At 41.7% G+C, this 247387-nt stretch overlaps 12 protein-coding genes and 1 long non-coding RNA gene across 30 annotated transcripts in view; 4 read left to right on the top strand and 9 right to left on the bottom strand.

Annotated features, from left to right (window-relative positions):
* Positions 1 to 1716: 1716 nt before the first annotated feature.
* Positions 1717 to 2818, bottom strand: LOC118284066. Its single transcript, XR_004784751.2, has 3 exons — positions 2666 to 2818; positions 2155 to 2343; positions 1717 to 1879 (listed from the first exon to the last, which is right to left on the bottom strand). It is a non-coding gene; the product is annotated as an uncharacterized LOC118284066 (long non-coding RNA).
* A 30374-nt stretch (positions 2819 to 33192) lies between these two features.
* Positions 33193 to 63554, top strand: neurl1ab (neuralized E3 ubiquitin protein ligase 1Ab). The gene is made up of 6 exons (XM_035606597.2): positions 33193 to 33504; positions 38464 to 38705; positions 40240 to 40561; positions 54274 to 54990; positions 58755 to 58934; positions 59697 to 63554. Exons 1-6 carry the CDS (start codon positions 33471 to 33473, stop codon positions 59939 to 59941), a joined length of 1740 nt encoding a protein of 579 aa, XP_035462490.1. The 5' UTR covers positions 33193 to 33470; the 3' UTR covers positions 59942 to 63554.
* Positions 63555 to 66777: 3223 nt separating this feature from the next.
* On the bottom strand, positions 66778 to 115503 carry sh3pxd2ab (SH3 and PX domains 2Ab). Of its 3 annotated transcripts, XM_035606328.2 has the most exons (14): positions 115087 to 115503; positions 109819 to 109899; positions 103798 to 103873; positions 102891 to 102967; positions 102043 to 102134; positions 95763 to 95794; positions 87239 to 87367; positions 77277 to 77390; positions 74372 to 74455; positions 71059 to 71176; positions 70649 to 70977; positions 70482 to 70531; positions 69869 to 69988; positions 66778 to 69733 (listed from the first exon to the last, which is right to left on the bottom strand). In XM_035606328.2, exons 1-14 carry the CDS (start codon positions 115156 to 115158, stop codon positions 67811 to 67813), a joined length of 3297 nt encoding a protein of 1098 aa, XP_035462221.1. In that variant the 5' UTR covers positions 115159 to 115503; the 3' UTR covers positions 66778 to 67810. The 3 variants fall into 3 exon arrangements, with proteins under 3 accessions (XP_035462221.1, XP_035462222.1, XP_035462223.2); XM_035606329.2 differs by lacking the exon at positions 74372 to 74455 and having other exon boundaries at positions 115087 to 115502; XM_035606330.2 differs by lacking the exons at positions 102891 to 102967; positions 103798 to 103873; positions 109819 to 109899; positions 115087 to 115503 and adding an exon at positions 102644 to 102736.
* Positions 115504 to 117702: 2199 nt separating this feature from the next.
* slka (STE20-like kinase a) lies at positions 117703 to 138150 on the top strand. Of its 4 annotated transcripts, XM_035607056.2 has the most exons (20): positions 117703 to 118393; positions 120855 to 121019; positions 122922 to 122970; positions 123484 to 123633; positions 124547 to 124619; positions 124977 to 125171; positions 125380 to 125461; positions 126194 to 126325; positions 126508 to 127755; positions 127848 to 127978; positions 128847 to 128970; positions 129233 to 129412; positions 131164 to 131256; positions 131902 to 131973; positions 132923 to 133052; positions 133946 to 134070; positions 134170 to 134364; positions 135390 to 135515; positions 136099 to 136212; positions 136349 to 138150. In XM_035607056.2, exons 1-20 carry the CDS (start codon positions 118244 to 118246, stop codon positions 136493 to 136495), a joined length of 3681 nt encoding a protein of 1226 aa, XP_035462949.1. In that variant the 5' UTR covers positions 117703 to 118243; the 3' UTR covers positions 136496 to 138150. The 4 variants fall into 4 exon arrangements, with proteins under 4 accessions (XP_035462949.1, XP_035462951.1, XP_035462950.1 ...); XM_035607058.2 differs by lacking the exon at positions 131164 to 131256 and having other exon boundaries at positions 117704 to 118393; XM_035607057.2 differs by lacking the exon at positions 131902 to 131973 and having other exon boundaries at positions 117704 to 118393.
* Positions 138151 to 138220: 70 nt separating this feature from the next.
* LOC118284284 (collagen alpha-1(XVII) chain-like) lies at positions 138221 to 164442 on the bottom strand. 4 transcript variants are annotated; one of them, XM_035607052.2, is made up of 55 exons: positions 164142 to 164442; positions 162856 to 162920; positions 159730 to 159780; positions 159473 to 159580; positions 158526 to 158819; positions 158327 to 158383; positions 158156 to 158191; positions 157978 to 158028; positions 154565 to 154711; positions 153521 to 154087; positions 152763 to 152846; positions 152588 to 152650; positions 152334 to 152483; positions 152080 to 152166; positions 151947 to 151991; positions 151718 to 151861; positions 149145 to 149687; positions 148991 to 149041; positions 148880 to 148906; positions 148717 to 148779; positions 148528 to 148623; positions 148358 to 148402; positions 147706 to 147732; positions 147520 to 147573; positions 147397 to 147432; positions 147273 to 147308; positions 147083 to 147145; positions 146847 to 146882; positions 146559 to 146630; positions 146431 to 146457; positions 146243 to 146278; positions 146100 to 146135; positions 145936 to 146016; positions 145736 to 145771; positions 145569 to 145637; positions 145162 to 145242; positions 144924 to 144974; positions 143537 to 143596; positions 143371 to 143430; positions 143235 to 143261; positions 143030 to 143080; positions 142831 to 142917; positions 142694 to 142723; positions 142460 to 142576; positions 142241 to 142360; positions 142013 to 142123; positions 141681 to 141815; positions 141476 to 141595; positions 141085 to 141264; positions 140822 to 140962; positions 140411 to 140635; positions 139701 to 139865; positions 139475 to 139555; positions 139294 to 139377; positions 138221 to 139194 (listed from the first exon to the last, which is right to left on the bottom strand). In XM_035607052.2, the coding sequence occupies exons 2-55, from the start codon at positions 162908 to 162910 to the stop codon at positions 139148 to 139150; spliced, it is 5346 nt and encodes a 1781-aa protein (XP_035462945.2). In that variant the 5' UTR covers positions 162911 to 162920; positions 164142 to 164442; the 3' UTR covers positions 138221 to 139147. The 4 variants fall into 4 exon arrangements, with proteins under 4 accessions (XP_035462945.2, XP_035462948.2, XP_035462946.2 ...); XM_035607055.2 differs by lacking the exon at positions 162856 to 162920 and having other exon boundaries at positions 164142 to 164441; XM_035607053.2 differs by lacking the exon at positions 164142 to 164442 and having other exon boundaries at positions 162856 to 162939.
* Positions 164443 to 167955: 3513 nt separating this feature from the next.
* sfr1 (SWI5-dependent homologous recombination repair protein 1) lies at positions 167956 to 170140 on the top strand. 2 transcript variants are annotated; one of them, XM_035605511.2, is made up of 4 exons: positions 167956 to 168369; positions 168484 to 168664; positions 169281 to 169640; positions 169741 to 170140. In XM_035605511.2, exons 2-4 carry the CDS (start codon positions 168569 to 168571, stop codon positions 169927 to 169929), a joined length of 645 nt encoding a protein of 214 aa, XP_035461404.1. In that variant the 5' UTR covers positions 167956 to 168369; positions 168484 to 168568; the 3' UTR covers positions 169930 to 170140. The 2 variants fall into 2 exon arrangements, with proteins under 2 accessions (XP_035461404.1, XP_047190804.1); XM_047334848.1 differs by having other exon boundaries at positions 167957 to 168348.
* Positions 170000 to 186263, bottom strand: LOC118284119 (cilia- and flagella-associated protein 43). 4 transcript variants are annotated; one of them, XM_047334844.1, is made up of 36 exons: positions 186123 to 186263; positions 185739 to 185992; positions 185105 to 185201; positions 184830 to 184997; positions 184364 to 184626; positions 184130 to 184212; positions 183881 to 184012; positions 183638 to 183754; positions 183448 to 183525; positions 183211 to 183359; positions 182861 to 182964; positions 182535 to 182684; positions 181408 to 181568; positions 181130 to 181294; positions 180927 to 181057; positions 179611 to 179773; positions 178422 to 178499; positions 177960 to 178085; positions 177759 to 177863; positions 177521 to 177637; positions 176948 to 177133; positions 176518 to 176724; positions 176287 to 176373; positions 175984 to 176064; positions 174425 to 174553; positions 174199 to 174318; positions 174012 to 174119; positions 173698 to 173784; positions 173522 to 173610; positions 173226 to 173430; positions 172826 to 172938; positions 172392 to 172545; positions 172020 to 172184; positions 170647 to 170727; positions 170411 to 170564; positions 170000 to 170324 (listed from the first exon to the last, which is right to left on the bottom strand). In XM_047334844.1, the coding sequence occupies exons 1-36, from the start codon at positions 186149 to 186151 to the stop codon at positions 170152 to 170154; spliced, it is 4809 nt and encodes a 1602-aa protein (XP_047190800.1). In that variant the 5' UTR covers positions 186152 to 186263; the 3' UTR covers positions 170000 to 170151. The 4 variants fall into 4 exon arrangements, with proteins under 4 accessions (XP_047190800.1, XP_047190801.1, XP_047190802.1 ...); XM_047334845.1 differs by having other exon boundaries at positions 176948 to 177130; XM_047334846.1 differs by having other exon boundaries at positions 183211 to 183326.
* Positions 186264 to 187122: 859 nt separating this feature from the next.
* On the bottom strand, positions 187123 to 188950 carry LOC118283489 (putative RNA polymerase II subunit B1 CTD phosphatase rpap2). Of its 3 annotated transcripts, none has more exons than XM_035605514.2 (7): positions 188913 to 188950; positions 188492 to 188610; positions 187872 to 187970; positions 187727 to 187792; positions 187555 to 187643; positions 187420 to 187455; positions 187123 to 187302 (listed from the first exon to the last, which is right to left on the bottom strand). In XM_035605514.2, the coding sequence occupies exons 2-7, from the start codon at positions 188570 to 188572 to the stop codon at positions 187173 to 187175; spliced, it is 501 nt and encodes a 166-aa protein (XP_035461407.1). In that variant the 5' UTR covers positions 188573 to 188610; positions 188913 to 188950; the 3' UTR covers positions 187123 to 187172. The 3 variants fall into 3 exon arrangements, with proteins under 3 accessions (XP_035461407.1, XP_035461406.1, XP_035461408.1); XM_035605513.2 differs by having other exon boundaries at positions 188777 to 188918; XM_035605515.2 differs by having other exon boundaries at positions 187599 to 187643; positions 188777 to 188918.
* A 3129-nt stretch (positions 188951 to 192079) lies between these two features.
* Positions 192080 to 201294, bottom strand: LOC118283485 (cilia- and flagella-associated protein 43-like). Of its 3 annotated transcripts, XM_035605504.2 has the most exons (21): positions 201134 to 201283; positions 199720 to 199779; positions 198939 to 199064; positions 198755 to 198859; positions 198516 to 198632; positions 197886 to 198056; positions 197479 to 197685; positions 197278 to 197364; positions 196966 to 197046; positions 196331 to 196459; positions 196105 to 196224; positions 195726 to 195833; positions 195412 to 195498; positions 195203 to 195288; positions 194904 to 195099; positions 194470 to 194582; positions 193619 to 193772; positions 192916 to 193080; positions 192639 to 192719; positions 192402 to 192555; positions 192080 to 192311 (listed from the first exon to the last, which is right to left on the bottom strand). In XM_035605504.2, exons 1-21 carry the CDS (start codon positions 201185 to 201187, stop codon positions 192130 to 192132), a joined length of 2583 nt encoding a protein of 860 aa, XP_035461397.2. In that variant the 5' UTR covers positions 201188 to 201283; the 3' UTR covers positions 192080 to 192129. The 3 variants fall into 3 exon arrangements, with proteins under 3 accessions (XP_035461397.2, XP_035461398.2, XP_035461399.2); XM_035605505.2 differs by lacking the exon at positions 195726 to 195833; XM_035605506.2 differs by lacking the exons at positions 192080 to 192311; positions 192402 to 192555; positions 192639 to 192719 and having other exon boundaries at positions 192938 to 193284; positions 201134 to 201294.
* A 556-nt stretch (positions 201295 to 201850) lies between these two features.
* Positions 201851 to 204968, top strand: LOC118283488 (glutathione S-transferase omega-1). Its single transcript, XM_035605512.2, has 6 exons — positions 201851 to 202060; positions 203336 to 203444; positions 203548 to 203770; positions 203886 to 203987; positions 204166 to 204272; positions 204494 to 204968. Exons 1-6 carry the CDS (start codon positions 202033 to 202035, stop codon positions 204642 to 204644), a joined length of 720 nt encoding a protein of 239 aa, XP_035461405.1. The 5' UTR covers positions 201851 to 202032; the 3' UTR covers positions 204645 to 204968.
* On the bottom strand, positions 204296 to 210000 carry LOC118283486 (inositol 1,4,5-trisphosphate receptor interacting protein). The gene is made up of 2 exons (XM_035605507.2): positions 209566 to 210000; positions 204296 to 207220 (listed from the first exon to the last, which is right to left on the bottom strand). Exon 2 carries the CDS (start codon positions 207154 to 207156, stop codon positions 205543 to 205545), a length of 1614 nt encoding a protein of 537 aa, XP_035461400.2. The 5' UTR covers positions 207157 to 207220; positions 209566 to 210000; the 3' UTR covers positions 204296 to 205542.
* Positions 210001 to 213394: 3394 nt separating this feature from the next.
* On the bottom strand, positions 213395 to 220380 carry fas (Fas cell surface death receptor). The gene is made up of 9 exons (XM_035605518.2): positions 219722 to 220380; positions 218348 to 218487; positions 217116 to 217250; positions 216050 to 216167; positions 215729 to 215799; positions 215545 to 215649; positions 215350 to 215399; positions 214983 to 215001; positions 213395 to 214300 (listed from the first exon to the last, which is right to left on the bottom strand). The coding sequence occupies exons 1-9, from the start codon at positions 219793 to 219795 to the stop codon at positions 214005 to 214007; spliced, it is 1008 nt and encodes a 335-aa protein (XP_035461411.1). The 5' UTR covers positions 219796 to 220380; the 3' UTR covers positions 213395 to 214004.
* An 18068-nt stretch (positions 220381 to 238448) lies between these two features.
* Positions 238449 to 247387, bottom strand: part of LOC118283490 (phosphatidylinositol 3,4,5-trisphosphate 3-phosphatase and dual-specificity protein phosphatase PTEN) — a 10620-nt gene continuing 1681 nt past the window's right edge. Inside the window, exons 2-10 of one of the 2 annotated variants that reach the window (XM_047335097.1) lie at positions 243959 to 244043; positions 243757 to 243801; positions 243611 to 243654; positions 243162 to 243400; positions 242762 to 242903; positions 240997 to 241065; positions 240288 to 240454; positions 239704 to 239985; positions 238449 to 239578 (exon numbers count right to left, since the gene is read on the bottom strand). In XM_047335097.1, the coding sequence (XP_047191053.1) occupies positions 239393 to 239578; positions 239704 to 239985; positions 240288 to 240454; positions 240997 to 241065; positions 242762 to 242903; positions 243162 to 243400; positions 243611 to 243654; positions 243757 to 243801; positions 243959 to 244043 (1259 nt within the window). In that variant the 3' untranslated portion in view covers positions 238449 to 239392. The remainder of the gene's footprint in view (positions 239579 to 239703; positions 239986 to 240287; positions 240455 to 240996; positions 241066 to 242761; positions 242904 to 243161; positions 243401 to 243610; positions 243655 to 243756; positions 243802 to 243958; positions 244044 to 247387) is intronic. The other variant, XM_035605517.2, reaches the window with a different exon arrangement.

Below are 247387 nucleotides of genomic sequence, written 5' to 3'. Positions count from 1 at the left end.
TTGATTCAGATCGTACAATTGTACTCTTACTGTCAACTGACAACATGTACAACATATACACCTTTTGTATAATTTCCAGTGTTAAAAATGTCAGTGTGTGTTAATGTGTTGACATCTGGAGGACAGAGAGTTCTCTCTTGCTGCTGGATAAAGAAAGATAAAGGTTACACTGGAGAGCAGTTCACGCGTTCCATTGAAGTGAATTAAAATGTGGGTTTTGGGGCGACCTTGCAGTCAGGTGAGCATGAGGCAATACTTGGGCAGTTGATTCTAAATACTGGCCGAGCAGGGGCAGATCAAACTCCAGCCTAAAGCTTTTCTAAGCTCCAAACTCTCAAATCACCATTTCTCACCCTGCAGACAAGAGTGTGTGGCCTCTCTCTCTCTGGCTCTTCATGGCTTATGTGTATGTATTTCTGCCACTTTGTCCCGAGCTTTTATGACTCACACCATTAGCAAGCCACCTCTCTCTCTCTCTCTCTCTCTCTCTCTCTCTCTCTCTCTCTCCACTCCCTCTGTTTCCTGCACACGCCAGCAGGATTTAGATACCTCATGTATTATGGATGGGAAAAATAAACAGAATGCACCAGCCATCTATATGAAACACTTGTGAGATCACAGAACAGGAGCGATTTGAGCGGTCAAATAAAGCTTCAGCAGGGGACAGGGGGAGAAAAGAAAGTAAAAAACGAAGCGAGAGAGAGAGCAGGTCTTGTAAATCTGCTTCATTTTTGTGACGCTTCCCTCCGCATGTCGTCTTGTAACCAATTACATTAAGCCACCACTCCCACTCTTGCTGGGAGTCTATTAAAGTGGGCCTTAATCTAATTTACGACTTATATATGTGTTTTTGTTATAATTATTCTTCTCATTGTGGGCGATAGCACAGTCTGAAGACCTCCCCGTATGCACAGGTAAATTATAACAGCTACATAATGCAGTATGCAAGATTGTCATGCACTGCAGCATTTTCCTTTTGAGAATAATCACTTCCAAGAAAAATGACCAAAAAGACTTTATGGTTCAAGTCAATATACACATACATATAGCCTAATGCCCATGTAGGCTACATGAAACACTGTAGGTCAAGAGTAAGAATAATACATAATAATACACTGACATGTCAGGGAAGGTCAGTGGTAGAAGTTATTGTAAACAGAAATTACTCTTAATATTACACCAATGGAAATGAATGCTTTTTCCTCATGTTTGGAGAAAAATAAAAATATGAAAAGATTTTCTGTACAGTAGTACTTTGGATTTGGGTACTGTATATGTCATATTTTTATTAAAGCTGCAGGTATGTATTTTTCAATTTGCTTGTTATTATGCAATGGGGTTCAACTTGAACAAACTGTTTTGGAATTTTTAACAAAACTGATATCTGTTTATATATCTTGTTTTGATTCAGTTGGAAAGATCAGAATTTAGCAATATTTAAAACGAAAATATGATGACAGTCATAGGGTGGAGGCATATGCTCCCAGCATATGCCGCAAACAAAACCTATACAGCCAAGTATGAACATTTGATAAATGATTTTTAATTTCTATGGATACATTTTTGTTGTTGCTGGGATTAGTCATCAAGATTTCATTTCATTTGTGGTTAATTTAATTTTCCTGCATAGAGGATGCTGATGATATAATACAAAATAAAGGATAATTGTTCAACTGGAGTTTTCCTATTTAAAAACACACCTTTTATTAAATGTTGAAAATAAGTGATTCAGACAGATGTTACAAAATGAAATGCCCTTTTTATACTTCTTCATCTTCAATGCTGAGTTGGAGAGGCCAGCGGGTCAGCCTGCTGTTGCCCCTAGTAATCCATTACATTGTGGTGAGCAGTGAATTCAACATCCCAGAGACGTAACATCCTGCAACAGAAAAAGAAACGATTTGTCGTGACACATCCAAAGCAAGATCTGCTTAGAACACTCATGAATTACACAGCACATCTCTACAGGAAGTACACAAAATCAGATTTCATGTCATGCACAAAACTTCATAATATCAAATAGCACTGATGATAAGATATCCAGGAAATTCAAAGGGCCTGCTGGGAAAATTACACGTAATCCGACAGCAATATCTTGGCCAAAATGAATGTGATAAGTGTGTAGCCTGGGTGGAGATGAAGCTATGAATATACCAAGGGTCCCCTTTTTCTGATTGTCCTAAGCAAATATGGCTACGGTGTGATTGAGCAGACAGGCTGACGACAAAACAGCAATCGGAAGGACTCCACTGCTGCTGTTAATCCTGCCCTCTCTGACGTCGGCTGCTCTCCTCGATCTCAGTAGACACGTCATCTGGTATCACAGGCTGTGTCGTCACACTACTGTTTTGCAGAAAAGGAATTTTAGTATGAAATAGAAGACATTGTTTTTAAAATTACACACAAAAATACAAAATGTCAAAGTGTTATTTTTCCCACCCTGTTTGGCTTTCATACAGTAAGTGAAAAAAAACCAGCCAACATTGTACCACCGTTACGTACAGAGAACTGCAACACTGTTGTTGTTTTTTACAGAGGATTTCACACTTTCGTTTTACAGCAGCGGTGTCTTCTTCCAGATTCATCTCACATCAACTCAACAAAGGGGTAAAATGAATTACAAGGACACAAATTGTTTATTTTTCTGCGTTCCTCACCCTCTTACCGGAGACAAGGAGAATAAGGATCAGGGTCCACAGTGTTGCCGCAAAAACTTCTCGGTGTTGCCCAGACTCTGAGCCCATTTTTACAAATACTAACCGCAGAGTTTCCTGTCAGCTGCATGACAAATAACACTCAGGGGTCCTCAAACGCACCAACTTTCTAAAGTTGGGTAAAGATGATTTCAAGTTCTCATTTATGCATAATTCATTATCATTATTCTTTCTATCCTGTCAGTCGTCAATGTGCATGAGTTCAAGGGCAAAGATGAAATGATAGTACAAAGGGGTTGGATAAGTCACAATGGTAAAATGGCATTATATCTCTTCCTTAATGTTTAATCAACGCTGTCACAGAGCCCACACAAGGCTCAGTCAGACTACTCAATTTCAATGACTCCGTGTGTGTGTGTGTGTGTGTGCGTGCATGCGTGCGTGCGTGTGTGTGTGTGTGTGTGTGTGTGCGTGCGTGTGTGCGTGCGTGTGTGCGTGCATGCGTGCGTGTGTGCGTGCGTGTGTGTGTGTGTGTGCATGTGCATGATTGTGTGTGAGACCAGCTTAGAAGCTAACATTTTTTCTGAAATGTCCTAGAAACTTTCACTATGTATTTTCGGTGCCGAATGAGAGCTGAAAATCACCAATTAAAATGTCAATGCCAAAACCAGCAGTCAGGACAATGGGCAGACTTTCATCACACTGATGCAATGTGTTTCACATACATATTTCATAATTGCTTTATGAGTTAGATTAATGAATTTCCCTCCCTTCATCCAAAGTACTGTAGCTGCGCACAAACCTGGTCATCTCATTCATATTCCCGGCCCATTTTAGGAAAAAACTGGTCCAGTGAAAATTTTAATTAACAAAACCAGCTGAAAACACGTATCCTTTTTTATGGACTGCTGGCTACTGTCAATGAATTTCAATTATGTGTAATAGAGGGTAACAAAACCTAAAGAACAGGGGCGCGGGGTTTCAATACAAACCCTTTAAAAATTCCCTTTCTGTTGTTCACAATCCTTCGTCATCATAATACATATTAAGTAACCTCTCTAATTTTGAGAGCATTTTATCACATAGTTCAGGCCTTGAAATCTTTGAAACATCTCATTAATTGAAAAGAAACTGTAAATCATTTTAACAAGGCATGTTCTCTGTCATGTGATTTGACTTTTCATTTTGAATCTCCCTGACCTCCTGACTTTTGGTATACAATTACATGACCTATGTCATGAGTTTCTAAGAAAAAACTACAAATCAAGGAAATACATTTTAATATAAGTTGTGCTCGTTGTTGATAAGGTTTTTGGTGTTTCTTTTATTCTTTCACTGGAAGTTGATTGATATTCAAACATGGAATAAATTCCACTTGATAGTTATAAAGAATGCGTTGGAGTTATGAGGAGTATGATTTTTTCTGATGTCTGCCTGCATGCCGGCACCACACTGTAATAGCTGTGCAATTTCCCTCAGCTCTTTAGAGTATAATGTTTGGTCACACTGCAGAAACTATAGTTGGACCAAGATTAATTCATCTGTAGACCTAATACAATTCACCATAAAAAAGCAGGTGAAGTCTGAAATGCAAGCAAAAGAAAAGAACATGTAATTTGTTTATTCTGTTTCCTTTGACAGTGTGAGGCTGTATTGTGTTGCATTGATGTCGGAATATGATATTTTGTTGTGTGGTGATGCTAGCTCGCCTTACGTTAGTATGCTGTACTTAATTGACAAAACTAAAGGCTGCTATGATAAAATGATGCAATGTATACTCTGGACCCACATGACACCACGTGAAGAACATTGAGCCTTTGTAACATAAGCTACACCACTGTACAGCACTCCATACAACACCCAACATATTTTACTCTGAATTTACATTTAAGGAGACACTGGAATCCATCTACCTGCACAGTAATGCACAATAACTTATTTTAGAAAACGATGTGTCAGTGAATTTAAGCTTCAACTAAACAATAAAATGTTCTGGTATTATTGTTATCTTAAACCCAGTAAAAAGTTGGTCTGAGTTTACTGTTAGATATGCACAATAATAGCTCTTTAGCAAATTGGAAAAGCAGGCTAAAGGCATTTGAAGCTACAAACTACCAACCTTTTTTGTTCATGTTACATATTTTTATATTTCAATAAATTCAATTCAATTTTATTTGTATAGAGCCAAATGACAACATACATTATCTCAATGAGCAAGCATTTGGCGACCGTGGATGGGGAAAAAAAACTCCCTTTCAACAGGAAGACATTTCTAGCAGAACCGGACTCAGTTGTTGGCGGAACACCTGCCGCGACCGGTTACATGTCTACAGGATGTAAGTACATAGATGGGATGGCAGGGAGCTGTTTTCAGCATGAGCTTGGATAGATCCTCTTCACATTGCCTGACTAGCAGTGAATTCCTGACAGATTGGTGAACATAGTGGAGCATTTAGCAGCTAAAAAGACGGTTATTTATTTCCAGCAGGAGTTGCTGCAGAGCTAAAGAGAACTAAAAGCAGCATGATGGAATGTTGAACTTACAGTCATCGGGTCGCCTAATAAAAGACTCAAAATGATTGTGTATGTTGTTCTGTTTCTGCTGCATGCATAAATAGACGATTGATAATATGTGTGGCCCGTCAACCTAATACGGTGATAATGTAACATTGTTGAATTTTCTGCCTGCAGTAATTCCCCCTAGTGTCTAAAGAAAAACTTTTTATTCATTAATTTGTGTTGAGTGCCTCATTAATTAGCAACGAGATGGATACAAAACGCTACATGGAAGACTTTGCGGACACAAGTGTACCTAAACCATGGTGTCACACCAAAATGATTAATGTGTGCCTCCTGAACTACATGAACACAAAATCAACTCTCAGCAAATGGGTTGGTTCAGAGCTATGATACAACCTGGGTTTCAATCGGACTTGCAATGGCACTGTGACTGTTTGGACACAGTGTGGCACCAATACAAATTTCTTAGTGTATGTCTTATCCTTACCTTTATTAAGGTCTGAGTTGAAAAACTGAATCTTTTTTCTTTGAACTGACTCAGTGTTGTTTTGACCGACGTGTTCATTCTGCAGTCTTTAGTCAATCCACGGTGCCAATCCATGGATTATCAATTCAACTACAAAATAAGTGTTGGATCACATTAATTAGTTCCATATCGATCACTTCGCTCTGTAAACTCAGGACTACTTGAGGTTCCCAGAGTCTCTAAGAGTAGAATGGGAGGCAGAGCCTTCAGCCACCAGGCTCCTCTCCTCTGGAATCATGGAGCTCCCAGTTTGTATCAGGGAGGCAGACGCCCTCTTCACATTTAAGGTGAGACTTAAAACCTTCCTCTTTAATAAAGCGTAGATCACCGCTAAACCATCTCTTAGTTATGCTGCAGTTAGACTGCTGGGGGAACTTATATCATGAGCATCTCTCTACCTGCCCCCATGTATTTACATTACATGTCACTAACTTTGTGTCCCTCTCTCCCCTGCAGGAGTCTCTGACTCCAGAGCTGCAAGATCCAAATGCGTCACTATTATTATTGTAGCTCCCCTCGGTTGAGATCACGTACACAAAGCGTTCTTTTTATAAACGGGCTTTTATTTTTCACAAATGTGCATGCCGTGAGAACTCTACAAAAAAGAGAAACAATAAATTACAAAATTAGTCCGATATAACATCGAAGCATTCTCACAGAGAATAATAATTAAACAAAGATCAAACAAATATTACATAACTTAAATGACCTCACTGGCCACGTTGAATGAAGGGGAGTATAAAACCAAAAAAACGCAGTCTTACAACTCAACGGACTCCTCAACTCTGTGAATATAGCGTCTTATAATATGCAGGCGCTCTGTCGGCTCCAACAGGTGGTCTGCTCCTCGTGTCTACATACTGTCACAACGTAAACAACCCGACCACACAACTGAAACCAGAACATTAGTTCAGGTATAAAAATAAAAGTCAGTTCCTGTTACAAATTAAATATCCAAAAAACAAAACATTCTTTAATTAGCTGTTAACCCTTTTTTGAACTCTATTAATGATTAAATTAACTTAAAGTGAATAACTGACTCTGATGGCAGCTACAATTATCATTATTGTTATTCTTATTATCATCAATATTTATTTTTGCGTCATCAAAAAAAACATTTGTATTATTATCATCATTATTATTATTATTAACAACATAATCATTACATCTATGTCAGTTCCAATATTGCCATCATAAGAATCCGTCTGACAGAGCTTAAAACAATGGATCTTCAAATAATCCTTGTCTCTCTCTCTCTCCTCTCTCCCCCATTCCCTCCTTTCACCCCAACCGGTCGAGGCAGAGGTTCCACCCACAACCGAGTTTGGTTCTGCCAGAATTTCTTTTTCCCGTTAAAAGGGAGTTTTTTTTCCGTCCACGGTCGCCAAGTGGTGCTCGTTGAGGGAACTGTTGGGTTTTTCTCTGTCATAATGTGAGGTCTCGACCTCACTGTGTAAAGTGCCTTGAGATATATGTTGTGATTTGGTGCTATACAAATAAAATTGAATTGAATTGAATTTATGAAGGTTTAGAATACACTGATCTGCCACAACACTGAAAGTAGTGAAAACACAATTTTGATTCAATTCAGTTCAATTCAAATGTATTTGTCAATGACCAAATCAAATGGCACTTTCCATAGTAAGGTAAATACCTCACAATATTTCAGAGAAAGCAAGCAGTTCCCACAATGAGCAAAAACTTGGCGACATCTGAGAGAAAAAGAAGAAACCTCGAGCAGAACCAGGCTCAGGGTGCATGGGCGGCCAGCTGCCTCGGAAGGAGAGAAATTGGGGAGAGAGGGGGAGGGAGAAGAGGGGGACCAAGAAATAGTTGTGTGGAGCGGAATTTCAGCCGGTCAGCCTGGTTGTTATAAAGACAATAGTAAGAGCGATACTTATAGACGTAAGAGAAATAATAACCGTCTCCAGTCTGCAGTGAATTACGCCTGTCCAGGCCTGAAGCTTATCTGGATGCACAATGTCTCTGTTGCAGACCGTTAAGATTTCCAAATGGGAAGTCATTACGTTCGACAGCAAATCACAATCATTTCCCTTTCAAAAGCAGTCCCTGGGATGCAAAACAAACAAGCTACGGCATCACAATATAAAAGGCCTCATGGAATGAAAAGATGTTCTCTTGACAAGTCTTATTTAGACGTGCGCATTAGAACACATTAGCCTCTTTATTTACCATCTCCAAAGACATTTCAAACACTTTGCAGCCCAGAGTAGCTGCCACATCTACGCCATGCTGATGCACGTTTTAAAATTCTTCGCCGGACACTTCAAATGACATGATTGCCAATTTCAGCATTTACAGGACACGTGAAAATGATCTTTGTTGTTTGAAGTGCATATCACCATAAATCCTGCATCATATGCCTTTAAAATAAAAATCACTGATTATGAGACGTTAGATTTATGAGATTAATTGTGCAAGAATATCTCCCACGCTCTACCGAAGGGAGGGATGGAGGGAGGGAGGAGGGGGAGACGGAATAGGGCAGATCCCATAGGCTATTGCTCCTGCTTAATGTCATGTAAAGTACATCCATCTGAGTGGAGGCAAATAATCTACGACTACAAGAAGCGCCTCTGGCAGCAGACTACTCTCCTGGTTACAGATAGCACAGGGGTGTTCAGTCAGCACTCAGGACTGTAACAAGATTGAAATCCTTTCCTGTGGTGTCTAATAGCATAAGTCCTTCCATCACCGACATGGGACAAAGGTGACTCTGCCTCCTGTGTAACCAGAATCAAGGCGACAGATCTTCAGCACATACGAGGGCAGAATACAAAAATGGACTTGATTTAATGACCCTGACCGTTCCAAATGTGTGTCCCTCTCTGTGTCTGTGAACTTGTGAAAGTTATCTGACTGGTGAAGATGTGCTCTCTGCTGGACCCCCAGTCAATTTGTGTCTCGAGTCAGGGCCTTTTACAGATCAAGCTGTTTGATCTGGCTCCGTTGACTCTGCCATCTGCTCCTGCGCTCTGCTGCCACGAGCACAGTCCGTGAGCAGCTCTGGCCTATTGACCGAGGCAACTGTGTCACCTGCACAAGTCGAAGCTGCAGCAGTTCGATTAGGGTTCATCTCAGGGTTCAGTCATCATTGATTCATGTTAGAAAAAAACAAAAACGACTGTATCCTTGTCCCTGATGAGCATGTGTGTGTTGGTGAGACAGTGAGTGTGTGTGAGCTCTTGCCTGAATTGTCACTTGCCTTGATAATTAGGCATTTGCTTTTTCACAAAAGCCAAATATTGCACTGTATCACTTGAGCTGAAACTGACTTAAATGCTCTACCAATGAATATTAAGACCTTTAGCCACAACACATGATTTCCAATTATAAAAAAAAATGTGCCCAATAATAATCAAAAGCTGCATCTTTTAGCCCAGATTCATAGATTTTGCAAAGCATGACGCAGGCGCGAAAAGTGAATGTTCAATTGAACTGCACTCCAGTACAATTTTGAGCCTTGTTTGCTCCATTTCATGCTACTTTCAACTCGGCGTCTACATTGCACTTTAGGGGGAATTTACTTTTTACTTCAGTTCATTTATTTGACACTCAGTTGCCAGGTGGGCCTACACCTATTATATACAGCCTACTTCAAATCCTGCAGTAAATCACACCTATCGGAAGGTTAAGGTGATAAGATTTTGATGACACTGAGAAAGGTGTTGATTTAATTTTATGGTTCAATTTGGAGGAAGTTGTTTGTAGTCCTGTTGCTTTGCGCGGAGAGGTGTTTTTTGTAATTTAGCCAACACAACGCATAGCACATATCTCTGACCCAGAAAATAAACACCTGTAAGTCAAATTAAAGTCACTCAGTTTTCACATGGTCATTTGAAAATGTATTACTATAAAACATGGTTCCTGTGTTTCAGTCACTGTAATATGTTCATGCAATAGTTTAGTTTTGTTTCAAAATGCAGCACAATAGAAGTGGAATTAGAAAATGACAAAACTATGGTAAACAAAAAAAGGTGATGCTGCCTGAGCTTTAACTACAACTTCACGTGACATTTACTTTAGACATTTTATCTCACTCTTGTTGCTACAGACTACTTTCCTTTCAGCAAAAGGAACAAAACTAAAAATAGCCTTCCTCCATTTTCTGGACTCCCATCCTCTGCGATAATTTTTATCCTGTCCCTTAAAGGAGCAGATTAAATTTAGAAAAGGAGGAAATTAACTTTCTGACAGTCATACTTTCCCAAACTGGGGGCACATTGACGCACTGTCACAGCAAGCCAACAAAGTGTTGACAGCAGATTGAAACATTTGAGAAAGGCATGTTTGAGAAGGGATGATAAGCGATTTCCGCCTACTGTGCTTGGATCGATATATATGACACAATTTAAACACTGAAATAAACAAAGTAAAATACTGAAACAAGGGATCTGAAGTTATCAAAGATGAGATTCTTTTCTAAAAAATGTATGAACAAATTCCACAAAAACCTTCAGTGAGGCTCAGATTAGATACAGATTGGTGTTGGACTGCAGATAATAGGTCATGTCAATCATTATCCAAATTGCTTGAAAAAAACAGTACAACATACTATGATTAAAGAAGTTGTCATCATAGTGTAATTATATCAATTACAGGTCATCTGCCTTAGATTCTTTATCAATTTAGTACAACAGTGAGCAAGTGTTGATTTTTGGTTGCTAATAGCTTTTGTGACAATACAGGGACCCCGTGGGAAGTAGAAAAAAAAAACCTGTCAAACGACAAGTGGTGGCAAATGCAAGTAATAGTCTTTCAAACAGACAAGTGGCATTCCAACCATAGGAACAACGTGAAAGAGCTTCAGAGGGTTGAAGCCATTTTGATGTTGCAAAAAGAGAGAAAGAAGTGGGGGAAGGGGAGGGAGGAGGGAAGAGAGGAAGAGGGCTAGAGAGAGAGATTGTGTTTGTATATATTTTTGTGTTTGTGGGATGCATCACAGGAGGCCTTGGCTTACATTGAACTTAAAATGCATGCCAGATGATCAAAAGGATGAATGCTAACGTGATTGCTACTGCGCTTTAATACACCGTTTGAACATTCACTGCGCTTCCAAAAAAATTAACATCTCCTTTGGTCAGCCTGCGCTTTGACACAGCAGACAAAAACCTGACAAGTATATAGTGATACTTTGTTAGGCTGCAAACAACTTCAGAGCCCGTGTCTGTGTGTGTGTGTGTGTGTGTGTGTGTGTGAACAATCTGTTTGTACTTTATTGCAGGAGGTCGAAACAGAACAGGTATTTTGTGTTACCTTTTAAAGTCATTTTTGGAAGAAATATTCCACTTGTCCTCAAAACATGGATGGTTTATTGTTGTAACCATGACAATTAAAGTCCCCACCCCCATCTTAACCAAGGAATTACTTTAACCCAAATGATGCATCTCAAACCGAACCTTAATAGTGGAAGTGCATGATCATACAATTTACATTTGTCCTTCTTGAGGGCTTCATTTTGTTGCACAATTTTGACCTAATTTATAAGACTACAAAAAACATTTCCGAGAAAGACTAATTAGCTAATATCAGCCACTTCACACTTATGTAAAGATGAATAACAGAAGCCGATATGTATTTCTTAAGTGTCAACATTAATCGCCTCTAATAGTTTTCAGATATGTGTTGACATGAAATTTCTGCCACCACCCCAATTCAGTGAAGGGGGATGTAATTTAATCTCTGGCTCTCAGAGGATTAAAAACCTTCGGATATTTCTCTTTGCAAACAGTGTCTCGGTTGCTTCATAGGGACTCTTTCAGTAGAAAGCAATTCCAATGAAAACCGCACCGTTTGTGGATTATCCAACCAAGACGTACATGTTTCTGTTGAATTTTAAGAGAAACTCAAAGGTGCAGTGTGTAGGATTAAGCAGCATCTAGCGGTGATGTCAGAATTTGCAACCAACTGAGTTGCGTGTGCCTCACTCTCCCCTTTCAAGTTCATAAGAGAACCTATAGTATCATGAAATCCTTTAGGTATATATCATACAAGCATTAAGGGCCTCTTCAGAGCCCGGGTTCGATTAGAAAAACATGGCATCGTGGCAGCCTCCATGGAAGACGACGATCCCGATGTAGATATAAAGGGTTCCTTCAAAGGTAACGGGAACACAATTATGATGAAAACATTGTAGTAATTAATATCATTTTCCATTTTTGCAGATACATTTTTAGGTAGCAATATCCAAAATTCAGTCCTCTACCACAGCTCAGCGGGGTAAGAGGGAATTGTGATTTTTGTTTTATCACAGCAAAAAAATTGGTTTCAGTGTCCTTAAGAACATCTACCGTCTTGTAAGCAGACTTGATTAAAAGAACTGTGACACTGGCACATTGCAGTGTTTATTGAAATCCAAACTTACAGACATCGCAAGACTGGGCAAAAGACCAAAAGAAAACAATACGTAATAGACTTAATTGAAACAATATATTGCAGATAAAAATAACTAAAAATAACCTGTGCAACTTGGGAAATGTTTTTGTATATATATTACTGGTGTAATATAATTACTGTAGATTTAAATAAAAACATCTCACCTCACACACGCTTTATTGCTCATTAATGATCATACTGTAGCTTGTTTGCAGTAATAACAAAAGGTGTATGGTAACTTTAAAATACTTTAAACCATCCTTGAAGTTATAGCTACCCATTGTTGGAAAAAAATAGAAAAGTATAGCTATGCATTATTAAATTATGATTTTGTAATTTGGAAGAATTCATGGTGTAACATGAATAAACCACATACCCAAGATAGTGAGGTCTTTGTGGACTTCCGAGCTGTTACTCATAATCACTGTTTGAAAATATCAGAGCTTATTTGAGGAGCACGTGGTAAATAATTACTTAAAAAAAAAGTTCTCCAACGTGCTGTCTCAATTCTCCATATTCAATACAGTCAAGTCATGCTGGGGGAAATAGGCCTACAATGGGCTGCACCGCGAGTAGATGTGAGGAGAATGAAATTGTATAAGAAATAGAGGGAATACTCATCTGCCCAGATATTGCAGGGCAGACTGACATTTTGATTTCTTTCCTGCAAGTTTGATGTTAATGATTTGGCTTTGGATGGGGGACCTTCATGGAGCCTGAGCCATGTGAGTGCAATTTCCGTCCTGGGGATGAAAGCACATCGATTGCCCTCTGATGGTTTTTATGGGGGGGAATGCTTTCATCCAGACTGAGACATTATTGAACTGCATTCACCAATAATGCAGGACTGATTCTGTGTATCAGGACCCCAGCAAGCATTCGATATGCTATACCTCTGGGATGTACAGTAGCCACTATACTTTTGCACAAGAGCCTTGTTGAATGTTGAGCATGTCAACATCACTGTGAAGTGCCGTGATTTTATTTCCATAGAATTTTGCACCAACCTCTTATAATCCAGTGAATAAAGACTACAGGAAGTCATCATGTCAGCCACCCGGGGTGGGCGTAAAAATGAGTTTTTTGTTCGCTGTAATTGATTAATATTGCAATTAGACTTTACAATCAGCTAACCCTTCTGAATTCTCATTGGGGATTTTTTTTTTCGAAATCCCTGCTGGTGTGCAAGTAGGGAGGATACTGCTCGATCGTCTCTGCTCTTCACGAATCCTTCCCTCAGTGTCTGCTCGGATTAAGGAATCATCCGCAGCTGCCTCCACGGCGCTGATGAGGTTTGCGGGGGGTTAAACGCTGAAATGTGCTCAAGTGATTCCCTCATAGTCCAACCTCACTGAATTGACCCACAAAGACACAGAGGAATGCAACTGTCGAAACGAATACATCTCGACAAAGGGTTCTTCGCACACACATACAGGGAAACTGTATTTTATTTGTATTGTTAAAGCCGCTACCGAACAGATTTGGAAACCTAAAATGTACTGATTACCTTTCAGATGTATCCCATCCATTTTAGATGTAGTCTGTACATTATTCATGTTCAAATGATGAAATAGAATGACACAGTTCAAGGTGCAGCATTAAAATAATGGCATATCTGTAACATACATACTCAAATAATAACACATGAATTATGGCTTTTATTCAGCTGTTACTGAGTCACACATGTGTTTGAGTTATCAAGAAAAAGATGGTAAAAAATGATTCCCTGTATGTTTCTACCGTTCTGCACGACAATACATCATTTGCAAATCATGACTGAATGTGTGTCTCTGCCTCTGAAAAAACATGAACAAACATCCAATCCATGTAATAAATCTTACTGCTTAGCTAAGGCGATCTGCTGCATTGTGTTCCTCATGACATTTCATTTGTCTGAAATTCCCAGTTTGACTGCAAACTAAACCAGTGACGGGGACACCTGGTGATATTTAGTATACCCTGCACAAGACTGCAGACTTTGCATGTTTGCCAGAAGGAGAGGCGTTGACCTCTGCTCTTCTCACCTAATTTACTGTCAAAATATAAATATGGAACATAGAGGCCTCACCTTTGCACTGTAAATGAGCGCAGTGCCAGGTGAGCTTGAGGGCAGAGGTGATTTTAGAAGTCAGGCGTGTTTGCATTACCGTGGTATAAACATAAAGCCGTATGCATGTCAAGAGGTGTGTATTCAGAATGGGCACATGTGATTCAGAAAGTTCTTTTTTTTCTCAAACAATAATGACCCTGGAATCGCAAGTCACCATTGCCCACAAACAATGCAGCACATTATTCCCGATGCCTTTTCCCCTGTTGTTCTGAGATCTGCTTATCCCCTCTCTCCTGCAACTTAACGGTCTGGCGTCAAGGAAGCACATCTGATTCTTTCGGTCCAACCTTAACAACACGTTTCACAAAAGCAAGCACACCCACAGGACACATGCATCTCATCCAATCCAATTTGCTGTTTTGTTCTTTAGCCTGCACACTCCTCTCTTTTTGTGTCTCTTATTTTCTTCTCTCTCTCTCAACTAAAATCCGCAATCCCTTCAGATCTCAAGAGGCTTAATCAGTGTCTGTGTCAGACTACTTCACAGCGGCCTCTGGCCACAGCGGATATTATCCATCTTTTCCTTCTAACAAATCTGTCAATCCACTCACGGGAAATGAAACTTCTCCCTTTTTTTTTGCAGTCGAGCAAACTGTTTGTCTACGGCAACACAGACACATGAAGATTGGAACGCAAAAGCAACGTGAATTCAACATCATACACAGAATGAAGGGAGCTCAGAGGTGATGTGAAAGTGGCACAGGCTTCACAAAAAAGAAGTATATCAGGGATAAAATATTGGTGTCAAATTCACAGTGTATGCAAAGGGGGTAACCAACCAGGGGAAAGCTTGCTTTGATTTAACTCAATTTGCATAAACCCTCCCAACTATGCTTTTAATAAGTGATCTTCACCCAGGGAGTTGCCGGTGCATAGCAGATTAGCATATTCCAGACAACATAACCACCAGTTGGTTTAGAGAAAAAGGGGGGAGAGAGACAAAGAGAGAGAGAGAGATGGTATGAGGGCAAATTGGCGGAATAGCAGGGGAGAATGAGGGGAAAGTGTACCAAACAGACCTGTTTGTTTTGAATTATATTTTCGGTAACACAGCAATAAAAAGCGACTGCAAGAGAAATAACCGCCCCTCATGACTCCCCTGTTAATTTGCTAATGGCTGGGTTGTTTCACAGTGCCCCCTAGTGGTTTGAAAGAGCTTTCTGTGATGCTGTGAGGAGAGTGAGGGCAGCAGATACTATACAGTTAGCTGCTGAGGGCAGAAATTGACTGAGGGGCAGGGTATAGGACTGGAAACATACTGCTAAGATGCGACCTGATATTTAAATGAGATTCCATTCCATATAATCTTCAAAACATAAGAAATGCTGCAGCATTTCAGTAAAACACTAAAAATGTGTGTCGCATGTATGATGTATGATGTAAGAGTCCAAGAGGTATTGGGGGCAGGACTTCCAGTATACATGATCATTTCTTTACACACTAGATGGGGCTAGATCATTGGGAGCAAGTTACATTAAAAACAAGCTGATTGTGATTACAGGCGGTTCTCTTGTCACGTAGTTTATCATATTTTTTACATCTATATCGAGACTATCTTCTCTCCCTCTCTCGCTCCGTCTCTCTCCCCGAGAGACACACAAATTGTAATTTTTCCTGGTCACACATAACAGATAAACAGCTACATCAGTGTCAGCTGAATCAGATATCACGAGTCGGGTCAGGTTAATCCCCTTCCCATCATATTACCCTTGAGAATGGACTGGCTTTGAATGGAGGATGAAATAATGACAAAATAAAAGATATAAGCCGTGCAGTCCACACTTCAGTGCCTTGGATAAGCTGCAAAGTCAGTTAATTTGCTGCAACTTTAATTTGCATGTATTTGAAAAGACAGAAACTAATTGGCATTAGATAGTTTTGTGTTGATGGAGGAAAAACTGTCGGAATATTGGACAGGAAGGGAACACAGGGTCCATTGTTTAATTGCCTTCCGAAGGGAGCAGAATCCCATTAATTGACAGAGCCGAATTTGAGTTCATAATAAAATCCACCTATTTAAGAAACTGATTTTTTTGCCAAAGATTCAAACTGAGAATACATTTCCAGCATGAGCTACATCATCATGTTTACTGTGATGTGTTTACTCAGCTCGCATCATTATCTGTTACAGCTTCTTTCACGGATGTGAATCCTCTGTGCCTGTGAACACACATTTATACACCAACACACCAATCATGAATTATTCCGCACTCACACGCTCTGCAATATCTTATCCCAAAAGTGACTGTTTAATGCGAGCAGTATCACAGCGGCAACATTTTTCAGTCGCATGAAGAATAGTCCTTGCATATTTAAAACACCCAGACAATTTTCACTGAGGTTTATAATCTTTTATATATTCATGTTCATGTGTCACTTAATTGTCCAACACGCTAAACTCCTCAACCAGTGATATGTTAAGAAAAGTTTATAATTGCCAGCAACAAGTAGGCCGATGCTGGTGGTAACTGCATCTAAACAAACGATATTTGTTGTTTCACTTTTCAGTGTTTTGACTGACTGGTTTCATGTTACTATATTTCACGTTTAAAAGACATTGTCAAGAAGATAATACTGTTTAAGTATGAAATTGTTTCTCTCAGTATGCTGCATCTTTTCATATGTCCATGCTGCTGCAAATGCATTCAATCGGGTTTCCATGAAATTTATCAGTATTTGAAGGCAACATTAATGAGAAGTATATAAACATGCGGTCATGGTCTGTATCCCATATATAATGTAGTTGTTAGCAAGTATTTATTAATGTATTTGTTTACAACTATAACTCTGCCATGGACACCCATGATAAAATGATAATATAGCTAAACACAGCTGTAATAGTATAAACTAGGTTTCCAGTGGAAAGGAACTGTTGACAAGTAGTGTACATTAGTACATTTTTTACCATGTCCTTATATCTGCTCACGACTACATTTTTTCAATGTCGCTGATGATAAACCGTAAGCAACTGGGCTTCAGGTAAAGTATTGCCAACCTCAACCTATTCTCTTCTGTAGCCTTTAAGAGAACTATGTTTCATTATTTGCACAAATATAAATGAGGGCATCATACATTGGAGTAAAGAAAACAGCCAAGGATGAGGATTTTGTCTCTCAACGTTTCCATGTACTGCACCATGTATCTGAGGTGTAAGCTTCCAAGGCCAAGACCAATTCTGACTAGTTTCCTTGACAACAGAGTGCAGCATCTCAGCCATTTTCTTATCTGTATCCTTGGTGATTAAGAGCAACTCTTTTTAGTGAGATTCATGTAGAACAATGTATATGTATTTTTTAAACACACAAGGTTAAAAGCTCATTTAAAGCCAGAAAGCCAGAGATAAAATTGTCTTTCCTCTTTTCCGCTGACCTTTGTCGTGCCTGCTTTGAGGCTGCAACCTGGATCTTGTCAGTTGTTTCAAACAGACGCCTGTTGTTGATTTTGATTAAATTTACCCCTCCTCCATCCACGAGCTGTAGAAGTGTCTACAGGGCCTGTGCTGGGGGAGGGTGGACGTGTGTGCATGTGTGGAGATGATGTCAGCTTAACAGTTCGAGTAAAGACAGATGTGCAATGCACTGTGCCGTACAAAAGAAGACTCAGTTTGCATTTACACATTCCAAAAAATATTCAATTGGATTCATAATCTGGAAGTTTTTAAGGATTTTGATGGCAGTGTCAAATTCATGGAAAACCCTACACACTGTCAGTGCCTTCTATTCATTTCAAGAAAGTGATGTCTGCAGTCAAATCGCGATGATATTTGACAGACATCGCTAACCATTATCCCTTCAATTAAAAAGTTCTATTGAGAAATATGTGGTTTTATCAGATTGACAGAAGCAAACAACCCCTCAACTGTCCCATTTTTACGTTTTTTTTTCCAGAATCATCTCGTGCATGCAGGTTTGGCTTGTTGATATGGCCTCCAATGTGCATCAATATTAACACTGTTTGTAGAAAACTTATTCTTACTTAGTCAAGTATGAATACACCGACACGATACATTAATTTTAGGAACAACGTTTATCCATATATCTGCTTAGAAAATCCTAGAAAAAAAAATTTCTTTCAGAACTTGCCTGAGAATCGTCATGTTTTTAGTTTTTCTTCAGTGTCAAATGAATCCATTCACATTTGTCTGCATCTCCATGGATACATTGCAAACAGGAACCACTAATAACAAAAAATAGCAACATTTTAATGACGCCAGTTTCCCAAAATGTTTAAATAAATATACTTTAGGCTCCAGTTGTAGCCCACAGTGGACTAACTGGCTCCACAGCAGCATTATACTTCCTACACAAGGAGAGGGAGGTGGGGTCCAGTGTTCTCAATTGTGGCGCGGGGGGGGGGGGTTTACCGTGACTTTGAAAACCCCTGGTCTAACTTGGGTTAACGTTAGTCTATTTTGGGTGGGTTGGGAAAGCTTGAACAGGGGTTGCGACCTTCCCCAGGAGAGCAGCTGATTCCTTTCATGTCAGCATGACTCCTCTGAGTACAGATCATGTTATTATGAGTTGCCAGATGACACTCAGATGCACTGTAATATAGAAGAGCCTTGTTAGTGAAAGCCAAACAACCCACACGGGCACTCATATTTCATCCAGGTCTTGGCCTGTCTTGTAAAGAGACGGGCACTTTAAAGCCCACCCTCATAGCTAAGTCGTAATGAGCGGGTGAAGTACAGCAGTATAAAGATGATTCGATAAAAAGGAAATTTGGAAAAAATGTAACCGAGGTCACAGGAGGCTTTACATGAGGTTAATGTTTCGCAGCGCTGTCCTTTTTGGATAAAAACCAGACGTGAATAAACATATAAACATTACTGGATTACTGGCAGGCTGAATTAACAGTGATTTCCAAATAAAGAGCTGAACCAAGACATGCGAGGAGAAAAAAGAAGCCATCGGCATATGTTCAGCAAGCAGGCACACAAACTCATGAAAGCTATCATGGTAAATGACAGCTGATGCATTGGGTTTCTTTGAACGGGGGCCGTGCAGTGACAGTGCAGTGACTCCCATTGCTCAGCCAAGTATAAAGAGATTTGATGGAGCATCTGTTTGGAGAGCGCAGAGACAACAGGCGGAACAAGAGTGGAAATCTGGACCAGACAGTCTGCACATTGTCATGCAGCTTCAAATTACAAGCCATAATAGACACGACGATGGAAAATCACGTTTGCACCAACAGAATCTGATAGAATTAAAATCAACACATCATGCGATGTGAATATTTCCTTAATACGTGCATGACACCAAAATGATTCGTAGCGGCTGTTACAAATGTGTAGCGTGTGTTGGAACGTGTGTGTGCGTTTGTGCACCGACAAACAAGGAAGATAGTATGCTTTAGTAGGTAGATGCTGAGGTGTCATTCAGATCTAACATTGCCTTCATCTCGTTGTCGACTTAATATGATTGTGAGTCACGGCAGAAGACAGAGCATCTGTTTATGACTCGGAGGAATCAATACTCTGAAGTGAAGTCTCGTTAATCTTGTTACTCACTGACTTTGAAAGCAGAAGCACCGCTTCTTCCTGAATGCGGGGAAAAGGGTGGTGACATAAGGAAGGTGCCTATGGATGTTTGCTCCATCTTAATTATGGACTGACATTGTAAGGGTGGGTTGGTATCAACACACTTTCACAATTGTTGCCAATTTCAAATGTGCTATCTGGGAAAATTGGCATCCAAAATGAGGTTTTTAATGTAATGTTCAACTGAGATGAATCAGTGCCTAATGACACATGATGCTCCATTTCATGAGCTGTAATCTGTGATTGTGCAACATCTGGAGGAATGAATATACATATGAAGACAATGTGTTGAAGCTGAAAGCGAGGGGACCTTACCTCTGTACAGTACATCCTTGACTTTTCCTCTGATGGGGGTGCTAAAGCCAATCCCAGCTGTTACTGGACACGCCGGCAGTTTTTCACAGGGCTGACACATTGAGACAAATAATCATTCACATTCGCACAATTGCAGCTGTCAAGTGACCTAAGCAACCTGTGGCAGTGTGCTGTACCTTGAGGAGACCCACACAGGCACAAGGAGAACATGCTTACCCTGGCAAGTAGCTTTGAATGCAGTGCAGAGGCCATGCAACAACAGTGCTAATTGTGTTGTAAGTGCAACAACTTAAACATTACAACATTGGCAGTAAGGTTCCTTTAATCAGACCTTAGCTAAGTAAAAATATGGAATTCCTCACGCCAAAAGTCAAAGAACTTGCACTGGATGAAAGTGATTCCTGTGACTGATGTGTTCATACATGGCATTATTAGATGGAAGGCTGAGCAGCGATGCCAATTGTAATGATAGAGGTATGGCTAGTAATAGTAGCAGTATATGTACATATGTATATCTGGATTACTTGTTGTAATCCATGCCAACGATCAACTGCAAACATGATCCACGACGTGGCCGCAGCCACAATCCCGGCCCTGCAATCACCGTGTTCGGTTATTGTTGCTGGGTCACAAGTCAAGAAGGTTGGGAGACACTGGTTGAACCTTTCATAATGCACTGTAATTTATGAGAGATTAGGAATTTATAAATCTTATATATATTCTTAAAATCTAAATCTGAAAAGGAAGTAGTTACTCTAACTATCAAACAAATGCAGTGGAGTAGAAAGAGCTAGTTAGGTTTTTTTTTGGACTCTTCAGACTGATTTCGTAATGTGAAAGACTTCTTTGTCAGATGTGATGAAAAACCTCCATTCAAACCCATGATATCATCAGTGCCTCCTTGGGTAATGTGGAATTCAGTCTTACGCAGTGTTGCAGGAGAATCATTTTGAGGACACAATGAAAAGACTAGGGTTGACTTTCCAGGGAAACATATTTCCTGGACCAGAACTGCAGATACATGTCCATATACAGTGTATTTCCTCCATGACAACAATAAATGTTCTGAGCTTCCAGTCCAATGGCCAGGTGTTGTGCCAATAAGTTCCACAAAGTGTGTTGAAAGATGTTTAATGTATACTAGATGCCATGTTAACCTGCCTGGAAGATGACACGGTTGTGATCCTTGCTCCATTAGCCTCTCTGTCATGGCTCTCCGTCCCGGCTCTGTCATGCAGTGATTTATGCGGGAGCGGAAAGATTGCAGTGTTGCAATTTGAGTCCTCTGCATACACCCCGAGTTGTCCCAGTATTTATGTAATGTCTAATCCTTCTGTAAAATAAGATGCTGATGCATCTTTTAAAAAAAGGCAGAAATCTGTACAGTATATTTACAATTTGTCACCATGTTTAGTTATACATACAGTAAGATTCATCATTCCATCAAAGGATGTGTTATTCTTAGTGTTAATGTTTATAGGTGTTCATTAATGTTGCACAACAGTGTACCTTTCTGTGCCTTCAGTCAAAATGACCACTACTTGATATCTTGGAGAGCGTTCACAGGGAATATGCTAAAGATTGCAGAATTTTGATTATGAGACACTGTGTAATTGCTATCAGACGGATGCTGTAGCCGAACACACGTTGGATTCCAGCAGTTCTGTTTCATGGACACTTATGACAGCCTCTAATATTGAATTGTACCAATGTTGAAAACAAGACTTCTTCAAAGAGGAAAACGAAAATCTCATGGCAACAAATGGACCTCTGTTCTCACCACCATCCTAAATCATCACTTTAGCTGTTATCAAGAACATCTTGGGCAAATAGCTGTCTGATCTGCCAAAAATAAAACTGTTTTTGTCACTTTACAAATAAGCTGAAAAGCGAAGGTCGATAATTTAAAAGGCTTTGCAAGGTACATCCTGTTGCCCAAACCTCTGCATTTCTCAGGAGATATTGTGGGAGACATTAGTGAATTTCCCTGCATTACTGTGCCATCTGGCAAACCTTCAAGCTCGGCTAGGTTTTTCTTAAAATATCAATTTTAAACTAGAATATATTATCTCTCTCACATCTCAAAAGCCCAGCTTTTGGATGTGGAAGCCGAACTGTTCTCTAAGGTTCCATCAAAATGATCAGCTTTCATACGGGCCAAATAAGACCAGAGAGGGTTCAAGATGTCGTCTTTTATGAATACTTGGGTTCGAATCCCGGTTCAAACCAATCAGGGCCTTTCTGTGTGGAGTTTTTATGTTCTCCCCGTGTATGCATGGGTTTTCCCTGAGTTCTCCGGCTTCCTCACACAGTCCAAGGACATGCAGAATGGGGTTAGGTTAATTGGAGACTCTAAAATTGACCTTAGGTGTGAATGTGAGAGTGAATGGTTGTTTGTCTCTGTATGTGGCCCTGCGATAGGCTGGCGACCTGTCCAGGGTGTACCCCGCCTCTCGCCCAATGTTAGCTGGGATCGACTAACATTGGCCCCCCCCCCATGACCCTTAAATGGATAAAGCGGTAGACGATGGATGGACGGAAACAGGGCTTACTTTGTTTATTTCTATAAAAAGATCAGCATAAAGGTGATTTGCAGTGACTTTAGTGGAATAATTGCAGGGGGCCATGTGAATTACTTTCATTATTATTAAGAAAAAAGGAAAATAATTAATCAGCTTAAAATATTGAATTCCATTGTAAGCAGAATGCTGCATGCATGTCTGCATAGTGTTATATTTTCAGGGTTGGGCAATATCACTTTGGTGGGCCACAAGGTGATATCTTTTTATGGGCACAAAATCGCTTGGAGCCCCCCAGCTTGGTCTACAACATAAACAAATAAAATATAGGGCTGATGGACTCAACTTGAAGTTCGAAAAATCTCAACATCTCATTGACACAGTGGGAGATGTATGTGTCTTGCTGCTAAGTATTTTTTTCTATTCTGATGAATGGCTGTCAAAATCATATGAAAACCTTCTTCCCACACATCCAGTCACTGAAAAGGACTGGAAACAGGAGCACAGACTGTGGAATATAGTCCAAATCTGCTCAAACCTATCTGCCCCTATGTATAGGTGTTTGTCATTGAAACTGATGAAGCACTGAACCTGACGAATCTCTTTGTCTGTTTGCATAAAAGAAGAACCAATCTTGTTGTGACTCGCCTTTTGCCTGTGGTGTACAGAATGGTGTCATATGAAAAACTCAGTAAACACCATGAGATCCCAGGCCAGGTCAAACAGGCCTTTCAGGTCTCAACTTGCACTCCAACGACACTGACTTCACTGCCTGCAGGTCGTGAGAGTAATTTTTTAACTTCCTTGCTTTCCTTTCTTGGGTTAAAAGAATGGGCCCAAGGGTGCAGTGATCCTACAGGAAGTGTCACTTTAAGGCTGTACCAAGGGCCCTGCCACATCAGTGGGGGAATGGGCTCAATTGGTTTCGATATTTTGTGTTTTCATTAGACTTCAGTTCAAAAATGTTTGGGGTGTTTATTTCCATTTCTAGACTAATTATATCCTGTTTGTTTATTTTGTTGTTGGTTTGTGTGTTAGCCATTTATTTTATCCCCTTTGTATTTAATTGGTCTGCACAGCCAGTATGTATGTCCCCTTTTGTTCTTGTGCCTTGACCCATATGCCTTCCTTAACAGTAAGAGTCCTCTGGCTCCTTTCATCTCTCCTGCTGCTAAACAAGCCCAAATAAGACATAAGACCACCAACTATGGATAGAAAAGGCAATAAGCCCTGAGCCCTTTGTTAGCTGAGTCCTCTTTTTAAAATATTGTTGCTATCAGAGCCTGAGTCCTGTTCATTTGACCTCTTTTTAATGCCCTTTTCAAAACCTACCTGTGACTCCTCATCCCTTCCATCTCAGTCCCTCACAGCGACACAAAAAAACAAATGACAATAAGGAGCATTTTATCGCATAAAATTTTCACCAAGTGTCACAAAAAATATGTTAATTAAACTGCTCTTTGAATACAAACCTGCATTGAAAACGGAAAAATAATACATCTCCACTGCACACCATTAAATAAAAGGGGGCTTTATTTATGTGATGACTTAAGGAAAAAAAAGAAATTAACTCAGGAAATTTACAGAGGACATTCTTCCTCGTCAGAACTTTAACACCAGCACAAATGTTTGGCTGATTTATATGGGGTATAATGGGAGGATGTTCAGGGCATTCACTGAGCATATGCATGCTCCTCAGAGGATGAACCATGTTGAATTTGGTGATATTGAATATTGATATTGTATTTTTGGGTGTATTGGCCGTTATGTGAAATAAACAAAGCAAAGATCAGCCTATTGTCATTCAACAGAAAATCCCACTGTGAAATGAAGTTGTAAGCTGTCCAACTCTTCATAGTTAGTAGGCCTATGATCAATATATTAGGCAAATGACATATACAGTGTTTGTGTTATGTCCGGCATTGTTATTACATCATTATACATTGATGTAAAGGGCTTTAATTATGCATTAGGCCAAGGCTGATATATTTATTGATTATAAATGTAATAGTTCATTATAAACCTGCCTTATTTCGGGTTGGTTTACTTGCTTCAGTTAGCATTCCAACATGTTTGCAGTCAAGTCACGCTGCTCCAGCAGTGCCTTACAGGCTCTATATTAGTGAAGTTTTAAACAGTTTATAATACAGTGCTAACAATGGTGTAAAGACTGTAAACAGCTGCCCTTCACTACAACATTTTCTTCATAGTACAACAGGACTCAGATATTTGGGGCATTCATTTAAGCAGATAATATATATGGACATTGGAATTTTATGGAATTTTCTGTTTGGTGTCTTCCATTCTCACATCATGTGGCGCCTCACCATTGTTATATAACCAAACTACAATGAAAGTAATGTAAATAATGGTCCGTGAGACCGTACCTGGCTTTGCCCTCTTCAGCTGAATATATGCAGGAGCGTTTTGGGGAGAAAGAAAAATGCTGCACTGAATTCATTTGATTTGCTGTGCTGCATCAAATGAACCACAAAGTGGGCAGATGGGAACATCTGTGGAATGGATGGTCCTTGATTTTATCCTCAGCTCCCGCAATAATCCTTGCATGTGAACGCACAATAACTCACAAAAACATCCTTGGAAAAATGTAGGACTAATTAGTTGACTCTGTTCTTCGGCACTCTTTGTTGAGCCCTTACATTATGTGTTACTGCAGTGTTAGTTTGCCATTTGGACATACATTTATTTCAAGGGCAGCACCCAAGAAAATTGCACCCTATTGTTGTTGCATCCTTTCCGATTTTGTATGGGAAACTGTACAGAATTGCATGGATATGTGATGAAAATCACACTGGCATTTGAACTATGGATACAGTGATCGTGGTTCTGTAATTATGAGGATCTTTTTCCTCTGGCTTGGATTTTATTCTCCCTGGAGGGGGATCAATTATAATCATCTGAACTCTCCCTGGTAATGAAAGTCATGGAAGGCTGCCTTTCAGATGCTGTTTTAACAAGCCCCTATAAATGCTTCACAACGATCATATCTTGTTATTGATAAGGGCATCACATGGTGGCAAAATAAACAACAGAAGAATCCAAAAGAATGCACAATTATAAATTATACAGACTTACTGTGGGCAGCTATTACTGTAAAACACGTATCTACTGTAACAAATGTGCCTCATACAGTATCTGACAGAATTATCTCTATATGTAGGTGCTTCATCTATAAATCCAAATGTTTAAATTACCTTCTTTTAGATGGGGTAGTTGTGACTGTGGAAAAGGTATGAAAGGAAATATGATCATTTAGTTACCCTTGTAAATTCTCTTTATATATAATGCGTTGGTTTTGGATCCTGTGGACACTGGTCCTTTGGATTTTCAAATTATCTAATAATCCTCAATAATCATAGGATACACCTCCGAGCTCATTTTGACACCTCATATTCAGTTTATTCTGATATGGAGGGTTTTAACTGTAATTCTAACCCTTGCACCATAACTGTAACCTTGACATTAACTTTAAAATATCTGATATGAGAAGCCTGGGGCCATATGCATTAAACTCCCTAATTCGAAGAGTTGCCTCTAGTTACGAAATTCAAAGGGAATTCTTAGAATTTTTATGTTTTCTAAGAATTTCCCCCCAACAGTTAAGACTAGATCCTGTTACAGATAAACGCTACAAAAAGTGCCTTAGTCATAAGAGAACTCCTTCAGTGAAAAACTGTTAGCAGGAAGGAGGACTTTTAAGAGGCTCAAGAGTTTCTTAAGCCGAGGAGAAATGGTACTTTTAAGTTATTTAAAACAACTTTGGCGGTGGTAAGTATCCCACTATGTGTGCTGCGTTCTCTCCCAAACACATACCACTGCTTTACACAGTCCACAAGAGGGAATGAGACATTAATCTGCTGAGCTGTATTCTCCCGTGTCTGCCTCTTGGCTTGTACACTTTTCTAGGTTCTTTCACTTTTTTCACGCTTCCATCGCTATTCACTTTCCTGCTGGTTTATGGTGGATTTACATTGCTTGCCAGTGCCGGACCTAACACTGTACTTTTCTCGTCCAGCTGATTGGAAGCCATCTTTGCAGATCCCATTTGAAATAGAGGAAACACAGCAAAACGCAGGTGCAAATGATGCAACAAAGGAACAAGCTCCATTTTTACCATGTTCTCAGGTGCAGTGTTTTTTTGGCAACTGACATACCTTCTAAACTAGCTCAGTAGGCCACTTGCAAGAAAGATAAATGGAGAAAAAACAAGAAGATAGATACAGTGGGTTTTTGTGCACTTTCTTTTCAGGTTCTGTTGTAAGGTTTGTGACAATGGTTAGCAATCATCCTAAAAGGAATAAAGATTAAGGTTGTGTTGCACTAAACAGAAGAGCTCTCCAAATTCTCAAACTTTAAAGTGTATATAGTTAATGGATTGTCTCTATATTGCACTCTTCTAGTCTTATCGACCACTCAAAGTGCTTTACAGTTCACACACACATCCATACAGCGCTGCTATTTATTTACCGCGCTTTTTCTGTCACATTCAGACAATATATATATATATATATATATATATATATATATATATATATATATATATATATATATATATAGAAATTCCAAACTTTGAGAAATGCATTGGAAGTTCTGTGACCAATCAGGACCACAAAATGTAACTTTATATGCTTAATATAGCCAGCAAAATGGAACTAATTAAAAAAGGGAAGGCTATATCAAGGTCAGATAGTGGGACCCTACAACTAGGAAGACATCTGCCATAAAACTCTAGTGAAGTTTTAGATACTAGGTGATTCAGCCCTTGTCATCGGCTAGTGTTAATGGGACAATCTTGTCTTGATAGAGCGGATAAAGAGGAATAGGAGCAGAAGTAAAATGTCTATCAAATTTCCCAGAGTACCTCATTATTTTCCAGTACTCTGGTGACGTGGTCTGGTGTGGCTGTTGCTGCCTTTTACAACAAAGTGTAATCACTGAGGGAAAAATGGGATGACCCATGGTGCAATTGTTCAACAACAAACAACTGAGAAATATGATGGACATTTTTTGCTGTTTTGTGGCTCCTCCAACTTCAGGGTCAGGGTGTGTCTGACGGTTATTCAAACAAGACTCCCTGGAATTTTGAGTACAGTTACATGCGGGTGAGTACGTGATGATGAATCTATTTTACGACAAAGCAAACACATGAAATCAAAAGAATTCAGAATATGACTTATCGCATCACTCTACTAACAAATAGTGTGGTCTTTTGAGGCACGTCTAGTCAAGTCGTAAGTTAGACGTCCAATTCAAGTCTTAACAGCTTGACATTTTGGGCAACATGTTATTGACATTTTAGTCGAGAACGAGGTGAGAAGAAACCAATTACATAACAGTTTCTTAAATTAATAGGGTATAGCTGTAGTTGGTAAGTTTAGGTGAACCCAATGAGAAGAGGAAAAACTGCCCCAATGACACGTCAGGAAGAGTTACAGAGGATTGATCCCTCTTCCAGGACGGAAGGACATGCATGCACACCTACAGTGCTCCTAGAAAAAATGTTAAGGGCACACTTTATCGTCACAGTATAACACCAAGTCAGTTAAACTTCAGGGATATCAATTTGTCCATTTAGGAAGCACAATTGATTGTGGATCAATATCACCTGTTTTTGTGCAAATGACAAAACATGCAACAAAAGCAAGGCAACCGCCCAAAAGGGAATGGTTTTAGATGGATAGATAGATAGATAGACGGATAGATAGATAGATAGATAGGTACTTTATTAATCCCAAGATGGGAAATTCCGGTTTTACATGTGGTGGACACAGACAATTGCTCTCCACGTATCCTTCCTAACTGATTCTTCTATGGTCTTGCTTTCTTCAAGTGTCCTTGTCACCACTGGTAGCATGAGGCGGTACCTGCAGCCCAGCCCGTTTGCACAGGTATACTCCAGCTCCTCCAGGTTTGCTGCGTCTCCACGCTCCGTTTCAAGAGCATGGAGGAGATAACCAGGAGTCGGGCCGTTACACGAGGAGAGCTGGACAGGGCCGTGGAAGGGCAGCAACCCAGCAGCAGCTGCCATAGCCAGCTACGGGTCCAAACTGTCAGAAACGGACTCCATGAGCAGTGAGAGACTTCAGACCAAAACGCTCAAAGGATGTAGTTTAGTTTAGTTTTTAAAGCAGAATTGAGTTAAAGACAGCACAGCATCAGTCTCTACAATATAAGGATTTAAAATTGAAACGTACATAGAACATCAGTCAAGAGACTCATGACAAGAAAACATTACCCCTGTTGTGCAAATGTACATAAAACTCCTACAAGTAAGATTCATGGAAGATTTATTTCTTCAGTAGTGGCCACAAGCAGAGCTCCACTAATAATAGCAGCTCTATCATAAACAGTAGAAGCAAAGTATATATTCAATGATGATGAATATAAGTACAGTAACACTGAAAACACCACAGTCTATGCTGTGGTCCTGCCTTTCAGTTACATGGAAAATATTTGTTTTGATCCAGGAGTCAGTGGCAAATTGTGCTGAGTGGCACATTTATCCATCACCCTTTGAGGTACACATACACTAATTATGGTAACAATGGAGAGCAGTGGTTTTACAATACTGTCATGTTGGATGATTATTGAGATGAACAAATGTTGCCCTATTTTATAAGATACTATGAGATGTTAGCTTCTCACCTCGGGTATTTTAACACTTTCTTATCTCATCAATGATCAGTTCCACAGGCTCTGGGACGCTGCCCATCACCAAACATCAGGCAAAATAAAATCTAAACCAAGCTCATTATGCTAAGCTAAGTTCTTCTTGTTAGCTCTACAAGCCTTAGCCCCAAAACAGCTGTTGTAGAAAGAATTAAAGTGGGATAATCTAAACGACAGTCTTAGCTGGATGCTGTGAGTCCCTTCTGGCTACAGTTAGCCCTGTGATGAGTTCATGATCTGTAAAGTCACTGTCACATTTCAATGCGACGTGACAACTTGATTTCACCTCTGGTACATGCCTGCTGGGTGGGGTTCCTTCTCTGTTGACACCCCCCTGTTGAGGATCATATGATGCTCTAGTGTTGCCTTGTAATGTTTTGCATATGGCTCCGGGGCGAGGGGCCAAACTCTCAGTTGAATAGTGTTTTTGTTCAGCATGGATCATCCCCGAAGAGAGCAGGCATGCACACAGCTGCCTCGAACAAGTCTGTCAAGATGTCTGTGGAGGCCCCATGCCAGCACACCCCACCAGGCAGCTGCTGACTGCCAGGCGCCCATCTAGAAATAATCTACTGCGGGAGAACGTGTCAGTGTGTTCAATCAGGGTGTAGAGCATATCCAGGAATGAAAGGTTCCAAGCAATTCCATACATAAATAGGTAATAAAAATCATTTGATTATTAAGTGCTGAGAATATGATATTTGCTAACCTATGATATGAAGCCAGTTTTTGAAGCTTAAAGGACCAGTGTTGACATCTAGCCGTTGAATACCCCTCCTTTTCCAAGTGTGTAGCATAGTCGGTGGTGGGCTTCAGGTAAAAATGCATAAAGAGGCCCTCTAGAGGCAGTGTTCGGTTTGTTAATTCTAGACCATGATTGTTCAAAGTGACCAGCTCCATGAAAGGGATCCACTCCCTATATAGACATGTAAAGGTAATTCGAAGATAACGCAAATACAGCAGGTCATAGTTTAAGGTGATTGAACACTAATGAAAACAAAATGATGAATAGTATATGTATTCTGTGACTTCTGTGCATGGATGGATGACTGACCAGGCCTGGGCACAAGTCCAGCAGACCCTTGACTCTGGACCTGTGTGGAGTCTGTGTTTGAAGTGACTCTTAGCACTTGTTGAAAGGTCAGTAACAGGACCACCAAGAGACGCAGGACAACAACAAAAAGACACAAAACAACCTCTGAGAGACACAAAACGATTGCATATGTCAGTCTGTGTATCTTGTATCTATGTAGTGTACAAAACATGTCAGAGGAGCGTTTGATCACAGGTAATAACACTGTATGAGATGATGTACCACTATCTGCATTCTAGAAATGTGCATACTGTAAATCCAATGACTGATTCATTTTGGTTTGCAGCAAAGTCATGGGGGAACTGAAGCCCAATTTCACTGTAAATATTTAGCTTTTTGTGTTTTGTATTTGATATTTTGTAATTGCAAGATATTTGGCAACCTTCCTCAGTGCATGATTAGGGGCATGCTGCTTTGATATTACTGCAGGAAACAAGGCATCGTGATTTATCATTTCACAGTGAACAATACTTTTCCTTGTGTTGCAGACCAGCCAGATTTTGACAGCCCAGTGATCAGGTGGCATGTCGAACTCCATTAAGTGTGACTGCCATAGCCACAGGGTTCGTGTCATAAATTCTTCAGTGTTCTGTCCACACTGTTTGCTTTGATGTTTTTAGTTCATCTCAATTCCCTGTGACAAATAAAATATGTTTGACCACTTTTCATTTAAAACATCGCTACTTAAATGCTGCATGACAAACCCAGAGCTGTACTGTATGGCTTTACCCATGTTGCAAATTGCTAACAGATAGCCGAGAAGACCGCAATCAGTTTGTATAAACAATATGAGAATATAGCTCGTGCTACAGTACCGAGCCAATAAAGGGTCTCACAGTCCCCGGCTGCCAACGCAAGTTGTGTAAAAGCGAAGATGACAGGGTGGATGCTGAGAGGTGCCCGCTGGGAACCAGGGCCATTACTGCCAACTCTGAAACCCCGAAGCCAGACACTTCAGAGACACCCTGATTAGTTCTCCCTTTATTTTATGGGGAAAAGGTGAAGGACATAAAAAATGCGCCGTTTGATGGAAATTTTTTAAACTACACTTTTGATGGTAGATCTTGTCTGGCAGTGATTTATGAATTGACACTTTGGAAAAGTTGCATTGAATCTAAATAGCTGTGTGCCTTTTTTTCCCACAAAAAAATGTAATTTACTACTCAGTCAGGCTGTCCGGACCTTAATTCTCAGTTACACTATCACACTAAGCCTGAAGCCAGTGATGCCTTTGCCTGGTCATTGTGGAAAATCCATTGTCATAATACATTGGCATGCAACGTCCCACTAGCTTCCAAGAACTTGTTGAAACATTACTATGTTGAGTAAATATACTGGCTTTAGACAAACGTGAATCAGCAAACAATTAAAGTTGAAATGATGGAAGGAAACCCACACACGCACACACACACACACACACACACGTACACACACTTTCTAATTATTGTTAGTGCATCCCACTACAATGGATCTGCAGAGCCTGCTGACCATTCCACTCGCAAGAATGTATCCATACTGAAGCAACGTGATCCACCTGCCGTCTTCTGAATTGTCTATTCCTGCCCCTCTCCAGCATCAGGCAACAAGTTTTCATCAACATATGTCCTGTTTGTTCTGTGGAAAATCCACATCACAGATGCAACTGTAGATCTTTGCAGATTCGAGTTGCACCCTAAACCCTGCCTCTCTCAATGAGAGACCATGATTCACAACATGGTCTATTAGTGTAGCCCCCTTATTTCATCAGAAACTACAGCTCTTTGTCTTCTTCTAGGTATTCCTCTACGCATCTGCACTCTCCCTGCCACACTTCTCCTTCCACCTAACCTGTCTTCCTTAGTCCATTTCCAAAAAAAAGTCTTTCTAAAGGTTTCCCTATATATATACAATGCAGTACCAGTCAAAAGTTGTAACTGGTACTGCATTGTGTTCACTAACAAGTCTAAGACAAGACACCCTAGACTTTCAGCTGAAATTGCAATAAGCAGTGCTTGAAATGCACCAGGCTGAAATCCATTCTGTTTTGAATGTGTGGTTAACAGTTTTGACAGCAGTGTGTAAAGCATTCGAACAAAGTGCTGTAAATCCACATTGTTGTGCAGGTTGTGGTTAAAGCCATGGGATGGACTTTTTTTGAAAACTGCGTTCAAGCAGTGAAACACGACTTAGAGTTTGGTCCACATGAACTGCTGCTGTGCAGGCTGCGGTCAGAGTTTTGCAAAAAGAACTGTAATGTTAGCAGACTACTCAACATATCCTGCCACTAGCAAGACACAGCAGAGCTTAGCTGTCAACGGCTCTGCGATCGGTCGAAAGGTCAGCCATCAGCTAGTCTCCCTTCACCTTGTTTTTTTTTTACTATATGTTAGAGATGCAGAATTCTACCTGACAACAGCAATTAACCTAATTCTGACTGGTAATTTTTTTCCCCCCACTAATGTAGGCAAAGTCGAGATGACACCAGGCAATAACCTGAGCGAAATTGCACTTTATTAATTCAATCACAGAATCTCAAACCTCAAGTTTTTTTGTTTTTTTTTATTGTCATCACATATATATATATATATATAAATGCGCTGCCCCCCTTCATATACTTTTATAAATAAACTGAAGAAAGTGAGGACTAAACGTGTCTGATAGCAACCAAAATAGGAAACACGCACTGAGACGTCCCTCTGAGAGTACATGCATGGGGAAAAAAAATAATAATAATAATAATAATAATAATGGTGATTTATTGCTCCTCTCCTTTTGGCAACGGACAGCGTCAATATTCCCCGGGAAGCCCCGCCCCCTACTACCACCTTTTATGCTAATTTCAGCGGGCTCTGTGCGCGGACCGGAGGGAGCCGCTGCGCGTCGTGTCCGCTGGCTGCCGAGGCGTCGGACGGTCCCAGCCCGCAGCCGAATCACCGCGGTGGCGGGACTTTGCTCTTCGTTTTTTTTTTCCATTGTTGTTGTTGTTGTTGTTGTTGTTGTTGCTGTTGTCGCTGTCTCGTCCGCTGTAATGACAACGTCGCCGCCGAGGACGCGCGGCTGCGTGCGCGAATAGCCGTGGATCCGGCCGCCGGTCGCGGGAGAGGTGAGCGCAGCCCGCGTGCAGCCATGGGAGGTCAGATCACCAGAGGCGCCGTCTACGGTAAGGACGCGCGGGCGGCCGCGGCGGACTCCTCGTCGTGAACGAGGCCGCAGGCGACGCTCCGTCGGCGGCCGCCGTGCACGGGAGCCGTGCGCGCTGCTTGACATGAATGAGAAGTGGTGGCTCTCGCCGAGTTTGAGCACCTGCTGTGAGTCACGACTGGCAGGGGGGAATATGGACAAGACAAGACGTGTTTTTATTAATATTTGTTTATTTATTCAAAAAGGGATAAACCTCCACAGCATCGAATTATAAATACAAAAAAAACAAAAACAAAAGAAAACCAAGTCTGAGACGCAAGTTTCTCAGTCGTGTTCATGGCTACTTCTTTTTTTGTCATTTTGTCTTTTATGGGCCACAGTTGAAAGTGATCACGCAAATAGTGTCATACTGTAACTTCATGTCCTTGGATGGTTGTACCTGTCTCACACGGGCTATCAACTGGTTGCATACTGTACATGTCTGAAGTGATGGTAGGTAACAGGTGCATTGGTTTCTTTCATGTATCAATATTTACATCTCAGTCAGTCCATGCTATCATTGCCTAATTCTTGCAACATAACTAGATAGTTTGATGTTTTACAGTGCAAACTCGATTCATTATTGTTGCAAAGCAAGGTACTTCTCACTTGCTTTCTGACTGTGTTACATAATCACAACGTGCACTGTACAATTACACTAAATAACTTCCAAAAGTCCCACGAGTGAGATGATAGAGTGTATTTGACTCATCATTTATGTTTATTGATTGTTAACTTTACATTGCATGACAACAACTTATGCATTGAAGATTAGTGTGGAGCTGCAACAGTTGATTTATTGTTTGGTTGGTTGCCAGAAAATGTATCAACAACAATTGTGATAATCAAATAACTTTTTCAGCCATTTAAAAAAAAAAGGAGCCAAACATTATTTGGTCACAATTATTTGAATTGTGATTATTTTCTGCTTTATAATGTAAATTATATATAATATAAACAGTTTCTGGCTGTTGGTTGAACAAAACAAACAATAAGTTGGGTTAAAATGTCACCTATGTTCTAATATTTCATGGACAAAAATAATGGATTGGTCAAAAATACTAGTTATTGGATTGATAAATGATGGAAAAAGTTGCAGTCATACTTGATAGTGTTCTATTAACTTTTGTTGGATGCAGTGCTCATTTCTGAATGATGATGAGTTGGCCTGCAGTGACTTGGCAAGAGGTTATCTGATAACGTTGTGTTTTGCATGGGGCTGATTTTGATCATATCGTTTGGCTTTAAAGCAGATACATATACTTTATAGTGAAATTTGGGGTTTGATTTGTTCTGGCAGATGTACACAGTACATGACCAGGCAACAGTAAACATGTCTCGTTTCCCAGATGGACAGCTGGACACAGGCCAATCCACATAGTCCAATTCTTCCAATTTCACTCAGAAGGACCTGCCAGGGGCGCTGCTAGAAATTCTTGGCCCTCTGACAAGAGTTCAATCAGGGCCCCAAAAATGTAAATATCTTTAATCCCTGTCATGTGTCAGGGGCCCCGTCCAGCTCAAGGGCTCATGAATCATTCAGCTCTCACCTCTCCACATTTGGCAAACCTGCATGATTGTACTGTTGACGTTTAGTTCCCTTAGCAAAGAGGGGGGTTTTTTTTCAAAGAAAGGAGATGCGTTTCATGCGTTGAGTGTTCTAAAGGTCTTTAATGAATATCCCAGCATAACGGGGACCCTTAGCTCTTATTAACTAAATCAATAAAAATGTGTGTTTCAGTTTTGTGATATCCATTCATTTAGAGGACAGCAATAAGCATTGCAGATCTATTATTTAACATCACTAGATCTGCAACGGTTAGTTAATGAATCAATTAATCAAGAACTGAATCCTGTGGTTCCAGCTCCACAAATGTGATTTGTTTCTTATTTTATTTATTTTTGGGGGGATGATTGTTTCCTTGTTATTCCTAGGAATTGAATATCTTTGGGTTTTGAACAGTTACTCAGACAAAAAACAACAACAACAACAGCACCACACACATTTGAAAATGTCACTCTCATTTTTTTTAAAACTTTTTTCAAAAAAACAACTATAATTGACATTTTGATAATACTAGTTGCAACCTTAAACATTACACTACATTCCATACTTTCTATACACTTTACTGTACATACACAACAGAATTTTATTTTACCTGCAGTATAGCCTACACGTATGTTAGATAAATTCTCTGCTTTAAATCACGAAGGTGAAACATTTCTAAAAACAATATTGTAACCTGAATTTAAAGATTAGATGTTTTCTTTTCATAAACAGACTTACATGAAGATATTTATTTGTTTTTTTTTAAGTATTTGTGCATCACTTTTGTTCATCTCTGAACCATTGAAAGCACAAAAGCAATGACATATTTGTAAAAGATAAAAACATACACGTGCCCTCTGGCTCCTCAGGCTGCTGCCGGCGTGCTACTCACCTTGACACTAACGTCACCACATTAAGGCCTCTGTTAAGGGTATCAAGCACAGAGGAGTGTCGGAGGCCGGGTGACACTGGCCAGGGCCACTCTTTGTGTCTGCACTGTTTGTCCTCTCCAATTAATGACAGCGAAGGCAGTCACATTGTGTGCGGTGGCGCATTAAGCAACATTATCCTTCGTTAAATCTGACGTTTGTCAAGGCACCTCTTTTATCATGACAGGGCTCTGGTCACTGTTTACCCTGGCATGTCCGCCAGGTTGCATGACTTTTTTAAACACCCTTCAACAGCCACTGTATCATCAGCACTTTCGTCTCGAGCCCACCTGTCGTATCCAGTAAATCAACTGTGGTATTTTTATTTATCCGTTTATTTACTTATTTGGCCTCATTAATGGTTTATACAGCCCTCTGTGTGCTCTGAGCGCGGTGAGACCGTTCAACCTCGCCTGGGATGTGAAAATGAAGCTCCTCCTGCAAAAAAGTCGGGAAAACTCAAATTCACAACAGCAGATATGATATTAGTTTTGTCAGGACTGAAGAAAACATTTGAAACTGGTGAAGCAGGGGTATTGTTACAGTGCCTGTGAGGTGTTGCTTCTGTTTTCAGACCTCACAGGAAATACTCTGTTCAGTCTCTCATTGAGTACAATGCAGCCCAGTTTTGTTTTCCTGAAGACATCATGTCTGACATGACATCATGGACGCAATATGGTTGAAGGATTTGTTATGACTTCATTTAAGACCACTGTTGTGCACAGAGTACAATTCAGCATTGTTCTGCGGCGACAAGAGCATGCGAAGATCTTAACAATTACACTGTGCTGAACCCAGAACACTTGGCAGAGCCTCTCTGATTGGGATTTAAAGGGGGAGAGACTCTGCAGGAACACACGATGCCCAGTGGAGAGCATTTCTAGTTTAATACAATTCCACAATTTCTATGTCTTCACCCGCAGCTCACACCTTCCAGAACAACGGTGACATATATAACGGACCAGGTGTCAGAAGTCATGTGATCAGTCATTGCCACTACTGACAGTCCTAATTGATTCGTCTCCAGGGTCCTATATAAACCCATTGACCCTTCAAGGTCACTCAATAAGCAGCATGAATAGCTGTCTTTCAGCAAAGGGCTCATAAAGTCGACTTCTCTCACAGGCGAACACAAGCGGCTCCCACGCAGTTTTCCAAATGTAAGTGTGAAAATACATGCAGTCCTCAAGGAGAAGGATGTGTTAATTAGGCCTAAATTAATTGTTTGGCATCCAGTCTTGGCAGCCTGGCTCGATTCTATAGCACTTCAAAATGTCTAAATGTAATTGTAACGAGGGCTAAAGCATTGTGGGACAGAAATTATTATTTTTTTAAATCACCTGATGACATTTGTTCAATTTGAGATAACCCTGCCTTGCATGTCATGAGAACCCGATGTCAGTGAGAAAATGCCTCCCTCACTAAACCGAAGTGACCTTGGCGTTGTGCTTTGAAGAGAAATGTGGAATCCAAAATGGGGAGAGTTGGTCCTAACTGAAGGGAGTGAGAAATCAAGCTTCTGATCACTTTTAGCATATTCCTTATCAATCTTCATCCCAACACGAGAGATTTTATGTGAAAGAAAAGATGCATAGCTCCATTACTTATTATTGTAAGTCATGATTCACGCGGTCGCAAGTGTTAAAGATGCAAAAGCTCAGCCACATGTGGAGTCAGATGTTCTGTCAGTCACTGTCAGATAATGTATATTCAGTTTGGTAATTTTCATTTTTTTCTCCCTGATGAGGCAGGTAGTGGCTACACATACTGTAGATATTGTGCTCAATAAAACATGAGTCACAACTGGACATACAGTAACCTATACCAGCCATGCCTCAGATTATAAACGTTGCTTTGTTTGCATCTTGAAATCTTTTTTTTTTCTTTATCCTCGCCCTGCTTACTTCACCACTTTCTACTCTCCATTGTACAAACGTGTTCCAGCACAGAAAGAAACAATCCACAAAAGAAGCACACACCAGTTGAAAATTGGCAAGATTAGGAATAACAGAAAGCCCTGGGTGTTACTGGAAATGACCATTTTCTGAAATTAGAGCATTTTGTATGAACTTCTCGCAGCTGTATTTTTCTGTGTAAATACATGACCAAGGGAGCAATTCTGTCCTTGTGTTTCATTTTCCGTCCAAGGACATTTTTGCATGTCAATTACCCTGCACAGTGTTCTCACAGTGGGTGTGTGGCTCTACTGTCTTCCCTTGATCACATGAATTAGATTATTTTAGTGCATGTGTCCTTAATTTGTTGTTACAGGAGGAGCTAAGATATGCGTGAGAAAATGTGACATGACGTCTTCACATTAAGTAAAACAAAGCCTATGGTGGTACAGACTGTCTAATCTCATATTCTAAATATAAATTCTGTAAATTGTTTTCCAGGTTAATGTAGTCTATGCTGCCTACCACGTTCCAAACTAAGCAGCCACTTTCCTTTCCCGACACAGATTCTCTGAACGCACCGTTTCCTGCAGCATCCCACCGATGCCACTACAAGCCCAAGCGCTGCCTCCCCATGCAGCCATGCGGAAGTTTGTCCTCCATCCCTCTGCTCTTCCACCCCAGCACCAAGGGCTCGCAGATCGTCATGGACATGTCCCAGAGGACCGTCAAGAGACAGGCCAGCTTCTGTAACGCCATCACCTTCAGCAACAGACCTATCGCTGTGTATGAGCAAGTTCGACTGAAGGTAGAGGACATTTTCAACCCAAACTGCAATGTGGTTATTCTCGCCCACTGGCTTGAGTTTTACCTTAAACTGTCACAAATGTATTTTTACTTGTGCGTTTGACATTAAAACTGTCAGAAACTGTCAGAAAATAGTGGCATATAAGGTTAAAATGAGCAAGCGTAGAATATAACAGTTTGCAACCATAATTTAATCTCGCGTGAATAACCAAATTATAATAGTAATATAAAAACAAGACTAACACTGGATAAAACAAAGGTGTCTTGGTAGATTTCTACCCATGAGCTGGGTCAAATTAAGCCAGTATTGGTCCAAGTTGGTTCAGTTGTCTACTTTGTAATTAGAATAAATAAAAGATTTCTGAGGCAGCGACGTAAAATCTACTGTGACATGAGGTAATGTAACAAAGCTTTAGGAAAAAAAGAACCTGCATAACCTCAGAAAATGGAAAAATTAACAAATGAACCATGTTTTTTTAATACTTATTAGGAACCAGTCTCACCAAATTGTTAAAATGCAAAAGAAAATGCATACACTTTCATAAATCTGGATGTAGGAATAATTTGCTAAACATGATGCCGCTAACAGGGTCACCAGGCCACACCATGACTAACATTAGTCATTTTGTTGGCTTCCATAATTTCCCTGTTTCATTCAAAGATATAAACTGATTTTTTTTTATACTAATACCAAGATTCTGCAGTATCAACATTAGTCTACACCTCACTTTGTAATATCAGTAAGTACAGAGAAGTGAGCAACTAAGACAAACTTTGATACTCTTTCTTTCCTTCTCTTTCAGTGTGTTTGTTTTTCTCCTCCTCCCCTCTCTCCCTGTCTTTTCATCCCCCATCTTTGCTCCCCTGTTTTCATTTTCTCTCTTTTCTCTCCCTGCTCTTGTGTGGGCCAAAGCAGCAGCAGCTTAGAACACGTTTCCACTTCACTTATCAGGCCATCTATGTCTCGAAAGTGAGAGAGCAGGGCAAGCATTGCCATGTGAGGGATACTGTTATCTTGCACGGTAAATGCAAAGTAAATAGAGGTTCGAAATAAGACAAAAATCGTTTGCAGGTGATAAACATACCAAGGTAGCTGGTTTCAGGTTGCTTAAAACAAATGTTGTTTTTAGCCACATTAGCGGCTCGTTACTGTGGATGGGAATGCTGGTCCAAGCTCAAATACGATTGCACTTAGTTAAGACATAATTTCCTGCTCAGGATTCTGAAATGACTTTGGTGAATCCTTATTGTTTCATGCAGTGCTATCATCAGGTCAAAAATCTAGATTTTAATATTGTGGTTTATGACCAATATCTGCGAAATTAATGACGTTTACGTCTTCAGCTGCAAATTAAGTTTAGTGCTATTAAGCAAAATGTCATCATGCTAACTCATTAAAACAAGAATTCCCAAAGCCCCTCTTTGTGCAGCTTCACAGAGCTTCTAACGTTGCTGTTATCTTGGAGAAAACCAAATGTTGGGCTTCATAGATACGAGCTGATCATCATCACTGATTGAAAATATGTACTTTCCAGATTACTAAAAAGCAGTGCTGCTGGAGCGGTGCTCTGCGTCTCGGATTTACATGCAAAGACCCGTCACGGATCAACCCAGACAACTTGCCCAAGTACGCCTGCCCAGACCTGGTCTCCCAGACCGGCTTCTGGGCAAAAGCTCTGCCGGAGGAGCTCTCCAACGAGGGACACGTCATCTCCTTCTGGGTGGACAAGAAGGGCCGGGTGTTTTACAGAGTCAACGACTCGAGCCCCATGCTGTTCTTCTGTGGGGTTCACGTCTCCGAACCCCTGTGGGCTCTCATAGACGTCTACGGCCTCACCAGAGGTGTCCAGCTGCTAGGTGAGTAATACGTTCAGAACCAGGTCTTTTTTGAGAAATGGTGTTTGAATTGTGAACTGGGTGCTTCTTCTGGGTGATTTTACCACCATCGCGCTTTACCACTTGAAAACTGTACATCTGTTGGGTTTTTTTCCATTGTTAGTGGTTAAAGGTGATGTTACATTCAGCGACCCCTGCTTTTCCCACACCCACCAAATAGCTCAGTGGAAAAAGATGGTGGGAGATTAAGCAGATTGTATAGTTACCACGGTCGTTAGTATCAAAGAAATTTCCCAAACCGGGGAACTTTCAGAGTGTCTGAAATCCATTCTAACAAGTTCTCCATGCTGTTTAAAGGGTCATTACGTCAAAGAAATTAGGAGCAAACAGGTCCTCCACAATCATTAACAGCAGTCTTTCACCACGATGCATGATCTGAAGAATGTTTGGATTGTTAATGAAACACTTCATGTGTTGAAAACAGCTGCCTCTACTTTTTGAAAACAACACAAAAGTATGCAAATGAGATAAATTGGAATCTTTGCGGATGCCTCAGTACCTATTTATAACCATTTCCGAGAAATGTGCGGCCTCCCTCCAAAAGAATAGAGGCTGTCAGCGCCATTAATAAAAATAGAAGAGGCCACCATATTGTGTAGATAGTGTCATTTAACCTAATTTATTGTGGTGTGTTTGACAACGAGAGGCGTGCTATCTCATGACGGGCTGCTTGGTATCCAGCGCCAGAGTGCGACTATCTGGGGTTCACTGGCCTCGTGGAGCTGACCAGCATACAGCTCTTGTCGAAGAACAAGGGGAGTGTGTCGGACATCCCTAAGGGGGGCAGACAAGGAGAGGGATGATGTCAGGTAATGACATGTCCGGGGTGTTTTGTCCAAGACAATCCAATCAGTGGAATGTCTCACTCTTTGGATCCAAGTCTGAACTCGTGTGACGTGTCCACCCTGCAGTCACCCCCAAGACAGATTCATAAAGTCATGACCACCAAACTATGCAGTACAAACACTACATTTCCCATGCTACAACAAAAAACAAAAAGTTTCTGCTATTTATAGTTGTACTCTATGTAATCTTTGCCTGTGAATGAGGCCAGTAGCCCTAAATCTCACCATTTCCCCTCAGGTTTTCCCACATCGATCACCTTCATCCCCACATTGATGGTTTAAACCAAAAAGCCTCGACCCTCAGTCAGCAGAAGGATCACTTGACTATCAGCTTTCCTCTATAGCCCAAGAGCGTCACTACTCGAGAGCATGGTATATATCAAAGGCCCCGGTATTGTCTCAGGAGTTGGCTGCAGTTCAGCAGACACTTAGTCTCTGAAATATGGGCGGTCACATCAAAGTGTGGTGTTGCAAATTGGCACATGTGTGTATTTTCCTTTAACAGACGGGTGGATTTTGATTCTTAATGATGCTTACACTAGGCTCTGAAATTAATGCTATACCAGCTGAAAAATTGAGCCAAATTTCACCTGTTGTGGGCTTGTTATCACACAATCTGTCCAGGTGGGAGTTACAGATCTGCTGCAGTTGTTTTTTTTTCCACACAAGACAAATGGAGCATGGAGCTGTGAATGAACTCTATGGAGTGTACAGAACGGCTTGGTTAGGTGACTTTGATTTGGCTTTTGTGATAAATGTGCGCACGTGTACAGTAAAAAGAAAAGAAAAAGAAAAAAGATAACAAGCGGTGACTGATGACTGATTGTGAAGCCTGTTGACTCAAGCAATATGCATCGCAGAGGCAGTGAGATAATGTCTTCTCCACCAATTTAAACAAAAGACAATCAGTTTGCTTGTCAGTAAGATTACAATTCAGCCTGTAAAACAGATGTACACATCTTCTGTGGCTCTGAAGGGAGATTTTTAATAGTACTCCACTGATTTAGCATCCACTCTTGTAACAATGTAAGTTGTCTTTTTTATTCCACGCACTTTACTTTTCTTACACGGTAACCATGGTACCACCAGGATTATATCGACTTGGGCTTGAGACTGCATTAAATGCAGCCTAACAAACTGGATATGTGGGGTTTGAAAGCTCTGGGCATTTGCCAGGGAGCACTGTCTAATGAAAGATAGGGTTGTGTCTGCCAAACGCCACTCGACTGTAGATGTTTTACACAGACATCCCGCTATATTGCTATTACGAAGATCCCTCATTTAGCTGGCTTTGCATTTTTACACAAAACCAAACAAAGCCAGCATAATGCCTACCCCATGTGATTTTACATAACATGCCTGCTGAAAGACAGAAACTCAAGTCCCCCCATTCCCCCTGTCGTGGTGGATAAAAAAGGTACAACATTGCCACCATGAATAAAGCTGTTTAAAAGAAGCTAGTGTTACAGCCACAGTGCGGCATTGCTATTCTGGTCAAATAATTTGGGATTTTACATTTTTTTCCTGGACAAATGGTTTCTGTGGTTTTCTTTTCTAAGGTGAACATTTCGCAATAAAATCGAAGCCTCTTAAATTAAGTGATGCGTCATTATCTTAACTACTTTTTTTCAAAAGATGTTGAATTTTTGAGATGTTTGTTTTTTTATTCTGTGGTTATGAACTACTATGAAAGTTATCCATTTCAGTGGTAACCACGGTCAAGTTTGCTGGGGTTTTTTTCAGCCTGTGGATAATCCACATCAAACGCACGCTCCACAGAATTCTCATACCTCTGTGTGTATGTTTAATCTTTTACAACCATACATGTTGTATCAAGGAATTCATGAAAGCTGCTGCCTATCACTGCCATTTCACATGTGTTGTCTCTCAATGCAGCCTGCTGCCAAACAGTTTTTCTGCTATCAGGTCCTATTCTGATGTTGAAGGATTTTTTTTTTCCAAGAGCGGTGTTGTTTCCTCTCTAAGCTTGTATCAAGGGAGTGCAGTTCAGTAGCTCGCCGCCCATGCAAGGAGTCAAAGGTGATCCTGAGATCAGTGAGACTGCTTGAAAGCTGAGATGCTGTTGCGTAAGTGAGGAAGCTAAATTAATCTTCTAAAATCAAACTCAGCCTCAGGGGTTGTCCAGACCAACAATGCTGCCCATGCAATTTAAGAAAGATCTGTTACATCACCACACTTGTCCTACTCACGCAGCTATCAATACAGACTAAAGTGCCCTGCTTGGGTTTTGTACAGAACGGCCTGTGCTGCTGAGCGTCTGCAGCTCAACGCTGAGACACATTAGCCCTTATAGGGACTGACAAAAGGTTTCCTCAAGTGTACACTATGTCTCAAGCAGCTTAACTGTTTTTCTGTTTGTGCTTTCTTATACTTTCGAGCAGAATCATAAGAAACCTTGCATAAGATTAAATTTGTAACAAAAAGGCAGTTTCCCAACACACGAGAAGAATATATAGAATATATATATTTTAATAACAATTCTGAAAGGTAAGGTATTTTCTATTAATGTTAACTTTTTGAGTTTTATCAAGTTGAATCTAGAAATCAGGTCACAACCAACCATCTATAAATCCAAGGATTCAGTTATACTGTATTTCCCCAGAAATGAAACACATGTGGGACTGGAATACTTTTCTGCAGTAGAAAAAAAGTAATTGTGCTCCCCTTACATGTGTATGACTGCAGAGTTAACAGAAGGTGTTGTTCATGGCGAAAAATCCAGAGAGACCACACAGCGTCCACTGTTTTTGTGCAGGTGTGATGGATTCCTTCCAAGTTAGATAAGCGGAGCGAGTCAAAGGCATCTTTTGAAGGATGCAAGATGCTCTACCGGGGATTCGTCTTCTAGAGGTAGATGAGTCACTTAATCACTGACAGGATGGTAGTGATCCGTGAGACTGGCATCAGCTAACATCATCTGCAACCTGTCTCTCTAGTCATTAGAGAAGAATCCAAAATGGCTCCCAGACCGCCAAGAGGCGGCATGCCTCTCAGGTGATTAAGAGGAAGGTGTTGACATCAATCATGTCTGCACACAGCATTGCGACGCATTAGGCCTGTAGAGCATCATGGTGGGGAAAAGCTCCCGCTGTATGCTTTTCATGCTCAGTAACATTCTGAGAGACACATCACTAACGTTTCCACCTCAGGGGACAGAGGGGACAGTTTTGAAAGAAGCTGTGGGAGCTGGTGTTTTTTGAAAACTGTTTTCATATATCTAGGTTTTACATATTCGTGGCATGGCTCTTTAGATGGCAGTGTCACTCCTGACAGTCTTCCTGCACAAAAGGAATACAATGAAACTCTGGAAAGACGTTCAGTGATCCCCCGGCTCTTCCTGTAACGCCATCAAGAGGCGGATATTTTTCTTTGTTAGTGAAATGTCTTAACAGCTATTGTGCAATTTCCATTCAATTTGGTCCAAACATTGTGATACGGGTTAAAGTTTTCACCAATCCAGTTAAATATGCAGATGGTTCCGCACCAATTTATGTTGAGACATTCATGGTTCCCAAAATATAACTCTGTGACCACCTGACTTTTCATATAGTGCCACCAATGGTGGTTTTGTGCGAAAAGTCATGTTATCTAATTACATGATAAAAGTGCAAAACATGAATGTCCCCCCTCATCCAGCAACATCAATTAAAATGCTACATTTTGACAGTGCTTTAGTTTATTCCCATCAGTCCCATTGTTTTTTGTGTTTAGTGTAAAATAGCAAATTTTAGCATGCTATGTGAGATGGTGATCAAAGCAGCTAAGACTTAATTAATTATTCTGACTTCTGATCCATTGTTTACAATCATCATGAATTTGTGAAAAAAAAGATTGTTCTCCCTGAAGAGCTCTGCAAACCCCCAAACTTAAGTTGCCGATGCTTTACTAACCTGGAACCGGTGATTATTTGGCATTTTTTACTTGAAAACAATGGAAATTATTATTCCATGATCAAAATAAATGTCCTGTATTTACCACTGAACTTTTAGTTTCAGCTATAATGAGCCTGTCGGCATACTGGCATTGGCGTATAGCTCTTAGCACTGATGTCTCTTGGCACAGCCTCACACAAAATGCATCTAGACTCTTACGTCTTTGTGCACATTTGATATACTTATATATGTACTGTATTTGATAATCTGACCCAACTATACACTCATGTTATTATGTAAACTTTGTGTTACTTAGACCAAAACTGAAACTGTTAGCAGTATAAGATCACTGTACCTTTGACTCATACCTGTTTTGTCAACAGACAAAGGCGTGAAAATGCTGGAGACCGCTGTGCTGCACAAACATGTTGGGTTGTCTGAACCTAACTGTGCTGTACTTTCCTTTCTTTGTGTCTATTTTTGTCTGTGTTCACTCACTGCACCTCACGCTCTCTCGCCACAGATCTCACTTATTGTTTCACTTGTCAACACGGGTTATGTGGAGTTTCACAGGGTTCTGATTTGTGGATAATACGGTTTTAAATATAGAGAGGCCAGGGAGGTGCCAGATATACAGCGTAAGGTCAGCTTGGTAACAATGCAGGTAAAAATGGCTCAGTATCACACAGTGAAGAAAATAATTTAGACTATGAACCATTAAATACAAGTAAAACTTTGAATTATGTTTGGTTTGTGTATGTACACTTACCTGTTTCCATATGGCTGCATAAGTAGAAGTAAACTCTTCTGTTAATTTAGATTAATGAAGACACAAAATAGGCCTGAAGGGTCTGATTACCCGCAAGTACTGTACTGCAGATGGATGATGTACAAATAGGTTACATTTCATGTCTGCTGCTTAAAGCCAAATCATCCAAAAGCATAAAGTGGAAATTTAGCATGATAATAACAATATGCAAAGTCATCTGTCAAAAGTCAGTTTCCAGCCAAAGGCAGTGAGGGAAAATGGCAAGAGCGATGCTAATTGTATCCATATTATAAACATTTAGTAATTTCCTTGAGCTGAATTCTTTTGGCAGAATTAACCTAAAATCATGAATTACACTACAGCCTCTAACTCTCTTTCTTCTCTCTTGCTCTCTCTACCCTTCAACATTACCACTCTGTATTCTGATCACACTAATAAATCATGTGGAAAGTGATACTTTTTCAAGGGACTGGACATTTAAAACTGATTATAGTCACATTAAGATTTGGCCATGGACCCTGTCCCAAGTTCTCCTCTTTTGGAAATTGCTGAAGCCTGCAGCGTGTGTTCAAGTGAAGAAAACCAGTTAGGCCCATGTTAATACCTTTTTTGGGTAAGAATCATAAGGCCAGAGAAGATTGTGGCCCAAGGCTGTGATAACCTTGTCCATTTCTAACACCGTCCCTGTTCACTACATCCTTGTGAGTCTTTTCAGCACCGTGCCAAAGCTGTAACTATGCTCTTCAGTGTTCAGCCAGTCACAGATCCTGCATTAAGTTTTGCATGTGCACGGTAACCATTTTTTTGTGTCTTTGTAGTACACAATAGTCAGATTCATTTGGGGGAAAAAATGACATAATTAATGAGAGTTAATGCTACAAAATGATTATGTAATGTTATAGATGGATTATGGATGAGTTTGATTGATAGATTTTTTTTTTTAATCATGCTTAATATGAGGTTTTCAAATGTGAAATATCTGGATGTTTGATGTCTGCAGCTTTACTCCCTATTAATACAGATACTTTGTGTTCTGTGTTCAGAAACAAATGTGAAGCTGAATTTTGCCTGGGATCACTCACAAGTATGGCTGCTGCACTGTTTAACCGGGAAACTAACTAAATAATTGGGGAAGACATCTAACCCTAGTGCTAACTTGATTCATGCTAAAGTAAAAATCATGGCTGGAATCAAGTAAAAGCAAGGTTTTTGTTTTAAAACTGAAGTGATCTCCGTCCACACAAGCCCTTTAGCTCCTAGTTATTTGATGCTATACACTGTATATACTTGATGTATTGGTCGGACCTGGATATTGGAGCTACACTGTTTGACCACTACTCCACAGACTCTGGCTCCAAATGACGTTGAAAGCGCGAGTTGGCGGCACCTGTATGCAGGATATTTTGGCTTCACTTTTTGTCCAGCGGGAAGAAGTGGAGACATGTAGTCCATCTTTCGTAACAGTCTATGATAGAAATACCAACACATTGTGGAGGCAGAATGTCAGGAGCTGTTACAACGTTCAGACATACAGTGTGTCCCATGAAAAGGGGAGAAGAAGAAAAAGAAGAGTAGAAAGACAAAAGAGAAGAAAAAAATTACTGATGATAATCGTTAACCGTTATTAAGACAAGCGTACTTAATCTGCACTACATTGGATATAATTGACCGGAGCAAAGGGTCAGATCGGCGGTCCTAGAACATGTCCTGGCATGTCCCTTGAGAAGCCAGAAAATGTTCCATATTTCTCACATTACAGAGCCTAAACGTGTTTGATTTTCTGTTTCACGTTCAGCTGTAAACCAATGAGTGATTTTTGGGGCCGTGGAAACAAGCTGTAAACACAAAATCTGATATATCACCTTTTTTGATTTATCACAGTTTAAGTTAGAGCAACGTGATCATTAATTTGGCATCATGTTTGTAACCACTTGTTGAATGCAAGTCCAAAATTAACTCTGTTTTTTGTCTCTACCAACTCCTGTGAGAAATATTTGGCTCACTAGCTGTTAAATGCTCCATTATGTTCATAAGATATTCACCAACTGTGTCTCTCTGCAGTTTGGTGTTGAGCAAGTTGCATACAGTAGGTTTATGGAGCTTTTTCACTTAAACCGGCTGCAGATGAACTGCAGATGATGGGTGATATTTCTATATGGGTTTTTCTCTATGTGCAACACACATTTATTTGATCCATTGGTTTCATTGCTATAACTAAACCAAAAACTAACCAGGATCCTCAATACCATTGCAGATTGTAAAGTTAATTTGTCATGCACAAATCTGGCTGCTGGGGTATCATGATTTTGATTTATTTTCTACAATGGAGCCAACTATAACTGAAGTAAAGTCATTTTGTCAGACAGTTGGTTGCAATGAAATGAGTGTCCTGGTATACCTTACTTCTGCCAGCATGTACACATCAGGATTAGGGTCTATGTATCCATGAGAGCTCTATTTCAAATGATCTCAGTGCTTGGAATGTATTTGATTTGTTGAACCAAAATAAATGCTGCTGGACTGACTCTAGTGCCTCAGCCGGGATTTAATCGGCCCAAATGGAATTGAACAGATTTGCGGTAAAATCAAAATAGAAATCGTAATGGAGCCTGTCAGTCCTGGGTCCTGGGAGCTGGGCTGTACAGGGGGGAAGCCTTCAGAGAGGCTAATCGCTTTCAGATGAGCAGAGTCTAGTCCCAGTGAAGACGTAACTGTGTACTCTGTGAATTGTGTGTGTTAGTTTGCATATCGCTTTGACCAAAACAATGAAATATGTCTGCAATTGGTGTAATGTGTTTGAGATCAGTATTACTGTACCAGCAAAATAGACGAGTAAAGTATCAAAAGTAAAAGTGCTCGTTTCACAGTCAAATGTCCCCTTTGCGATCTCATATTATTATATATGACTTATGATTATTGAAATGTCACTGATACTTCAATGTGTAAGTGGTAATTCAATATTTCAGGCTGTTATGTAGTGTAGCCCATCCGTTTCATCAGGCACCATCTAAAGGGTCACAAGATAAATCCGAGAGGTCATGAGATGATTAATGGCAGAGGGAGGAAGAAGCAAACAAAGGTCTGATACATAAATCTGTTTTCTGTTTTTAGACTTTTCACAAATCCTTGCTGTTATTTGTGAAATTCACCTCTTCCAGTTAATTAACTGAAACCAGCCATGCAGGCAGGTTTAGAAAGACAACCTCTCTTTGGCGGGGCAGCTCAGACATCTGAGCCTCAGCCCAGCAGATAGTGTTTTTTGGGAAGGGTACAAGCTGAAAGGGTTGGACACCACAGCTTTAAAATTCATCAGTGTTTAAAAAGCTTATCATTATGCTTTTGTTTTTCATATATATTCAAAATGTAAAGTTACTGGTCACTCTGGGTGTAAAGGAGTAGAAGTATGAAGTCACAGAAAAGCAAATGTACTTTCCACTTCTTGATGTGTCATTGCATCCATACATGGTTAAACTGTTTTCGCCACACAACTTGATTGTAGACATAATCCCTTTTTTTTAATGAATAAAGCACAACATTTAGAAATGGCAACAGAATCACCAGGAGTTGGATCGCATGTACCTTAGGGAGAGATTGTGGTTTTAGTAAAATGTAAACACAAAGTCCCTGTGAACATTTTCTGTATTAAACAAGACCACGATCATTCTGTAACCCAAAACAAGCCCTGCCAACACAACCATAGAAAAGTTTCATAAAGATGTGGTCACTACAAATGGATATTGTACGGCAATATTGGATATTTTGTTGGGGGAGGGGGATACAACGTTGTTGAGTATTTGCAGTATCGACATAGCTGCGACTTACCAATAAGTAAACATTATCTCATGATATTATTAATTATTAGAGAACATAATCTGGTCACGATTGTGTTTCTCTCAAAATACGTTTGCGTATTAGACCCAAATAAATGGAAATCCTAGGAGACAGGGTTACACCACTGCACTTTGAAAACAAATAAGTATTTTTGTCTCTCTAAAATAAGGGGGAATTATCTTCGAAGCAGGGCTGTGTTGAAGTATGTGGTATTTATTCCAGGTAGAGACACTGAAGTTAAGCCACGTTCAGAAGTGGCTTTGAAACTGGCCTCAGAAACACTGTGGCCCTTGTGGCATCCCTGAGGTGCCGGGCATCATTTTCACTGCTGCCATTTGTCACCTCAGCGCGTCCCGTTTTCTTTTCCATGACCGCAGTCCAGAACTCATCAAACATCTGGCACTAAACCAGAGACTCGACTTGATCTTTCAAATACGCCACATACAGTGTGTGGCTCCTATTGCACATGCCATCTCAGACACGCAAGCTGTTGGGCTTCTCCTCTGTATCAATATCATAGCACACTCTTGCCTTTCAGCCCCTTGCTGCTTACACTCATATACTTGTACCATTATCTTTCTTTTTTTCTTTGATAAGAGAAGGCTTATCCCTCTATCCCTCTCCTTTTTTTGGGACGTGCACCCTCCCCCCCAACCTACTTTCACATGACAGATGACTTCACTCACTCACTCATTCTAGACAGGAGCCCAGGATAGCCCCCCTAAACATGCATAGTTAGGGCAAATCCCCAAACACTCACACACACACACACACACACACACACACACACAGACACAATTGGTGCAGCTGACCTTGTATAGTTGTAGCTTCACTAAAGCCTCCTAATCCTGTTCCACCAGGCCAAAGAATAAACTGAACCTCACCCTGCCTATTCAGTACGATGCCATTGTCTGACTGAGAGGTGTTCAAGACGAAAAAAAGGCATAGGATTCATAAAAAAAACTGAATTGAATTGAACATTTTAGATCAAAAGGTCTGTGATACAGGTGGGCCTCTGTAAATGCATTACAAGATGAGGTGGAGCCAGGCTGTTTCTTTTCGCGGTGCGTCTTTATAAACGGCTTTTTAACCGCAATCACTCTTGCATGTGTTCACAGTGAAGCTGGATGCCAGTTTTTCAGTCGTATCCTGGACATCCCCTCCTTTTTCTAATAACTGGAACTGGTTTTTCCAGATAACATTAACGAGTTTTTGTAGGTTGCAACTTGTTTGAAAAGGTAAAATCTAAACACCTCTCCATTGAGTGTGTATATTTTGGCATGGGTGTGTTCTTACGTCCATTAGGCCAAGAAATTCCTCCTTAATGTTCAGCAATAGTTGAGCGAATTTGATTGCTAATTTCTTTTTTTCTCCTCACAGCTACAGTGCTTACTTAAAAGCCAAAGCAAAGCTAAGAGGTCGGTCACTGACCGAGCTGAACAGTGTCAGTCTGGTATGTGTTCCTCTATTTAAATAGAGCTTTTCTCTTGAGATTGAGTAGCTGGAACTGTTCAAAGACCACTTAATTTTGCTAGGGCAGTTTCAGCCATGCAGTTAATCACATCTGTATTGTTTACGTGCCTGAGAAGAGTGATTCAGACTTTGCCGTGCTATTCAAAAGACTCAAGGGCTTGAAGTTTGACATTTTAAAAGAGAACATAATCACCCCTATGTCCTTGTGATTGAAAAAACCCACTGGAGCAACGCCAAACGTTCAAACTCAAATAAAAGAACAATTCAATGGGTATTATACTTTATTTTCAACATAACATAAATCAGGAAAAAAAGAAAAAAGAACTGCACATGTCTCAGTGTGTGTGAGTGACATTTTAATGAGTGAGGAGTTTGGACGCTTTGGCTCCTTGACAAAGAGTGTTTACAGCCCAGCTACAAAATGATAACAAGATTATTTGCCATTGTGTGAAATATATTGCAATATGCCCACAGCCCTGTCATTTAGTAAAGTGGGTATCATTTAATAACTTGTAATATTAAAGTGCATGTAATTGCACAATGACAATTAAATTGTCTATAAGGTTGGTTTACGTTTGCATTTACACAACTTGTAGTAGCAGAAGTTGGACACCTCAACCATGTATCAGTTACTTGTGGCCACTTTAACCATACATCCTTCCAAGTTTAGATACCTGTTTAAACTTTCAATCGCTTTTACCACAGTATCAATCGCAAACTGTGGTGTTGTGTCATAGCGGACTCCATATTCATTGAATCAAATTCCATTTTTAAAAAATGAGCTGAGCTCACAATCTTTCCATGTACCCTCCAGGCACATACGGAAGTACCCACTGGCGCCCTGTTGGACAATCGCTGTTTTCAAATGATTTAGACGGTGTAAACAGGGTGAACAGGACCGTTGGAGCCGTTGGAACCATGTCTCTGCGACGTGTGTTTGTTGTGAGAACAATTCTTTACCCCTGTGCATGCAAACATGCTATGAACGTCGCAGACATGTTGTGAATGTCGGTGCACACGCAAAAACACAAATTGGATTGTGTATTTCGAGCAGTGTTATCTCACTGACTTGGTGCTTTTCACATTCCTCAGATGTTTCATTTATTAAATTCTCGTGTTAAAGACTCCTCCACAACTTTGAGGTATAGGTCATAGATATTTATTTGTCTCGCATTTTTTATCTTTCGTGGTTTCGTCCCCTTCTGTTTCTTGTTTTTTGTTTCGTTCTTTTCGCAATGCATAGAAACTTGCAACGTTACGATTGTCCCCACAGCTAATTTTGACTGCAGCACTTCTCGGAAAAACGAAACCATGAGCCATAATCGCTGCAAGAATACAAGTGATCTCTCAGTTCAGTTCTTTATTCATCCCAAGTGGGAAACTTGTCTTGCAGTCAGGAGCACATCCTCGAGTGCAAAATTAAGCATCCCGAAGTCGGCAAACTTTGCCTTGAGGATGATAAGGGTGCTAATATTAAGATCCTTATGCTGGGTTCTGGACACTCTTGACTGAGGAAGTAATTAAGTTCAAGCAGTTTATCAGTGGCTGGCCGGAGATGTGCTGTCTCTGAGTGATAAAGAGGAGCTTGTGAGGTATGCCCTTTCTCTCAAGTGTCCACCCCACACTATTTTTTCATCCTGTCCTCCTCTGTCACACTCTCCTGCCACTTCCCATAGGGGAAGCCCAAAGCCCGCGGAGGCTAAGCCATCGTGTCACTCATCCCCCCCCCCCCCCCCCCCCCCCCCCCCCCCCCCCCCGCTCTCTTCAAATGTCCAATTAGGGCTAATTTTAGCCCGTGTTAGAGAGCTATGTTAAATTTGGCCGCGTGTCCCTAAGCGTGCCACGATGTAGATCCATTTGCGACGACTGTGTGCGTGGAAAGACACACTCACATTCTCTTTTCTTTTTTTGCAATGATGATCCCATGTGGCTTCTATTTTACAGTGAGCAGAATTTTTTTTTTTGGGGGGGGGGGGGGGGGGGGGGGCTATAGGTACAGCATGTGCAGACATTTGATACCATTTTTAGGATGCCTTTCCTTTTCAATGATCGAAAAAAACAAACACTTTCAGCATCGAGACATGTCGAGAGTACAGAGGTACAGTACATGAAGTCACTGCTGCTGAAAGTGTGTTATGTAAACATCTCGGACTCGTGGCGGCTCATTACAGCTCTTTGAAACCCACTGTATACTGCACATACACTACACTTATAGGTGAGCCTCAAGCTACACTGGCTCCATTAAAGAGTAGCCTAAGCCCTATTAAAAAAATCTTAGAATTAGGATTTCTTAGCACTAACATGAAAACTAAAAAAAATAATAAGTAACAAGACAAGTGGGAAAAAGACAGGACTCCAGGGTAAAAACAGTGGGAGGCTTAAACGCAGCTGAGCTCTTTCGTCTTTACAGTGGTTTCTGATGCATCTCACATCTATTGAGTGTAACAACAAAGCCATTGTGTCCCTTTTACTGTGATGTAGCCGCTGGCCCGCAGTTACAGCCATGTGCCCACTTTAAGTCCTGACATGTTTCTTAACATATAAACTCTGACGTATTTCTTTGTATTGTTCAACTACGAGCCTCGTCGCAGTGAGTGCATGGGAATGAATATGTTATGAAATGGAGCCTGTGGCCACCATTTGTTTACAGAGACAGGTATGATGAATGAAGAGTGTACAGACAGCGAATGTAAAACAAACCAGTGTTGTACGTGGGAATATGGAGAATACTAAGTGGGTACATTTTTTATTTAGTTCTCTGTTTTTAAATACAGTAAGGGGGAATGTGTTTACCGCCTTCCAAATTAAGATATGGTTACATAACATTCCTGTTATTTATTTATTTTCACTTTTCACACGCAGACCCTGAGATGGTCCCTCTGGACTGCCTGCGTCCTCGTTCTTTTGCAACCACCCACCAGGCCTCTATCCAGCGAGGCGGCGATGACCCTCACCTTTCCATCAGCCTGTGTGACCTGAGCCTGCAGCAGCAGGAGATGCATCTGGAGGAAGATGATGAGGAAGAGGAGCGGCTCCAGCGCTTAAGCTCCGCCTCCTGCCACGTGCCCCAAAACTCTCAGAACTCACAGCAGTGTTCGCTGCTGCCCAGCCATTTGGACACCGATCTGCACTTCCACTCGGTGCACGGCGTCCACGTGACTGTGCTGGATAAGCACACGGTCGGGCGGCTTGATCACCGCGGTGACGAGAGGACCCTTGTGTTCACCAGCCGGCCGATGCGCTGCTCAGAGACCGTGTTCGTGAAGGTGAAGGCCAGCGTCACACGGCCGGCTTCCCTGTCTTATGGCGTGACATCCTGCGACCCGGCCACCCTGAGGCCCAGCGACCTCCCATCCAACCCAGAGTCCCTGGTCGACCGCAAGGAATTCTGGGCCGTGTGTCGGGTGGCTGTGCCCCTCCACGGCGGAGATATCTTGGGCTTTGTGGTGAACTCCGATGGGGAGGTCATGATGAGCCGTAATGGCGTCAGTGCAGGGATGCAGTTGTGCGTTGACAACTCCAGGCCTCTCTGGATGTTTTACGGTCTACACGGCACCATCACACAACTCAGGATTTTAGGTACGTTCACTTTATCTTTTTTACCAACAGCATTGTTCGTACGTTTGTTCGTGAACAACAGCTTTATAATCATCAATAATTTTTTGAAATGCACAACATAGGCTTGTTAAAAGTCAAAATTCAATAAGGGACTGAGATATTTTCCTGCAGGAAAAAAACTCATGAAGCAGTTTTTGAAAACGGGGACACAACGGGGAGTTGAAGGAAACTCACAAACAAGCCAAAGAGAAAAATACAATTTATCTAAGATGTGCTTGGAGTTGAGGTGACCGGGACACTGAGTTACATCCTTTTTGAACACCCTCTGCTAATTAGAATTTGTTTCATTAGAATTGTATCATTATTTATACTCAGGCAAAGGAATACTAGATATCGTCCAACAAATGTATACCTACACAGTTTTTTTCAGTTTTATCAATACTTTAAATACAATGTAAAGTTAATTTAAACTATGATTCAAAACATACTCCCCAGATCTTTACAGCACACTGGTAACTTTCCTTTCAGAAGTTAATGCAGTCCTTTATCCTTGAATGACCTTTGGAGGATTCATTCCCACTCAGCCGAGTCATGTATTTGCTGCCTGAGCTGCTCTCTGACTTTTTATCAACTCATATATCTCGTAGGACTTTACATTCTACCCCCACAGCTTGCAAATGAATGTTAACTTTGTGCCTTCGGTTGAACAGAATTTCTGTGAGCTCAGTTTGATTCCACCAGACTCAAAGTGAGCAGAAGAAGAGCATATAATGGCTCTCACGTTCGGGAGCAGTTGAGAAGGGGGGTTTGATGATAAAGAATTCGTGAGTTCTGTTTATTTTGAAGGTGAAAATCAAACCATGTTGCGCACCATGCAAATGCTGCGGTGATGAAATACAAACATGCTGAAGATACAGTATGCTTTTGATGATAAACATATAGAAACTTATTGTTTTCTATATCATTTTTTCATATTTTATTGTTTTAACTTTTCTGCACATGTTATTTGCGCGTGCAGTTATTGAGATATGTTGTGGCAACTTTGACCTACAATTTACATGAAAAAGAAAAAAAACTAATTTGACATACGGCACACATCTTCAGTGAAGTGGTAAATAATCTCCAACTGAAATTTTAAACATTTATTAAAACTTAATGAGTTTTAAAGAGTCCTGCACTTAAAGCATTTTAAATTCTCTATTTTTTATGAGATCGTTGCTTGACTGTGACTGTGAAATACTGCAGCAGGCATAATGTGAGTGCTTTTGACTTTTGTAACAGTTGCCGCAGCTAAAGACATTCATCTTAATTCTGTGAAAAACATCTCCATCCAACTGGGTTATATTCCGATTCTGGTTAAGCTGATAAGGCTTCTGTCACATCCTTTTTTTTTCTGTCAAAGCAGGTAACAGTTCTTTTGACAGGAAATGCATAATTAGAGGTGACATTTTTTTTTTTTTACTTTATAATAATAATAAAATTATCATAGATTTTTTTTCTCTCATTTCTAGATACTTATAATTCTCTCTTCTAATTAATTTCTTGAGTACAGTTTCTTCCTCTCCTCTCTTGCATGTAGTCAGTCAGGGCTGAGGAGGTTATTTCTGTCTTGCGTGGGCTCCCAGATGACAGCATTATGTATCAGGAGGGGGCCCATGATTGCTCCTTGTGATGTCCTCCATATGCATTATTAAAATGTGATCGCATGGAGGTTTGAGATGCTGGGTTTTCCCACCCACAGTCTGTTCCCTTAACCGTGGTCCACTCTCCACATCCTCCGTTCCTCGTGCATTCCCCCCTCCGATTCTTTGGGGTTCGAGCATTCTTTTAGTCATTACCTACTCCGGCTGTGGGGAATGCATTTGTTACGTCTTGGCTTACCCACTCGCTGCACCCGCACGTCACGAGTTGCCATGGAAACGTCTAGCCAATGAGGAAAGTGACAGTTTGTCATGGCTGGGTGTTTTGTCGAGCCTGTGAAGTGGAACAGATGGGCGTCTGCTACTGTCACATGGTCATTTTGTTTGTGTCATCTTGGAAATCAAGATTTTATAATTTCATTGAGAATCAATAATAGCTTGTAGTAGTCATGTATGTCCTCGTCACTAGTGTCCTGCTCTGGGTTTACACATGTTCGTTTCTGCATGTGCTCAGTTGTAATCTTACAGCTGCTATAATCAATATTTTTATATTAACAATTGATTGACTATATATATATATATGTTTGGACACCTACAGAGAATTATCACCCATCTGTGTAGCTCCCCACAGCTCTAAGAAGCATTCAAGCATCTTTCAGTTTTGATTGTATGGTCTGAATTTTAATGTTAAAGCTTTCTGAACCCCTAGAAACCTGATTAATTCACTTACAGACACTTGACAGAAAACAAAATAGCCTGGCGGCCATCTACAGATTCTCTTTGATAAGCAAGTGTTGAAAGGTGCCATATACAGTACATGCCCCCAACCCACACACACACACACACACATAATTCTCCTGTGCTGCCTGCATAACTAAAGACATTCACATACTCATTCCTGGTCGCACCGGCAGCAGTAAATTCATAATACATGGGAAGATGAAGGGTACCCTTGATGAAAGGCTACGTGAATAGACATCGATTGTACCTTATTAGAGGTGACCGGGACATTCGCTAACAGCTGGGCCGCCTCATAAGTCACGTTAAGTAGCCACTGGAAGAGGAAACAAATAGATGACTCTGAAACAAAGTTTGTTTCAGCCAAGTGGTACAATCACCAATCCAAGCATTCGAAGTTATGTTATTATGGAACGTTTTTTGCGCGGATTACCAGAAGTCCAACGCTCACGCAGACTTTGCTACATCTGTTGACTTTTTTAGCAGCAAACTGAATGTTGTTGCATGAATAAAAGAGCAACTATAGTTTGTTTATGCAGGCTGAAACTGAGGTGTGGTGGTTGAAGTGGTCCGGAGAGAAGGCATCAGAGTCCAATGCGACGGATACGAAAGTTATGCAACCAACTGTATACATTTTTGTGTTAACAACAGGCCACATAAATGTCTGTCTGTGTTCCATTTTCTCCCCATCTGTGGTCCACTCTGCACTGTCGTTGAAGTGAAATTTGGATAAGACAATTGTGAGATGGGATGCGAACTACCAATATTAGATGGTCTGACAAATGGAAGGATGTCGGTTCCAAGAACAGCCCGACAGTGTAGACATATTTCCACCTTGGTGGAAGGACAATGTGTAAACAACAATGCAGTGGGGCCTGCCAGGCAAACTAGATCAGAATGTGTTTGCGGAATCAGGGTCAGTATTGTCATCTCTGATGAGAGATGAGCTGCCAAATATGAGGACTGATGCCAGAGCCGGTGGTTATGGGGTGTGGCTCAGGAACGTATCAGACGGAACAGGCAGCAGATTGTCCACAGAAGCATTTTGCTCCCTACCCACAGGGATCGTGGGCTGAGGAAGGAGGGGTGGGGGGGGGGCGCTTGGTGTCTCTGACGAGACTACACCAACTCACGGGCTCTTGACTCACCGACACACACCCACACATACACTGTGGATCTCACCAGTCATCTGCTGATGGAACAGATTTATGGAACTGTGTGTGTGTGTGAGAGAGAGAGAGAGAGAGACAGAGACAGAGATGCAAAAGGACATCCAGTCTCCTCCATCCTCTCATTACCAGCTCTGACTAACTTGATGCACAGTGTGAACGATGGAAATACTTTGACAGATTGTCTGTATTTCAGTGAGTCTTTGGTGTGAACCAGATGTCTCCTCTGTACCTTCAGGCACATCTTTCCATCCAGACCTCCGAGGCCTGTCTGTTCCCGGCTCCCCGTCCTGCATACCCAACACCCCCACAATGCTTGGCAGCGGCAACTCAGAGCCCAGCCTCGACACGCCGTTGAACATCAACCTCAACTCGAGCCTGAACTCCAACTACCACAGACTCTTTTCTTCCTCCACAGGTTTGTCAATGTCTTCCGGTTTATTCCTTTCGAGTTTTTCGTCGTTATTCTCTATCTTTCCCCCAGGGTTATTGTTATTGTCTCAGCTATCAGACCATCTCAATAATGTTCCCACTGAAAGCTATCTAGACTAAAGTATTGTGACATTCTCAAAATATTCATCCAGAGGATCTCTGGATCTATAAAATCCATGTCAAGCTCTCTAAATTCAAGTATTTACGTATGCTATGTATTCCCCCGGCCAGAGTGTGGTTTTTTTTTCTTCTGTGTTTGTCTATATTTTTTCGGTTTGTGGAATTGATTAAAAAATGCAGACATGCAGGAGAGCAATAAAACAGCATGCAGCACACAAACACTGACTAAACTGCACAAAGACATCAACTGATGACATGCACGTTAGCACAAGAAGCAAATATTTACCTTGGTGATGTGAAGCGGCGATAACCGTCGTCGCCGCAGTCCCAAGCTGCAGACAGTGTGACAGGAAAACTCCGGGGAGATATTGGCGGCAGAGGGGGGGGCGAGGATCGCAGAGCAGACACAATTATTCCTCCATGAAGTTATACTGTCACATGATAAGCAGAGAATAGCAGCTGGCAGATTAGTGACGGGTTGAATAAAAGGTGCGTCGGATATATATTGCAGAGATCAGAGGGCGTTAGTGTTCGTTGTCTGCCTGAACTACCTCCATGGGTTCCTCCCTTTTCTTTTCTGTCATAGTCATTCACACCTGCCTAATGTCTTTCCTTCCCATCACCTCAGGCACAACCCCGAGCTCTCCCTTCTCCAGCCACCCCGAGTCCCCTACCTTCCCGCCCTGCTCAGGCTCGTGGAGCGACGAGTGCACCATCTGCTACGAGAACGTGGTGGACACGGTCCTCTACGCCTGCGGACACATGTGTCTCTGCTATGCCTGTGGCCTCAAGCTCAAGAAGATGGCCAACGCGTGCTGCCCCATCTGTAGGAGGACGATCAAAGACATCATCAAGACCTACAGGAGCACGTAGGCTCCTGTTGAGCGACGCGGCGCGTCATCGGGTCCAGCTCAGAGAGGTTGCCAAAGCCATGTGAGACTTTGTGAAGATGGACACAGCACGAGTGAAAACCGCGGTTTGTTTGCGCGATGTGGCTCAGGTACTTTACAGCAGGACTTTAAACTCCATCATGAGGCCATTGTATCTATGTAGTGTTTAATGCACATCATTGGAAAGGCCGCAGTGGTCCCTTCCTGTGGAGACGCACTCGTGAGTTCCACCAGAGACAATCAAAAACTACAGTGTGATGTGAGCAGATTGGACCGCGATCCACGATTGTCCAGTGTCTCTGTGATTTGTGCGTCTGTGGGAGAGAAAGAGTAATCTGGAGAGGCATCTGTCCTACTTACAGCCACAATAACCCTTCATTCTGCCGGCTATAGCGTCACTGCTCGGCAGCTTTGGAAGAAGTGAAATTGTCCAGAGCTGCGGAAGACACAAGAGGAATAAATCTGTGTTTTCTCCAGCTGCTCCGCCTGTGCTCGCCAGAAAGCACTGGGTCTAAAATTGTTGTTTTACAGTAAGAATCAATTCTAATTCTCTGGGAAAATCAAGACAAGAAAGCTTTGATTTGATTTAAGAGAACTTCCAGTTACCGGTGAGGAATGAGTAGAAAGATGGAATTTATTTTTTCCAGTGACAACTTTGTATTTCTTAAAAAAAGGCCATTTTGGAATTCTAGTCCGGCAATAAAACGCAATCAAATGATCCAAAGGTTGAAGAAATCCTTAACTCGGGGGGTTGTAATGAATGTTACAGTGTTTCGTTGGATATTTCTCTACCTCCTGTGGTTCTGTGAACTTGAGGAAGGGGGAGACTGTGCGAAGGGAAGAAAAAAAAAGTGTGAACGTTGTCACCATAGAAGGTCAAGCTTGCGGTGAAATGGGGACGTAAATCAGCGAAGAGGGAGCAAGGGAGGGAGAGGGGGGTGTTGTAAGTTTGGGACGTAGACAGTGGAGGAAGGGGCACCTTCGGCTTTGTCTGCACATAGTTTAAGTGCTGAGAAAAAGGCTCGCTCCACTCAGGCAAACCACACACATCAGAGGTTTGTATTGGAAGCCTGTTCAAATGTGGGACTTGCATGTCCTGCTTCTTGGCAGCTGTCCCTGCCATCTACCGCTGCTTGCTGGATGCCGCTGCTTCCCAAAAGTCGCCCCTAACAAACCCGGGTGGGCAGTGAAGTATTTCTAAAATGAAATGCCGGCGGAGGAATCGACCTCGTCGTTGTCGTGAGGAAAAAGGTTACAGGTGGCTTTGCCTACATCAGGTTACGCACTTTTCTTGCATCATGTACATTAAAGCATGAATATTGGCTCTGATCATGTATTTGAGCACACCGTGTCTTCAAGTGGGAAAAAAAATCATTTCTCCCGTGTGCAGTCAGTGACGAGGATGTAGCTCGTTGTCGTGGGACATTGTGAGACTTCAATTCGCATATCAGTTTCTGAGTGCTGCTCTCCGACGATAAAGACAAACTCGGAGGAAGTTTTTCGCTCGACTAATCTCATGCATTATGTACGCCTTTAAATTGTTCAGAAATACATGTTATTTCCAGATGTTGCTTTGGCCTTGCTGAACCATCACTCTGTGATCTGTAGTAAGTGCTAATTGTTTTGGTTTTGTTTTCATTTCGAGGGTTTTTTACGCTTTCGTCAGCTCGCCACTTTGACTAGCAGTTATGTGGTACGACGTTTGTGTCGCAGTTCAGTTTCTCGTGTGCCTTTAGAAAGAGATGTCTAGACAACCGTTGGTCTGTTAGACTCCGCAATATAAATATGCTCATATTCATTAATCATTTTACAGCCACTCCGGACGTGGTTGTGATGTCTCTGATGTTGGACCACATACCTTACCAATACAAAGCTGTTGTGTTTCACTTCTAAGCAAACATTTCAGAGTGTGTATTGTCAGTGTGTGAATTGATTTGCTGCTCAAGATGAAATGCGTAAGTACCGCCTTGTCTCATTTGTCAATGCGTTGCATAATACTGGAATTTTGTTGTGCTTGAGAGACCCCATCCCCGCGCCCAGCCTTTACATTTCTACCTGTTATTGTTTTTCTTCCTGACCAAATATGACCTACCAGAAATATAAAATATTGTGAACGATTTTTGATAGAAAAAACAGTATTGATGAGTGTAATATCCGCTGTACATTATGAGGGTTTATTTATTTTGTCAATGCTACTTTTAAATAATTATCACTGTTTGTTTTATATATGTGGCTATATTGTCCAAAATGTAAAAAATATGTCATTGTGGCTTAGTCAAAGATTATAGAAAACTTTATTCTCCTAAATGACTGTGGTTGTGTCAGCTGATTTTCATTTGAAGGAACAGTTCTGATAATGTTCTTGGAAATTTGCTTAATTACTTTGTGGCAAGAGAGTTAGGCGAGAATATCACTACAGTCTCCAATGGTGCAATGCAATACTCCACTACATTACAGAAACAAACATACATTTTACTCCACTGGTTATCTGAAAGCTGTAACTAAAAGTTACTTGCATATCAAGATCCCACACACAGCCTATTATTCGTAGTAGTACTAGTAGTATAAAATATATAATGTATTGATATTGAATAAACCTTCCATCAGATTAAAGTGAATATAATTAGTTAATATTTAACCCTTGAAATGCTTCTGACATACAATGGATGTAGTTATTGCAGTACTTTTAATTTGATACATGAATGAGTGTAGTACATAATTAGTAAATAAGTAAAGTATATAATTACATACTTTAACCCAAGTGGGACTTTTACTTGTAATAGGGTACTGTTAACATTGCATATTATAGGGAACCAATCTAAACAAAGATTGTGTCATTATTCATTTGCCATTAAATTATCAACATTTACTTCATCATGACAAGTTAAGCAAAAAGCTTGTTGATTGCCATTTTGAAGTAGCATATGGACTAGAAACAAGGGGAACAACTAGCCTGACTGTCCAACATTTATAACACAACTCTCTTACAAGCATCTCTAACTTTTACACTTTTAAACAAATGAACCAATATTCTGTTTGGGGGCTATAGAGTTGCCTGTAGGGGGAATTTGGCCCAATTTAGCGCAGTAGTGTAGCTGTATCCCCTGCTTCCTGTCTTTGTGCTAAGCTAAGCTAACCACCTGCTGGCTGAAGCCACTTACCAGATAAACATTGGAGTGGTATTAAGTCTTCTCATCTAACTCTCTGCCAGAGGGCGAGCTTATCTCCCAAATTGAATTAATGTCATATGCCAAAACAAGGAAATGTTTAACATTGGCACACCTATGAATGTCCATCATGTGCATATATGAATTTTATCTTGACTTTGTGTTGTAGTGCGGAGGACATGAGTGGCTCGCCTATGATCAATCTGACAGTGTGTTTTTCAAATGTGACCAAATATTTACAGTCTAAAATCACAAAACCAGAAAGTGATGGAGAGATGGTGGGCATTGTGCACTTTGGACAAGAAAATCAGCTCATACCTTTGGTTTCCTGGACTTGGGATTTCTATACTATGTTTAAAAAAACATTCTTAAAGTTGTTTCTGAATTTACTAATTATGTTCAGTTTGGAAAATAAAGTTTTAGTCTGAATCACTGGCTATATTTCTAATTTATGGGGGGGGTGGGTCACATTTTTCTTCTTTGGTTACATGCAGACCTATCTACTCTGCGTTCTGGCATTTCCCTGATTGCAATGAAAAACAAGGACTGACCATTTCCATTTGACAGCTACAATCTTTATTATATTTTATGCACAGCAGGAACCTGAAGTCAAATTGCCGCACGAGATGGGGAATGAGAGCGCATTAGTGCCATTATCCTCTAACAAATATACATACATAATAACATACATTATGCAAATGTCTGAAGGAAGACATCTCAAATTGGACAACCGTTAAAGAACAAAAAGGCAGCAATTCCTCGCAGGCCCTAACACTCAACACAATCACTCTTCGCCATAGTATACTTGACTAACATCCTGCCATATACTATATGAATAACAAAGGCAAGGGCTTTTAGTAAACAGCTATAACTCAGAGAGAAACTGTTTAGAGTTGTGGTATGTAGACCTGGCCAGAGCGAACATCATCTGTTATTTACTACCCCGCAGGCTGTGCTCTAATGCAGCACTGTTTTATACTGCACTCCAATAGGCCCAAATACAACCCATGACGTCTGGACATGAAACAGGCCGCAGTGGCTGCCGTTCATGGCCAAGTGTTCTCAGAGGTGTTGGGGAAACACACGGCCATGGTGTGTGAAAGTGACATGAATACAGTATATCTCAATGGTGTACACGCAGACTTTCCATTCAGACCTCTCAGTGAACCTGGCTGCTGGCCCTCTGAAGGCTTGAGGGCTTGGCAGACTTTGTCTGAGCTGTGTTGCGGTATCTCTTCTAGACAGCTGTTAGGTCAAACTTACACATCATCTATTAACGTGTGAAATTTGTATTCCTAAAAAAGCATGACACTATTGATTCTGAATTTTAAACAGACATCGGACGGTCGGCGTTTGGGTTTCTGCCTCCGTTGTTGTTAAGGCTTTAAGATTTTGTTGTTTGGTGTGAAGTAAGAGCTTTTCCTCAGTCGGCCTTTGAGCGTCAAGGGACAGACTGTGCGGAGAAGTACACTTATATTGAAAGGTAAAAATTTCCCTCTGAAATACCAATTTAGCAATTCCACCTCTACACCATCCAATTACAGAGTTGATGAAGACGAAATCTGCATTGAGATGCTTAGTGCTGCTGCCCTCCAGTGGCCAGGGGCAGCAACAACAACACCTTATGCACAGCACAGAAATAACCTCAACAACCAAACCACATTGCATCAACATTTTGCAAATAATCCTGACGACAGACTGGGAAGAGTTTGGTTCATATTCATGGATGCTGTTTTCATGGCAGAGCCAACATATTTAATTTTGACCTTAAAAATGTTTTTCCTTTCTTTTTTGTCACATCTTTGTTAAAAGATCATCAAATAAACACAAAAGGGCCCAATAAACACAGAGCCTGCATATGAGTACATAAAGCATGTAAGTAAAGCCACACTTACTGTACACATAGCCCGCAGCAAAACATACGAAAAAGATGATCAACAGACACCCAAAATGTATACCTTCAACCTAGTGAGTGAAGGGGAAAGAGGCATCAGACAGTGGAATGGATATATTTCAGTAATATACAGTATTTCAGATTAAATTCATGTGGGCTTGAAATCTTGTTATATTTCCGGCACCAAATATAAACCAATATAATAGCAACATGCAGTGTCTGACAGTGGAAAACTGCGTCAGTGTTTTCACTTGGTGTGTATCTGACTATAACCAATGGTGACAATATTATATCACAACTCCACACGGGTAACTTAAACTTCTGCTTTTCCACTTGATGCCAAGCTAAGCAGCTGGCAAATTTAGACTGAACGACATTTAAAACAAAGGGAAATCTGCAGATTCCCCAGAAGCAGAAACTGCTATATTTGAATTGCACCACTATCTGGCTCAGCCCTGTAGGTAAGAAATGAAAGGGATGTCAGACAACCAAGTACAATCTAATTTATTTGCATAATGGCATCCAGCTGGTCTTACACTTAAGTTGTATTATGTACAGATGTGAGTTGGCACTTGATATAAACACATTTTATACTGAGCTCTTTGAATTATTCCAAGGGAAAATACTTAAAATGGGACACATCTGAGAGGTTTACCATTACCAGTGATTATGGCATGTAATGACCAGTGATTATGATATGACAAATTAATATGCAGCCAAAGAAAATGATTTATATGCAGTGATCTCACTTTCTGATAGATGTCCTGCACTACCTGAACCTAAACTGACTCACAGGCTTGAATTTGAATGAACAAGTAGTCCATGAAGAGTATGAGGGGACGAAGAATGTAAAGTGTAGAGTAAACAGTGTATGGAGTCAAAAAAATGGTCGATAATATTTCAAGCTTGTAAAATGATGTAAACAAATAATTCCTCAAACTACAGTTGTATAAATCACCTTTTGTATGCATGATAAAAATGCATTCACGTATCTGAATGTGTGACTGTGTAAATTAGAAAAAAATAATAATCAGAACTTCACATTTGGAAATGAGTTTTGCAGCTGTAGGCATTTTTCTTAGCTGTAGAAATATTTTTATAATTATTATATGTGTATGTAATTAAAAATTTGTGTAGAAATTATTTCAGCAGTGAGGTAGCACTAAGTCTAAGAGGTACACACACAAATTTCTTACCTGTGCATTTGACACAGATATGACAAGCTGCAAGCTTGAATTTTGACCTTATTTATACACAGGAGCTGATCAGCCAATCAGATGAAGGTACAAAATGGCCCACTAATTTTACGTACATTTTACACATTTTCTACAGCCTCTGTCACATACGTAATTTTACTTCTCTCCCATAGCCATGGTGTGACCACAGAGGTGTTGTCATGTTCCCTTTCCTGACAAAAAATATATACGTCTGAGACTGTGGCCCTCCCCGCCGACAAAGCTTGTAAAAAAGCAACACCTTACTTCATCTTATTTTTTTCCTTCTTATTTTAATTGCCTAGTTTGGCAACATTTTGGGATACCTGTGATCATGATTGGTTTTTGACCCCATAGGCTACATTAGGCTGCACATCTTTCTGAAACTGCTTCACACCTTTGAGTATATATACAGGGCTATATATATATATATATATATATATATATATATATACACATACAGTAAACTGTATCAGAGGAGTAAATCTGATGTGAGTAAACAGTAACATACAAATGCAAAACATGAAGAAGAAAGTACTAATAGTTGATCAAAAGTGCATTTATTTAATTCATTCTTTTGGCACTTCAGTTATCATCACTGGTCACACAGTTAACATGAAACAAAAGTGAGCACCCCCATCACTACTGCAGTTTAAGAGATATGTCAAATTTACTGCCCAGCAGAAATTCAAAATGTTATGATTAATAGAGCAGTTAGAAATGTTTTATCGACTGTGATTCTTTTTAAATCAGTAAAAAAAAAGAATACAAATAAAATAAGTGATAATAAAATATTTAAGTAATGAATAAATACGATTTTCACTGATTAGAGGGAGTTTCCATTTTGGATTATAAGTCACTGAAATGAATACAGAAACATTCTAAGGATATACATTTCAGGGGAGATTTTAGGGATTATATTCTAATTTAAGAAAATGCTGGGATAATCGGAGATGCTCACAAAATGTTTCATTAGGACAATATTACACAATTAAATGGATAAAATGTTTCACATAAAGGTGACATACAGTATAAAGAGATATAAAAAAAACATGCAAACAGCACCAAAATGTGACTAACAGAGCAGCTTTGGCAACAACTGAGAGTTTCTGTAAAGAAAGGAGGAGAAAAAGGTTTAATCTCAACAGCTCAAGGCATCGTCAGTATAATGAATCATTTCAAACATGCAATAAGCTTTAAATGCTTACAAAGTTTAAAAAAAATACATTATAAAAGGTTCAAGGTGTGGACACAAAATGGCATGTTATTTCAAGTGGAAGGTAGCCGCTGAAGAATGGCACTAAATCATTCTTCTGTTTTTTGGTATTCTCTTTGTCTGTGTCAATGAGTCCCACTATGTTGCCACTGATGCAAAGTCTCAGGCACTGTATCATGTAGACTCATTTAATCAGATGTCAATCAATTTCCGTCACAATTTGATCTGGCTGCTCATTTTGGCAAAAGTACCGGGTAAGATGCTTAACTTGCTTAACGTCTTAAGGTTAGCCTTTTTTCACAAAATAAATGAGTAGTCTTTTCACGCATGTTAAGAGTTGTGCCAGTTCCAAACTTGAATGCTAGTGCTTGTTCTCGAGGTAATTTGAGGGAACCCATCCTTTCCTTGGTCTGCCACTGTCCAGAATTTTGCAGTACCACCATCCATTGGGGTTTCTTTCCAGGACCTCCAGACTCGTTCCCTCAGGAAATCCCATGGTCTCCTCATCGCCATGATAATCTGCTATGGAGACATACACCTCTCTGAGGTTGTTATGGATAATGTGGGGCTTAGGCCTCACTGTGGATACAGGGAGGGCATTCTTCTGAGAGCTTAGGCCCAGTGACTCAGAGCTACTGGTAACAGATCTGTTCCTGGGTGGTAACGCTAGGTTGTTTGACACCAGGCTGCGTGGGACAGTGCCAAAAGAGGCATTGCGCCGCACCGTGGGGCTGGCACGAGGATGGTCTGTGGAGTTGAGGGACTCGTTTCTCCTGAGAGAGCCAACAGGACTGGGGCCATCCCTAATCGGGGCTGATATGAAGACAGATTGAGGTCTGACAACCTGCTGCTGTTTTGTGTTATTCTGTTTTCGTGAACCAAACAAGCCAGTTGGTTTGGAGAGGCCACCTGGAGGCTTAGAGGGGATGGGTGGGGTGACCTTCTTCAGGTTTTGGTTGATGTTATTCAACACCTGCACCCTTTGTTCATTCTTCTCCAGACTGTTGGACTTGCTGAGGCTTCCAGGTTTAGTTGGTGTGCCATCAGATTCGGACCCTGCCATGTCATCTTGTTGCCTGACGGGCTCCAGGTAGAAAGTTGGCGCCCAACCCTCTCCATCTCCCCAGCGGATATACCACCAACCACTCTCCTGCTTCTCAAGCACTTCCACCTCAACTCCAGCAGGGAAACTGAGCTCAGACTCCTGGAGTTTCTCGTAGGGATCTGTGGTGCGATACAGGCAGCAGCCTTCCAGGTCAGAGTCTCCCCGACTGCCTTTAGAATAGATGGAGGAGAGATCGGATGTGCTCTGAGAAGAGAAGGAGTCCTCAGAGGAGATGACTGAAGCCGTCTCAGAGTCCTCACCTTTAGTTTTGGTGCCGTTTTTCAGCTGCCTTGTCGGCCGCAGCTGTCTTCTCAAGGTGCTGATGTCCATCTTTTCGGCACTGGAGGCCTTTGTTAAGTGTGGTTTAGGCCTCACCACTGGCTTCAATTTAGAAGATGATTTGGTGGGAGAGAATGCTTTGCTTTCCTCTTGTTCTTTCTTGGGTCTGGACAGATCTGGGGTGGACTCAGTGGAGGCAGATTTTGGACTGGGTGCCTCCTCAGCCTTGGCTGAAAATGGGCTCCCATTCAAATCGATCTTAAGCTTGTTCCCTGCAGGTCTCCATCCACCTGAAGTTGGATTTGCAATCTTTCCAGTTTCTGACAAGAGACTTGTCTTGGAGGAATTTGAGTCCCTGCTGCACTGCCTATCTGGGGTGTCTCTGAAGGGCCGGAATCCCTCATTCTCATAGATACACTCTTCCTCTGCCTCCACCTCTGCCTCATGGCCATCTTCAAATGACTCACCCATCTTGAAGGAGGCACTGTGAAGCGATGAAGCAGGAGAGGGCTTAGAGGACAGGTGGGATCCCTTATCAGAGGAAGTGTCCTCATTCTTTCCGTCCACCAAGGAACCTTCTCCTCTCAAAAACTCAAATTCAGACTCCAGGTCCAGATCGCCAATGGCAGGAACATCATATTCCGGCTCTTCATATACTGGCCTCCCAGGAGACACAGGGGACTCTGGAGCTTCAGACCTGGGGCTGCTGGGAGATGCAGTCTCTGCTGAGTCCTGTTTTTTGACAGGCGGAGCTGGGGGCGGAACTTTAGGGCGGCACAGAGTGCTTGCTCTGCGATTCAGATTGGGCTTTTTACGTTTATCAATGTAGGCACATGGAGCCCAGCCCTCCTTCTCTCCTATCTGGACATACCACCAACCCCCAGAGTTCTTCTCAATGACCTAAAACACATGTTCAAGAGGTAGTTTAGTCTTTACGCAAAGACCTTTGACTGAAAAAGGCAGAGTTGTTACTTAGCAACTACAACAAGAGATATATGCTTGTTAGTAAAGGTTAATTTCACAAAAAGCTCTTACCTCTGCTTTCTGTCCTCCATTAAAACTGATACCATCAGATATACAGGACTGAAACTCTGCAATAGTGTAATACTCTGCCTCAACTGTAGGGGGCTGTGGTGGGGAGGGCAGCTGAAATCCCTAGGCAGAAATACAATTGACAATGTTAGACTAATTGTTAAATGAGCATATTTTCTCAAGTATTGTGCTTACGTCCAGTTATTAGGTACTTGAGTAGATCTTACATTAAATTCGTATGAAATACAGTGTGTCAAACATTCAACCAGTTTCCAACATTTCCAACCTACCAAAGAGAAATTCTCCTTCTGAACTCCTCAGATGGTCTCATTTGAATAATTGTCAAAGACTCTACGAGGTTAAGTTATTTATTATTTTACAACAAAAGACAAGATTAAAGAAGAAGGGAAAAAGATGTATATAACGTTTACTTTTTTTTTTCCTTCTTTTTCTACCACACAAATCATCTCAGAGATCAAACAACCTTTACGTGTAACAGCTAAACAACAGTCAAATAATGATTACAGTGTTTGAACAGTATTATAATTCATTAAGTATTATGAATAATATCATGCTAGAGGGAAACATGGATGGTTAAAATATCAAACACTCTTACCAGTGTAGCATCTCTTCGAGGAGGAGGTTTCTGCCTGAGAACTGGGGAACCTGTGAAACAGTAAAATACATTTATATGCTTAATTTTATTCTCTCAGTTTAGGAATGCAATTTTAAGACAAGTTTGATGAGTAATCTAACTGAAACATTCACAGTGACATGATTTACCAATTTCCACCCGTTGCGGGGCAATGCGGGCTATCGCTGGCAAAGCCGGCTCTGCTTTACTTTTTCCATCCTGTGGGGAACTAACAGGGACGGAATCAGCACAGGGTATTGGCAAACTGATCTCCTTCCTGGCCACCTGGGGGCTCTCTGGGACAACTTCGGTCTGTGCGTCCATCTCACTGGAGGGTTTCTTGTTAAGCAGGTTACTGATCTCCATGATGTTTCCAATTATCTCCACTGGGCCTGTAACGGTCTTCTTACGGGGAGAGAAGTCCTCCTTCACCTTCTTCAGGTAAGAAGCCGGAGCCCAGCCCTCTTTATCCTGGTACCTGTTACATAAATTGCAAGAGAAAATGTAACAAACCTTTGTCATTAAAGAAATACATTGAAGCAAGTGATCACTGGCTTACCTGATAAACCACCAGCCTTCCAGATTCTTCTGAATCACCTCCACAATAGCTCCTTTCTCAAAAGCAATTTCATCCTTGCCTTGGCCAGAATAGGGCTGCACTGTTACATACTTCTCTTCTGCCAAAGCCAGAGCAGAGAATGACAACAAGTGTAAGAATTTGAAGGCTGTAAAATCTCTGAAAAGAAGACAATAATTGAAAGAAAAAAGAGTAAGAAGTGTATGTTCTAAAAATCTTTTCTACAGATTTTATACGTTTATATATGATCATACTGCAGTAAAACGAGATCATGGTTAACGGAGCAGAGGTGATTCTTTTCTATAATACAGACTGGAACTATTCTGCAGTCTGGCAGTTCTTTCAGCTGCCAGATGTTCGAGTAGATGTGCTCTGTGTGTGAAACTGTTCTTTGGCTCATGGGGTAGTTTTTCATGAAACTAAGCGAACATTATAATCCAGTGAATAACAACAAGAGCAAATCAATTTCTGTATTTAGAAAAAGAATTGCCATGGTACCAGTTCACATTCCTCTGAAGTTACACATACAGCATGATGTATTACATGACATATTTTTAGCAAAATATGGCATAGTAAAAAAAAAAACCCTTTTGTATTGTTGGCATCATTATCATAGGCAACGCTCTGAGAGTATTGTATTATGAGTTACAGTTTGACAAATTATCCAACACTAATAGGAGGAATACTTCACACCCTGCACCCAGGACATGTTAACATTTTTTCAAGTCTGTCTTGTTATAATACTCATATGCCCATATGTACATCGAAAGCACTGTCGGTCACTAAATGTTCCTCCTGCCTACTGGCCACAAAGAGATTCCCTCTTGAAGCAGTTTTACTGTAAGTGTTGGAGCTCCCATTTCCCATTTCTTAATTCCAAACTTCGGACAAAAGGTTAAAAAAAGGTTTCAGCGGTGTGAGTTAGACAACTCAAACAAGTATCTTTCTAACATGACGGTATTTTTAGCACAAAATTCCGTCCGCCACAGCTCAACAAAGAAAACTGTCGGTTGAAACACAAAGAGGAAATTTGGACCAACAGAGACTGGAAGACACCCACTTAATTTGACTGCCTCAGACGGCTTTAACCCGAAGAATCTATCTGCAGCCACTACAGACAAGAAATGCAAAAAATAATAATGCTTTCAATGTGCATATTGGCATGTGAGTGATGTTTTGAAAGACTTGAAAAAAACACAATCCTTTAAAGCTTGGGACAATCCTATGGGTGACCTGAAAGACTGGAAAAACCACACAAAGATAGTTTCCATCCACTTGCACAGAACTGACAGTCACAAAGGACCATAAACCTTATGATGAATAAATACACTTGTCTTCACACTGAGCAAGTGGAGTTTTGGTGGTAGACAACCTTCCAAATCCTGCAAGGACCTCAATTTTGTAAAAAAAACAAAAACAAAAACATTTTGTGAAATGCCTCAAAGGCCAAAAAGGAGGAAAAAAAGCCAGTTTAGGCGAGATCCTGGATGGAGAGGGGTGAACAAATTGGGCCATACAGCCTACAGAGGGAGCATGAAGGGAGTGATCTCTGGCTACACATATGACGCCTTCGGTTATGCATATCAAACGCGTTTAATCTCTATGAGAAGGATTCGAGATTAAATGACTACATATGACGCCCTATGTGATTTTACCTGCTGACTGTCAACACCAAGTGACCCGGACTCTAACAAGCCCGGCCCACCATTGTCTGATCCGTCATCCCACACAGATCATATCTATAATCCATCCTCATTTCCTGTCATCTCTCTACATCATCTATCAGCTGTCCAATAAAGGCATAAAATGCCCACAAAAAACTAGCGAGTACTTGCGTGTACTGAATAAAATGTGATCACATGAAGTGCTAACATGCAAACTACAGCTCACGGGGCGATCTAGTGTCCGAAAACAAGGTCCTTGGCCTTGTGACAGCAAGCAACTAACTCAGCACATAATAGAGTGCAGAGGCTCCATGCTGATTCATGCATTCCCATGAGGCCGAAAGGCAGAGCAAAGATCCCATTTCCTGTCATTATGGCAATTCCTGTCTAAACACAGACGGCGCAAGTAGAAGAGTTGTGTTCAAAAGGGAGAGGAGCACATGAGAAACCGCTGTGCTGTACGCTGCCCTCCAAGCTGGTGCACAGGAATCAACATTCTGGTGACACATTATTCCGTTTTCCTTTTCTCCACCCACTTCCAAGGTTGTCGAGGGCCGCATGGGTGTGGCTACACTCGGTTTCATGGATAAAGAATATTTCTGTCCACTTTATTTTCCCTTTGCCTGCTTCTTCCGGCCCTCTTTGTGTTGGGGCTGGGTATAACGTTTTCCTCTCACCAACCTCTTTCAAACAATATCCTGCAGTGCAATGAAGGGAAACTCTGAATCAGATGTTATGTTAACCGCAACATGCATTGCCTGCATCAGTGTTATAAATTATTTTTGTGGAGTCAGCAAAATATCTTCTTTTTTTTTCAAACACAAAGCAGGATTTCAGTCCGGGGGTGGAAACAACTCTCTCTCCACTCCAGAGAGCAGCATCCACTGCCAAGCACAAAGTTTGGGCTGAACTCAATAGCCTATCCTCACTCCTCTGTCGGCCATCCAAATGCATCTCCAGCGAAAAAAAATAAAATAAATACCTTGGCCTTGGTAAGAAGAACATGTAAAAGTTTGGGATGGAGGATGTGATTTTTCTTTCTAACAAAGTGAGAGATTAATAAGACAATTTGTTTATCTGTCTATAACGGTTGCTATCTACACCACAGCAGGATTGAGTTCTGTTTCTGCATACACCTACTAGAAAGGTACATACACACTTCATTTGCTCGTAAAAAAAAAAGGCGCAAAATATAGCACTCGAATGCAGCACAAGGCATTCCAAAGTCTATTACGTAACTACTTTCAGATGAGTAAGAAGTATATTTCTGAGAAGACTGGTTTTGGCACAGACTGTTTAATTATAATGAAAACACTTGCACGGGGCAGTTTTGTGGGATAATTTGAGCTAAGCATCATTAATTGCTGTATATAAAGTTGATTTCACCTTTGCCTTCCAAGCTCATTTCATATTAGAGTCAGTGGTTAGTCGCCGCGTGTTGTGGCTAATGATGAATGCATTTGTTGGAAGGAAACGCAGGACGTGAGACTGAACAAATATGTCGCGTGTGGTGAGGGACATGCTGAGCAATGTGATGAGAGACAACAAGTGACGCGAGGTGAGGACGACAACAAAAAGGGGGGGGGGGGAGAGGGAGAGAGGGAGGTGATGCAGCATCTGTCTCAGTTCACCTCGGCTCTGCTGGCGGCTGATGACACCCCCCAACGTCCATCTCCGGTCCAGCCTCTTCAGGTGAGCCTTATGTCGCTTAGTGACTGACAGACACAAACGGTGACCAGACAAATGACAAACAAACAAACAAACATGGGAGACATGAAGAGCAAGCACAAATGTTACACAAACGCACAGCACACAGATGACATGGGTCCAACCAAAGGGGAGCCCATTATTAGCCACGTGAAGGACATAAAAACAAGACCCCAAAGCAAAACATGGACAGTTAGAGTGGATGGATGGATGGATGGGGGCTACAGAGGAAGTGTTAAACCAAGACATCTTCTCTGTGGCTTGTAATTAGTGATGTTATTAGCATGGTTTTCCCATCCTGTCGTGTTAGAGCATCTGGGACACACATTGCTGCAGGAATTCCAGCCAATTAATAGTGCAGCTGAGGGTGCCGCTGGTTGGAGCGGTGGCTGCCCACATGGGCTGTAACATTATATTTAGATATAAGGATCTGCAGATATAAGGATTTACTGTAGGGTCTGTGAACGCTTCCATCAGAGGGAAAAGTCATATGTGAAGCAGCCTGAGCTTTCAAAAAGTGTCATTTTGGGGGGTTTTGAAAGAAAACTAACAAAAATTCTGAACCTAGTTTTACAGAATGATGTGCCTTTTCCTGTGCACAGGACTTACGGAGAGATCTTTTATGAGATTCATGCCATTCCCATGACTGACTAGTCACATAAACACTAATTACACTGACAGATTGTCCTCCTAAAACCCCCTGGCAGCAAACTGCAGCTATCTCTGGTCTCAGTCGATGGGAGTGTTGGCTGTAGACATTTGCATTTGCTGTAGGTATGTGTGAATAATATCCGTAGCCATACATTCGTGGCACGGATGTATTTTCAAATATCTTGATACATGTGTATTTTGTATGTTTAAGAAGATTCGGCACATATTGTGAAACACTTTTCAGTCCCATATTCTCTCTCTCCCCCCATATGAAACGCACAACACCCAGGGGCTCCTGGGTCCCATTGTTATTGGGTGCACCAATTGTACAGCAAAAGATGTTTTGGCCAGGGTGCTGGAAAATCTTGATGTGTGTATGGAGGTGTAATACACAACTTAATTATTCCCGTGCTTCCTGTTTGCTGGTGTTCCTCTAACACAATGCTGCACAAGTAAAACAAAGACGCTGCAGTGGCTACACAGCCTGTCAAAATCATTAAAATCTGAGTGTGTGACACCAATTGAGCCAAATTGCTCGATATTAAAATGCTTTTCTACAGTGGTAATGTAGAACGAGACAGCATGAGGTGCTCTTAAAACTTTGATAACCATATCTGACAGTGTTCTCGCGATGATTGCAAGATTGGACTTCAGCTTCACATATTCTGCATTTTAATCTGGCAAAGCAAACTCTACATAGATGTTTTTCTTATCAGGGTTTTGGATCCCTCTCTGACTCCTGTAGGGTGCACGGAACTAAATGTCTACTGCACTCCAGAGTTTCTGCCGGTACTTCAAAACCATTGATAACGCTGTATGAAAACTACAAAAGGATATCAACATACAACCAATAAGCACTGTTCATAGTATAATAAACTTTGCAGCCCTGTGAGAATTTATCAGAGCACACCCAGCTGGAGTGGCACAGTGTGTTGTCTGGGCTAACATGGTGTCTCCTGTCATCTAAACGAATTGTTGTAGAAGTCATGAGTTAAAATTGTCTTTTTGTTAATGCTACTTTCATCTAATGTGGATAAATTCAAGTTCAATGATATCTGGCTTAAGAACAAGCAATTAAGAGCTGGATTGAAGCCTGTAGGAAAATTAAAAATTTGAACTCCGGCTCCACTCTATGCAAGAAATGGCTCTGATCAGAAGACTGAAAAAGGTCGCCAGCAGGCACCTGTCATCATCCAGTGTTGTTCAGTATTCACACCTGGAGGATCAACAAAGTCCAATAAGTGAAATAGATGTTCAATTGAATTCATATTGCTCTTAAAAAAGTCCAGCATGTTGAAACCTGCAGAAACTGTGGCAGTGCAGATTGAGCTTCAACAGTTAAATGATTAATTGATTAGTAATTGATTACTAAATGAATCGCCAACTAATCTGATAATCGATTCATTGGTTCAAGTACTCTTTATAGAAAAAAGTCAAAATTCTCTGATTTCAGCTTCTTAATTGTGAATATTTTCTGGTCTCTTTGCTCCTTTGTGACAGTTAACTAAATATCTTTGGTGTACGGACAAAACAAAACTACTAATAATTTTGGGGCACGGGAAACACAGTTTGCATTTTTCACCATTTTATGACATTTTTATGGACCAAACAACTAATAGATTAATCGAGAAATAATCAACAGATTAATTGATTGTGAAAATAATCCTAAATGCAACATTTAAGTCATCTACACTGCTAAGCACATTAAATAGCATGATTCATGTGCGAGTTTGCATTAATTAACGATGATATAAAGAGCACAACTCGTGAAATATGTCACATTTTATTCCTTATTGCTGATGGGAACACATGGCTCTTTCATGAGCTCACTCCACGGAGGTCATATCACTTAATATTGCTCTGGATCTCTACAGCACAGTGCATTACTGTACAGCACGTCACTCCAGTGGCTGTGGTCGGGTCTCTCCTGGTACTCCTCCTTGCTGTTTAACCAGTCCTGAATCTCCACTCTGTTTCAGACATGCTTATGATGGCAGGCAGACAGAGAGAGGCCCCAGCCTGGCGTCAGACGTTAGCGTAGGCCGGCAGCGGTGAAGTAGGAGCGGGTTTTTCTCCATTTTGTCACAGATCAAAGACTGAGGATTGAGGGCAACGGTGGCGCGGAACGGTGTGTGGGGGTGGGTGGTCAAATGGAACAGTTAGCACTTAATCACTTACCTTCCCCAGCTTTAGAGGCGCCGAGCTCCAAGTCGTCCCGTGTGCCACTGTGGGAGTTGAGATAGGTGGCAGGGACCCAACCCTGTTCCTCTGCGGTGCTGACAAACCACCAACCTGTGGGAACATAGAGAGGCTGAAAATCACCGGGACTATTTGGGTACACCTAAGAATTCAGGTGCATAGATGTAGGTTTGAATTAAAATGTCATCTGAAAATATGTTGAAATATGTTAAAGTGAAATTTGTTGGACTTGATCAACCTGTGATACATCAGAGTCAGTAATGATTTCTGTAGGTAGGACACTGCTGAACAAAATAGTCTTTTTTTTCGAGGCTGCAGCTGATTTGAACGGGTTCCTCTGGGAATGACAGCAATTCTTTGAAACCTGCTTTATGATAACTGGCTCAGCTGGAGAAGAGAACGTACACAAGCTGATCATAATAAAGTCAGTAGAATGCAGGCATCCCTTGTGCTGGATAAGGTGTGCTGTGTAAAGCCTTCTGACAAGAAGAATACAATGCGCATTAATCATAACATTTCAAACTTGCAAAACAAAGGTCATCTCACATTTGTGAGACCAAGTGAGCTCTCTGCAGGAGACCTAAGTGACAAAGTTGGCACAAAAACTGATTCTTCCTCTCTCTCTATATATATATGGTGCACGTGTGGCCACACGTTTGCTATTTGTTGTGGTAACGGGGACAAAATATGGCTGACAGCTGTCTGAATAGCCCATAAAGAGGACAGGAGTGTTCCATCACCCTTTCACAGCTGGTCCAAACCTCCAGCGTACATTTTCCTACAGAAACTGTGTGTTATGAGGTAGTTTATTTGAGCATAATTAATTAAAACGAAGCAGAATATGAAATGTTAGACGGGAACAAAAAAGAACATGTAATGCTTCAGTAATGATATGGTAGCAAGAGTCAAAAATGTAGGATGCTAATGTGGAAAAGACAGAAAAAAGATTGTAGATACCTACATTTGGCAATGGTGATTAACCTGCATGTTGTGAAATGAAGTATACTAATAATATCTATATATATATAAGGATGTCAACATGTTGGAAATACTTTGATACATATCAATATATATAGGAGTTAGTGAATAACAGAATAGAAATAAGTATTAAAATTCATGAATTAGAAAATAGTAAGATGTTGGAAGGTTATAATGTATGCTTTACATTTCTATATGTATATATATTAATTTATATGGTTTAGAGTAGTGACTAGTATGTTTCCAGAAATAATTTTGTTAATAGTAATACTTTTCTGATTATAGTAATATTATAGTTTTTATAGTTTATAGTTTCTTTTCAAGTGTCTTTATTGATGTTTTTTGTTGTTGTTGTTTTTAACGTTTTGTGTGAATCCCAGGAAGATCAACTGATAACTGCGATCCCAATAAAATCAATAAATGTTGCGATTATGTTCCTAATTTTGCAGCCATGCATCACAATTAGACAGGTAGCGATAAAAGCCATCTACAGATTAAAAGGTATGTGTGTATAAGTAGACTGGGAGGACTGTTCAATGGTTAAGAGTTTCTTTTCATTCTTTGATGTTGGATCTGTATCACATGGAGAGATTTCCTTATAAAGTCAGACATAATTTGATGCTGCTGAATAGTAGCATCTTATTTCCCAGCACAACAGGCAAGAGAGGAGAGCCACACCTCTGCCAAATGGAATAATTCTTTAACCTGTTCTTATTAAAAGACATCATGAAAGCACTATAATTTATTGATTTCTGTAAGGACGTCCATATGATTTGGTAGCAGACCCCTTTGTCAGACAGTTTCATGCTCTAACTATGGTTACAAAAACGTAATCATTTTAAAAACATTTAAACATTTTCAGCCCTTTGTTTCAGACCTACATGTGCAATCTCCCTGATTCATGGAAAAAGGAGCTATCCTGCATAGTTATGCAGGAATTAGATAGGAGGATGCTGTTAGTGTCTGGCTCTGAGCACCGTGCTGGCTCACACTCAGGGATTAAACAAACCATGAAAGTTGCTCAGTCTTTGCACCAAAGCTGTGGCTTAAAGAAAAGCCCATGTTGGTAAATCTGCAGAGCTCCAAAATACAAAAAAAACACAAATAAAAAAACATTCACGACCAAAGGATTCAAAATAAAGATGTTTGCCTTAGTATGATTAACTTTAATTTGATATTAATTACATTGGCATCCTGATCCTACTGTAAATAAGTTAATTATACAAAAATTGCAATACTTCATTGTGTCACTGAAAATGTTTAAATCTGATGTGTTATGTTTTATGAACCTCAAAGGGTGACATCAACTACCCATTAATCTTACATGAAAGGAACGTGGACATTACAGGGAGAGGTGAGCTGTGCAGGAGTCAAAAGTCCTGTGTCAACTCAACATCTGCAAATTACTATTTTCACACATGCTAGTTGTGGGGGAGAAATGTCATTTTCACCTCGGTAAACTGACACTTGTAGAAATGTAAGCAAATATAAAAAAAATAAGGTGGAGGAATGTAATTTAATTGAGCACTCGGCTGTGGGTCTAAATATACATACGCAGCAAATTCCCTTGAAAATATATGCTGTTATTGGTGACTTGTCTGTATTTTTCAACCATCGTCTCATACTGCAGGTGTAAAAATATAACGCACACGTATGATGCAAGTGTTGATTTGCTGGTCCATTCAGGTTTCTATTTCAGGTTGTAATTACTGTATGTGAAATGTCACGTCTTCACTTTCATCACATGCTTTCATCCACAGAGTAATTCAATCTTGAACCTTGCTCCATTGTGCATATATATGAGCAACAATAAAATTCCAAAAATAAGTTGATATGTGTTGTTTAGGACTGGAGATTTCAAGCGGAACCCATCCATCATTTTCATATATTTATGCTGTAAAATATTAATCCACGAGGGCTGGCAGGGGAATGTGATTCTTAACCTTTGGATATTATCAACTTCATACTTTTACAGGGTTATCATTTGTACATTCATCATGATGATACAGAGCTTCAACTGAGGTAATAACAAAAGAAACATCTGTTTTGTGCGTATCCTGCTGCCAAGACAGCAAGTTTGCAGAATGACCTAATGCTTAACTTTTTGATAAAATCATATTGGTAAGTCTGCTTGCTTTTCTGAAATGAGTTACTCTTTATTTTACCACAGTTTGAGCTAGTTGTTGGGTAATGAAATCTCTCTAGTCAGACATTAATATAACATCACAAACAATGAAACCCAGTAGTGATGCTCCTATGAGGTAAGTGAATGAAGCTGTGGATTTCGCTGCGTAATGGAAATTAGATTAGGGGAGGAACAGGTTCTCTCCTCCTCGTTTCCGGATGGCAGGGATTATCTGTGCAGATGTGGAAGGAACAAAAGTGAAGGAAACATACCTCATGTCTGGAAATATGTGCCAGTTGACATGTATGTGTGCATTTGTTTGATTTTGTTCCACCAGCTGTCTTGGTTTCCACAGCACCACACCACATACATACATTACTAAGCTGCACCAGTGTCTTTACTAGCACTTATCATCTGTCGTTGTTTTTTATTAGTCAGTCATGTCTTCCTGCCCTGCTATCCACGAAAAGTAAAAAATCTTAGAAAGCTGCAGCTGAGTTTCAACCATAATGTAGAGACAAAAACAGCCAAATGCTAAAAGACAATATTCTTTGCTAAACATGAACTAATATTACAATTATAGTTACATTATCAACATCCAGAGTAAATCAAAAATGTTAAAATATTTGTACAGAGTTTAGTTTGTAACTCCCACTATTTTGGGGAAAAGTGGATGGATATGAAGACAATAGCGCAACCCACAAACATATCATATCATATAACACCATCACACGATAGCATCAACCTAAAAAGCCTTGGAAATGAACAGACCAAACGGTTTGTCTCGACAACAGTGTGTATTGCTGTTGATGTTTTTAGAAGAGCAGAGGGAAATGTGCAACTAAGTTTATGCCTGGACAAATCAAGTCAAATGTCTGCTTGATTTGAATTACTTACTATGATTTTAAAAGACAGAAGATAATGATGTAAGCCTAAATACACTTATTGCTTCACTTATTGCTTTCTGTCCACAACATTTAAGGCTACGGCCAGCAGCCAGTTACCTTAGCCTAGACCAAATACTGGAAACAGCTAGCCTGCTCTGTCAAACAGTAATAACATCTGCCAGAAAAATCAGAGTATTCTCTGAGCAATGCATTTCAAAAACCAATTGCTTGTATAATGAGGGAAAAAAATCAACGTGGGTTATGTAAGTTGAACGTTTTGTAGCCTTGTGGAAATGCAAGATGGAAACAAAGCTACTGAGATAGATACAGTATTTCTTAAAAGAGAAGGGAAGATGTGTAAACAGAGGCTCACTCCAGACCTTTATGGAGCTCTCCTCATAATCTCACTAAAAACGACAATTGCACATACAGTGGATGCACATATAATGAGAGCCTGCAGCATTACTAAGCTCTATGTGTCTCTCATACAGTATCTGCCATCTGGACACTCCATCAGCTTTAAGAGCCGAGCTTCATTTTACTGTAATCAACAACAGATTCTTAGCTGCAACAAGAAACTAGATTTATGCCATTTCGGGGTGCTCCTACAGTGACGGTATGAGCTATAAAACAAAACTGCAATCTGCGTATACAGTCAGTCAAGTCTGATAGCAAACCAAAAGGCATATAACTCAGTGTGACATCAACTCAGGTCCCACTCATTCCTATAAATTAATCACCGAGACATAACGCTGAAACGGTGCAGAAATTCAGAATCAGCATTGTTTTGGTGCTTTGGATTAACTATGTAACACTCGCGAAAGATTTCTTCATATCTAGCGTAAATATAAAAACCACAGATTCAGCAGCGGGTTTTTTTCATGACCTGAATTGACGAGGAATGCAGTGGCTCAGCAGTCCTGTAGATATCTGACACCACTGTTGAGCAGAGCAGGAGAAAACCCCATTCATTTCTTGCTTCTGTATTTATCAACTGTAGATTGGAAATCCAAGCACAAGGGGGGATGGGTGGGTGTTTATCCAATACACCTAATACACACACTTCCAGTTTTCAATAAATGCCCTGGGTTTCAATTACCTGGGTGGCTCTGGTACGAGGGGGAGGAGGCGAAAATGGCACAAAGCGACTTTCAAGAACGAATGTTGACCTAAGGAACGACCTTCACTCCCTCCCGGCCTCTGAAAGGATCCCCTCATGGTCTGAACGTAGCTACAGCTCACAGCTTGTGCACTCTCTAGGCTCCACTGATTTGGAGACACAGCAGTCCTTGAGTGTCTGAAAGCCCACACCTTCAAATGCTGGTTTGACTCAATGGTCAATTCTTGAGTGCGAGAGAGAGGCACCTTTTTTGCTCCCCAGACTGATTTCTGTACACTATTATTAACTTTGTTTGGGCTGTTAAGTTCTGTTACTGATCATGTTCTTCATTTTCACTGCCTGTTTCAGTCTGTGGCAAGATGAAAGAAAATAAAAGCAGTAGAAGCTTTCAGTATGTGGAAAGGCCGGTGAAGTAAAGCCAACACCGTTTCCATATCTAAAAATACAGGATAAGGTTCATTACTTGAGATGGTAATTAGTACTTCCTATCATGAGCTGAGAGAATGTGGAGGACGTGTGCAGGATATTTGAGGGGATAATGTGTCCTCCATCTGCTCTGAGACATTTAACACTTGGCAGGTTTTCTGTATCATGTCTTTGGTGGTTCTTCAACAAGAATTATAGTTGTTTTTTTTCTCTCTTTTGCACAAGGAAACATGTTCTTGCTGAAACTGCACATACCAACTCAGGAAACTGAAGTTTTGAGCACTGGCAGCCCTAGAAGCTTAAGGCTGACCTTGTCTTCAATCCTCCTGCATATCAGAGATGGAAAAATTGGAACAGGCAATATACATCATGCTGACATTATTTAACGGAACTGCTGATGCTGAAACATGCAAACACCTTTCAGTTAGGTGCTATTGTTTATGTACAGAAAAAAGTCAGTTGTCTTTATAAGGATTTGAAATTTATGCAGGATTAAAGAATGAGTATGGTAGACCAAGGGCTAAAACCAGATACACCGTATGTTTGTCCTACAGTGCCAAGGTTTATTTTGTCTGTGCAGGCTTCTCATCCTGCAGGGAAATGTATTGTGTTTACCAAATTTCATGTCAATCCATCAAATAAAAGTAGAGAAAGTGTCCCAACCAAATAAAAGGTTCAATGTTTCCATCCCTTGAGCCATGCAGGTAGAATGGGTTAAAAATATTAAGATAAGTACAAATATCCTGACTGTCCAAAAACTAAACTTTAGTAGTTATATGGATCTGGATGTTTTTTGCCATTATACAAATTTAGCCTTGTATCATTTTGTAGTTCATTTAAACTTTTACAGGACTAATCCTTTAGAGAGTAACAATAAGTCTCTGCTCTTGGGCTAAACTCCTGGATAACTCAAAAGAATCTGCCTCTCAGAACAGTGAGCTCCTGCTGAGCCCTGAGATCATCTTGCTTCCAGCTTGAAGAGCAGAGACATTGTTGTCTTGGTACATTTTTTCAATGTGAAGGTAAAGCAGACATCCTGCACATCCATCATGCCATGCTGAGGGCCAGACCTGCATCATCTGCCAGGATTTTACTCCAGCAGCGCGCGGGGGCTTTCAGCCAAGAGGTCGACCATCACCTGCAGGAAACCCCTGTTACCTCCCGGCTCAGGCTCCGATTCGTCAAAGTTAAAATCATTTGTGTTCATGAGGACAAACAGGGTAGTTTTATACAGATGACACTACTTTCTTGGAAAGTGACCATTTTGGCTCCCCCATGCCTTAGTAAGCTGTTTGAAGTAGATCTACAATACATGCTGGACTTGGGTGGTGCCAGGAGGTCTTGCGGGATCCAGAGTGACTGACGGATATGAGCTGGCCTCTCCAAAACAGACAGGCATTCCTGCATCGGCACATTGTAAGTCATACAAGCTGATCTCGAGGGACTCGGAGACAAGTTAAACCTTGACTGGTCCACAGAGAGAGATTCTCTACACAGGACAGGGAACAACATGCCTGCAAATAATTTTTTCCTTTCTTACATTCTACTCCCTTAAAGGGCAAAGATGAAACCGCTGAACACAGAGCATTTGAACTGACCAACAAGGCTGCTAGCTTAGCTTTGGCTAACATCTCACCAATATAGCGTAAACTAAGGAGGCATCCTGGAGGATCCATTAAGCCATTATAATGAACCAACCTCTCTGAACCACTAACTTTGGCAGGAAATGGCTTTTTCCATTTTCCGCCTGCGTTTCTTTCTGCTCTACTCTCTCCTCCTGAGCCAGCTTCCCCCCTGGCAAACTCTCATAAAATAGACAAATAAAATAGCTAGAAGGAGTGAGGACAAAATCATTAATTAGATAACAAATTCTGATTACAGCATAGTTTGGGACAATACCAAATCGTAACGTCTATTTTCATATTGCTCCTTTAGATTTAGCCTTGCATTTACTTTGATGGCTCTTGGAAAAAAGTAACCAGGGAAACAGAAAAACAAGTAGTCATTGGTCTACCCTGTTGATTCCCTACATATCAAACGCACCGAACCAGCAATCAATATAAACTACTGTACCAAAGGAAACAAAGGACATGACACCAACTGTATCGTCAAGCCGGGACAACGGAAATTTCTGCCTTGGCTCAGGACAGCAGGCTGGAAAAGTGGAGAAAGTCGAGCTCCCTTATAGGTCTGACCTAGATTCACTGCTCTGTCAAAGGCAGTGAATCAATCTATCTATTATCTAATCCAAGGTAAGGAAAAGTCGATAACTGTGCTGGGCACCAGTCACAGACGCAGTCTATGGTACAGTAGCTTTAACAGCAGGACTTCTGTTGAAGGGCCAGGGTGAATGGCAAAAATAATACTAATACAGAGCTGTAGTTTTCCATTTCTAGAGCTGTCACAGTTTCATACAGTTCCACCTTATGTAAAAGATGTCTCAAACAAAACCAGTCTCATACACAAATGCTGATACAAAATTAAATAGCAATATGATGGATTTTGTTTTCCCACTCACAGCACTGGAAAAACTCTGCAGGGGAACCCAGCCTGTTTCAATTGTGCATGGCTTTAAAAGAAAATGTGTGACTATAGCTGGAGTCTCAATAAAAATTTGTACAACCCTTTAATCATAACAAACTTAACAGACACTTTTTAGTACCTCTAAGTCAGTGTGTTCACCACTTAGCTCCATAACGCACAGATCAATCTGTCAGAAACCCTTACAGAGTTTGAACCCTGCAACGGAATGGATGCTGAGTAAAATGAACTCTGAAATCTTCTTAGCACACACACCTGGTCCTGTTAGTATTGGCAAAGGAATGTGGAGTGATGTCAACCAGCCAAATGGAGCAGCTTAACCGACTTCCATAGCAGGAGGTGTTAAGATTTCAGTTAAATAGTAGCTGTGCTGCTGGAAACAGTCTCCATAACAAGAGGTACAGTACGGGCGGTGGTATTTACTTCAGATCTCTGTGAAAGTGTCTGTCGGTGTACAATAAACCTGTCAAATAATCTTAGGTTGTGCTTTAAGAAGCCTGGAGTCTACTGTTTTGCTATCTAGAAATTCATGACAAATCCAACCAAAGCAGAGATGAATGAATGAGCTGCAGGGACACTGGCCTCAAAATAGCCAGACATAAGGATGAAACAAAATAGTAATAACTTGGAAATTAGGCTACGGTTATAACACAGAAGCCTGGCAATCATAAATCACAATATGCATGTGTCATCAACACAAGGACCAACCAATATAACTTTGCTGTGCGGTGAGCTGAAATACAAAAGTGTAGGGAGCCTCTACTTAAAAGCACAGGACCATGCAGTTGCAAGTTCATGGAGGAAAGCTCTCATATAAGAGCCTCGGTAAAAGGACTTCAAGGTGTTGGAATATCCGCCTCACTTTGGCTCCCCATTGGGTTGAAATCCTACCAGATCAGGGAGTGAAAACAAATACATGAACCCAAAGGCAGGACACAAGACACTTCAAAGCGAACTTGCTCTACACTCCCTCTTCCTTGAGGCCAGTGTGGCATGGCGTTTTACTCACACCCATCATGAAACTGAAGTCCAATTGCCTTCCTGCTCTCAGTTTCCTCCTCCATCTCTCTTTCCCTGTCCTCCCTCTGAAGAAACACATGAGTCCCATTACTGTTTTACTGTCTCAGCACACCAGTAAAGGTGAATGTCAGGCCCCGTTACAAGGCCTATACCACTCTTGTGCTTCATATGATAAATCCCCTTCAAAATAAAAGGCATTTAGGTAGGTGCTTGTAACTGGGTTTCTGTGATAGCTGAAAGTTTTCCTTTATTTAACAAAGACACATGATTTGGTACTCAACATATAACTACAGCAGCTTCCACAATCCACAAAACGATTTAACCAGTTAATTTTATTGCATTTAAATTATATTTATTATATGCTACTGACTCATTAACATTCAATACTGTCAAACTGAATCACATATACCTTAAAACATGACCATTGCCCAATCTGCTAGCTCTTTCCAGGGGTTAAACAGCTGACTAAGGACTCTGCAGCTGGCATTTGTAAAACTGGCATGTCTTGCCGGCTTTCCATTAAAATGAGGTGGAATAATTAATACAAGTCTGGAAGACATTCCTCTTGCTAGAGGCAATATTCTGGCCTCCAGCCTAAACCAACAGTGGGAAAAAACAGGGCTGACTTCAGGCCAAAGTGAGCCTCCAGATGGGGGTAAGTAACAGCTAGCAAGCTTGTGGACAAAAGAGGTGGGAGGGTTGAGATAGAGAGGGGGGCAGTATGTTTGAGGAAGTATGGACTGAATTGTGAAATTTTCTGTTTGTGTCAGATGTACACACAACATGCACGCTGCTCTATCCCTGCTCAACATGTGTTTGCTGTGCATTTCATTTGATTACTCACCACTCTCACTCTTTTCAATGACATCGACCACCTCCCCCGCTTGAAGGCTGATCTCTGCAGGCTCTTGTTTCTCGTAGTTGGCCACCACCACATACTGTTCCAGGAGCATGGGGTCCGAAGCGTCCAGACCTGGGGTTGATGGGAAAAAACATGCTGTCAGCCAGCTGCCAGCCATAGGTCCACGAGAACGACTGCTGGGCACTCGTTGTGCCATAGGCCACTTTGTCTGTAGAAATCAGCCAGTCACAATATTCACAGGGTTCAGTGCATCTTCCTGAGAGTCTAGCCATAGAGCTGCATCCCACTCCAGCCCAACATCCAGGGCAGTGGAGATACTGAGAGTCTAGGAAAAGAATCCCCCTCCAAAAGGTGACCAATCAAGCAGTCAACTCCAGAGAATCCATTCTGTGTTACTGAAGGGGCCTCATTTTTACTCTCCGACAAAGCTGAGACCGGGTCAGTAAATGCGGGTAGACACATTCACACAGTAAAAAGTGGAGCAGCAAAGAGAAAGTAGAAGGAGCTGGCTGTAATAGTGATAGAAAAGTGAGCTGAAGCCAGCTGAGGACAGGACATTAGAGTGGGAGAAAGAAATGGTTTCCCTTGGAAAATAAACCATCTGCTAAAAAGCCTCCTTCTCCTCAGTTGGGGCTGGAGCTGAAGGAAGAGTAGGGGGTTGTGTACACCAATCACAAGAGTCAGGACTGGAGGCCTTAAATAGAAACAGATGAAGGGGCTGGAGCTGTTTCTCAGAGGGATGGCCTTCTGTCTCCATGAAACACTAGAGCTCTGACTGCAGCGTGTGGACCAGCCAATGGAAATCTTCCTTTCCCTACTTTGATCAGTTAAACACATAAGCACCGGCAATGACTTAGTTTTTCACAGTTTGTGCCCAGCATCATAAATTGATCACATCCAATCCACGAGAACAACTTCTTAAGAAAGTAATAGATGTTTTCATTTGTGAAGATGTGCACAAATAACATACAGGCTGCTGCTCGATACATTGCAAACATCCAAAACATTATCTTCCCCTCCACCTGAGTTTTACAACATTACCCCGGCTGAAGCCTTAATCATGGAAAATCCTGAAAACAAGCATAGCTGAGTCAACTAAAGCGGATCTAACAAGTGTCATATGGAATCCAGACACCGGCCCAGCTGACAACACAGTTCACAGATAAGTAAGAGGTTCTTATCAGCGCTGAGTACAAAGCACCTAACACAAGGTACAAGATACTTTCACACACGTATACTGTTACATGTTTACCTTAATTGTGTTGCAACAGATATACAACATCAGCAATCCTGACCCCTGTTAATGGTCACATTGCTGCAACAAACTTTTCTACAAACTACCAACTGTTCTTCTTAAAGAAAAATTCAATATGTAAATCAACAATTTTTCCAGGAAGATATTGTCACCAGAAAGAGTCCCAAACAAGTCCAAATGAAACAGTTAACGTAACAGTTTTTTTTTCTCAATATGCAATAAACACAGTTTCTGGAAAGAGGAAGTCTGTTTTATCCTGAGGATGGAAATTTCGCAGCAATTCAGTCCAACAGATGGATGGCTTGAAGCTAAGATAAGGAATGATTAAAACATCTTGGATTAAGCTGCCATTTCTCCAAAGAGCTGACCTGGCTGCATTCCTCCAGACTTAGAGATTAACATTTCTATAAATCAGGATAATATTTTTCATTCATTTTGGGAACTAAACTTCAAAATGTCAAGGAGATAATGACTTATGAAGAAGAACTCAAGCACCATTAGCATCTCAAATTGGACTGGCAAAGAGACTGACACTATATTACTGTGGTCGGGTCATGGTATATGAAGCTTCACATTATTTCTGCAAGATGTCTGGTCAAACCACAATGTTTGGTGCAGACACACTGGAAAGAACATATTTCAATTCTGGGTTGGCCTTTGTGTTTTTCAATGTATAAATTGACAGCAATTACTTCAGTTACAGCAGACAGTGACATATTTTTTGACACTAGGCTTTGAAATTGAACTTGTTTTAACTCACAGTTCAATTTACGTTGGTTACTAATTACATAGGAGACACAATTTTTTTTACATTAGATTAGAATAGATATACTTTATTGTCCAATATAGAAATGTGTCTTGCACACACATCTGTAAAAAACATAAAATAAATAAAATACAAAAGAATACATACATATATACATATAATACAAGCTGTTACAGCACTATCACAGAATGTTAACCAACCCAAAAAATATTTGATTGGTATTCTAGATTAATTTTGAAGTCAGTAATTTTACGTTTATTTACAGTATGATAGTTTTCATGTAGGTTTTACACCATACTGTGTTTCAAAAGTTACAAGATATCACAATTTATAAAGGCTGCAGAGATGATTAAGGTATAGGACAAAGTGTGTAAATCTGAGTGTGTGTAAATCAAGTTCTGGCTTGTCTAGATTTACAGATTATTAGTATGTAGTGCATTTCTTTACGTTTTTATGATCAATATATTTCCCTCAACACATCAACTTGCACAAGAACCACAACAAACAGAAAGCCTGTGGATTTATTGTGTCCCTTTTCTTACTTAATGCAGAATTTGAACTTGCAATAAAACAATGACCTTTCAGAAACCAAATTAAAAAAAAACAACCATATCTTGGACGTTGTCTTACCAAAAAAAAAAGAATCACAAACTTGCCAGCAATATAATTTCAACACAGATGGACATAAAATTTAAAGCAGGTCATGATCTCATAAACCCATAATCTATGTCAAATGATCTTTCTGAAACACACAGTTAACTACTGCTGCTGCGAGTAAACAATAAATCTGAGACCTGAGGTGAGTGAGTAAAGATTTTGTCAGCAAAGTCAATAGGCCTGAAAAACAAAAGCTAATATTTCAGCCTCATTCAGGAAATGAAATGTTTTGCAACAGCAGGAAGACCGAGCCAGAACAAGGAGAACACGTGAGAAAAATGAGGTGAAACAGCCTTGGACGGGACAGGTCTAATTTCAGATGTGATATGTGTAAAGAGAGCTTAGCATAAAATGAGCTGTATCAATCATTGTGTACGAATCAAGGTTTCAATGAAATACATCAACCCAGAGAAGTTACCATGCCTTAATCAGTCATACACACATCTGTTAAGGCTATGGGGTATATCTGACAAACAAGGTTAGGAATGTGTGTGTTTATATATATATGTGTGTGTGTGTGTGTGTGTGTGTGTGTGTGTGTATGCACCACATAGATCTAAAGTATTTCTTTGCTTTAAAATTATGCAATTTTTTTCTCGGCTGCCATCAGATAGCCCTATTAGCCATTCTCTGTGTTTACATCTCCCTTGCTCAGATTTATACATGTGCTTCCTGCTCCCACCCTTGCACTCCCAGGCGTCCCAACTTCATCCAACCACCACCCCCACCCCCACTCAGCCATCATCAGCTCCATCCAAAGATGATCACAGTTGGGAACTTTGCAATTATTCATCAGCGAGAAGAGGAAACTTAGGGAGTGTAGTCTACCCAGTTATAGCAAGGAATTTTTCTTCATGAGAGACTTTTCAGGATAAGCCTTTATGGTTGATAGCAAAGTTGGCACTGGCCTCTGTGTCGTGGTGCCATATTTTCAGCCCTTGGTTGACTTTACGAGAGCAGAACTGGGTTGAGAGGAGTCAAATTTGGCAAAGTGCACTGCCTTTGTTTGGCTCATCAGCAGCAGATGTGAAGTTGGATTAGAAAGGGACACTGGACTGCTGTTCAATGTAGTACAGATGCACTCATGTCATTGAATCAGTATGTGGTCCTGAAGGACAAGGGGCAGACCACAAACAAATCATGCAAAATCTTTCCCCCAAATCGACTTAGAGTAAGACAGCATTCACAAAGCTGTTAAAACGGCTGAACATCTTCATTATCTTCACTTGATCTGCTCATTCTTTATTTTAGGTTCAGATAGAATTGTGAATATCATTGAGGTTAAGCAGAAAGTACCAGAAATGTTTACATCAATTGAACATTTTCTTTGCAAATTTTCTAAAAAAAGTTGCGCTTACTTTGACTTTTTCTCAATAAAATGCATGGTGTCTGCTTCATCGTAAAACATTTGCAGAGCTAAGGTTTGGATTAATTTGAAATGTTTATTGTTTAGAGCCACCTATGCTTCCAACTGGTCCAGCTTGCCTATGCTAGTTAAATGCCACAGTTCTTGAAACACTCCCACGAACCACTGTCGATCAGTGAAAAGCATTACAAGACTTAATATCAAATAGCCTGCCTGTAAGAAAGTAAGAAACTACACAGGGTAACTTTTGCTACAGTACTTTGCATGTTGGATTTTGATGATACAGGGGGTTTCCAAAAATGTGAAATCAGAGGCTAACTAGCTTAATGTAAAAATCAAAACCATCCATCCATTTTCTATATTATCCTTTGAAAGTTGTGGGGGCTGGAGCAAATCCCAGCTGACATTGGGCGAGAGGCGGGGTTCACCCTGGGCAGGAATACCCGGAGAAAACCAACACAGACACAATGAGAACACAAACACTCTACACAGAAAGGTCCCGGCCGGGCTTCAGGTTCGAAACCAGAACCTTAATGCTGTAGGGCAACAGTGCTAACAACTACACCTCTGTGCCACCCTAAAATCAAAAAAACCCAATCGAAACATATCATCAGGATTTGCAATAGGAACTCTGATGACTAAAATCAAGGCCACGGAACAATGGACCAACATCTACTCCTGCTTGTTAAAGCTGTATCCAACATTTGATTTAAAGGTGACATATTATGCTCATATTCAGGTTCATACTTTTAATTTGGGTTACCACTTGAAAAGTTTTAAATGCTCTAATGTTCAGAAAAGGCATCAGTGTTCTCATACTGCCCATTCCTGCAGCTCCTCTTTTCACCCTGTGTCTGAAATGCCTGGATTTCATTTAGTCCCCCCTCTAAAACCCCAGTCTGCTCTGATTGGCCAGCTGGCCCATTTTGTTTTGATTGGTCAACCGATTTCAAAATGTCAAGGAAATGTCACGCCCCTTCACCAGAAAAGTGGATATTCTCAGATTGCAGGCAGGGTTACCCCAGAAGAGTCCCACTGTGACATCACAGTGGGAGAGAAATCTGAACCAGTTGTTTCGAATCAGGCTGTAGGCCAGCTCACAAAAAAACAACAGGGTGGTCTTTTTTCACAGTTTGTGGGCTGGCAGGCAAGACATATACCCACATGTATGTGCACAAACACTGAAAATGTGATTTTGCATATTATGTCACCTTTAAACCTGACGAAACTGACAAAATGAATCTTTCAGGTACTATGAGCATTGCTGTGCATGAGTCTAGAAAGGAGGGAATCTGCTCAAGCCCAGTATTTGAATAGCGGCTCATTGAGAAATAAGCTGCTGAAACAGTGTTGGGTTGTAAAAGTGATTTGGATGTGCTCATTTGCACTAATGATTTCCAATGCCAGTTTAAAATCGTATCCATCTGCAAATACAAACAAGCGCACAAACCTCTTGACCCGCCCAGCATCTAACTCATGAGCGGATTAACCCTATTCCTCCCAACAAGCGTGCACAGTACACACGCGTATACCCACATATGTAAACACACACACAGGCACAACTTCAGGCACACATGCACACCCTACAGGACCCCAGAGACCTGCAGCTGAAATGAAGACAGCAAGTCTGCACATATAAACACACTTCCTCAGTCCGTGTGCAACATTGAAATGGTTTCCACTTGCCACGTAAACCTCCTCTCCTCTCCAGCTGCTTTTCACATGCACTACACCCCCGAGTGCGCCGTTTCTTTTCTCTCCGACTAAATTTCTAACTTGTCTTCTGCTCATCTCACTTTCTTTTTGAAAACAGATTATCACTAATGCTTAAAAGATGATCTTAAGCTCCTGAACATCAAAATCCTAAAAGCATCTGATCCTAAAATCAATTTTAATTGATTAATTTAAAAATTATTAAGTATATAATCACCATATTATCTTGTCAAAAGACCATTCCTTCAGGGGATTGTTTATGACAGCATCAGTCACATTCAACTGACAGTGATGATCAATGCTGACAAGCTCCTTTATATGATGAACTAAAGAACCTTACAAAGATGGTAGCCTGGCTATGAAGCTGTGTCAATAATTTAGACTTGTTCAACAAGAGAGATGATATTAAATAACATACTTCCATTGTAATACACTACAACTCGCCAGTTTCCATCATCTAATATCAGTCCAACAAACAAGAACAATCATAGATGAAGTGCACTTAAGAGATTGAAGACTCCAGAATGAGACAAAGAAGGAAAAACAATCATGACGGCGATAAAAAGAATGAATATGTCGTCATGACGACAATGATGATAATGAGACCAACAATGTGCGATCATCTGTAAGTGTGTCGAAGACGTTCCTCTGATTGCTTCTGCTTGCCAGGTAAGAGTTCCTACTCGACCCTCTAATCACATGCAGTTTCGCGGTGAAGGGCTACATTCTCCTGTTTGGAGCAGGGGCTCAGTAAACTCTTTCTGAGAGACCTGCACCATGTAATTATGGAACCATGAGCTGCAGCTACAGCACAAATTCACCACAGACTCATTGCACTTTATCTGCTGTCCTGCTTTAAAAGAGAGAGATCAATCTTTCTGCTGTTGACCACTAATGTCCAGCACGGGGGCTATGGTGAAGGAGATCAAGCATGGAGGGCTTGTAGCGTCTGAGCTCCGTGCTGACTCTAAATGATCTTGAGCACCAGTTGTTTGGTGTGTATTATTAGTGTTTTCTCTGGTAGACTAGATTCCACTGAATGGTTTATTGTGAGCATAAATTCCTCTGAGCAACTATGACATAATAATATCAAACTGAAGCTTTCAGAATGAAACAGCTGAAACTGTTAATGCAAACAACAGGCACTATATGACGACCCTTCCAGGCAGCCAATATGAATATTACCAGAGGCCAATCTAATATCTTGTGCAGACTGAATGTAGACACACACACACACACACACACACACACTGAAGCTGAAATAAGAAACATTTTCCATTTCACTGTGTAGCTGGAATGCCCTGTTACGTAAAGCCTCAATACCATGGAACACATAACGAAATTAGGTTGGGGTCTTATTTCGTTTGGTGACAACTGTGGCACAGGTTTTTTTCAGTGGATCGCCCACAGAAAATTAACTCACTGGTCACTGACTAAGACTTTCATTGCACAGCTATGTCATACCGTATACGTAACTATGGCAGATTGCGGGAAGGATGGCCATAGCAACTTTGCATCTGATTGCAGGACTAATGAGTAAATTTAGTAATGGGTATTCTGAGACTGCATACATGCAAGTGTACTCTCACACACACACACACACACACACACACTTGCACAGCTGTTCACTAAACCCCTCTCATACTCTTCCTGCTGCCTCCTACGCCTGTATCCCAATGCTCAGCTGAGTCACCCAGTCTTTTCGTCTTCTTTGCACTCGCTCTCACACACACACAAAACATAAATCCAACAGCCAAACCTGGCACAGTGAATACAGAACACAGAGGAACAAACAGGCAGCCTCACCCGACTAACATTGTATTCTTAACCATTACTCTGTGATGTGTCACTGACTGAAGTACACCAGTGCAGTGGCCTTTCATGCTGGGGCTACACAGTCAACACCACACTACCTCATTTTAAGTCGATCGGTTGTGGACAAACAGAAAGAGAATCTTCAATTTATTGTTAGATGTTCTCTTTAAAAAAAAGTACTCCACCCATTTAGCATTGCACTCCCTTAACATTGTCTAACTCTACTAGTTTAAAAGAGAAGAAGGGAGAAAAAAAACAAAACCATTGCAGCAGAACCAGATATATATTTATTACTAGCTGTGCAACTAACAATTATCTTAACTATTGATACATCTGGCAAATATGTCCTCATTTAATCATTAATCTCATTTTATTGTTAGGGCTATAAAATCACTGGTGACTTCTTCAAGTTGCTTGTTTTTCTGAACAAGCGTTCAAAGGATGTTCAATTTACTTTTTCTAAAGCAGCAAATCTGCTCATAACCAAAAATCATGAATAACCGAAACCATTAATAGATTTTCTAAATATTGGCAGATTAATATTCTGTCGAATGACTAAAGGAATAACGGACCAATCCGCTCAGCTCTTTTTCCCCAACACTTTTCTTCCTTGCCAAAAGTCTCTTTCCATCATTACCAGCAATGCAACTCGACCACAGAGAGTTCCCTCAGCGATTCGGGAGTGTCATGCTACAAGAAGATGTAGCCTCAAGCAGAGATGATGAGCAGGTTAGGGAGGTCTGGCAAATTCCCTTCTCCTCACCCCAAGAGTTTTGTAAGGGTTCTAACTTACCATCTTCAGAGAAAGACATCTCAAAATCACAACATAATTCAAGCAGTCAAAACAATAAAGACACAACACAGAAGGATGGAGCGTAGAATAACTGTCACAGATTGTATTGGCTATAAGATAAAAAATATTTCAGATCCTTACCTGATTTACGTTTCCCAGAGCTTCCACAGTCTCTGCAAAGGAAGCAGCACCAGAGAAGCATTGTCAGTGTTTGTGTGCGAGTGCAAGAGGGGTCAGTGCATTTATATGACTTGATCAATCGAGCGAGTCGTTACGGCTGAATCTCTGCCTGGGCCTAATCCGAACGCAGTTGGCACACGAGTACCAGCCAAACCCTTGTTGAGAATGCATGCAGAACTTGACCCACTACCAGAGGGAGGGAGACAGGGTGGGATACATACTGCACGGGTGTGTGGAGGACCACAGTAAGCGTGTCAAGGACGGTATCAGCAAATCATCAGATCCTTCAGCGAATATAGTGCCATGGTAGACTTGGTGTGTGTGTATAAGGGTGATGCAGCTGCCTCTGTTCAACAGAACAGCATTTATTTACTTGACAACAGTATCATATCCCGTTGATAGGTCCCATTCATGTTCAGATGTGAAAGCGTCTCTCAGTCTTTCAGAGCCTGGACTGTAACAAAACACCGAATGGATGAGCGCCAGTGTCAATGAACCCGCCTCTGTGCTTTGACGCTCACCAGGGCGACTGTGTGCACATTTACTGTCCATGTGAGTGCTCATGCTGCTGCTAAAAAAAACACTGATCTTTATGTGTTATTGGGGGAAATATAGGTTAATTCCTTACAAACACACCCATTTTATGGAAAGCATTTTTCTGAACTTTGAATGGAACAGATCATTTGCACTGCCGCTGGATCTGTTCATCCGGAGGAAATATAAAGCAATTATTTCAGTTTGACAGAAATAAGTCATTTAGAAGCACACAAAAAACAAATTAACATACTGTATCATAAAAACATTACAATTTATAATTCATCAAAGTGTTGTCCGATCAATCGATAGTTCGCATTCTTCATTTACTGTGACGAAGGTAAACAAATGATGATTTCTCAATCCACTTGACGTGGATTTGTCATACAAGGGGAAAAAATCCAAACGGGGCAGAGTGTCTGTATGTGTATGTTTAGCTTGTGGCTTAGTGCACATTTTCTCTTTTTTGGAAGCTCTGGCTGAATGTTTGTGCGTGTGTAGCTAACTGAGAGAGCACGCTGAGGATAAGCTGAGGTTTGATGCAGATGGGAACAGACACGTGGCTCTCTGGAGAGGCCAGCAGCAGGACCCGAGCAATGGCCAGTTATGGATATGAGTAGATGTTTGGATAAACCTTGTCCAATATTTGCCAGGCTACATCCTGTTCGTCAACTCTCTGGGCTTCATTGATTCCAGTTCACCAGAAAAAGTAACTATTTTGCAATTTCAGTTTCTGGGGTTGATTTATTCCACGCTGTAACTACAAAGTCACTGTCTTCTGGTTTCACTTTTGGATAGAAACAACAATTAAAACAAATACAATCAGAGTATAGTGCCTTAGATTCTGGTGAGTCCAATGAAAAGACGACCCTTGTTCAAGATAAGCAAGCAGTTCTTGCTTAATAAAAACATTTTGCCAATAACTGTATCCCTCTGTTACTTAAGATAAAGTCATTTTTGGCACAAGGCTACTCGGTTTCCAGATGCATGAAAATAATATGGGACAGATCAGTTATGAGACATTTCCAATCAAAAGCATAATAGCTTACAGCCCAGTTCAGCTTCATTAAAAACATAAACTACATACATACTTAACTTTGAAATAAAAAAACAAATTCCTCTGTGATAACACACTATTACATGGGATTGTGACACAGTAAAAACAATGTTTATATTGGATCTTCAACATTCACACTGTGGGAAAACAGTATTGAACCCGCTGCATTTCATAATTTTCTATATGGTATGATGGGATGAAAACTCAAAAATGTTAAACATTTATGCCGAGCCAACATAAATAGGGTTGCGGTTTAATAAAAGGGAAGCGTAGTCTGGGCAGATGATGCACATCGCTTCAGACAACTTAAAACTCAAAACAGAGGAGATGTAAGAGGTATTAAAATCAAAACAACACACATCATTTACAGTGGAACTTGTTGTTTTCCAGGATGGAAAAGTGAGCAAGGTGAGTGGTGGAAGCATTTTTTCCCCAGTAATGTAAATCCTGGGGGTGCAGAGATGAAACTGAGGGAAGCACAATGCAGGGTTGGGAAGAAATGATGGGGATAAAGTAGATGCTTGACCTGCTCTGCTCGCTCATGACCCACAGCACAGAGCTGGAATAAAATTCCTCCCAGGAGGAGACTGAGCACAAAACTCTGGCTCTGTACACTTTTTCTTACAATCACCAGTAAAATCGAATAGAAGAGGGGAAGGCATGGGGAGCATAAATACGTACAAACACAGTCAAATGTTTAATAATCCCCCCCTCTGTTTTTACAGTAGGGGTATACATTTTTTGTTAACTCTTGAGCGGAGAGTCACATAAAATATGAGATAGTCTTAACAATCCATACAGTTCCGGTTTTGTGAGATGCACATACACGTGTACATCTCCTGCGGCTGAACACATCATTAGGAGTCCAAGCCAGGGAGAGTCCATCCTAAGCTTGAGTTGAAAATAACCATCTGTTAACACATAACTGCAGCTTACTCTTTGTAGGTGGGCCTATTACACGAGGAATGTGTGAGATATTAGATCTTTACTTGCATTTCTCTGCCAAGCCAAAGGACTGAAGTGTCCGCACTGCTCCGTGTGAACATTACGCAGACACTGCAGCCTGACCTCAGATTGACCTCTGCAGGAGCAACCTCCAGCTCAGGGGTCAATGGGTCGACGTCACTGAGCAGGGAATTTTTTACGATGGAGCAGAGGGCTGGTTTGCACACAGAGAGGCTGCACTCTATAGTTTTTTTGTGACTATTTTCAAGAAAGGTAATAAATTCAGATCCTGAAAAAAGCACGCACACAAGCACGGTAAACTCGTGCATCCTGCCAGAAATCTCTGTAAAGTTTGGTTCTGATCACACAGTGACGATGTTGGTTTGACGATGTATCATCCATGAATAACGTCCTGGTGAAACAGCATTAACAAAAGAAAAGACTTTAAATCAACTATATTGTCTCTCATATAATGTTAAAATGCAAAATAGTGTAGCTGTATTAATCACGTTGTGTCTATACACACCCTGTTAATGGGCTCATCGCTCATTTGGGGATAAAAAGGAGTTTGCTACATGGGAAATCATTACATTTTAGGGTTAACCTTCAGCTCTGACGTGAGCATGTAGCAGTTATAGTAAATGCAATGTCGCATCCACGGATGACACCTTGTTGACAGCTGTATTATGACTTTTTGTTATTATTTGTTTTATGTCCTCTAGTGCCAAATACTGACACTGCTAAATTTGCTTGCTGTTTGCTTTTTTCTTACTCTTCTTTGGAAGCCTTTTCATGACTGAAATGTATCAGAAGTACCCCCACACTCCCTGCACTCATCCTCCGCTGATCTCCTGTCAATCCCCACCTCACGACTCACCACCATGGGTGAAAGGGCTTTCAGCTGCTCCGCTCCTAGGCTTTGTAACTCCCTGCATTCCGACGGTCTGAATCAATCACGAAATTCAAAACCCATCTCATAACCCACCTGTCCAAACATTGTTTCACTGTATTTTTTACATGGAAGACGACATTAAATGTCTTAAAAGGCGCCCTGAAATAAAATGAATTATTATTATTATTATTATTATTATTATTATTATTATTTATTATTATTATTATTATTACATTGCATCCATATATATTCATTTAATTCAAAAATAAACCACACAAACGTTCATCTCATGAAAAGGTGGCATTCATCAAGCTGCAACAAGCGGTTTGACATAAATTTGTGCAAAAAAGGAAGATGGGTTTGGATAAGAACATTCAAACGTTCTCGCAAGAGGCCCAATGACCTCGGTTGACTGGACGTGAGGACAGGTGTGATCAGTCAAAGGACTGATATTTTCATATTTTTCAAAAGAGGTACATTTTCCTCCATGGCTCAAGGTCTTAATCATTGATTTGTGTGTATGCTGAGTCAGTTTACAGAATGCTCCCTGCATGTACTTTCAAGTCTAGATTTAGAGCTTATATGGCCGTTATACTACAGTGCAAGTGAACCAACCCCCCCAGTCAACCTTCAAAGAAAGGAGACATCAAAGTACAAATACATCTAAGGGATGAAATATATGAGCAGAAGCCCATCAACATGTCAACAAAATATAAACATGAATAAATAAAAATGAACTGGTTTGATTCAACCTGAGCTGTGGCTGCGGTAAAATGATATTTAGAATGCAGATGATGGATGCAGGGGACAAATTTCCCCCTTGGGGATTAATAAAGTTGAATGTATTTATTAGCCCTCTAAAAATTGGAGTACAAACCAAAGTCACATTGTAGATGAGGTAGTAAAAGACACATCTCAGTGAACAAGCAAATTCAATGGCAACTTGCCGAGAGGTTTCAGACTGCAACCAACTGAATATTATTTTCCTCGCCCCTCCCTTTCCAAGCGTTCCTAATTTTTGTACCTGCAATTTGACATGATGTTAGACATTTGTCTATATATGTAAATCGTTCAACCTTTAAGCTGCGGAAACTCCTTGAAAAGGGGACATCATTATTTGAATGAACCATTCCAACAGCTCAAAAGATTTAAAATCCCTAACTGCAACATGGTATTTAAATATAATATTTGTACAGTTACAGTTCATGACTTCAGACAATCAGGTGTCTGACAAATATTTTGATATAAATGTGTCAACTATTGAGGAGGCACAAGAAAATACATGTTTTACTACCCTCTACTTAAGAACTTCCCACACAGCTACAGAGAAATCCAGTTTTTCTTCATTAATCTATGTATCAATGTAAATCGAAGCAAATCGAGAACAATAAAAATAAGACTATGAAAACAATTCAACTGTCTATTATTTCTGTGCACCACACGCACACACAAACAACCTCTGCTTTATAGTAATGTAATATGATACTATTTTTTCATTCACCAAGTCAAGAGACATATCTTTCATTCTCAAAGTCTGTTACATGACTCCCTCTTGTGATGGAGCAACGACACCTCCATTTTTATTTTATTTTTGTATCTGTGCAGTGACATTTCTTGACCATTAGATGGCAGTAGCAGAGGGCTTAGCAAACACATTTCCTATGTTGATGCTTGTGGTGACTGAATACTGGCAGAATGACCAGTAACATAAATCTGAATTATTGTTAAACTGGGAGACAATGTCCATTTTCCTTTAAATTATCATAATAAATAACTTTAATAAAATTCACCCATTTTTTACAGCCTGTAATAAAAAAAAAAAAATTAAACTTTTTTTTTATTACCTAAGCAGAAAAAACCATTATTTAAGATATTTTCATATTATTCTTCCTAATTTATAGTTCAATAGAATAATTTAGTTACGCATGGCTGCAAATACAAATTTTCCCAATCCATTTTTAACATTTAATAATTGTCATCGCCAGTGTCATTTTCATGGCGTCAGAGGATTATCTGATCCTGTCCTAAAATAACACCACAAAAGTCATTTTTGAAATGTCCCAGATCACCCAGCAGTGAACTGAGCACTTGGGTGGCACGGCTTTGAGACCTCGACATCTCAATTTAAGCTGTGCTGGGCTGTCTCAGGCCTGGAGGAGGATCTCCCTTTGAAGTGGGATTAGCATCTGTGGGTACTGGGGGTCGGAGGTGGTGGTGGTCGTGGAGAGACCACTCAAGAGGTTGCTGCAGCACATTTTTTTTTCTCCTCGAGTGTGTTGGAAAGTGCACAAACGTGTTATGGGTTAAAACTGCATCTTGTGAGTGAGAAAAAAATCCGAAACACATTTCAATCGAACAAAGAATCAAAAGGAAAGGACATGATTGAAAAGAAAGAGTCATTTCGCAACCAGTCTGTAATTGCTCCCGCTCTGACTTTGAACTGAGTATGACAGATGAGTAGTCTGAGAGCCCCGTCTGCTCCGAGACTTGAACTCAGCCGCACTCTCATGACACCGCTGATCCTTGCGCATTTGTTCTGGGATCAGGTGTCACCTCCCAGAAATCATTATTAATAAAACACAGTGCCTCTCAAGCGGTATCAATCCATCATCTCGAGACACAGCAAAGCCTCTGGATCAAGACGGGTCAGCCCGGGTGAAGGGCTCTGCCCCAACTGCTGAACCACACAAACACACGCAGGCTGCTGCTGTATTAACAACCCACCAGGGGGCAACGTTTGGTATCTAACAGCTCATATAACAGTCATTGTGCTTAGTCTATGATTTATTAAGTACACAATGATAGTTACTCACTCTGTGGGAGGGTTGAGGTCTTCTGATTTGGTCTCAAAGAATGTCAGGACCTCCTCACTTTGGGAAATGTTGGAGGGAAGCTTCATCAGCGCCTGTGGGAGAGGAGGGAGGGAGAAAGATAGTGGTTGCGACTAAAACACGTTTAAAAGGTAACATGTGTGTCTTTTTAAAAGCCCTGTGGTTTGGTTTGAATGGCAATGGGTCTGGAGCTGATAGCATTTAGTTCATCGTACAGTGAGTAACACAAGAGGAGAAGGCGGAGATGTGGAGGGCGTGGAGGGGGAAGGAAGAGGACTGAGCTGAGAGAGGGGTTGTTAAAACAAAGAAAAAACACACAGGCGTGATCACGCAGCACAACCACCTGTCTTTGCTGCACAGCTACTTCCAAATTAGATACCTTCGCCCACTCGAATACACCGTGATAGAAACAATATTGAAAAGAAATCTAGTTAGGTTGCCTTGAAGCTTTTTGCCTTCACAGCAAATCTCATTCAGTTCCTCTAAATGAAAAACCGCTGCCACACTTGGCAGCGCACCTGCCCCACATTCCCGTCTCTGACCTATTGAATGTAAGAGGGTCGGGGAGACCGACTGCACTCACTGCTACGCTGCAAGTCTGCTGGTTCATTCCTACGCTTTGGATTCTGTCTAACTCCTCGGTGCTCCCATTTCCCTCGTTTCCTTTCATGGGCTGCCTATTTACATTGGTGACAGGAAATGACCAGCACAGATAGAGCAGTCGTTTTCCTGTTGAGGCTGGCGGAGGAGATAAATGTTGAGGCTCGCATTGGAAATACTCAAAGTACTTGTACACAGTTCAGAGGACATTATGAGACACACAGACTTACTTTGCAGTAATTATCCAGGTGCTTCAGCCTTTTGACGGCCACATCTCTGATGTGACTTCGGCGAAACAAGACTTTACCTGAGGGAAAAATAGGGCACACTTGTCACTCGTACATACAGTACTTGTACATCAAAAAACGCTGAAAACAGAACAATTCAAATGTCAGATGAAGACAGAAACAGACACCAGCATGTCTGGACCAGTCACTCCTAATAAAAAAATGGATTCAGTCACTCCTGATTGTGGGATGAGAAGTTAATAGCAGTATATGTAAAGCATCTCTTCGCTTATTCAGGTTGGACCAATGGTGGCAATCAATATGTCACTTGAATTGATAAATAGAGCTTACGATAATCCCGCTGGAGGGTACAAGTGAGAATTATATATATGTAATAATCCATTGTTAGCTGTAGATTTCAGACCTGTGTTTTTACATCCTCAAAACCCTGCCTTTTGCGATTTTTAATAATTTGTTTGCTTCTAGCCCTTTTGCACCATTTTTACTTCAAGTAGTCAACATATATAGAAAAGGATTCAGTGTGTAAATGCATGAAACCCACTCACAATACCAATGTGCCTGTATCGAAACTGCCCGGGTCCGACACGAGCAGTGCGCAGCTTGTCTAACAAACGCTCTCTCCTCTGCTCTGTGTCTTTATCAGACTAGACAAATCCCTCTCTGCTTGCCTCCTACTGAAATGGCCGACGCCAAATTGATTTGGCCTGGATGGAGTTGGCCAGTTAACAAAACAATGCAAAGCAGTGGGCCATGCTATGGGGCGTGTAGGAGTAATAGCAAATGGATTGTCCTCTGAAGGCCTTCTTCTTTTGCTCTCTCAGATACATCCAACATTTATATGACGGGATGTCAGAGTTGTGTGCATGCTGTGGTGCATTGTGCTCATCACCTGGCAAAAAAGGAATAATCCTCTTTTTGGGGTCTTTCTGTCCTCCCTCAATCGGGAACTTGTCGAGGATTCGCATCTGCGAAGTGAAGGAGAAAGTAAAGAGTGACACAAGCATAGTTTGTGCAGCAAAACATGAAATACATTCCTTTTTTGAGCCACAAAAAAGGTTGCATATCGATATAAATGGCAAGCACTCATTATCTTCCCACTGTCCTTCTATCTGCTGTCTTTTAGCCACCACATGTTTATCAGTTAAAATTTGAAAGTGCAGGAATCTGACATGAGAACAGACACAGAAAAGGGGGGGTGCAAACGCTCCAGGAAACAGTTGACCTCCTTGTTGCAGTGCATGAGATCAACACAGCTCGTCGGAAAAGCTTCTGTGTCGTGACACGGCCAACAGTTTCACTCTTTGATCTCTGAAGAGAGCACACAAGGTTACGTCACCCACACTTACGGAAGAAAAGGAAAAAAGGAGGCTCCACTTAAGGATCTCAAAAAGCCATCAGGGGACATAGTGAACACTTTGTTGTTAAGACTTCATACATCTGTCCATTTACAGGATCGATCGATTCAGAGATAAACAGAAATAAATGCTCTGTCATGTCTTTCATGATGACAGCATACGTCTACAGTATTTCTTTCGAGTGAAAACTGCCACATTCGCGCACATCTGTCCTGTCTATACACGAAACAATGGCGTGATGTATGAGCGAGCTTTATTGAGAGCTGAAAAAAAACATGCAATGCAAATGGGTTAAATATGTGTCTGTATTAAATCACAGACAAGAGTTTCTAGTTTCCTCTTTGAATAAATCATGGCAATGCCACAATTGCACATACACATAGAACAGACACACACACACACACACACACACATTCATTGAGCATCCTAAAGAAACAGCACGCTCAAAATCCAGATGCAGCCCTGCCTTGTTCCAGATGTGCTCTCCTAAACAGCGAAGGCTGTGAGCAACAAGTTAAAGCACACTCGAGACCAGGAAACTAGTCTTGGTCTAGACCGAGCCAAAAAGAACCAGGTGGACAAACAGAATCATGCTCGCAGGGTAAAGTTGGAAACACTCGGTCTGGGCCTGTAGGAGTTGTTTGTAGAGACTCTCCAGAAAGAGGTGGTTGGGTTTCTCTTCTTGTGGTTCTTTCTTTTTCTGCACTCATTTTGCTGCCTTTGCGAGAGCTCCAAGTTTGCTTCGGGGCATGGCATTCCCCCTCCTCCGAAATATACGGACGGCAAATGAGAAATTCTTTCCTTTTATAGGGAATAGTCATCATTGTTGTGTTTTAAGGGCAAAGTAAAAGGGCTGAGTATAAAGAAAAGCTCTGGTTAACCACACCTGCACACAAACATATCATGGCAAGATCTGGTTTCACTAAGAGTTTAACGCTGCTAAAACTGAAAAGGGATGACATGGAGGATGTGTTCAAACCAAACTATTATGGCAATAATACAAATTTCCCAAAATCGTAGTTGTTGCAACAGCATGTCGGCAACTTCATTGTTTGTCTGACACATGTTACACACCAATCATGTCATCAGCCTCCCGGTTGAATGAGGCTACTCCCTCTGACACGAGAACGTTCACTCAACATCTCCAGGAATCGCCTCGTCTGAAGCTTCTCATCCAGCAGCGATGGTGACATCACCACCAGGGGCCTGCCTGGACACACTCACGGCTCCACGGGACAGGTGTGGAAACGGTTTCCATGGCTACAGCCCAACAACTTGGGGCCAAACTCTGAGGGAAAACGTTTCTCATATTTCATATACCTTAGATTCAGAGGCCTCGGGGACCAGATATGCTGTGCTTTCTCTACACTGCTCTCCTAAACTCTGCACGGGATACCTCAGTGTATTAAGCTGCGCTGTCAGCCAACTGTTCCCACTGGGACAATGAACATGTGCATGTGGCAACAGGTGCTATGATGTCATCAGTTTTGGCTGTCTCTTTCTGCACACTCTTGAGAATCCGATCAGTGTTGTGAAAAAATGCCCGGGGAAGAGAGAGAGCATTAAACACGCCAAACACATCTTTATTCTGGCATTATGACACTGTGGAAATGATTGATGGTGATGGGAGAAACCCCAACATAGCTTCTGTAAACTGTAATGACAATAATGTGGAGCATTTAAACTTGATTGCCCTCGCAAGAGTGCGGAGGGACGAACAGACAAAGAGACACTGCACTGTGCAACAGACAAAGAAACTGCTTGGGTAGGAATCTCAGACTGGGGGAGTTCGGAGGAATGTTTGAGTGGGAAAACAATCTGACTCCATCTCTGGGTTGTGTTCTGACATCTACTTGACAGTTGTTTACTGCAGAGATATTATAGTGAAACAGCCCTATTGGTCTGATTAACCTCACATTTTATTGTGCATGTTGTTTCAAAAGCTGCGTCATCCTCATTTTAAGAAAACAAGTAATTTCGACCCACACTTTCAGCCTCTCCTGGTAACGAATGACTTTTTGTCGCAACACTACAAAGTGTTTGTCATCTCTGCAGCCCATGGGCTCAGTTGACAATTGATAACCTGTATCCTTATATATCCTGTATATAAAGACGGACAACATGACAGCTCCCCAAAAGTGAAGCCAAGTCCCCACTGGAGGCGGACTGCAGTATAAGTCTTAAACTCCACCCTCCGCCATGTTAGTCGATGGGACATGGACCAAGTAAACGTTAAAGACGGTCTTTTCATTTTAGGTAGTTCTTTCACACTGATGTATGTTCAATTGTTCATGTTTCGGTTACAATGGGCAGACACCTGTAGCCCGCTCCTCAGCTATGGTTAAGGCTAGCAGCTTTGGCACACATTAGCCACTACTAGAATAACACCATGAATCTGCGAAATGTCAGTGGTCAAGTTGTATTGTGAAAAATTTTGCACCTATTGGTCACCTAATTAAATAGGAAATCAAAGGAAAATCAATCTGCAACTGTTTCGGTCATCAATTTGACACTTTTCATGCTCTACATGAGAGCAAATTGAATATTTGGGGGTTTTGTGCTGTTGGTTGGACAATCCACTTAATGTCACCTTCCGCACTAAGATACTCATCAGATTAATCAATAATGAAAATAATTGTTTTCTGCCATGTTCATGCATGTTTTGAAAACAGTTGTTGTTTCATGAGCGCAACACAAAATGGAGCACTCTTTAAAGACCCCCTCCAGTCCCGTTTTAAAGTATTTCAAAAGAATCTGCTATGCCTAACATTTTGTTTAACATTGTTTACCGCCCAAAAAGTTTTAAGAAAAACCTCTGAAATAGGGATGGAAACCATCCACTCTCTCTCCCTCATTTAGGAATTCTGAGACTATGAATATTCATGATATGCAAATAACCAAGGCAGCGCACCCCGCTCACCGCAGCTGCTCGCGCTAGGCTGACCATTGGAAGGATGTGCGCAGGGAGATGGCTAGCGGCATCACCGGCGAGATTCAGCCATAAAACTTGTCTGCTAACACACCTGCCGTCCTCTCGTGGACGCGCTGCCTCCACGTGCACTGGAATTTTCCGGTTTCTTTGCCTGCATTTGCATATTCAACAGCGATCGGGTCCCTGTGTTTGTGACGCACCAAATCTAGCTTGCCAGGATTCGTTTGAATTTTAAATTTCAGACAAGAGCACAGATATCTCCTACTCCAGGAGAGGAATGTGAAAGCACCTCTTTAGAAACCTAATTTTGTTCAGATACCAGTCCCTATAGTCAATGTCAGACATTTTAGAGGACAGAAACAGAAGACAAAACACTTTTTTGAGTGGAGAGGGACTTAAATGTAATATTTAACTTCAGTCCATTCTCAAGTCCTTAGTTTTCCTTAATGTGGCTGCAGAGTAGCCCCTGTTCATCAACAGCTTTTTTTGTTTTGTTTTGAGAAAAATAACCTAGTTAAGTTTCAATCTTATTTCAGGAATGTAGGCCAGACAAATTAGAGCTGACCTAAGTCCAATTCCCCAATCCTAAAATAATAACAACTACGGGAGTTTTTGTCCAAAAGGAAACCAGAACCGCTTGCACACTCCACAATCCCCCTGAGGAATGCTATGGCCCATGTGCTCTGTCTGCTGTGGTTAAAGGGTGCATGGGTGTGGGTGTGGGGGGGGGGGGGGGGGGGGGGGGGGGGGGGATACTGACCATTTCACGTCAACCATGTGCGGGTCAGAAACAGTTCCCTAGTACCAGGAAAAGCTTTTGGTGGAATTCATGCTGAGCAGTATTCGGCATGAAAACAATTGTCTCTAAACCAAGGGATCAATGTGCCTAACTCTGCACATGCATTAACTCTGCACATGCATTAACTCTGCACACGCATTACAAAGCGCACACCTCACTTCAAGTCAGCAGGAAAGACAAATTGAGAAGGAAACCGATAAAAAAGCAGAAGGAATATGAATAATTTATGATAATAACCCCCCAGTGGAGATGTTAAGACTTATGTTCAGTGCACTCGAGAGGTTTTAAACATTGGCAACGAGTGCACTTCTGGACATCCATTTGGCAGAGAAAAATGGACACTTCATCTTTTTAAATCAGACAGCAAAGATGCCTGTTGTTGACGAGGAGTTTTATACGGCCAGTTGTACAGCGCTGTCTAATGTTCAACATAATATAAGTGACCGGCCGCTGCTTCGAAGGCGTTTCTTGTTTTGTGACCTGACTTGGCCTTTCACCCTAAATTAATGGTTATCAGATGAGATCATGGACACATTTGTCAGGCCAAGGGTGTAAAATGCATGTTTTATTCTCCGTCAGTCCCCGGTGAGCACAAACCTCGCAATTGTGCTGCGGGGACATCGAGCTATTCTGAGTTTGGAAAAAGATTGTAGGTGTCGGTTGGCAGACACACAAACAAAAGCTCAGTTTCTGCCCGAAGAAAAGTGACACCGCCGGTCATGACTGTTGTACAATTGCTCCACATTATTGAAAGCATAAGGAGACATGCAGAAACAGATGTCTTATCTGAACTCCCAATGGAAAGCATCCTCCTTTCAGTTTTTAAATTCAAACCTCCCAAACCCCCCCCCCAACCCTTTACTGACCACAACTTCCTCCTTATTTCATGGAGTGCATTCTGGGATTGGTACTTCCATTACCTAAACTACATCCTCCTTCTGTATTGATTCCCACAGATATTTTTTAAGCACATGCTGTTGATGCGTTTACGTTTTTTATGAATACCTGTTACTACTGAATACTCTAACCATCTCTCACCTTTATGACCATGTTCATATAAGGAAAAATACACCATCCCAAGCCATTTTGTAGAGACAGCTGCAGACTGTTGTTCTTCGTGGATTAGCGTGGCCAGACAAACACACCCCGGCAGCAGGGATCTATGGACAAGACTAATGTTTACAGAGACAGGAGCGAAGCTCTGTTTCCATCAAATAGACCAGTGCAGCCTTTTCCTGGCTATTAGCAAGAGACCAGAGAACAAAGGGTTTCCTCTGCTGGCTTCAACAGGGGCCGGCCCACCAGAGCCACGGCACTGTAAAGTGCAGTCTGGCTGCGAGGGTTATCAGTAAAGAGCCAAAGACAGAACAAGGGAATGCTGGGTATGCACTGATCTCGGTATCTTTCTAACAAATAAACTGTAGTATAGATCATTTATTTCTGTGTGGTTAAATTGTAAACTTATAAATTCTGAATTTCACATAACGCTACTGGATTCCTCCAAAAATCCTGAGGCATATCTTGACCCCATGCTCCAGCAGTATACATTCTGACTGAGCTCTTGTTTTTTTTTTCCCTGCGTCTGCTGACTGGATTTCCCCCATTTCCCCTATTTCCAGGCGAGCTCCAGGAGTCCTAAATGAGACCTTTCACTAAGCTGCCTTCCAGCAGCCGAACAAAAGGTCAAACTGACCTCGCAGAGTTTAATATGACGAAGACATGTTAAGGCCATTGCCAGTAGACAATTTGAAGTTTTATTGTTTCTCAGCAACTTCCTGTGCAACTGTGAATGAACACTGTGAAAGTGTTGCTTGTGTGACGTACCTGCAGGTCAAAGAACTTGCTGTATCTCCTGTAGACGACATGGGAAGTGGAGTCGGAGTATGTGACATTGATGAGGTACACCTAGTGAGAGAGGCACAAACAAGAGAGACCCATTAGGAACGATGTCACTTTGTCAAAGATAACATGGCACCGCTCTGGCTTGACCGGTCCTAATGACACAAAGTGCATTCCCTCCTGACTTAACTTTAGGAGGTCACCAAGGGTCAAATAAACTCATTAAGTTTATACGTTTCCGTCACACGATGGAAAGCCATCAGGGGTCAATAGGAGGTCCAATAGATTTCAAGTATGTTGTAATTTATTAAAAGTATTCATTATGTGTTGTGAGTGGTTAAATTACCTGATTTTTACTTCTACAGGTTTAATAAAAGGAAGCCGTGAGCCTGTCATTTCACATAATGCATTTTTCTCCTTTGCATTTGAGTCCACCTGAGTCTGTGGAAACAAATGATGCTCCTGTTCCAGCACTTCTAACTATCACCATGACAGGGAAGACGTGTTTACCCATGCAGAAACTGAAATAGGAATATCTTTTATAGAACAAAACACTGTTCCCAGAGGTTTTCCCAAAATAAATCCTTTATTTGCCTCAACAATAAAGGCCCACAAACAATTGTGCACGCCCCTGGGTTTAAAAACAGATGGCTGCACCCCATACATTTCCGTCTCTGTGCATTGCACACGGTGTTTAGAAAAGCAGTATTTACACATATGGTGGCAATCTGCAAGGACATCAGTTACTTGAAATGCAGTCCTCATTTCGCGCACAGTTCATTACGGAAAGAGTGTGCAACGACGCAGAACAAGTCCTACGGCAGCTTGATAATTAGATACAGACAGCATGACCAGAATTTAGGCAACAGCATTGCTGAAGGCGAGGGTGTGTGAGGTCAAGATACAGCCAAACAGAACCAGGCACCACGCTTATGTTTGAATATGACAGAATAACTTATGCCACAAGAAACAGCTTCAAATGAACACATGGTCATGCGTTAATTAATGTGCAATATTTGAATTTGTGACATTTATAGTAACGGCATGATTTCATTGTAATGGCTGAGACCTTGTGAACTCATTCTTATTCAAAGCAAAGTAAGCACACGGACAACGGATTCAAAACAAGTAAACACCAAGCATGAAGGCACATTTATGACGGTGTGTGGGGCCCATCTGCATGAAATGACCATGAATTGTGATCATATACAGCTGACAGGCACATTTTTAATGTCTGTATTTGACAAGGGTGTTACACGCAGGAAACTGCACAAACCAAAGGCTCACCACTGAACTGTATCTCATTGGAAATGAAATGCCCCTTGACAATGTATGTAAACAAGGATTAGTTGCCATGCACTCTCCGGCTCCAGTGCCACGAGTCCCCGGGAGGAAGTCACACATTGACAGTGAGGACAAAAGACAAAGGGCTGCTTCTTTCCTCTCTGAAACCGGATAAGCATTTTCAGTTGCTTAGCTCATAGATAATGAGATTTTATTTTTTCCTCCTTCTTCGTCTTCTTCCCTCGTGGGGACTTCCCAGTCAACCGTTACCTCCGGCTTCAATCCCAAGCCAGCGTCTGTGCCCTGTGTTTAGTGGCCTCTGGGAGCCTCCCTCTGCAGGAGATGGATGATGCAATTGATCCCAACTCTCAGGTTAATTAATCCAATTGTACCTGATGGGACTGATTGATTTTTGCAGCACCACTGACACATGTCTCGTGGCTCAGCGGCTCTGATTACTCAGGTCACTAAGATAATGCCAAGACCAGACTAAAAGGTCTATAGCCGTGCTTGCAGCTCTATGAGGCTGCAAATGCTAACATTAGAATGCCAACATGCCCACAATGATTTTGCTAACATGCAAACCTTTGACATTTTTATGCTTTAAACTTTCATGGTCCCCAGACGATGAATCCCATTGATAGAACTGAACGTTTCCGCTGGTGCCACCATGAGGTTCACATTTTTGTTTTCCTCAATATCTCCACAACTATTAGGTGTATAGAAGCACTGGCGTTGAAAACAAGAGTACAATTACCTCAAAACTATCCGTTAAACAATATTCACAATCTGTCAGTCACCATGGCTGAGCTCATGAAGAAAACAGTGCCAACATCATCAACTTACAATCCAGGAAAAAAAATGGCCCTGCCAATATTGTTTGAATTAAAGAATTCTTGGCAGTGAACATGTCACATATACTTGCAGTAGGAAAAGTAATTTCATCTGTGAGATCAGCCGTCATTCATAAAATGGGCACTGGGTAACGCCTGGTTATACTATTGCAGTAAATGTTAATTACAGTATAACGAAAGTAATTGGTGCAAGGGCTGCAATATCAGATCATTACAGACTGTAAAACTGTTATCTTAGAATGAGCCCTTTATATCTATATCATGGGCGTGAACTCTAGGCAGCACATGGTGAGCCACCTCTTCCATCCATTTGACTAATGAATCGTGTGTTCAGAACATGCTCTACCTTGGTGTACAGTAGATACTGCCTGACTGATTAAACACAAACCAGCCTGTATTGTATGCACATCATCTCTGCTGTAACTACCCCAGCAACCTGCACTGTGTGCTGACTACGAAGGGGATAGGCCCTCTCATCCTGTACTCGCATGAATCCACTAACATGTTTACGATCTTCTGACCAGGGCCTCTTGTTGCCGAGGGAAAAAAACACTGTTGTCTGTCAGTAGCAAGTGGGACAAGAGTAGTGAGACACTGTTAACATAACACTGCCAAAGCCAGCAGGCATGTCCCCTACCAGTGGTCAACGTTTGTATCTTTTAACAGTGACACACAATCTTCCCAATTCTTTTTTGACAATTTTTGAATTTTTGAAACCATTTGCGTTACCTGGAAAACCAAACTTCAACCATAGAAAGTAAATGAGGTACATCCTTGTCATCTTTGAAAAAGCTCAGCTACCTATCGGTGTGAAATTGGCTCAATTGCAGTTTTATGGTCCAAATCCCTAGTGCTTTAATAACTCCTTGGTCTTTAATACATAAATGCATGTCTGACTGAGATGTGCTGATGACTACATTGTTTTATCGTTTCACTTCAGAAATTCATCCATGTAAATATCTTATTGACCACAAAAGCATGCAAGAAAATGTGAGGAAAAGGTGGCAGTCAAACAAAAACAGTCCTATGCATGTCCACAAAAACCTGCCGGCTGCCAACATTGCAGGCATCCGCTCTCTTTCCGCTGACACTCTCTCAGGTCAATGTAATCCTTTCCCCACGCTACTGGACCGCCATGACAAAATGTGAAAGGGCTGATGAATCTACAGACATCTACAGAGAAAGCTCCCCTGTGAACAACGACCACCAAGGAATGCTGTGGAAAAACCCGACCTCGGAGAGGCTATTGCAACGTGGATTCAAAGGATCTTCGTCTTAGGAACAGTGGAGGCCTATTTAGAGAACGACAGATGAAACAAACTCCTCGAACTGGAGCAACAAGACTATGACATTATCCTATGGGACTTCAAAGAATCATCTTTCAACCCCACCTTGTAACAGATAGTCTTCCTCCAGTGGATGGAAATAAAACTGTCCGTGTGCTTGTTTCCTGCTGAATTGTGAAATATCTCCAAAGTCTCAAGGGCAGTGATGGAAGCAAGCACCTCTTTACTGGCCACCGGACATTATATGCAACACCCATCTGATGGTCAGGGAACAAGTACCATATCATATTCTTTTGTGGTGTACAAGCCAAACGCCAGCCCCACTCTTGTGATAAGGGGACTTCCTCCTGTCTGGCTACACGGCGTTGGTCACACATGAATATAAGATATCCCAGTCCATTATTATTGTTCCCTGTGTCTGGCCACAGCGAAACTCATGTCTGCTTCTCATATGGGTGTAAAGACGCCGGGATGGTACATTACCTCCAGCAAATTAGATAAGTGTGACCCTTGCTATTTTAAAGAACTGCTACACAGATTCCTTCCAGCTCATATTAAGTAGTAAACAAGGAGAACCAAACTGTAACTTACAGGTGGTATAAGAGGTTTTTGACACTATGCTGGTTGCTGATTGACAGCACAAACTTCTCTGTTCTTGATAATCTTTGTGTGTGTACCGTCGGTCAGAAACACATAGGCACCGAAAGCAGGGAGTGTCCGAACCCTGTAACCTGGCAAATGGCCGTTCCTGTGCAGCACTGACGAAGATCACAGATAGTGTCAGTGTAAGAATGCATGACTTTTTTTCCTCTAATGCATCGAGCGTGGGACAGTGTGTGGTTGTCTATTACATATTTACATATCTGCTGTCGGCTTGGTGGTGTGCCCAGGGCTATTTCCTGGTCTGCAATACTTTCTGACCGCAGAGTGAAGCACATAGTCTCAACGAGACTTCAAGTCAAACTGAAATTGTTTTTCTTCTTCCCGTTACAGCATTCACGTCTGCTCTCTCAAACACGTGCCCTGGGTTCTCCTGCGACAAGCAGTTTATCGCATACCTGCAATTATCACTTAGTTTGTATGAACGCCGGTATGGCACATACTCTTTAATGCCAGTGGTGGACCTTAAGCTACACCCTGAGTTTGTTTACTCTCTCTCTCTCTCTCTCTCTCTCTCTCCCTCCCTCTCTCTCTCCCTCTCTTTCCCCTGTCAGGGCTCAGCCTGCCAGCTGCTGTCAATCAAACACAGACAGGGACAAGACCCTCCTGCTGCTGAGCAGGTCTGATATTTCCCCAAAGACCCCTTACTTGCTTTTCTTAATCAGAAAAAAAAATACAGACACTACACAATGACACTACTTTAAAGACCATTGATTTCAGTTGGTCTTTAAAGTCTTCAGCTATGCCAGTGCTCTGTTGACGTGGAGGAGGATGGAGGCCGTTTGTCAGATGGTATGTCTACCTACATTCCCCAGCTAACGTTTACTCATTAGCACACAACACAGCACTGTTTTTCAAGAACTAGTGCATTAAAAAGAATACATAAAAACGAAAATATTGCACAAAGTGAACATTGGTTTGTCTAGAAACACGTACTCTTTTCTCCATCTATAAAAATGTCACTCAAAGACTCTAATGTGAACCTGAAACTTGAGTCGCTGAGGTCCTAGGGGTTCATCCTCAGATGATCATGATCATGACAAATGCAAATGAACAGTCATTCGTTATTTGTAAACGACAATAGTAAATACATACATAAAAGTATGGGGGGGGGACAGATAATTTGCACAGCTCTGAAATCAGAGTCCAAGAATAAAGCGATAACTTACATAGTGCTTGGAGGGATTCCTCCTCTTCTGCACATCCACAACGTTGACGTCGAGGACCGTGCGGAGCTGCATCTTGGCCGAATAGGATTTGCACAACGCAGTACTACAAAGAGTGCAAAAGAAGACGTTTGCCCATGAAAACGATATAAGGTGTCAAACGCATAAGGGAGCCTCCTCGCGGAGGCGAAGTTGGGGAGAAAAATGCGAACGTGAAAGCGGGGAGGTGGGCTCTCCGTCCGGGCTCGGGCTTTTGGGTGTACCCGTGGAAACGGTGGCGTGGGGCGGTCTGGGAGCTTCTGAACTCCCTGTGAAACATGACATCGCAATAAAAAAACCAAAAACGGGTTCGGTTCGTCCCCTCCTCCCTCTGGGCAGGACAGCCCCGGCTCAGTACGGAAAGAGAGGCAGCGCATGCCAGCGCGCGCACGGGGCGGTCCCGCCGCAGCTGGCCGGACGCCACCGCACCAAGGACCTCTGGACACGTGAAGGCTCACTGGGATCGGCTCCTTTGTTTTCCTCGCGTGCGGGAATTGGACACACTACTTAGCTGACATCCTCCGACAGTTTGGAGGACATTTTTGGACAGATCTAACCGTTTCATTTTTGCATTCAAAGTGGATGGAAAAGAGAATAATATTGCTGCCTTCAAGTGTGTGTGTGTGTGTGTGTGTGTGTGTGCCCCCCCTCCTGCAAATCAAAACGTGCGTGTGTGAATTGCACAAGTGAACATATTTGTGGCAATAAACTCTTGGAAAAAACAAAGCCTATACCAGAGATGTTGTATTTTGAATCCCAAGAAAGTAGTACGTGTGCATTCCCAAACACGCGAGTGACAGCTACACACAATAATACGCTTTTTAGGCAATCACATGCAATAATGTTTACATCGTATACTCTGGCTCTCAATTAAAATGTAAAACAATTAAAAAGTATCAAAAAAAAGTATTTCCGACAGCACTTAAACGAACATAGTCATTTACAACATCTTTGAATTACTTTGCTGCCTCCTAGTGGGGGAGCATGGAGGTAGAGCAGAGAATAACATACTATGTCCACGCGGGGGCGCTGACTACAGGAAATTTGACCTCTTCTTAATTTAAGAATGTCTGCAATAGTGGGGAAATTTCCTCCAGTAATGTATTTAAGCACATTTCTACACTACATGCATTTTGTTTGAGTATTTCCTGCTACTTTATACCTGTACTATACTGCATTACAAAAGGGAAATGTTGTACTTCTTTCTTCACTGCATTTATTTGACAGCTATAGTTTCTCATTTTTTAGATTCAGATTTGATACATTCTAGGATCATCTTATAAAATCATTAACATTTGTTGCAAAATTATCTAAAGACTCCATTACAAGTCAAATGCATTTACAATGTGACTTAAGAATAAATATTTAATTCAAATAAGGGCAAGTTGTTCTTTAAAAAATTACAAGGGAAGTATTCAATGCAGAAACATGTGAGTGCAATACCAGTATAGCATACATTACACCATTACATTAGTGTTGCACATGCATTACATGCATACATTAATAAAAAGAACATTTCTGCTGTAATGTAATGTAATTAAAGTGGAAATGATTTTTGAACGTATAGGAGAGCAACTAACCTTTATTTGGTCATCATGAATGAATCTCCAGATTTTGTTCAATGAACTGACTGAATTTCTGAGACAAATTTCCATCACCATTACCAATAGCACAAAGTGACACCTTCACAATACTAATTTTTGTCCTGCCAAAACTCCAAACTTCAAAATGATTGGATAATGATTAGAATTATTTGAGTAATTCAAAGGAAAAGCTTCAAATCCTCATATCTGAGAAGCTGTTAACACGGAAGTTTGGGCATTTTTATTTGGGGAAAAAAGGAAGTGGCCTGCTTGTATTTACTGTTGAGTTGTTACACTTTTTCTTTTTTACAAAGCATCATATTTCATTTACTCTTAATGTTTTGTATGTGACTGCAGATGTCAAATAGTGGAGTAAAAAAGTATATTATGCACCTCATATAAAAACTAAAGTACCTCAAATTGATACAAAGGTAAGCACATTGAGTGAGTGTACTTAGATACAATCCACCACTGGTTATTGCTATAATTATTTGAATTGGCTGAATTGATCAAGAGGCCTACATCCCCTGACTCATTATGACACACTGTGGGTCTATACAGGGTTAACATGTGCAACAACTTGTATCATTTTTTCCTCCTTGTGACGAAAAGTAGCATGCGTACTAGAGTCAAGGGGCTGAGCCACCGAGCAGCGCACGTCCTGCTGAGGAGATCCAGGAAACAGATACCGTTAAACAGCCGCGTCAAGCTCGCGCCTGATAGACAAGCCGGCAGCGGAAACGGTTACACTTAGTTTCCAAAGAAAAAGCACGAACTATCTCCTTTTGAGGCATATGATAATACTAATCCATGCCATGGACGTCCATATTCATTCCGCTGAACAAAAGGCAACGTTACACGATGTAACACGATGTTGGCGACATATCGTTGTTAGCACACTTAAAACGTCTCATGTACGACTGTTTGTTTGCGAGCGGTTTTACTTTGACGGGGCGTTTTTCTTTAACGGACATCCACACAGCCGCCTTGGCTAGCTTGACGTCGCATCGCTAACTTCTGTGCGGACAGCCAACCGAAGCATGAGGTTCCATTGATAGCTCGTGTGTGTGTGTGTGTGTTTTTTTTTTCTTTTCTCGGCGACGTTAAATAATGGAAAAGACGTGATGCTACGCTCCCTATCCGCAGTTTCGTCTCGTGTCGGCGGGTTTTAAACGGAAAACGCCAGCGAACTCTTCTCCACTCGGCCCCTCGGCCAGCGTCCCGCCTGCGAAAACACCGCTAGCTGGGATGTGATGGTGGAGCTCCGCCGACGAGGGGGAACTTCTTATTGACATTATCACAGCTGAGTGGCCACTACACCGGCGTGTCCGCCCGCGTTCAACGCACGAATGCCGCTTTTTTCTTGTTTAATTCTTTGTGCGCGCGCGCGTGTGTTCCTCCGATAGACATTTGAGCTCGACGACGGGGAAGAAGAGCGCCACATTTGCTTTGGCGGAAATAACCGAAGCACCAGACCGCATCCGCGGCGCTGGCAGTTCACCTGCGGTGGTGGTGGTGGTGGTGGTGGGGGGGGAAACATGTCTTTCTTCAATTTTCGCAAGATCTTCAAGCTGGGGCCCGACAAGAGGAAGAAGCAGTACGAGCACGTGCACAGGGACGTGAACCCCGAGGAGATCTGGGAGGTCGTCGGGGAGCTGGGCGACGGAGCGTTCGGGAAAGTGTACAAGGTAACTGTATCGCATCCGCCTCAACGCCTGTTTTTTTTTTTAATTTTTTTTTGTTTTATTTAATTTTTAATTTTTAGTTTATGACGCAACGTTAACATGACAGCGGTGACAGCGCCGGTGCTCGCTCGGGCCACATCCCCGAGGCCACCGGAGCCTCGGGGGCGCACGTTCTCCTCACCGCGTCCGGGCGGTGACAGGTGACAGGTCCCTTGTTACTGTGTGACCACTGCGCAGCGTCACTGTCACACACCTGCGCGAGGACATGCTAGAACAAACGGACGCACGGCGGGCGGATGCTGTGTTCACTGTCAGCCCCGAAGCTCGGGACCATCTCTCTCTCCCCCCCCCCCCACGTTACAATGTCAGGTTCCTATCACGACTTTGCCATGTCATTGAGTGGCACTTGGCCTCAGGCGAACTGCGGAAGGTGTGGTCCACTTGCACAGAACAAACACGGCCTCAAACGATTGCCCGACGTGGATTCACGCCTCTCCTACGGCCGCTCCGAGAAACCGGAGGGGGGTGGGGGGGGGACACAGACGAACAGTATCAAAAGCAGGTGGACTTAAAAAAGACAGTTCAGCTTTTGCAGAGCGAGTCACACAGCTGGGGAGAAGTTAGTTCCTCCTTCGGGGCTGTGGTTTGCCCTGTATCGCAAAGTATCCCCGGGTTTGGGTCCACCACCTGTCAAATGACTGGTGTTACTCTGCAAGGCTGTCTGTGTGGGAATATGCTTGACATTGAGAAACGGTCAGCAATATACGAGACATGAAGCTCTGTTCATATACCTGTATTTGTCTCTGAATGGGGGGGTGACTGTGCATACTTTTAATTAAGTCTTTCCAACCCTCTCCAAAAGAATGGATGTATGTAAATGAACCAATGAGAAATTAGGCTTTTCTTGTAGTGTAGTGGAAATTGCTTCCACAGGACGCTTCTTCTCTCCACTTCAATTTGTAGACTCTTTTGATTGCACTGAAACCTCCTCTCTCTGTAGGCACTGTTGTTGTCCCTTCCTGGATCCGTTATGGTCAAGTGACGCGGCTCACAGCCCAGAAAAGTTCATTTGCAAGTCTCCAAGTACGTTTTATCTGATTAGCGAACTGTGACGAGGGCACAGAGGACGTTTCTTTACCCTCTCACACTTAAGTTGTAGATACATATCACCCGCCACAATGCACTGAGTTCTTGTTCCTGTACACATAGAGAGAGAGGGAGGGGGGGGGTTGTCTTCATCAGCTCACATTACTGTCAACACAGACAACGCAGTTCATTTCATCAAATATTTCACAGGCTGTTGATGGTTGCATCATTTGGGCGGCCTGACAGAGACTGCCAGCAAAGTGTGAATCTTCTGTTGAAGAGAGTGAATAAGAAGAAGAAGTAAAGACCTCACGTACACAACACATCCACCACAGTTTGTACTGTGCAGGGAGGCTTGTCATTGGTAATTGTGAGGAGTTAACAAGAAACTCCTTACATAATTGTTTTTAACACAGCCTGCCAGTTCACATAGTTAAACTGATGCACCTATGTTATAATAAGAGAGACAGGTTGAGGTTGAGTCCTCGTGCCGCGTGGTAGTGTCAGATATTTAACTCATTGTTATGCTGTTAGGATTTTTTAACAACATTCCTGATGCCTTGATTATGCATATGAGGAACAAAATCGCTGCGGTTTCCACCATGAAGCCAATACTGAATCTGCATGTGTCAGTGATGTCAACCGTCAGTCAGCACAAAGAGAAAGGGACGGGGTGTGAGTCAGGTCAGAACGGAGTAAATATAGTGTCTGACACACTCTGCAGCAGTTCCTCCCAACACGCCCGCCCATTCCTTTTTCCTTAACTCCCTGAGATTGTGTCTGTATCCACAAACACTAAGGTCTAAAGCTGGCCTTAAAATAACTTCTCAGCCACTTGTTTTTGAAGGGGTGTGTGGTATTTTTTTTCCGGATTAATGTTTATTTGAATGCAGCCTAATCGGGAATAAGGTTGCGAGGCATGTGTTACCATTACAGTCAATCATAAGCCATCTACCTGATCAGAATCTTATTGAATAATTCAATTTTTGGTATAACTTTTGACTTCACATTGCATTCTTGCAGCAGGTGCATCAGAGTGAAAGGAAATAAAGAAAATAGAAAAGGAAGTGCAGGAAGTCGGCAAGTTTCACAAAATGAGTTTCTGTTAGAGCAGGTTAGAAGATGATGTTATCATAAAGTCTCTATAAAAATGTATTTGTAGAGTTGTGATCCCCTTGGAGATTGGTTTACTCCAGCTCCAAAATAGCTTTTGTCTCAAATTAAATTGTTCTACTTCAGTAGCTAGGCTACAGTCAAAGTAATAACATGTATTGTCCAACATACTCATTCCATACAATCCCCCTTTGCTCTGTTTGAATTTGTGTTGTAAGAATACACAATAATATTTCCTCTTTTTTTTTGTTATTCTTGTTTTTAGGCACAGAACAAGCAGAATGGGACACTCGCTGCTGCCAAGGTTATTGACACCAAGACGGAGGATGAGTTGGAAGATTACATGGTGGAGATTGAGATCCTGGCCTCCTGCAACCACCATCACATTGTCAAACTGCTGGACGCCTTTTACTTTGAAGGCAAACTTTGGGTAAGCAAGCAAGTGCCCGACTGAGTGTCCTTCCCTGTGTGTTGCTGTTGATTCCAAGCCAAGGAGACACAGAGGCGGTGAACTAGTCATGCAGGGAGACTCTCAAATTCATCTCCAATTTGTCATGCCATCTCTTAAAGAACTCTCACATCGCTGGATCAAAGGAGAGTCGGACCACATATTTTCCTGTAGGCAACCGTTGGAATGGTTTAAAACTGGTCATGTTGCATGCCCTGCAACAGGATTGCCTGAAAAAATACATATGCAATATCTTATTTGAAATAATCGACTGGGTGAAGAAGTGCGTTTCTGCACGTAAGGAATTTTCTGATAATAATTAGAGCCTATCACTTCCAGGTGAATTCTCCCATTTTTGTTACCTTATTTATTGTGCCAAATAAGTAAAAGTATCTGAACCTTTTTATAAAAAAAAATAATACCTGTATCTGCTTCCTCACAAAGTTATTTTAACTTGAGCAGTTTTGATACACGGTCAGTAGATCTCACTGTGTGTGCAGCAAAAGGCCCGAGAGCAATTAGGTCCTGGCAGGTGGTATCATGTGACTGTCCCCTGTGGACTGTCCACATCTATGAGAAGATAATGGAGTGGGTTTTGGTGGCTGGAGAAAGTGCCTCTGAATAATTCAGAGCTGCATGCAGGTTGTCCCACTGTCTGCGATCTTTAAGCAGCCTGATGAATGTGTAATTGCTTCTGCTTTGCATGTGTTGGCCGCTGAGTTAAAGTATAGTTGATTCCTCTTTTCTACTACAGATAAACCAAGGAAATTAGTTTGGTGAAAATAGGAGGAATTTATATTAATATGAGTGAGGTTCGATTAGACATTAGGACCAGCAAATTTTAATTTGTGCACACTCGTTACACCCGTCAGAGGCACAAGAATGTCAAATACAAGCGAGATTCCCATGGCACAATAAATTGTTTTGCAGAACGGGAAGAACCACTTGCTTTCTCCTCTTTGTTTGATTCCTTGAATAGAGGGTGGAACTCTTTTGTAGCTTTGATTGATTTTTTTTCCATCATATGATACCATGAGCTGCCAAGTAACGTGCAGGCAAAGCCAATAAAGATGAAGTGGTGGCTGGTTACATTACATCAGCTGTTACAGCTGAGGTCAGGAGCTGGGCAGTTTCACATTTCAATAATGGTATTATGGAAACGTTCATCTAACGCTCTGAGGCTTTTCATGTAGTCAACCCACATGTGCTTTGTGAACTGTTAACTCCATAGTCTTTGTATTATTATACAGCAAGTCACCTAGTTGAAGCACGTCACGAGATCTATACTGTGTTGAGAGCACCTCTGCTTACATTTAATACAAGTAATGTGGTTAATACACCGTAAGAGTAGATGGAACAGTTGTTTGTGGCAGCAATCCATCCGTCTTCACTCCAAGAATGACATTTTTCTGCTCTAGAAATTCATTTTGGCTAGGGTTAGTTTTTTTCTCTCAAATAAATTGTCATGTGCAAACCGAAAGGGGAGTTTTTTCATCTGAATTTATGATGAAATATCTTGGAATATTCCGAAATATCCTCGATGTTGTATGTAGACAAACAAACAAAGGATTTACACTATAAAGAATTTGAATCTACAAGAAACTGTGTAGAGATTCCAAAATAAAGATTGTCCTGAAATGGGAAACACAAGACGTGCCAATAGAGGAAGATTGGTATAGATATCTTTGTGTCTGATAGATTGGTTTCTTGGAATGGCTCTACAACGTAATCAATAACATAGAACAGGGATGCTGACGTCTGTCTTAAAGGTCGCGTTATTTACCTACTTTAGCTAATAGTTCCTCCTCTGAGCTAAATAAGGGCTTTGTTGCATCACTGTACACATTAGAAATGTTTCTGCTTTTTTTTTCTATCAAATTGCAGATCCTGATTGAGTTCTGTGCGGGTGGCGCAGTGGATGCCATCATGCTGGGTAAGTCCCTCCTTCATTGGAGGAAACAGAACAACAAGTTCTTGAGCCATTTCTCTGCTCCATCCCTGAGTGCCAACTCTTTTTGTTCCACCCAGAAACCTCTGTGGGATTTTTTTTTCCTCTGCTCAGTTGGAGAGGCCATTCCAACTGCGTAATTACCGTAGCTCAGATTTCAAGGAGTGGTCTGTTCACTTTGTCTTATTTAGAAGATTGAGGTAACACCTCACAACATTTACTTACTTGTGAATTACTACAACAAAGAGGATACCAGTAAATTCACTCCACTGTTGGAGGTAGATTCTGCTCTGTGGTCTGACTCACCTAAAAGAAATGTATTCTGCCAGATCAGTCATACATTGCTGCATGGTTTAAGGGTGGAGTTTTGTCCTCCAGTTGCTATTGGATACCACCCGGCCATCATTATTTATGTTAATATGTCCAAATGGCCCAGTCTGTCTTATGATCTGGAAAAAATGTGCCTGAAGAATTATCTGTGTGCATGTTAATCCACAGAACTGGAGAGGCCCCTGACAGAGCCCCAGATCCGTGTGGTGTGTAGGCAGACCCTGGAGGCCTTGATTTACCTCCACGAGATCAAGGTCATCCACAGAGACCTGAAAGCCGGGAACATTCTCCTCTCCCTGGATGGAGAAGTGAAACTGGGTAAATATCTCTTGTCTTTCTCTGCCGTCGTAACATTTTACCAAATGTGAAGGAACACTCAGGAAGAAAAGAGCACTTGTATTACAGCTAAACACAATTTAAGACACTTTATATGCTACTCAGAACAATAGATGAATCATTGCATGGTTCTCTCTCAGATATACGTCACTGGTGGCCAATCTGAACCCCCCTACACTAATAGATTAATAAAAAAAGGTAACTAGTAATGTCAATTGTGGATCCCTTGGCCATCATCGCTGTGGCAACCAGCTGAGCTAAATGACTTTGGGGGACAATGGTGACAAGTGCACAGCGCTGTTTTTACATTCGCTCCGAGTGGAATGACTCATTGTCACAATGACTCATTGTAACAAGACATGTAGAAAATGAAGTAGTGTGTTTTCTGTTGGCCCAAATGAGAGAACTGTATTTTTTTAGAGACCACTTGGATACTGGAGTTTTGGAGATAAACTGACCTGGTTACATAATATTCAAGAAGTTAAGGTGTCCATGTTGTTGCTGTAGCATCCAGAGCTGCTGGCTCCCTGATGATTCATGTTCTGTAGGCAGAGGGTTCATGACGGAGCCAGGCAAACAATAATTATCAAGCAGTCACCGGGGACCTAATGATAGATCTCTCTTTCCCTCTAATGTGTACATATGGTAAGTGATGTGAGGGAAAAGAGAGCAGGCAGAAATAGTTGTACAGATAACAGAAGTGCTGGCAGTGAGGATAGACTTCTGCCCAGGCTCTGGGCTTCATATTTGAAAGCTGAGTAAGTTAGTAAAGACAGGATAGTAGAAATGTGCTTGATGTTACTCCCTGTCTTCTATTCCAATGGAGTCACTGTGTCATTCTACTGTTTATTTTGATCCTCTGATGAAAAGAATCATTACTCAATTCTGCTTTCAGCTGACTTCGGGGTGTCTGCTAAAAATACCAAGACGTTACAGAGAAGAGATTCTTTCATCGGCACTCCGTACTGGTGAGTCATGCGACCTGGTTACATGAGGGCACTCGCCCCTGTCCATCGGATAATTGTCTGCAGTGTGTCCCACAGACTTGGGTGATGATTTTTCATTGCAGTGACACAAAAGCCCCATTGACTAATTTAGATGCACTTTTAAACATGTGATGACCTCAGCTTTAGATACTGAGCAGGTTTCCTATCCTTAAAATTCCAGAACAAAATGCACATGCATACGATTTGCTTGACTTCTTTTGCTTGTTGAAAAAGTAAAGAGAATGGACCTGTAGGAATCAGAAAGATATCAAATAACATGTCTGAAAGCACTTGCAGGCCAAATGCTAAATACAAACATACTGACTTCTCACTTTACAGGATGGCCCCAGAGGTAGTAATGTGCGAAACGTCCAAGGACCGCCCGTACGACTACAAGGCCGACATCTGGTCCCTCGGGGTTACCCTGATAGAGCTGGCACAGATTGAGCCACCCAACCACGAGATGAATCCCATGAGAGTGCTGCTGAAAATAGCCAAGTCAGAGCCGCCCACACTCATGCATCCCTCTCGCTGGTAAGATGGTGCGCTGGTGATAACTAGAGAGGTGGAGCTGGAATGTTTCCGGATTGGAGATAAGGAGATGTTGACTGTGTGATGTGTTAAAGTGTGTTGTACTGTTAATGCTAAACAGGCCACAGGGCAGAACTGTAATAATTTGACCCAGGAGGGACACAACTCTATTACGTGTTAAACAAACTCTTTTCTTATTTATTCTTGAAAGGTCACCAGAATTCAACGACTTTCTGCGGAAAGCACTTGATAAGAATGTGGATCACAGGTGGGGTCCAGTACAGCTTCTACAGGTGAGCTGCCTTATTCCCTTCACAGCCTGTTGTTATCTCTCAGTACACATCCAGCTACACAGCCTGTAATAAAACCCACAGATAATGTACACATTTATGTTAAGAATGTGAATGCGTCACATTTTAAGGGTGCCATTATACCTCTGTGCTGGCGACAACCATGGCCGGAGGCATCATGTTTTCAGGTTGTTTGTCCGTCGTCTGTACCTGTTAACACAACGCCTCAGAAATGACTTGAGCCTCAAACGATCACTTGGACTCACTAATGAACTGAGATTAGATTTTGATGGTCAAAGGTCAAGGTAACTGTGACCTTACGTCCTCCCACAAATCCATGTCTGGAAGACATCAGTGTAAACGGTTAATTTGTTTTTGTGGAAGCACACAACCACCACTTGCTAATTCTACTTTTCTGTCTTAAGGTCTGTGCTTGTATTCAATTCAGCCTGACAGTTTGTGAAGGACAAAGGTTTTTCTATTTTTTTTATTTTTTTTATTTAATATTATTTTTTGGGGCTTTTCCGCCTTTAATTTGACAGGGCAGCTAGGTGAGAAAGGGGAGAGAGAGAGGGGGAAGACATGCAGGAAATCGTCACGGGTCGGATTCGAAACCCTGGACCTCTGCGTCAAGGCATAAACCTCAAAGTATATGTGTGCCTGCTCTCTCCACTGAGCCAACCCGGCCACTTTTCTAATTATTTTGATGTCTTGTGTCTATGTGCATCTCTGTAGCATCCCTTTGTCACCAGTGTGACTGACAGCAAACCTCTCAGAGAGCTCATAGCCGAGGCCAAAGCTGAAGTCACAGAGGAGCTCGAGGACAGCAAAGAGGAGGAGGAGGAAGAAGAGCCTGAAACACCTGTGGTATCTACTTTTATGATTGTATATATTCTGTATACAGTAACAAGCATAATAGTAACCAACCAAATGTTTCTTGATACGGTGTATGAGCTCCAACTGCCATTGTTGATATGTTCGGGAAGACAGTGCTGTGACCTTTTCTATCAGTCATTATGATTTTCATATATTTCTATCTTTTGACTCAGCCTGTTCCTGGGCACAAGCGAGCACCATCAGATGCAAGTGTGGCAAGCTCAGAGGATGACAAAGCCCCACAAACTCCCTCCACGCTGGAATCTGTTACAGAAAAGATGGAGGCAGAGCCTGGGGACCGGACCAGTGATAAGCTCTCTGACGAAGGACTTGGAACAAGCGAGGTAGACAGGACTGAGGAGGAGAAACTCAAAGAGGTGTCAGACGCCAGTAATGAAGACCTGGCCTCTGTGATAGTGGAGACCAGCAAGGACTTGGTCTCACAAGATCTTACAGAAGATAAACCAGAAACTGAACTGGGGGAAGAGTTTCCTACAGAGCCCATAGCATCACAGCCTGAAGAACTGCTAGATACAGAAGACCTTTACACTGATGGTCAGGAAACAGAGGAGGAAAAGAAGGAGACACAAGAAGAGAAAACGGAGGATGAGCTTACTCAAGTAACAGAAGAAGAAAATAAGTCTGATGATGTGAAAGAAGAAGAACAAAAAGAAGAAGCAGGTACAGAAGAATTTGTGAAATCACAAGAGCAACCTGAAGATAGACCAGAGAAACCAGAACCTGTAACAGGGGATGTATCACAGGCAGTAGAAGAAAACAAAGAACCAGCTGAGGAGATGCCTCAACACATAGTGACAGATGACAGAATAGAAGACTCATCTAATGGCACAGATGCAAATGTAGACACAGAAAATATAGATTCAAATTTAAAGGACACAAAGGTGAATGGAGACACAGACTCAAAGTCAAGCGTGGATGATTCCTCCACTGACATTTTGATGGAGAAGCAGATCAAAGAACGTCAGCCAGAGGAAAAGCCCGAGGATGAGGCCCCCGAGGAGGCCGAGCAGCCTGAACACGAGAACCAGACCAGAGAGACGGTCGATCTGGAGAAAGAGGCAGCAACTGAATCCATAAATGGAGTCAGCGATGAAGTCAAAGACACATGTGAAGATTCAGAACAAGTGGCACCATCTGAAGACACCCCTGTGAAGAAGGATGAGGAAAAATCTACCCGCGCCGACGAGAACACTTCCCAAGATGCCGTGTCCGTTCCAGACAGTGAAACGGAGTCTGAATCCAAGACGGAGCAAGGAAGTCCTGCTGTGATCAAGCCAGATGTGGAGAAGGACTCCGACTCTGGAAGCAGCTCCGCCGCTGATAGCAACAGCCTCGACCTCAATCTGTCCATCTCCAGCTTCCTGTCAAAGAGCAAAGAAGGGGGCTCTATTTCTATGCAGGTAACAAAACCTCACTTATTGCCACAGTTGTTGACATATCACCACAATTTTAATAATTTCTGCACCCAAAACATCCCTGTTTTCATCTGTAGGAGTCAAGACGTCAGAAGAAGACTCTGAAGAAGACGCGTAAGTTCATGGTGGATGGCGTGGAGGTCAGCGTGACGACGTCAAAGATAGTGACGGATAACGACACCAAGAGCGAGGAGATGAGGTTCCTGAGGTACGTCTGTATCAAATCTTCTCACCATGCTATTGGTCCAAATATGGGACACGACCTATTTAACGTGCCTGCCTTAAATAGTTCTCTTGTATTTTACGACTCCCACAGATTTTTTTTTACAAAAGCCAGATGAGTTATGTCGTGTGATGAATGCTGCTTTATGTTACTGTCATCTCGCATGTTGCCTTTTAAAGACATAAAAGCATGACGTTTCAAATGTTTGTATAAGTACCGTCGGACTCTTCGCTGTTGAGTTCATGACCGGAAAATTAGTAATGCATAGTTGTGTAGCAAACCATTCCAGAATAATCAAATCAAGAGAGGAAACTAATGTTGCGATGAATCTTTTGTGTAGGCCTGCAACTAACATTTATTTTCATTATCGATTAATCTGTTGATTATTTTCTCGATTAATCGTTTAGTTGTTGGGTCCATGATATGTCATAAAATGGTTAAAAAAAACAACCCAAGATGATGTTTTGTTTTGTTTTGTCTCAGAACCAAAGATATTCAGCTTACTGTCATAGAAGAGCAAAGAAATCAGAAAGTATTCACATTTAAGAAGCTCAAATCAAAGAAATTTTTACTTTCTATTTCATAAAAATTACTTGGACCAATTAATCGATTATCAAAATAGTTGGCGATTCATTTAATCAACTAATCGATAAATTTATTAACTGTTGCAGCTTTACTTTTGTTACATATAAGGGGAAAAAACGTACATGCAACCATTGACCTCCCATCTCAGAGAGGAAAAATAAAAGTTTTAAGAAGAAAAAAATAAAACTTTCATCAATAACAAATCATTGAATTTGAGATGAGATGATATGGCGGTACCTTGACTGCACTGTTGGTGCGGTTTCCTCAGGCGGCAAGAGCTGAGAGAGCTGCGCCTGCTGCAGAAAGAGGAGCAGAGGGCCCAGCAGCAGCTGAGCAACAAGCTGCAGCAGCAGAGAGAGCACATCTACCGGCGCTTTGAACAGGAAACCACTGTGAGTCACTTTGTTCATACCGCACTCGTGCATGATTTGAAGTATTATTTTGCCAACTCGTAAGAAACTAGAACACATCTGTCTCTATCGATCATCATTTATATGTCTCTTAAATTGACCCCATATAGATGCATTCACAGTCAAAAGTCCTGAGACAAACTTTTTGATGTTGATCTGTATTGATCCTGTGATATTACGGAAACTTACAGTACAGGACATCTCGTCAGGCTGATGCCAGTGTCTGCTGATTCTGTCCGTGCAGGCCAAGAAGCGTCAATATGACCAAGAAGTGGAAAATCTTGAGAAGAAGCAGAAGCAGACCATCGAGCGACTGGAGCAGGATCACACCAGCCGACTGCGGGACGAAGCCAAGCGCATCAAAGCGGATCAAGACAAGGAGCTCTCTAAGTTCCAAAACATGCTGAAGAACCGCAAGAAAGAGGTATGTGGTCATGCATGAGTGTTTCTGCGTGGAAGTGGGCTGGTCGGCTCCTAACCGGGGGAGTTTGGGGTTGTAAGGATTTGCATTTCATAGATACAAGCTGTTGAATAGTGCATGTGTTCGGCGTTGGCTTACTTTGACTGTGTCGTATTAATCCTAAGGGAGTGGGTTGCTTTGCTCTTCTGCCTGTTACTGTATGTGTCCGAATGATGGCACCAACAGACAGACAGTCTCTGCTGTCTTTCCTCTTGCCGCCACAAGCTCAGTTTTGTCGTATCCATAATTCATCTGCCCGGAGGCTTCTGGTTGCCTCTGTAGCATTACTGAGCTACAAAGTCTATTTTTTTGATTTTTAGAAAACTATGTGATTAAATTTCAGTCTCAGACTAAACAAAGATGAGCTTGTTATACATACATGCTGGGTCTCTCCATTAGTCGTCTCTGCCTCTTTCTCTGCTTTGCAGACTTAAATGCTTTGTCGGATGTTTTGCGTGCGCTTGCAGTTTGTGTGTTTTGCTTCATGCGGCTCTTTTATGGCAGCAGTGCCGTTTGGCACGCACTGTGCAGTTTGCAGTATCTCAACTCGGTGTTGGTGGTGCAGCTTGCAATTTGCTTTCTTAGAGCATATTTCTTCACTGTACTGAAACATATAATGTTATTGCAGGTTGCCTTAAAGTGGTCGCGCTTCAGCTCTCAGCTTTGTTGTTGTGTAGCTCCAAACAAGCTACTGATAAAAAATGTTTAGTTTTTCCAGTGTTGTACTTTTTAAAAAAATGTACTGTCTCTGTGTTTATTGAATAACCATGTTTCCTGTATGAGTGTGTGAGGTGGCTTTGGTCGTGTATTTGGGCAAAAGTTTCTGAAGATTTTTTCTAAGTGGTGATGGGCTCATTTGGGGGTAAATAATTAAAGCCTTGCTTCAGAGTAACTGATGCGGAATAGTCTTTAATAAAGCTGTAAAAATCAATCAGTGGATAAATCAACGAGCATTTTGATCATCTGTACAAATTTCACATAGTTTCATTTTCTTCAATGGATTTGCTCCGTTTTCTTCTGTCTTGTGTCTCGTCTTCAGGGTGTTGATAAAACAAATGACTTAATTTGAAGATAAAACCTTGACTTTTAGGAAATTGTTTTTCTTAATTGGAAATATAATTTACAGATTAATTAAAAGTGAAGATAATTTCTACTTTCAGCCTTTGTCTTAAATATTCAAGGAGACTTAAAGCATTTCAAGTTTAATATATGTAATGTCTTATCTGCATTCAGTTATAAATGGAGAGGCTGGCAGCAGTCTGCCAGTCAGGACTAAATATTCAGAGATTGTATTTAACAGATGATTCCAACTCAGTTGCTCAGGTTTTTAAATTTCAAGAGTCCGAAAATGTTCCCAATGGCTGTGGGACTGAATCAAACGCAAAGTAATACATGGGGGCTGTTTTTGAGACTAACTTCTTGTTCCATGTGGCAGTCAAATCTTCCTTCTGACTTCCTCTTATTATGACTCTAACTCCTGCAGTTGAAACAGTTCTTCTTACACGCTCTGATTTTAACTACTAATCAAAAAGGGCCGACTGACAAATTCAAAGAAACATCACACGCAGGGCGTGGGATTTTTAGGCTTGCTGACTTTAAATCAGTTGGTGGCTGGATGCTGCATCTCTCCTCTCAAAATGGGCCGTGCATGTTCCTGACTCTTATTTTCAGAATATACATACAGCACCTACCAGTTTCTTGCACACACATTGTAGGTCAAACAGGAAGTCGGACAGTCACCCAAGCACTTGAGAAAAGAGCTCATGAAACGCTTAAAGGACGACCTATCGCTCTTCAAGACTGCCGAGGTAAACCATCACCCGTCTCTCACTCTGTGAGGAGCTCACTTTTCCTCTCTTCCTTTTTCATCCCTCCATATATCCTGTGAGGTCACTCAGTGGAACTGTTTATCATATAGGAAACGGTGAATTAATAAACGAAGGAGCGATCGCAGACACAGATTTTGTTTTCCTCAGTGAACAACTGCGCTGAAAAGCCATTTCCCAACTTTGTTTTGCCTGTGCATCTTTTATGAATTGCGTGTACGTCATCAGGGACAAAGTCCTCCTTTTCTTTAAAGGGTAACACTCAACATGAGCCAGCAGCATGGAAAGTAAAAAAAAAAAATGCTCAAACTGAAATGCCGGAACTATGAGAAGAGCGTCCGTAGCTGATTAACTTGCTTCCTCCTAACATTCATGCAGAACTGATCTGTGCACATGAAACTCACCGATATCCCCCAAAATGGAAAGGGCCATCTCTCACATAACTTAGGAAGAATCTGTGTGCGTGTGTGCGTGTGTGCGTGTGTGCGTGCGTGCGTGCGTGCGTGCGTGCGTGCGTGCGTGCGTGTGTGCGTGCGTGCGTGCGTGCGTGCGTGCAATAGATCCTCAGCCTGCTGTGTGTTGTCTGTCCCTGATCTGGGCAAGTGCGCTGTGTGCTCTCCTCCGCAGGCAGTGGCCCAGGTTATGATACAGTCTTTTCAGTTGTCCTCATGCGCACTCTTCAACGCTCAGATGCAGGATGTAAGTTCCCCCCCACCCCCTCTCCCGCCCTGTTTCTCTCTGGCCCATTCTTAGATGTGTACAAAGTTAAGAGACAGGGTAGATTGTGATGGTTAAGTTTTGCTTTAGGAATAACACATGTAAGCATGAGCAGTGTTGTTTTCCTTTTTTGCGTGTTGTCATCACTGTGTTTGTGCAGTGGTCCTCTTCCCTTCTTCTTTTTTCCTCCACAACTTCACAAATGTTCAACATCTAGTTTGTGTATTTTATATGGCCCTGTTTAGAGATTTGAGTCTGGGAGTAAACATGCACAGTGTCTCTGTCCCAGAGCGGCTGTAGTTGTTGATCCCCAACTGTCTGGATCCATGTTTGTCTCTGTCTCAGCCGAGGTCCAGATATTGTCTAACTGCCTCTCGAAATGGATGTAAAAGTCGCTGGTCTTTGCATTCTTAAAAATAAAAAGGAAGAGTAAAAATTAAAAGAATGGATCATTCACATCGCATCTTTTCAAACTATGTGTAAAAATAGAAAACTACAATTGATCATTGTTATGTCCTGAGTTGGGCACGGTGGAGGCTGGTCCCTAGACAATGTGAATGTCAATGTAGATGTTGTCTCACATAAGACTGTGAATCTGAATCTCAACTGAACCGTTAACTTCTCTCTTCCTCTCTTCACCTCCACTGTGGATCGTTGCCATCCATGATCTCTGAGTGTCCTCTCTGCTGATTCCAGTCGATGATGTGGCATCTTAGTGCTGTGTTGTGCCGAGCTTGAAGTGGATGACTTGACTAGATTATATTACGTTAAATCAGGCATTGTGACATGTTATTCTGCTTTCTGTCTCTCTCTCTCTGTCTGCTGTGGCTGTTTCTCACTGCTCTCCCTCTCTCTCTCTCTCTCCCTCTCTCTCTCTCTCTCTCTCTCTCTCTCTCTCTCTCTCTCTCTCTCTCTCTCTCCGGCTCCTCAGGAGCAGGAGTTCCTACAGAAGCAGCAGCAAGACCTGGACGGAGCGTTAAAGAAAATCATCCAACAGCATAAACTGGAGATCACCACCATAGAGAGAGACTGCCTTAACCACAAGCAGCAGCTGATGAGAGGTACGGGCTGGAGAAAACAACAGTGAAATATATGTATACGACACAAGTATCAACCCAACGTGATGCTCTCTGCACCAATTGCTGTAAAGTACAATTACAGTACTAGCTGTCAATCAAGCTGTATCTGCGCCCCAATGCTTTCCTGGCTTTATTGTCTGTTTTACTGTAAATGGAACAGTAATTTACCAAATGAACACCAGGCTGCATTGAAGAAGACGTGAAACTACTGATTGAACCATAAACTCCTCTGGAAAATTTTTGACATTATAAATCAAGTGAGAAGTAGAATCATTTTCTCATAGGCTTCTTTAGAAACTGACTTCTTTTTGCAACCAGTGAGTCGCCCTCTGCTGGTCATTCCAGAGAATACAGGATTTGGGCACCTGAACTTATGGACCTGGAGTTTACGTCCATTTTATATAAAGTTCATGATTATGCTTAGCTGTTTTTTCAAAGCATTCCATTAGAAAAAACAACTTTTACTTTTCTAACTACAACTTTATCTTTCTATTTATTTTAGTATGATTTGAAAATCAGATTGATGAAACTGAATCAATTGGTTTGAGCTGTGCTGTCGCACTTCAGGTTCAGATTTCTTTAGCTGGATGCACCAAATTATGCGACCTTTGACATCTATCCATCCTTGGATTAGGTTATCATTAAATCTGCCTAAAATGATAACATGGTGTCTTCAAGCAACAGCCCAGTTCATACATCTTGTACAAAGGGAGTGTGTGTCGGCAGCACCGTATTTTCTCACCAGCAGTATGTAAATGATGATGTTGACCTGCAGTAGAATGAGAGTTCTGATGCTCTGTTTGAGAGGACACGTTACAGCTTGTCTCACTTGCTGACAGTGTTGTCCGACTTTTTTGTGTGCCTGTGTTTTGTAGCTCGAGAGGCAGCCATGTGGGAGTTGGAGGAGCGCCACCTGCAGGAGAAGCACCAGCAGCTTAAGCAGCAGCTGAAGGACCAGTATTTCCTGCAAAGACACCAGCTGCTGAAGAGGCACGAGAAGGTAAGAGCTCAAGAAAGAAATATGCTCAGATGTAATGTGCAGCGTTCTTTAAACAACCCTGCTGAACTCAAAAACTGTGTGCGTGCGGCTATTCTATAGGAGATGGAGCAGATGCAGCGCTACAACCAGCGGCTGATAGAGGAGATGAAGAACAAGCAGACTCAAGAGAGGGGTCGTCTGCCCAAGATCCAGCGCGGCGAGGCCAAGACCCGCATGGCCATGTTCAAGAAGAGCATCCGCATCACTGCCACCACAGCCGTCACCCCCGAGCAGGAGAGGGAGCGGATAAAACAGGTACAGACACAGAGTGTGGGCCCTGGCTGCAGTTATCTTACAATTTCTACTAGACACATTAAGCAGAAGTGACTAAACATGCAACACTATGCCACATAGAGTCACACCTAGGATTTTCAGACCGTAACTTTCATGTTGCCATTTGACAAGTTTACCTGGCGCTGCCATTTAAAATGTTTCAGTTTGGTTGTGTTCTGATAAAACCAGTGCACAATCTTTGGGACAGTAAGGTAGTTGGTACAAATATAGGGCATTGCCTGACACATTGAAGTGTACATAGAAAACAGAGATACCTGTAATTTTGTTTTGGTTAAAGTCGGTGTAGTTCATGTTTGAAACGGCCCTCATACTTGTCCTGCATAATCACCACTCTTTAATGTGCAAGCAGCGCACGAGCAGAACACTTTTTCAAAATTGGACCTTTCTGGCAAGAGAAAACACGCATAAAGGAGACATATTATCCTTTTTAGTTTCTCCCTTTCCTGTTATATAGGTTTTTTATTTATGTAAAAGGTCTGCAAAAAGGTCTTTAAAAGCCGAAAGTCTGCGGTAAAGGAAGGTCCTCTTCCCGACAGAAAACTACTCCTGAAGCTCCTGAAACGCCTTGTCAACAGTTAGATGGGGACATCACCATATTACAGATGTGCATAAAGCATGTCCAGCGGCTCGTCTGACACGCCCCCCACAGAGCTGGATAGAGCAAGAGCGAAAGAACTTCCTATTTGTGACGGAAGCGGTTGACCAAACACAACAGAGTGGGCCTGCTTGCCAATCAGAGCATACTGGGCGTCATTGGCAGGGAGGGGCCTTAAAGAGAAAGGAGCTAGATCCAAGTGTTTCAGACAGAGGCTGGAAAGAGGAGCTGCAGGAATGCACAGTACGAGGAAACTTATGTATTTACTGAACATTACAGCATGTAAAGCCAAGTAATAACCCAAATGAATGAATGAATATGAGCATAATATGTCTCCTTTAATAGTTTTGTTTTGTGCAGTGTTGAACAGTATTTTGTGTCTGTGGTCCAGTTCGCATCCCAGGAAGAAAAGAGGCAGAAGAACGAGAGGCTCCATCAACACCAGAAACACGAGAACCAGATGAGAGATCTGCAGCTGCAGTGTGACTCGAACATCAGGGAGCTGCAGCAGCTGCAGGTGGCGCTCAGTGAACACACACACACACACAAAGTTTTTTATGTTTCTGTGTTTTAGACCAGTGGTTCTCAACCTTTTCGAACTGCAACCCACCAGAATAACCAGGCTGGGGCACGTTTTCTCACTTTAAGAGCAGATGAGTTGGAGGAACATGACTCATTTACACACAGATTTTGACTCCCACCAACAAAATCTATAATTCTAAAGCAGATCTTAACAGAGGTACAGACAATTTAATGTCAATTAAATCAATTCCCAGTTTAAATTCTATTTTGAATATATTATTATATTAGTTTTTCCTGAAATTATTTTGCGAATCCCCAGGTTGAGAATCACCATTAGACCACATTTTATGTGATGCAACAGTAGAACATGTCAAGCTTAAATACTAAGATTATGAATAAGTGGACTGTGACTAAAGAAGGATCATTAGAAATACTAGTTTGAAAGCTGATTTAAAAAATGAAAATAACTAAGTAAAAAGAGATAAGTATACTGTATTCCAGTGCAGATATACAAGGTATGGTAGGTGCTTTTGGTTAATCCACACATCAATCCTGTATCTACACACGGTTTCTTTCAGAATGAGAAATGCCACCTTCTGATTGAACACGAGACCCAGAAGCTGAAGGAGCTTGATGAGGAGCACAGCCAAGAGATCAAGGAGTGGAGAGAGAAGCTCAGACCCAGGAAGAAGGTACTTTTAATGTCCTTAATTTAAGAATGTAAGGCTCTTACAGAGACCGTTTCTGCATTCACACTGGAGCTCACATTTCTGTCCTGTAATGTCGGCTGCGGTTGACTCTGTTTTGTGTATCTGCTGCCCCCTGCAGGCGTTAGAGGAGGAATTCACACGGAAGCTCCAGGAGCAGGAGGTCTTCTTCAAGATGAGTGGTGAATCTGAATGCCTTAACCCCACCACTCAGAGTCGAGTGTCCAAATTCTACCCCATCCCACACTTGCACAACACCGGTTTATAGCCTCACTGTCCTGTCTGTGATGCAGAACAGACTCCCATCAAACTCGGCTGCGCTCACAGACGCGTCCCAAGGGAGCGACGTCATTCCGCTGACCGTTAACCGTGATTTAAAAATCAAAAATGTCCTCACCTCTTTTGATTCCACCATAAGTGAGCATGACGTGCCTACACACGCACTTAATCCGTTTTTTCTCAGCTTGTTGAGAAAGTGTCCGATGGATGATATGCACTTTTTTGAGCATGTTGAAAATGTAAAAGTCTGCAGTTGGTAGCAAAGGCCAATCACGCTGATCAGAACATGGTCAAATGCAGCCTGCTACAAGTGTGAATGATCTCCAGTGCCTCGTATATTCTGTTTTCTGCATTCAGGCACTTCTCTGTGGTCATTTTCTCCAGCTTGCAGTAAATACAGTGCTCCCTGAATGTGTTGCACTTAAATAACTGGTTATCATTTCCACCCATAATCACAAAATGCAGAGGTCATTTTACATCAGCCAGTGATGGAGCCAACTCTGAGATCTTGTATTGGCTGCATGGAAGGTAGAGCTGTTTCAAAGGGAAATGTTCTGGCTGTGTTGTCTGACTTTGCGCACTTCTGTCTGTTGCCATGAGATTAAAAAAAGAAAGAAATGCGCCATGTCAGGATCAGAAGTCTGTGAGTTACAATGAAACGGAATGTACTGTGCTGTAAATGAGTGAAACGTTACATGTCTGTACCTACATATGAAGTTTAATCAAATCCCCATGATGATTTCACAGTCTTGAGAGATGAATGAACAAAAAATACAACCATCGCTTTTTAGCCACACAATTTCATTTCAGTGCTTTGCTCCAAAACACGCGTTCCCCTGTTTAGTTAATCACAGAGGTGACGTGTTTCTTCCTGGGAAAGATTTATATATACATACATATATAAAACAAATCACTTAAAACCCCTCTGGGAGTCTGAACACAAACAGTTACTAAAGGAATGTAAAAAATGTTGATTTGCACTGTTTTTGCCACAAGAGCTCAAAAGAAAATATGCAGTCGTAATCTGTCGATCTATCTTTGACAGTGAGTCACCTTCGTCTCACCCAAAGCCTTTTATAATTTTAACCTTGTTTTTCATATGTCTTTTAGTATTTTATGACCTTGTGTATTTTCCCCAAGCAAGTATTCTCTGATATATTGATGCTGTAATCACTCTTATTGGTGACACAAGTGTTGTCTGAAAGATGAAATAATGTAATCTGTAACTGTATAAACTTCAGTGTGTGAGGCGACGTCCTTGGCTGTATATTACGAGCAAAGTATCGATGGTTCACAAAAAGAGACCTGTTTCAAGATGAAGGCGCCCGATAAGTTTATTTTGCCACTGCATATCGTCGTAGTTTCTGTACGCCCACATCTACATTGACTGGTGTTTTGTCATGAATGCTGGATTTTTGTTGGGGTTATTGGAGACTGTGTCTTGTGAATTATACCATACGCCCCATAGATTTCAGATATTCTTTTATTTGGTTAAGTTACAGCATTTAATGTGTTGTTACATTGTCATTCTACCACAACTGATATTCTTGGTGGATACATATTTGATGTCAAATCAAATGTATTTAAAAATGTCCTTGCAAATGGAAATTTTTGATTTTTGTTGTAAATAAAATATGGACTGTTTATTTGCCGTTGTACTGTCTTGAAACGCCCTTGAGATGAATTTAGTCATACAAATATCAAGACTCACGAGTCCAAAAAAAATAGATTTATTGGTACGTCTTTCAAATATATTGATCAAATGTCAATAGGTTCAATCATGTAAAAACATCTGGAAACATTTTATAATTTAATCTTTTCAACACTTAAAGGTATAGAGAAAATATATCAATTTCAGTGTGGTCTTTTATAAAAATCTGCCCTTTCTAGGTGATTACCAGTCCCTGTCTTTCAACCTTTCAAGTACATCAGCCCAAACCAACCCCACTCGCTCTGCAGAATTGGCCCTCGCTGAGACTGAGTCCACTTCTGATGATGATGTATTGCTTGCTTTAAAAATACATACTGTTTTAATGTAATTTTTTTATTTGATTAATGGATAACTTACAACAGTCTTAGAGGCTGGAGGTTGGCTTGACTTATATGGATAATATGAAAATATTGCAATTGTTTACCTTGATACACCATTTAACACTTAAAGTATATAATCCTAAATACAATATAATCCTCAGAAGATGTAAAATGCAATAAAAAGTACACCAGGCGCTGAAGTCACACAAGCAGTGGAATAACATTCAACTAAAATATCAGCAATTGACAGTTATCTCTTAAAAACAGATTCTCTCTAAAACAAAGTTGACCCCTGGAAAAATGTCTGCGTACAAGCTTCTAACTAAGCGAAGTAAACATTATACACCCACATGTCAAAAAAAATGATGCCTGTCTTACTGTAACACTGACCGGCAGCTAAACCCCGACCTCTACTGAAACCAAAGTTTTAAAAAGACTAATGCATTTTTTGCCATTTTTATTTTCTCCAATTTTCCTCTGACATTTCTACAAATGGCAAAATTAAGCAGCATTTTTTTTTGACTTCTTGCATTGCTACAGCTGAATGCTTAAAAAAACCCGAAATATAATGGAAATGAAATCTAACATGATCCAGTCGTATGTTAGCCCTTTAGCCACGGGGGCGATGCAGGCGAGGACGACCAAGCAATTTATTGCCTGCAGTGGGTAAAAAGGAAAAACAACAACGGTGTGATGAGTTACATGTATGTTACACCAGTTTTCATGTGGTTTGTCAAAAAAGTTTTTTTTTTTTACCTATATCCCTCTTCTGCACTCTGTGTGGAATCTGGATAGTGTATGACCCTGGCAATCCTGCCAAACCTGGGTGTCCAGGATCACCTGTAAACACGCAAAAGACAAATTCAGACTCAGACTGCTTTTCTCAGTGGATGCACTTAAATATTACTCTGGGAAAAGCATCACTGTCAAAATGTACCCTTGTCTCCTTTGGGTCCTGGGTACCCTCTTTCTCCCTTTGGTCCAGGGCTTCCTGGAGGACCGGGGATGGTGCCATAGGCTGCGCAAGAGAAAAAGCACAGATTTTAGTCGCTATGAAGCAACATTTTCCAGCTCCACACTTGCATAAGACTGGATTATTTTCCATTGCTGCGAGATTCAACCAGATACAGTATGTGGAAAGTCATAAACTGTTGTATCCTCACTTCTGAAGAAGTCCATGAGGTCAGCTGTGACGTTGCCGTAGGACCCGATGACGCGGCTGTAACCGGGTGATCCGGGAGGGCCAGGTGGACCAGGGGGGCCTTGAATCGCTCTCACATTCGTCTTCAAAGGGCCCTCGACCATATACTGCTGCAACAGGCCTTGATCTGCGGGAGGAATGTGAGAAAACAGCACTTTGATCATTGTTGGCAAGAGGTGGAAGAAGTATTCAGATCCTTGTCTGAAGTCGAAATCAAGACAAGTGTGCCCAAACCTCATGAAAAAAGAAATCAGAAAAAAAACCCCCGCCCCATTTAGCTCCAGAACTCGCCTGACAATTGTCACATATTAAAGATTTCTCCAGCATCAATGTAATCCAGCTATATTTATCTGTACACTCATTGATACATCACAAAGAGGAACTGCTTATAGCTAATTCAGCGTACTTTAAATGCTGTCAATATGCAAAAATGTAAACATATAGGCACAAGTTGTTGCCCACGGCATAACTCCCTGAATCCATAGCAACAGCCGCTGAAGCATTAAGGGAAGTTACAAAATTAAGTGCATGTTTACCAAACAAAAATAGACAAATAAAAACCATAGTAGTGAAGAGAAACGTAAGTAACGTTAACTTTTCATGTTGCGCTGTCAAAAATAAAAAATAGACAAATACAGAAAAACGAAACTTTTGCCACTGGCCTCTACTCACTCTTGATGTAGTCTGTAACTTTCAGAGCGACGCTGGGGTAGTCCAGTGTCTCAGTGAGCTTTCTGATGATCTCTCTCTGGTCAGAGCTGGAGCGGGAGTCACCCTGAGAGTAGCTCTGGCTCTGCACGTAGCCTTGGGTGTAACCCGGCTCTCCGCGCTCTCCTTTCGGACCCCTCGGTCCCGGAGGCCCCGGGGTTCCGGTGATGAAACGGCGAACATTGTCACCTGGAAAATAAAGGTTCACTCATGATATCTGGACTCACCCGTACTGTTAGGAATGATGTTGCTGTCTTGTGTTTTACACATGTGTATCTGCTGAGGCATGTGATTCATGCAACAACACAGCAGAGGCAGTGTTATTAAAGTTAAAGGGGGGGGGGGGGGGTCACATATCTTCTCCGCGTGGCTTACTGGTCAGGTAATCCTGGACTTCAGCGCGGATGCTCTCCCGAGGGAAGTTTCCACTGTAGGAGACTGAGCCAGTGTAACTGCCTGGCGGACCCTGAGGACCTGGAGGACCAGGAAGGCCGGGTTGACCTCTGAACCCAGAACCTGAGAGCGGTTCCAATCAAACTTATTGTCAGTATAAGTTGTGAAAGAGCAGAGCAAGATGAGCAAACCTTGTGAAACATCAACTATGTTAGCAAGGGTTTACGCATTATGTTCAGACTCACCCTGCAGGTAACGCTGAATGTCCTCCAAGCTGTAGCCACGACTTCCCGCCCCCAACACAGTGGCAGTGGACACTCCTGGAGGCCCCTGAGGGCCAGGAGGCCCAGCGCTACCTGGGACACCCGGAGGACCAGGAGAACCATGTTGTACAGCAGAGCTGATCCAAGAGCGGAAATCTGAATCTGGGGAAAGTGGATTAGGATACAATGAAGACGGGGAGTGAGTGAATGAATCTTCCATTATTGTGATTGCGGTGAAACGATGAGTAGCTTTGTTTAATTAACCAGAAAAACAAAGAGATGAGCAGATTTAAACTTAAACTTAAACTTCTCTTAACTGTTTATTTCAGTCCATAAGTGAAACAAGGTCAGTGTCTAAATAAAGTCATCTTACTTTTCATCAGTGCAGAATAGTCAATCGTAACGCTACTAAAGCCAGTGGCTGCTCCGTTAGAAGTCCCAGGAGGTCCAGGTAGACCAGGTGGCCCAGGCGGACCTCGAGCAATGCCTCTGTCTGAAAATGAAAGATGATGCTGTTTGAATGTTTGATCGAGCCCAGGCACCAGTTCCAGGGTTATGGTTTTCGGTGCTGTGCTTACCGTTCATGATGGTGAAGACATATGTGGCTATCTCTTGTATACTGTAACTGCCTGAAAGTCCACCTGATGACCCTGGTGGTCCTGGTGGTCCTTGTGGTCCCGGGGGTCCTGACAAATATCTCCTGACATCGTCCCCTAGACAGATCACAGCAGAGACATAGCTTAGCCTGGTGCGTCCTCTGCTAAACCACGTCCTCAAGTGTTTTTGTCTTCACAGTCAGATGAGGTGATGTTGAAGAGTTCACAGACTCCTGAATAAGATTGTACATCTGACACCTTATACCAAAAGTCTGAGCTCACGTTCCCTGAGTGTGCGCATGTATTGTTCTTACTCTGAAGCATGACGATGAGATCGCTGACCGACTGGAATCCAGAGCCAGGTCCAGGAGGACCAGGTGGTCCTGGAGGACCCTGAACACCGATGCTGAGGCCTGAGCCCGACCCTGAAATTGCACAACACAGTCAAAGGTGGCTCCCATCTAATAATTGAGGCCATCAAGTACTCCTCACAATCCTCCTCCATTTAGTTGTATAAATGCTGGGGGAAAGCCCAGGCTTACTTTGCAGATATACAATGATACGAGCAGAGATGTCCTCAATAGAGCCAGAGAAGGTTCCAGGGATTCCGGGAGGCCCAGGTGGACCTGGTGGTCCAGGGATACTGTCCTGTCTGCTTCTACCTGCATGCAACAAATGCAAATAACAATACATGTTAATACTCTGTTCTGTGCCCCTGAAAGCCTTTGACCTGGCGAACCTTGCTTCAGCGCAACTCTTACTTAGATAGTCAGTGATGTACTGGCGCATCTCACTAGAAGAAGAGAAGGAGCCTGTCTGGCCAGGAGGGCCAGGAGGACCTGGGGGACCAGGGGGCCCTGAAGTGACTGAGATTGAACCTGAGGCACAAAAAAAACAATGGTAAGGAACCTGAAGAGGACATTTGCTGTCAAACTTTAGAGCCACTGTGAACTATTATCAAGAGTAGTCCAGACAATTATTATGGTTTCCTCTACCTCTTGAGGCGCCTGGAGCTCCAGTGTCCCCTTGCAAAAAACAAAACAATGAAAGCATTATCACAATATTCATTCTGACATACAGATAATAAAACACTGACAACATTCTCAGATTTCAGAGCGATGTTAGGTTTTACCTTTGATTCCTGGTGGTCCTGGACGTCCAGGATGCCCTGGTGGACCCGGTGGTCCAGGGATCCCATGTCCTCCAGCATAACTCGACACTGTAAGGAAGAAATAAATACAGTATAGGGTGGCCATGTAGCTCACAAATGTGACTCTATCAACTTAATTTAATTATCTATGATTAGTTTGTTATAAAAAAAGAGGGCCGACCTCTCTCTGAGCTTCCTGGGGTGCCGGGCACACCTTGTTGTCCTTGTTCACCTGAGATACAAATGAGCAGTTACAGTTATTGATGCTGGAGAGGTCTGTTTGATGTGAGGCTCACAACTATTTGCTTGTTGGGAAAAAAATGCAGCAAAGTGTAAAAGCAAATGATTTTAACACGATACACAAAAGTGACACAAGGAAAAATCACCTTGGTAGCCCCTTGGTCCAGGAGAACCTGAAATAATGATGGAGAAGTCATGATGAAGTGCTCATAGAGGCAAAGGAGTGCAGGTTGTTTTAAATGAGGCAGAGGAGGTCAGGCCACTTTACAAAAATCTGATCACCTGTTGATCCTTTAGGCCCAGCAGGCCCAGGTGGTCCTGGTTGTCCAGTGTAATATGTTCCTGTAAGAAGAGCAGTGTTGAATCTGTGGTTTTCACAATCTGTTACTGCCACTAAAATGTGTAACCCACATCAAGACAGAGGACAAGTTTAGATTTTGGATCATACCAGAGCTAGCTCCAAAGCCTGAGTCTCCTTTGTCTCCCTTGGGTCCTGGTCTTCCATAACCTAAAAAAGGAAAATGGTTAAAGTTCATCTCCTGCTATCGATTAAACCCTGAAAAGTAGTCTTTCCTTCAAATCACATATCGGTAATCACATATAGTTTTATTTCCATGTAAAAAAATATCCTAAAATAACTTGGAACTTTACCTTTGCCTCATTTAGTATTCAATGATCAATGAATATGCACGTAAACCCGCCTCTATCCCCGCCCACCACTCACCTGCAGCTCCGACTCTGTTTAACAAACACACAAACCTCTGTTTGTTCTCTCTTTTGCTAACTATTGTATGTTACACAAATGAGAGTGGGAACATAGGAGTAAGACGAAGAGCAATTTGTACAGGGTCAAAGTGTCAGAGGGTCGCATAATGTATTTCATGTATGAGCCTATAAAGCTTGGTGCCGATCGCTAGCGGTGACTTAGCTACCTCCGCTAACTTAGCTTTGCAAAATACTGATCATTAGATACACCTGGCTCAGGTATGCTATGGTGAAACAATATGGAAACGCCCCACCCTGCAAGTTGACAGGATTGCTTTATTAGGTTTGTGACGTATGCAACCCCTGATGTCTAAATCATAGACTGTATATAAGAATGGACGTAGTCACCAGGTCCGGAAAATGAAGCCAATGCGGAAGTGCCTGTATTCTCTGGAATCACCAGCAGAGGGCGGCTCACTGGTTGCAAAAAGAAGCCTGTTTCTATAGAAGTCTGAGAAAATGACTCTAGTTCTCACTTGATTTATAACATCAGTAAACATTTTCCTGAGGAGTTTATGGTCTCAATCTCATAGTCTTCTCCAGTAGAGTATGATGTTCTTTTTGTGAATTGTTGTCTCATTTACAGTCAAATGGAAGTTAAAGCACCGTATGCATTGAAGCATTGATACGGAGTGATTGACTTCTGGAACTGTCCAATCAGTGCATGGTTGCAGGTGTCCGTGGGCGTGCAGTGGACATGTCCACCACCGGGCCCCTGCTCTTATGTCCGGGAGCAAGAAATCCAACATGGCGCCGGTCAAAATGCGAAACTCAAGGTTTCGAGGGTTGCCACTTGGTCTGAATCCTATTTTTTGAGACTAGCATTTATACATTGCAGTGTCAAGATGGAAATACTCAGCCATGGCGTTGACAGCTTATTTGGCTCACGATATGTCTTGTATTGTATAAAAATCACAAAATGGATATCCTGACCTGGTTAAAACTTGATTTTCATCGAGGGGGTCTTTAAATTTTAATTTAAATTTAATATGGATACATAGTGTGGGTGATCCAATCACCTACAGTATATATCCATATTAGCAGAACATTTGATGAGCTGAAATACTTGCCTGGCTGTCCTGCGGGCCCGGGTGGTCCTGGAGGTCCTTGTCTTGAATCTCCTAATTAAAAAAGTTAAATTGATTTTAAAAAAAAGGTCAGTGACAAAAATGAGAAAAAAGAGTATTACAAGAAGACACTGCAGGAGCAGGAGGCGGTCATCCCAGAGGGTGACAAAGAAAACCTAGAAAATCATTAAGGCCAGTCTCTTTGATAATGATGCAGGAGAGCATGTTGTGTATTATTTACCTGGACGTCCAGGTGGCCCGGGAGGACCCGGTGGACCGGGTTGCCCAGACATTCTTGAGGCTCCACTAGCACTAAAATGACCTAAACCGGAAACAAAAGCACCTAATTTTACTCTGGACTGTAGAAATGGCCAAAGCAGGGGAAAAGTCTGGTTAATTTAAATTTCTTCCTTGTACAACCAGTGACGAGTTAGACTTATAGTAAACTATAGTGAATGCTAATGTGTAGGATAAGAGTAGCACAAGTAGGGAAGAGTGTGTAGTCAGAAATGAACTGACTATCCATATAAAGTTTGCTATCATTAGCCGCCATTGCTGCTTGGACTAGTTTGACAAATACGTTTTGATTAGTCTGTTGCATTGGGTCTATTTGAATTAATTTAATGCAAGTAAGACAATTGGTATGACCTTCAGTCATTCTCACGGATACTCCTGGTTCTCCCTGGTCTCCCTTATACCCCCTGTCACCTTTAGGACCTGTGAGGACAAAAAGAATGCAATACCTATTAGACTCTAGAATCAGTTAGACTACATATCCCAGCTTCCTCTGGGAGAATCAAAGTGTGATGACGTACCAGACTGGCCAGGCAGACCAGCAGGGCCAATGGGACCTGAGGACGGAAATCAACACAACACATAAAGATTAAAATCATTTAAAAAAGAAATACATATGCAGGAATTGTGGCCACCGCTATGGCGTTATGATTCTGGGGCTAAGATACAAGATATGCAGAAGGACATCACCAAACTACTTCCTGTGTTGTCAAGGTCAGACCTGATAATCCAGGAGCTCCTGCAGAGCCGGGAGGCCCAGCGGGCCCAGGTGGTCCTGGGATGCCAACAGAAGTGGAACCAGCTGAGAAATGAAAGTGACGGTCAGATATACTCAAGCAAAAGTCCAATCAAAAGAAAATCATTTTTTTTATCATGCTCTGTTACCTGCATTGAAGATTCTTCCTGGTTGACCAGTTTCACCTGAAAACAAAGAGAGGGACACATGCTATGTTAGATACAGAGTTTTATAATCAATAGCAGGAAAACACTTAAATCTATAAAGCCGTAGAAGGTGAAAGCAGCTGTACCTTTTGTTCCTGGTTGTCCTGGATTTCCTGGTATCCCTAAAAGCAAGATGAAGGTACATTTTTAGGGTAGAGACCATTAAAATCAAATAATGTAAAGCACGTTGTTGGTGAGAACTGCTCTGCAACAGAATTAATACATTTAAAAAAAACAACAATGCATTTTACAATATGTAATAATAAAGTTGTACCTGGTGGTCCTTGAAGCCCAGGTCCTCCTACAGGGGTGGAGGTGGGGAAGTATTATGAACATATCTCACCACATTATAACACATTCATTTTGACATATTCATAGCACACAACATCATGTTCATTGTACCTGGAATTCCAGCATCTCCAGGAGAACCAGCAGGACCTCTGAGTCCTGGGGGCCCGGCTGGTCCTTGGTCACCTGAGGGCCAAAAATGAAATGAAAAGAAAATATGTTTATGTTGATTTGAGGATTTATTTATGTTTTTTATTATTATTTTAATTTATTATTAGTGTTTGTGTGTGTGTGTGTGTGTGTGTGTGTGTGTGTGTGTGTGTGTGTGTGTGAGAAAAATCTAGCCTTAGCCACACCCTCCTTCATCTTTATGTTGTGTAACTTCCAGCATAACCAACATACCTCTTGATCCTTTTGCACCATCATGTCCAGACACCCCTGATGACAAAAAGACAATAAGAACAAAAATTATATTGTGAAAGATATGGGGGGGGGGGGGATTCTTTAGAGGATACACCCTCTCTTCTGCCCCCCTGTGGAGGATCTTGCTACTGTCTCATTGAAATATGTTGACGATTTCATTTAACGAAGAAGAAGACAACATTTAAGACAATCTAAGAATCAATAATTAGACTCACCCGTTGACCCTTTGGATCCTTTCTCTCCAGCTGACCCAGGCTGACCTGGTATACCAGGATCACCTGTGGAGTGACAGAGCTGAATTAGAAAATACTCACATTGACTGTATGAGGCATGTAACAATGCCAATGTGACCTCAACAATTACAGTTCAATAATTCTAATAAGACACAAAGACAAATTCACTGACCTTGCATACCCCTGAGCCCTTTGTCACCCGTGTCACCTGAAATAAACAATTAATCAAACAATGGCATGAAAAAGAAATGGACATGAGTCAATTGCTGGAAAAGTCCAATGAAGTACCAACAAACCTTTGATTCCTTGAAACCCAGCAAGCCCTCTGTCACCTGCAGGGTGAAAAGAGAAACCGCGAGTAACATTCGATTCACATTTCACTGTGTTTAGAAAGAAAACTATGTCCGTGTATAACCTACCTTTAGGCCCAGGTGCCCCGGCCTCGCCACGGAAACCTTGAAGACCTGGTTCACCTGTAGCCAAACAGGTCATGTAAAATGTCAAGACTCTGCTCACAGTGTTTAAGAGTTGGTGCTAAAATCAATAATATTCAACTCATGAGTCAATGTAATGGTCCTTGTGAATGATATCAGGGAGAAACCCACCTGCTGGCCCAGGAAGCCCAGGTGCACCTGGAGGAAAGATGAATCATTTTTAATGGGGGGGAAAAGGAGGGGGAAAAATGTGTAACATAATCATACAATACAATAATACAAAGAACTGATGTGGAGCTAATGCTGGAATTAAGAATTAACAGACAGTAGTGTAAAACTGGGTATATTAGTAATTTATAATGACTTAATAAAGAATCAAATATCCTTATAAGTATGCCAATAAGCAACAAGTTAATTGGTGATTAGTGCACCATAATGTAAAGTGTAAGCCTTCTACACCAGCCTCCTCTTAATGGGTGCCCACAGGAAGAGATATAATTGTTGACAGAGTTTTATAAAATATGTATTGAATGGGTATATACTGCTCATAAATGATAAATAGGGGGACTTAAAGTCAACTGTTGGTGAAGTCCAAAATGTAAAAGATTTTATCAAACACAATCAAACATGATAGTGAGTGTCTTTATAACTTAATCATATGTTTAAAATAGTTTTTTGTTGAATTTGGATGTGAACTGACTCAATGCTGCCACCTGGTGCTGTTTCAAGTACAAATTCAATTTCAATTTGATATTTTTCAATTGAAGTCATTTATTTAAACAAGAAAACAAAAGGGAAAAGGATTAATGTCCAGTGATCTCACCTTTCGGTCCGGCTGATCCCACAGACCCAGTATCTCCAGGAGCACCTGCAACAAACCAAACAAATCAGATCCTGCAGTGACTCATTGTTATTGGATCAAGACAGACTAGCTGCTATTAGAATCACTAATCAGCACAAACACTCTGCTGCGGCTGTGAGTCTGAGACGTACCTCTGTCACCTTTCAGTCCAATGCCTGCTTCACCTCTGGGGCCGGTCAGGCCCTCACGACCCCTGACACCTGGTGTTCCCTCCATCCCATGATCACCTGATCAGACATTTTACAAACAGACGCTCACTCACTACATGAGCTGAACAGTGAACTTGCATCATGTAGTTTGGCCTGAAGTGATCTCCGTACCTTGGCTTCCTTTCTGTCCTTTAGGCCCCTCAGGGCCTGCATGTCCCAGTGCACCCGGGGGACCTGAGGTCAAAGGTCGCAGTCAGTAAAATGACATCACAATACCACACGACAAAACCGTACTGGTAATGAATTGAGGGAAAGGTTAGTCCTCATTCCTCACCTGGAGTTCCAGGGTAACCATTGTCGCCTGAAAAATAAATAAATAAATATAAATAAAAACACAAGGCCTTTATGTTTAAATTTTATGAAAGAAATATTATTTTGATTTCACCTTTAGGTCCAGGAAGCCCTCTCTCTCCCTGCACTGAGGACAGCAGGACAGCTGAGACAGAAAAACAACAACACAGTGAACATGAACGTCGTGCGCGTGGGTGCGTGGGTGTGTGTGTGTGTGTGTGTGTGTGTGTGTGTGTGTGTGTGTGTACCTCTGAATGACTGTGATTGCATTTCAGCTCTGAGCATGTGCTGGACCATCATCTGAAGTGAGGCAGCGTCCATGTGTCCTCCACTCACACCGGACCCAAAGCCAGTGCCACCACTGAAACTGGTGCCACCACCGCTGGTGCTGCCACTGGTGCCGGCACTTCCAACACTAGCACCGCCAGCACCAACGGCACCACTGGCACTACCAGCCCTACTGGCACTGTCGGCACCAACGCCAGCACCACCGGCAGTACCAGCACCAGCACCAACAGCAGAGCTACTTCCAGTACTGATGTCATTGCCCCCTGAGGAGCGGGCAGCACCAGCAGCAATTCCGATTCGTGTTTTGGAGCTTGAGCCTCCACCTCCATCGTCCAGGTGTACTGTGGTGTCAGTATGTGTGGCACCTCCACCTCCACCTCCACCGAGCACTAAGGTGTTGATGTCATTGGAAGAGCCCGAAAGTCGACTGATATGGGCATTAGCGACGGAGGACTCGGCCTCCAGGTTAGCCACTCGATTCTTCAGCTTTCTCACGTCCTCAGCTGAGAAAGGGACATCAACAGTTGTTAAGACACACGGTAAATAGAAGGAGGCAGTAACAGGAAAGGATTCTTCAACTTCTTTCATTCTAAGTTTACTGTAAATGTTATTATTATTCATCATTCTCTTTCATAAAAGTCACCTTGTGTGAAATCATTCAAGAGCGTGAGTTAATAGATCTACAATTGTAGACTAAACTTAAACTGAAACAAATAATTAATCAATTAATTAGTAAAAAAAAATATCTCCAGCTGTTGATGAATCACTAATTAATTTTTTTTTAGCACATAAAAGTATGTAAAATAATCATTAGATTGATCAATAATAATAAATTATATATAATCAATAATAATAAATAGATGTAGTCCTAATCCAAACACCAAAGTATTTTGAATAGTTGAAATTTCATAATAAATGCTGTCTATCTGAATCACACATTTCAATTGTTTTATAATCTTCTTACCCTGAGGTATCGAGTATCAGTGTTCACTAGAGTTACAACAAATTCAAACCTGAAGCTGTTCAGTACAAGCACAATGACTTGCTCAAGGGGCACGTCAGTGATGTAATGAGGGAGGGGCAAGTGCTGCTCTTTCACTTTCCCCCACCCACATTTATTGGTGCCACCCTCGGGGATCGAACCTGCACTTCAAACCTTATCAACTGTAAGTCTGTTCTACTGCTCAGTAGCTGCTAACCTGCCTCGGTATTAGCAAAAAACACCAATCTGTTCTGTCCGATCCATCAAGGATCAATGTTACCACAAAAAAGAGAAAAGTATGAGAAACTTAGTACAGAGGAGGGGTTTTCAAATTCTGACCACCGCACATTGTTAACTACAGTATAATGTTCTCCTAGAGTCAGATAGTTTGCTGTGGGCGACAACTTGAGCCCCGATAGTTGTTTACATTTTGGCAGATTCACCTCATTAAAAGTACATGTTCAATTATAATAATAATAATAATAATAATAAATTTCATTTATAGACCTAATAGCACCAGTTTGCAGTATATCAATGGATCTTTGAAACTGAAGAAACATTTAAAAGATGATAATCCTTAGGCAAGTTATTGAGTCCCCTCTTTCTATGATTTCTGAGCAAATCTTTAGGCGTGTATTTGAAGAAGTTGGCAACATTGAATTAAAAGTATGCAGAAATTAGCAATAAGGAGTTCCAGTTTACATTACAGAACAGAATAACTAGATTTTAGTTTGAAGGAAACTTAAAAAAACATGACGACAGTGTCTGTGTCAGTTTTCTTATTATTTATTATGATTATTTATTTTTAAAAAGGTTTTCAGGGGCGTTTAATTACTAAGGACATAATGAGAATGCTGTCTTCAGAAAGTGTGAGTCACATGAAATCTAAAAAATGTGTTTCATGTCTGTGTCCACAAGTTAACAAACCTGTTTCTACCAATACGTATTTTGCTTATTATAAAAACCTTCAAATAAAATATTTTTAGGGGCAAATGGCTGAACCAAACTATGCCTGAAGCAAATATTCCGTATGTACTCTAAATGCTCCACAGTATCATGTTTTACCATAATCAGTCAGTAACTTCTTTACGGGTTTTGATGTGCACACGTTTACATGCAAATTAAAATATGCCTCAAATCAGAGGTTGCTAATGTTTTTCCAGGGTCATTTTTCATCAGGATAAATCCACATCAACAAGTCGCCTGCAGCAAGAAAACAAAATGAAGCCTCTGATGTCATCAGGCAACGATTCCTGGAGCTGCTCCACTGACAATGAATGCCAGACCGACTTCATGGCAGCGGGACAGTACCCAGAGATCAAATCTCCAGGGAGAGGGACAACATTTACTCGACTCACAGCTCTTAGCAGCACCGTGAAATAAAACTCACCAGCCTGTAAAAGCTGAGACACCCGTTTTTATTGGTTCGAAAACAGTCACTCCCGGCTGCTCCGGAGGGAATCTCGTGACTCCTGAGGTTTTTTTATCTTTTGGAGAGGGTTTTATTTTTGCCCTATTAAATCTCATAATGTTGCATTAAGTGAAACGTACCCAGTGCAATGAGGCCAAACAGAAGTCCCAGCAGGAGAAGGGAGAGGAGGAGAAGGCCCAGCAGCCATTTCCACCAGGAGCAACATGCGTCCGAGCAGCAGCAGAACCCTCCGCCGCCGAAGACGCCGCTGTCTCTGTGAATTTCTGACCACAGAGCAAGGGCATAAAATCCTCAAATTCAGCCATTCACCATCATGTAAATATCAACATACGTGCAAATCATATATACCTGCATACGTGGCTTTGTCTTTCATTACAACTCCAGATGATCCATCTGATGAAGGAACAAGTAAATATCACTACTTTGTCTTCACAAACAGAGTAATTCCTCTTTCTCAGCGATGTTTTTAGCGACGACTCACAGTAAGAGTTGCCCGTCTCTGACTTCAGTGGGGCCGTCTCACTGTAGATAAGCTTCTCTTTCTTTATTGAATCTCCTGATAGGGACCCTGTAAAATTTGAAATACCGTTGTTGTTTTGTTGCACAACTTTTTGCAAAATGAGAGACGACAAGAAATCCAGCCTTTGGTTTGCTCACGAAAAAGTAGGGAAAGCCTGTTATGGTGACAGAAAACGAATTGTTTCTCCACAAGGGGCCAGTGAAGATCTGACTCACCTCCTATGTGAACGCTGCTGCTGCTGGTGAACTGCTTCCCGCTGTCTTTGGCCAAAATGAGCGTCTCTGTTTCCCTCCTGGCTTGAACGTTCTCTTTGTCAGAGATCAAGAACTTATTCTTGTATGCATCTTCGGTTTGGGATCTAGTGGCTGACAACAACAAAAAAGAAAGGCATCATATTTTAATTTTTTTTTACAATTTTTGAGCATTATACAAAGTGATAACTTGTCCGTCAGGTTAGCGTGGACTTTACTTGTAGAGACTGCGGAGCTGACGACACCACTTCCAGTTGACACGTTCTTCTGAACCCCATAACCTGTAACACAAACACACACACACACACAGATAAACAGTCTCTTACTTACAAGGTGCTATCCTCATATGTGTAAAATATTGTGGGGCACCTATCAGAAAACATGTTTACACACCTCCTACGTGACCACTTATGTTGGCTCCGCTGGTGGTGAGCACACTGCCTGTGGTGGGCGCCAGATTATTCTGAAAGCCGTAAACTGTAAACAGAGATGCACAGTTTCATTTGATTAAAGAGCATGAAACAACACAAACATGAAAACACACAAATGTTCACAACAGAAAAAGAAAAGAAGAAATATAAGACAAAAAGAACAAAAATTCCATCTGACATTGGACATGGACATACAGTCAAAAATAAGAATAAAAAAAAAACATAAAAAAGAAATCCAACACATTAAGTGTTGGATTTCTTCCACTAAAAGCCAATATAACTTAGAGATTCTTCATAAATTCAATAAATCAATATACAACAGGGGAAATCCTCACATTTTAGAAGTGTGGACTGCACTGTTTTTGTCAAGCTGGGCTACGTAAGTTATACAGAACTGTAAAAACGTGCATGGACTTTTTTGCCTCATTTTACACTGAAGGTTGAAACTAAGACTCAAGGATATGGATCTTCAGCACTGGCATGGTGAGGTTTGGTGTAAGAACTACTGTATGGTCTGTTTTTGATTTTGTTCTTTTTCAAAAAAGAGTGTTTGTTTGTATATTCCTTATTAATATTATGCCCCTGTCTAGGGGGATAGGAGCACAACGTAAAAGAAAGACACATATAAACCCCTCAAAATAACAGCCAGGGCCCGTAACATACGAACAAAACCATTTTATCTGCAGGTAACAGGTAATGTTCCTTGGAAGCTGGTCTCACCTGACAGGGACGAGGGTGAGGTGGTGCTGAGCGGCGCCATTCCCCCCGACCTGTTGTTGGTGCTGACCTGGTACGTGTAGCTGCCGGTGTTGCCAGGCACCACCGTGGTGGAGGCCGAGGGCAGCGTGGCGGTGGACCAGGAGAAAGATGGAAGTGCAGCGTCCAGCGTGTCATACTCACCTGTTCTCAAACCGGTGTCATACTGGCCTGATCTCAAACTGGCGTCGTACTGGCCTGATCTCAAACTGGTGTCATACTGGCCTGATCGCATACTGGTGTAGGACTGGCCTGATTTTACACCAGTATCATATTGCCCTGATTTCAGACCGATATCATATTGTCCTGACTTCATACTACTATCATACTGTCCTGATTTCACACCAGTATCAAACTGTCCTGATTTCACACCCGTGTCATATTGGCCTGATATCAGAGTGACATCGTACTGGCCGGACTTGACGCCATTATCAAACTGCCCAGACGCCAGACCGGTATCATACAGGCCTGACGCGTCAATGGTGTGAAATCCACCTGACCTCACGCCAGAGCCAGAGAATGAAGTTGAAACTGCAGGAGAAGAGACACAAAGACAAATATCAAGAAAGTATTCATGACTTTTGTGGCTCTCGTGTTTCATCATTTGAGTCTCATCATTGGAGTCAAGTCACAGTATTTCAAGGAAAATATTCTTTTGTTTGCCTGATTCATTCAAAAATTACCAAAATCTATATTTTATTCTCAGACATATTCATGTGTACTGATCTATTGTTTTACACTTTCATACATACTAACTCTTCCTTGTGTTGTCCAAGATTAGCATAGAGACACAGTAGGTCAGACAAAAAATATATTTGATCCAGATCAAGTGTTGCAGGATTCTAGAAATACTCCAGCTAAGTCTAGTTTGACATTAGCAAAGTGTCACCAAGGATCTATCCGTCATGAGAGGCTCATACCAAGGTCATGTTAAACCATAAATCTCTGGGACATCTCTGGAGACATTGTGTCTGTGCATGTAGAGCATGTGCATGTGTGATTCTATACCCGACTGCGTGGCCACAGAGACAGTCTTGGCTTCTGCGCTGGCCTTTTTAGGGACAGGCAGGGTGGTAGAGGCGCTGGACGAGCGCGTGGGGCTGACGCTGCAGGAACGGCCCTTCAGCAGCTTCTTCACGTCATCCAGCTCCGTCCCTGCGAAACCACAGCCGCACCAACAATGTTCACCAAATGTCACACTGCAATATATCTCTGAGAAATTTTTCTTTTGTTATTGCATGACTTTGGTCTGTAAGTATCTGAGTACACTTTCTCGAGTTGATTTTTACTTCATAAAAAACTTTGAGGTACTTCTACTCCACTGAATTCAATGAGCAATATTCTACTTTGTACTCTTTGAGAAAAAGAGGTGGAAAGATTTCAAAGAAAATGGCAAACTGTAACACAGACAAAGGTTGTAAAGCCTGAATTTTACGTTTTTCAAAACAGATTAAAGAATATTGCCGTTAAACCTGTGTAAAAACTAAAAATACAGATACTGCTTGTGGTAAATGCAGCGTCTACCAAATGTGCAGCTTCTTGTCTATTTCAACTACAGTGTTTAAGAAAATAACCAAACATCATTTAGATTTTCATCCATACAGTCTATAATTGCTCTTGTGCTCAGTGTCTAACAATTTAAAACATTTAAGACAATGATTTAATGGTCACTTTACCACACCCAATCACATGAGGTGAACAAGAATCAAAAGATGTAGAGGGTAGCTAGTCTGCTAAGCTAGTTAGCTTTAGCTGTTTGTTTTCTCTTTTTTCTACCATGAACTGTTTTATTTAGTTAAGCTAACCAAACCAAAATGTAATTTGATAAAAATGGATCTTATTCAATAACAGATAGCAGCTAGGGAAGGATCATTAAGTAAATGTAGCATTCGTTTTAGCTAAGGCTTGCCGTAGCTACTGACAACTAGCTTCTGCTTTTGGTGGCTAATATCTAAATATACAACAATATAACAGACCTAATGTTCATTTTTTTACTTAAATACACTGAACAAAATTATAAACGCAACACTTTTGTTTTTGCCCCCATTTTTCATGAGCTGCACTCAAAGATCTAAGGCTTATTTCTCTCAAATATTGTTCACAAATCTGTCTAAATCTGTGTTAGTGAGCACGAGATAATCCATCCAGCTCACAGGTGGGGCATATCAAGATGCTGATTAGACAGCATGATTATTGCACAGGTGTGCCTCAGGCTGGCCACAATAAAAGGCCCCTCTGAAATGTGCACTTTTATCACACAGCACAATGCCACAGATGTCGCAAGTTTTGAGGGAGCGTGCAATTGGCATGCTGACTGCAGGAATGTCCACCAGAGCTGTTGCCCGTGAATTGAATGTTCATTTCTCTACCATAAGCCGTCTCCAAAGGCGTTTCAGAGAATTTGGCAGTACATCCAACCGGCCTCACAACCGCAGACCACGTGTAACCACACCAGCCCAGGACCTCCACATCCAGCATCTTCACCTCCAAGATCGTCTGAGACCAGCCACCCGGACAGCTGTTGCAACAATCGGTTTTGAATAACCAAAGAATATCTGCACAAACTGTCAGGAGCCGTCTCAGGGAAGCTCATCTGCATGCTCGCCGTCGTCATCGGGGTCTCGACCTGACTGCAGTTCGTCGTCGTAACCGACTTGAGTTGGCAGATGCTCACATTCGATGGCGTCTGGCACTTTGGAGAGGTGTTCTCTTCACGGATGAATCCCGGTTTTCACTGTACAGGGCAGATGGCAGACAGCGTGTATGGCGTCGTGTGGGTGAGCGGTTTGCTGATGTCAACGTTGTGGATCGAGTGGCCCATGGTGGCGGTGGGGTCATGGTATGGGAAGGCGTATCTTATGGACAACGAACACAGGTGCATTTTATTGATGGCATTTTGAATGCACAGAGATACCGTGACGAGATCCTGAGGCCCATTGTTGTGCCATTCATCCACGCCCATCACCTCATGTTGCAGCATGACAATGCACGGCCCAGTGGTTGCAAGGATCTGTTCACAATTCCCCGGAAGATGAAAATATCCCAGCTCTTGCATGGCCAGCATACTCACCGGACATGTCACCCACTGAGCATGTTTGGGATGCTCTGGATCGGCGTATACGACAGCGTGTTCCAGGTCCTGCCAATATCCAGCAACTTCGCACAGCCATTGAAGAGGAGTGGACCAACATTCCACAGGCCACAATCAACAACCTGATCAACTCTATGCGAAGGAGATATGTTGCACTGCGTGAGGCAAATGGTGGTCACACCAGATACTGGCCAGCACACCTGTGCAATAATCATGCTGTGTAATCAGCATCTTGATATGCCATACCTGTGAGGCGGATGGATTATCTCGTGCTCCCTAACACAGATTTAGACAGATTTGTGAACAATATTTGAGAGAAATAAGCCTTTTGTGTACATAGAAAAAGTCTTAGATCTTAGAGTTCAGCTCATGAAAAATGGGGGCAAAAACTAAAGTGTTGCGTTTATAATTTTGTTCAGTGTAGTTAAATATGTATAGCTGAAAATATGTTCTTTTAAATATGAGAGATAGATATAAGATAACTATGTTACAAGTGAAAATTCTTCATTTATATTTTTTTCTGATGTAGAAGCATTTTTTTAAGTATAAAAGTAAAAGGTAGAATATTTTTGATTACATTACACTGGTCTTCAATTCTGTATCTGGCAGATATGGGCCTAATTTTAACTGCTTTTTATACCACTGTTTTTTGTGCAACAATGCATCATATTTTATGAGTTGAGCATGATTAGTGTGTACAATCTTTACCTTCACGGTTAATACCTGTGAAATAACTGCAGTAGAGTAAAAAGCACATAATTGCCACTGAAATGCAGTGAAACGGGAGACCCGGCTGAGGTCGGGTTACGGTGGCACAGAATGACTAACTGTTGAAAGAATGTGGATGAAATAACGGCACTTTTAGACTTTAATCAGCAGGGGGAGCGATCAGCGTCTAAAGAAGTCTGTCTGTCCACTGTTTTGCCTCAACGTGCTGTAAAAGAGTGACTCATGTGTGCCATTGTTGCCACCACAGGTCTGCCCCTCAACTTCTTCCCCACTTGAACACTATTCAACCCCCCCTTCTTTCACTGATGCACACTGAATCTTCTGTCTTCTGTCTGGTGAGCTGAACATGTGGAACTAATTGAAATGTCATGACCATTAAAATGCGAGTGAGAGGTGGAAGCGAAAGAATGTCCCATGGGTGACATACTGTACTGAATACTTCGCTAAAATATTTGACATTGCTCTAAAGTGACCCTGCAGTGAAAAAAGAAAATCTTTCACTGTCCATGTGGTCCTTTGAATGAACACTCTCAAATAAAGACGCTTTGTTGCTTTCTGAGGAATTGCATAACCGACAGCAAATTGATCCAAGTTGTCTTACATCTGCAGGCGGTGGGAGAGGCACTTTGTAGTCTGGCTCTGATCTCGCTCTCTGGAAAAAACACCACAACACACAATGGAGAAAGGGATTGAATAAAATGTAAGGCAGGACCATTCAGAATCACATGGTGCAGAAGCAATAAAGAAAAAAAAGTAGTGAAGAAACAATTACTGAATACCTCTGCTCTCACTCCTCCCTCTTGTGCTGCTGGAGCCTGACAAGAACAAAAAGGACCAAAAAAAACCATAAATACACACAGACACATCTTTGAGTTAGAGCTGGAAAAACATTGGGCAGTCATAAAAAAGGGTAAAGCACATAATCCCACACAGCTGTCACGCTCACTTACAGTAGATTCCATAATCTTTGCGAGTAAATTCTGGAGAGGAATTTGCACTAGAACTTCCTAGAAGAAAAAAACACAATGGTTTAGCAGAAATATAAACAGCACCCCTGTGCCCGACCGTTTCCTTCATTTTTTGTAATCTTCTGTATCAGACGCCCCTGATGCCGACTGTGCAGTGCTTGTGTTATTAACAGGATCTCACCGTCATAACCTCCCGAGCGGCTGGATAGGATCTTCCTCTCCCGGAAACCTGGCGACAGGCCTCCTGATGAGCCCCCTGCCTGCGCCCTCCTGCCTCCACTGGACGAGCTGGACCTCACCTTTGACACCGAGCTCACGAGATAACTGCCTCCGCCTCCTCCTCCACCTCCTCCTCCACCGCTTCCATACCCCTCTCCATCTATGTAGCTCCCCCCTCCATCGCCTCCCCCTGAGGAGTCTCCACCGAGGTACACTCCTGAGGAGGAGCTGTAGCCAGTGTTCACACCTACAGAGGCTGGAGGGATGATACGGACACGTTAATTCTGAATTTCCTGCAAATGTATCATCTCTACGGCGGGACTGCACAAACAGGAACATGCTGAAGTCACATGAAAGTCTATGTGAAAGCAGAAGTAAAAGAAGTACTTGTACTCAACATTCAAAGTTGAGGTCCTTATACAATTTGTATTTTGTGATCAGTGGGGAAAAAAGCACTCAAATCCTTCACTTAAGTAAAAGTACAAGTACCACAATGTAAAAATACTCCTTTAGCTAATCAAAGTCATGTATTAAAAAGTGCACTCCAGTATCTCAAGTCTTTGCTTCATCAAGTTATTTATTTTTCATGTTAAATTCTAAATATGTAAAGTAACTATAGTACCTGTAGCTGTCAGATAAATGTAAAAATTGTACATTTTCCTAAAATGGAAATACTTGAGCAAAAGAAAATCTAATTTATACTTTCATTCCACCTCTGTATACAAAACAACAGTTAAATATCATGTGAATCAGCAATAACAGTCTAACAGTCTCTTACTCATATAGTCCTTTGTGCAAGGGAACAAAACTATTTTTAGTTGGTTTTTTTTGTCTAGTTTGAGCTTTGTCCTCAAACAAATGCAAAGACAAAAGCACAACTTCCTAATTTTGGCAGAAATTTGCTCTCACATGAGGAGAAATACGTTCCACCGCTGTTCTGGGTTAAGACATTCTTCTCCAAGCCCAGCCCTCCAGCAGTGCTGGACATATTCCTGTGATTTGATCCGCTGGTTCCCTCTAGCAACGAGAAGACACACGGCAAAACAAGGAGAAGCTGTTACTCATCGGGGACTTCCTTTAGAAACGCTCGGCTATAATTATTGTATATGTGTTTGGTTTACTGACAGCAATTACAGCGAGCCGGACTGAAAGAGAGAGACACTCACTTGGAGGCAGGGAAGTCAGTCTAGTCGTGGTGGTTATAGTTTCTGTAACAACTGATGAAAAGGAAGAAAATGATCAGTCTGTACACACGGAGCAGCTGAAGTTTGATTCCTCAGTATCATTCAAACGTCACCGCGTTAATCCCAGTTCGCAGGTGCTGACTAGAGTGTTGAGTGACTGGCATGGTGAGGATTTTTACACTCCCACAGCTGAATTAATGTGACTTAGATAATAAGGCTCGATAGCAGCTATCAGCCACTACGAGGTAATTTATCTTTCTGCAACAGAACAACTGTTTGACTCTTTAGCGCCTCCAAATAGCTGTTGACAACTTATTAACATTCCTAAGTACAAACTTAATGGATTGATATTAATATCATTGTAAGAACGATAAAGCCTTTGCTGATGATTTATTAGACAGTGGAAAGACTCTTTACGCCGCCCTATTTAGCCTTTAAGAGCAGCACACAAACATTTAATAAAGGGTTTATAACCCAGTGTAATGTAGCCATAAGATGATATGTCTTCACCTGTTGGCAGCCATAAAGGAAGGCTGTGTAAACAGATGATGAATGATGACTTAGTAAAACACCTATAATTGTTTTAAACACGGCTATTTGTGTATATGAGATGTGTATACATCTCCTTGAATGTGTGGTGTTTCTGTTTACAATGGGTGCTCTACATAAGTAAATAAATGATCAGAATTGTTACTGTATTGTAACAAACACTTGTTATGTCTGTATAGCTGAGTACAACTACATCATAATGTGTTGTAAACCTTTTATAGTTTGTTCACAGCTTTGGCAACTTATGACTGATTAACAATTCACAATAAACAACTAGTTTTTGGGGGGGTTTTGTTTTTTTCCCCAAAGACACATTTCTATAAATTCTTTGAATGTTGAGTCCAATCAAGTGTTTCTATTTAGTCAGTAAAATTCCTGTTCAGGTTTATTTTGGACGATATAAGAAATCCTTGTCAAAATAAAAGAATGAAACTAAAAGATTAATGAATAGAATGTGTACATTCAAAATATCAACTAAATTAACAAAACAAACAAGTCTTGACATGTCAGTCTTCCCTGGTTGTGTAGCAGTCTTTTTTTTTGTTGTTTTCTTTGCGCAAGAAAAAAGCACTCAGCACATTCTGGAACTTCCTCGCCAGCTCGAGTTCACTCGGTTGTTATGGAGATGGTTTAGTTGTTATCGTGAAACTTAAAGGTTACATATGTTAAATACTCAATTTTCTAAGTAAAGATATAGTGGAGCACTGTAAACACACCTGTCACCTGCCCGACACAGTGCTGTGTAACACGTGGCTCCACCTCTATGGGCCTCACACAGTAAGGCATGGCTATGCTAATATATGTAGCAAAGCCAAGCTTAACTAAGCTGCCCTGAATGCCTGCTGAAGCCTGCGCTGCGCTCAGGGCTGCAAGACTGAACGAAGCCCCCGAAAAACAAGTATTGAAAACACTTATACATTGACTACCCGAAGGGGGTAACCTAAGGGATATTACAAATCTAGATTCAGAATCTACTCTGCAAATTTGTGTCAGTGCTGTTCATCTGATTATTGACCCATGTAAACTACTTTGTAGCGTGTGTAGTATAAGTCAAGTTTTTACTAGTATTCTTAGTATTATGTTTACTATAATGATGCATGTAGTTGGTTGAAAGTTGTAAAGTACTACTGTAACATAGAGGAGATAACAAATTAAATCAAAAGTTATATCGGGTCATTAATCATGAACTGGAGGCAGATAATTAAGACTTGTTTTAGCACTCATCCTCTGCTAAGAGGACTCTTGTTCTCCAGCTGCAGCCTGTTTGTCGAGTTCATGGATTCGGTTATAGATAATGTTAATTCCATTTCAATTTCATTCTGCCTCCTTACTCATGTCTTCCTCCTCTTCCTACTCCTTCCTTTTAGGGACTTCTGTCTGCATCGGGGGCCAAGGCTAAACACTAACGGTGATCAGTGATCATGCTGTTGCTGCCGTTACTCCGTGACTTTGGAAGAGAGACAGAGAAGACAAGTCAAACCATAAACAGTAATCTGAAAACTCACTGGTGTTATGAGCGTCCAACTTTGTTTATTGTGTCCAAACCTCATTATCTTGTCTCTCGCTTTTTAAAAAGAAACAAACAAGAGGTGAACAAGAGGACAGAAAGGCTGATTGTATGTTTCTCTTGGTTAGCGTCAATCATATAAACTGACATTCCTTGACCTCTCCATCTTTAGTAAGGCCAAGATGAGCTGTCCTTTTATATTCAGTTATGACGACTGGAGGGAAAACCGGGAGGATGACTTACTCCCTGAGAAATGGTAACCGAGACCAGTGAAGAAAAAGCCATGATGTTAGTGACAGTCAGCCCCCGAGAAAGCGAGACAGAATCGCCACCAAAAGAAAAGGACGTAGTGGAATCTAAAAGTGTTTTTAGGTCTTTCTTTAAACACAGATTTCCTCTCCACCAGTCTGCCACTGGGCTTTTGAACGAGACACCGTACACTTGTTTCTGTTGCTACATTGAGGTCTGTGGAAATGAGAAACTGATGACATGATTATGCTTAGATCTAAAAAAAAATGTGAAGCACCATAAGTTTAAAGTCGTATGGGTTTGTGTGGTTAGTGACATTTCACGAAATAAGACCAATAGTATCGGCATACATACAGAAGTGCTTCTTTGTGAATTGTGTGAACCGGCCTTTTAAAGGGGCAGTAGGCGATTTCGGAGAGAGCTTATCCATCTGTTTGTTGTTGTTGATTATTTTACTGCTCTGGCCGCGCCGCCAACCCGCAGCCTCGGGTATGGGAGACCGACGCGCTCACCACCGGACCAAAACCCCTGAGTTGTAGCTCCATTCGCTAGCACGTTTCGTAAGGTTGACGGGCTGCGATGTTTACAAACTGCACACAGTGTTGTGAGGTGCGGTCTGCACCGTTTTTGGTTGTTTTTTTTCGATTTACAGAGCCGTCGCTGCGCCGGATTTCTTTTTCAGCGAACACACTGAACGGACAGACGGTGAGGAAATATTCGCTGATTTTTACGAACGTGTATTGCTTTAGAAATCGCATACTGCCCCTTTAATTCCTGGGTTGTTGATGTTTTTTTGTTCTCACCCCTTTCTCCTGACAAGTCTCCTGAGAAGTCCATCTGTCTCGTCAACTCGTCCATCCCATCTTATCTGGTGAGATGATAAAATGTTGACCACCGTCATCCATGCACTGTGCCAACTGTTGTGAACGGCCTGTTTATTAGTAACTGTGGTCAAATGGCATTTTTAGCAAACTGCTGGGAAAAGGGTAAAACAAATCTTCCAAAGTGCTGCCAAGAGTGGTTTGGGTTAAAGACCAGACGGCTTTTGCCCGATGTTTACTGCATCAATTTGAAGATTATTATCACTGAAGGCGGAAAATAACATCATCACATCAGTCTCATGACTTCAAAAATGCCAATCTAATGTTCTAGAAAATGCGGTTTCCCCCTTGAACAACTTGCTTTTAATGATAAGGATAAAAACAGAAAATCAGCAGGAACCACATTCAGCTCTCGCCTACACCGTTGAAAACAACGTTTGAGACGCATTTGGATCTCATGCGAATGGTCAACACCACAAGAAAGGTTCCAGTGGGTTTGAAAGTTCATCTATAGATTTCAATAGACTTTGTATTTACTTGGAGTCTTTGAGGACCAAACTAACAAAAGAACAAAAGGGGCCAGTGGATCCGTTCTGAAAGCCCATCCTCTCACCACACCCTGCCAGGGTGTGCCTTCATATACTGTACAGCACACTTTCATTATAAAATTCAAAATAAGGCAAGATAAGTCACAACTTTCAGCCAGTAGTGCAATAATCACTTTAAGTTTCTCTCTCAGTTAAACAACTACTTCATTTAAGCCTTCACAAAGCTCACTGCAGCTGACCTGAACAACAAATATAGCCCAAAAGGCTCATGTCACTCCAAACGGGGGGGCCATCTCCTGCAGTATATTTAGAGGGATGCAAATAGCACAGCAAAAAGTACATGTAAAACTATCCAACACACTATAGATACCACCGGAAGAAAAACGACCCCAAAACCCCCCTGCTTGGGACTGACAAGCCGTTAACTCGCCTGCTTGTGGCCTGCTGTTGTATGGCCCACGATCGATTGAACTTTGCGCAATTCCATACATCAAACTATAATCTGGAGCGCAAAATAGAAAGAAGAAAAAAAAGAAGAAAAAAAAAAAAAGGATGTCGACAGCCCGTCACCAAACTCCAAGAGTGCAGAATTGTTAGTGCACGGATGCAAGAGGCAGGTGGGAAGAAAACCTCCTGCACAAAGTCCCCGCGTAAACAACTTCGGACGCAATTGGATAAATAGATGGAGTGTCCAGGCCACTCCGGCGTGTGATCCGTTACCTTCAGCCGGCTCCGGCAACCGACGCCCAGATCCTGGCGCGTCTCAAGACTAAGACTGCTCGAGTCCACGGGAGGAGCAGTAATGCGTTCTCAGCGCGTTGGAGTTGACGCGCAGCGCGGCTGCGGGGCGTTCTGGCAGCGCTCGGTCCCTTTGTGCCTTTACGCTCAACTTTCCCAGGCAAGTCAAGACAGAGGTTTGGACACGGGTCCCAGCCGCGCCCACCGGGGCTGGAGCTTGGCAGACGGCACGCAAAGCTACACTTTTCATAAGATTAAAAAAAAACACAAAAAAAAGAAGAAGAAGAAGAATTAGAAGGGGGGGGGGGGGGGGGGGAGAAAAAACAGCGCCTGAGGGAACCAATTATCTTTTCAGAGAGAGATAGTCGACTGTGTGAAAGTGAAGTGATGAGCTCCTCCTCCCGTTGCTGCTTCACCACCTTTTCGAATCTGGCAGAGTTTGGGAAGAAGGAGGTGTAGAAGGAGGGGGGGGGGGGTTCCCCTTTAACACTCATTTTTTTCCCTTCCTTTTTTTGTGTGGGGGTGTGGGGGGGGGGGGCAATTTGAGGATCTGCTGAGCTATTGTGTGCAGTAAATCCTTCTCGCTGCAGCTGGAACACATCTGGTTGCCACATTGGAAGTGGAAACGGAACATTTGGGCCCATATGGCTCCAGCCACTTCTTGCATAACCAAACAGTATTTCACCGCATAGGCAAAAACAAAGCGGCGCATGGAAGCCTCCACATTGTTGTCAATGTGACTTTGACTCACTGTAATCTCTCCACCGAGGCTGGTCAGCACGCCGGTGCGGCCGTTGGAGGAACAGTTATGTTTTCCAGCTACTGAGATCAGTAATTATACTTGGGATAATCTTGATGCAGTGTCAGTCTCCACCACGAGCACACTCCCATGAGAGCTGTTTTTAACTGCGCGATCATAATGCAACTTTCCTATCCATACGTTTGCATTTGCGCAATTTTGAGCCAAATTAGATGCTTTATTCCTCCACTGGCAGCCACAAGCACCAGTATCCAGGATCCCTCACCCACCACACCCTGTGTATAGACATCCACCCACCCTGCATGACTCACAGCGAGCATGACTCCAATCTGCTCCGATGATGGAAAACAAATGGCCCCAAGGACGGTGTAACAGAGGAGGAGCTGCCTGCTCCACTCACATCCATGTGCAAGATTGAATGATGCCAAATCTAACGGAAAGGGGGGCCTGGTTTTAAAACACCAAATTCCAGAGGGGGTGGAAAAAATGAAAAAGCAGTTAACACGCCAGTGCAGCCTTTTTGGATAAAAGTAACACACTCATGTTTTTGTTGAGGATAACAGCTTTCCAGATATGGGCTCATTATTTCTCCGGAACGACGTTTTAAAAGTGACCAAATTAGATGGACTGCCAGTGCAAAGGGAAGTGCAATACACAGCAGAGAACTCAAGAGAATGTTACAACATGTTCACATCAGTGAGTCACTGTGAAAGTGAATCTTGACAGTAGAGTGTTCATAGAAACCACCTGTTTTCCTCAGGTATCGATCAAACGTCACTCTCTATATAAGAACTGATGGAATAGAGTTATAGTTATATAATTTTTCCTCATAACTCTGGGTTATGTTGGAATCGTATCACAGCGTGTCTGGTGAAATCTCCTGCAGACTCTGGCCTCTCCAAGCCAACTGAGTGGCTCCACTTTGAACTGCAATGTTTGATGTTTTGACATTTTTTTAACAGATGAAAAGTTAGTGAGGTCCGTCGTTGTTCCATGTTATACGCTGCCAAATCTCTCAGGTAAAATCTCTTCTCAGAAAGAACAGCAACAAATACATTCTAGGGTGGCACAAAGGAGACGGGGCAGCGTCAGACCTCACTGGTTTCCTATGTTTGCCTGGATACTTGGCTGAACAGTGATGGAAAGTGATAAAGGCTAATTCTAAAAGAGTCTGTAAGATATTTTTGTTAACCCTTGTTTCCCAAACCCTCTTTTGAAAATTCAGTAATGGTGTGATATTTAATATATTTGTAATGCCTACAGTTTACCAGGGTCTTTATCAACTGATCTTAATTATTATATTCCAAATTCTTCCATTTCAAGTATCAATTTAAGTTTCTTTTAAGGAGAAAATAACCTATCCCCTTTGCTTGGTGTTGTTGTTACATCTTCGGAAGTTATGATGATTTGTTATTTTTCTTTGTTTTATGAAACTGCAAACTAATCTTTAGTGTTTCAGTGTTTTTGTAATGTTAGTGCAAATTTATAGGGTATGTTTAATTCAAATTATTTAATTCTATTTCAGAGCACTTTTAAGCATTAGTTTTTCTAACTTGAGTTTTTCTTTTTTACTTGAAATAATAAGCTGAATTAATATATCATAAATATCATTTCTGAAAGGTTTTGATTTGTGGTTAGCATACATTATTATTGTTATATCATAATTGTTTTACTATAATTGCTTCTCTCTTTGACCCCAAAAGAAAATGATTATTTATATGAATATCCAGAACTGACCACAGTCATCCTATCACAACAGCGATGTTGCAAACTGCCATTTCGACAGCATTCTGACTTATAGTCTTGTTTCACAGAGGATATTTTAATAGGTCAGCAGGGGATGCACATATGTAAATAATACAAGTTTGAAGTTTTGCTTTTAGGCTCACTGTCTCACTGTCAAAATGTCTGCAGTGAAAAAACGCCAAGGTCCCTAAAAAGGCCCAGTCTTTTCAGGCTGCACATCTGAAATTTCACCACAAAGAAAAAATATGAATTAAATTATTTAATCATTATAGTGGTCGTGTCTTCTAGACGGGCCCTGTGTCAAGCTATCTGCACTAGTCGATCTTTATCATGCTGCCATTTAGAAACCATGTCATGTAAGAAGATAAGGAAGCATTTAAAGAAACTCTCCAACAACAACAACAACAACAACAACAACAACAACAACACATAGTGTCAAATGGGAATCAAAATACCTACATTACTAACCCAAAATACACAACATTCTCACTCGCAAATTGAAGTGACGCTGCTGCTGCAGTCAGTCACGTCTCCTCCACGAGTTCACAGACTGCGCAGGCAGTCAGAATCTGATGTCAAGAATCGGTCACGGCATATCAGCTAACCGTATTACATTAAAAAGTACAATACTGCTCAGGCATATGTGCATCTTTGGAGGAATTGATAGCCCGCACAAACAGGACCTGAGGCTGTATGGGTGCCCACCATTCACACCTGAAAGCTGGCACCCACACTCAGTCTCACATAGCCTCTCTAGATTCTATAAACCCCGAACCACCGCCACAGTCACTTCATATGTAATGCTGAGGAGCAAGCGCAGCATTTCATGTCAACTATTCAAAAGTTCCTGACTCAGACAGCAATTATCTTCAACCGTCAGCCTTGCATCCATATAAAATGTAAAAAAAATAAAAAGAATTCCCTGAGGTGTGTAATATCAGACTGCCAAGCACTGACGTTCAAGCCCAGGCAGGATCTTGTTTTGATGCACACCTTTTTCCTTGTGGCTACAAAAAAGACACAATTAAAGAAATTCTGGGTATCAGCACGAGTCGGAAAACAACCTTAAACTAACCGGGAACTTAAATAAATCCATTCATGGAGATGAATCAACCGATGAGTAAAGCTGAATCACAGTATGACTCGAGCCTGTTGAGAAGGGTTGCCAGGTAACACTGCTTCACCACTGGACCCACAAAAATCCACTTCTACTTTTTGATGTGCTTTGATCTCTTTAGTTTGTGAAACAGTGCAGCTGGTTGGGTGTTTCTTCTTTCAATCACATTAGAACAAGTCCAACCTAAGCAGCTTCATTCTCTTGAGATCCTTTATAATGTATTCCTGAGATATTATCATCATTTCGCCCAGTTGTGTTGTAATTAGCACATTATTTGTATCTGTAGTGCAACTACGTTTTGTAATAAGTTTTTGTACCTTTGCTTCAACTAAATCATGGAGTAGAAGACGATGGAGCCTGGTGGGAGGGATTTGTGTTACAGGTATGTGGAATAACTTGAATATATTGAGTTTAAACGTTGATCTTTTGCGCCGTAGCCTATTTAGCTTTGAAAACTACAGCTCCCAGAATTCTGTTCGGCGACGCGTCATTGAATTCTGTCCAATCGCTGACTTCGGAGGTCAAAAATACGGAAAAACAGAAAAAATCTGCCATCGCCTTCACAGGTAGATCATTTCAAGAGTTTTGTGAGTAAAAGTCTGCTGGTTGCCCACTAACTATTACGAATGCGTTCGATATTCGTGGTATTAATGTGTGTTTTTTTCTCCCTTTTTTCTGCCGCCGGTGTCTGTTGAGAATAGTTACGTGACTAACGTGGCAAATAGCGGAGAGAGTTCCCGTCCCGGCTGTGGACGCTGTGGCCTGCACGAGCCGAAGGTCTCGTCGATGGAGCTCACCCCTAAAGCAGCTAAAGTCAAATCAGTGTGTTCTTCACCGGGTGACTCCGCGGAGTCGAGTCCCTGTGGAAGCAACGAGGAGAAGGTACGTGTGTGTCAGGTTCCTGTCCTGGACTGTCACTCGGTCAGGGTCCCTGCTAAAAGCCCTTAAAAAACAACAACATTACATTTCTTACATTTCAATCAGAAAGGCCTTGATTTCCCCCACCTATGTTTTGCCTCCGATCCCTTTGACCCTCAAATCAGAAATATAAACGTCAAACTTACAGCTGCAACGGTTGATCGATGAATCGACGAGTAATCTATCACTAAATGAATCGGCAACCGATTAATCGGTTCAAGAGTTTTTTTTGATGAAGTAGATAAAGTCAAAATTCTCTGATTTCAGCTTTTAATGTGAATATTTTCTGGTTTCTTTGCTCCTCTATGACAGTAAACTAAATGTATTTGGTTAATATTTGAGATATAATACTTTAGCACACAAAAATGTCAACAAATGCATTTAAAATTGTAGATTTTTATTGTTTGTTTTCAGTCATTCTTTGACCTGTTGAACTGCAACCAGTGTGATACTGAAAAAAAGTGTTGAATTGAACTCAATCTGAACACTGCAGAAACAAATGTATCATGGCTGAGACACTCTCACGTTCATTACTATCCCCCGTCTGAACATCGCCCTTCATTCTTCATCCTCTTCGCAGCCTCACCAAAAGCTGAGCTCCTCGCTGAGGGAGAGGCTGAAGAGATCGCGGCGCTCCTTCACCTCGCCCTTCTCCGTGGCCAAGCGGCTTTGTGTCGATGACTCCTCAGAGGACGGCGGCCGACAAGTTCCTGCAGATTCCCGGGAGACCGCTAATAGTCCTCCGCCCATCGTGCACAGCGTTGGTGTACACAGAAATGTTGTGAGATCAGGGAGTGAAAGGCTTTCTGGACCCGTTCCCGAACCAACACATCTTCCCTCCAAAGACTTCGCACAACAACGAGACCAACTCAGGAAGGAGATTAAAGACAAGACGGAGACGCTGCGCAGACTCAAGATGGTTAAAATGTACAGAAGCAAGGTATCAGCTGCCTTTTAAATTGTCTGGTTTGCTTTTGAAATAAACACATTGGCATTTTATATTGCTAACCAGACTTTTATATGTATGTCTCTCTCCCTAGAATGATTTAACACAGCTTCAAACCTTGGTTGACAAGTGGCGGAGTTGTGCTCAGGCTGCGCTGTGTGAGCTCCAGTCAGACGTCCAGATAGAGGGACAGAAGGCCAGCCTGCCTGAGCTCATCGACCTCTTTGGTCTGGATGATGGCATTCTGCACTTTGACCGCACAGGGGAGGACTTCATTCCCTAATAATATTCTCTCAAGCAAACACAAAAGTTGTATCCGATGTGTACAAAAAGACTTAGGCGGAACAATCACCTTTCAAATATCCAGAGCTAGTTAATTTTATTTGTTGCTGCTATTTTTTTTCATTCACAGTTTGAGTTGTAAATGTCATTGTAAATCTCACTTTACTTGTGGAGAGAAGTGTAAATAAAACCCCGTTATGTGTTGGAAGAGATTTTGCTTTGCTCAGTAGTGTTTCAGCTGATCAAGTGATGGAAAGTTCTTCATCCTCAGTCGCTCAAGTTCTGCCCAGAGGACAACCAGATCCTCCGCCTGTGCTCTGGCAAAGTCCTCCAAGTTCTTCCTCAGAACAATTTCCCGGTGACGTCCCTCTGTTGCTGCCTGATTCTCCTCTGAGGCTAAAAACCAAAACGAGCCAGTCATCAGTCAGGGGGAAAACTCACTTTGCAATGTTTTTCATTGGATAAGAAATTAGTTCAATTACCTATTGCTTCATCGATGTGTCTCCTCTCGGCCACTGTCACCTGCATATTAGGGAGCTGCTGTTCTGAAACGGCGTTCTTCTCGGCTTTCATTGCCGCCTGCTTTTTAAGCTCTTTAATCTTATTCTTGTAACGCTGCACATTGTGTAGATGAGCCTGAAATTATTGTTATATACATATTAACTTAAAAAGTACAAAAGAGCTGAGTGATGAGATCGTGCGGTTACTTTTCTGTTACCTTTTCCTGGAAGGCTATTGTTTTCTCCAGGACGGACACTTGCTGGGACACACGACTGTTTAAGTCTCTCTTGTTGAGATACTGAAATAAAAGAGAACAACCTGAAGCCAAAATTAAACCAAAAAAACACAAGGACCAGCAACATAAAGTGTCTCGGCAGGTTTTCTATCAGGCTGCTTTACTCAAGCTCTTTTGATGGAACAGGCAAAGTGCATGATTATTAACTTTCCATTCATTTTGCTGACGTTTTTGTCCAAATCGACTTACAATAATCGATTTTTGACTCATATCAGAGGTTGGCAAGCATTAAGGGTTTTGGGGTTTTTTTGCTATCAGGAATCGTTAACCCAGGCTTCTGTACCAAAGTCAGCGGCGTAAACGGCTAAGCCATTACAGCTGCGGATTATAAAAAAGTTCATGATCAGTCAGGGTGTGTTTATATTCAAAGCTTTCCCCCCGTGGTTTCAGGGGCCTAAACAAAGACAGGAAGCTGCATGCCACGCCACAGCAGACACTACCTGAACCTTTCGCCAGAGGAAACTGGCACGCAGGCCGAGAAACATGTTTTGAGTCATCTATCAACTTGTTGAAAACAAGATGATAGATGACTCATTCCATCTTTTTAAATATATATTTTCATTAGACAAATGTAATTTCTTGAATATTTCAAAATTTGAATAAATGTCTTGGAGGACTGCAAACAGGAGCAGAGTGTTTTCCTGTCAACTTTTCTGTTGTGTATTTGATTAAACCGCCTCTTCACACCCTAGATATATTTTAAAAGCCAAATGGAGCAGAGAAGCATTTGTTTTCCTTGAATTGTAAATTGTTGCATGAACACAACTAATGCAAAAAAAAGCAAAAGCCTAAAGAAAACAAAGAAGTCTAAGTATATTTCTGAACAATGTTTTTTACCTACTTGGTTTAAAAAAATGCTAAATAAAAAAGATAGGGTGTGGCGCTTGTGTGAACAGGGTGTGTGTCTGATAACAAAAGATCACCCATCTGTACTTGGGGATGATAACAATTTTCTGCTTGCAAAACATCTTGTGTTGCCAAAGCAAAATATGTGCCTTCATACCGACTGAGGTTTGGCCAGAAATGCTAACGGGGTTAGAAATTTCACCCCGAATGCAGATGTTTAGATGCCATTTCAAGCAGATGCTGAAATGTTGGAAAACGTCTGACATATATTATGATTAGATTATTACATACAGGGTAAAAATGTCTTTGCTGCCTCGTAGAACTATTGCTCAGAAAGTGTTTGTTGCTCGTTTCCACCCGAGGCCAAGCCCGTTTTTGATTGAGGATAAAAGATAACTCTTTAGAAAATCTACAGAGGCAGGATGTTTCAGGATCTTGATTACACTCACATCCTGTCGCTCCTCAGAGAGATGTAACCTCTGGATGTCCCTCGCCTTATTATTGAGGTCCTCTATCTGCATCGTCATGATCTTGTGCTTCCACTCCAGCAGGAAGGTGTTCTTACGGAAGTCTTTGCGCTGCACCATGGAGGCTATGTTCTGCCCTCCGAGCATCTAATCAGACAGATGATCACCGTTAGACACTCAAGGACATTTTCTTAACCAATGTACTTGACCACTGCTTGAAGTTGGTTAATTTTGGCCCAGTTTATCAAACAGAAAATGTGTTAGTTTAAGTACAATGCAAATATGCAAATGTGTCCTTTTTCATATCCATCATAAGAATATACAGCACATCCTGGTTTAGTATTTAAGCCTGACCCTGATGGTTTTGTTGAGGTCTTCCACCACACCCTTGTGGAGAAGTACATATTCAGGGAAGTCAGCGGTCTCGTCTGTGGTGTACACCTGGCCCTGTTTGACAATGACCTGGACCATGATGTCCATCAGGAAACGGTTCTTCTCCTTATGTAGACTAGAAGAAAGCAGGACAATAAAAAACACTGACAGATAATACTTTCAAACAAAAAACACCAAGCACTAATGCGATCTACTTTGTAATATGTCTCGATGATATTTAACTTAGATTCTGAGCATTTGTTTATGGTCAAACATGAAATGACACATTTTAAGAATATGTGGATCGAGTGCCATTCTATCAGATCATCGCAGCTGTATTTTACAAATGAAAAAAATTATGTTTCCAATCACAACTGCTTATAATTAGACTGAATGACATAACATCACAGTCATACCTTTCAAGTTCGTCAGAGAGATTGTTAATTTCCTGTTGAGCAGCCTCTTTCTCGGCTCTCCTCTCCTGTATGGACTTCTGCATCTCAGCAAGAGTCAAAGAATTTATATTTACCTGCAAAAGACGTTTTCAGCAGTTAACCACAGATACAAACAGAAAAAAAACATACTACCATATAGTACATCTATCTAAATACGTTTAATAGCTGGGCTGCACCGACTAATAAAAACGTGAAATCATTTGATAAGTTAGACTTACTGCATGAATCAGAAAGGCATAGTTGATAAGGATTACAAAGAATTTTATTTGTACACAGTCTATAAAATATTAAAATTACTGCACATTTATTCTGAACTAACTCCACATTTTCAATCTTTAACCTATCCGTGTCTTCAAGTCACCTTATGTTCACTCTCTATTTTCACTCGGCGGACAAGACAGAATCTCTTCCAGACTGATGGGTTCAAGCCCTCTGGTGTATTTTCTGGAGCATCCTGCTCTTCCATGGCCTTACTCATTTTGTCAGTTGCGTCGGGAGCCAGGGAACCCCACAGACTCTGCTCTTTGAACAGGTTGAGTTTGTTGTCAGTCCTCAACTTTTGAACCCTGAAAAATAAAATTCTTCAATAACAGTGCAGAAAGTGAGTCAAATGAATCATGTTACAGTACATACAATTATATTGTAAGTATTGCAAACCTGGGTCTTCGCTTGAACAGCTTATACAAGTGATCAACAACATTTGCAGGTACATCAAAGAACTCCTTCCTGAACTCCTTGTCAAGAAGCTTGGGAGACATGAATTACATTATATCATGTTATGTGAGCAGCCATATACAGCTATGATTTTTTCAGTGTTTTAGCCGCTGGCGTACTTTGTCCTCGGCTACAATGGTGTCATAGGTCTCGAGAAACAATTCTACTTCTTCTTCATGTCTCTTCACCTCCTCCTCACGTTCATCCTGTCAGAAAAATAGAGCAGCATGTTTAGGAAATAGTGCCAAGTAATATTAAAACTGAATAAATGAGGACAGGTAAGCTCTTGTGAAACATGCCTGAGCAATGGAAATATGTTAGACTAGAATTTGGAAGAAGACCACAGTGCTTCACTCAGGTATCTCACATAAAACTGAATCTTAAGCTGGCAGTCATACATTCCTTCAACATTACCGTTTTAAAGTTTTGTTACCCTGTATGCCAGTGTTTTTCCAAGTTTGAGCTTGAGATCCAGCTCTTGATTTCTCATCTCCTCTTCTAGGATTACTGAATAAACAAGATAAGTGATCTTGAGCTTTTCCTAAAGTGCATTAAAAAAAAACATTAAACAGGATTTTTAAAATGTCACAGAGAGAAGGTTTGGGGTGTGTGTTGCTCACCTGATATATTGTCATCTCACATTTTACTTTCTTCTCAAAAAGCTTTGTCAAAGTTTCATCAAAACCTTTGGTTGCATCCTTGGTGGATACTTGGAGTCTTTTCATTTCAGTTTCCCGTAACTGCAATTTACAGCGTTCACAGATTATTTAAATTGATCACTGATCAGAGGTTGGTAATTTTTCAGATCACAGTAAATCTCAACTTTGAATGCATCTACAGCAATACCTTTTTGTATTTCTCTTTCTTCTCACTCAGGTCTTTGGTTTTTTTTTCATACTGTTTATAGACCTTTTTCTCCTCCTCACTCCAGTGACTGTCAGGTTTGGTCAAAGCAAACTCAGGCTGAGTTATTTCCTGTTGAGCAAATTCAAAAAAAGTATGTGCCCTTCATGCTGATTTTTTTATGTCAACTTCAAGCAAAAAAAGCTGAGACATTTGTCTAAAGGGAGAGGATCAACATTTTCTTGAGTGGGTAATTCATTCATTTCACCCGCAATGAGATGTAGCATGTTGTGTACTTATTGATTCATTGACTCATCATTGCAGCTCTATTTTCCATTCATCCTTTTTTGAAGTCAGTTTCAAGCCGACTGATTTATTGAAACTGGACTGGACAGGGTTTCCCTCTCCCTGGTCACGCTTTCCAGCACACCCTGTGGGATCCCGAATTGTTCCCAGGCCAGATGGGATATGTAGTCCCTCCAGCAAGTTCTGGGTCTACCTCTAGGTCTCCTCCCAGTTTTACGTGCCCGATAAACCTCCACAGGAAGGTGCCCAGGAGGCATCATGACCAGCTGCCCGAATCACTTCAAACGATCCCTTTCAACGCAAAGGAGCAGCGCTTCTACTCTGAGCACCCTCCGAATGTCTGAGCTCCTAACCTTATCTCAAAGGCTCTCTACAAAGAAAGCTCATTTCGGCCGTTTGTATATGCAATCTCGTTCTTTCGGTCACTTCCCAGAGTTCATGAACATCGGTGAGGGTCAGAAAGTAGATTGACCGGTAAATCAAAAGGTTTGCCTCGCGGCTCAACTCCCTCTTCACCACAACCGACAAGTACAACGCCTGCATTACTACGGACACTGCCCCAATCGGCCTGCCGATCTGCCGCTGAATTGTCCCCTCACTTGTTCCACTGGCCTCGGACTCTGAGGTGCTGATCCTCATCCCAGCCGCTTCACATTTGGCTGCAACCTGCCCCAGTCAGCACTGAAGGCCACGGTCCAATTATACCAACAGTACCACATCATCTGCAAAAAGCAGCGAAGCAATTCTGAGGTTCCCGAACCGAACATTCCGCCCAACAGCTGCACCTTGAAATTTTGTCCATTAAGATCACAAACAGGATTGGAGACAAGACTCCTCAGACTCCTCCACAGAGGATGTGTAGGTCGGGTTCAGCAGCTCCTCAAAGTGCTCTTTCCACGACTCGACAATGTCCCCAGTCTGGGTTCCGAAAGGCCTGATGGCTTCCCTCACTGCCGGTGTTCTAAGGTTGCCGCCTCATCGGGCACAGCCCCTACTCGCTTGGGTTTCACAAGCCTGTCCGGCAGCCTTCCCCGTCATCTGATCCAGCTCAGCACTCAGTGAGTGTCCAAAACATACAAGTCAATCATCGATCGTAGGCCTAAGGTGTTCTGGTACCAAGTACAACCTTATGCTTGAACATGGTGTTTGTTATGGCCAATTTTTCAATATCATTTTGTAGGCAATCATATATTTGGGAATCATCTTTTACAATGTTAATTCTTTCATAAGAGATTTAGAAAAATATTTTAACACACAATTTTCAAGATGTCCTCTTTTTTCACTTCAAGCAATCCATCCATCATGTCATCCAGACCCTTTTTCATGAAATTATCACCCTGCAATAGACAGAAAAGACTTATTAAAGAACTGAACAACTTACTGTAAAACACTAAGTAATATGGCATGAATACACATTATTTCTGTAGACAAAAAACTAAATCTTACTGATGTTAAGAACAATCTTAGATGCAGTAATTGCATATACAAGTATTTGAATAATTTGTAAATTGCCACGAACAAAAGCTGAAAAACAAAAACACATTATTCTAGCAGCATACCTTGGCAGCTAAATGCTTTTGCTCCTCCAACTCCTTCCTCTCCTCTTCCTCTCTCTGTTCTGGGGTGAGATACTTTTCTGCCTTTATCTAGAGTAGGACAAAGGAACATTTCTCTCTGGTAAACTGAGCTTTTCATTTGATCATAGACAATATTTCACATCATGGTAAAAAAAAAGAAGCATTTCAACATGTTTACTTTGCTTGTTGATGTTCCATGAGGGGACCACTAACCTCAGAGTCGTCCACAGTGAACAGCCTCTCTGGCCACTCACTGTTGGTCAGGCTGGGCTCCCACAGCTCCTGCCTCATGTCCAGCTCCAGCAGGATCTCCCTGATGTGTCTGTTCCTTTCTCTCACATGGTTCAGCTCCTGCACCTTCTGCCTGTGCACGGCATCAAATTCAGCGTTGAAAGCTGTCTTGATGCGATGAATCACATCCTGCATTTAGGGTAGAGTGAAATTGAATAAAAATATGGCTGCTCTCATCTTATTGAAAGTAAATATGATGATGAGTGGTAAACCGGTTCTCATTAATCACCTTTTATGTGCTCTTTATGCTATTCACTTTTATATGTTTATTTTTCTGAAAAGTTCTATATAATACAAAAGCCTGATTAGCACACTGAGACAATGAGAAACAGTTTTTGGACCAGGTTCCCACCTGTAGCAGAATTATCTGGTTGACCTTCTGTTCTGTGGTTCGCACAATGAACTGATCGTAGATGTAAGGATTTGAATATCCTAACTGAGCGGAGAAACTTCCCGTAACCACACCACTCTCTGCCGTGAGGTCTTCCTCCTCTTGCTCCTCCTCCCTTGCACTGGAAGTTTTCTTAAGGCCACACTGCTGAAAAGGTACAGCGACAGATATGAGAGGGTTGAGATAAATGTTGAGGGTCGAATCAGTGGCTACAAGATTATATACTTTATCCCAAGAATATTGCAGTGAAGAGAACTACCAAAACGCTTTTGGCCACACAGTCATAAATCTAGAATCATTTCAAAAGTACATAAAGTACATTTTATATACATTTTATAGTAATGCATTTCAGAGTTACAAACCATTTTACAGAAGAGGTTACAGTGTCGCAACTTCCAGATGTTTGTCCTGACTTTGTATGAGTCACATTAAAATACACACCACCCAATCCACACTAACTCATCACATCTGCTTTCCTTTGCAGTGTTAATCAGAATGTAAACCACAGACCGTTCAGGCCTGAGCATTACTTACGGTGCTGGCGGCCATTTCAATCTTCCTCATATTCTGAACCCTTTGAAGTTCCTCCACCTCTTTCTCTGTTCGCTCTTTCAGAGGGTAGTTCTTCACCTCATGTTCACAGTGAAACCCCTGTGGTAGACAACCAGAAGGTCATTTAAATAGCTAAACGCAGATCACAATCTACTCTGATCATGAAAATAATAATAATGGAACGCTTGTTTGATATGCAAGTGCTTGTTCATGATCTTACCTTAACGGACCTGCTCTTGACCTTCAATGAATCCCAGCACTGTCTCTTGAGGACGTCACGGAGGAAACGTTTGGCCAAAATCTCCCACTCAATTTCTTCCCTCACCTACAACGTCACAATATTAAGGATCACTACCATCGCGACCTCAAAGAAAAATGAAATATTACGTGGATACATGTTAGTCAAGCCTGTGTGCGTTACCCTGGTAGCCTCCTGCTCCACCATGGCATCTAGACCCCTCTGACCCTCAACATCCAGGTTGAGCTCGTGTTGTGCCAGACGCTCCGCAGCTGGGACGTTCTCATTTTCACGCAGCATCTCCTGGATCTAACAATAACAATATAGACATGTTTTTTTATCATGCACCAAGCACTAATAAACTCAGAACCTTGGCTACACTGTTAAAAACATTATTACAAATGTAACTTGTTTGTTGAACTAATATGTTTTGTTTTACAGTTATAGCATCATTCTATTATAAGCTTTTTTTCTCTCTTAATTTTTTGTGTATTTGGGCTGTGTGTACTCAGCAGTTATATGTAATTACGGGGTTAAGTTTTACTGAATAGAAGAGCACTTACTAAACATACTTAAATTATATAGTATTTGTGTTTACATGCAATGTGGGAGGTTTGGTTCGGAAAAATTATCAAATTCACTTACAGTGCCACGTAACTCCTGGATGGTTTTCCTCAGGTTTTCCTTTGTCTCTGAGCATTTCTCATTCTCTTCTTTCATTACCTGTTTAATATACCCAGAATGAAAACATGAGAGATTTTAACAGAACCAAACTAAAGTAATAAACCAGTTAGTATTAAACTGGCCTCATGTGACCTGTGAAATACCTTCTCAGGTCACAGCAAGCACACCAACCAATGACTTCCCAACAAACGGCATTAATAATGATCAATCTAACAACATAAAAAAGGTAAATCATACGCTATCCAACACTTCATCAGTCAACATTACACAACTTGACTTAAAATGGAGTCCTCACAGAACCTGCGCCTCAGATAAGAAAGTATGTTGTAGGATAAAAGCAGGCTGGAAAGTGCCTCTGACAGTATCCTGTGTGGTTACAGATCAGGTGGGAAACCCACAACTCAAAGATTGCCGCACCTTCAATATCAATCTATTGTTATCAAGAATCTTTGTCAGATGACAAAGTGCTGAATATTTTCTTAAAATTTTTTTTTTACAAATGCTTATCTGCTTTATAGCACTCAACTAATTGGTTCATTTTCCCACATTACAAGAGCTGATAAATCAAGCTATTGTCCGCCAGAGCCAACGCAGCTGCATTTTGAACAAGACATGGCAGACAGGTACAAAGGGCACTTTGACTTCCACCTGCAATGTCTTGGAGACATAATAGAAGTATCTAAACATAGTTCCCATTACCCACATGGCACACCGCTACAAATATTTAAGCATGTTAGTCACTTACCGCCTGCTTCCCAGCGATTTGGGATGCGGAGGTGGAGCAGTGTTATTACTCATTCTGCTCTGTCACGTCCCAAGTCTCAGATATAAATAAATGATGGCATTTGCTTTGACTGTTAGTTTTTGTGGGGTTTTTTTTATATTTTATTCATAGCAACGAGGGAATACAAAACTATAAAAACCTCTCAAAATAATTAAAATATTGAATTAAAAGTAATGAATTTCATGAAAGTAGAATTAATTGCAAGGTTTTTGTACTATATGCATAATTGCAGTGTGCTGTTTCATGTGTTGAGTGTTTCAGCAGCTAGGAAAAAAAACCCCACTGCTGTTATCACAGTGTTATGTAGTACACTTTTTACAACTAAAACAAACCAGATAGATTATACCAGAATAGATAATTGTTTACCTCACTTTCCTCTGGGTTTTCAGAGCCAACACAAGATTCTTGGCTCCACCGAGGCAAGTCAGTGAGGACAGGGTTCTCTGTATTGAATATATCCTTCAAGAAATGAGCCATGGGCTGACCATTCTGTGTCACTTTGTTCATCTCAGCTTCCACACCTTTAATTCTGTTTGCAGCCATGGAAAACACACAAGATATACACAATAAGAGAGCGGACACACAAAGATATCTGCCAAGGAGGTCCAATGATGGCCAGGTAATCAATAAATCCAATCCATTCATTTCATACATTATCTTTTAAATACAGGCCATGCTATTTTAAATGGGGAATTAATGTATTTGTGTCCTTCTGCTGTATGGGGAAATTATTTTCAGATCTAAGGATCTAAAAAAACAAACAGTCGAAGCTCTGGAGGAAGTGAAATAGAAATGAATCTCTAGTAAATTGTAATATAACTATGAAAAAAAATCCCCTTACAGTGAGTGTAAGAGTAGAATAACCTTAAAGGATAAGGTTGGTCAATGCTTATCATCAATATATCCTAGTCCTTCTCGATCATTTCTGACTTCCCTGCCCTTCCTGTGGCACACCATTTGTTCCTACTGCAGACATGAATCTTAAAAAAAGGTCTCGAATGTATAGTTTCTTTCACAAAAAGGATGAGTTGGTTGTTAAAGCAGCTCGGCATGGTCAAAAAACATTACTCAAAACAGGAAAAACTAAAGCGTTCGCTGGGGACATGACCGGGATGACCCAATTAGTGGTTGACCCAAAATAAACATTGCTTTGTTGATCATAATGAAGGAAAATGTCTCCCACTGTAACCATGTGACTCACTGATGTGCTCCTGATAGTTTTTGGTCCTTCAAATTCCCATGTTATCAACCGAGGATTAGACCGTACAGTATAGTGAACCGATATTAGATGTTAAAAAAAAATCAGGATTATTACAATAAGAGCAATGTAAAGACAAGAAAAGGTTTTTAAATTCAAAACAAAAGCGTGCAGGAGCAAGCCGAGGAGGCAGATGTGGAATGTGAGTGGGATGTGATTCAGAGAGTAGTTTGTGCTGTGAAGTTTATTTGATCTTTCTTTTCCTGCAGATTATGGTCACGATCCCCCTGGAACCTCCACTTCAGTTCTATTCATTTTACGACCAGCGCAGTCAGTGTGAGCGGTGTGAGTGGAAAAGCACTGTCTAACGTGCACAATATCAAACTGCAGGAGAGTGACATGGCTGCTGTGAGCAACGGTTCCCTCTACCGTTCGCAGCTGTGGGTTATGTAAGCGCGACGGGACAGACTGCGTGCCGCTGTACCTGAGATTGGTGCACACCAGAGAGCCGTCTTCACAGCCAGCAGTGAGGAGTGTCAGGCTGTCAGTGGAGAAGGTCAGACTCCGAACTCCGCCGAGGCGGCACGGATGACACTGGAGCTCAGTGTACCGCTCCTGTAGGTGAAGGAGCGAGTGTCGCGATAATAAACATTTGAAAAATAAACATTTACAAGAGTAAGCTACTACCATGGAAGAAGTCTCTCTAATGCGCAGCAGGCCGTCTCTGCCGGCGGATGCCAGCCATAACTGATGAGGAGACAGAACCAGACAGGCGGGGCCCAGAGGATGACCCTTCACCTCCTGCTCCGGGTTCAGCCGGACGACCTGCTGACTTCCGAGACCTGCCGTGTCCTGAGAGGAAGAACCAAGAGAATAACAGATGCATGCTTGCAGTTCAAACAGATTAGGGAACACCTTACCTAATTTAAGGCCACCATTCGCATGAAAATGTGCCAACATCGAACCTGGGGGAGCCGAAAGCGCTGTAGAGTTTTCCTCCTCTGGCAGTGAGCAAAGACCTCGCTGACGCCCAGGACACAGGATGTAAGTGGATGAGGCACTTCGTATCTGGACACTTGGAGGACGTGAGAAGACAGACAGCCGTGTCGGTCTACACAATCAGGACCTGCAGGTCGGCAGACGTGCATCACAAATGTAATCAAAAGCAGCAAAAAAAGTTAGAGATCAGAGAGGGTTGTTTCTGTAACTAACGTGTGCGTAACAGCTTAATACACACTAGTCATGTTTTTTTTAAGCTTTAAAAAACTTGTGTGGCACTTTTCGGGAACTGCTGCCACACCCTAGACTTTAGTCTTTGCACTTTCCTCTTGAGACGTCTGTGTCTTATGGTCTCTCTTGTTCAACACTGGCTGCTGTTTAAACAAAGGGTGTGTTTTTTTGTAAGCCACTCGGCCATTTCTGCTATCTTCTTGACACTGTTTGTGACACCACGTCTAAACATTTGGATAACACGGTCATGTTAAAGCTCTTACTAATTAGTTATGCAAATGTCTCTGAATATGGTTGCTTCTTTGGAAGCAGAACTCTTGTCAAAGCATCTTCTTGGAAGAAATGCTGAGATTTCCAGCCTTAAAACAACAGGAGCAGAAGGCGAGTGGAAGTCCAGTAAGCTTACGAATTTATTTAACTTATGTAACCGTGACATGAAAGAAGCCACAGGCCATTATTACTACCAATCAGCACATTCCTTGAAATTGGTTTAATACTATTAATCACCTTGCAAACCTCTCCTCACCGACATGAGATGATTCATCAGCTGCTGGCAGCAAAATAAATACCTTTTCTTTTCCTTCGGTGTTTCAACATCACTACTCCCCTGCAGCGGACCTCACCTCGCTTACCTCCGTCTGGATTCGTTGAACTGTTTTTAGTCTTGAGACGTCTCAAGAGGCGAGTCAGCACCTGATCTCATGAATAAGATACCCTCATCTTGCCTCTTAGACACACTGGCAATTGAAGCCACTGGTCCTCATCTGTTCTCTGTTATTAATAGCTCTATCTCATCTGTATGGGTACCAAATTGACTTCACTACAACAAGTAGTGAATCAATCCACTAAATCAGTGAAGTACCTGTAAGGTCCTTTGCAGGCAGAGAGAGCAGTGTGAGCAGGCGACCATCACGGTGTTTGCCCTCCTGTCCGGCGCACAGCGCAAGAACTGTCACCTTCTCACAGTCCCTGATGCACTGAGTGGAAAGTGACAGAATGGGTCCAGGAACAACTATAAAGAAAAGGAATGTCTAGTTAAAGTATTGTAGTAACAGGAAAATAATTATATATCAACTCTTGGCTGAATTGCCTTTATATTGATAAGTACATTGTTTAGGTATATATGGAAGATAGCAGTACCATGTCTAACCGATTAAAATGTGATTATACAAGGACTACTGTATCTACCTGTGCATCCTAGGACTGAAAACTTCTTTGATGGCTTTGCATCTATTACAAAGATACGTGAATCTGAAGCTCCGGTGAGAAGGTAGTTCCCCTCTTGATCAAAACTGTAAAAGCACACACACACACACACACACACACACACACACACACACACACACACATACACACACACACACAATGTACACAATAAGAAAGCTTGTAACCACTTTTTAATTAGTTTTCCTGACCAGAGCAGCTATCGTCTCTGCTCTACTCATGCCTCTACTTCATAGGCGTATTATCCGATACTTCGTCACAAGTTAAGTGTTGAACGGAAACTCTGAGTTCTCCCAGAGATGGAGGATACTTGCACTAGGTGATCCACAGGAGTGTTGCAGAGGTGAACCTGGTGCACCAGGCGAGGCTCCTGCTCCCTGCTCAGGTCAACGAAGAGGACATTTCCTGACGTTGTTCCTACAGCTGCGTACTGTGCAATAGGACAGCAGGCCAGACTTGTCACCTTAGCACACACAAATTACAAAGTTTACATTTCCCCTGATACATGTAAGTCTTTTTCACGTGCCCACTGACTTTTGTCTGAATCTGACCTCAGCTTGAAGAGACACGGAGCCGAGGCGCATGCCATCCACGGACCACAGCTGCAGTTCGCCAGAATCCCTCACTGACTGCGACCAGCAGTAAAAACACAAACATCAGCGCTCACTCCAAGAGACATTGACCTTCATTGGAACGTGTCGCCACAAGGCTGTAATTCTTGAGCAGCACAAATGTTTTTACCACACAAATGTTCTTGTCAGTGCGCGCCCAAGCTGCCGCCGCAAACTTTCCGCAGAGGACATCCAGGACTTTCACTATCTTGTTTGTCCGAGTTGGGTTCAACACATAGATCTGCCCCTAGATAATAACATGCCAGTCAGATTTTGTTTTCAATATAAATCTTCTGTTAAGCAATCAGCTGAGTGGCATGTAATGTGTTTTCGCGTACGACAGGCTGCACCACTGTATATCTGAGTAACTTACTGTATTAGAAGATAAAAGTACAGTTTCACAGTCAGGGGAGTACATCGCAGTGGTGGCAGGCCCTTCTAACTGCCACGTGTGCGTGATGTTGATCTGAGTCCCGTTGATTTGAAGACTGTGCACCACACTGTCCTGTGAAACCCCAGCATTTCAAAGTACTTAAAATTAGAAGGAATGATATGAGAAATCAATGTATTAATCATCTTTCAAAGGGTGAAAGCAGATATTAATAGGTGAATGGGCTCCTACCTTCCCCACAGTGATCAAACTATTCTTGTTGAGGGTTAAAACTTGAAAGCTGCTCTGTCTGAGATCAGGGTCGGCATCAGGGGCTGAACAAATGTAATAATGCAAATCTGAGGCCAAATGTATTTTCTGTTGCCATATAAAAATTGTGCGATACCTGGGATAGTATAAAATCCTCCTGGTCATTTTTTAAAAAATAATTGTGTAGAATAACGCCCCATTTGTGTGTTTGCTTACTTGTGGGGTTGAAGAGGACGGAGACAGAGCGGCTCACGGGGTCAATGAGCAGCAGAAATCCCTCCGCACAGCCCACGAGCAGCTTTGACGTGGATGTCCAGCAGATGGTGCTGGGAGTCAGCCTGGCTTTGGTGCTGAGTTTTGTCTGCGTAAACACAGGAGGCAACTCTGGACCAAAGTAGGGTGGTTTCGCCCGGACGGGATAAGAGGTGGGCCCCAATCTCTCAGCAAAGGAACCATCGGTAGCAGGAAGCTCTATCACACTGAAACACAACAAATGGGACATATTCATATTTAATACTGCTTCACATTGTGTCATCTAGGTGCTGCGTGTGTTCTTCAGTCACCTGTGCAGTTCTTTCATGTCGGACATTAAATATAAATGCAGCTAATGTAGTTTCAGCTATCAGTTAAATGACATGCGATACACCGATTTTAACTACTCATGCTACCAAGTTCACTTTACCTTGGTTTTAGCACATGAAGGCTGGCACTCCTTTCAATATTCCAGACGGTGATGGAGGTAGAGCCAAGAGCACAAAGCTGGAGGCAGCTCAAAGGGTTGAACACCAAAGAAACGACATCTTTCCCAGCTTGTGGTCGTGTGCAGATTTGCTCGGCAGTTTCCCAGTTCCTGCATTGCACAGTCATGATGATGACAGTAACAGAGCTGCTCAACCTTAATAGACATGACAAAAAAAATAAATAAATACGGGCAGTGGACTGATTTCAGTGGCTTACCACACTGTTATGGTGTGGTCTGGAAGAGAGGAACAACAGCCCAAATAGGGACCACCATCGCTTAATGTCAGCGACGTGTAGTCCAGTTGTGCTGTCCCTGGAAAAAAGAATCAAAATGTGGGATTAGTGTGTTCCTGTTTCAGGAATCTAATATTTTGATTTATTGCTATGAGTATATTTAAAAGTACTGTCCCAACCAACCCAAAATCCCCTGTGCCACAATCTGGTTTGGGACGTGCTTTAATAGTCTTAAACTCTGTTACCACTACTAATACTACAGTACAATATTTTATCATATTTCAAGACATAACATAGGGTTGTTTAACAACAGAGTCAAGATCATTCTTTTGTACATCAGTCTAAATCAGCATTTGTCAAAATGCTCAACGTGATCATTTGGAAGCCTAAGATATTTCAACCAAGGCAAGACTTGTTTATTTTGCAGTGGATTTCTAACAACACAGCAACACTGGATATTTACATTGACACATTCACTTATCCTTATTCTTAAATGTCCCACTCAACCTGAACCCAGCGTGGTACCAGAACCTGGTTTTATTAGCCAGGAAAATATATATGTGTGTGTGTCTATATATATATATATTTATATATATATATATATATATCGCCTTACCTTTCAGTTCATTCTTCAACTGGAGCTCAGGGTAAACGTACACAAAGATAGACGGGGATAACTTCTGCTCAGAAAAAGCGAAGATCCCACTCTTGCCACTGGCTGTCAATGCACCGATGGCCCTGCCAGGACCCTGAAGCACACTTTGCAATTTCGTGTCCAGTCTGAGGAAGCAGATATGATTCCCGCATGCGTAACATACTGTTTCATTATCCACAAACTCGACGGTTTTGTTTGTAAAACCTTGTATCCACCTGCAGGGATTAACACAAAAAGCCAAATATAAATAATAAAAACGGTACATGGAAATGTTGTAGGCTATACATGTAGTTTTGAGGTAAAAAAAAATAAAAATAAATAGGAGTATTTGAAGAGGCTACGTACCTGACTTCCAAACCCCCGATGTCATCCATTTTAACACACAATCAAATCTACAAACAACAAAACTCAACTTTCCCCCGCCACCGCCTCCACAAACAAAACAAACGCGCAAGTCACTGCGTAACCCTGGCAACCAGAAAACATTGTCACCATTCTATTGGCTGGTTGAGCTTACAGCCCCATACCGGAAGTAGTTTACGAATGAAGTGATTCCGCCATAGCGCTCGCTGCACAGTGCCGCCTTCTCCGTCGCCGAGGGCGCTGCCCCCGTTCGCGTGGTGACCGACTGTCACAGTCGGACTGTGGTCACGCCACCTACACATCGGATGGACCCGGCCGCGCTATCTTCTTCTAAAGATCCTTTGCCATCATGTTGCTTTCAAGTGCACCCCGGAAATTCATAAATCTGTACTTATTTCTGTTCCTATTTTCCATAATTGAAATACGTTTTATGGCATTTCTGATAAGGGAATGTATGTGCATTGGATTGTATGTGTATTGGGTAGGATTTGGGGACATGTTGAAAAGAGGCTGGTCAATGTTGCTGAAACAATTTGATTTAATATTTCTATGGATTTATTATATCCTAGCCCCCTTAGAATGAATGGTTTGTATGCTTTCAGCAGTAGTTTATTAATAATAATAAATCTAAATTGAATATGATGGTGCAATGATGGTAGCTCCTTATATACATCTGGATATATGTAATACATTATTAGGTATTTTTGTAGCTACCTTATTTACACTGGCTGACTGATGATGTCATTTAAAGTTTTTTTTAATACACTGGAGATGACATGGTTCATATTGAATTATTGAGGTTTGCTCTCACTCTCTGCCTCTCCCAGGGTTCACGCTGCTGTTCAGATTTAGTTGTGTCCTCTCACTGCTGAAATGTAAACACTACAGTTCTTCAGTTAACACCTACGGCTGTACTGTAGACTTGCACTGTTGACTTATGTTGTGTGGGGGTCATGTTAAATAAAAGGTGCATCCATGTAACTGCTTTTTTATTATTTTTAATGTAAAAATTATTAGTTTCTGTCGCTGTAGCTAAGTTCCGCCTGCAGCTAAACACTGCGAAGAACTACGATGCTCTTCGGGCTGAGCAGTCAGCGGACTGTCAATGTCCTCCTCTTTGAGATGCGTCTCGGACAGCATCACCTCCTCACCAGATCTCTCACTGAACACACACATTAGGCGGAATTAGTAAATCCATTAGGCCTATATTACACTTGACAAATGACATGTATTCATTTGTTAGTACAATCAAAATGTCAACACTGAAGTTAATACATACCCATCTCCTTTCTCCATCAGTTTAATGTTTGGAGGGCTGTCAGTGAAGGGAAGTGAACACGTGATCTTATTATGTGGAAAATGATTATACGCAACAATCACTTCATGGTTTAGGGAAAGAGACGGAGAAACATGCCTCGCATGTGGTCTCCGCCACAGATGGGTCTTTGATATTTGTACCTCAAACTCTTTGGAGGCTTTGTAACAGAAGTTACTACAGAAACACTAAAACATGAAACAGGAAGGGGGGGTTTATTTGAGCGTTTCGTCAGATATACATGCTTTTGAACACATGAAGCAGCACTTACCTTGCGCTCCGTCATGTCGTACACTCTATTGGTCTTAGTACATATTTTATACTGTTGAGTTGGCATCTATAAAGTGAACAGTAGAAAACATATTAAAACCATTGAACATAAACGACTTCACACAAAGGATTACAAAGGGTCTTACCTTGCCCAGTTTATTTGGACAAATGGGATAACCACACATTTTTGCAATCGATCTCTCCTCAACAGCATCTCTGTAATTAGCTCGAGTGATGAATTTGGCCTGTGAAGAAAGGAGATTGAAAAATAGTCTGACCACAGCTATGTCACGTTAAAGATAAACCTCAAGAGTGAAAAACTAAACAGGAAGGAACAACTAAAATGTGGGAATGGATTGGAGTTGGGAGAAGGTTAGAGCAGTCATCACATTTTACACCTTTAAATTGGTCATGATGCATCTTACATCAGTAATAACATGGCCAGTTTTTCACTAATTTTAGCCAGATCAGTGCAGTTAAGGAGGCACATGGCCTGTAAACCTATACTTAACTTAGCACAAAACAGGGGAAATAGAAGTCACTCAGTGTTCAAGGAGACTATAAATAGTAAATAGCAGTGGAAGTAATTTTCTATTCACGTTTACTTATTTCTCTGAATTTGATCCCAGAATTTGATGAGGCATCACGCTGCAGGCTCCTAGCTTGTGGTGAGTCCGACAGACGTAGCAGTTAAGATATACTGCACGTGTCTGGATTCATTGTGATCTCCTCCACAGAGAAAAAACTGAAATCGGATGACACATACACAGTCAACCAGGAAGTCTTCCGCCACGCTGTCCTCCAGGAGGCTCTCCACTACCTTCAGAGCTCTTTTCTTCAGCTCCATCCAGCCTGTCCCCCAGCTTCGCCTTCACCACCTCTCTCCTGACAACAGCAAACAGAACAAACAGTTGAATAAGTACTGGTGTGCTTCTTACATTTACCTGCAATTATCTCTAAAAAATGTATTAACAATTAAAAATGTATATTAAATTACATTCATATACATTATATGTTTTAAATAATGATAAAACTTGAGTAGGTTTCACACCTTGCAGCTATAATGCTATCAAGAGGACCACGACCATGTTTTCCACAGAAGATAAGTCACTATAGTGTGTTTTTACTTAGGCTTATACATTTACAGGTTTTGTATTTTCAAATGTGGTCGAGTAAATGTGTGTCACCTCTGTTTCTGCTTTAATTCATGGGATTCTGAGAAGATTCTCTACCTGTTTTATGCAATGAGAGCACAGATCACAGGAGTGTGTGTGCCTTTGATTCTTAGGGCCCGAGCCCTGACTGGCTGGAAGCCGGCGAAGGCCCTATTGCTTTCCTGGAGTTTATCATTATCATTCTCTTGAGAGTTGCCCTCGTTTTTCACGAGCATGAAAAGTCCTCAATATTTGCACATTTGCCAGAAATGGCACACAAATTAAAGCAATTCACAGACAATCCCCACGTCTGGTATTTTATTTTAAATATTTCTTTTCACTGATCCCAGCAGTGGTGTAACTATGAATGAAAACTGGACATTTCTGACAGTTCTCCACACTAAAGCTGTTTAAAATGGGAATGGGAATAAAAAATGTGAAAGCCTTTATTGTGAAGCAACCACAGGAAACACAATGTATTTGTTAACAAGGTTAATACTGTCTGACTGCCTGTAAACATAATTTTGAACCATGTTGCTCATGGCTAAGTATTAACAATACATTTTGTTTGTTTTTTACGCTGAACACATTGAAAGGAATGTTTTAAAATTGTTTTACTTTGGTTTTAGCTGTTGTCCAATGTGAGTATCTGAATCAAAAGAACTGTTCATTCTTGTACAAGGACATCAGTGTGTTTTAATCAGTACGGGGATTGTATTGTGTAGATTCCTGATGCGTCCTTTGCAGATGACAATAAAACATGAACTTTAGATGAACAGCAGGTTTCAGTGATATATTTTTTACACTGGTTTTGAAAAGTAATTTATTCATATAAAGAGAAACACTGTTAATGTGTATTCAACCTATCCTTGTTTTAGTCCTGGAAGGATCCTGAGTTCTATAATCTGGTTAACTTAATTCACAAAAATGAATACCTATTATCTGAGTTAATGTATTCACATTAAATGTGAACTATAACCTCACTGTAATTAGTACACTGACATATTTAAGCAAAACTGTACTACAGACACAATGCATCACTTTTTCAACAAGCACTAATATCACCAGTGCTTAAATACAGGTACAGGTATCCATTTTAGAAATAATAATCTTCTTTACTTTTGAAAATTTAAAATAGACATGAAACAAAATAATATTCAATCTTTCTTTAGTCTTGTGATCTGAAAGTCAGTATGAATGACTTTCAGATCACCTGTAACTACTAATACAAACAAAACTCAGTGGGCCCACACTGCACCATCGATGAGGAGTTCTTCAATGAGTACGGCTTTGGTGTGGACCCACTGTTGGAGGTGGCTGGAGTCAGCTGTGCCACATCTGTCACACAATGACTGTGCTTAATGTAACGCAGCATGATAAATCAATCAATCGATTAGTCGATCAACAGAAAATTAATCAGGAACTATTTTGATAATGGGGCTGCACGGTGGTGTAGTGGCTAGCTCACAGCAAGAAGGTTCTGGGTTCGAATCCCTGTTCAAACCAACCAGGTCCTTTCTGTGTGGAGTTTGCATGTTCTCCCTCCCACAGTTCCTCCCACAGTCCAAAGACTGCAGAATGGGGTTATGTTAATTGGAGACTCTAAATTGACCGTAGGTGTGAATGTGAGAGTGAATGGTTGTTTGTCTCTGTATGTGGCCCTGTGATAGTCTGGTGACCTGTCCAGGGTGTACCCAGCCTCTCGCCCAATGTCAGCTGGGATTGGCTCCAGCCCCCCCCGGTGACCCTTAAATTGGATAAAGCGGTAGACGATGGATGGATGGATATTTTGATAATCGAATCGGACATTTTCTTTAAGCAAAAATACCAAACCTCTGCAGGTTCCAGCTTCTGAACGGTGATGACTTGATTTGTCTTTCTCATACATGTTATTGAATATTGTATATTCATTTAATATCATTTTACTATATAAATTATCTACATATTATTTCATATTATTTTCTGCATTTTTTGCAATCCACTGTCTCTCCCACTCACCTGTGATGTGCTTTTCTATTCAATTAATCCTTCGCGATCAAAAGAGATTGTTTTGTTTTTTTAGAAATCACCTTTTCTAGGTGGTGTGACTGTTTTATTCTTATGAAAAATGAACATTCTTCACTTGTGCATCAAAAAAGAGGTTTGAATCAAATATTACCCCAAGACTTTTAGAAGTGTGCTAGATATTATTTGACAGATCAAAAAGATTAGTAGCGACAAAGCTTGGTAGTATTAGGACAAAACAGGGTGACCCCAATCTTGTCATCGTTGAATTCAAGGAATTTATTATCAGTCAGGCAGGTTGTGATATTTGTTGAATAACTCTGTCGCCTGTTCAAAAAATGACAAGACACATGACCTGGCCAAGAGGCATCATGCATAAAACAGAAGGGGGCCAAGGACAGAACCTTGAGGGACACCACACACATCAGCGGAGCTAATGAGGAGGTTGAGTTACCAAAGGGGACTGAGAAGATTCTGTTGGAGATGTAGGAGCAAAGTTACTTCATAGCTGTGGCCTAAAGTCTCTAGGCAGTTTCAAAGAAAGCTAAGTATATATTATTATTTATGTTGTCACCTGTTCTGAAAGATGACTGGAACCTGTGAAAAAAATATTATTGTTTAAAAAACATATTTGAGAAGAGATTACTTTTCCCAGAACCGTGGATGAATAACAGTTTGGTGATTGGGGTGTTGTTACTTTAAGGAAAGAGGGTCTGAAAAAGATTTCTGTAGGAAAGGAAACATGATGGCATTAACATTTCTGGAAAATGAACAGAGGTCAGGGAATTATTAAAAAACTAGGGCAGCGTCCGTTCAAAAATGCCTGTTTTGGGCCCAATTCTCAAATAGGCATATTAGTCGTGTAATCTGAAATAACCATCGCAATTATAGAGTTAAGTATTTGGCAGTGAAAAAGAAATTGGTTGTATTTTGTAAACATGTAGTGAACTGCTGCATATTTAAGAAAATAAATGTTTGATTGTTTGACACCCCAACTGCACAGAAGGCAGAACCTGTTTGCCTGTTTATTCAAATGTATTTTGAACATGCAAGTCCAAATAACACCAGATTCCACACTGCACTTTCTTAACAATACAAATGCCAACTTGCCAAGTGTGACAAGGTGATAACAAGGACAGCACTGGTTAATAACAGAATAATAATGCTAAATGAGGACAGAGAGAAAGATAGGGGGGAGGAAAATTGTGTCACTGTCCAAATACATATGGACCTGGCCATATGTGTTTTAGAGATTTTCTTTGCTCAGTTGTTTCAGATGATCAAGTGATGGAAAGTTCTTCATCCTGAGACGCTCAACTTCTGCCCAGAGGAGAACCAGCTCTTCCGCCTGTGCTTTGGCAAAGTCCTCCAAGTTTTTCTTCTGAACAATTTCCCGGTGTCGCCCCTCTGAAGCCACCTGACTCTTCACTAAAGGAAAACACCAAACAAGCTAGTCATCAGTCAGGGGGAGGGTCTAAAAACTCCTTTTGCAATGTTTTCAAATTGCTGTTATTTTACCTGTTGTTTCAAAAATGTGTCTCCTCTCGGCAACTGTCACCTGCATATTAGGGAGCTGCTGTTCCGAAACTGTGTTAATCTCCTCTTTCATTGTCGCCTGCTTTGTAAACTCTTCAATCTTATTTTTGTAATGTTGTAAGTTGTGTAGATGAGCCTGGAAATAGAGTTAATAGGCATATTCACTTAAAAAGTACAAAAGAGCTGATTGATGAGATCATGTGGTTCATTTTCTGTTACCTTTTCCTGGTAAACTATCGTTTTCTCCAGGATGGAGACTTGCGTGGACACGCGACTTTTTTGATCGCTGTTGTTGAGATACTGAAATAAAAAAGAATAATGTACATGTATGAAGCTGAAATAAAAATGCACGCACTTACACACACACACACACCAAGGACTAGCAACACACAGGGTTTTCTATCAGGCTACTCTACTCTAGGTCTTTCGATGAAAGATGCCACAACAAGCAAAATACTTCATTATGCGGATGTTTCAGGATCTTTATTAAACTCACATCCTGTTGCTCCTCAGAGAGATGTAACCTCCGGATGTCCCTCGCCTTGTTGTTGAGGTCCTCTATCTGCATCCTCCTATGCTTGTGCTCCCACTCCAGCAGGAAGGTGTTCTTACGGAAGTCTTTGCGCTGCACCATGGAGGCTATGTTCTGCCCTCCGAGCATCTAATCAGACAGATGATCACCGGAAGACACTCAGGGACATTTTCTTAACCAATGTACTTGACACTGCTTGAAGTTGGTTAATTTATTTACCAGTTTTCATTCATTCATCGTCTACCGCTTTATCCATTTAAGGGTCGCGGGGGGTCGCTGGAGCCAATCCCAGCTAACATTGGGCGAGAGGTACACCCTGGACAGGTCGCCAGCCTATCACAGGGCCACATACAGATACGGACAATCATTCACTCTCACATTCACACCTACGGTCAATTTAGAGTCTCCAATGAACCTAACCCCATTCTGCATGTCTTTGGACTGTGGGAGGAAGCCGGAGAAAGGCCCTGGTTGAACCGGGATTCGAACCCAGAACCTTCTTGCTGTGAGGCGAAGGTGCTAACCACTACACCACCTTGCAGCCTATTTAACAGTTTATCAAACAAAAATGTGTAAGTTTAAGTACAATGCAAATATGCAAATGTGTCCTTTTTCATATCCATCATAGGAATAGGCAGCACATCCTTATTTGGTTTTTGAGCCTGACCCTGATGGTTTTGTTGAGGTCTTCCACCACCCCCTTGTGGAGAAGTACATATTCAGGGAAGTCAGCGGTCTCGTCTGTGGTGTACACCTGGCCCTGTTTGACAATGACCTGGACCATGATGTCCATCAGGAAACGGTTCTTCTCCTTATGTAGACTAAATGAAAGCAGGACAATAAAAAAACACTGACAGATCATACTTTCAAACAGAAATGCCATGCACTAATGCGATCTCTTTTGTAATATATCACTATGATATTTTAACTTAGATTCTGAGCATTTGTTTATGGTCAAAAAGGGAATGACACACATTTAAGAATATGTCAGACTTGTGGATCAAGTGCCATTCTATCAGATCATCCCTGCTGTATTTTAACCCAAGAGTGACAAATAAAAAATGATATTTCCAATCACAACTGCATTACAAACCAAAAATATTTTTACACTTCCAATAGCAACATAAAAGATCTCTGAAGGTGTGTTCACACCGACCGGGAAGCGAATTACTTGCGCGAGTAAAGTCAATGCAAAGACAAAAACAGACGTGAATGTGTGTTTTGCACAGTTGCTTCTGCAGAACAGCTCTCAGTCTGTCACACAGCAGTGCACTGCTGTTTTCCGTGTGCTCACGTTCACACATGCAAATGACAAAATGAGGCGCAGGGAGCTCCGCTCTGTTCCGATTAACGTTTCTAGTTCAGCGCCCTTTCTGCAGCTGTTCCAGAGCGCTGATCAGCTGCTTCTTTCAAAATGTATCAATACTGAACGTAACGTGTGTCCAAATTCAACACTGCACTTTCTTCATCCCCAACCAACACTAGTCTCTCAACATTGTATGAGAAACACAGTCATACCTTTTAAGTTCATCAGAGAGATTTTTTATTTCCTGTTGAGCAGCCTCTTTCTCAACTCTCCTCTTCTGTAGTAACTTCTGTATCTTAGCAAGAGTGAAAGCTTTTACGTTGACCTGCAACATACATTTTCAACAGTGAACCACAGATACAAACACAGGAGGGAAAAAAACATACAAACATTTGGTACGTCTTTCTAAATAGGTTCAATACCTGGGCTGCACGACTATTACATAATTTGAAAACATTTGAAAACTATGCAGCCACAGACCAGTTAGATCTACTGTATGAACCAGAAAGGCATAGTTGAATATAATAATAAGAATTACAAAGATTTGTATTTGTATGCAGACTATTAAATATTAAAATGACTATACATTTATAGTTTGAAATACTCCAAATTTGCAATCTTTAACCTATCCGTGTCTTCAAATCACCTTATGCTCACTCTCTATTTTTGCTTGGCGGACAAGACAGAATCTCTTCCAGACTGTTGAGTCCAAGCGTGATGGTATATTTTCCGGAGCATCCAGCTCTTCCATGGCCTTACTCATTTTTTCAAGTGCATCCGGGGCCAGAGAACCGCACAGAGCCTGCTCTTTGGGTTTGTTGTCAGTCCTCAACTTTAGAAACCTGAAACAAAAAATACTTTAATAACAGTGCAGCTCTATGTGCAGACTTTCCAGATATGAAACTGAATTGTTACATACAATTATATTGTGTAAGTATTACAAACCTGGGTCTTCGCTTGAATAGCTTATACAAGTGATTAACATGTGCAGGTACATCAGCGAACTCTGTCCTGAACTCCTTGTCAAGAACCTTGGGAGGCATTAATCATATTTTATTTTTTAATTTTATTTCATTATTTAAGTTTATTTCATTTTTATTTATGCGCAGCCATTTACAGCTATAATTATTTCAGTGTTTTAGCTGCTGGCTTACTTTGTCCTCGGCTACAACGGTGTCATAGGTCTCGAGAAACATTTCTACTTCTTCTTCATGTCTCTTCACCTCCTCCATCAGTTCATCCTATCAGAAAAATATGGCAGCATGTTTGGGAGATTGGGGCAGGCAGAATTAAAAATGCACAAATCAGGACAGGCAACCTCTTGTGAAACATGCCTGAGCAATGGAAAGATGGTAGACTAGAATATGGAAGAAGACCACAGTGCTTCACTCAGGTATCTCACATAAAACAGAATCTGAAGCTGGCAGTCATACATTCCTTCAACATTACCGTATTAAAGTTTTTTAACCTTGTATGCCAGTGTTCTTTCAAGTTTGAGCTTGAGCTCCAGCTCTCGACTTCTCATCTCCTCTTCTAGGTTCATTGAATAAACAAGGGATGTGATTTTGAGCTTTTCCTATTAAAAATGCATTTAAAAAAAAATTGACATGGATTTTTTTAAAGATCTCACATTGTATCGTATGTCATAATTATCTCAAGGAGAAGAGAGGGCCCTTTATTTTGTAGGAAACAAAAAGGAAGCAAGAAAGATGCAGAATAATTGTATAAATGTGTCTGTTATGACTCTGTCCATTTCACTTACTGTAAATGATCTGTGTGTGTGTTTGTGTGTGTGTGTGTGTGTGTGTGTGTGTGTGTGTGTGTGTGTGTGTTTGTGTGTTGCCCACCTGATACATTGCCATCTCACATTTTAATTTTTTCTGAAACAGCTTCATCAAAGTTTCATCAAAACTTTTGGTTGCATCCTTGGTGGAGACCTGCAGTCTTTTCATTTCAGTTTCACGCAACTGCAATTTACAGCGTTCACAGATTATTTATATTGATCACTGATCAGAGGTTGATAATTTTTGAGATCACAGAAAATGACAACTGTGAATGCACCAACTGTTATACCTTTTTGTATTTCTCTTTCTTCTCACTCAGGTCTTTGGTTTTCTTTTCATACAGTTTATAGACCTTTTTCTCCTCCTCACTCCAGTGACTGTCAGGTTTGGTCAAAGCAAACTCAGGCTGAGTTATTTCCTGTGGAGCAAATTCAAAGAAAACTGTGCCCTTCATGCTGATTTGTCTAAGTCATCTTACACAATATAAGAATTCAAGCAAAGAAAGCTGAGACATCATTTGTCTAAAGGGAGAGGATCAACACTTTCTTGTGTGCGTATTCGTGTGTTTATTTTGCCTGTAATGAGATGAAGGAAGTTGTGTACTTATTCATTGACTAATCATTGCAGCTCTATTTTCCATTTATCATTTTGTTGCAGTCAGTCCCAAGCCCACTGATTTATTAAAACAGGACTTGAGCACTTTCCAAACACATGGTTACATTAATGTAAAAATACACAAATACAAATTGACACAGCAAAAAGTGCCACATCTGCAAATCCAGGTGTTATGATTGTCTATTTCAGAATGGTAGGGAGTAGATTATATTTAAATATTTTTTGTATGCAATAATATTTTTGGGACTCATCTTAATGATTTGATGAGAGATTTAGAAAAACATTTTGAACAGAAATATTTGAACACACCATTTTCAAGATCTCCTCTTTTTTCACTTCAAGCAATCCATCCATCATGTCATCCAGACCCTTTTTCATGAAATTGTCACCCTGCAATAGACAGAAAAAAACCTCACCAATAATAAAGGACTGAACAAGTTACTGTAAAACATTAAGGAATACGGCATGAATACACTTTATTTCTTTTAGGCAAATAACTGTAGAATTTACTCTTACTGATGTTAAGAATAATCTTAGATGCAGTAATTGCATATGGAAATATCTGTAAATTGCCACAACCAAGAGCTTAAAAACAAATACACATTTATTCCAACAGCATACCTTGGCAGCTAAATGCTTTTGCTCCTCCAACTCCTTCCTCTCCTCTTCCTCTCTCTGTTCTGGGCTGAGGTACTTTTCTGCCTTTATCTAGAGTAGGACAAAGGAACATTTCTCTCTGGTAAACTGAGCTTTTCATTTGATCATAGACAATATTTCACATGTATGTTTTGTTTATTGATGTTCCATGAGGGGACCACTAACCTCAGAGTCGTCCACGGTGAACAGCCTCTCTGGCCACTCACTGTTGGTCAGGCTGGGCTCCCACAGCTCCTGCCTCATGTCCAGCTCCAGCAGGATCTCCCTGATGTGTCTGTTCCTTTCTCTCACATGGTTCAGCTCCTGCACCTTCTGCCTGTGCACGGCATCAAATTCAGCGTTGAAAGCTGTCTTGATGCGATGAATCACATCCTGCATTAAGGGAATGGTGAAAATGAATAAAAATATATGATGACTGAGCAGTAAATGGGTTCACATTAATCACCTTTTATGTGCTCTTTATGCTATTCACTTTGATATGTGGTTTTTTTTTCAGAAAAGTCCTATACAATACAAAAGCCTGATTATCAGGCTGAGATTCTTGTACTGAGATTCTTGGACCAGGTTCCCACCTGTAGCAGAATTATCTGGTTGATCTTCTGTTCCGTGGTTCGCACGCTGAATTGATCGTAGATGTAAGGATTTGAATATCCAAACTGAGCGGAGAAACTTCCCGTAACTACATCGCTCTCTGTCGTGAGGTCTTCCTCATCTTGCTCTTCCTCATTTGCACTCTTTAGCAGCTGAAAAGGTGCAGCAACAGATATGAGAGGGTTGAGATAAATGTTGAGGGTCGGATGAGTGGCTAGAAGATTATATACTTCATCCCAAGAATATTGCAGTGAAGAGAACTACCAAAACGCTTTTGGCCACACAGTCATAAATCTAGAATCATTTCAACACTGGTGGATTGGCATCTATCCAAGCATTTAGAAAACAGTGAAAGGTCACATGAAGGACTGTGATTCAAAGAATCAAAAGTATTTTAAACATTTTCTTGACTTGAATGATTTTGCTATCAAATACTCTTTTGTTGTTATGCATGAACCAGCTTACAGAAGAGGTTGCAGGATTGCAACTTTTAGAATACGTTTGTATAAGTCGCATTAAAATACCCACCATCTAATCCACACTAACTCATCAGAACTGCAGTATTAATCAGAAATTAAACTACAGACCGTTCAGGCCTGACCATTACTTACGGTGATGGCAGCCATTTCAATCTTCCTCATATTCTGAACCCTGTGAAGTTCCTCCACCTCTTTCTCTGTTCGCTCTTTCAGAGGGTAGTTCTTCACCTCATGTTCACAGTGAAACCCCTGTGGTAGACAACCAGAAGGTCATTATCAATAGCTAAACACAGATCACAATGTACTCTGATCATGAAAATAATAATAATGGAACGCTTGCTTGATATGCAAGTGCTTGTTCATGATCTTACCTTAACGGACCTGCTCTTGACCTTCAATGAATCCCAGCACTGTCTCTTGAGGACGTCACGGAGGAAACGTTTGGCCAAAATCTCCCACTCAATTTCTTCCCTCACCTACAATGTCACAATATTAAAGATCACTACACATCACCTCAAAGAAAAATGAAATATCACCTGGACGTGTGTGCGTTACCCTGGTAGCCTCCTGCTCCACCATGGCATCTAGACCCTTCTGACCCTCAACATCCAGGTTGAGCTCGTGTTGTGCCAGACGCTCCATAGCTGGAACGTTCTCATTTTCGAGCAGCATCTCCTGGATCTAACAATTACAATACAGGGATGTTTTTTAATTGTAAAATTGGGCGGCTGAGGCTCCGGAGCTACTGTCTATCGTCCACTAACCCGAAGGTTGGTTCGATTCACAGCTTCCTCCAGTCCGCATGCCTGTGTCTCCTTGAGCAAGACATGTAACCCATAATTGCCTTTGACGGCTCGTGAATTTGAGCAGACAACAGGACTAGAATAGCGCTATGTAAATTAAGTCCATTTATATGATATATAGTCCATTTAGTCCATTTGTACACCAAGATCTAATATGAAAAGAACTTTGGCTACACTGTTAAAAACATTATTACAAATGTAAATTGTTTGTTGAACTAATATGTATTTTTTTGAAGAACACATGTTATTACGAGATTTGTTCATATATGCATTTTTCTAGACACTATTAATTATGATTTACCAAACTTCCCAATACAGTTACAGCATCTAGCTTTTGAATTCTTTAGTTCTATGATAAACTGTTTTTTCTCTTAATTTTTTGTGCATTTGTGACTTTGTGTACTCAGCAGCTAAATGTTATTTGTTTTACTGAGTAGAAAAGCACTTACTAAAGATAATATATTTAATGATAAGGCATTGTGTGAACATGCAATGTGGGATGTTTGTTTATAAAAACCATCAAATTCACTTACAGTGCCACGCAACTCCTTGATGGTTTTCCTCAGGTTCTCATTCTCTTCTTTTTTTATTACCTGTTTCATATACACAGAATGAAAAAAAGTGCATCAACCAATGACTTCCCAACAAACAGCATTAATAATGATCAATCTAGCAACACAGAAAAAGTATATCATACGGTATCCAACATTTCATCACGCAACATGACACAACTTGACTTAAAATGGAGTCCTCGCAGAACCTGCGTGTCAGATAAGAGAGTATGCTGTAGGATAAAAGCAGGCTGGAAAGTACCTCTGCCAGTGCCAGTATTATGTGTGGTTACCGATGAGGTGTGAAACCCACACCATCAAAGACTGCGACACCGTCTATATAAATTTATTGTTATCAGGAAGCTTTGTCAGATGAAAAAGTGCTGAACATTTTTTTTTGTTTTGTACATTTTTGTACATTTTTTTGTAATTCTTTTTTACAAATGCTTATCTGCTTGATAGCACTCGACTACTAATTGGTTGATTTTCTCATGTTACAAGAGATGATATATCAAGCTATTGTCTGCCAAAGTCTGCAATGTCTCGAGACGTAATAAAACTATCTAAACATAGTTCCCATTACCCACATGGCACACTGCTACAAATATTATAGCATGTTAGACCTTACCGTCAGCGAGGTGGGGTGTGGAGGTGGAGCAGTGTTATTACTCTCATTCTGCTCTGTCACGTGCACAGTCTCAGAAATAAATAAATGAGGGCATTTGCTTTGATGCAATGCATAGTGTTAATTTGGTTCAGTCTGTATAACGTTTCATATATTTCATATAGTATATCTGGCCGGCTTTGGGGCAACATGGATTGCTACAACACTGCCAATGAAACATCTCAGCTGTAAATATTGCCAAATTGGCGGATCTTCTTTCCTTTATGTAAATATAAAATCTGGTAAAACAAAATCAAATCAAGTTCTTCCAATCCTCCAGCTTTTTTCAACCATGTGCGTTAATTTGAATAAACATTCCATGTACAGTTCTTGGTCTTGTATTAACTATATCTCCCCAATTTCATTTTCCCTTGTGTCTCCTTATTTTCTTTTAAATATAAAAATCTCAGGACATGGACGATATAACCATGTGGGGGTTACTGGGGATGTCCTAATAGCCCCATAACAGAATCCCAATACCCAACTTTGTATCACTTCCAGTTTGTATAGAAAGTTTTTGCTGGTGACCCATTTACCATTCATCCATAATCAATTACTGACCTTATAAATGCAACAAAAATACTCCTCAAAGCATTTCTACTTGCTCCCCATTCAGACCCTGTCAAACATCCCATTACATTTAGAACATCTTACATTTTTCTTCTTATTTATATGATCACTCCAGGTCAGCTTTCTTATCAAATCAAAGCCCAGAAATCCAAGAGTTCTTACCTGCTTAAACTGCATTCCCTTCATCTTTGCACCGGGCGCCCTTGTCTTGTCCATACTAAATATGAAATAATCTGAATATTTAGTTTTTGCTGGACTGTACTGAAAAAGGCTTTACTGAAGTTACAAACATTTGTTGAGTACATCAAAGTAAATCCCAGTGCAATGTACATCAAAGCACATGAGTTATGTCATCAGCTTCGTGATGGCATCCCCTGTGATGTCATCTGCTGCTTGATGTCACCTTTGTGTCGAGGAATTTCTCCCATCTCCTGAGAAACTGCAAAGATGAGTGTTCTCATGCACTATGCAAGGTCATCTTATCTGTGGCAGGCAGGGAGAGTCGATGGGTAGCTGGAGGCTGTCTTTTTTTTTCTCTCTTCCCAATCATAATCTGCTTAGGGCAGCAAAATGGCTAGAGACGGCCCTGCAGTAAAGTGTAGAAACCTTAGGACTGCTGAATAGTTAAAACTACACACATTCAAATTCAACATTTGTCACCATCACCACAAAAAACAAACGAGCAGTTTGGTTTTTGGGGGCCTCAAAATGACTTCATCTCAAATGAGGGACACATTTTACAGATTACTGCCCACCACGACATGTTGCCTGTTGAAATGCCAGCAAAGGGCCACTGTTACCAGTCAAATGCAGTTTTCCACCTGCCAAGAAGTGACGAGACCGATAAACAGATAAAAATACTGAGGCTGCGCGCGCTCCCGCGAACGGCGAGCACGACACCGACCGATACCGGAAGTAGATGGTAAAAGGAATCAGTCGCAAAGGCAACTCGGTGCACGGTGCAGCGTCTTCTCTGTCGTCCGGAGGACTTTTCCCGCTCGCGTCGACACTGAGACCCCTTACACACTCGACCTCATCCACCGGCTGAAGGGCAAACAAACATGTCGACTGAAAAGTGTTTCGCCAAAGGTAGGACGAGCAGCGCGCACTCGGCCATCTGCAGCGCGCCACGGAGCAGGGGGAACCTTTATATCCCTCCGGATAGAAATGAATATATTCAACTACATTGATATGAATCTTTTGAATGAACTATACATTATTTTGTGATCATGTTTTCGAAATCTTATGTCTAAGTGACTGCCAGCTAAATGTAAATAAATACATGTAGTGAGTTCACCTGTGAATCACTACCTCCACCGAGGAAGTTACGCAATCGGTTCGGTTTGCCTGGACAACTCCAAGAAGTTATGGACGGATTTGCATGATCTTTGGAGTCAATGATAGGCCGCGGCAACATGTGATAACATTCCCCAAGATGGGGAAGATTGACGGGAGTGAGTGAGTGAATGAGCTCTGGCAGAGACTGGGTCCAGCGGCGTGCAGCGACTCATTGTGGATCACATGAGGAAATGCAACTGTGGCCTCAGTGACCTGAAGTAACCCCAGGAGTGCTTCAGGTTCACTTTTGAGTTTGTAAAGAAAATAACAGCCGATTTTTTTTTCCTTTTCACATGTTAATTACGTGATTATTTCTGATTAGGAGGTATTTCAGGATGCTTTACAGAATATATATGGATAACACCGATGTATAAGCGCCTGAGGTTTTAAAGCATCGTGATGCAAAATGTACTCTTTTAAAGATTGTAATCATATGTAGTATGTTATTGGGTTGTTGTTATTGATTGATTGCCGTGGCTGCAGCATCGAAACGATGATTGACGTGTACTGTAACAATGCATCATCCTTAAATAGTTATACAAATAATTGTTTTGAAATGTAGAATATTAATCTATAAAGAAACTGATAGCTGCAAATTAGCTATTACAATTTTCCTCTGTCAAATTTAAGCACAAAGACGCATGAAATGGAAACACTGGTGTACGAGTACATCCAAAATGTACTCAAGCACAGAACTTGAGTAAATTATTTTACTTCCCAAAACATAATAAAAAAAATTGAAGTGCCCAAAATAAAAGCCAGTTACCTTTTTTCATCCTCCACTTGCTGCCTTTTTATAAACGTATACTATAATGTACATGTCCAGATAGTCCAGTATCTGATGCTAATAAACTCTAAATGCATATGAAGTAGATGGGAAGCCCAATAGTAAGTAAGCACATCAAGTGTATAAATGTAAATTGTCCTTTTAAAGCTTTAATGGTAGCAAACATAAATCAGCATGATGTCTTAGTTTGTCATGTATGGAAAATTAATTAAAACTCTTGTTTTCTCCTTACCTTTCAGGAAGCGCTGCACCAGGTCCAGTACCCCAGGGAAACATCAGGTTTTACAGCATGAGATTCTGCCCATTTGCCCAGAGAACCAAATTAGTGCTGAATGCCAAAGGAATCAAGTAAAGAAACACTTTTATCATACTTGATTTTAAACTATTTAATTACTTATCCTGACACATGAAATGACTGTCCTCTGCACTTTTGATAAACCTTTTCTTTCAGACATGACACCGTCAACATCAACCTGAAAGATAAACCTGACTGGTTCCTTGAGAAGAATCCTCTTGGTCTTGTCCCAACACTGGAGACACCTGCTGGTGAGGTGATCTACGAGTCTCCCATCACCTGCGATTACCTGGATGAAGTTTACCCTGAGAAGAAGCTGCTTCCTTCCTCTCCCTTCGGTAAAGCTCAACAGAGGATGATGCTGGAGCATTTTTCTAAGGTATATTTTATGAAAAGAAAAAAAAAATGCCTCTACATCTTTGGGGTTTTGTTTAGTGAACATGTCTAAAGTCATCATCACCAAATAACCATATTAAGGCCTCTGCTTTCTACAGGTAATACCATACTTTCGCAAGATCCCAGCAGGAAGGAATAATGGCGAGGATGTCTCAGGTTTGGAAGCTGAACTCAAAGAGAAGTTTGCCAAATTTAACAAGGTAGGTTGCAAAGTCTTGTTTTTTATGCATTCACTAGATATGTAATCTGAGTGTGAGGGCAACTGTCATTGTCTGTGGATTTATTTTTAAAATGTCAAAGATAACGAGTGAACGGAGCTCATCCACGTGTCCCTCTGCAATCACTATACATTAAGTGTATTTAATGTTTATTCTTCAGGACCTGGTTAAGAGGAAGACAAAGTTCTTTGGTGGCGAGTCCATCACAATGATCGACTACATGATGTGGCCATTTTTTGAGAGGCTGGAGATCTTTGAACTACAACAGTAAGTAATAATCTCTCGAGACATTGAAAAATAAACACGTTTTATTTATGGAAGCATTTAAAGACCATTGAAAGCAGAAAAATTACAAAAAGGTACAATAGAAAACTAAGACAAGTGAACCGTCTTCTTTATAGTCTTTCATTCCTGACGTGTGATTGATGTTCACATGCCGTAGTTCTGTAAGTATTACGTGAATTATTCGATTCCCTTTGTCTTTGCAGCTGCCTTAATGACGCACCTGAGCTGAAGAAGTGGATAGAGTGCATGTCGGAGGACCCAACTGTCAAGGCCACCAGGCACAGTGTGGACACCTACAAGGGCTTTTACAAGTCCTACATTGAGGGGAACCCCAACTATGACTATGGCCTGTAGAAAATACTGACCAAAAACTCAAAACCGTCCATTTATATTCATGTTTTTGGTGATGGTTATTGTGGAGCCATGTAGGATTTTTGTAATGCAAAACATACAAGAGTAAAATATGGTGAGTTAACACTTAACGGATACATCTGAAGGGAGAAATGTGCTTGTATTTTTAGAATATCAAATCATTATAATGGGAATGAGGTACAGTAATAGTATGATTCCAGATGTTTTCAAAGACATCTCAGAGTGTGGCACTTTTTCTATAGATGGATGTAATGACTGATTCAGAATTTTCAATTACAATAAAAATGTTACAATGTTTTCCCTGAAGGGTGGTACCGTTTAATAAACTGGAGCTCATTCCAAAAACATTTATCATTTGAATCAGAAAAAATGGTAGACGCTAAATGAAATTTTGCTCTGTAACAAGCAGTAAAAAAAACAATACACATGTAACAGCTGCCTTCAGATTCGCAACAGTATGAATGAAAGCAAAAACACTGTTTGGTAAATTCCTCATTTAGATTGGCATAATGAGGTATTTCTGTTAAAATGATTATCCTTCATGTCACTGAGTTGTTGCTGATTTTTTTTAAGTGTAAGAACAGTCCTATAAAAAAGTTTTAATTATTATAGTACCCTATTTTGAGACTACATTTTACAAATAACAGAACCCAATGTTGAAATGCTGAATTAATGTATATGTATTAGCTGGAGGCCTTATTTTCAGCCTGAGAAGTCGAATGAAAGCAGCTGCAGCAAAACCACCACATGACCAGATCGCCACAACAGCAATAATTGTCTGTGCGCTTATTTTGGAAAGATTACACTTAGTTACGCTGAGTGATATTTCAAGACCTGCGAGGGTTGAAGGTTAGCAATAGTTCAGACTCTGAACATGACTTCACACTCTTTCACCTAGTCTGTGGTGTAAACCTCCATTTGATAAGTGAGGTGTGTACTCTTGTATGAGCACTGGTGCATTTCTCAACATCTCCTGAAAATGTCTGACCGTTGTCGCGTACAGCTCCGTCTGCAGCACCAGAGACCTGAACAGATTGATGGGATCTGCTTTTCCAATGATCCCGGGAAGCCGGACTTCCTCTGGCACTTTGCCGTTCCCAATCAGAACATGATGGAGCCTCTTCTCCTGCAGGCTCCTCTGCAGGAAGCAGAGCACATCGCGAAGCCTGTGCTCAACACTGTCCATGCCCCACACAGAGAGCCCTTTACTCAGCAGCAAGTGCAACAGAGCCGTCTTCAGGTGGTAGTTGGTAAGGGCGGTCTTTCCCGTGAGCCCTGTCTGCATTCTGTGTAGGAAAGTTACAATCTGAAGACAGTGTAAATGACAGGAATTCTGTGGAAGGATTTTTGTGAAATATTTCAGCAAATTCCTCTCGTACACGGCAAAAGAGAGGGGCCAGTGCGCGTCTGGAGAACTGTCACAATCTGACGGGAAGTGCGAGACAAAATAAGCATCTGTGTCCTCCAGCTGTACCACCGGTGTGACGTTCAGTACAATGACTTTCCCGGAACGGAAACGGATCTTCAGGGCACCGGCGGCATCCAAGTTGCGAAAAGTGACCTCAAAGTCATATTTGTGAGAGATGCGTCCCCACGCTTTGGTCACGGAGATCTGAAACCACTTCATGACTTGATCTTTGGCTAAGAGAGACGTGTTCTTGGAGCACAGTAGCTCGTCGGGACTGTGGTCCACCTCGACGGATTTGTTCCTGCCGTGCAACAGGCAAATCATGTCCTCTCCGAGGTTGGCGGAGCCACAGAGACAGCCCTCCCCGCTCTCCCCAAACCTGGTCACCTTTATCTTGCCACAGCCCTGCACATCAGGAGGCATGTAGCTGCCGGGGCTGCACCACAGATGGAACTGGAAGGAGAATGGCTCGGGAGGCGAAAAAGGCACTAAAAGGTCGCACATTAGGGGCTTGCACACCTTCCAAGACTCAAACATGCTGCCGATCCCGACAAAGTCCCCGACTTCCATGTCTGCCTCCCCGTCACACACACTCCTGAGTGATTCTAGTAAATCGTCGGCAAAGCCCTCTACAAACTCCCTCACCCTCCAGTTTTCATGGGCTGAAGAGTAGGTGCATTTGTCACAGAAGTTTCTCAGGACATCTTTATCGAGTGTCACTGTCCGAGGGCTGACCGATCCACTCTCCGTAAATAGGTCTTCGTCCTCAGACGGCCGGATTTCTGCGTCAGCAAGATCCACCCTGCACATCTCTATGGTGAATAATATGATGAATGACACGGTGCTCCAAAAGTACCAACTATACCCTCCCTCCGAGCTGGTCTCCTCCTGCTGAGAGTCCTGCTGTGCGAGCTCTTGCTCCAGCTTGGCCTGCTCCATTTCCAGCCTCTGCTCATGCTCCCGCATTCGAGCCATCAGCTCCTCGTCCTGGTCCGGGAGCGTCGCGTTCTCTTGGGGAGATAGCAACGGATGGTTTAAAATGGCGGCAGCCACCACCACGCACACTCGTGCAATGGCCCCTTGCATCTTCGGCTAGTTTTAACACGTTTTTGGGCACCACGCAGACATCTTTGCAGCTGCAGCTCAGATCCTGAAACAGTAATATGAAATGGTTTTAGAGAAAAAAGTGGGTTAAGGAGAAAAATTAGCTTTGGTGTCCTGAATAAAGTATATATGAAATCATAGTCCAGATAAATATGAAAAGCACTCCACCCATTAGGAAGCACAGATTGTTTCTCTAAATATAGAGGCAGGGGCTGAGTGACGCACTCGTCCAGTGTCGGACTGTCGAACATGGAAGGAAGGAAGATCGAGCTCTTTAGAAGAGCATGACCCCTAAGTTTAGTTACCAACATTGTCCCCGTTACCATCCACATCATAATAAAACCTCGTAATAAAACCCTCCTTTCTCAAAAACAAAGTTTCTATACAGTGAAATTCAGCTTCTGATTGAAACAATGTGGAAAACGCCCACATTGACGTTATTATCTTCTTTCCTGCACGTCATCAGATAGCACAACGAGTAAAGCAATATATTGTGCAAAAGAGGAAATGACATAAGGTTATTGGTCACGCTCTTACTTTAAGTAGAATTGAAAACACTTTGAATGCTCGGGCGAGGGTTGACTGCACAACGTTTAAAATAACGGTAAATAATGCATTTAAAGTGGGAGGATATGAGGAGCTAGACGTACACGATGATATCAGTAAAGATCATGAGATTATTAAGTGTTCTCCGTCAGAGATGAGTATGAGAAGCCACAGGGGCGGGGGAACTTTCCCTGGGCATATTCACTGGGATACTATCCAACACTTACATGGCTCCGTCCATCATAACAAACATCGGGCCAGACAAGAGGCATATGCTTGAACTCATTTTTAAATCACTTAGGAACAGTGTTGGTACACTTGAAGGTAACGTTCAACATAATCAAAGACTGCATCTTTAGTTACTCACTTTTTCCATTAAAACAAGGTTTCAGTTACAGCTGCAGGGCTCACAACATTAATAGTGTAAAGAAGTAGCGAGAACCTTTATAGCGAGACAAACCTTTCAAATAAAAATAACTCCTGTTAAAGATTGATTTAACAGAAATACTTTTTTTTTTTTGCTTATTTAGGAATCATTTTTTACAATAAAAATGACAAGTGTTGGTTCCAGCTTCCCAGTTGTAATTTGATGTAGAAAAATGCACTTCTTTGGCTCTGATGCAGTCACTGTCACTACTCTCTGGACTTTAGCAATGTCCCACCATCAATGTTTGTTTGTTCAACTTCATAATAATGCTGCTTATAGCTCCCTGCAGCGTGTGTGTGTTAACGTCATGTTGAAAGTTCCTGTGAATTAAACATATGCTTTAAGGCATTTCAACAGAACTTTTTTGCGTTTAGAGTTGCGCCGTCTAAATTATGACACCTGACCCTTTTGTTTTTTTACTGCCATCAAATATCGGTTATCGGTCTGGTATAGGCCGGGAAAAGCCATATCGGTCGACCGCTAATTTGATGCTTTGTTTGGTCACACGTGATAACAAACTGAATATATTTGAGTTTTAGGTACTGCTGGTTGAATGAAAACCTGAAGCTAACATCTCATTGGGCTGTGGGAAAGTATAATGCAAGTACATTTCCTGACATTCAATAAGACAAAATTGATTAACTGGGACAAATGGAAGGAATCACTAGTCGCAGCTATTTGATAATGCTGGGCAGTGTTTCCCCTTAGGTTTACTGGTTGGGGCGGGTGGGTTAGGGTTCACGAATCACATTAAGTTTCATCCACATCTTTCATACAGGAATAAGGTGTATAAGGAAAGTGACCTGAAATGGTTTTCTATTTGAGATATATATATTAAAATCAATTTGACATTTCAGGGGGTAATTCAATGGTAGGGGAAACACTGCTGGGCATACCAATCATACTAATTAACTGCAGCTGTGTGTGTTAAGTGGTCTGCGTTAAACTTGTACTGAGCATGAACATGAACTGAACACATGAGGAAAAGTACGTGTAGAGTTAATGGCTGTTGACCGTGGTGGCGTTGACTGCGCCTGGTTACCGGGTGTAACGGAACAAATGAGCAGCCCGTCACCGTGTGTCACCGTGTGTGTGGAGTGGACACACCGCCAGCGGTTACGTCACCTCTCCTCCTCGGTTCCCCCAGCAACGACGACGACGACGCAGCGACCCGCTCATCGCGACGCAAACGCGGAGGAACACGCAACACAGACGCGACGAGTCACTCGCTGCTGTCGACCGGCCGCTGCTCCAAGCGACGATGTGCGAGGCAGACGTTAATAACCAACAGCAGGACCGCGCTGTTCTCGGGCAACTCAATTGCCCACAGTGTGGCAGCTTGGGCCGGCGATAGTCGGTGTGCGAGTCGACAGCGGCGCGTACAGAAGAGCGAGTTCAAAAAAAAAAAAAGCACCTACCTCTGCTCGGTTCTCCGGTCCGGGTTCATGGCGGTGAGCTCCGCGAGGCGGGCTGACATGCGGTGGAAGCGGCTCCGTCTCCGAACTCATCGACGACGGAAGAGCCTCACAGCTTCTTCCCCCCTCCTCCTCATTTCCTGACTGTGCGGCTCCACCCATAGAAACAGACACCGCCCGCAGCTTCCTCTGCTCGACCCTGAAATAGGTTCCTGCGAGCTACGGGGCAGAGCTTTTAATTCCACGGTGAATTAAAATACACGAGTGTTGTGCACAAAGTGTTTTACTTGATGCGGACAGAAGGAAAAAAACAAAACATTAAGCTTGTGGAGGAGTATGACTTCTACATGTCATGATTTAGAGTCCTGTTCGTCAGACTCAGCTAAAATGGAATAATTGATGGAGGGGATGCTGATTAAGGAAGACGGAAACTGTGGATGTCTTAAGCAGAAGTATTTATTATACGAGCTCAATATTGAGGAGACTTCCGGTTCACAATGTTCGGTGTCCCAAGATAGTCTGCCCGTTCCTGGTCTCTGCAGTGTATTTAGTTTAAGGTAATGTCGTCATTTCCCCGCTATGACACCTCCAGTGAGACATCAGCTGCTCAATGATTGTTTTGGCTTGCCGTAGATAAGATGAACTTGCTTGCTGCCTGAGAAGACTATTCTTAGAGAGGATTGACGGAAATTCCAACAATAATTCTTCTACTTTATTTACAAAGTGGTACAGACCAAAGTAATGACACGGGAAATGCTTCGGAACTTGCCTGAGAAATATTACATGTTTTCAGGAGTTGTTCAGCATCAACGTCATTCAATGACAGTTGTCGGAACATCTAATATCGCACATGGCCAAAGGAAACTGTGATAGCTAATTCTTTTTATCAAATAGAGGCTCAAGTTGTTGTCTCATTACTGATAGATATGTTATCATAATCAGACAGACTAAAATAATAAACGAATTGACTCCAAACATTTTCTACTAAGTATCTTTTATTGGCTATTACAAATACAACATATTTGGTTACACTACACACAATAATGAGGTTGAATTAAGCCGTACTTACGTTCCGTCTGGCCATTGGACTGGGGCTGGAACCTGGAGGACAGACTGACCTTGGCTCCAAGCTGTCCACAGAACTCCTTCCAGAAAACAGTCGAACTGGGGTCCTCCATCTGATACCACGTCGACAGGGAGACCATGAAGTCGGAAGACGTGGAGGAGAACCAACCTGGCTGTCTCTTTGGCTGAGGGGAGTTAAGGCAGGGGCACACAATGGGCCATCTTGCTGAACTGGTCTACCACAGTGAGGATGGTCGTGTTGCCGTCAGATGGGGGTAGACTGGTGACAAAATCTAGTGATATGTTGGACCAAGGGCGATGTGGCACGGAGAGTCTGTAGGAAGCCAGCTGGAGCCTGGCAAGATTACTTGTCCTGGTTACAAACTGGGCAGGCGTTTACAAAGGGTAGACCACCAGAACCGCTGAAGGAGGATGTCACAGGTTCTTTGGATCCCCGGGTGAAAGGTGAGCTTGGAGACGTGGGCCCACTGGAGAACGTCAGACCTCAGGGTTTGTGGAACGAATAGACGGTTAGGGGGGCAAGCACTGGGTCCAGGTTGACCCTCAGTGGCCAAATGTTGAGATAAGACCACTCCCAAGTCGGAGGCATCCACTTCCACCACAAACTGACATTCAGGATCGGGTACCTGGAGGATGGGAGCGGAGGTGAACTGGGACTTGAGGGTCAGAAAGGCCTTTTTCTGCAGCCTGAGTCCAGAGGAAGGGGACCTTGGAGGAGGTGAGAGCTGTGAGAGGGGCGGCAATGGAGCTGTAGTTGCGGATGAAACGCGGTAGAAATTAGCGAACCCCAGGAACCGTTCCAACTGCTTGCGGGAGTCCCGAATTGACCAGAAGGTTACCCCCGATACTCTGGCCGGATCCATCTGCATACTGCCCTGGCCCACAATGTACCCCAGGAAGGGGACGGAAGTGGCGTGAGACTCACACTTCTCGGCCTTCATGAAGAGGGAGTTCTCCAGAAGACGCTGCAAGAGTCTGTGCTTGGTTAAAAGCTGCTGCTTCATGTCGCTAGAGGACATTCTCAATCCTCTCGAAGCGACTTCATGGTGACGACGTGTCTGCTGGGTCCATAACTGGCCAGATTGTACTGTCACGGGGGGGGGGGGGGGGGGGGGGGGGGTGAACCCAAGAGTAGTACACCACGGGGAGAGTTGGCAATGTCCTTTATTGCAGCAGACCAGCAGGTTGGCAGAGAAAACAGGCTAAAGGCAGCTTGTAGCATATACCAGGCGAGGAGCAGGCACCCAGGAGCAGTCCAGATGACCGGGGCGTAACACAGCTTAGAGTCTGTAAAATGAGGCAAATTACAGCATTGATGGCTGGAAACTCACGACAATGAGCAGGTACGGGGAGAAGCCAGGCCGCCGAGGAGACAGGCAGACAGTGCTCTAGAAACACACTGACAAAGCTTGTAGTTGGGGACAGAAGGCAGAGGTGTTTACCGTGGCAGAGACGAGGCAGGGAAGTCGGGGTGAAGAAGGGTCAAAATCAGTCCAAACGCTGGAAAGTCTGCAATCGATGCAAAGAACAATCTGGCACTGAGTCTGTGAACTGGAGGCTTATATACACTTGGTTTGATTGTGGATGAGATGCAGCTGAGAGACCAGGTGAGGGGAATGAACTAATGAGGTGGGTGTGGCTGGCTGGCAGATAGGAGCAGAGGTGGGGTGAGTGGACTTGGTTTTGGTTATTTAATTATTGCAAATTTGTTGGGTGGTTAAACACCAAAGGACTACAACATCTGATATCCCGCGTTATTACCAAATGATGCGGCCCCTGTCTTGCAGAGGGGCCTGACGTGTCAATAGGGTTTGTGTGAGTGTGTATTTCACTGAGAAGACTACAATGGGGGGAAAACTACTAAGTTGTGGACATGCTCTTATTTTTCTTAAGCTTTGCACACACTTTAAAAAGCAACAAACGCAGTTGCATATAAATTCTGCATTGGCAAGAATTAATCTTATGTATCAATTACAGAAAGAAGAAAACAGTTAGTTGATGGCGGTTAAGTGGACCGGGTGCAAGAGAGTGATTGTTTGGTATGTTGCTGATTTCAACAGTTACTTTAACTGAGATGCTTGAAAATGTAAACAAGTTGTATAAGTTGTGCCTTGATCTGTGATGGTTATAATATAAACTATCTCTGCCAATACTGGAAATGGCACAATTACAAAATAACAACCAACACAAGATAACATTGTTATTACATGACGGTATAAGCAGCTGCAGTGTTTGTTAAAAGAAAAACTTTGGATCCACAAGGTGTTGCTTTATGCTCCAGCGAAGCAGACCAAAAGCAAACGACAGAACTGAGGGCAAGAACCACAACAATCACAACTATAGAAAATCGGTTTTCTATCAGCATTAGATGACCAAAGCTAACACAACAAGGAAGAAACCAAAAAGTGACACTAATTCCAGATTCATTCAGACTTATTGCACATTATATAATATGTAGCATCACTCACAAACAACATCCATATATCAGCAGAAGGCAAGCAAGTTTATTTGTATAGCACATTTCAACAACAACGCAATTCAAGTGCTTTACATAAAACATTAAAAGCAATTGGGAAAAAACATATAAAATCACAATAAATAATAAGGAATTAAAAAGAAAAGAAAAACATTTAAAAAAAATAAAAAGACAGGTGATAAAAGTTACAGTGCAGTACAAGAAATGCATAGATAGTATTTAATGAAAGGCAGCGGCAAACAAAATAGTCTTCAAACTTGATTTTTAAATAACAGAGTTGCAGCTGTCCTGCAGTTTTCTGGGAGTTTGTTCCAGATATGTGGAGCATAATAACTGAATGCTGCCTCTCCATGTTTAGTTCTGATTCTGGGGACAGAGAGAAGACCTGTCCCAGACGACCTGAGACGTCTGGATGGTTCGTAGCAGAGGATATGTTTGGCCCTAAACCATTCAGTGCTTTGTAAACCAACAATCGTATTTTGTAGTCCTCAGTGTAAAGATCTGAGGACTTGAGTAATATGATCTACAAGAATGGAGGTGTGATTCAGTGCATGGAGCGTGATCCATTTTTTGGTGGAGAATATTCCAGAAAACCTTTCAATCCAATTGAGAAGCAGATTATAATGATTGCCCCGTGCCATGCCTCTGTGACACCATTACATATCATCTTCGTCCCTACAAAAACCAAACCATTAATTCAGCTTTTTATGAAGTTTAAGTCTTTTCTAAAGACAGAGAAGACTCAAAACATAAAATTTCAAATCAGTAACTACAGCTCAGGCCTATCATGTCAAACATCTAAAAGGGTATCTTTCCAAAATAGTAATTTGCTCAATAGACAGCACGGCAAACATTAAAATACTGTTTACAATAGACACAATCAAACAGGATTGTTTGATGTAGCGGTGCTGTCATTTTGCAGTATCTCTTTCACCTTCTCTGCCTTGAAGTGTTTGTCGCTTTTTTGTAGGATTTCGATCAAGTCTTTTGAGGCACCCATGCCCTGTTTCTCCACCCATTTCACCAGGAGTTGGAGGGTCTGTTCCTCACTATTATTGGGGTGGTCCAGTTTACAAGAATCGATAGCAGTAGTTGATATCCCACTACGCATTGCTACATCCTTCATATCCTTCCAGCCAAGAATGGCTGCAATGTCAGGAAGGTGAAGATGGAGATCTGCAATCAATGAACAACACAGGGAATTAAGAATAGGGATTAATGCCACAAAGCACAACACAACTAATCACGTGGGGGCAATCTTGAGTTTAATGGATGATTTGAGACCTCAGAATCACTGCTCACGTCTTCAGTTGTTTGAGTGACGTTTGTTGTGCTACTTAGCAAATCAAACAAGCCAATCAGAGCTTAGTAGGAGGGGTTCAAACTGGGATGTCATCTTCCTGTGCCAGAGCCATAAAAATTACCACATCTTTCAAAAAAATAATTAAAAAGCAGAACAGAAAAACTGCCCCAAAATGGCAAAAAAAAAGAAGGTGTAGATGAGGTATAGTTTTTTGTAATGCGACAGATAGCTGATGACAATTTAGATCTGAAATTGTCAAATTGTCCTGCAACACGTTGACTGCACCTTGTCACAGTGCAAAGGTGTCAACAAATTAAGTCATTTCAGCAGGATACGTTGCTCCCGACTGATTGGTCAGGGTAAAACTAAATGACAACGAACCCTCCCACACAGAACCCAGATAAAACGGACACAGAATCAGAATCGATAATTAATGACATTAGATTTATATGCAAATTCTAATCAGCTATGTCATCCGACAGGCTCAAAACATAGAAAAAGCCACTAAACCTTACATAAACCTCAATTAAAGACATGTTGTTGCATTTTTCTTACCTTTAACAGGCAGAAACTCCTGAAAGGAAGAAAAATGAAATGTTGACACATTATTTTCAAGTCCACAGCAATAAAATAACAAGCTGCTTTCACTAGCTTTACAAATACTATTTGTCACACCACAGCAGAAGCACGCTAGATACAAGGATATTACAGGTTTCAGACAACTAACCTGCACATCCTAGAGAAAGGGGCAGCTATGCAAACATTAGAGGACAGATAGGAAAGAGTTTATCATACAAATATATGTCTATGTGTGACAAAGGTGGTGAGAAGACAGAAAAACTATGAAAAGCAGGATATAGTCCAAACATCTCAAAGCTGGTCAGAGATGAGTCGGAGAGCTTTACACTGTGGAATAACTCACCACTTCGGCTGGGTTGCCGTTTGTTTGGGCCGGGGTCAGATTTCTACTACCTTATGAGACAAATGATCAGAAAACAAACAATCAGACTATTTATGACAAGTGAATCTTTAACATACTTTGCCATTTCACTGAGAAACACATACTGTTCTAGTGCCCTCTGCTGGTCACTGGTTTTAAAGTAGGGGAAATACTCACGCATTTTTCTTCTTCTCACATACATGTAGTACAGTGCAGCTGCTATTAATATTGCAAATACTAGGATTGAGACAATTATGGCAGCTTTTTCCCCACTTTCTAGCCCTGAAACACAAACACATTATTTTTCTATTACAAACAAAAAGTTTGCCATTTCTGTTTTTTACAAATGACTAAAGCATACCTTCAGATCTTTCATTGCAGACTGTGTTGTTGGTAGCTGTGCAGTCTACTCTGACACCCTCAGTGCCACATCTGGAACCAAAAGGAAAACAAGTATGAGTGACAAAATGAATCTTGACTGCAAAAATGTAGCATTCATTTTTTCTCTCTAGTAGGCCTGTCACGATTATCTTTTTGTTGCACAATACATTGCCCCAGAAATTATTATTATTACTGAGTTCATATTCATGTATCATATGATAAATCAATAATGTCAATAATCTGATGAGACTTTTTTAAAAATTAAAAATGAGGAGAGAGAGAAAAACTTAAACGTACTTACATTCTACAAGCATGGCAGATTCTGCAATTTTCTGTGTCACTGATGCAAAAGTGGTCTTTTTGGCATCGACATTTAGCATTCCTGGCTGGGGTGCAGTTTTCCTCCTCCTCTAGATTAGCTAAAACAATGGAACAGGAGAAAGTGAGATATTGTGTTGCTTGTCAGTCTTACATTCCTACAATAACACTGGAGCTTAATCTTTCATACTGTAGTTGGCACCAAGATTAACTCTTTTTATTCTCTATTTCAAAATTTCCTCTGCGTACTGTATTCATTCATTATTCATTATATAAAGTAGGGATATCTCTGAGTGTGGAACTGATCAAGATTAGGGTTAAAACTAAATCATTTTCAATATCAATAACTCTGAACACAATTCTTTGGATTAATTGCTAAATTGAAAATTCAAAAAGTGTCAGAAAATAGTGAAATATATGCTAATCACATTTCCCCCACCAAAGTCCAAGCTGGTATCTTTAACGTGTTTTTTCTTTTCATTACACCAACTGACTGCACCCAAAGGCACTTAATCTATGATATAAACAAAACAACAAACAAAGCAGAAAATCATGAAATTTGAGATGCAGGGAATGTTTGGCATATTTGTTTGAAAATTTACTTCAACGTTACCTTATTCATCAGAATAATCAATCAATTAACTGACTAATCACTTAAGCTCTTATTGTGATTATTTGTATTTGTCCACATTAACACGAGGCTGAGACGACACTTCCTTCCTTTGCTATAGGTGGAGAAATTTTAATTACATTGTGGTAAGTATATGAAAGCATATAAGCATGCAAATGGAAGTAGAAATACTAATGCGAATTTGTCAGGTTGGTGCATCACTTCATCAGAACTACTGGGAAATAATATTGTACAATTTATACCTAGATATATAGATCTTATATAGATATATTAAAGGCTTGGTGTAATAACATCTGTACTTTCTTAGTGTGGCAAATCAAAACGCCTACAATGAAAATGTGAGGATATTTTTACCAACATCTGTGCTGTTTTGGTTAGTGAAAATCAAAGAGGCGGTGATATCCTATTCTGTTTGTACCGTCGGGGTGTTCACAGGATCTGCAGGGCTCACAGCGCTGCAGGGCGTTAGGATGACTGTTGTACGTCCCAGAATCACAGAGCACACATTTTCCATAATCGTCTGCAGCAGAGCAATGACTCTCCAGCCGCCGGCCTAAAGTACGGGGACACACGAGCCCCAGACAGGAAAGAAAAGTTTTGGTCAGTTTGGGCGAGCTGATGAAACACACACCCACATGCAAACATATTCTAAAAGTAGGCATGGCAGCAACCTAAATGAAAACGGCTCGAAATGCACATTTTTCTCAAAATCTTGCTAAACACGTTTGATGTCAGCTTTCTGCAGCAGCTTCAGATTTTGAGTGATGGGCCATGTTTTCAAGCTTTTCTTGAGGCCATAAGACAGAGTTTTTATATTTTTGTTAATACTATGATTACATTGCGCATATTTTTTCACTATGTAATGCATTTGATTTCAATCATAGTCTAACAAAGATAACTTGATGCCCCTGGCTCATTTTTCCCCCAGGGCCTCTGACATACAGTATCACATACAGTTTTATACTGTATGTTATATAATGCTCTTAATGTAATGTAAAATTATAATTAAGTATTTTTGGAAAATTTGCACACAACTCTGGTTTACAGACAGGTGACAATGGGTACATTTAAAACAATGATAAATGATAAATTATAAATGATGCTAACTACAACCAAGTCCAGTTGCTTCTGAGTCAACACCTTCATGGATAAAAATGCTAAAAACATATAAAACGGATTTGGTGTGGTTTATGACAGAGTTTTACTATACTTAAACAAATCAAATGTCAGACTTTGTTAAAAAAAAAAAAGCTAGAGTCCAGTGTCATCCCTTGTGTCTTCAATCCAAGATGGATTTGAAAATGTTATAATTTAAGCACTGAATCAATAACATGTTTTCCAAGAAACTGGGGCACGCATGGAAGAAGATCACTACAGTGGTGGAAGAACTCAGATATTTTACTTAAGTAAAAGTATATAAGAACAATTAGCTAAAAGTTCCTGTTGTGCAGTAAAATGTCACTTGGATGATTAATTATGGCATCTCACATCATTACACTGTCGACAAAGTGTAAAAGGACACCACAGCAAAAAAAAATTGTTTGGGAATCAGTGGTTTAATGATTTTCATTAAAGGATAACATATACCATCCCTTATTATTCCCCTACAGCCATTCAAGTCCAAATGTCTAGTCAACCGCTGACACTCACCAGCAGCACACAGACAACAGGTCCTCCCCTCGTGCTTGTAGGTGCCATCTGTGCACACCTGCCTTCTGTTACGGAACAGTCCTTTAACTGGGTGAAGGGAGACTTCCCCTTCAGTTTGAAATGAGGCCGAAAAATACGCCCTGGTGATCAGAGGGAAAAAAACAGTACGAACTTGAAAGTGAGGTGGTTACCAAAACATCTCAGTGAAAAACACTGGGGAGCGGAGTGTGGAGCGAGTGTGGGGCAACTAACCACAAGTACAACAGCGAAAGAAAGCATTTAGTAATCTCTAATGGCTTCTCTCCAGTCAATGTGACATTTATCGGTTGGAATCAATCGCAGTAAAAGTATTTATCACCTTACCTTAATAAACTTATGTCTGACTTATTTTAGCCCCCTGTGTAACATTTTTATCATTTTCTGTTTTTCGTTTTTTATTTATTGTATTTACTGTCTTTTTTTTTGTTTACTTCTGTTGTGTTCGTATTATATGGTACCTGAATTGCTTAAGTAAAAAAAACAATTATTCAAGCCTTCATATATATATATATATATATGTTGTAGGAGGTAGATGACTTATTACATGACAAAATGTGACTTGCACTATGTGAACCTTGTCTTTGTACTTGTGTTTGTAAGGTTCATTTAAATAAATTTGATCTTTTTTTTTATTTTTATAAATCTTTTAAAAATTTGATTGACTGAGTGCCTTGTTGTGGTGGTGACCAAGGCGGCGCTGGGCTCACCCCCGGCCCCTGAGGCCAAAGGTCCGCCGCTGCGCGACGGTTGATGAGAACCACACTGACAGCGGGTGTTCTACACCAGAGCGACCACCAGGGGCGACAACGATCACACCCGCCCACACGCACACACACACACACACACACACACGTGAAGCACTGACCACAGGCGGAACAAACGTGCGCTTAAAGCTTTAGAAAAAAAAAAGAAGGTGTTTTTAAACTGAATATTTGGAGAGAAAACACTTGGAGGACAAAACACTTGTAGTCTACTACTACTACAGTATAGTAAAAACTTTGGTTTTGACTGGCTGCTCCAGCTAGTGTCACAGTGTTAAAGAGCCGCGTCCTGTTCTTCGCTCTTGAAGGTTCCGGGGACTGTCTGCCACCGAAACAGCCCGGAACGCGGAAATGGCTGTTCAATTATGATCAAATAAAAGTCGCTTATCATACGTATTATCTTTCGGAGGCGCATCGACACTTGACTGACGGCTCTTGACTGACGGCTCGCCCTTGACCCCAGGTGTTGTGGCGGCGGTTTCCGAACACGCTTGACCCGCGACACAGCAGCTGCGTCGGGAAACGCCGCCATCTTTCCGAACTCCACATGTGCGAGATGCGCAACTTTACTCACAGTGACACCTGGGAGGAGAACAACACGAAGGCGAAAAGCAACGCGGTGAACCTGCTTGAGTCGGACGCCGTCATTGCCTTCGCGAGTTTCCCTGCACGCCGTGGTTCCCAGTGATCCGAGGAGCCGCTGTCTCTCTGGCGAGGCGGGGACTTTTCTCTTCTGTTGTTGTGCGTTTCACTTTCAGTTTGGGCACCAACGAAGAAAACCCGATGTCCGCTCGGACGGAATCTCTTTTCAGTCTTTTTTTCCAATTGTATAGCTACACAGGAACAAGAGATTGGCCTGAAACGTCCCCACAAAAAAATGACATGGCACTTTTCTATTTCTATTTATTCATATTCCTGCCTAAATGAGAGGAACTCTTATAAGCTTATATTTATAATATTGTTGGTCTAAAAGTAGGCTACTACATTTTATATACAGGGTAATATTCTACCGCCATCGGCTTATTGCCCGCCATGTGTGTGTTTGTAATTGCAGATTGTAAGCATACCAGTTTTCTTTTTCTAAAATACATAACTCTTTCTTTTGTTTTTATTGATTGTTTTGTCAGTAAAAAGGTCATAAAAGGCCAGTCACAGCTTCCCAGCGTCTTCAAATGTCTTTGGTTGATCTACGGACACAACAGTCACAAACTCAAAAGATATTCAGTTTCAAGTGATTCTGTATATGTCAATAAATGAAAAAATATCATGATTAATACAATAGTTATCAGCAAACTTTCTGTCAATCGACTACTAACTGTTTCATCACGGTGCCTTCAGTTGTAGCCACAGATCTGGACAAACTGAGTAGGATCTAGTGTTTCCTCGTGTCTTTATTATACAGTTGTTCATAATGTATCCCTTTTGCTGTGAGTCAACAGAGACCAACTGGTCTCGTGCATGCTGAACTCAATTAATGCCACTAGGAGGTGTTACCGCTCTTCGTTTGCTGTGATGGCTGCTGGGTTTCGCTCTGGCTGATGGGGGGTCCATCAATAAAATCAAATCTCTGAAGCAGTCTACTACTACAGTATAGTAAAACTTTGGTTTTGAAGGATTCACTGCAGAAGTTTAACCTTTGAAAAATAAGCAAATGGCAGGTCTGGATCTGATACTGATTACTACAAGAGAACAGGTAAAATGTAAACATTTAATGTGATAATTGCAATGCAAACAGGGACTAATTGCCACTGTCCAATTAGTTAAATGTACTGTTAAGTATATGAATTGTGCATATGAAGTATTTCTTTTAAATTCTGACCATAATTTAACTGTCTAACTGCACTTGTGCTTTTTTACCCACAGACAGTTCATGTGACAGTTTCATTTTGAAAGTGAAGTTCATCACAATTTCCTTCGCCTTATCGGTAGAACCAGTTACTAAAAAATTGTGTACATATATATATACTTTTTCTTTAGAAATAATACAAAATGGGCAAATAGAAATAAAAGGAAGGTGATGCAGGAAAGCAAATCACTGCGCATCTGGATAGGTGCCTCCCTGGTGTCATCTGTTGGGAAGAGCGCTCTGTAGAATAAAATTTCCATTATACTTTATGAATGAATATAATTTGAAACTTAGTCTTTTATTTGCAAAGTTCTGGTGGAGCGAATTAATGAAGCTCTTCGTGTGCCATATAAGTCATTTCTGTAGCAGGAAATACTCTCTGTCTGAGCTGCTACTGTAACTTAAGAAACAAATGCCTCACCCCACCCCACATAAAACACCATATTTGTTTGATCTCTGCCAAGTGTAGTTAACAGCAAATTTATCTTTGAACAAAAGTGAAGAAGAAAAAAAATAAATTTAGCCGGGGAATAAAAACTTAACTTGAAGGAGAACTCCTGTGGGATTTGGTTGTTTTTGCGAGTGTATTAAATTTTAGCCCTTTGTAGTCCCAGTCAGTCTCAGTGTCGGATTTGTACCAGTCTGCTGCCTGCTCCTGTGGCCCACTTATAGAGCAAAATGAACACACACACACACACACACACACACACATATAATAGAGGTGCAATCAGCATTGCTTAGGGAATGGCAATATCAGTCTTTTAGTCGCCCTGCCACTTTGGTCCAGACTGGATCATCTCAACAACTATTAAATGGATGGCCATTACATTTTTTGCAGATAAGTAAGAGGCTTTTTCGTTACGGGAGGTTGACATTTCAGATTCACATTTATTGGCCAAGCATACACACAAGGAATTTGGTTCCAGCAGTTGGTGACTCAGTCTCAAGCAATTTGCTATACAGATAAAAAAAATTCTTATCACTCATTATCACCAATGAGCTCATGTTAATATTCCTTTCGAGTTGACTTTTGATCCTGAGCGAAGGTTGTGGTTTTAAACTCTTTTCTTTGGCTGGAGAATGAAAATGGGAGGTAGAACATTTAAGCTGATTATATATATATATTATATATATTATATTATGTGTATATATATATATATATATATATATATATATATATATATATATATATATATATATGTATGTGTGTGTATATATATATATGACACATTGTCACTGAAGTAGTTTGGCATGTTGATGAATGTTCGTAATTTGTTCGCCTGTTGCTTTTAAAGGCATCATGTAAATATTAACTGCTGTTGTGTTGATTTTTGGGAAACGATGGCAGGTATGTGGTAATTGTTTTGGGCTATAAAAAAATTAATTTCCTATGTAACGAGGGTGAGTTGAATTCACGAGAGGTGGCTGCGTTATCAGAAGAGCTAAAGTCCAGAGACTGGGTTCCAGTGATGGGGAGTGAACTTTACGCACACTGCACAGCAATCGACTGGCTATCCTCTTTTACACTTAATTAAAACCGTCACAATACACAAAATGGCATCTTTTCTAGTAAAAAAATTCTCAGGGTGCACCCACATTTTTTTTTGCTTCCGACGCCCATGTATCCCTACCATGCTTGCACAATGCATAAGTATTATATTGATTTATATTGGACTGATGTTGCTTAAAACTTATTATTGATAAAGATTATTTTGCAATAGATAGATAGATAGTTGCTAGATTGATTCCGAATGGAAATACAATGTCCAGATAATATAAAAGGCAAACAATATACATTAAGTGTAAGTGTGTTCTAGTGCAAGCAACAGTGTGCACCACATCTGGAATTGAAACTGTGATGTAAGGGTATTTGTTCAACGGCCTACAGTATTGTGGATGCTGTGGATACACTGGTCGGCTGTTTAAGGGGGCGATGGCATGGTGAATGAAACCGCTCGCTTTGGCACGCAAGGCTCTGTAGCGCCTGCCACAGGGAAAGCAGATGACAAGGGTTCTGAGATTTTTGATTCAAAAGTTTCCACAACTGCAGGACAGATTTCCATTAAATTTGGTGCAAGCACACATGTTCCCCCCTCGGGATGAACTGTCATCACTTTGCTGAGGACTTTTCATCTAGTGCCATCATCAGGTCAACGTTGTATTATTTTATATTTTCATGAACAAATACCGTATGTGCAAACCTAATCGCATTCCCACCAGACTCAGCTGTTTTGTGGTGTTCTATGCTAGCATTAGCATGGTGACATTGCTACACTGGGAACGTCGAAAACATGACACCTGCTAAACGTCAAGACGCTAGCATGCTGGCGGTAGCATTTAGCTCGAAGCTACACTGTGCCTAATCATAGCTTCACAGAGCAGCCAGTGTATCTGCACATTTCAACTCTTCATTATTTCCATACACTGTCAGAGATTCAACTTTTTATGTAAACTCTATAGCTACATCTGAAAAAGCAAGTAATACCAGCCAACCTTTTCTTTTAGCAGCAAGGTTTGTGTTTGGTTCTGGACCTTTTTGTCTTTTATCGAAGCCAAATGTCGAACAGAAAGTGACTCTTTACAATATGTGTCACTACATATTTATAGAGAAAAAACCCCACCTCTCTTGTATTTGTATCGACATACAAATCAAATGTAAGAAGTAAACCTGATGGCCTCCCGCCTCAGCTTTAGCTAGCGGAAATCTTTTAATCTATAATATCAATATCAGCGTCAGGCCCCAATAATCTGTATTGGTCGGGCTCTACACCAAATGCATTTTGATGCCTCATTGCCTCATTCTCTGTTTTGCGAGGGCTAATGCTTTTTTTAAATAGTAGCATATTACCACATTTTCAACAACGGCAACCGCACTCTCCTCCATTAAAGCTGCAAGCAGTATTGAAGGGCCCTTGCCCCCTTTATGCCCATCGGAGGTCCTGGCGGCACACTGGTTGATGCAGTTGTGCACTAGATGTTATTTCCTGTGTGGAGTGCCTAGCCGTGGACAAGATGCATTGCACGTTTTAAATCTTTTCCTGTGTCCAGTCTGTCATGCTACAGGACATGCACCCAACATGCACCCCGATGGTGCGTGTATATCAAGTGTAGACCAGACCGGGAAAATTTCAAGAGCTGCAAAAGCGCCACCAGAGAAGTGCAGCACGTAAATTTCAGCTCTGCGGAAACGGCTTTATCATCCTCGGCCAATGTGTTCCGCCGCCCACGACCCCCAGGTCATATGCAAAATAAAACAGAATAATAGCTCCACTGTGATGGAGGGGGGAAATAAAGTAGAATAAGACGACGTTTTTTGGTTGTTAGGAGGAAGCTGCTGGAAGGGGCCGTGTTGCAGAGCCTCCCCGGGGACATAGAAGAAGAGGGAGGAGACGAGTCGGTGGGAAGCAGCAGGTAACAGCTCTTCTCTCTTCTCTCTGGGTAGAAAGAGCAGCTAAAAGAAAGAGAGCAGACCTCGGTGGCTGTCTGAATGCTGAAGTTCATTAATGCTGTGTGTTTCATTGATTTAGTTAGAAACAGTCACAATGCACTCTGTCCTTTTTTGGAAATTGGGTCACAACAGTGTTAACTCAAACCTCAAAATAACAAGCAAAGCAACAATTCTTACCAGAAAGGATTTGTCCGTGTCACAGTTTGTATCAACCAAAACATTTTGCCTTGAGTATACTATGCATTTGTTAATTTAAAATTTCATGCATGTCGTGGAAGAGTGCCACCTATTTCATATTGGCTTCCTTGAGGTTAAGCTTCTTCTGAGCCGTAGCACTACTTTTATAGAGCCAAAGCTTTTAGGCCTACAGGTAGTAATCATAATCCACGAATGCACAGAATGAATATGAAAACTATATTCCCAAAAGGATTGGCTTTGCTCTTTCAATTCAGAGTAGCTATACTGTATGACTTTGGCATTTTAACATAACAACCTTGACAGTTTTTCACTTCTTCATCTTGAAGGGAATATTTTTGAAACACTCACCTTAAAAAGAAGCAGACTGCTGGGGTTTCAAGTTTTGGTTCTCAGTACTTCTGTTCCGATGTTAAAACCATGGTGTTGGTTGATAATAAGTCAGGCAGGGGCTTTTTTTTTCATTTTGGGTGTATTTAATGCATGAACAGTGAAGGAGAAAATAAGTAATGTGAGGCTCAAACATCTGCTGCTAACTGGTCTTAACCAGTGTCCAGTAGAGGAGAAACTGGAGGAGGGGGTGGCAGCCCAAACCTGATGCTTCTTCACACACAGTACAGGAAGAGAGTCATGCTGCTCCTCAACTACAGGAAATAACCTCTGTGCCGATGACGCAGGTCTCAGGGGAAAGCTCAGCAAGTTCTGTAGATCTGACGCATACTGTACTCTCTGTAACTGCAGGAACTGCCGGGCTGTGCAAGGCTGTGCAACATGTTGCAGCACAGACACAGACACACACACAAATTCAAATACTCAGTGTCGCACTTTTTTCAGTGCTGTTTTGTGCTATACATTAAGCAGTAAGGATAATGCTCATCACAAAATTTTCAAAAACAACTGTCTTCCTCTCCCTCAGCACCAGCTTAAACACATGCACACAAACTTGATGAAAAGCCGTTAAATCTGTAAAACTGCCACTAGACGATATGTTTGTGCAGGGAGATTCCCCCCCCCGCAACACATCCAGCAGTCGGCCTAATTAGAGCTGAGTGTATCTGTGGGCAAGGGAGTCTGCGTCTGCACATGGACGGGGGATTTGGCCGGGAGGATTCATTCACTGGACTGTCTGGCGGGCAAAACAATGGAGAGGAGCGCAGGATTGGATGTCTTGTTCCAAACTGGGCCGAGCGCTTTTCTCCAGCACAGAGAAAGGATAATAATAATGGCGGTTGTATATCCCGTGGAGATGGATTCATTGGGACTATTGGTATTGGAAAAAAATCCGGTTAGGGACTTAATCAAAACAGAGCGGCAGCAGGGAGAGACTGAGCCCATAGACCAGGCCAAACTGATTCCAGCCCCGCCTGTCCTGTCCTTTACCTGTCCTCTCCGTCCTCAGAGTGGATCCACTCCAGTCATTAGTCCTTCGTCAAAGCCATTATGGGAAAGGACGTCCTCCCACTCTATCCTCAAGGACAACCCGTCTCAGATTTCTCCTTTAGAATATGTGAACGTTTTATTTACTGTCGTCCTCATAAACTGAATCAGTGGTCTACACCAGAAATTCAACCAGGGATATAAATATATACACATCTGTACTCATATGTATGTGGAGCACATAACTTGTGTGACAGGATACGCTTGTGTTTTTCATTTCATGATGTGTGTGTGTGTGTGTGTGTGTGTGTGTGTGTGTGTGTGTGTGTGTGTGTGTTCAACTAAAAAGGCTCTTACTTCCCATTGTAGACACTGTAATTTGAATAAACTTGCTTACACATATCTTCCTATTCCTAATGGATGGTGGCTTTCATTGCTGCTCAGACTCCTCCCAAAGCTAAAAGCTCACATGTGAGGCCAAAAATTAATTGCCGGGTTTCAGGAGGGTATCAAACGTCACATTTCATTCTTTTTCAGCGCAACTATTCACAAAGTGTTCATAATTTAATGAAATTGTTCAACATTGTCTCTCTTAAGGAGCAGAGATCCACAACAACACAAACAAGTAATTTTGCCCGAGCTCCATTGCCTAATGTCTAAAACCTTTCTCGAGCGCAAACCGACAATGAAATGAATCCACTGTTCTGAGAACGTGGCAACATTCAACATAAGAATTTTGTCATTCACCCACACACAAGTGTGTAATCGCACGCTGGAACACACACGCCCACCCTGGAAAATATCAACCTTTAAATCTCATGACACTTTTTCTTCGAACTATATGCATTAGGCTCACATGCCTACAGACACATGTCTCACTGGACATATGCCCGTTATGAGCTGCCGTTGGCTACACACAGACTATACACACAAACGCACGGACATCACAAGAGGCCGCGGCTAAAACTCAGAGGAACTTCAGTGAGAGAATTTCAGGGAGTGGAGAGTCATTTTGCTAAAGAGGACCCAACTGCAGGAAATGAGAATCATTGACCCTCCCTTGTGAGAAAATAGCACAATCTGCGCCTGAAATCAGTTGAGATAGAAAACAGAGTAAGTTAGCTGGAGAAGGAAATGTTTGAGTGTCTAAAAATAGTAGGTCCGCGTTTAAAATGATTATGAGAGGCCTGCAGTCGGTGTACTACTCATCTCATATTGCTCCACCATGTTAATCGTATAGATTGTGTAAAAAGAAACTTGTAAACTTGACACTTGTGTTTGGAATCCAGATTTACTTTCAGACAGCTGCAGATTTAGAACCATAGATATGTTACACAGTGTATTTTAGACGTGTAAAGTACTCAGATTTACAAGTGGTGGGTTTTAATGCAGCATGTATCTTTGAAATAACACACACCAGCACCAGCACACAAGCAAATAAAGGCGCAAAGGACAGGAGCATTAACCTGGTACATTAATGCAGTATTTGACCATGAAGAACTGCTGTATCCCTGTAAAGCATAAATCAGCTTAGCTCCTCAAATGCAACACTGTACCAAGCCATCTAACTGTCTTTGATCAGCACCTATAAGCCATCCGCTTTGTGCACAGTCTGACGCTCCTCAGACAAAGGGGAGGATTCTGAAACGCCTCTCGAATACTCTGCGTGCTATTATTTCAGATCTTTAACACAGACCAACAGCGGTGAGGAGAGGTCACGTCTGAGCAGCGCGAGGCATTAAGGAAAACAAACAGCATATTGTGGGCATGAAGAGAGGAAGACTTTTGCGTTGACGAGGTGCACGGGGGCCTCATTCATAATTCAGAGGCGTCGCAGCGATATGAGAGAAGAGGACGCATCTGTCTGCATTACGCCAGCGTTGCCTCTCCGTTGCATCACCCTCCCGGGTGGTTCGCTTTTCGAGAGTTTAATACGCTCCCTATCAGTTGCGCTCTGGCTGTGGTCTAATTTCAGCCTCAGATAAGAGCCCTTATTTGTCACCCAGCTCCTTTGCCCCGTCACACAGCCCAGAGGTGCTTTTCTCAGTGTGGAACATGTGAAGGAGCGCTGACTGTCGGATGAGCTGCTGATTTTGGTCTCAACATGCCACTTGTGACTGCTCAGTGCGCAGCATCACAATAACGGATATTATGAACCCTTGATGCTAACTGGAAACCCATCCCCCACACACACGTATAGCCGTCTCCCCACACAAAGAGAGGCGCATGTGCCTTATTACACTCACACACACACACACACACACACACACACACACACACAGCTGGCTGCTGGTCTGTCTGACCTAGTTTATTTTTGTAGGCTGCTCTAATAGAGGGAGCGTGCGAGGTGTATTATCTGACTGCGTCTGATTTGCATTTCTGCCCTGTCACTGGCAGATGGCACCAGAGGTCGAGAGCAGAGCTTTTTCCGAGGCCGCCTCACACGTGACACGTACTGCACGCACACACACACACACACACACACACACACACACACACACGCACACACACACACACACATGCACAGAAGCTTCATTCTCATCACATGAACGTCCATTTACGTCTGACTTACTACACACCAACTTCCCTTTATATCAACTTGAAATACATGTTTTTTGTATGTAATAAAGACATGCAGCTGTGTGCTTACAGACACACTCACACATACACACACATGCTGTGCATATAGTGCAGTGCTCGCTTGCACACTTGCAGAGGGGCAGAGAGCCTGGTGTCCCGAACTGTACTGAACCTTGAACTGAGGGTGTAAACCAAACCCTCTGCTCTTGCACTATTCATGCTTAATAGGAAGGAAGTGATGAATCACACTCACTTATTTGTGGTAGTGGTGAGTGTTCAAGTACAGATAGGACCTTTCTCTCTCTCTCTCTCTCTTTCTCTCTCTCTCTCTCTCTCTCTCTCTCACACACACACACACACACACACACACACACACACACACACACAAAGAAATCACAGAGGAAGTGAACAGACATGAAACCTCAGCACTTTGTGTAATTTTCTATCTGATGGAAGCGTCTCTGTCATGGTTGAAACCATGGAGAAGGGACTTTGACATTGGGTCTATTGTGACACAGGAATGGTGGGTTTACGCCTCAGGACATGTGAGGAATCACAGAGATCCGACCTGATACTGTGCACCTCTGCATATGTTGCGCTGTATTAAATCTGATCAAATCTGGCTTTGCGTGTCGCGGAATACAACACATGGCGGTTTTTGAGATATGTGCTCCTGTTCTGGTTTTATCTGACTTGCGCTGGAGCTCACGCGGAAGCCTCAGCCCGCCCAGCTGGGAGTGGCAGTCTCACAAGTGTGTCGCTTACTGTATGTGCTGTATGTGAACGCACTGAAACGTTTTTAAATAGGCCAGAGGTTTGTAACATCTCGATTACAGGAGCCCATAGACGGTTTTCATGTCGTGTTTGACCTTTTTAATACATATGTCAAAAATGCAAAGTTGTGTTGTGCACAGTGGAGAGTGCAGGTATCCAAGCAAAGAGCACAGTGTACTTGAGCGCACATGCACGTGCACCCACACACTCACACACACACACACACACACACACACACACACACACACACACACACACACACACTCACACACATTCTCACACTCACACACACACACACACACACACTCACACATATTCTCACACTCTCAAACACAGACACACACTCTCACACACACACACACACACACACACACACACTCACACACATTCTCACACTCTCAAACACAGACACAAGCCATCAGTTTTTATTTAGAGACAGGAAACATCAGGGTGCGTGCTCTCTCTCTCTTTCTTTCTCTCTTGTTCTGTCTTTACCTCGTTCGCTCTCTTACACACACACACACACACACACACACACACACACACACACACACACACACACACACACACACATAACCGTTATTCAAGGGTGTGGGGACATTTTCCATGCGGTTTGAATGGTTAAGCTCTGCAATTGTAGTGTGAAAAAAAATCTGCCAGATCTGCTCTATCTTAAGACACAAATGCTAAGGTGGGTGAATGAGTGAGTTTTTGAGTGAGTGAGGGAGTGAGTGAGTGAGGGAGAGGGGGTAGAGACCAGTTAATTTGAGGCTCATTGAAATGGTGGGTAAAAACTGGTTAAAAAGCTTTGTCACGCGAGAGAATCATTTTTCCACGGGGCTGACAGCTATTGCTATATGATAATATTGTTATAATTCTATTCTCCGAGTTCAATTCCAAGGCTAAATTCAAAGCCCCCCCCCCCCCCCCCCCCCCGCCCCCTACCACCCTCTTCCTCTGTCTTATACTTTCACAATTTCCTTTGACATGGCCATCCCTTCTCTGACTCATCCTTCAGGTCTCACGAGTGTTGTGGCGAACCGCTGTCGAATTCGCTCCACTTTTACATATCCCCTTTCTCCCCTGTATCTCACTTTCGCCCGCTTTCCATTTCCGCTTGCAAATGCTGCCTCGTTTTTTTTCAGCAAAGGTTAAGTTCGGGCTGAGCGTCGATGGTTAATAATGTATATTTACAATTAAACATGAATGAGGTACCTTTTAAAAGATACGGTGAATTATACAGGGTGTGTCAATCGCGTGAGCTGAAACAGTTCAATATTAGGACAGATGTGAAAGAAATACCCAGCCGGGTTAGAATTGAGTGCGCTCTTCGTTCGGCGTGGCCTTTTGAGGTTTTTCTAAGCGATGGAGAAGACTAGTCATTAACTCAGAGGGAGCTAATTGTGCGGTTGGCGCTCCAGTTTAAAAGAGACTGAGGAAAAATCTGCGTGTGTGCGTGTGTGCGTGTGTGTGTGTGTGTGTGTGTGTGTGTGTGTGTGTGTGTGTGTGTGCATGTGTGCGTGTGTGTGCGTGTGTGTGTGTGTTGCCTCAGCTCCTGTAATACAGGTAACACACAACTCCTACAAGGCTGCAGGAGTTCAGCGTCTGGTAAACTTTCCTCTGTGAGCCTTTGAATTAGAAAATCTTTAGATAACTCACACGTGCATTTGTGCCATTTCATCCGTGCCGTGGCTCTTGACAGCGTCACAGCAGTGTCATCCTCATTCGAGGCGGTGTATGTGTGACAGTCTGAGGGACGGCCTCTTTGTGTGCTGTCGCCTCACACCTGCGGCCGTGTCATTCTTACCTCAAAAACCTGTTAGCTACGCAACAGTTTGGGCTTTCCGTGCCTCGCCTAATAACCTGAAACGCGTGAAAGTGGAACCAACATAAGCCGGTGTGTTTATTTGTTATTGTCTGTGGCTGCAAGCACGTGCCGTGTGTGTGTGTGTGTGTGTGTGTGTGTGTGTGTGTGTGCGTGCGCGTGTGTGTGCGTGTGTACATGTAGAATGTGTTTTTAGATGCTGTGTGTGGGCAAAGACAACGAGCATGCCATGGATGTGGATAATATGTGTGTTTGCTCGCTGTGTGTTCCCCATTCGATGGCCGCTTGCTATCAGTGTTTGTTTGGGGTTAAAAGCCCCTGTCTCTGAGGGTGTTAGCGGGGGTCATCTAAACCGGATCTGCAGCAGAATCGCTTAAGAGGCACAAGCATAATCTGTAGCTGGCTTTGTGCTCGCAGATTAAAGTGATGATGTTTTAAACCTTTCTCACGGCCACAATATGCCTTCGCCTCCCTCGCTGCTACTCCGTATGTGTGACAGCGGATGCGCACAGGCGAGTTCAAGAAGAGGACACCTTCCTCGCTATTTATGAAACGGAGGGCTTGAGCACATTATCTGAGACGACGCAATGCATGTTCTATTCATCTATTAATTTGCTATCAGTGTGGTGTAGCTATAGCCTATCTTCTCCAGTGTTTGAGGGGAAACAGCTGCTAATCCTAATCCCCCCCATGTCCCCCCCCCACGGGATTCTGTCAAATCACAGGCCCTTTAAAAAGCTCTGGCTGGCTGGTTCCCGGGCTGGTTGAGTGGCTGGCTGACTGGCAGGCTCGAAATGAGAGGACGGACCGCGCTCACCCACTCCCGTGACTGACATCCACTCGGCCCCCAGAAAGTATGTCACTTGTTTGTACAAGGATGTATGTACACACACACACACACAGACACACACACACACACACACACACCAGACATTTTCCATTGCACACTGCTTCTCCAGAGGAATCATCAGATACGGTGAAAATAGCTTCAGCCATAAACATTTGCCGGCAAGAAGTTTACGTCGGAAGGTTTAAATATATGCGTGCAGCACTGTGTAGATCAGAAAAAAACTGACCTGTTGGTTTACACACCCAGCCCACAATGTTTGTCACTGTCAAAGATGTTCTGGTAAACAACTGTTCTCATCCAAAAAGAAAACTGCCATGGTGCCGGCGCAACTGTAGTTCTGGTGGTGCACCGCGTCGACCATTGGGAAGTAGTAATTTATTAGCACCAAGAGCAAGCCTCGCTCAGTGGAAAGGTAAAAAGAAACAACAACGGTATTGGTGCTATGTGGTTTCCAAGGAAATAGTCTGGCAAATCACATTTTCACATTTGGATTTATGTACATATTAATAAACAGGGTAGAGTCATCTTTTGGGATGTTGATAACCTTTGGACAGAGCCAGGCTAACTATTCCCCCCTGTTCTCAGTCTCTATGCTGAGCTAAGATAACTGACTGTAGATTCACATTCACCGTAAAGAGGTGAGAGTGGTACCGATTGTTTTTTTTAAATAGAACTTTTGGCAAAGAGGTGACAAAAGTTTTTTTTTTAAACGTCAAACTATTACTACAAGTGTCCGAAACGCCGCACTGTGTCGCATTGTGCCGTACCTAACCAAACTCCAGTGCTAAAGAAATGCAAAGAGTCACTGTGTTGGTAACGACTAAAAACGAGCCGCTTTAAAACTGCCAGGACTCGAGTTTGTAATGATGTGTGGATCCTCCAAAAGTTCTCAAAGTGTACAGTATTTGATCTGTATTTATTTTATTGGGACGCAACTCATGAACTAGAAAACCCAGAAGCATTTTTTTCTTCCCTGCAATACTTCCTTTTTAACTTTCACGGTCTTGTCCATCAGCCCTTTTCACATCAGTCATTTCAGATAATGGCTCTCGGCTGGGAGTAACAGAGCGGAGGGATGCCGAGACTGAGCAAAAGAGTATATCAGCCGGCACGCGTGCACTTGCCTCCCTCCCTCTTTCTTATAGTCGAGGATGAGATGGGGATGAGGAGTTCGCGGGTAACTATCAGTTATCAGCGCGAGGATTAGGGACTGTCATCAGCAGCCATATGCCTCGTATTACCCTCCTGATGACACTAGATGGAGAGAGGGAAGAGAGCGAGGGGGAGGAGGAGGAGGCTCGGGGGAAGGATTACGCCCGCTCTAAGATTTCAGCATAGAAGTCAGGTAGAGAGCAGAGCCTGTCAAAGTCAAGTCTTTTGAATGTATAGAGTCTGGTGTATGAATGAACACTCTTATACAAACACAAATTCACACATGAACATAAAGCCCTGCAGCAGCAGCACTTTTCACCACTGGGTTCCTGCCACAGACACACAATGCAAGTTCCTGTCGTAGAAAAATATGTGCATGCATGAATGCTGTGCTGGCTGTATATGTGTAGAGGAGAGGCGAGGAGAGGAGAGTCCTATGGTGAAGCCACTATGCTTCTTTCCATGTTTTTTTTTGCCTCTGGCTACGCACGTTGACTATTATTCAGTACAATGGACACATATGTGCTCTCCATTGATCACATAGGGAGAACAACTACTCGTGTGCATGTGTGCGGGTGTGTGTCTGCGCGCGTGTGTGTGTGGGTGAGTTTGCGTGCCAGCGTGCGTTATGAGAAAGGGGAGGGGTCAGAGGTGACAGCAATACAGTAAGTGTTTCCATGTGCTTCTCGTATTCATAAAAACGCACATAAACACACACAAGCTGACAAGCATGCTGGCATATCCATGTCAACAAAAACTCACACGCACACACACACGTACACATGCACACACACACACACACACACACACACTGTGATGTCGTGAGAGGTTTTTCTTTGCAGCAGGCGGAGTGTAGGGCAGAGAACAGCCAAAACGCAGTTGCAAGCAAACAGAGGTTTTTATTTTAGAGCAATCTCTTCCAGAAAATAGTCCAACGCAAAACAGTAAATCCAACTCAACAGCTTACTGGGAGCAAACCAAATACTTTCACAAAGTCCTAGAAACTTAGGTTCTTTTTATAATGTCGGTCTCTCCCCAAACTCCTCTCTGCTCTCCGCCTCTGCAGCACCCTTTGTTTCCTCTCAGTGCCTGAGCACCTGCTTTAATCAAGGGACCGAGGCATTTGCACCTCCCCGTGCGTCGCATTCTGGGACCTGTAGTTCGGGTGGCGGCCATCTTGTTATGGGGTAGGCACTCCTGTAGAGGAATATAAAGTCCCTCTACCACACGTCCCCTTGTGATGCCACAATACACACATACACACACACACACACACACAGAAAGAGAGAAACAGAGCTTGTGTGACTCATTAGGTGACTCAAGTCTTGATGGTAAAAACAACATCTGAAAACATTTACCGTCTATTCATTAACATTTGGTCCAACTCATGACGAGAAGCACTTTCATGGATTTCCATCAAATGCACCTCGCCAGCTAAACTAACTCTGCGGCTGCTCCGTACACAGTCACGCAGCTTTGCATTTCCAATCTCCTTCTTCTTCATTTTCCCTATTCCACTTCCTCATTCACCGTAGTTACTGTGTGCTATCACAAGGCTATTTTGGTGCATTCACACACAAAACGAGAAACCACACGGAGGCTTTTTTTCTGAAAGTAGGACCAAGTTGACAGCAGAGAGAAGAATGACTTCATTTGATAGTCTGAAACCTTTAGGAGCTAAAATGTCACAAAGGGATAGAGGAGTGATGATGATCAACACCTAATGCATTCTGCTACTTTCATAGGCTTGTTATGATTTGTTATTACTGTATGTGGTATCCAGAATTAGTGTTTTTTTTAGCTGCTTTTGACCAATAAGGTCATGTTGAAGTTTGACCTTGAAGAATCTTGCATCAAAAGAGTAAAAGTCACACAGGATGAATGGTATGCATAATGGAATCACATTGCTTGTCTTAATCCTCCTCAAAGAAAAGATGGATGGGGTTCCAGCTTTAATGTTGTGGATTCATAAAGAAAGAAAAAAGATCAACAAGAAATGAAGTGTTTCTGCGACTCTAGACCTTCAAAATTTTTCATGTTCCAGTACGTCTGAATCACACAGAAAAGTGAATGAAAAGCGACTAGTGTCATCTTATTCATAGTCATTTGTGTTTTGCGAACACAACGTTTGCATGACATCTCACAAACCAAAACACTTCCACATAAGCATCCGCTACAGTCAGTGGCATGCTCCAAGACTGATGGAGCGTGTTTTTTGTTGTCCTCGTTTTCCTCCTCGTCAGCCGCCACAGCAGACCACCATGAAGAGCAGAGGCAGAGAGGCACTTAGCATGTAAAAAGCATACCATATGTGTGTGTGAGCATGAGTGTGGGCACAGAGAAACGATGTGCCTGTGGTCCTGCCTGGGCTTATGTGAGTCTGTGGGAGGCAGAGTACGACTTTGTTCGTGCTGTAGTGTGTTTGTGCGAGCGCCACGGTCCGCATGTGTGGGTGTGTGCACTTTTTCCACAGGCTGTCACTTGTGCTGCTGCTGTTGCTGCTGCTGAGTCTTTGGTGAGTTACAGTGTGTGTGTGTGTGTGTGTGTGTGTGTTTAAGCTTTTGTTTAATTTCTACTTCCTGTTTTATTCTTGGCCTAATCCAAACGCAACACAGCTGTGCAGTCAGCCAGAGAAAGAGGGCTTGGGGGATGGGTTGCCAGGTCCTGGTGAGTGCAGCCATGCTCTACAACTGCTACCAACAGATGGAAGGGAAATGGGGTTACCAGCTTGGGTTTATCCTCTCTTTGTAGGCCAGACAGAGCCCCCCACCACCACATACACAACTCATCCACATTTGGTCATAATACTGTAGCCTTAAATCTCTACATTTTAGTGTTGGCTCTTTTTTCCCCCCTTTTCACAATGGGAGACTGTTCCTGATCATTTTTGCTTTTCTCATTGGTCTCATCTTCACTGAATCCATGAGTATCTCCAAACACATTCAGGACTCTGCTGCTTTGTGTGTTTACTGGCTGATGACTGCCCGCTGCTGCCTCCCTGCTTTGGTACAGTCGCGCACCATTGTTGTCGTACGTAGATTGAGAACACAATTTCCATTACACTTGTGTTCACTGTGGTCACAACGTCTCCCCTGGCCGATCCGGTCACAGTCCATCCAATCGAATGCGTCTTGGGTGCGTTAACATCTGTACTTTCATGTGGTCAAATGTAATCGGATCGCAGTGCTGTCATCAATTTTAATGTCACACATAAATGGGTTATTATCAACTGACTTTTTCGTAAAATCTACCTATGATTCAATTTTTAAAAATCTGTATTTAACTCATTATCATGAATAATTTCATACCTCATGATTATGGATTTTCTACCTCTAACTGTGACTTACTGTCCAATTATACTGATAGATTGGCTCATTATATTTGATTTATTGATCAAAAACAGATTTTCCATAGCTTTATTAACTTATTAATGAACTATTTGACAATCAAAAACTGGGACCTATGTCATGATGACTTTTTCAGGAGGTCAAACTTTTGACCCATGTCATAATTCCGACTGTTATTGTATTATTATTGTTATTGTAAGTTTTTTTATTTATTTTATTATTTGACTTACAGTAAGTGTTTACATTCCTTTTTCTCTTGGCAGAAGCAGGCTTCCCTAATGGATGGACTAACATAAGGAGTGGAGCAACTGATTTTTTTTCACACCATACTTATGTTACATCTTTATCTGGCTGGATGTATAATTAATGACTCACATAATGAAGCAAAATCCCAGTTTTAAACCAAAAAAGCAAAATCATCTGAGAGGGACGTCGATGCTGAAAACAATCTGAAAAAAAAACATATTTCAGAAGAGCCGGTGCACAAAACATACAAATGAAGCTGTATATTGATTAGATTAATATTTCAGATGCGGCCTCTGCTGCTGCTGCTGCTGCTGAGCGCGTGCGTGCGTGTGTGTTGAGGAGGGCAATCAAGAGGCAGAGACGTGGACTCTCCAGCTCGAGCTCCTCTTCGCTCTCTTCAGTCTCGCCTGCCTGTGGAGAGCGGAGGCATCTCTCTCTGGTCCTCCTCAACCCAGCGCAGCACATTCATTATTAATCGACCAGAGTCTCTCCCTCCTCCTCGGCTAGGCCAATTACAGTCGGGCCCCTGCGACTGCTGCCCGTCTCGTTTGACACTGCACTGGTTGGCTTTGATGTCTCCATCAACACCAAAGAGCCAGGGACCGAAGTCTTAATAGAGCAGAGGGGGGATTATGTGACTCCTGCCTCCCGGGGGTAGGACATTTCTTTTTTTATTTAACCATATATGTTTAATTCATACTTTATTTTATTATCAGGAGACTTTGGGCCATGCTTTAGCCAGGGCCTTGTCACAACCCTGCTCTCCTATCACAGTGACATGGTCGTTAATCCTGTTACTCTTTCATTCGGGGGAGTCGCACAAGCCTGCGAGCGGAGCAAGCTCGGCTGCCCGGGGCCCTCGCGCTCCTCCCTCCCTGGGCTGCTCGCCTTTCCTTCCTCCACTCATTTCATGTGACGAACGCCTTGATTACCCAGCAGCAGCCACTCTGCATGCTACACTGATGGGTTTGGTATGGGGTCTGGGCTGCTTTTGTTAATGTTACTGTTCTTTCGTCCAAGCGCTCAAGAGTTTGAGTTGAAATCTGAAATATACTCTTACACGACAGAAATATCAAAATAACAACAAAAATCTTTCTGATCTGAAAAGAAGATCATTAAATGAAATCTAAGTTTGTGTGTTACTTCAATTACCAGGTAAGTTTGAAAAAGAAAGAAGCAAACTGTTGCTCTGCCATTCATGTGAAGTAGTCACTGGTGGAGTCGGTTATTATTTTATAAGTTGGCTCTTTGCCCACAGTTGAACTTTTAATAATAATGCTTCCATCACGTCCCCACCTTCTATTTGCAGTGCATGACCTTTAAAGCAGGAAGTGACTGTTAACACAGTTCCAGCAGCTGTGACGACAATCTGGTTTACAGCATTTTTCTCATCAAGTGCAGCGCTTGTGTGCCCCCCTCAAGTTAAGATGATGGGGTCTGGCCATAATGTAATGACTTCAGCTGACAGCACCGGTGTCAAGTTTAAAAGACTGCACCGGCCTCGCCGCCATGACGACAACGGCCTATTACAAAAACTAATTTTCATTCTGCATGATGTTTGTTAACCGCAAACAGCGAGAGGGAGAGTATTACCTAAAGCTCTGATGTAATTTTCTGAGCATGACTCAAAGCAACAGGGAACCCCACGCACAAGACACATCTCAAGGCCGGTTTCTTTACGAAAAAGACAACGTTGCATACATTTATTAGGGATGGACGCCAAATTCCAATACATGCAAATCACCACTTGTCCATTAAATGTAGTGTCCGACATTATTGCAAACACTTGTATCCCTGCGGTTTTTGTGTATTATATTTTTATTATCTTAGGATAAAAAAAACATTAACAATTACATGGGATGCCTTGTTCTGCATAATTTAACGTATACACAGTGGGAACAGGAATGGCAATGCTTTAGACATCATCACAGCCTCTTCATAACCCCACCCACCCCCAACCCACTGCCCGCATGCAGTTTGCACTGCACAAAGGCCAAAAGTCACGTGAGACAGCCTGCAAAGAGCACAAGAAGCATTCACAGTAAAGGAGGATAGGATGGGGGGGGGGGGGGGGGGGGGGTAAAAGATGAGGAAAAGGGGGGAGGAGAAGAGAGGGAGTGAAACAAAGTGACTGCAGCACTGGCCTTGGTTTCGACAGGAGAAGGAGCAGCATAGTCCTAGTATATCATTCTTACTTCTCCCACACTTCAACTCCCGTCTCCTGATTGTGGTACTCTTTCCATTGTCTTTGACACAAAAAAGTTTGCTTATATATGCATGTATATATGTATATACATATACGTATGTATATATATATAAACACTTTTTTTTTATAGCTACAGCACCTTTTCCCATGGGGCAACAGTGTCAATACCTCGCACATGGTACATGGCCGTGCCACAGAAAAAAAAGAAAAATAAAAAAACAATATATTGGTCAGGATATTTATCTTTTTTTTCCCTAAAATTGGCATTTGACATGATGATATTCTATTGCCGTCTGGGGGGAGGGAAGGGTCAAAGGTTCTTCTTTTGAGTTTATATTCAAGTTTTCTCCTTTTTTTTTTCTGGTGTATAATTTCTTCTTTTTCCTGTTTAAAAAGAGTTCACACTTTTGTGATTTGCGTGTGCTGCTCTTCATCAAAAGGTTCATTTTCCGGATCAGAGTCAGTGGTGTCAGAGTATCGATAATGGTCTGGCTCATTGTCGCTAACGTCCGGGGTGACGGATGTCGAAGTGCTTGCCTCAGAATTCGAAGGCTCCTCCACGGCTTTCGTAAAATACAACTTCACCTGAAATTGGGAATTAAAAAGACAAACCAACTTCAGTCTGCGCAATGAAAATTAAATCACAAACAAGCCTTATGATTGCTCGCCCCCATCTATCTAAAAGGCTCCCAGCTTCTGTCACTGCTTACCTTGAAGTTTGGCGAGAAGTAGCGGTTAGCTTTATCTTTGTTGGCCTTGTCCAAATCATTCTTGGTGAGCGTCAGGATGAGGTAGTCCCTGTCGCTGTCCCTGCAGCTGTCCCTGCTCTCGGCGCGCTGCGTCTGTAGCTGAGGCTGCGGCTGCCCCTGCCCCTGCACCGGTCCCCCCTGCTGGCTCTCAGCATTGTTCACTGCCCCGTTCTCCATCTTGTCCCCGCTCTCCTCTGGTCCAGGGATGAAGAAGGTGTTCACCCAGAAGTGAAACATTTTGTCCTGGAGGGCAGAGTAATGAGAGATAAGGAACTGAATACGGTGAAACCCAATGTGTTGGTCCATTTTCTCAACACGTATGATTTTACTGAAGATGCAGATGTTAAAAAAAAAAAAGAGGCTGTAAAGACAAAGATCATTTCTGTTCTTTTTTCTGATTTCTTTTTGGTTTGGTCTTTTCATAGGGTTGTGACAGCAGTCGCAATGACAATCGGTGGAGAAAATAAGCTCTTATAGGCCGACAGTTGAATTTGACATGGACCAGGCACATGAAGCTACAGAGAAGCCAAACAAACACAACTTGCCTTCTTCATCATCTTATTTTGTTTATGGAAGAACTCCACTTTGATGTCTCCACAAACCGGCAGCGGCTGGGGGAATTCGAAAAACATGTGCTTGTCCTCGCGGCGCGTGTGTGCGGGGTGCGACGTGTGTATCTTGACTTTCAGTTGGTAGACAACAAACTGGGGATCTGCAAGAAAATAAAAGTTGATGTTGCACAGGTGGGGTAGGGGAGGGAGAACACAGGGAGGAGGAGTGAGTGATGAGGGGAGCAGGGAGTGAATCAAGAGAGCAAGACAAGTGATACAAAGTGTTATTCCATGAGTTTAACAAAAGAAACAGCAAAGCACACCCCCCAAACCAAATGAATAAATGCATTAAAAAAAGTGACAAAATATTATTATTTTTAAAATTAAAGGGAGGGGAAAGTGAAAGTTACAGATCACAAAATGTAACACCCAAAAGGAGACCCAGAACCAGAGACACAGGACCCTATTCTGATAGACAGTCACAGTTTGGTCTTGGACCAGAGCGCAACATGTTGCATAGAAATCATTTTAACCCTCCCTTCTTCTTGGTTGTGTTGGAGATGACTTCATCTGCCTGTGAGCTATAGTGCTATCCTGCCGGGCAACATGTCTACCTCAGACTGCTCCTGCCTGGTGGATCTCTGGGGCCGTATAAAAGCCAATGAGTGAAATGATGATAATAATGGATAAAAGGCTCATTTACCCCAATGCCAATTCCCTTTCTTGAAGCCCTGAGGGGTCGGCTCGTTCCTGTTTTTAACGGTACTGTCCCCTTAGAGAGAGAGAAGGAGATTATCACACAACAGGGTCTGGCTGGCTGACGGCACAGCAGGCGCAAACACAAGAGCTCAACACAAATATGTACAGATATCTGCATCTACACAGCTTCTCTTTTAAAAAAAACACAACATACAGTACGTGGCTTTAAAGTGGAGGCATGAACCTCATCCGTTTGACATGGGACCTGGTGTGTCGTGAGATGCACAAAGGGGAAGGAAGAAAGGGGGAACTTGAGATTGCGGAAAACCTCACGACCACAAAACACGGGATTCGACAAACGGAAAGGTGTGATGTTGAATTATGTCGTAACACAGTTATCAAACTGCTGCAGTGACCTAAAACCTGAGGCTAAAGAATTTAAATAAAAGAAAGGCGGTGAGTATGTATTAAGACGTCAAACTCAGAATAGGGCCTTTTCAAAAGGGAGTTAGAGGGAGAGAAGCGAATCAATACAGTGCCAGTCAGGTGTTAGGGTGAAAAAGCCACAGAAATGAAGGAAGCGGAGGCTGGGTTTTTTCTCTTTCTGACCCGGCAGTTAAAAATGGACAGATTCAGATATTAAAAAAGCACAACGCAGTGTGACTCAGACACACAAGGTTGTTTGGCCTTATAGAGCCCAATTGAACCTCTAAAACCATTTTCTGTGTACAGGAAACTTCACAGCACCAACATGTTTAGTAAATACAGTCATGGATGTTGAAAAAAAACAAGAAAAACATTTGTGCCTGAAGGCAAATAGTGAAAAAGTGTCATTATTTGCTCAGAAATATCACCTGACGTCTCGCAGGCGCGTCGATGGTATTTTCGAGCTGGTGGAAAAGTATTCAGTATACGTTGATAAAAAAGTTTTGGTTTCCGCACTCTTTTCAAATAAAGCAGATTCTGAGTCCCACAGCTTTGCGTCTGTGTCATCGTTTGCATACACACCATTTTACTGTAATGCCATAACACTCAAAGCTTCAAGCAAATGTGCAGTGCTATGTAAATACTCGTGAGCCAGATTAGCTTATTAACGCTGTGCTATTGTATGTAAAAATAAAACGATCACTGACCAATGCACTTAATTCCTGTAGTGACTTTAAATAACTTCCTGGTTGTGTGCTGATAAAGCACACGGTGTGCGAGTGCGCAGTTCAGTGGCCTTGTGCAGAGTGATATGGCCCGTTTAAACTGTACATGTTGTAATTCCTCTAAATTCTGCCCACATAAATTATAAATTAACTATCTGAACAAACTGCTAAAAAGATAAAAAGACAGAATGATGGCTAAAATAACTACTTGCTCAACTATGCAAGAGTTTGGAGGTTTCTGTGATATTAAAAACATTTTCACGTGCTATTCTTCAGTGACCGATGCCATAAAAAAAAAACTATGATACTAAAAACATTTGAAAATTCCATCATGACAAACCGATTTGATTTCAGAGAATAAGTTGGCCTGATTTAAGCGGCAACCTAACCAGTAAGGAGCTGCTCTTTTTACGCATAGGGTCCAGAACGGCAAAACTCAATCCCGGCGGTGGACGTCTCCGCTCTAGTGCAGGTGACCTGTTCTCTGCTACACTGCAGCGTGGGTGAGACCTACAAGGCGCATACACATCACATCCAAGGTCCTTGTTCCGTTTGAACAGCGGCATGCATTGCCTACGCCCTGCTGCGGAGTTAAAGTTGAACATGAGTGTGACTCACTGCAGGTGCCCCCGCTGAACATGGGGAGAGTCTCGAACACCATTTTGTGGAAGAGGAGCGCCACCGGCTTGTACTCTAGCTGGTTCTTCAGTAGGTAGCTGTAGTAGTAGACGTAGCGGCGCTGGCTCGGGATTGTTACTCCCTGCAACGACAGTAACAACATTTCAGATCACGAAAGGACTCTTTCCTCTGTGTGTGTGTGTGTGTGTGTGTGTGTGTGTGTGAGCTGAAATTGAAAATTAATTGACAGCCATTTTGATAGTGAGGTTGAGTCAGACTCTAACAGACAAAACAATTTATCAAGAAAATAATCAGCAGACCAGCAGGCCTGTTTGGAACAGTTGATCAGAACTGATAAGAGCTGCTGTGCTGACATTCAGTCTCCATGGAACGCCCGTACCTTCTTATCCCTTGTCCTGACTTCGCCGTAAAAGTCGAGCGCTTCTTGGGCCTCCAGGAATTTGCCGCGATGGAGGAGATAGGCGCAGATCATGACTCCCGTCCTGCCCTTCCCGGCCTTACAGTGGATGGCCGCAACGTGATTGTCGTCCTCACTGAGCCACTGGTCCAGGTCTTCGCAAAACGGCTTAATTAGCTCCAGCTGAGGAGGGTTGTGGTCTTCGAAGGGGAACTGTGCAACTGATGCGTGACGGGACGCGGGCCCACGCAAAGTTGCAACAAGAGAGGGAATGAGTGTGGGACAAGAGCGCATAGGCAGATGAGAGGAGACAAGACGGGGAGAAGACACAGGGGATATATTGTCAGATTTTGGTTGTCACTAGGCTTTTCTGGTCAGATTGTTTTCTTTTAAACATGGAAATCATCTGCAGAACATGTAAAGCAGCATACCTCTGCAGTTAAATTTGGCAGCATCGTAGTGTCTTTCTGCACAGCTGAAAAGGGAAGAACAGAATCCAGTCAGTGATCAAACAAGAGGAAGTTAGCGAGTAGGCGATGAGCAGTTCAGGTACGAACAACAGTGTGCGAACACTTACAGGTTGTAGATTTTGTAATGGTTTTTATGCTTTGAATCCAAAAACCTGAGGGAAATGTAACCAGGACAGAAAACATATTCGTTAAAAATCAATAAACGATCAAGAGCAAAATGTAATTGACCACAAATGTTCTAAAATAAAATGCCTCGCTCTTCTGCTTTTTCTATGACCACATAGCAGAAGCAGCGGCAGCACAACTCACCGTACTACATCGTCTATATTGTTTCTGTACACGCCTTCGAGTCTGTCTGCTGGAAAGCCCATAGCAATAATGTTTGGGTAGATATCTGTTCAGGCAGGAGTTAAGAAAAGGTACATTGAACTTTTACACAAAAGACATGGGGTGCCCAGCACCACAAAAGACATGGGGTGCCCAGCACCACATTTTGTATTCAATGGCAAATTCCTAGAGCAAATATATTAAAATGATAATAAAAAATAATAATAACTTTAGTCTTCAGCTGTTGACACATGGGTAGACTTACTCATTCTCAGAGTTAGAGCACAATTACAAGAATGCAGAGGAGAGCAGCAGAGCATGAGCAAGTTTCAGCCAGTGTCAATATGAGGCTGTTGTAGTTATGGATAGACAGGAGGTGGGCTGGTTGGTTAGTGTGTGTGTGTGTGTGTGTGTGTGTGTGTGTGTGTGTGTGTGTGTGTGTGTGTGTGTGTGTGTGTGTGTGTGTGTGTGTGTGTGTGTGCGTGTGTGTGTGTGTGTGTGTGTGTGTGTGTGCGTGCGTGCGCGTGACAGATGGCCTTGACAGTGAGACGCAGGCAGAGAGGACAGCGCTCCCACTCGGGCCAGGCCCACATGTGCGTGCACGAGGAGAGTCTCTGCTCCCTGACCTGCATGTATTTTTAGAGCCCAAAGTTATATTGGGATGATCGCAAATGTTCGGCTTATCTCTCTTTCGAGCTCAGCCGGACCAATTTGAATATCTGGGAGATCGAATCCCCGCAACAGGAAGACGCACGGTAGGAGAAAAATAAAAAACATCACATCAAACAAGAATCCTTTGTGTCTTGACTTGCAGGCTGCAGGTGCAGCAGGAGGTAGCTGTTGTGTTTCTGTAACACTCAACGACGGACGAGACACAAGTGGAACCACACGCACCAGATTCCAGCAGGAGTCCGACTTCTGGTTGCACCAGCCTGCTTCGCGCTTTACCTCGTGCGCGTTTACAGTTGCCTTACATCATCGGACCCGCTGCCACAACTCATAGCGGGATAGCGATCGAAATGTCGTGGCCAATTATATGGTGATACACATTCAATCTTAATAAAAAAAAAAAGAAAAAAGGCGCACATCAGTGTCGTGCAGCAGAAAGAGAATAATTGAGTTGGCATGCATGTCTTCTGAGGCTTGGCTGCAACGCCTACCTGTAACTGAAGTGTGCTCGCCGCCGTAAGCTGCAGGATTTCACACTTTATCCACTGACTAAAGGGCAACCTTCTCTTACACTTCCTGTGCCACGGTGTCAAAAATAGAAAAGCTGAATGTTTCAAATTTGGACGCGTCTGGTTCATTTTGAGCAGGCCTTATTTTTTTTCCATAGTCAAAATCTCTTTTTAACAGGTCAGAAAAATTTGACACACGCATCCGACAACAATGGTGATATTGCACATGCAATGCACACAACAACAAGCTTTTTCATGGAGAGAGCACACACCTGTGAGAGACCTGCAAGTAGGGGAAAATGTTGGAATCCATTCTTAGTAGCCGAGGTCAATTGTACGACAACGGACATGTGAACAAAGGTGATTGCAATTTCTAATAATTTTGGACGGTAATCTTCAACAAACCTCTGCAAGAGGAATTCAGTAAGTGCCTTACAGCAGCTTGGTGCAGCTCAGGTATGCTCAGCACCGTTAGGGCCTGATGCATGGATTCAACAAGCCCAACAGCAAATCTATGGTTTTATTTGCATTTATATACTGCCAAGCTGCCTTCTCTGTAGCCTATCTGTACATACTGTGCCATAATCCCGCCCATTGATGCCTCAAAGACCTAATTAGGAGCCAAATACAGGTTTTTCTGTGCCGTTAAATGGGCTACTCTAACCCTTGGACCTACTGGCAATGTGATCCCAGTAAGACTATTCTAAGTGTTTTTAAAAAGCTCCAGAGCTCCCAGGAGAACCTCAGCCCAGAACATGGGGGGCTTGGTCTCTGCAGCTGGGAGGAAACACACATGAGGGACCCCCGACGGAAGCTCCAAGTAGGAGGGGGGAAAAGGGGAAAAAAAAAAAAAAATCTGCCATTTCAGGCACGCCTTTTCATTTAAGCCAGCCCTGCCTCAGCTCTATGCATACGCCAAATCCACAACTGAGAACGAGAGAGGAGAGGGGAGGGGGGGGAGTGGGAACCGGCGAGCGCCGAGTGAGGAGGGGGTGGGGAGGACAGGAAAGGAGGAGAGCATAGGAAAGGGGGCAAGCAGAGGGAGGGAGTATTAGAGTGGGAGTAGTAAAGAAAAAGAGAAAAGGAGAGGTGGTGGGTTGAGAGGGAGAGAGCACTCAGACAGCAACGCTGATACAAGATCACTGGCAACTCTATTTTAAGGGCAATTCCCAGAACTGTGATACTGCATTACATAACAGCAGAGAGCCCATATTGTTTTTAGACACCATGCCAAAAAAAAAAAAAAGGATGAAAGGGACAGTTCGAAAGGGCCCACATCTGAACGACACACGACTTCAAGCCAAAGACACGACGGCCCTTTTGGAGTGGCGTGACCCGCTTCGCACCTGCACACCACAGAGCTTTGCCACTTACAGTCTCGACACGAGCTTCACCACATTATAACAGCAAGTGAGAAACATCTGATCAACTGTTGTGATGCACACGCTTCAAGCATCTGCAGTAACTCTTACATCACAGAAAACGGAGTTCTGCCCCGAATCCAGCTCGATTGTTTCTATCTCTTGTGGTGGGATTAAAATCAAAGTAACTCACTCAGCTTTACATTTCTATACTTTTGATAAAAAAATAAAAAAATAAATAAATAATAAAAAAAATCACTGCTGAGCTGTGTTATCATCAATGCCACGACACTGACAATAACCAGAGCAAATTTGGGCCATAAATACACCGACCTTTTTCATTTTTTTTTTTTTTTTTACATGCTGTGCAGAACCAGATAGGGCTGCAGCTTGCCATTATTTTTGCCATAATGTACTTTTTCTTGATTTGTTCATTAATCGCTTGATAGTGTCGGAATATTTACCAGTCACAATGTTTTCAGAGCCCAATTCCATGTTTGTTTTGTCCAACAAACAGCCCAAAGCCCAAAGACGTTCAATTTACTCCAGAAGACTAATGTTAAGACTAACTCCAGAAGTGAATGTTTGCATTCGAGTAATAAAAGAATTGCCAGTAAAAGAATTGATTGTCAAAAATGTTGCAGATGCGTCTCGTGTTTATGGATTTGTCAGTTAAACCGACAACTTACTTGGCTCCCAACACCAGAAATGTTCAACTCGGGGGCTCAATAGGCTAAAAAAAAGGCAGTTTGACAACCTGATGCAGAGTCAAGTGCTCATCCACCGCAGCCATGACCCAGCGCTCTGCACCAACACAGATCAGTGTGTACTGAGTTTGGCCATGGTCAACCATGTCGACCACTAATCTCGTT

The sequence above is a fragment of the Scophthalmus maximus genome, chromosome 10, assembly GCF_022379125.1.
Source record: "Scophthalmus maximus strain ysfricsl-2021 chromosome 10, ASM2237912v1, whole genome shotgun sequence".
NCBI lineage: Eukaryota > Metazoa > Chordata > Actinopteri > Pleuronectiformes > Scophthalmidae > Scophthalmus > Scophthalmus maximus.
The sequence above is the reverse complement of the archived record's forward strand: the minus strand, read 5'-3'. Positions and strand labels throughout refer to the sequence as shown.

Coding starts and splice junctions, on each gene's coding strand:
- LOC118283486 (XM_035605507.2), bottom strand. CDS start 207,156: ATGCAAGGGGCCATTGCACGAGTGTGCGTGGTGGTGGCTGCCGCCATT.
- LOC118283489 (XM_035605514.2), bottom strand. CDS start 188,572: ATGGAGCTGAAGAAAAGAGCTCTGAAGGTAGTGGAGAGCCTCCTGGAG. Junction 187,793..187,871: donor GTCCAAATAAACTGGGCAAG/GTAAGACCCTTT, acceptor TTCACTTTATAG/ATGCCAACTCAACAGTATAA. Junction 187,644..187,726: donor ACGACATGACGGAGCGCAAG/GTAAGTGCTGCT, acceptor TTCATGTTTTAG/TGTTTCTGTAGTAACTTCTG.
- LOC118284284 (XM_035607052.2), bottom strand. CDS start 162,910: ATGGACGAGTTGACGAGACAGATGGACTTCTCAGGAGACTTGTCAGGA. Junction 146,631..146,846: donor TGGTGCAAAAGGATCAAGAG/GTATGTTGGTTA, acceptor TTTGGCCCTCAG/GTGACCAAGGACCAGCCGGG. Junction 140,963..141,084: donor CATTCAGCGTTACCTGCAGG/GTGAGTCTGAAC, acceptor AACCGCTCTCAG/GTTCTGGGTTCAGAGGTCAA.
- LOC118283485 (XM_035605504.2), bottom strand. CDS start 201,187: ATGGACAAGACAAGGGCGCCCGGTGCAAAGATGAAGGGAATGCAGTTT. Junction 195,289..195,411: donor CCGTTGTAGCCGAGGACAAA/GTAAGCCAGCAG, acceptor ATGCCTCCCAAG/GTTCTTGACAAGGAGTTCAG. Junction 194,583..194,903: donor AAATAGAGAGTGAGCATAAG/GTGATTTGAAGA, acceptor TGTATGTTGCAG/GTCAACGTAAAAGCTTTCAC.
- sh3pxd2ab (XM_035606328.2), bottom strand. CDS start 115,158: ATGCAGCTCCGCACGGTCCTCGACGTCAACGTTGTGGATGTGCAGAAG. Junction 103,874..109,818: donor GCAAGTTCTTTGACCTGCAG/GTACGTCACACA, acceptor TTCACTTCGCAG/ATGCGAATCCTCGACAAGTT. Junction 87,368..95,762: donor CTCTGGGAAACGTAAATCAG/GTAAGGATCTGA, acceptor CATCAACCCCAG/GTCTGGACGCTTCGGACCCC.
- slka (XM_035607056.2), top strand. CDS start 118,244: ATGTCTTTCTTCAATTTTCGCAAGATCTTCAAGCTGGGGCCCGACAAG. Junction 131,974..132,922: donor TCAACGCTCAGATGCAGGAT/GTAAGTTCCCCC, acceptor CCGGCTCCTCAG/GAGCAGGAGTTCCTACAGAA. Junction 134,071..134,169: donor TGCTGAAGAGGCACGAGAAG/GTAAGAGCTCAA, acceptor GCTATTCTATAG/GAGATGGAGCAGATGCAGCG.
- LOC118284119 (XM_047334844.1), bottom strand. CDS start 186,151: ATGGATGACATCGGGGGTTTGGAAGTCAG. Junction 182,965..183,210: donor ACTCCTGTGGATCACCTAGT/GCAAGTATCCTC, acceptor GTGCTTTTACAG/TTTTGATCAAGAGGGGAACT. Junction 173,611..173,697: donor CCATTGTAGCCGAGGACAAA/GTACGCCAGCGG, acceptor ATGTCTCCCAAG/CTTCTTGACAAGGAGTTCAG.
- fas (XM_035605518.2), bottom strand. CDS start 219,795: ATGACGGCGTCCGACTCAAGCAGGTTCACCGCGTTGCTTTTCGCCTTC. Junction 218,488..219,721: donor TTCTCCTCCCAGGTGTCACT/GTGAGTAAAGTT, acceptor TCTGATCACCAG/GGCGTATTTTTCGGCCTCAT. Junction 215,650..215,728: donor CTGCAATGAAAGATCTGAAG/GTATGCTTTAGT, acceptor TTTGTGTTTCAG/GGCTAGAAAGTGGGGAAAAA.
- LOC118283488 (XM_035605512.2), top strand. CDS start 202,033: ATGTCGACTGAAAAGTGTTTCGCCAAAG. Junction 203,771..203,885: donor TGCTGGAGCATTTTTCTAAG/GTATATTTTATG, acceptor TGCTTTCTACAG/GTAATACCATACTTTCGCAA. Junction 204,273..204,493: donor GAGATCTTTGAACTACAACA/GTAAGTAATAAT, acceptor TTGTCTTTGCAG/CTGCCTTAATGACGCACCTG.
- sfr1 (XM_047334848.1), top strand. CDS start 168,167: ATGTGGAATAACTTGAATATATTGAGTTTAAACGTTGATCTTTTGCGC. Junction 168,665..169,280: donor GTGGAAGCAACGAGGAGAAG/GTACGTGTGTGT, acceptor TCCTCTTCGCAG/CCTCACCAAAAGCTGAGCTC. Junction 169,641..169,740: donor TTAAAATGTACAGAAGCAAG/GTATCAGCTGCC, acceptor CTCTCTCCCTAG/AATGATTTAACACAGCTTCA.
- neurl1ab (XM_035606597.2), top strand. CDS start 33,471: ATGGGAGGTCAGATCACCAGAGGCGCCGTCTACG. Junction 33,505..38,463: donor CACCAGAGGCGCCGTCTACG/GTAAGGACGCGC, acceptor TTCCCGACACAG/ATTCTCTGAACGCACCGTTT. Junction 54,991..58,754: donor CACACAACTCAGGATTTTAG/GTACGTTCACTT, acceptor CTGTACCTTCAG/GCACATCTTTCCATCCAGAC.